This window comes from Arvicola amphibius, chromosome 4 (assembly GCF_903992535.2).
Source record: "Arvicola amphibius chromosome 4, mArvAmp1.2, whole genome shotgun sequence".
Lineage (NCBI taxonomy): Eukaryota > Metazoa > Chordata > Mammalia > Rodentia > Cricetidae > Arvicola > Arvicola amphibius.
Genome location: NC_052050.1, coordinates 4,052,894 through 4,336,941, shown reverse-complemented (window position 1 = coordinate 4,336,941; position 284,048 = coordinate 4,052,894). Strand labels below are relative to the sequence as shown.

The following is a 284,048-nucleotide window of genomic DNA, read 5'->3' as shown; positions in this document are numbered from 1 at the left end:
ACATTGCGTCAGAGACAATATGATGGGGCTTTAAAGGGGGAGAGAGGCTCCCCTCTAGCCTGGAAGCGGTCCTCATGGAGAGCAACTGCCGGCAGGGCAAGACCATGAGAGAGGGCTTCGAGGAAATTCTCCGTACCAGGGGCAATGTCTGACTCTGACGTCCACCCAGAGGGTGCCAGAGAGTTTCCTACCATGTGACTTAGTGACAAGAAGGGATGGAGGAGCCAGGCACTGGGAAGGACCATAAGTGAGGGGCTGTGGAGCTGTAGCACAGTGTGGCTTCTTAACTTTCTGCCCCAGAGAGTGAGCTGTGGGGCTGCTTCAGACAGTGGGTTCTGACCAACTTACAGCGAAAATCTTAAAGGAACAGATCATGTACCAACACCCCAAGATGGCGGCGGAAGAGATAGGCTGGAGGGTGGAAAGTATGGAAGGGCTCCAGCCGATGGGCTCCAGGGATGGATGGCAGCCGGGAGACAAGCCACACACCTGCACAGGTGAGGACAGACACATTAGCACCATCAGCTGTAAACGTTACTATGACTCGCGTACTCCCAAAGGCCTGGGAGAGTTAAGGCATCCAATTTACATAATTTGCATGGTGTGACTTGCATGATATTTGCATAATTTTACCAGATTGACGTATGAAGGAAGAGGTTCTTTGTGAAGGACAGAATTTCAATGCCCAATATGCTTCCAAGAATTCTAGTTTTCAGTCCAACATGGACAAACAGCTAAAAGCAGCGTGGATGACCCTGCCAGTGAAGAAAAAGTGTGCACTGCCCTCCAGGACAGAGGCCCTAACAGAAGCTACAGACTGTGTGTGTGTAGTGTGTGTGGTGTGTTTGTGTGTGGTGGTGGTGTATGTGTGTGTGTGGTGTATGTGCGTGTGTGGTGCATGTCTTAGCCTCAGAAGTCCCCAGACATCACCTATACCATTTTCTTTCAGCATGTCCCTTCCCCCACACTGACCACCAGGATGAATCTGGTTCCAGACTGTCCTGGCAGTAAGGACATACATAGCACCTGGACTGGGAGTTCTCATCCTTGGTTGAGGAGATCCAGGGCCTCTGTTCTGCTACCTCCTGAAACCGACTGCCCATAATGGCTTCCAGAAGCCTCTACCTCCACACCTGCAGATCCTGGGTTTCACTGTTGTTATCTGGAGGTGGGGGTATTAATTGGCTGGGTTTAGCTTTAGTATTACTGAGACACCTACTTTTCAGAGCTCTTCCAAACATACGTGTTGTTTTTCAGAATGAGCGTCTTGTGTCATCCACTGACTATGTGTCCTGCTCCTTTGATCGCTAATGGGAACTCCTTTCAGTGAAAACCAGAAGTTTTTTCTCTCTGTGCTTATACTTCCTGAGCTCATGAAGAGAGGAGAAGCCCACTTAACAAATCTACCCACCCTTCCCCCACCCAACAAGCATCTAGACAGTCAGCTGTCTCCCCATTCACTCACCCATTCCCATCTGTCCATCCATCTGTCCACCCATCCATCCATCCATCCATCCAGTCAGTCAGTCATCTACCTAGTTACGTGTTCCCATCTGCCCATCCATCTATCTACCCTCCCATTCGTCAGCCTAACCTCCCATCTACCTATCCATCCAGCCATTCATCTTTCAACCTACCTCCCACCCACCTACCCACTCACTCACTAATCCACCCACTCCCATCAATCCATCCACACTTTCATCCTTCGGGCCACCCTCTCATCTACCCACTCGTCCGTCTACCCATCTATTTATCCATCTGTCCTCCCAGTCAGCCACCACCAATTCCTCCATTCACCCATCAATCCATCCGGCAAGTTATCCTTCAATCCCCCTCTCTGCATCCCTTCACCCATACATGCAACCAATCATCCCTTCGCCTGGCTTTTAAACTCTGACCTTGACAAACTGAAGTTACAATGCCTTCCCTCATGGGGAAAGTGAGCTCACACACGGGGGCAAACAGCTATGAGTGTGCGGCGTGCATGGAGACAAAGAGCCAGGAAGCACGAGGGGCAACCTAGGCTAGTGCAGACTGCCCACGGGAGCATCAGGAGACCTGAAGCTGAATAGCCCCTGTGGGAAGGCTGGCAGGTGCTTGAATCCTCTCTTACCATCTCTATCCGAGAGATCCAGAACCTGAAACTCAAAAACTTCCAGAAGAAAGGAGCCACCACCATGCAAGGTGGGAGGCCTCCCAGACACCTGCAGCTGAGCCTCCTAAGGCTTCCTTCCTGCTGCTGCGTCAGATCTGGGAGGAAGCTCTGTGCCCCCAGGGAGGCGGAGATGAGGAGGGATGGAGCATCTCTGCGTCCCATGCCCCTATGAGGCTAAAAGCTCCCGCCCGCGCACAGTCAACCCTAGTCTACTCTCAGACAGGAAGGATGGAAAAGCAAACGCAAGGCTACGCCTGTTTCTAGCCTGCGTTTCCTGCTCGAGAATCTGTGAGGTTCCCTAGGGAAGCCCACTGCCCCTCAATGTCCCCCTGAAGTTCCTGGCTATATCCTGGCAGTGGGCTCCCAACCACAAGGGGTCTCAATAGCTCAGCCTGTGGGGCCTGTAGGAGAGACAGAGGAGGGAGAGAGGAAGACAGACAAGACAGGGTTGATGGAAATATTGACCAAAAGGAAGGATGAAGAGGAGGGAGGAAGTCCTTGCTCACAACACTTCCTGCAGTTGGCGAGGAAGGAAGACAGGTCAATGGGGCAGTGGTTCTCAGCCTTCCTGGCGCGGCGGTCCTTTAATACAGTTCCTCATGTTGTCGTGACTCCCAACCATAAAATTATTTTCATTGCTACTTCATAACTGTAATTTTGTTACTGTTATGAGTCATAATGTATATACCCGGTATGTGACCCCAAAGGGATTGCGGCCCACAGGTAGAGAATCATGGCTTCAGGTAAATACCAGGTTGCATTCCTAGTGACAAACGCACCACACAGCTCTCCCAGGCTCTCTGCCCTCCCTGAGTTGGTACCACCTAAGGATCAGGGTGGATTGGGGGAATGTGGGAAAGCCAGAAACCTCAGCTCACCTCTGGGTACAGGCCACCTTCTGACTTGGGTATTAGTGAGCGCCCATGAGAAGACACCTGCTGGGGCAAGAAGTCCTGGTGGAACTGAGGCCCGGAGGAGCAGCTAGAGGAAGGGCTTCTGGGAGAAGCAAGAGGTCCCAGTACTGGGCACAGATGGAAAACCTCTCCTCTTCGAGCAAGCTTGGCCTCAGGATTGCAGACCCACGCTGTGGCAGCTGTCTCACTAGGAGCAGGAGCTGGCGCTGTTCGGGGGCTGCCAGGCTGCGGGGCTGTAGAGCTGCCTTTATTTTTAGCCTGGCCTGCTTGTTTTATTTATTTGTGTTTTTGGCTCCTGTGCGGGAGATCTCTGAAGCTTTGTGTGAGGCCATGCTCACACTCCATCCCATGAATGAGACCACACACTCCAGCACACTTGTGCATGAACACAGAAGCACCCACATGTGTGCATGCACACACAAGCACCTACATGTGTGCATACACAAAGATGCCCTCCTGTCTGCTTCTGCTCTCCTCAGCCTTCCTGCTGCCTCCCCCCACTGCACCCCTCCCCGTGCCCTTCTCTAGATAAAACATCTCCACTCCTGGTCTGATTTTGAAAATCAAGCCCTTATAATGACAGAAAATCCAGTCCGTCATGCAAAGGAAACCTGAATGAGTCCTTGTGTTAGACTGAAAATGGCTTTTGAAAGCACAGAAGCCTCTGTTGTTGCCAACTGGGTGACAGTTTGTCTCAGAGTGAGGTTGCTGTATGTCCCCACAACCTCGTAAAAGGGACCTCACTGTGAGAAGCAGTTCTGAGGCCTGTTTTGTTTTTTTTTTTTTTTTGGTTTTTTTTTTTTTGTTTGTTTGTTTGCTTTTCCTGCTGCTATGGTTCATGAAGAAGCCATGGCGGTACCAGGAAGCCCCAAAGCAGTTTGCCTGTCCCAGCTGTGGGCTTTCAAAACAGGTGTCACATTCCAGATTGAACACCTTCCCTTTGCAGAGTATGATTGACTGACATGGGTGGTGGCCCCAGCCCATCGTGAGTGTCTCTGTCAGGCATTTTCTTATGGCTCCTTTGCCTCAAGTCTTCTTACTAAGGCCCAAAGGCGGGGGTGGGGGGGTGGGGTTGTGATTGCGTGCTTGCTTGCATGCGTGCATGTGTGTGTGTGTGTATGTGTGCGCACGTGTGTGTGCATGTGACGTTTTCTTTGTTTTGAAACAGGCCTTTGCTATGTATCCTACCCAGGCTGGCTTTGAACTCGCAGTGATCCTCCTGCCTTTGTCTCCTAAATGCTAAGATTACAGGCCTGTGTTACAACACCCAGCTTCTGTTTGATTGAGATAGCCTCACCCTGTAGCCAAGCCGAACTTGAACCCTCAATTCTCCTGCCTTAATTTCCCAAGTGTTAGGGTTACAGATCAATACCGCCAAACCTGGACTTATTTATTTTCTCCTTCCTTCCTTCCTTCCTTCCTTCCATCCATCTTTTTTCTGGGGTTGGAGCCCAGGGTTTTCCATGTTAGGCAAATACTCTGCCACTAATCTTTCCATTCTAAAAAACTTCTAGTCACTTTTTCCTAGAGAAGAAGGCGACGACAAAGGAGAAGAGGAGAAGGAGGAGGAGGAGGAGGAGGAGGAGGAGGAGGAGAAGAAGAAGAAGAAGAAGAAGAAGAAGAAGAAGAAGAAGAAGAAGAAGAAGAAGAAGAAGAAGAAGAAGAAGAAGAAGAAGAAGAAGAAGAAAAGAAGAAGAAGAAGAAGAAAGCAAAAATGGCCTCTGAAGCATAGCTCTGGCTGGTGTGCCCATCCCACAACCACTCCTCTGATGATAGAATATGCTCGCCTGTTATCAGGCCAGAGCATAGCAGGGTAACTGGGCTGCACGGGCAGATTTCTAGGTGTGAAACTCATCATGACTCTTTTGAGGAACCACCAATTGCAACCAGCGAACTCAGCAGCTCTGCCCACCAGCACTCCCTGAGCAGGGCTGTCCGGCTAATTCTCTCCTGTTCATTTACTGTTATTGTAAGACAGAGCTGGCCTTCAAGAAGCAAAGAGCTGCGCTTTGGACCTGAGAGTCTCACCCGAGAATTCTGTTCTTTCAGGATGGTAGAGAACTTGCCTGGCAAGCGCTGATCTAGAACCACATATGCCAGGCATGGTGGCATACCCCTATGATCTACTACACGGGAGATGGAGCCAGGCAGACAAGGAGTTCAAGGTCATCCTTAGCTACATAGCAAGTTTGAGGCCAGCCTGGAAGTGTTTAGCAGAGGACAACAGTTCTATTTTACAGCTGATGATGACTAATACCCAGCTCAGGCCCGGGCCAGCCTCCAAGCTCACTCCCGAAGCTGGGGCTCAGCCTGCCCCTCGATGCCCGGGAGGACTCAGGCTTTGCTCTAGCTGGGCCCATTGCTCAACTTCTCTCGCTTCTCCTGGGGTGGAGGATGTTCCCTGCTCAGCCAGGTCTTCAGAGTTTGGGGAGCTCATAAGGTGCACCCAGGTTAGAGGGGAGTTTCCTGGTAGGGGGTCTCTTCCCTGATATGGACTGAAGGAAGCCTTGTCCTTCTAGCTGCTCTCTGAGCCCCAAGACACACAGCAGGGCAGTGGCTGAAGGAGGTTTTGCTCTTGTCTCACAATAGGAGATGACTTCATGTCCCCACTGCCCGGAGGTTAAGAGAAACATGGGAGATACTAAAGGGCCCCTCTTCTGCTCCCGCCAGGCCTCTGCCAGCCCTCAGAAGCTGGTGGCTTTCTGCTGTCTTCTCGGCATTGCAGGAAGAGAAGTAGATAGCTGCCAGCGAGCACTCTGAGCTGTGAGGATGGGGACAGGTGGGCATGAGTGGCAGGAGCCAAGCAGCCTCCCAAGTGGACGTCATACGGACTTTGGGCCCTCAGCCAAGATGGCTTCTCTAGTGGCTGGCACCGGACTCCAGCACTGTGTGCCTCAGCTGCCCCCTCATCCAAGCAGAGGGCCCTGCTCTGGGCACATCTTCTGGATACATCACAACAGAACGCTGGCTCTCTTGCTGCTCCTTGGTCTTGCAGCCCTTGGCCCAGCCACAAAGAGGCTTTGGAGCTGGTTCTCTGTCCACTGTGGGGTTGTGCCATGTCCCCTAAGGGCTTGCTGTTCCCCATGGCTTTAGGTAAAGTGCTTGGCTGGGCTGAGTTTCTCTGGTGGGATGAGTAAGGCCTGCGTGCATGGGGGACCCTCCTGCCCACCAGCCCTGAGACCCCACATGTAGGTCTCAGTCCTTCCTGGACTTCAGGGCCTAAGACTGGGGACACCAAGGTGGGCTCTGAATAAGAGGATGGAGCTGTGAGGAGTGGGGAGGACAGACACGCACTGTCAGCTGTGCTCAGGCCGTCCAAGGTCTGACTGATGATCACGGGACCCTGAGTCCTGAGGTTGCTGTGGGTACAGGTGGCATTATGGGCTGGAGTCATCTAGGTGATGGCTTCTGTTCCCTTCTTCACAGAGCTGGTTCCCTGCTCTTTATTCACAGGCCTGCAGGAAGGAAGCAGGTGCCGTGTGCCCAGTGGGCAGGAGGCTGCCCAGCCAGTGGGCAGTGGGGTGAGCTGCTAAGCCACCTCACTCCTCAGGGGTATCCTACTGCTGGTACTCCCTGTGTCCCCCTCAAATACTAATATTTTACATCTATTTATTCTGTGTGTGTGTGCACGCACACACATGCTTGCTTGCATGCATGCAAGCACATGCACATGTGTGTGCTATGGCAGGTGTATGGAGGTCAGAGAACAACTTTTGGGAGTCCGTTTTCTCCTTCCACGTGGGGCCCAGGGACTGAACTTGGGGCTCTCAGGCTTGGCAGTCAGCACCTTTTCCCCACTGAGCCACCTCATCCCCCTGGGCCTCAGATCCTTTTTACTTTCGAGTCTTGAACCGGGTCCACTCAGCACTTGGGCCCCAGCTGTGACTCCTGCAAAGGCTCCTTGCCCTCGCTGCTCACGGACTGCTGCTCCCATTTCTGCCTAGCAGAAGCCAAAATGGAGTGTGGGGGCGGGGGGGCAGGGATGCTTGTGTATGTGTGTCCACACACTCCAACTTTCCTTGCCAGTGCCATGGATCCAGAACCACAGGGACGTCTAAGCCACATGCAATGCCACCTGTCACACGCCTCAGTGCCTGGAGTCACAGAACAGCTCCAGTTCTCGAAAAGGTTTCTCTCCACTCCCAGAGGCCACAGGCGCGTATCTGTCAAGTAGTCCTCCTGCGCAGCAAGCAGACACCAAGAATCAGAGTTTTCCCACAGTCCAGGGACAGTCCTCCTCTTCCAGGGAGGCCTCCAGGGTGGCCTGCAGACCTGCCCTCTGCAGGTGAGCACAGCGGGGCTTCACCATGGCTTGCCCTATCCCCTGCGGCTGATCCTGCCCTGTACAGAGGCTAATGGAAGGACCCGACCCTTCCCTGGCTTCTCTCGCATGACTTTTTTCCCACACTCTCTGGTGTCTCAGAAACAGGAGCTAAGAGCAGTCCATGCATTCAAGTGCTTCTGGCTGACATGCCCTGGTCACGGAGAAGAGGGTGGCGGTGAGCCGAGGGGCTCCAAAGTGGTGTCCCATCTAAGGACACTCATCCGACTGCTAACAACCACTCACTCTGTCTGAGTTGGGGTGAGTGGCAGCTTCTGGGCTTTTTCCTGTAAGGTCTGGAGCCACAGAGGAGCAAGCAGGAGGGACCCCTCACTACTGTATTTATTGGAAGTCTTCCTACAGCACCGGGCAGCGCTCAGCCTATTACCCAGAGGTCTCAGCAACTGTGAGACTACTGTTCAGCCTCGGGATCAGCTCTCTTTAAGGACTTTCTTGTTTTATGTTTCATTAAATTTTTTTCATCCAATATATTTTGTTCACATTTTCCCCTCCCCCAATTCCTCCCAGATCCTTTCCCACTTCTCCACCCAGCATTATGTTCTCTCTCTCTCTCTCTCTCTCTCTCTCTCTCTCTCTCTCTCTCTCTCTCCTTAAACAAACACACACACACACACACAAGACAAGGAACACACAAAGAAAAAACAAGAAAGAAAGCAAAAATATATAAACAAAATACCAGTAAGACAAAAAAATGCCCAAACAAGCAAAATGAGACAAAAAGTCTACAAAAATACCATTGAGATCTTTTGTGTTGGCCAACTACGCCTGGGCGTGGCGACTGCCCTGAAGTGTGGCTAGTATGTCCAATAAGACCCCATCGGAGAAAACTAACTGTTCCTTTGCCAGGGTATCATTTGCAGACTGCTTCTTGGTTAGGGGTGGGGGCCGTGTCTACAACCCTCTCAATTTTCTTGTTTCAGATTTTAGTTTTGCATTTACTTATTTTGTGTGTATGTGTGCATGCCATAACATGCATGTGTGGAGATCAGAGGGCAGCTTGCGAGAGTAGGCTTTCTCCTTCTGCAACAAGACCCAGAGATCAAGCTCAGGCCATCCAGTTTAGCGGCAAATACCTTTACCCATTGAATCATCTTGCTAGCCCACTGAAAAAATTCTTTTCTTTCTTTCTTTTCTCTCCTTTTATGTGTATGAGCATTTTGCCCTCATGTATGTCTGTAAATGTCCGCATACGTCCATGTATGTCTGCGTGTGTCCATATATGTCAGTGTATGTCCACGTACCACATGCGTAAAATGCCTGCAAAGGCCAGAAGGCTTTGGATCTCCTAGAACTGTAGTTCCTGATGGTTGTGAGTCACCATGTGAATGCTGGGACTGGAACCTGGGTCCTCTGGAAGAAAAGTCAGTGCTCTTAACCACTGAGCCATCCGGTCACTGAAAGGGTTTTCTAAACAGACAGTGGGGAAGCCATCACTATACACAGAGACCAAATAAATAAACACTTATGGCAATAGAAAGATTGGCAGGAACATTTTCTGGTCCCAGGGAGAGAGGGGTGGGGGCTGGGGAAGTCTGTCAAGATGTAAAGCATGTAATAAACTCTGTGTCATTCTGAAGACCATGCTCTCAAGGCTCTCTAGGCCAATAACCATGATAAAGGTTGAGGAGCCGACAGGAGACCCATATCCCTCTTGTCTCTGTAAAGACATCAGAAGAATAGACGGCACCAAGCCTGGCTAGGAGGTTTTCTCCTTCCTGCAGACCCATGCCTGGATCCTCATCTGAACCCTCCTGTCTGTGCCCAGTCAATTCTGCACAGGCTGGCTTGATCCGGTGAGGTCAGTGTCCCTGGGTGACACCTGGAGGGATAAATTTTGTCCGGACACCTCCTCATGGGAGGGTGAGGCGTGTTATAAAAGGGGCCCCTCTGAAATGCCTGCAGCTGGCCCAGCACCACTGCCAGGCTGTCTGGTGGGTGCAGTGTGCTCTCACCCTACCATAGTCATCCCATGGTCACCAAACTGGTCCATCTTCCCACTGTCTCTGAGAGGGTGTGCCATGCAAGTGCCTTCAAAGCTGGAAAAATAACGAGGCAGAACAAGGCGATGTGAGTGGCTGGATACAACCTGAAGGACACATCCGAAGCCCTGCCCCAAGGGAGGCATCTGGGCAGGCTGGCTCCCACACTGTGAAAGAAGCTAAGCAGTAACTTGAATGTATTTTCCTTTCTCTGAATTCTTCTTAAACCTGTATTGTGTGTTTTGCCTGCATGTATGAATTCACCACATGCATACACTTGGATGTCAGATAATTGCATAGATGGAACTGGAGTTACAGACGGTTGTGAGCTGCCATGTGGGCGCTGAGAATCACATCAGGGTGATGTGGAATTTACCTCTGTATGTTGTGATTACTATTAGAGAATAAAGAAACTGCTTTTTTTATTATTTATTTATTATTTTTTTTTTATTAGAGAATAAAGAAATAGCAGTGTCAGGGACCATTTTCCTAAGGATAGATTTGTCAGGGACCATCATCCTTACAGGGATAGCAGAGGTCATTGCCCTAAGGATGTTTACAGAGAACCCACCCCTCATCCCACTATCTTGAGAGCTATCCATTAACGGAACCCACCCCTTACTCCAATGCTAATGGATCACATCTGTTAACTGAACCACCCCTTACTCCAATGTTAATGGATCACATGCTTCGGCTTACTCCAGGTGCTGGCTAATGACCTTCAGTTACCCCGGCAGAGTTCCTGCCTACCCCTACCTCCACCCCATTCAAGGGGTATATAAGCTGTAACTTTCACCCCAATAAAGGGAGACCTTGACAATAGAATCTTGCTTGGTCTCCTTCCTCTTCTTCAGCCCATGTCTTGCAGGTTAGCACCCCTTCAGAGGACCCTGAATAGCTGACCCGCCAAGCGGGGGTTACATAGCAGGGCAGAACTTAGCTAGGCAGGGAAAACTAAACTGAATGCTGAGAGGAAGAAGGGCAGAGTCTGAGAGAAGCCATGTAGCCGCCACTGGAGACAGAAGCTGGGAATTTTACTCAGTAAACCACAGCCACGTGGCAATATACAAATGAATGGAAATGGGTTAAATTAAGATGTAAGAGTTAGCCAATAAGAAGTTAGATTTAGGGCTGGAGAGATGGCTCAGAGGGTAAGAGCACTGGCTGCTCTTCCAGAGGTCCTGAGTTCAACTCCCAGCAACTACATGGTGGCTCACAACCATCTGTAATGAGATCTGGTGCCTTCCTTGCCAGCAGTACATTGTATGCTTAATAAATAAATAAATCTTAAAAAAAAAAAGAAGTTAGAGTTAATAGGCCAAGATTTAATTAATACAGTGTCTGTGTGATTATTTCGGGGCTGTACCTAAGGATGGTACTACCCACAGTGGGTGAGGCCTTTGCATATCAATTATCAATCAAGACAATCTCCCACAGACATGGTCACAGGCCAATCTGACCTAGGCAATTAAAGTTCCCACTTCCCAGGTGACTCCAGGCTATGTGAGGCTGATAGCAAAACCCAACCAGTATAGGTTTCCCTCCCAGGCTTGTGGGACACCCTTTGTTATGTCCTCACATGCATGCTTGGTGTCTCTCTGTGTGACAAAACTTCCTTGTCCTGTGAAAATTCCCTTGAGTGCAGGCTCATCCTGGTTATCTTATTGCATATCTCATTAAGAATCACCTCTCTGAAAATGCTGTCTCCAAAAGGCCATGTTTCTTGACCATGGAACTTGTCTTAGTGAGAATTTTATTGCTATGAAGAGACACTATGAATGTGGTAACTCTTATAAAGGAAAACAGTTATCATTGCAGGGGGAGGCGGGGACATGGCAATGCTGGAGAGGTAGCTGCTAGTTCTACCACCAGGAAGGCAGGCAGCAGGAAGAGAGAGACCCTGGGCCTGGCTTGAGCACTTGAAACCTCAAACCCCACCTCCGGTGGCACGCGTCCTCCAAGCTGTACAAACTTCAACAAGGCCACACCTCCTAATAGTGCCACCCTCTGTGAATTTATGGGAGCCATTTTCTTACAAGCCATCATGGGTGGGTGCAGAGCAGGTCAAGAGTCGAGGGGCACCCATGCCCACCTATCTCTCTATGCCAACTGGATATCAGAGGGTTTGCAACGGTAGTACCCACACAGCCAGCCTTCCAGTGTCATTATTATTTGTTTGTTTGTTTTTACCTCTATCCTGTTTTGAGACAGGGTCTCACGGAACCCAGACTGGTCTCAAATTCCCTGTGCAACTGAGGATGACCTTTGTCTTAGTTGCTTTTCCATTGTTGTGAAGAGACATCATCTCCAAGACAATTTATAGAATTGGGAGCTTGCTGACAGTTTCAGAAACTAAGTTCATGACGTCACAGCAAGGAGCAAGGCAGCAGGCATGGTGCTCGGGCAGCGACCGGGAGCTTAAATGTTGAAGCAACAATCAGGAGGTAGAGAGAGCTAACTGAGAATGGTGTAGGGTTTGGAAACCTCAAAGCTCACCTTCAATGACACACCTCCTCCAGCAAGGCCACGCCCCCTAATCCTTCCCAAACAGTGTTACAAACTGGGACCAAACATTCAAGTATATGAACCTATGGGGGCCATTCTCATTCAAACCACCACAACCTTGAACTCCTGGTCCTCCTGCCTCCACTTCTTGAGTGCTTGGATTACAGGTATTTGCCATCTCGGCTCATTCATGCAGTGTTGGGAGTCAAACCCAGGGCCTCCTGTGTGCTAGGCAGGGCCCCCACCAACTGAGCTACATCCTCAGCCCTTCCTGGTTTTTTCAGTTCCTAGGAAGACCTTGGTAGTGGCAAAGACACACACACACACACACACACACACCACACACGATCTCGTTTAACAGTTAAGAGTGCATGGTTCTAGTTCCCTCTCTATTTGTTCCAAATTACCATTGTGTTTCTTTCTCCACTTGGTTGTAGCCTAGCGTCTGGAAGGCATGCATGGAGCCTACTGATATGAAGTAGTGAGAGTTGTGCCCTTCTACCTACGGAGGTCACGCCCAGTGGATGTGTAACCTGAGCTTGGGGCATTGTTTTCCTGAGTGTGTACACAAAGACCCTCCATAGCGGGGCTTAGTGTGCAGAGTCCAGAGCCGGGTCTTTGTTTAATATGAGTCTTTTCTTCTCCAGACATCAAAGGGATTAATTTTGTAGAGTAAACAGACTTCAAAACAGGATGCAGGCTCTGAAAGCCTGCACCTGGCTTGCGAAACCTGCATGGGTGGAAAAGGAGAAGGATCTGAGGCCGCGCACGAGGGAAGGAGGAGACATGAACCTTTTCTCGAGAATTTAGCAGACAAGCCCTGCTCTTGCAACTGGACACAGAGACCTGGCTGATGTGGCAGGGTTTCCCTGGACAGTTCAGGTGAGGCTGGCTTCCTGCCCTGTTTTCCTGAGCCCACATCTATGCAGGAGCCCCATCTCCTAGCTGACTGTGTCCAAGGATGTGCTTGCTACGTTTCAGAAGATTTTGAAGACCGTGCCTAGGAAAGACGCATGTTCCCTGAACTGGTGGGGTCCCCTCCCAAAGTGACCCCCTTTCTACAAATGAATCATCTACACAGCCAAAACTAGAAACTGGGGCATCTTTGGGATCCTGACTCCTTGGGAATCCCTAGCTCAGATACTCTGCTATTAGTGTGTTCTCCTTATTGATGGGAACCCACTCCTCGGCTGCAGGCTCTGCCATAGCTTCTCTGCGCAGCATTCTCCAGTCTCCAGACTCAACTCCTTTCTCTTCAGTTTTAAGCACTAGTCCCTATGTGAACATCCTTTCCAGACTACAGGGCCTATCTGAGCCATCCCCGCCTCTAGGGAGCCACAGCCATCAGCCCAGGGGCTCTAGGAGGACTGAGCTGTGTTGGTGGCACCAAGCACAGTTCATAAATGCTGAATGAACATGCAAGTGAAGGCATGAACTAAGGATGAATGAATGAATTAGACAGCCCGGTTGCTCAAAGACAAACCAGTCCAATTGTAGCAGAAATTAACAGAACGTCACCAGAGGCCCAGGGAGCTGGCCAGCTTAGAGGCTCAGTGACAACTTCCAATACCATAAAACATAGCATGCCAGGCGGTGGTGGCGCACGCCTTTAATCCCAGTACTCGGGAGGCAGAGGCAGGTGGATCTCTGTGAGTTTGAGGCCAACCTGGTCTACAAGAGCTAGTTCCAGGACAGACTCCAAAGATAAAGAGAAACCCTGTCTCAAAAAAACAAAACAAAACAAAACAAAACCAAAAAAAAAAAACAAAAAACAAAACAAAACAAAATGTAGCGTGTAGCATTGTGGGAAATGTAGCGTGTAGCATTGTGGGAAATGTAGCGTGTAGCATTGTGGGAAATGTAGCGTGTAGCATTGTGGGAAATGTAGTGTGTAGCATTGTGGGAAATGTAGCATGTAGCATTGTGGGAACATAACTGCAGCTTTGGTCTTGTGACCTGGAGGATCTGGGGAGGACTATGGAGGCTGTGAGAGAAAAGCTATGTCTCTTCCTAGGCCACCTCTTCTGTCCTCTGATGTATTCACCACTTGGAGGTTCCATGTGGCCAGCAGATGCACTGGGGAATTCTCCAACCCATTTCGTTTGCCAGTCATTCCCAAAGGGCCTCTCTGGAAATGGATCTCACACTTCCCTCAAAAACATCTTCAGGGGCTGAGGAGATGGTGGTTCAGTCAGGAAAGGGCTTGCCTCAGAAGCATGAGAACCCGAGTCTGGATCTGGAGCCCACGTAAGGAGCTGGCACTCAGTTCCCCGTGTCTGGAGTCCTGGCGGTGGTGAGATGGGAGGCAGACAGGCAGGTCCCCGGGAGCTCCCAGGCTCGTGTCCTAGTCTAATTCCTGTGATTAAATGTTCTGACAAAAGCAACTGAAGGAAGAGAAGGTTTATCTAGCTCACTATTCCAGGTTCTCGTCCATCATCAAAGTCACAGCGGGAGGAAGGAGATGGAGAGAACTGGTCACATCATGTCCGCAGTCAAGAGCAGAAAGAGATGCATAGCCATTGCATACTCACATGCTTGCTTGATTGCGCTCAGCTCGATTTTGCCACTCATCTGCCTGGGGAATGGGCTAGGACTTCCTCTGTCAACTAACATAATTAACAACTGAGACTCACCCCAGCTGATTCTAGGTTATATACAGTAGGCAATCAAAACTAACCATCAACAGCCATCTAACTTGTCCCACATGGCAAAGCTCCAGGCTAGCCCCTAGGAAGCCATATAGGACAAATGTCCTGAAGGGAATTAGGTACTGAACGCAAGGAGTAAATGGTAGCCACTGGGAAGGAGGGATGGCAGGTGCCTGCTGGGTAGGGAGGGGGTTGGGCAGGATCCTGCTTCCACATTCCCCCACCCCCACCCCAGCAGATGCACTAAGGCCCAGAGGGCAGGTGCGGCTTTCTTCAGCAGACAGATTCTCTGGGGACCATAAGGATCTCCTGGAAGCAAAAGAAGCAGTTTCTCCATGTAGGCCTGTAGGAAGTCCTGGCTGCCTGGGAACAGAAGGGAGCTGGCTTCACCAGCTTCCCCTACTCTGTACCCCAAAGTCCTGTGGTGGACTCTGCTTGGCCAAGGGTAGGGAAACCCAGGTTGAGCACTTAGGGAGGAGCAAATGAAGCCCCCTGAGGCCTTGGGACTGTTATCAGACTTCAATTTGAGAATGGGAGCAAGAACAAACCTGAACTGTTCTTCCCTGTGTCTACCAAGCTGGGAAGGAAAGGCTCAAGACTTAGAAGCTCATATATGTGGAGGACATGTGCATATGCCTTTAATCCCAGCACTCCGGAGGCAGAGGCAGATGGATCTCTAGGAGTTTGAGCCCAGCCTGGTCTACAGAGTGAGTTCCAGGACAGTCAAGGCTACACAGAGAAACCCTTCTCGGAAAACTGGGGGTAAAAAAGAACTTTAAAAATTTTTTTGTTATTGTTTTTGCAAAATTTACAAGAGCATATGACAATGGTGACCCCTCCCTGGATGCCTCCCAAGGCATAGAAAAGGCCCTGGAACTCCAGCTCCTTGGGCCTCCCAGGAAACCCACCCTGACATAGCAGAGTGCTACTCAGTTATGTGCTTAAAATTTTCATAATGAAATGATCTAAAAATATTCTTGGCACGGTGTTTCTGCAGACCTTGCTCTCAATTGTGTGTGCGTGTGTGTGTGTGTTGTAAATATATATAGTGTGTCTATATATAGCTTCCATCTTTAAGCAGTCATTACTTGAATAAGATTACCATGCAAATAGGTAAAGAAGAGCAAATGACTTGACGGCATGCGAGCACCTGGCCAGGTGGACCATCTGCAGCTGGCTGCTGCTCTGCAAACTGCTGGCGCCCTGCAGGTGCTGAGCTGGGGCCCTCCTTTCTTGTCCCACCCTTGACCTCAGGAGCAATGCTATTACGTAAGGAGGGGGAAAACCAGGCTACGGGAGGCCCAGCTCAGCCATGCCCCTGTTTACAGCAACCAGAGCCCTGTGCAGCTAGCCGACCTGGCCAGAATCACCAGGCTTCCTCTTTGACACTGAGCAAGTCCTGTGCTCCTCAGAGCCTGCTTCCTCTAATGAAAAGTGGAAATGAGAACCACATACCCCTGAGACCGAGCGGGGCCTTGCACAGAGAGAGGGTTCAGCCGACGGCCGAAGCGTCTTCCTCTCCACTGGAAGAGGGGAGGCAGCGCCTGTTCCTTGTTCAGGAATACCAGGCCCCACTTGTCAACACTGAGGGGGCTCAGATTGCAGAAGCTCCCAGGCCGGCTCCAGCCTGGCCGCCCTGACCACACGCATGCACCAAGTCTGCCAGGAAGGCCAGGCTGTGGTTAGGAACGGCGGCCATTATGGTTTCCAGAAAATTCCTTCGAGCAAGGAGAAGCTGCTTGCCATTCCTGGGGCCTCTCAGTTTGCACCAGTGTGGTTTCCAATCAAGCTGGACGGCACGCGCGCGCCCGCGCGCGCGCACGCACACACACACACACACACACACACACACACACACACACACACGGGTGCACGCACCTTTCTGCTTCCCCAGAAAGCCTGGGACCATAACATCCTTTTCTTTCACTTCCCCTTTGACTTCCAGCTCTTGTTTTGACGACCCAGGTGATGTTTATTCTCGAAGAAGAATGCCCTGCAGGGCTTGGTGTGAGTGGGAGCCCTGGGAGGTGGCGAGGAGGACCACACAGAAGAGGGTTGGGACACCGACCGGATTCCCCTCTGCACCAGCTGAGTGAGGTTGTTAATTCTGCCTAAGGGGGACTGGATGCCCCGGATTATCACTGAGGTGTGGCTGTAGGTTGGCCTGCAGGGTCCTGGGCACAGGTGAGGCAGCAGTCTTGGGGACAATAGGTAGAGTCAAGGGTAAAACGAACAGAACCTGAAGGAGTGAGTACTCTACAACAGCAATTCTCAACCTGTGGGTCACCACCCTTAGGAGATGGAACAACAACCCTTTCACAGGGGTCGAATGTCAGATATCCCGCATATCAGCTATTTACATTATGATTTATAACAGTAGCAAAATTATAGTTGTGAAAGTAGCAACAAAAGTAATTCTAAAGTTGGGGGTCAGCATGATGGGAGAAGCTATATAGTAGAGTACCCAGCGTTAGGAAGGTCTAGAAGGAAGAGCAGGGGCTGTGGGGGAAGGGCGAGAAACCAGCGAAAGGACGGCTAGAGGCTAAGGGCGGGGCCTCAGCAAAAGACTGGTCTGAGGGAGTGCTGGATTGACCTGCGCCTCAGACAGTCCTCTGGAGCCAGGGCAAAGAAAGGCTGTGCAGTTCTGGTCTGGTCTTGAAGCAGCTAGCCGCTCCTATTTCTTTTTTTTTTTTTTTTTTTGGTTTTTCGAGACAGGGTTTCTCTGTGGCTTTAGAGCCTGTCCTGGAACTAGCTCTTGTAGACCAGGCTGGCCTCGAACTCACAGAGATCCGCCTGCCTCTGCCTCCTGAGTGCTGGGATTAAAGGCGTGCGCCACCACCGCCCGGCTAGCCGCTCCTATTTCCTCCCCTACTTCCTCTTTCCTTCAGCAATGGGTCTCTCCTCTGCTATGAGCATCCTAGGAAACAGAGAGTACCTCCAGTCCACAGCCTGGCCAAGTGACCAAATGCCAGTCACGTAAGTGAACGAGGCATCTTGGGGGTCCTGACTCCATCAGACACGGTCCTGGCTGCAGCCCAAGACCCTCCCAGCTGAGTGCAGTTCACAGAATCACAAGATAATTGCTGTGGTCATTTTCCAACAGCTGTGACGAAATCCCACGACCAAGGCAGCTTATATGTTTAAAAAAGGTTTAATTTGGGACTCTCTGTTGCAGAGGATTAGAGACTCTGACTACAACAGTGGGGAGCATGCAGCAGGTAGGCAGGCAGGGTGCCGCCAGTTTAGTAAGCGGAGAGTGTACATCCTTATCCAGAAGAAGAAGGCAGAGAGCTAACTGGAATGTCGTGGGCATTCGAAACCTCAGAGATTTGTCCCCAGTGACACACATCCTCCAACAAGGCCATACCTCCTACTCCTTCTCAAACACTTCCACCAGCCGGCACTGGTCCCATCTGAGCCACCACAACAATGAAATTGTTTCTATACAGTAAGCAAAATCGTGGTTTCATTTTTAAGAAAAAAAAAAGTCATTTTACAACTTCACTACAATGACTTTAATGGCTTATTGGGTGTCTTGGCCCATTTTGTGTTACTACTACAGAACTCCAGAGGCTGGAAAATTGCCAAGAAAAGAGGCTTACTTAGTTCAAGCATGACACCCTTGCCCGCCTCTGGTGAGGGTCTCACACAGACAGCATCTCATGGTGGGAACATATGCATGGCAGAGCACACAGCCATAGAGGAAACAAACGCCTGGAGAGCCAAACTCACTTTCCCAGGGACGAACCCAACCCCAAGGAACCTGAGCCACTCAGGGCTGGAACGAATCCCTTCTGAAGGCAGACTCCCAAAAGGCCCAGTCGCCGTCACCGGACGGTGGTGGCGCACGCCTTTAATCCCAGCACTCGGGAGGCAGAGGCAGGCGGATCTCTGTGAGTTCGAGACCAGCCTGGTCTACAAGAGCTAGTTCCAGGACAGGCTCCAAAGCCACAGAGAAACCCTGTCTCGAAAAAACAAAAAAAAAAAAAAAAAAAAAAAAAAAAAAAAACCAAAAGGCCCAGTCACCCCCACAAGGCCACACCCTCTCTTGAAGCCACCACTTAGGAGAAGCCTTACCATATGAATCTTCCAGGGCAAACCACAACAATGAGGTAAGAGGGGACAGAAGTGTATATGTTTTGGGTGTGTGTGTGTGCATGCATGTTTTACACTCTTGTGTGTGTGTATGTGTGCATGTGCATCAGTGTGTACATGCATATGGTTTACATTCTCATATGTGTGTGTGTGCACTAATGTGCACATGCATGTATGTGAAGACCAGAGGCTGATGTCGGTTGCCTTCTTCAATTACTTCTCACTCTTTAAAATATTTGAAATTACATTTTCTATTTATTTAGTTAGGAAGGCCTAAGAGCGGAGGTCAAAGGACAGTTTGTGGGAATCTCTCTTTTTACCATGTGGGGCCTGGGATAAAATGCAGGTCTCCAAGTTTGGCCATGAGTTTGTTTACTCCCGATCCCTCGCTTCCATCCTTCACCTTATTTTTTGGAGTCAGGGTCTTTCCGAACCCAGAGCTCAACAAGTTATATAAACCATCTGGTCAGAAAGCTCTATGGCTCTGCCTGGCTCTGCCTGGCTCCGCCTTCCCAGTGCCGGATTACAGAGGTGTAACACCACACCAAACTGGGGATTTGAATTCAGCTGAGCTATTGCTCTAGCCCCAGCAGAATCCTTACCCTCATCACTAGTCCACAGGAGAGCAGGCTGCAACAGACCTGGGATCTGTTGAGCTCACTCGGCGTGCACACGCTTGGCATCAGATGGAAGCACTGTGGGTCTGTGTCTTCAGATGAACCATACCTAGCTGGCAGAGTTTGTGCAAATATGTGAAAACTGGAAAACTTCTGAAATCCAGAGCACACCTGGCCCTCTCTCCGCATCGTCAGGTAAAGTTGCACAGCCCACACAATGCATTTATAAAAAAGAAAACTTAGCGTGATTCAGGCTGCCCACGCTCCTCTGACATTCATGAGGAGCCCACCTATGGAGCCCAACGACTTCTCAGAGATAAACAGAAATGAGTTACTTCCTACCTGTGGAGAAACTGGCTCCCTTTCTGCTGCTCGTAACCCCAGTCTCTGCTTAGGAGTCCACCTATGGAGCCCACCCGGTCTTCAGCCCTCAGATGGCTTCTCAGAGATAAAGAGAAATGAAAATTACTTCTGCAACCATGATACCTGTGGAGAAACTGGCTCCCTCTCTGCTGCTCATAACCCCAGTCTCTGCTTCCACCATCAACACTGGTCCCAGCAGTCAGGACAGCCCCCTAGAGTGAAGCTCAGAGCACAAGAAGCCCAAAAGCCACAGGAAGCAAGGACAAAGCCTTGTGCTTTTTCCTACTGACCTTGCAGCTTCTGGCAGTCTGGCAAGTAGAGTAACTCGGAAGAGAGTGCAAGAGAGAGAAGGAGATGCACCATGGGAAAAAATAAATAAAAGTCACACATCACATTAGGGAGAGGTGCAGACTGCAGGCCAATGGCAACAGAGTATCCTTCCTAGACGCTGCACCTTGGAGGGGGTGCTGAGCCGTTTCCATGGTTTCTGACCCTTCATAATCCTCACCCAAACAGCACTCAGCACTCCTACCGATCATCTTGCATCAGTGTGCAAGAGGAGAAATGAAGTAGGAGAGAAGCTGGGGGGGGAGGGGCCGGGGGCGAGCAGTGGGGGAGGGGTGAGCATAGGGACTTCCTGCAGGACAAGTGACCTGGGTGCCTGCCTGGACCTTCATGAGGCCAACCCTGATTTATAGAAGTCTAGTGGTTTAGAGGGAAGGGGTGGGATGTGAGCCATGAGCCTGGACACCGAGTGACCTCACAAAGCCACATATTCATCTGTGAAAGGATGAGCAGGGCAGATGGGATACTGAAACCCTGGTGCTGCAGCCCAGATTGAGCCTAGAGCACAGGACTGCAATGAACAAAATAAAGGTTCAATGAGGTACAATGTACATGCAATAAATGTCACCCTTCCTCTCACCCCAAGACAGGGTTTCTCAGTATAACTCAGGCTGTCCTGGAATTCGCTCTGCTGATTCTGCAGGTAGATTTTGAATTGAAAAATCTCTGTCTGCCTCTGCCGCCTCCCAAGTGCCAACACTGCCTGGCTAAAAGTCACCAGTCTTAAGAGTCCATCTGACAGGTTTGGACTTCGTGTGAGGTTGTGGAGAACACTTCCAAGTCAAGACAGAAAACATCTCCATGGGCCAAGCAGTTGTGGCGCACGCCTTTAATCCCAGTACTCAAGAGGCAGAGGCAGGTGGAACTCTGTGAGTTCAAGGTCAGCCTGGTCTACAAAATGAGTTCTGGTACAGAGAAACCCTGTCTCGAAAAACCAAAGTTGGGGGGGGGGGGGGCGGGGAAGAAAAGAGAAGAGACCGAAAAGAAAAGAAGAGAAGAGAAAAGAAAAGAAAAGTTCTCTGTGACCCCTCAGAGTCCCCTTCTGCCCCTGTTCAGTCCTCAACAGCACCACCTGTCATGGCCGCAGGCTACCACAGTTTCCACCCTGGATTCCTACAACTTCATTAGCCTCTGGCTTCTTTTTTACCTTTAAGAGCTTTGAAGGTGCTTTGTTGGTGACTGTATCTATAGCTCTGACCTTTTCAATTCTGGCTAGCATTCCATCACACATGGCTAAGTGGCAACTTTTTAAAAATTATTTGGGAGGGGCTGGCATGTGTGCTATGGCACACATGTGGAGGTCAGAAGACAACTTCCACTGTTACACGGGTTCCAGAGATGTGGCTTTCATGACAAGTGCCTTGACCTGAGGAAACGATTAACATTTAAATATTTAATTATGTGCAATTATTCTTCAAGCCCTGTTTCAGCGTGCTGGTCTCTTTATAATCCTATTGCTTCATCTCAGGTGCAGCTCAAAAATATCCCTGTGGGGACTGGAGAGAGGGCTAAGCCATTAAGAGCACCTGCTGTTCTTGCAGAGGACCCAGGGTTTAGTTTCCAGCACCCACATGGTGACTCACTACCACCTGTAACTCCAGTTGCAGAGGCTCTGACACCCTCTTCTACCCATGTGCATGTGCTCTGTTGTAACTGGAGGTTTCTCTCCTGTCCACCAGTTCCTGAACACCCACTATGAGGCTTAATATTAATTACAAACTATTTGCCCTATTAGCTTAGGCTTATTACTAACTAACTCTTAAAACTTCAGTTAACCCATTTCTATTATTCTACATTTTACCACGAGTGTCGCGGCTTGTTACCTCACATCTTGATTCTCCAGTGGCTGCAGGCGTCTCCCAGACTCCACCTTCTTTTTTCCTTTATCTTTGCTTAGATATCTCTCCTGAATCTATTCTGCCGGGCTACTGGCCAAATCAGCTTTTTTTATTAACTAATGGTAGTAAAACATTCACAGCATACAGAAGGGAGTCCAAAATCACTCTGTGTGTGTATGCGCGCGCGCGCGCACACACACACACACACACACCTATAAAATATGTTTTAAAGAATTTTTTTTGGTTTTTCAAGACATGGTTTCTCTGTAGCTTTGAAGCCTGTCCTAGAACTGGCTCTTATAGATCAGGCTGGCCCAAACTCACAGAGATCCACCTGCCTCTGCCTCCCGAGTGCTGGGATTAAAGGTGTGCGTCCCCACCGCCTAACTTAAAGAATTATTTTTTAAACATCAACTTCTATGTAGCCCTAGATGACCTGGAACTTGAATCCTCTGCCCTCAGCCTCAAGAGTGCTAAAATTACAGACACGAGCCATCATCACTAATGCTGAAGCACAAATTCTTTAATTCTGGAGTTATAAAAGTTTTATTTTTTTTGTTTTACTTGTGTGTATGTGTGTTACACCTGAATACAGTGGTCAAAGAGATCATTAGCTCCCTTGGAGCACAGTCAGAGAGTTGTGATCAGCCTACCGTGGGTGCTGAGAGCCCACTCAGGTCCTCTTCATGAGCTGAGCCAGTAGGTGCTCTTAACCTCTGACCCATCTCTCTAACCCATGAAATTCTTGTGTGTTGGCATGTGCCAAGGGTGGGCCAGTGGCTGGGCAGTGAGCAGAAAAGGGCAGCATCAGGATGGCACGGTCCAGATGGCCTTACTCCATCAGTGATCCTTCCTGCCTGGCTCGCGGATGGAGAAACTGAAGAGGACAGAGTCCTTGGAGCCTTCCCTGTCCTGCTGTCCAGCAGAGACCCAGTGGCAGAGGGGACCAAGAGGATTTCCAGGGTTTGTTTACCTTTCTGTCCCTTTCCACTCCTCCTTTTGCCATTGTTGTCAAAATGCTCTTCATACAGGCAAGTCACCGTGAAGGGGCTGGAAAAGAATACGCGGACCAACACACAGCAGGATGCTAAGCTGCCAGGTGCTTCCCCTGACTGCCAGAGAAGCCAAAACCTGGTGCCCCCAGAATAGAGGACCTGGGGACTGGGAACCAGCCTCCCTGCTGCCTTGCTGAGCAGAGGCACAAGTGAGCAAGGCTTAGGGTCCAGGGACATGTGCTTCTGACTCATCTATGGAAGTTCAAAATGGGCACCACAGTCCTCCTGGCTTTGGTGAGAGCTATCTAGGGTCTAAGAGAATTGGTCTCAAGAAGACTCTTCTCACCTGCCCTAAGGCAAGAAAATCTGAGGGGCCAGGGAAGGAAGTCTAGATTGGGGAGCGGTGCCCTGGTAGGTCAGGATCCAGGCCTGGACACCTTACAGGCTCAGGCCTTCACTGACTCCTCCTCTTTGTGGGCACAGGCCATGGACTCCACTGTACTACAGAAAAGCAAGCAGGTACCTACTACAGGCTCTCCAGGGCCAGGTGAGTGTCCTTCCATGACACGTCCCTCCTCCATCCCACATGAGAAAACTCATATCTTGGTGGGATCTGGGGAGCTGGCTGGAGGAGACCCTCCCAGGCCTCTCGAGGAGACCCTCCCAGGCCTCTTGAGGAGGCAAGATGCCCCTGGCTGCCTGTCATGGAAGCCAGGAAGCGGGGCCAAACTGCTGGCAAAAGGAAAGCACTGCTTGTGTTTGTCTGCCTGGGAACAGAAGAAGACGAAGCCAACAGGCCTCAGGCTCAGGAGGAGACTGGGTGGCCCGGTGGTGAGAGCGTGGAGCCAGACTGCCTGGGTTCAAGGCAAATCAAATTTGCTCGCTGTCTTCTGGTTGTGTCATGTGGACTGCATGATCAAGGAAGTTAGGACACTCCTTCTGAATCTCTGCCCTAGTCACCACCCAGAACACACGTGGAACAGTGCCCAGTACACAGTAGGTGGCCAGGAAGGCCTATGTTCCAAGCCCCGCATTATCTTGCAGCTAGGCCCTGCCCTGTCGAGCATGGCAGCTCCCGCCCCAGCTGGCAGGGTGTGACGGTGGAGGATGGGTGTCCCACCACTCAGGCAGGAACCTCTGACTCTTGAGGCCTGGCCTCCTGCCTGAGACAGAGGCAGAGCCAGGAAAAGCAAAAGCTACAGGAAGGCCCTAGGCTGCTGCTTGGTACCCCACACACTGCCCAGCTCCTGGGGACCATTTATATCAATGGTACCCCTTCCCAAGTTTTGGGGATGTCCTGGAGGCTGGTGGGACCCACCTTGTGGAGGATTTACCCACCCAAAGCTGGTTATAAGACCCAGAGAATAATACCAAAAGGCTCAAGTAACTGGGTGCCAGACCAGCCTTGGAGATACGGACTGCCCCTTCTCCTGGGGCAGGAGGTTTCCTCTCCCTCCTGAAGAAGCAGCTTCTTGCACTCCTCCCACGAAGGCCCTACACACGGCTTCCTCTCAGCCTCACCCCTCAGTTGCAGCCAGTTGCAGGTAAGATGTTAACCAGCCCTACGATGGGGAGACAGAGAGGACACAAGGCTCAGAGTCTTCCAATGGAGACAACATTGGGGGAACCAAAGGAGAGAACAGGGGTCCCAGTGACAGAGAGGCATAAGCCACTGTGTGCATCTCTCACTACATACGTGTTCATGGGTGCACGTTTGCTATATGTGCAGGTGTGTGTGCAGGAGATGAGTGTGCACTTGCATGCAGGCAAGTACATAGGTGTACAAGGGTGTGTGATGTGCAAAGGTACCAGGGTGATGCAGAAAATGTGCAGGCAGGTCTGCCAATGGAGTGTATCCAAGTGTGTGTGCAAACATCTTGCACAGCTGTGCTCATTTGTGCAAATAAATGCACCTGTATGGCAAACCTGGGAGTAAGGGAAGGAAAAGAAGAGAGAAGGGCAGAAGGGCAGAAGCCCCACCCCCACCCCACCCCTGCTCACAGTAATCAACCAGCAGCTCTGAGGTTCTGATCTCTTCCCAGAGCATCCACGGGGTCCACACAGCCCCAGGAGTTCACTGTCCTTTATCATCCTCGTGGTCAAAGGTCCCTTCCTTAGACGAGTCTCTGAGACAGACAACTGGCCAACCCTGGCAGATCCATACACTCTTCTAAACACCTAGGTTTAGTGGGGTGAGGGGGAAAATCACAGCATGAGGGGAGATCTTTCTCTTCCTAGAAATACCTGCCTAGGTCAAGGCTGGAGCCCCACTTCCTGCTCCATCCAGGGCAGCTATCTGCCCCTCAGCTCCCTCATCTGTAACAGGGGAGGTAGGGATGCCTTACTTGGTGTCATGTGAAGGTTAAATCTGTCCTATTGCCCAGGGCCTGGCCTGGGGCAGACTTCCCCTCTCCAGACCCTGGGATGTGCCCAGCTTGCTGCCCTGCTCACCTCTGCAAAAAGCTCTGCAGACTCACAACAGTCTGTCCCCTCTCTTCCATCCCCCTGACCTTCTCCCCACCTAAGCCTGGATCCTTTGCCCCCATTCTTCTCTAATGGACTGTTTCATCCTTCAGGGATGCCCCACAAACATTCATCCATCTTGCACCCAAGTCTTATATACAGAGAAGGGAACACCTCTCTTGGGGTCTTACACTGTGCCTCAGACTCCCACCATCTCCTTCAGTACTGGCAGACTGGGACTGCCTTGTAATTAGCTTCCCTTCCTGGACTGTATCCCCTTGAAGGCAAGATCCTTGTGTGCCTTGTGTCCTGTGTTTAACCCAGGGTGTTTATTCAGGAAATATATGTGAAAGGAACAAACCTCCCCAGCAAAGAACAGAACCCTACCCGCAGGACCAGGGATAAACTAAGATGATAGCTGCTAGGGAGGGGGCCCTCCTACACCCACCCCATCCCCCTCTATCCACTCTTCTCCCCTACAGAGTCTGCCAGGTCCAGCTTTTACTCCAAGGCAGCTTGAAGCTGGCGGCTCTGCCATCATCTGATACAGGCTGGCTCGTCAGTTGTTGCCATGGAGACCAGCCAGCAGTCAGCTCCATGCCCTCCTGCTGCTGGGCACAGTGAAGGTATAGCCACAGAGGGAGCCCAGCCAAACAAGGGAAAGTACATAGCTCCACACCCAGAGAACCCCAGGACTGGTCCCCACCTGCCTACCCCCTCTTTCCTGCACTTGGTGACCTCAGGGAGTCACTTCACATCCCCGTGTCACATGAGTGGAAGGTGGGTGAGTCTGTCAGCCTCTGCCGCTACGTAGAGATGGAACGAAGCTGGAACGAAGCCGTGTAGTGTGTTGGACTGAGACTATGTCATTTTGATTTCTGCATCAGCTTTCTAGGAGGTGGTTGTGATGGATTTTTGTCTCTGACCCGTCACCCCAACTCAGGTAGGGTTGCAGGAAAGACGGGGAAACGTATCCATCGCTGCACTCAAAGATTTTGTGTGGCACCTGAAAATAAAGACAGTGCCTGTAGACATGCTGGTCACATTTAAACATGGCCCGAATCTGACGGGTGCTGCTGTAATGTGGCTGTCACAATAGCTACCTCCTGCAAGGAACGAATGCACTAAGGCTAGCTACCCAGCTTGGGAAGATTTAGAACAGCATTGCTGTTTCTCAATGGCCCCTGGGGGGTGGGGGGGAGGTGTGCTGACATACATACAGATGCTCTTTCTGGGGATGGTTGGAGTAGGAACCTGTCAGGATGCTGTGGCCAGCCCTGGGCAGGATGAGAATCAGCTCTCTAGAGCATCGGTTCTTCAGCTCTTCAGACCCAGCACCGGACCCCAGGGCCTCATGTCTGCATGGCAAGCACTCTGCCGGGTCAGTGCTCTTATTTGTGGGCACAGGTCCGTGGGGGCTCCGTTCCAGGTGCCTGCACATCATATAGCTACACCAACCTGAGTGGACAAGGAAACTCTGGACCTGGATTGGGAGGAGGGTACTGCAAAGCCACATAGCAAAAAATGTGAATTTCTCCACCAAGAGGGATGGGAGGGGAATTGGGAATAAGGATGGAATCTACCAAGACCTACGGGAGAGAAACTGTAAAGAAAAACCCCCCTTTCAGGGAAGAATGTTGGGTAACAATGTTTCAAGCACACTCTACCCAAACACCTATGCACTGCAATAGCAAGGAGACCCTAAGCAACCTCTTTCTTACAGAAGGGAGCAGAGGGGCCCTTGAGCAATAAGGTAGGGAGACTCACCTCAAAGAGGGAGGGAAACTAAAGATTTGTCTTATGAGCACAGCTCCTCTGAGAATTACTCAGGGGTGGGGACAAGCTGAGGGAAGCCAGCTTGGCATTTCAAAAGCTTTCAGGATGCAGAATAGATGGCAGATATATTGCTATTCCTTTGGGCTCCCTGGCAATGTGCAGCCAGCTTATGGGTATGTGTGGTTAGCATCAGAGCCAGAGGGCTCTATCTTCCCCTTATTCCCGCCTGAGAAGCATCTCCTCCCTTCCTCTGTCCCCACCTGCCTCCTTCCCTTCCTCCCTCCCTCCCTCCCTCCCTCCCTCCCTCCTTCCCTCCCTCCCTCCCTCTCCCAGCGCCTGCTCCCCTAGAGGGACTCAATTCCAAAGTGTAAATACGCACTGTCTGTCTGGCTTGGAGCTGCTGTGGGTGTCAGATGAGAAAGTGCCTTGGACAAGGACCTGAGAGGGGAACACACTCCAAGTGCAGGGAGTGTCGCTTGACCCCAATTTCGCTCATGGGGAGAGAAGGAAGCATCAGCTAGCTCCATGTGTTCTCAGAAGTTTTTCTGTTTTCTAGATTGCTTTATTCTTTTCCAAGGCTCTGTTCATCCAAGAAAATAATGTAAACACTTAATAGTGGCATTTTAAAGGCCCCAAGGGTATTGATCCTTATTGTGGATCCAAAAATAGCTAAGTTATTAATGTTCAATGGTGCAGCGTCAAGATATCTTTCTTGGAGAATTCCCCTTGTGTTTTCTCTGGATTAGGAAGGTCCAAAGCCAGGGTCAGACACTGGCCCCTAGGGAACGAGGCCAGAAACAGCCTCCTCTGCTTCCTGCCAGGCTCCTTGTGTGGGAGATGCCCAGTGTTCCTCAGGCTCTTCTATCCTTCCCTACTTCACCCAGTCTGTGCCTCCTCCCCTACTCCATGACAGATGCATCTCAGCTCAGGGTGTCCCTAAAGTTCAGCCTGGGGCTCAGGTTTGGAAGATGAACACAAAGCTAAGTGTGCATGGGTGGTTGTATGTCCCCTCAAAGATCACCCCAAGTTCTGAAGTCAAGGACCTGTCGGTGGGACCTGCCTTGGGAATGGGGTCTTTTCCGGTGGCATCAAGTTAGAGTGGGAGTCATAATGCACCAAGGTGGTCTCTAATCTACTGACTGGTACCCCCAAAAGAAAAGGAGAGTTTAGACACAGACTCACTGAGGCAGAGACTGGAGTGGCAAATCTTCAAGCCAGGACAGGCTAAGCCTGGCAAGCGACCTCCAGACATAAGGAAAGCAGCATGGGACCAAGTCACCCAAGAGCCAGTCCTGACAACAGACACCATGACACTTGTCTCCATCAATGATTGAAGCTCCATGATCCCTAGAAAGAACCAAGGCAGGGCTGCTCACAATGAGCCCTTTAGAAGCATCGCTAAGAGTATACCTGTGACCAGCAGGGAGGCAGGACTTGGAGTCAAAGCCCTATGCAGACCAGCTCAGAGTCTTTGGCTTGGGGAAGGGTGATTTCGACATCCAAATCCCAGCATCAATCATGGCACTCAAGAGGGCACTGAGCTTTGGGTGGGCACTGTGTTATGCTACTGCTTCACCCTTCAGGGTGAGTTTGGGTGTCTCAGATCAGGTGAGTACACTCTGAAAAGAAGATAAACCAACATACTCTTTCTCATAGGGAATTTTTGGGAGCCCAGATCCCCACAACTCGGAGCCCCCCAACATGGGCTGAGATCGAGGCCTTAGCTCAATGGCACATCTTGCTGACATCATGAAATCAGTTGATAAGCACTGGAAAGCTTAACTTCACTAAGACACCAAAGACTACAGGATGATACAGTGCACAAAAGTACCTTGGGCCTTTAAGACAAGCTTGGGGGGGGGGGGTTCTTCAACTCCAGCCCACTTCAACCTCACACACCAGACCGCTGGGATCTCACATTGCTTCTTCCAGCTGTCAGAATCACCCAGCAATGTGGAGAACACCTGGCCAGGACAGACACTTCCTGGGCCTCCCTTCAGACCTCTGAGTCTTCCTGACTCAAAGCTGGTGAGAGGCACAGCTGACCAGAGCTTCCTGGGAGGCCGCTGAAGTCTCTCTCCTTGTGTATCAGTGGGACACCAGCCATTAATCATTCTTTTCCTTGCTGTCAACCCAGACAATCTCCCGTAGATACCACATAAACACACTTCACCATTAAAGGGCCCCAGGGTGCTACCCAGAGAGAGAGGAAGAGAGTAGAAAGGGAGGAAGGAGAAGAGAGAAAGGGAGAGAAGCTGAGAGCCTTCCCCTACCCCCACCCCAGGCCTTCTACATTCCCCCCATGGGACTTTATGGGACTCTCAGGTCACAGAGGGGAGAAAGTTGAAAACAAGCGGGGGTGGCTGCTGTGACCGACCCCTCCCTACTCTATCAATCACAATGACAGAGCCCTGGCCTCTGGAGTCCAGGGGGCTTCCAGGCAGGACAAAGGCCAACAAAGATGTCAGCGTGCAGCACTGAGGCTGCCTGTCACCACTTCCCAGAGGCTGCTGCTGCTGTGGTCTGGGCAGGCAAGGGATGGGGCATAGACCCCAGCACTCCCCACCGTCCCCCTCACACATCTACACCACCAGGATGCTGAGCAACTGCCATGCTCCCAGCATGCAGGAGGGACCCTGAGAAATCATTCAGATGGGTTGACACAAACCACAAAATAGGCAAGAAGGGGGCGCTGTGGAGCCCTGAGGGTAGTAGGAGAGCTGTCTCCTAAGTTTTTTTAGAGTCAAATCCCAACAATCAAAGTTTTGCTACGTGTCCTAGTGTCAATTAAAAAGACAAGTGTTAGAGAAAAGCAAAGAAAAACATTTTTTTCAGTGTGGCCATGTTGGGAAAAATGGGGCCAGTGGGTAAAGGTGTCTGCCGTTGAGCTTGACAACCTAGGTTCGATCCCCAGGACCCAGTGGTGAAGGACAGAACTGAATCCTGCAAGCGCGCGCGCGCACACACACACACACCTGCCCATAAATAAATATAAATAAATAAATAAATAAATAAATAAATAAATGTAATCTAGAAATGGACTCATATAAAAAGGGACAGATGAGATCTCTCCCCAAGCCCACCTTTAAGGTATGACACAAAGACAAAGTTGAGGTTTAAACAAAGGGCAAGAGGTAGGGAGAACTAAGAGGTAAAGGTACAAGGCTCCCCCCCCCCCCCAGGACTAATGCAGCCTGGTCTCAGCAACTGTTGCAGAAGGTTCTGCAAATGTTACCAAATTGTCAGAGTTGTATGAAATCTCTTCCTGGGAAGCAAGTCCGCTCTCTGGAACATCAGCAGGGTGTCTGTCTTTCCCTCCCCGCAGCATGAGATTCCTGCGGAAATGTTAACCCTTTGGGGTCCTTTGTTTCTGTAGTCAGGTAGCAGATGTGTGTCTCTTTAGAATATTCTCTCTCCTGCCAGGATGGTTACAGAGTCCAGTGGCCAGAGAAGTCAGGGGTTCTCCCTCTGAACAGCCACATTTGACCCTAGTTAGAGCCGGAGCTGTCCACACAAAGAGAGGCAACCTAAACGGACTAGCTAGATTAGGAGATGGGGGCCGTGGCAGGAATCCTGGTCTCCCTGGAGGGGTCGGGGAAGCCAGCTCCAAGGAGCTGCAAAACTCTCCGAACACTGAGTTTCAGCAGTAGGTCCATCAATTCCGCCTGGCAGCAGGCACGGGGTGCTGAGAGGAGTACTGCCCTTGGCCTGACCCTCCCAAGTGGCCACAGCTAAGGGCTAGGTGGGAGGTGGGTCAGAGCTGGCCATGTGAGCCAGCTGAGTACGGCACCAGCCGCTACTGGCCTCTCCCAGCTCACTTGCTCCCTTCCTTCCCTCCTCTGGTTCTCTGCTGTTCACCCCACCCCTCCCCTCAGAAGGCTCCATCTGCCCTCCAGAAACCAAATTTGCAACCCTCCTGAAAGGGTGAAGGGAAGACCCTAATTCAGAAATGACTAGTCAATGCTCCAGATCAGAAACCAACTCTCCACTCACTAGAGACACAAAAAGGTTCTAATTTCATTGTGAAGACGCTGGGCTGCTCTGCTGCTGCGCCAACAGGACCCCCACAGAGAGCAGCAGGGATCTGAGACCTCCTGGGGAGCTGCTCTCATACTGAGTTCCCCTTAGCTCAAGGTTCCTAAACTGGGACACAGCACATTTAGGATGATGCCCTGGGGCAGATAGGGATTGTTTGACAGAAGGGCTGTGCATAAAGAGTGGAAATAGCACGGGGAGCTTTGGTAGCGCAGCTGTTATGACCAGGGTGATACACAAGGCCCATGCTAGGACAGGACACGGAGTGGGGGCACAGAGTGGGACTCAGAACATCTCCACAGCTCCTCTGAGACAGCTATGTAGCTGCAGAGAATAAATGCCACAGGGTTGGGGAGACCAGGAGATGACTGAGAGCTTGCATCGCTCTGGCCCACAGTTCGGTTCCCAGTACGCCCTTGACCACCTGCAAGGATGCTCCAGGGGGATCCAATGCCTCTGTGGGCACTGAACTTACATGTGCGCATGCCCAGAGAAAAACATTTTAAAAAAGTGAAAATAAGTCACAGTGATCTGACTCCTCGCTACAGCTGGTTACCCACCTTGCTCTCTCTACCAGCTTGATCATCTGCAGAGTGGGGCCCCTCCTCTCCTCCTAGGTCCCTATCTGAGATGATCAAAGACAAATGCACGGTGCTCCTGGTGCTGCCAGTGTCTTAACCACGCTTGCCCTCCTAAGCGCATTTGCAACCTACTTTCCTGAAGCAGCTGCTGTCCTGATGGAGTACTCACCCGATACCAGCTTGGAGCGGCTGGAGGATCCTGCCTGTCTGTCTGTTTATCTCCAGCAAGCTCAGTTGCTAGGGATTTGTTGAATAAAACACTGGTGTTTTGTTCACGAGTTCTGACCTGCCAGGCGTCTTCATTTGCCCCTTGGAGAGAGAGGTTTTCTGTCACCTGACTGTCTAATGTGCCTGGCTATATGACAATGGCTTACAGATTCTGGCAGACGACGTCGTGCAGGTAACACAACTGCTGTGCCGCAGCAATGTCTCACCCAGAAGTTAGCATTGCGCATCATCTATTCTTCCTGTTACCGGGGACAGCTTTGGACCCAGCCACATACGGGTGTGGGAAAACCACAAATACTTTTTCTCTTTAATACTTGAGCAAAGCTAGATTCGAGGTTCAGGGTGGCTAGTGACTCCAGCTCAAAGAAGCGAGGGAGGAGAATGTGGGGGTGCTAGGAGGAGTCCCCCAAGCCTGGCAGCTCCAGACTTCCTTCTGTTGGGAGTGACGGTACTGCCGGTATCCTCCTGCCATCCAGAGCCCGACAGGCCTGACCCTGGAGTTGGTGACATGGGACCAGCAACATTCAATATCACTCGTGATGATCCTTCCACCTGTGGCCATCCTTAGGTGCCTTCCTTGGGCCTTTGTCTCATCTGGAAGAGTCGTCAGCCATGAGTAAAGGACTGCCCTCTGGGCCTGCACAAACTCTAGGGAAAAACCATGGCCTGATTGGTCCATCCTGCCCATTTGTGACTTGTTACCCCAGAAGCTACATGCCCACTTCCAAGACTCTGCCCCCAGCCTCCCTCTCTTGTCACCATGCCTGTCCCTTCCAGAACCTCAGCTCCAAGTGATCAAGGGACGTTAACAGCAGGCATTTGAATCTACAACGCTCCTCCGTCACTGTCCACATATCCAAGCTTGTTCAAGGTACAAGGGCAGACTGGCTCGCCGTCATTATAGACTATAGCACAAAAACACAATAAAATACAATGAATGTTTTCTCAGGAAAAAAAAGCTCCATTAGGATGAGTTACTGTTGTAATTTAATAATGGGTGGGAAACTACAGCAAATTACCGAAGTATATAATTAAAGTAAATCTATTTTAAAGTCCTTTATTGTTTGATATTTCTCAGCTCTATCCCTCTTTCATCTCTGCTCCCCACTGTAACCCCCCTTCCCTTTTCTGCTCCGGAGAGGGATGGGAGTGATGGACGCCTATGAAGCCTCACGCCTCCGCTGCAAATGCTACTCACAACTTGCTTCTCTGCGATGGACAAGATGTATCTGGTACCCTGGTACTCCTCAGGTCAGAGCGCTCCCTTCCAGGATGCGGTGGGATCTGCCACTCACAGGTGCCTAGGACCACTATTCCTGGAACCTCGGGAGTTAGGGGCTGATTTCAGAACAGGAACCTGGGCTGGGGAGATGGCTTAGTACTTACCACACAAGCATGAAACCCTGAGCTGGGATCCTCCACATTCATGGAAAAGCTGGGCATGGCAGCACACGCCTGGCATCCCAGGGCTGGGATGGATTCCCGGAGCTGCCTAGCCAGGCAATGTAGCCAAATTAGTGAGCTCCAGGTTCTGTGAGAGTCCCCGTCTCAACAAAAACTGTGAAGCACAACTGAGGAAAATACCTCTGTCTCCATGGGTGGTCACACATGTGTACACCCACACAAACATGTACATACAACACACACATAGAAACAAACACGAGAAAAGAATGTCCTTCACACGGCACGGCCATTGGCCTGCGGGCCTCAGATTTGCCAAAACGCTTTAGCTTCTAAATGTTTGGTCCAGGAAGGTAAGATGCAGAAAGGGTTAGAACTTACCCAGGATCACTCAGCAATAAGTGACAGAGCCGGGATTTGCTCTCAAGCCCCCGACATCTGGCCAGCTGAGTCCAGGAAGGGACCATCTGGGTGCTTCTCTGCTGAAGGCCGGAACCCTGGATGCAAGGAGGCAGGTCAGCTGCCATCAGGAAGTGAGAAGAGCAGGGGGCAGTGTGCAGCAGTTGTTCCAGGGGCATTTCTACTTTCTAGAATTCAGAGTCAGTAGGAGGGGAGCCCGATTGCCCAGTGCATGCAAAATTAAATCAATGAGCTGGATATGGTAGCTTGTGACTGTAATTTCAGTACTTGGGAGGCTGAGGCTGGGGGTCACTCTGGGTATGAGGCAAGCCTGAATTACAGGTTAAGATCAAGGAGGGGGTGAATTACGTTCACCAGAAAGCCTAGGGTATGTCACCAAAGGTCTCAGCCCTTACACTTGGAAAGGGAGACTTCACAGCCCAGACTTCTGGGGACAGGAGGGACAGGAAGGGGCCAGCTGAGACTATACCCACCTCAAGTAATATCAGTGAAAAAAAAATTTTAAACATCATTTCCTATAGTCCAGATGGGTCTCAAACTCACAGAAGCGGAAGATAACCTTGTGCTTCTGTTCCTCGCGCCTCCACCTCCCCAGTGCTTGGATTATGGGGTGCGTCACCCCACTCAGTTTTAAATGGAGCTGGGAATGGAGCCTTGGGCTTTTTGCATGCCAGGCAAGCACTCTACCAACGGAGTTACATTCCCAACCCAAAGGAAGAACATTTACGGTCCCGTCAAACTCAGGAAGACGGATTTTCCTTTTCCATAGCCCCTAGACTGCTCACAAGGACCAAGGGACCAGAACAGAGATAGAGTCACATGCTACTTTATTATCATAGTGAGCTCTTGGCTTTAGAGAAAAAACATCCCCCCCCCAAGAGAATCTATAAAAACTTCCCTGACTGCCAGCATGTCTTGAGGGAGACCAGAAGCTGTACAGAGCCATCACCCCAGCAGAGGTTTTGCCCTCCTGACTGAGCATAGTGATGGGCTTCTTCTATAGAGCAGACTCAAGGAGCCCCAGCCACTGGAAGAGGAGGGAGGAGAGAGGTTGCTTTAATAGACTGAATGCCCATGCAAATGACACGCAAAGCGATATACAAATTGCACCTTACTGTTGTGAATCTCTAGTGATTGTGGGACATGCCTCTGCAGCCCTCTCTAAATTCTAAAGACCACCTCTCCTCTCCTCCCAGTCCCTAGTACATCAAAGACAGAACTACAAGCTCCATCAAGTGAGTGGAAGTACTGACAAGTACCAGGGCCCAGGGCCCACTTCTATGGTTCCCTGAAGAACACTGCTACAGCCTCTGGGAGCATAGCCCTGCTGCCATCACCGGCACACTTTCCAGTCCCGGACAGAGTGCAGAGAGGTTGGCACAGAGAGCCCCGGGGATGTCCCAGAACACTGAGGGCAGGCACTCAGGAAGCATGTCCCTGAGCCTCGTTACCGTGGCAGTGGCAGGGTGGTGTGCTGAACCCAGATACTGTAATATACGTGGCCGTCTCCACTAAGATACCCAAAGAACAGAGTAGGGTGGTTTCCCGCGTGGAGCAAGAGAGCCAGGTGGGAAACCACAGGAAAACAAGGAGCAAGACTCACAGCCATTCTCAGGGGCAGGGAGGAGACGAAAATCAGGATAGGAGGGGCCTCCTCCTGCACCCCATTCCCAGGCCTAGAAGGTGTGGCCCCTAAAGGAAGGGATGTGGAGGGTGAGAAAACTTCAGAAAGGGGCCATGGGAGAACATTCCCCTGCCCCACCCCAACAGCATGGCTGAGTCCTGCTGTCCTGGCCTATGGCCTAAACAATGAGGGTGGAGGGAAGAATAAAACAACCAGATCAGATGGTCCCCTGCTGTATCTCGCTGCCTTCTGGCAACCTCTTTGGATGTTGTTTTCAGGCTAAGGCCCAGAGTGACATCAGAGACCTGGGGGGACGGGTGACGCACGTGTCACTCTGCTTCTTATGCCTGTTACGTCCCGCACTGTTGGTCTTTCCTCTCTAAAACACTCCAGCAGCAGAAGGAGCTGTCTCAGAAACAAGCCCCACTCTGCACCTACAGACCCACCAAGCTATGAACAAGGACAGACACGCTCACCAGAACCACACAGACTTCCGTAACCTGGCAACCAAGGCCAGGGCCAACGCGCAATGAACCCATGATGGAAACTCTGAGATATACCCCCTCTCCCCTCTCCTAATGCCTACACCAGATCAGAATTTGCTGCCTTTAATTTCTAAAGTACCCCTCCATCTTGCATCATGGGGATCACCCTCCAAAGCTGGTGTAACCTTTGGCAGAAGCAATGCCCTGGGTTACAAGGGAGGCTGGCATCCTGCAGCTGAAAACTTCACAGCAGTGACGACCCCGTCAGCACTGACCACCGGCTAGCTGCTCTGAACAAATCAGGAACTAGCAAAGTGTTATGAACTGAACTGTCTTCCCCAAACCCATGTCAGAGCCTTAGGCCATGGCAAGGCTGTGTGTAGAGGCAAACCTTTGGGAGATAATTCAAGCTGCTGCAGGAAGTCTACAGAGGGTGGGACTCTGTCTGGGTGAACATTCATGGTCAACTTGACAGCATCTAGAATCACCTAGAATACCAACCTCCAGGTGTGTCTGTGAAGGAGGTTCTAGACTGGGTAACTGAGGTAGGAAAACCCACCCTGAATGTGGGTGGCGTTGTTCCACGGGTGGGCACCTGCACTGAATGAGGAGGTGAGCGGCCAAGCACCCAGACTCCTCTCTGCCTGCATCCTACCTGCAGGTGCCATGGAACCAGTTGCCGCAGCCTTTTGCCGCCACACCTGGACTGCATGCTCAAACTGTGCACCAGAATAAAGCCTTGCTCCCTTAAGTCGCTTCTCCCCTCCACAGGATATGTTACTAATACTGGCCCTCATAACGGAGCTGGTGGCCTTAGGAGAGGAGACAGCAGCTCCCTCCTCTCTCCACACTATGAGATCTCAGCATCTGCGGTTTCAGCCTTGAGCCTGTGGCATGTGATTATGTCAATCAAGCAGATCAAGACCTACACCTTATGTGCCTTTAGAACTAATTAGCACAGACATGGAAATGAGCCACAAATAAAGACTCCAGAAAAGGTCGTGTAAGCTAGAATTTGTTCCACATAAGACCACAGAACAAGTGAGGTCCCTAAGGTCATTTCAAGGACACATTTCCTGCCACTCTCCTGTCCACAGCTTGCTTCTGTCTTCACTGTGGGTTCACCTGGGTCAGAAGCTGCCAGCTCCACCCTCTGGGGACAAGATGCATGCCTTTGGCCTAGGAGGGAAGAGGAAAGGAGACTGGGATGGTTAATGTCAGTTTGACAGCATCGCGAATCAGCTGCCTGACAATCCCTGGGGCTGCGGTCCTGGACTGAATAAAAAGGAGGAACAGAGCCAAGCACCAGCGTTCACTGCTTCCTGCCTGAGCATGCATGTGATGTAAGCAGCCGCTCACACTCCCCCATGCCTTCCCTGCTGTGGACTGTATCCTTCAACTGTGAGCCAAACAAACCTGTCTAACTTGGGTTGCTTTGGTTGGAGTATTTTGTCAGCAACAGAAAAATAACTTAATAGAGAAAAAAAATGCACTTCCCAGCCCAGGCCAGTTTTGAGCTGCAGAGTCAAATAAAGAAGCAGCAAGGGAGATGAGAGCAGCACTTCCTCCCCAGTCTTCAGGAGGGTGCACCGCCAGGGCATTCCTGGAAACCCGCCTGCTCTACAGGATGCAGAAACACGGTGATTGCAGACCTGATGAACAGCTGGGGGCCATGTACCTATCAGAGGTGGGGATGTGAGAGGTTAGCCCAGCTGGGCCTCTGATTAGCCACATGACTCTTTTCCTCTTCGTTTTTCTCAGCTTCCATTTTGCCATTAAAGCATAGCAGACTATGCCTTCTGAACAGGACCAAAAGCTGGGATCTATCAATCAGGAACTACAGGGTGTTTAGTTAGTGGTTGCTCTGTTCCTTCTACAAGAAAAAGGTGGGAGCAGTACCACTTCCTGCCTGCAGGTGAGGAAACTCAAGCATGTGGTAGTTAGACCATTTATCCGTTATCATCCAGCGAAGATGGGATGGGGTGGGGTCTCCTCCAGGCACCCTGATTCAGATCCCACATCTCAGATAGCCTTGCTATCCAACCCTGAGAGAGCAGGACAGAGTGGCTGCTCTCTTGACACCACAGCTCCTCATTTTGTTTTAAACCACCCACGAGGGCTGACCAGCTCCCAGGTACTTTGTAGGAAATGACCCCAAGACAATGAACTTAAAACAAAATAGCGTTCAGGGGTCCAGGTTCTGTCTGGCCAGGTCATTTTCCAGTTTGGAGTCTCATGAAGCTGCCATCAACATCTGGACTGCCAATCAACTCTCTCGGTTTTTTATGGGCTGTCGGGTTGGGGGTCCTGTGGCTGCTGGACCTGTTTCTTTGCTGACTATCAGCAGGAGGCTACCCTCTACCTCTAGCTAAGTAGCCCTCTCCATCTGCAACTCAGTAATCATGCCCATTTGATCAGGCACAGTCCCACCCTGAGTCCTGGGAGAGGACCTCAAGGAGACACAAAGATGGTAGTCATGGAGAGCATGTGGCTGCTGTGTGACATGGTGCTGGAAGAATGTCAGGAACAGGCGAAGGACGCATCCAGGCTCAGTTCAGCACGACAATGTTCTCTATGTCAATGAGCTGTATGGAGGTGGATTGGTACCCTGCCTGCCCCAGATCCAGAGCAGATCCACATGGTAATCTGTAACTATCCAGGGAGTCAACCCTAGGCTGCAGGCTGTGGGAGCCGGAAGACTGAAGCTTCCCCTTACTGCTACAGTACTGCTAGGGTCGGGCTGCACGGTGTGCCAGGAAGTACAAATGGTTGAGAGTAGCCTGGACTGCTGGTCCTGCCTCTACCCGAATGGTCACTGTGGAAAGGGAGCTCCTCAGGCCTCAGCTACGCGCTGCTTCCTCTCCTGTACCTGTCTTCCTTTTTAAAGTCCTGTGTTGTTTCCCATTTGTTTTTAATTAAGTGTATGTGTGATTGAGTACAGTGCCCGTGGAGTCCAAAGGAAGGTGTTGTCTCTCCACCAAGCTCGAGTTATGTGTAGTTGTAGGGCATCTTGACACCGGTGCTGGGAACTCAAGCCCTCTGTAAGAACAGTAAGTATTCTTAACCACTGAGCCATCTCTCCAGGCATCTATCTCCTGTGTGTGTGTGTGTGTGTGTGTGTGTGCGCGCGCGCACACGCACACACACACAAAGGTGCTCTTCCTCGGGTCTAAATCATGTACTGTCACACCTGACTTCTTGTGTTGTTGTTGTTGTTGTTATTGTTGTTGCTGTTTTAACATTGGGTTCTGAGTCTCCAACTCAGGTCCCTGTGCTCGCAAGCACTTTACCAACTGATTCATGTCCCCAGCCCCCCACTTGTCTCTTAAACACAAATGTCTGAGAAGAGAATAAGGCCTCCAAGGAGGTATGTACATCCTTCCTCCCACCTCACCTGCTTGGCCTCTCTGTCTTAGGTTCGAGCACTAGAGGGCAGGTAGAGCCTCCAAACTGCCTGGAGCCTCAACCAACTCCCAAGCTGATCCTTGGGAAGAAAGGCCTTTTGTTAGGCAGTAGTGGGAGGGAAGGGCACTCTCCCTCCCCAAATACAAAGCCTGCTGGTGGTGATATCATAAAGACTTTCATGATTGTAAAAAGGAAATTTTAAATCGGTCTCAGCGCTTTCAATCCGAGAGTTCATTTGTTCCCTCATTCACACACTAAATAAGCCCTAATTAATCTCGAAGCTTGAAGAAAGGAGGCTGGATTGCCGCTTGCTCTGTAAGGACACACTTCATATTTTGGGGAGTTTGAAGAGGCTCTTGAGCATTTCCTTGGGTGGTATCTGATCAGTCTCTCAGAGCAGCTTCATTAGGCTGTCGAGCTTGCTAATTGCATTACCATATTTTTAAGCCTCATAGGTGCAGGTCAGGTTTGACATCTTCCAAACGCTCTCATCCTCTCATCCGTTTGCCAGTCTGGCATGTCAGAGACTTCCTGCATAGTCGGCTTCAGGAGCAAGGGAAGGCTAGATGCAATGAGGCCTGCCTCGCAGGTGCCTGCTGGCCACCACTGCCAGGGCAGCCAGGAGCAGCCACTCCCACTTTTCAAACAGAATGTGGGTGCAGCAACAGCCTCATGGTGAGTGGCTGGAACTTCCGCATTTAAGGAACCCAAGCAGGGGCTGGAAGAGGGCTCAGTGGTAAAGGTACCTACCTGCCTCCAAGGCCCCCATGGTAGAAGGAAAGAATTTAGAGAGGAAAAAAGCATAGCTTTGAAAGTTACTGTGATGTCATCCTGTGGAGAAAAAAAAATCCCTCCAATACCCTAGCCAAGGAGAGAGAAACAAACCCATGTATACATGCATGCAAGATTGTGTATAGATATAAGCATATGTGCACACGTGTGTTTACATAGACATGAATATCTGTATATGTGTGTTTAGACAGATATAAAAATGTAGGCATATATGATAACTGTACATATGTGTGTAGGTAGATAAAAATACATACGCATATATATGATTATGTATTTAGGTAAATGTAAATATATGTGCATATATATGAATAATACATGTTCATATAGATATAAATTTACACACATACATGAATATATATTGCATATCTATGAATATAGATATGTGTGTAATTGAGTATAAATACATAGAAATATGTATATAAATATGAATATACATACATATGCTGTATTAGTTATTTTTCTCATTGTTGTGACCAAACAGTTGACAAGCATTGAATTAAGGAGCTACAGAGATGGCTCAACAGTTCAGTCTTTGCTGACTTTGTAGAGGACCCAGGTTGCATTCCAGATACTCAGATCAGACTGCACACAGTGTCCGGTTACTCTAGCTCCAAAGGATCTGATACCCTCTCGTGTCTTCCATCCTTCCACGGCATCTATACACGTGTGCCATACACTCACATTACATATAAACAAAAACTTTTTAGAGACTTTTTTAAAAGGGACGAGAGAGACGGTTCAGGAGTTGAGAGCATTAGCTGCTCTTGCAGAGGACCTGGGTTCAGTTAGCAGCACCCACATGGTGGCTCACCACTGTCTGTAACTCCAGATCCAGTGCCCCCTTCTGGCTTCTGCAGGCACCAGGCATGAAAATGGTGTATGTACACACACGCAGGCAGAACACCCATACACAGAAATTTTTCTAAACTATTTTTTTTTTTAATTTAAAAAGCAGGAAAAAGATAGGAAACTGTGCTGGGCTATGCGGCTCAAGGTCTGCTTCCCCCAGAGAGCCACTTCCTCCAGCGTGACTCCACCCTCCCCTCCCCCCACCTCAGAAAGGCTTTACAACCTCCCCAAACAGGACCATTAGCTGGGAACAAAATGGGAAGATTGGCCAGGTCAAGGAAGCTTCAATGAGGAGTCAGGAGCCCCACCCAGCTGCATGTTCCCAACAAGCAGCTTCACTCCCCCCCCCCCCCGAATATCTGTTCCCTGTCGCCTGTAAAGTAGAGAGGTGACATCCACCTCCTTAGACAAGAAGATGGGTGAGAGCTGATGTGGGAAACAATATCTTTGCCCTGACCACTGGCCTCTCACAGGGGCTCAGCCCCAACCATGCACAGCTGTAAAGAGCTGAGCACCCACACCAAAGGCAGGGACCCTTCCAGGCCAGTAGGCCTTACTGACACACAAAGCTGGGTCCTGCTGACCAGCACTGTGGGAAGACAGAAACTGGTTCACCCATTACTGCTCCCCAGACCCCTCACCCTTGAGTCTAAGTACACCCTGTGGGGGGTCAGCTCCCTCCTGGGAAGAGGAGGAATTGTCTTTCTGCCCTGTCAGGAGCAAGGCTGAGCACCCCTGAGATCCTCTGGATTTGGGGGATGATAGGCCTCTGCAGGCTATGGGTTCCTATTCCTAAGGTGGCTGTCTGGAGAGACCCAGTCCAGAGATGGTTTGGACCACCCTGATGGGACTAGGGGACAGTGTTGGGCCAGGATGAAGGCTCTGAGTTAATAAAAGGATAACTGCCCATGCTCAGCTGTAGGAACAAAACAGAGCTTCCAGTCCATTCCTTCCCAGGGATGCCTGAGTCTTTGTTAAAAGACTTGTCCACAGACTTCCAGACTAGGGGCCCCTACTCTGTCCAAAGAGGAGGGGTTCATCAAGTAGCCAGGATAAGGCTTTGCATTTCTACCTGGCAATGGCCTGCTTCCCAGGAGGCCTCCAAAGGGTGAGCTACAGCCCCCAACAGCTACTGGATAGGCAGAGGGGTGCTAGCTGCCCTGTGAACACAGCCGGACCTACCTCCCTGTTGTAGCATATTATTTTCAGGTATGTTAATTTGTTTATGCTCTGAAACATTTGTTTAACAATGTAAAGATGTGTTGCTTTTGTTCATGCTACATTTCTTTAACTCTGTGAAGCTGTGATTCTTTGCCAGTCTAAAACACCTGATGGTCTAATAAAGAGCTGAATGACCAATAGCCAGGCAGGAGAAAGGATGGGCGGGGCTGACAGGCAGAGAGGATAAATAGAAGGAGAAATCTGGGAAGGGAAGGAGCAAGATAGAACAAGAAGGAGGAGTCAAGGGGTCAGCCACCCAGTTACAGAGCAAACTACGAAGAAAGAAGAAAGGTACATGGAAACAGAGAAGGATAAAGTCCAGAGACAAAAGAGAGCTGGGATAATTCAAGATAAGAAAAGCTGTCTAAAACAAACCAAGCTAAGGCTGGGCATTTATAAGCAATAATAAGCAGCCGTCCGTGCATTTATTTGGGAGCTGAGTGGCAGCCCCCCCCCAGAAAAACGTAAAGAGTGAGAAAAACAACCAACAACCACATCTTGTCTTTCCAATGTAGGGCTAAAGTAAAAGAAAATACAACTACATTTTGACAACAATATGGTGCCCATTGTGGGGCTGTATTTTCACGTGGCCTGAGATAGCTGGGGGGAAAAGTGTACAGCTCCTTTAAAAGTTTCTGCCTGCTGGGAGCCCTTGAGGAACAATGACAAAGTAGCCAAAGCAAGAGCTCTAGGAAGGTTGAAGACAATCGATCGTCTCCCTCCCACCAGGCCACAGGCTTTGGGCTTTGCTCTCACGAACTGAGAAAGGGGGCAAAGCCAGCTACCAGAGCGCACAGAAGATCCAGGTGTAGCTTAAAAGTCTACATTTTGCTCATGTGGTCACAAAAGGCTAAAAGATACACAGTAAAAGAGGTCCAGATTGGAAAAAAATAAATAAATAGGTTCCAGTGTGTTTTACAATGTTGTAGGCTTAAGAAAACGGGTACCGACAGTTATAAAAGAATTAAATAGCTTTAAAAAACAAAGTCTTTAAAGAGACAGTAAAAGTAATGTAAAAGACAAAAAGCCAGGTAAAGATGGGAAGTACACAGGGAGTCTGGATCCTGTATGCTATTGTGTCGATTTTTGAATTTTTTGATTGCTGGAAAGCAAAAGACAGCTACTAAGAGATATGGAGTTGAAAGAGGAACAGTTGAAATAAACCAGTCTAGATACTTTAGGAATGCCTTAACTTTAAAAACGTCAAAAAATGTATTTGTCGGGCTGGAGAGATGGCTCAGTGGTTAAAAGCATTGCCTGCTCTTCCAGAGGTCCTGAGTTCAATTCCCAGCAACCACATGGCAACTCACAACCATCTGTAAATGAGGTCTGGTGCCCTCTTCTGGCCTGCAGGCATACATGAAGACAGAATATTGCATACACAATAAACAAACAAACAAACAAACAAACAAACAAATAAATAAATAAATAAATAAATAAAATTTAAAAAAACAAATAAAATTTAAAAAAATGGCCGGGCGGTGGTGGCGCACGTCTTTAATCCCAGCACTCGGGAGGCAGAGGCAGGCGGATCTCTGTGAGTTCGAGGCTAGCCTGGTCTACAAGAGCTAGTTCCAGGACAGGCTCCAAAGCCACAGAGAAACCCTGTCTCGAAAAACCAAAAAAAAAAAAAAAAAAAAAAAAAAAAAAAAAAAAAAAAAAAAAAAAAAGTATTTGTCAAAGGGAAATCAAAAAAATGCTTGGGAGAAACACTTTTGCTTTTGTTTTCACAGGAAACAAGAGACTGTGAATTCCCTCCAGGTTAATATGGTTTAATTAGGAAAGATCTCCTGAATCTTGACAGGTGATATATATCAATAAAGGTTACTGCTGGTCTTCCTAGGGCTTGGCCATTTTCTCAGTTTTCTCTTTGGGACCTTAAAGATGCTTCGCCTACAGACAGCAGGAAGCATTTTGGAGAAAACGATATTCACATTCCCAGGACTTGGGGGTGTGGGTAGTCATTGGTTCTTTTGTGGATCGTGGATGTTTGTCATATTTAGGGAAATATAGGAATATGGGACAAAAAGACAACTATTAATTTCAGATATTTTGTATTGGTATGGACTTTTATATATTGATACAAAATTCAGGTTATTTTGTTACAAAACAATATTGATACAAATTTAAGGTTATTTTTGTTATAGCATATTCTATATATGTTTCTTTTTTTTTTTCTTTCTCATGGTATATTTTTTTTTTATATTTAAAAATTTCCATCTCCTTCCCTCCTCCTCCCCCTCCCTCCGCTCCTCCTCCCCCTTCCCGCCCCTCCTTCTCCCCCTTCCCTCCCCTTCCCTCCACCCATACCTCCCCTCCCTCCCTCTCAAGGCTAAGGAGCCATCAGGGTTCCCCACTCTATGCTAAGTCCAAGGTCCTCCCAACTCCCCCCAGGTCCAGGAAGGTGATCGACCAAGCTGAGAAGGCTCCCACAGAGCCCGTCCATGCAGAAGAAATAGAGCCCAGCGCCAATGTCCTTTGCTTCTCAGTCAGCCCCCGCTGTTGGCCACATTCAGAGAGACGGGTTTGGTCGCATGATCCATCAGTCCCATTCCAACTGGAGTTGGTGATCTCCCATTAGTTCTGTCCCACTGTCTCCATGAGTGAACGTACCCCTCACGTTCCTGACTTTCTCCCTCATGTTCTCGCTCCTTCTGCTCCTCATCAGGACCTTGGGAGCTCAGTCCAGTGCTCCAATGTGGGGCTCTGTCATTTTCTTCATCTATCGTCAGGTGGAGGTTCTATGGTGATATGCAAGAAATTCATCAGTATGGTTATAGGAACTGGTCTTTTCAGGCTCCCTCTTCTCAGCTGCCCAAGGATGTATATATGTTTCTACTCATATTTAAGGTATTGTACCTATGCAGTTCATTTAAAAATGTAAGGTAAAATTCTGGTTTTTGAAAGCTATTATTATAAAGCATTTAGGATAATCAAAAATATGTTAGTAGTTATTCATTTATAATAATAAAATTTGTAGCTATGTTAGGCATGTTTTCTAGATCATACAGGATATATTTTAGATAGAAAAATAGTTTTCAAATACTTCAAAGATCTACAGAATTTGGCATTTAAAATGTTTTGTTAACTTAGGGCTTTTCATGGCAATGAGACACATCTGCTCCTGGCAGCACCAATTTACTTCATAAAAGGATGATGGGCATTGGAGAAACTCCATAGGAATTTGCTTTCATTGTTGCAAAATTAGCCACTGGGAAAGTAAATTGCTCTTGCCTTTGCTGACAATATTGTATGCAGGCTGGACAAGCAAGTCATACAGGAAAAGATTGTTAAACTTTGCCAAAACAAGGCAGATCAATCCTTCAAAACTCCTGCTTTACAGAAGAGTCTGCCAGTTACTCTAGGTCTGTAGGCTAAAGATGGTCCAACATCGCAGAGAAACTTTGGGTGTCTGTCCAGGCAGCCAGATGTCTCTGTCATTTCTAGAGTCTTGGAAGTTGCTTGTAGTGCACTTCCTGTTTACTTAGGTAATATTACTTCCTTCTGGTGTCTTAGATGGAGTTGAAGACTAGATAGTTATAGTTGCCATTTTCTTTAATTATGAAAGAAAGTAAGTTAGATTAAAAACTTTGGACTCACTAAGATAGTTAATAAATAATGCATTATTTTCTCTGAATACGCTAACTACAAATGAACAGAACATTGTAAATGTAATTCTTACTGATAACTGTTTTTGTTGTACATAGTTTTACAATTTTTTTTTTTTTTTGGTTTTTCGAGACAGGGTTTCTCTGCAGCTTTTTTTTTTTTAGAGCCTGCCCTGGAGCTAGTTCTTGTAGACCAGGCTGGTCTCGAACTCATCCGCCTGCCTCTACCTCCCGAGTGCTGGGATTAAAGGCGTGCGCCACCACTGCCCGGCTTTAGTTTTACAATGTTAAAGTTAAAATCTTTTTTTAACTTAGACAAAAAGGGAAATATTGTAGAATATTATTTAAAGATGTGTTACATTGGTTTATGCTCTGAAATGTTTGTTTAATGATGTAAAGATGTGTTGCTTTTGTTTACGCTGCATTTGTTTAACTCTGTGAAACTGTGATTCTTTGCCTGTCTAAAACACCTGATGGTCTAATAAAGAGCTGAACGGCCAATACTGAGGCAGGAAAAAGAATAGGCAGGGCTGGCAGGCAGAGAAGATAAATGGAAGGAGAAAAGAGAAGGAGGAACAGGACACTAGGGGTCAGTCACACAGACACCCAGCCATTCACAGAGTAAGAGTGGAAGTAAGACATACAGAAGAAAAGGAAAAATCCCAGAGACCAAAAGTAGATGGGATGATTTAAGTTAAGGAAAGCTGGCAAGAAACAAGGCAAGCTAAGGCTGGGTGTTCATAAGAAATAGTAAGCTTTTGTGTGTGCTTTATTTGGGTGCTGGGTGGTGGGCCCCCAAAGAGTAAGAGCAAAGAATAAAACACAAGCAACAACATTTGGCATACCAATGCAAGGAGAGTAAAAGACAAACCCCGCCTCCCAGCTTGGCTGGCAGTTTTGGGGGTTGTGTAGAGAACTCTTCTTGTGTTTTGTGGGATGCCCTACCCCCCATGTCAGAGTGACATGTGAAGAAATCAGGAAGCTACTCTTGCACAGGTCCTGGGAGGCAGAGAGTGTAGCGCCCGCACTACGTGTCTGGATGCAAGCCGTAACTAGGCTGGAGATTTAAACACACAAACACACAGACAGAGACACGGGGACAAAGGTCATCTTTGAAACCAGAATGCCAAGAATGCCAACTTTATTGTGACCCAGGGAAACTTATATAGGGATCATTAACTGGTAGCCACGCCCCAGCTCTTGGGATCTTTCAGCTGCAAAACCTACCAGAATTCACTCCCCTGCTGTCAGGAATGCTCAGAGCAGCTGCAAACACAGGAAAACGAGCTGGTTTCCCCAGTTTACTCCAGCAGGCAAACGGTCTGAGGCAGGCAAAGAAAGTCAAGGGGCCAGGGGTCTGCAGCCCCCAACAAGAAAGCAGTATGGTCTCAAACATGGGTTGGACAGACATGGACATTGCCCACCCTATCCTGTCCCCCCACATTGGCCTCCCCACTGCCCACCCACTTTGCTCCACACCTCTCCACTCCCACACCTGCCACACAGCAGTGCTATGCACATAGCTAGCCTCGCCCAGAGGAGGTACCAGAGGAGGCTTGCATCTGTTTACTAGACAGCCTGAGAAACAGTTTGTCCTGTTCCAGAACCTCTTGCCCCTCTGCCCTTGTCTCTCCTGCCCCTGAACCCTGCACCCGTCTCTTTAGGACCCCCGGCCCAAGGAACTGTGCCACCATGGGCCTCCCAAAATCTATTAGCTTAACTAAGACAATCCTGCCCCGGTAGACATGCTCACAGTTTAAGTTTTGAAGTGGTGTCAAGTTGACAATCAAAGCCGTTTATCACGGTTCGTCCCCAGGGTCTTAGCTTGGGTGCACTAGTGATTTGTGAGGGTCACTTAGGCTGTTATACCCCCTGTGTCCTGGCCTCACCTTGGATCCTTACAAACAACCATGTTTCTGAAGGTCCCCAAGGGTTCGGGTACACAGTTCAGTGAGAACCTCTGATGGAGCCCATGTCCTGATACAGGGATAACAGGCAGCCTGCCAGCTTTGTTTTTTTTTGGGGGGAGGGGGTGGGAGTAATAGCCCAGGTTTGGAGTGATTCAGAGCAGAGGAGGTGACCCTTGGAGAGGGGCTCCCACACCTGAGAAGACAGTCAACACTCAGAGTAGGCGAAGCTACCATTCTCCTCTCAGATGCAAAGCTAGGGGCAGGGCTCAGGCTTACGACCTGGGACCTGGACCTCTGTTCTCTGAATAACCGTACCGTGCCCTAATGGACACCTGAGAGCTGGGCACTTTCTAGCCATGCCTCCTCTCGCCTCAGTTGTCTCCGTGGAATAAATACACAAGGCTTTATGCTTGTTGTATGTACCAAGGAATACCACTGGGTAGGTTCCAGGATTTCTCTTTTGAACTCAGAGTCTTTCCACTATAGCTTTCTTCAGCGTCTCTTTCACTTTTCCCTGTGTGTCCCCAGTATACCCCTGCTGTGTCCCAGCACCCAGCATGGATGGGAGCTACTCAGAGTTGGTGCTTGAGAACTGTGTGGAGCAATGAAATAAACACCTGCACACACTCTCATACACAAGTCTGAACACACCAGCCAACACTGAGGGCACAGTCCCGCCCTCCTCAAAATTCCTTGCTATCCCAAGGCAGGGCCATTCCTCCTGCTCTGGCCACACAGCCCTCTTGCCCTTCTCTCTGCAGCTACCCAGCCCCCAGCCTACCCTCCGCAGTGGATCCATGTGACCTGCTAGAAGAGGCACACGTGGGACTTTTTAACGGCTCTTTGTGTGCTGCTAAGGTGATGGGCTTTTTAGAGGACACACTGGAACCTTCCCTGGGAGGCAGAGACAGGCAGATTCCCAGAGTTCACCAGCCAGCTGGTCCAACCAATTCAGCAAGCTCTGGGTCCTACAAGAGACACTGCCTCCAACACTAGGGTGGGAATAAACTGAGGAAGATGCCTGATGCTGACCTCTGGCCTCCACATATGTACCTGAGTGCATATATACACTCACACATAAACTAGTGCACACACACTTATTTTTTTAAAAAGGGAATGTAGGTAAAAAATACAGTTCTTTTTTTCTTTTTTTAAGATTTTTATTGAGCTCTACATTTTTCTCTGCTCCCCTCCCTGCCTCTCCCCTTCCTTTCAACCCTCTCCCAAGGTCCCCATGCTCCCAATTTACTCAGGAGATCTTGTCTTTGTCTACTTCCCATGTAGATTAGATCTATGTGAGTCTCTCTTAGTGTCCGCATTGTTGTCTAGGTTCTCTGGGATTGTGATTTGAGGGCTGATTTTCTTTACGTTATGTTTAAAAACCACCTATGAGTGAGTACATGTGATAATTGTCTTTCTGGGTCTAGGTTGCCTCACTCAAAATGATGTTTTCTAGCTCCATCCATTTTCCTGAAAAATTCAAGATGTCATTTTTTTCTGTGTAGTACTCCATTGTGTAAATGTACCACATTTTCCTTATCCATTCTTCAGTCGAGGGACATTTAGGTTATTTCCAGGTTCTGGCTATGACAAACAATGCTGCTATGAACATAGTTGAGCACATGTCCTGGTGGTACGATTGAGCATCCTTTGGATATATACCCAAAAGTGGTATTACTGGGTCCTGAGGAAGGTTGATTCCTAATTTTCTGAGAAATCGCCACACTGATATCCAAAGGGGCTGTACCAGCTTGCATTCCCAACAAGCAATGCAGGAGTGTTCCCTTTACCTCACAACCTCTCCAGCATAAGTTGTCATCAGTGTTTTTGATCTTGGCCATTCTTACAGCTGTAAAATGGAATCTCAGAGATGTTTTGATTTGCATTTCTCTGATGGCTAAGGATGTTGAACATTTCCTTTAGTGTCTTTCAGCCATTTTAGATTCCTCTGTTGAGAGGTCTCTGTTTAGGTCTGTACTCCATTTTTTTATTGGATTATTTGTTCTTTTGATGACCAAAAGAAATATAGTTCTGTACTGTAGCCAATGATAGTTGCTCAGCTGATCACCTCCCTCCTTCCTGAAAACCCTTCCAGGGCTCACAGGGCCTTCCTCTCAAACTACTGCTGACTGGCAGTTTACACTCCTAGTCATTCATGCTTATCAGAGGGGAAGAGGGCCAGCAACACAGCTACTCCCCTCAAGGGGCGGGGGGGGGGGTGGACGGACAAAAACATGTGGCCCCCAAATCAATTCAGTTTGGCAGGACCAGTTGGCATCTGCGTCCAGCAGTAGCCTGTGGTTTCAGGGCAAAATGCAAATGATAAATTCTGGAATTAATAGCACCTGAGATCGTTTTCCAAGCACAGGGAGCGTCCTCTCCGCAGGAACAGCCGCGAATGTGTGCCTGTCTACCCTTGACTGTGCGGAGAGGCTTATTGCAGCTGTCTTATCTCATTCAGCCTTATTATTTCTCAGGGATAAGATAGCAACGTGAGCCTATCGGAGCTATCAGCCCTCTGCTGCAGCTACCTATACTTTGTATTCATGGCCAAAACAGCAAACCTTCCAGGGCTTATGAAAGTGACCAGAATTGCCAGGCGGAGGACAGGTATAAAAATGGGGGGGAATCAGCATGGGAGCCAAGTAACAAAATATTACCCTGATTATGGCTAAAGGGGGAACCAAGGATTAAGATTCAAAAAGCCTTCCCCCCAAAAAACAGATGAGTAAACTGGGTGGTGGTGGCGCAGATCTTTAATCCCAGCACTTGGAAGGCAGGGGCGGGCGGATCTCAGTAAATTCAAGGCCAGCCTGATCTACAAGGCGAGTTCCAGGACAGCCAGGACTGTTACACAGAGAAACTCTGTCTAGAAAAATCAAAACCCAAAAACCAAACAACAACAACAACAACAAAAAAAAAAACCCCAAACCCTTCTCCCCCTGACCCCTGCAAATCGTGACTGATGTGATTCCTTGTGGTTTTCAGAGCAAGAAAAGTCACCAGGCTCCATCTGTTATGTTTATACTGACAGAAATAAATCTCTGCTTCAGAGGAAGGCTGCTGCTCGGTCCACACTGTCTGGGGAATCGGGCTGACCACACCCCAACTCCCCTATCTCCCATCAGCACCCCGCAGCGCCCCTGTGGATGAGCCCAAAAGACATGAACCAAGACACACTTTGGCCTTATTGATCACCAGGCTGCTTCATTACCTCTGTGGGCCCTTAGATCAATAGACTCACAGCAACATAATAGACTTTTTAAGAAAATCAATTAAGCAGAATATTCTTTTTTTTTTTTTTAACAGAACTGAGTTTGCATGGTCCTTGCATAGGTGTGTGGTTTAATGAGAATAGCAGAGCTCCTTCCGAGAGCCTTCTCATTGTGAGTGGGGCCAAGGCCAAGCTGTAAGGTACACAGGCAGCAATAGAAGCCAGCTGAACTTGAGGCTGAAGAGGAGTTTCAAGGAAAGCGGGAACCAGCCCATGGGGTGGCTTCGCTAGAGAGCTGAGAGTAACCCCACCGGTCTCCCGCCTGATCCCTGCACAGCCTTCTGTGGGCAACAATCTATCAGCGTGCCCCGTTCATCTTGATTTAAACAGCATGGAACTGAAGCTTCTTCGAGAGCTCAGACCACTCTGAATTTCCCACTCAGAAAGCAAGAGGAAGCTGGGCGGGCATAAACACGAAACATGGCTGGGCTACAGCTATGCATGGTTGCCACGGCGCCCCACTCGCCTCTTCCCCAACCTGAAGAGGAGGACCTGGGGCTCTGGGAAGCCGGCCCAGGCTTTGCAAGAGACAGCAGCAGCCCTCAACTACCCATGAACATTTGGGGAGAGAAGCAAACAAATGTGTGTGGGAGGGGTGCATGTGTGTTCACACGTGTGCAGGTACATCCAAACACGTAGGACCACCTCCTATGTTGCTCTTCTGGTACCTTCCACCTTTTGCTGGAGACAAGGTCTTCCACCAGCCTGGAAATCTGCCAAGTAGATTGTGCTCCTAGTCAGCAAGCTCCAGGAATCCTCTTGGCTTCACCTTCTTGTAATGGCATTTCTTTTACATCTTAATGAATAAACCTTGCATGGAGATCAGAGAGTAAACCAGCCCCACCGGTCAGCTTTACAGACCAGGCAGTGGTGACACACACCTTTAATCCCAGTAGGCACACTAGCTGCCATAGAAACCAAGTGGTGCATGCCTTTAATCCCAGCCCTAGAGAAGATTATAAAACGGGAGGAAGCAGCTCCCAGGCTCAGTCTCATTCTGAGACTCCTGGAGGCAAGATCGCCAATTTGGACTGAGGTAGAGGTAAGAGCCAGTGGCTGACTGTTTTGCTTTATCTGGCCTTCCAGTTGAAACCCAATTTCTCTCTCTGAGTTTTTATTATGGTGCTTCACCTGCCCAGAACTGAGATTGCAGGTGTGAGGCACCGCGCCTGGCTCTTTGACCTGGGATCCTCACTTGGGTCCTCGTTCAAACACTGAGCTGACAGCACTATCTCCCCAGAGCAGCTCACAGACACAAAAGCAAACCCAAGGAATGCCCCAGAGAGCAGAGGTACACAGAACGCCACACGGGGGTGCACAGAGGTCCTCAGCTGGTGGGGCTAACCCACTCATGATTCCCCCGGCTTCAGCCTTCCTGGTCTGCCATGATTAGGTGGATGCACATTTTAAAAGAAGAGGAGGGGGAACAGATTCTCTCCCCATTTCTGGCAACTCTGAGATAAACCACTCAAATGGCCATGGTGACAGCGATGTGGTGTGAAGCCCAGCAGGAGAGTGGCCAGAAGTCCACAGTGCTGCCAAATACACAGAAACCACGTGTCCCAGCCCGTGTAGCATAAATAACAATGTCATAAACTCCACAGAGAAGCTGAGTGCTGACATTTAAAATTCTCTCTCTTCTTTGTTCTCCTAGTTCATGTCATCGAAATACTGGGATGGAATCTCGGCTGTAATTTATGTCCATATCGGGGTGGATCTCATTCACCGGCATTTCCTCCTGTCTGTGTCTGGCTGTCTTGAGCCTGTCCTTTGGTAGCTCGGTGCTCTTTCTGGGCCTCCCTTCCTGCCTCGGCCCTGGGTAGATACTGAAAGTTAGTTCACTTATTTATTCCTTTATTTATTTGTTTGCTCGCGGGGTGTGTGTGTGTGTGTGTGTGTGTGTGTGTGTGTGTGCGCGCAGGCCAGACGACAACCTTGGGTGTCATTCTTCAAGCACTGTTCATCTTGTGTTTTAAAAAAGGGTCTCTCACTGAACTGGAGCTCATCAGATGGGCTAGGCTGGCTGGTCAGTAAGACCCAAGGATCTATCTGCCTATGTCAACCCTCCCAGTCCTGGGATTACAAACACCAGCCACCACACCTGGGATTACAAGCACCTGCCACCACACCTGGGATTATAAACACCTGCCACCACACCTGGGATTACAAGCACCTGACACCACACCTGAGATTATAAGCACCTGCCACAACACCCGGCACAGGTGCTAGGGATCCAACTTGTGCTTTACCAAGGGCAGACCTCGGCTGTGGATGTCAGCTGCAGACATCAAGTCTACGCTTTCTGTCTCCTCTTGCAAGCTCCCAACTCCTCATCCCATTACACCTGTCTTGTTTCCTTTGAAATTTGGAGGATTGTAACATAAAACCTGGACTACAGTAAGAAGCCCTATTTCTCTATGCAGGGCTAAGGAAAGAATCTGAAAGACTCAGGCCCAGGTGGAGCTGCCTGGAGACCAGGGTTTGCCTGAGCATGGAGGTAACACCCCATCACTCCCTGCTGGTGCCAGAGATGAACAGCTGGCTGCCCTGAATCTTAGCCTCCCTCCAGAGGGCAGTGCTGGGGAGCCTCCTGGGATGCTGGAATACACGCCCTGGGGAAAGGGAAAAAGTTAGAAAGAAGTACAAATGAGGTTGAGGTCTTCTAGATCCAGCGATTTGGGGGTGACCACCTCCAAAGCAGATATATTAATTATTTTTCCAGGGCTGCAGCAAAACACCCTGAGCAAGAGAACTGAGAAAGCAATCAGGTTCACGGTTTCAGAGGGTACAGTCCATAATGGCAGAGCAAAGTTATGGCAGTTGGCAGCGGGAACAGATGAGAGCTCACCTTGATCCATGAGCAGGAGGCAAAGAGCACACTGGGAAGGGCAGAAGGCCTTTGAAACCTCAAAGCCCGCCCCCATGGCACACCTCTTCCAACAAGGCCACACCCCCAATCCTTCCCAAACAGTTCCAACAGCTGGGGACTAAGTATTCAAATATCTGAGCCATGGAAGCCACTCTTATCATGCAAACCACCACAGAGATTCTTGGTCACAATAGACTTCATGGTAGCTAGAAAGGACCTCAGCCAAACACTGAAGCATGAGCCATCTGAGGAACCACTGTGAATCTTACCCCCTCCCCAACCACCAGAGATTCAGAGCCAACCCCCATGGACACTGGGTTCTAAGACTCTCGGGAACTCCTAAAAGAAGCAGCAGCAGCATCCCATAATAAGTAACTTAAAAACAACACTCCCCTGTGTGGCCTATTGGTACAGTTTTCCCAAGAGAACTCTAAAATTTTGTTTTTATAGGTCTTACTATGTAGCCCTGGGTGACCTAGAGCTCACTAGACAGACCAGGATGGTCTCAAACTCACAAAGATCTGCCTGCCTCTGTCTCCTGGGTGCCAGGATTAAAGGCAAGTTCTGCCACACCTGGTGACAACTTTTTCTTCCCCGTTCAGAGAAGGGTGTAACTAGTTAAGGTACCATTCAATAAATATGCACAGGTACCTTCTGCGTGCCCTGAGTTCCTCTGGGGAAATATCCCCAGGTTAGCCAGGACAAAGGGCCTGCCTTCCAGGGACCTTTGAGTGAGACTGATAAATGGGGCCAAGACCAGGGCTTCCCAGCAGGGTGCCTGATTCCTTGCTCACCTGCCCCAGGCTAGAAGGCTGCCCTGAATGCCTTGCGACTTGTTATTGGGCAGGTCTCCATTACAATAACAAAATACCTGATGCCAGATTAATTATGTAAAGAAAGTTTATTTAGCCCAAAAATTTAGTTTTATTTTGGGAGTGCTGTTGGTTGCTTGTGACAGGATTCTGTGTTTTTATGGCCTGGCCTTAATCTCACGGTTCTGCTCTCTCAGCCTCCTAAATGCTAGGGGGCTGAAAGTCCCACAGCACTCTACCTTCCCAGGCAGCGCTGCTCGATAGAGGCCATAATGGTGGGCTGGTGGGCTGAGCATAAGAAGAGATCACGTGGAGAGAAGTGGGAAGGGATAATAGTGACCTTCCATCAAGCCCCGCCTTCCAGTGTATTCACAGTGAGGACCATACTCTCAGCACGTGAGCCATTGGAGGGCACCCTCAAACCATGTGCAAACCACAGCCCTCCCCAGAATTTACTGACTGTTCAGCATTTACATCACCCTGTATCAGGTTGATAAAAGAGATGCATTGTGGGACAGGGGCGGGGAGTGGTAAAGTGGTCCCTACATAAACCTAAGGATCTGAGTTCCAATCCCCGCACCAGTGTGAAAGCCAGACATGGTGATGCATATCTATTATTCCAGCATCTGGGGGACAGGCAACTCTCAAAGATTACTGCCAGCCAGCCTAGCTGGGTCAGTGAGCCCCAAGTTCAGTGAGAGACTGTGTCTAACAAGCAAGTTGTGGTTTAAATGAGAAATGTCCTCTGTTGCCTTGTGTACTTGTACACTTGGTCACCAGTAGATGGCACTGCTTGGGGCAGTTTGGGGACCTTCACAACACAGAGCCTTGTGGAGGAAGTACATTCAGCACTAGGGATGGGCTTTGAGAGCTCATAGCCTTGACCCATTGTCAGTCAGCTCTCTCCTCATTAGTATTAGAGGTGATCTCTCAGCTGCTCTGACACCAGAGGCCACGCCTCCCCAGCTTTATAAACCCTCTCTCGGGAACTATGAGCCAAAATAAACTCTAGCTTCCGTAAGTCTCTCTGGCCATGGTGTTTCAGCACAGCAACACAAACTATCTAATACAGAGAACAGTTGAGGAAGATACCCAGTGTTGACCCCTGGCCTCTACATACATATGCACCCACAAAAACACACATGCATATGAGATACATACATTGTACCATGAACACTTTCAAGGGCAAACATAAGGGTCTTATAGGAGCTAAGCGGGACCATATTTTACTGGCCTCAAGCAACCTTGGCATAGCATGCAATTAAGAGCACACACACACACACATGCCTGCATGCAAACACGCACACATGCTTACTCCTGATTTGTATTAAATGCATTCTCATCTCCTTTATCCTAGGCATTTTCTGTCAGACCCAGCTTTATGTCTTCACATTCAGCCAAGATTGGTAGTTTTCAATCTGTGGGTCTCGATCCCTTTAGGGGTCATATATCAGATATTTGTATTATTATTCATAACAGTAGCTAACTTACAGTTATGAAGTAGCAACAAAATAATTTTATGGTTGGGGTCACCACAGCATGAGGAACTGCAGTAAAGGGTCACAGCATTAGGAAGGTTGAAAACGACTGGTCTAGTTTGTGTTTTGATCTCTGTTATGTAACAGTTTCCTCTGAGACTGAAACATTCCATCCTGTAGAGTAGCTCTTTAAACAAAGATAGACAAGTCAAAATAGCTTCAGGAAGTCCCTGAAACTGACCAGATTCACTAGGCCCCTTTCTGCCAGTATAAGAAATAAATAAATTTAAGCTGAGAGTCCCCCTCAGAGAAAGGGAAGCTGGGCTGCAAAGGAGACACTGGAAGAAGCACCCAGCTGCTGAGAAGAGGCTTAGACCAGAGTCTCTGGGAAAGGCACTCTTTTCAACCTGCTGAGCTGCCTGCAGGCTGGCAGTGAGCTCCAGGTTCCCAGCTTTGTGACTGTCATCCATGCTGGGGTGGGCTTTGGAGATGCAGCTGTCTTTGAGTCGTTTCTGCTCCTGTAAAGAACCCCAATAAAACTCATTGGTTCACCAAATTGGACTTGGGTGGTTTCATGCTTTGGTGTGTCATGGGTTCCAACCTTCCTGGAGTGAGTAGATGAGTGTTGCATTTCCCCAGGAAAAGTTTTGTCCCACAACAACCTCCTTCCTCTTCAGGCTGAATAAGGCCTCGAGGAAATCTGGGTCCTATTTCCACAGCCCTCAGTCACTGCCTATATGGAAAAGAGAACTTTGCAAAAGTGATTAAAGTTGATGATTCAGGGCTGGAGAGATGGCCCAGTGATTAAGAGTGCATACTATTCTTGCAGAGGACTTGGATGTGATTTGCAACACCCACATCAGGCAGCTCTCACTAACCTGCCTGCAACTCTAGCTCCAGGGTGTCAAATACCCTCTTCTGGACTCCTCGGCCACCTGCACTCACTTATGCATACACATGCATGCATGTTTGCATGCATGTATATAATTAGAATTGAACTTTTTTTTTTTTTAATTTGAGGATTTGTTGATGGGAAGTTAGCCCATGATCACCGAAAGTTCTCATATTGTTGACAAATGGGCACGAAGGGGACCTTAAGTGCAGACTCCATGCCTTCAAAAACTTAGATTGTAGTGAAGATGAAGGATGGGGCTGTGAGCCAAAGACAGCAAGCAATACTAGATCAGGATTCGCCCTAGAGTCTCTGGGTTGATAAAACCATGATTTTTTTCGGGCAGAACTCATCCGAGACTTCTGAGGGGCCAGGCAGTGGATTAGTAAGTAGTGGGGTTCTCACCTCGCATGCACAAGCGTCAGGTGACATTCCTAGCCCTCCTCCAAGAAACATCCTAGCCTTTAGAGGTGGGAGATAATAAATGTTATTATCTCAGCCGCCTGGTGTTCGGTAATTCCGTACAGCAGCTGTGGGGACTAATAAAGCACTAAAGTGTGTCACGGTCTCTCTTTGATTTGTGATTTTTAACAGTAATTTTAATAGAAGAATAAATTTTCATTTAAAGAATCAAATTCAATAAAATATTTCATGTGTGCACTAAAATTTGCATTTACCAAACATAAATATTTCTCGCCACAGTTCGTGCTGTTTCATTGTTTTAAAGTTGAAGCAGAAATAAAAGCTACACGCTCTCCTGCAGATTGATGGGATGGGAGCCATGGGTCTCTTCGATGGCGCCAGCACTGTGTGGTTGTACTTCATTTCCAGGCTGCTGTCTAAGTGCCGGGGAATGAGATTCTGCCGGGGGAAGGCATGGACAGACACCTGAGGATGGACATCAAGTCCCTTGCCACAAAAACCTTGTGTCTGAACTCACCAGGAACTCCTGTACAAAGTAGGTGCGGTGGCGCACATCTATAACCCAACACTCCTGCCAGATGGGAGACAGAGACCGGAGAACTGCCCGAAATCTCCTGGCTAGCCCAGAGTACACAGCACAGGGGCACAAACAAGGGAGACCCTTCTTCAATAAGGCGGAAGGCAGAGAACCAACTCCTGAAAGTTGTCCTCTGACCTCCGTGTGTGTGTGACCTGAGTGTGCGCGTGCCTGCACACATATACACGTAGGTGGCACATACACGCACACACAAATAAATATATATTTTTAAATATTTGCTTTTGTTTTGTTTTTCAGAAAGGGTTTCATTGTGCCTCTCTGGACAACCTATAACTTGCTGTAAAGACCAGTCTGTCCTGGAACTCACAGAGGTCCACCTGTTTCTGCCTCCCCCGTGCTGAGCTTAAAGGAGTGATCCTTCATGTGTGTTTGTATATGTATGTGTGTATATTTGTATGCATATGTATTATATGTGTATACATTTGTGTGTGTCAGTGTGTGCGTATGTGTGTAGGTTCCTGTAGAGCCCAGAAGAGAGCATCAGATCCTTTGAAGCTGGAGTTAGAGGCAGTTATGATTTGCCCAGCATGAGTGCTGGCAACTGAATTCTGGTCTTTGCAAAAGCAGCAAGTGCTCTTAACCATTGAGCCATCTCTCCAGCTTGTAAAGGCAAGCAGAGCCATCCTCCTTTTTAAAAGCAAACCATAAGGAATTGCTTTCCAAATGAATGCAAACAACCATTCTGATGGCAGGGACCAAAGATACATAATTTTTAAAGTGTGCTAATTGGAAGCTTACTTATACATTAGGACTCCACAGTGACACAACACATTTCAGTGTAAACAGTTGGTGTCAATCAGACTTGGTCAGTATTAAGGTGTGTGGAATTTAATAAAGAGCAGACCAGCTTTCCGTGAGTTTTGTTATTGTTTGGAAACTCGCTCGGGTACGGCCTGTCCTCACTGCTGGCCTGTGGACCGGACAGCTCCCGTGTCTGCCCTGTTACCACACCGGTTTCTCCCTGTCCAGGAAGAAGGAAGGGCGTTCTCTTGGCTCAGAAGCTCAACTTTCCTCTGGCCCTCGGTTGCCAGAGGTCCAGGGCAGTGGTGGGTTCCTGGGGGCTGTGATGAGAGAACATACGGGCAGAAGGCCAGAGGAAGAGGGAATTCCATGAGAAGGCCCAAGCCCATCCTAAGCAGAGAGCAACAGGGAGCCTCTTTCTGCCCCACACTGAGCAACTTGCAAAGGATCTGTGGGAAGGATCAGCTGACCTCCCAGCAGCACAGGGGTCCCTGCGCTGCCCCTTCCTCAGGGAGCACCCAGCCTCCCTGATAGCCCTGCTGAGGCCACCAACTCTTAGATCCCACATATAGGCCTCACACTTGAAGGAATAGATCTCGACCAGGAGCTCCTGTCATGGACCACTTGCTTCTAATGGGTCCTGCCCATCAGAGCATCTGGCTGTCTCCAGGCACGTGCCCGGCCTGTGGAAGGATGAAATCACCAGGAAGCAGAAACAAGGAAAATATGACAACAGGCCAGCATCACCACCTGGCTCCCCCTCTGCGGAAAGCACCACCACAGTCATTACAATCCACTCCCCCCCCCCACCGCTCTAGATGCAGGCGGCCTCTCCATAAGAAACAGGAAGGCACCTGTGGGCTTCCTGAACTAGGAGCCTACAGGTCTGTAGGATGCACTGGTGGGCCTTGCCAGCTAGCAGCCTGCGTGCTGTGCCTGCCCGAGAAAGCAAGTTATGGCACTTCCCCAGTACATTTCCCCTAAAACGAGGCTCCTTGGTACACCCAAATGGCATCTCATCGTGCCATTATCCTGAACCCCTTCCCCTGGTGCTCCATCCCTCAACCGGAAGGGTCTTTGCATACCCCTGATGCTTTTAAAATTATATTTATTTAATTGCCCTCTCTCTCTCCTCCCCTCTCTTCCCCCACCCCATGTGCACACACATATGCACACGTGTGCCATTGCACACATGTGGCGGTCAGACAACAACGTTCAGGAGTCCTTTTCTACCACGTGGGTCCTGACTGGGGTTGTCTGGCTTTACCTATAGAATCACCTTACCAAGCTTTGGCCTATTTAGTTTGATTGTAGGGAAAAGGTCTCCCGATATAACTCAGGCTGCCCCAGAACTCACTAGGTTGGCTGGCCTCAAACTCAGCCATCTTCCTTCTCCAGCCTCCCCAGTATGCTGAATTTATAGATTGAGTCGCCACTCCAGCGACTTTGGCCTTTTAATAGAAGCTTCCTGGAGAGGTAATGACTTCCAGCAGTGCCCCTGGGGAATCATTTAAAAGCTTTAGGGGCTACTCCAGGGGTCACCAGGACCACCACTCCATTCAGGATTTGGCTGGAGTGGGACCTGGGTGGGATGGAGGAGTGGTGGGCAGGAGTCTCCCCTCCCCCCCCCCCCCCCCCCCCCCCCGCCCTGTGGGAATGCAAATCACTGGCAGCCGAGATGAATGATCCAGCGGGGTGGCAGGCAGGGTTCCCAGTGGGAGACATTTGTCATTTCCACTCTCCAGCAAGATTCCTGCCTCTGCCATCCCTCCTCCCCTCCCTCCCAACCAGGTAGCTGCTCCCTGCCCCCATCTCCGCCTGTCAGAGGAGACTCTGCCCTGGTGCCACCTTGGGTGTGGATTGCCCAGGCTGTGCACAGGACAGCACCTCTCGGGCATCAGGAAATGGCCCTTTGTCTCTTTGGAAATAATACAAGCCTCACACTTCTCTCCTCTGTGGGCTTCCCTGCTAATTGGCAAGTGTGTGTTCTATGGCCAGGCAGCTAAGATTTTCCATGATGTCAGCAGAGCTCCAAGGTGCCTGGATTCACCCAGCAGGCGTAGAGCGGGGTGGGAAGTGTCAGGCCTGGTGGCATTCCTGTGAGAATTAGCATACTGCTCGGCCCCCTCCCGCTGCTGTAGAGAGGGCTGAAGAAGGGATAGCTGGACGGATCTCCCCGAGACCGAGACGTCGCCAGAACAACACAAACCATCGCGCCATCTCCTATTCGGGGCTCCTCCTCTTGAGACCAGACAATGGAGAGTATCCCACACAGGACAGGACTCAAGTGTTCCAGACCAAGTGCCAGGAAGTAACAATCCACAAAGATGGAATGGGAACCCTTCCTCAGTCCTGGGGAACTGCTCCACCTGGCCAGATGCCTTCAAGTGCCTGGAGCTGATTTCCCCAGTGCTGGCGGACTGGGCTGGTGCTTCATACCCCTCCCCCCCCTCCCACCTCTCCCTCTCCCCTCCTCCACCTCACTACCACCCCTGCTCACAGCCTGCTCCATATTGGGGGCCCAAAAAGCATCTCCCTGTTGAATTAAAAAGCAAACACAAAAAGTTCCTTGTAGAACTGAAGCAGGGCAGAAAGAAAAAAGGAAAGGGGTAGGAGGAGAAAAAGAAGTCTTGGAGAACTAGCTTGCCTTTCCCACTGAATGAAAGCCAAGAAATTTCAACAGGTACCTTCAAGATGGCTCAGCAGGTAAAGACGCTTGCCTCCAATCCTGAAGGCTTGAGTTCAATCTCTGGGACCCACATGATGAAGGAGGAGAACTGACTCCCACAAGGTGCCCTCTGACCTCCACATGTGCACTGGCACATATGACACACATAGAAATTAATAAATCAATAAATGTGATGTTAAAAGAGCAAAGAAACCTCAACGTAGCTGATAAAGCTCAATGACCTGTAGAGAGAAGCCCAAGTCTGCTCCAGCATGCGAGTTAAGAATAACAAATAAGGGCACAGAGTTGCCCTCTGACCTCCAAACCAGTCCAGCGACATGCCCACACCCACACCCGCATGCACACGCACAAACTAGTAAGCACAACTTTAAACAGTGTTTGGTTTAAAAAATGAACTTTGCCTACGTAGGGCTGCAGTGTTAGCAGGTTTGGCTTTAACTGTGCCAGCATGTATGCCTCTCTTCTCCAAACCCAAACAATGCACCTCAGAAAACTGCTTTATGCTTTCATTTCCAAGGAAATTATTTTAGTGTGTGTGTGTGTGTGTGTTTGTGTGTGTGTGTGTGTGTAAGCATTTGCATGCAAGTGCCCAAAAAGTGCCCAGAAGAGAGCATTAGATTTCCTGAAGCTGGAGTTTTGGGCAGTAAGTAGTAAGCCACCTTGCAGATGCTGGGGACTCTGCAAAGGTAACGAGTGGATGCTCTTAACCACTGAGCATCTCTCTGTCCCTCCAGACAGAAATCCTTCCAGATAAAAGACATAAGTAAATCTCCTCATCTATATTTAAGGGTTACTTAATTTTTTAATGTAATTTTATTTTTATTTGCTTATTTATTTTAATTAATTTATTTTTTATTTTGCTTTGTCTTTTTGAGGCAGGGTTCCTCTGTGTAACCTTTGGCTGTCCTGGAACTTGCTCTGTAGACCAGGCTGGCCTCAAACTCAATAATCCACCTGCTTCTACCTCCCAGGTGCTCGGATTTAAAGGCCTGTGCCACTACCACCCAGCTTAATTTTTATTTTTATTTTTTTAATTTTTGCTGATGAATATGTGGGGGGGCATTGCATGTGGGAGGGGCATGTGGATGGGCTTGTGAGTATAGGTGCTTGCCAGAGTCTCCCCCCCAGTTTAGAGTCACAGGCAGTTGTGAGCCATCTGACTTGAGTGCTGGGAACTGAATTTGGGTCCTCTGTGAGAGCAGCAAGAGCCCTTAACTAACCCAACTCTCCAGCCCTGAAATGTTACTTAATTTTTAAACTTTGCTTACTCTTTAAGTCATGTTGCAAATTACATCTTACATCTTTTCTTTTTTCTTTCTTTTTTAGACAAGGTCTCCCTGACTGGCCTGGAACTCACTATGTAAACCCATCTGCCTCTGCCTCTGCCTCTGCATGCTGAGTCCTGGGATTAGGGGTGCCTTTGAGGTGTGTAAATTACATCCTTTGAATAATGTAACTCAGCAAGTCACAGAGTTACAGAGAGCTGTTTTAAAGACACATCTCTTAAGGAATCTTTGGAGAAGCACATGCCCACAGTTTGGAAGTATGCTGTACCCTTAAATCTAAGGCATAGACCCATCTTTAACTCTGCTTAATAGACTGGCTTTGTTTCCTGTTGGCTGGTCCTCAAATTCTTTTCTGTGGTGTATGCAAGGATCTGGCTTTATCTGAGTGGTATCCCTAAGGGGAAGGGGACTCCTCAGGCTGCCGGCAAGTCCGCTAAGCTGTGTATCCCTGCTGCCCTACAGAACCAACACACACTCAGCTCTGGAAAGAGTTAAAGTTCTTCAGCAGTGTTGGGGGTTGAAAGCACACACCTCCCTTTGGCCTTCATTTCCCTCACACACTTACTGTGATCCCCTTAAAGTCTACGTATTGAACATCTGCTATGCGCCATCTTTGCCATGAGCCATCTTTGCCAAGCGCCATTTTTGCTAAGCACCATCTTTGCCATGTGCCATCTTTGCCACGCACCATCTTTGCTATGTGCCATCTTTGATACACACCATCTTTGCTATGTGCCATCTTTGATACACACCATCTTTGCTATGTGCCATCTTTGATACACACCATCTTTGCTATGTGCCATCTTTGCCACGCACCATTTTTGCCATGCGCAATCTTTGCCACATGCCATCCTTCTTTGCCACGCGCCATCTTTGCCAAGCACCATCTTTGGATTATAGTGGTTCTTTCTGAGTCATGGGCTGCTGGTGAGAGTGAACTGTGAACCATGGGCTCTGTTGACTGGCTTGTCATTACCAAGAGCTCCCAGAAACAAAGGTCCTGGGTTCAGTCACCAGGACCGAGAGAAAAACTGGCTAAGTGGTGTGTGCCTTAATCCCAGCCTCCCTGGAGCAGTCTAGCCAAACTGGTGAGCTCTAGGTTCAGCAAGAGACTCAAAAAACAAGGTGGAAGGTAATTGAGGGCAACCAGTGTTGACCTCTGATCTGCACACACAGCTACATGTATGCACACACATGAACATATACACATGGGGGTGTTATGGTAAAACGCTGCAGGTCCCTGAGTGGTGGCAGTGGGCAGTGGCCACAAAGGCAGCTGGTCCCAGGCAGGGACCCACAAGGCAGGTGAGAGACAGAGACTTATTAGGCACACCATGCAGAGAAAGTGGCTATTTATTTAGTGGGTTATGGAGGGAAAGGGGAAAAGGGGAAGGGGGAAAGGAGGAGAACAGAGAGGGGTGGAAGGGGGAAGAGGAGAAGTGGGGAGAAGGGAGAGAAGCAGAAGCTGCCTCTTCAGGAGAGAAACAGAAAGGAATGGACTGGGCTGGAAGGAAAGGAAGATCTGCTTGCCTCAGTAGAGGGGGGAGGGGAGTGGGCAGGGCTTGTCTCTTAAAGGGATGGAGTGCGGGGGAGTGGGGAAGGAGGTAAAGGGTCCAGACCCAGCCTGTGTGCATATTTGGGAGCTTGATTCTGGCCCACCCTCATGTTCTGTCTCTTGCCATCTTCCAACATCCACCCTCAGCCCTCCTTGTCTATTTCCCCTTTTGTCAGTGAATTCTCCCAATTCATCTGAATTGATGAAGGACATTGAGTCTATTCCTTTCTTTCTAGGTTGGCTCTTCCCAACAAGGGCTTCCTCTGCTGGAGAGAAGGCCTACCCTGCCTCATTCCTGTCTCACCTCCCACCTGTCCCAGCTCCCTCTGGCTAACCCCAGTCTCTTCTCCAACCTGATGAAACCTTGCCCTGCTGACATCCCATGGCCCTGGTCCCACACTCCATTCCATGGAGATCACAATGTCAGCTCAGTGGCCTGAAGAGAGATGGGATAGGGTGCCCTGAGAACAGGGAAGAGAGGGGCTCTTCAGTAAATGCAGATGTTTTTAAATGGCTGTGATTAGCTGGAATGGATTCTGTGAATGTGACGCATAAAAGCTGAATGGGATTTTAACTATTGTCATATACTTAAAGGGGTCATCGGAGAATAGAACACGAGGACACGTTCTTGCTTTCTTCAGTTACTTGCATTTGCCTAGTAAATGATTTTGTTGGGCAGATGTACACACACACACACACACACACACACACACTCTGTCTCACTCTCACATAGGAATACTCAGCACACACACCCTCCACTGTCTGTAATGTCTGTCTCTCACACTCAGCAGAACTGCCCTGAGGCACTCTTGTCTACAAGGAAGAAATGGAGTGTTACGAACCCAGGCTGGAAAAATCTGATTCTGACCTCCTTGGAAAATTTACTCAGAGGCCCTAGGGTCTTCTGTCCCAGAGCTATATGGGAAAAGGGTATGGGGGGGGCATGGCTTCTCAGGGGACGTACCCACCCAAGCTTGGCTGTTTGCCTCTGACCACCCCAGCTAAGGGGCATAACCATGGGCTTCCCAGCTCCTTCCTGGGCTGACTAGAAAGGCGTGGGCAGGTTGCACCCCCTCTGGATCAGGCTTCACAAAATGCCCAGGTGGTTTTTGCTTAGACTTGTTCCTTCCCCAGCTCAGGGAGCAGGAACGAGTCTGGGTCAGCTGTGGCCTGAGGGGCTTTGAGAGGCTTTGTAAAATCCCTCTGGCCAAGCACCTCTTCACACCTTCCTCCAAGACCCTGGTATATTGGAGAGGCGGGGCCTGGAGTGAGAGAAGGCTGAGGCAGAGAGGTGAGGAACCAGCAAACTCTCACCCACTCTGAGCCTAGAACCAGCCTAGAGAAAGGAAAGCCAGAACAGGGTTTTTTCTGAGGACACCTACCCTGTGCGTCCTTGGCATTGATGGTTCTGCTATAGGACGAGGCTAGGACTCTAGGGCGTGTCCTCCTGACCTACCACATTCTCAGACATTGTTCTGTGCAGCTGAGATTTTCCTCTTGTGCCCTCTCCCTCTTTTCTTTCTCACACCCTCTCAATGGGCACAAGCCTTGGGAAAGGAAAGCGGCCAAGGTGGAAGTCAAGAGCAAGACAACTCAGATGTTCTCGGAAGGCCTATTATGCTGCAAACCTACTGTGGGATAATGCTCTTGTACCCTGTAAAGATTTGTCACTCTTATTGGTTTAATAAAATGCTGATTGACCAGTAGCCAGTTAGGAAGTATAGGTGGGGCAACCGGACTAGGAGAATTCTGAGAAGAGGAAAGGCAGAATCAGTCACCAGCCAGACACAGAGGAAGCAAGATAAGAATGCCTTTTTGAGAAAAGGTACCAGACCACATAGCTAAACATAGACAAGAATTATGGGTTAATTTACATTGTAAGAGCTAGTTAATAATAAAGCTGAGCTAATAGGCCAAACTGTTTATAATTAATGTAAGCCTCTATGTGTTTCTTTGGGACTAACAGCTGCGGGACCGGGTGGGAGAGAGACTTATGTCTGCAGAAACCTGCTTCTCTTGTTTGCCTCAGAGTCAGCAAGACCCTTTGGCTCTCTGGTCCTGCATTAAAGTTGTAGCGATGTAGGTACCTTCTGATCCCGTGGCTTTGGCAGAGGATAAGCCCAGCCCAGACAGACTCGGAGCTGGGAAACTTAGGCACATGACCTTGCCTCTTAGTGTGGCCAGGGGACAGCACACCAACCCCCAGCTCCCGTGCCCTGCACTTCCCTCCCTCTATCTCCTGTGGACCACATCTTCCAGTCAAGGGCAAGATCCACAGTCAGAGGGACACACAATATCTCAGCTAAGTAGCCTATGTGCCTGCTTGGCTCTAAACCACTAAAATAAACATAGCACAGAACTTACCCTTCAGCCCGCGTGCTGGTATACTATTTCATCCTGGCTGTCTCTTTTCTTCTGCCACTTTATGCACGTGTGTACACATGCTCATCTGTGTACAGGTGCATGTATTGGCAGTGTGTGCCTGCGTGCGCGCGTGCACACACACACATCACTCAGTGTCAGCCTCAGAAGCACTATCCAGTTCCTTTGAGGCAGAGTCTTTCACTGGCCTGGAGCTCACTTACTAATTAAGCTAATCTGGCTGGCCGGTGAGTTTCAAGTTTCCTCCTGTCCCTTCCTCCTCAGTGCTGAGATTGCAAGTGGATACCGCTACCCAATGAATTTATGCAGGTCGCTGGTGCAGGTCTTTGTGATTGCAAAGCAAGTCTTTTTTTACTCCTCTTCCTCATACTTTAAAAAAAGATTAATATTATTTACTTTCATGTGTATGAGTGTTTACCTGCATTATAAATGTGAACCATGTGTGTTCAGTAGCCATGTAAGCCCAAAAAGAGCATCAGGATTCTTAGAACTGGAGTTACAAATGGTTGTGAGGTACCGTGTATGTAATGATTACCTACTGCCACCAGGGATCCTGCAGTATTTTTAATTTTTCCATTACAATGTGGATGCTAGGGAAAAAAAAAAAAAACCTGGGTCCTTTGCAAGAGTAGCAAGTGTGCTATCCTGCCAGCTTCCACATATCACCTTTTCTAATCGATCACTAATTTTCACAGTCTGATGACAAGCCAGCCACAGGCAGAGAGTCACCCCATAGAAACCCACACAAGCTTCCTGCTCCTTAGGCTCTCACTGACGGCTCAGAGAATCCAGACACAAGTGAATGAGGTCCTTTGACAAGCACCAGCTTAGGCTAGGGAGAAGATCTGAGTTTAGGTTCTCTCTTAGGCTCACACGGATGTCGCCTAAATCCACCGGCCCAAACAGACATCCAGACATCCTACCTCATCTCTGGCGCATCACAAATATCCTGTCCCCATACCTAGCTTTCTTTCCTGCCTTGCATTCGTCCTGCCTCTGGCATAAGCTTCATTACATGGAGAACATGTCAGCTCTGCTACCTTGAGTGACAACGGGAAGAAAACCTATCTTCTCCGTATTTGAAGGTTCCATTTGTACATTTGAAACACAGCTTGACATTCCACTGCTCTAGTCCCAGCCAGCCAGGACTTTGTAGCAAAGGCTTTGCAGATAAAAGAGGAGTTGAAGCTGGATGTGGTGGCGGCACACACCCCAGTCTCAGCTATCAGAGAGCTCCTGGCAGCCAGGGTTACACAGGGATATCCTGTCTGGGGTGAGGGAGGGGAGCTGAGTAGATTTTCTCCTGATCCTCTGGAAGAAGAGTCGTTAGGCCATCTTCTCTCTAGCTCCAGAGCTAAGCGTCTAGGAAGCAGTCACTACGCATTTGGTGCCCTTCTTGGCATGTTAGAAAATAGGATTTTACCACCACTGTCCTCAGAGAGAGGACAGCCATTAACTCAGGGCTTCTGGATACTGCTGGCAGGGTAGAGTGGGGTGGGGAGGAATCACACATCTGGCCCAAAGATATCAAAGTCATGTTCTCTCTGCTGGGGCTGCTGCCCCCCAGGGCTCCTTGCTCAGATGGCAGAATGTGCCCGCAGGAAAGCAGGGATTATTATGCTAAGTGAGTGTGAACCAGTGCTTCCTAGGGGCTCTCAGCATCCCTCAGCTTAAGCCAAGCGTTCCTACTGTATTCCAAAACTGTGAGGACTATGAGGGAGAAAAGGAGAGGACCAGCGAAACAAAGCAGACAGAATAAACGTAAGAGGGAGAGAGAGGTCGTTGGGGACTCTTGAAAACACACTTTCATTCTAAGAACAAAGGTGCATCTTATAGTCACCATCAAGACCATGACAGGAAGACACCTGTCTGGCCCATGAGCTGCTCATGAGCTTCCAGGTGAGTCTCCCATGACCACTTCCAGCCTCCTAGGATTTTGGAACATTGGGGCTACAGTGCAGAATCCAGCTTTTTCCGTGGTTTCCCAGGATGTGAGCTCAGGTTATCAAGCTGGCACAGTAAGTGCTTTTACCCGGAGTTATTTATGGCCCCCGTTTCTGCAACTTTAACCACTCTGATTCATGAAAAACAAAATTTGTAGCCAAAATATTAATTGATTTGCAGGGTTTTTTGTTTGTTTGTTTGTTGAGACAGCATTTCTTTTGGTGGGGTTTGAGACAGGGTTTCTCTGTAGCTTTGGTGCCTGTCCTGGGAACTAGATCTGGTAGACCAGGCTGGCCTTGAACTCACAGAGATCCTCTTGCCTCTGCCTCCCTAGTGCTGGGATTAAAAGAATGCACCACCCCCACCCGGCTACAAGTTTTTGTTTTGTTTTGTTTTGAGACCAACTTTCTCTGTGTAGCCCTGACTGTCCTGGAACTTGCTTTATAGACCAGGTAGAGATCCACCTGGCTCTGATGGGATTAAAGCCAAGTGCCACCACTGTCTGGCCAATTTATTTGCAGTTTTATGTATCTGGGCCAGAAAGATGGCTCAGCAGCTAAAGGTGCCTGCTGCCAAGCCTGGCAACATGAGTTCAATCCCCAGAACTGACATGGCAGAAAGAGAAAATTGACACCTTGCAAGTAGTTCTCTCTCTCTCTCTCTCTCTTTCTCTCTCTCTCTCTCACCCCCCCCCTCTCTCTCTCTCTCGCGCGCACACACACACACACACACACACACACAAACACACACACACACAAATCATTGATTTTTTTTTTCCAATTTTTTTAAAGTTTTATGTGTCTGTTTCCCAAGGTATTTTCCCAGCAGATGGGAGGGTTGTTTTATTTTGTTATTATTATTTTTTTCTCTCCAGTAGCAATTAACCTGACAAAGCTCTGTCCCCTTGCTCTCCATGTAGATGAACCACTTCAGACAACAGGAGATAAGCCTGGCGCTTTGCCTAGCGGAGCCTTCTGAGGGAAGACTGCCTTCTCAGAAGCGTGCAGAACAATGGGGCTCGGTTTAACTGCGCAATCTTAGTAATTAGAGAGAAGAGGTCCCTCAGGTAACTGCTGAGAAAGGTCCCTTAATTTGACCCTCTTTCACACAGTCCAATTTTCAATAAAACCAGACACTTCACCTCATCCCTCAGGAGACTCACTCTGAGTATGTAAAGCCCGCATCTTGCTGGGGCTCAGTCGGTTGGAAGCCCCCCTCCACCCCATCCCTTCACATCAACCGGCCTTCCCAGTTTCTGCCTGTGTCTCGTCCAGGGACGACGTGACCCAGCCCCCATGCCCCCATGGCAATATCAGTCAAGTGCGGAATGTTCTTCCTTCCTCCCTTGGCACCATCCTTATTATTTTTGATGATCTGCTCAAACCTTCTATTCCTACTGTCAGTGGAGAGGCAAGGCAGTATTTGATGGTTTATTCATTATTTACTTATTTATTTATTGACTGATGTTTCTATTGCAATTACTGTTTTACTGGAAGTAAAAATGAAAAACAGACACCCACTTTGAACCCCAGAACAACCCTCACTATTTAAACACAAGTTGCAATATAGACACTTACAGAACTGCTCGAACTCAATGTGATACGCAGGTGTGCACAGGAAGCTCCGCGTTTGTTTTTGGCCTCAGCCCCCCCCTACCCCCACTTTTGATGTGTGTTCCAGCACCTCAGGATAGAGGCAGCCACTGCAGTCAAAGATAAGCGCCCGTCAGGCACAGACTTTCGGTTCCAGTTCCCGAGACACGGGCGTTTCAGGGGCCCGTTATCCAATTCTATGTAGCGAGCTTTCTCACCCAGACCTTTTGCATCTCTGGGTCTTGGCACCAGGGAGCCTATCTGAGGTTTAGGGCTGACTGTTTGTGGGCACAGCACACTCAGAACAGCCTCACAGGTAAGCAGGCAGGTAGGGTCCTGAGTGAAGAGGAGCTTGTCCATTTCTCTTTTTCCCTGCTCTCTCTAAGCAGCTGACACTAGTGACTACGTGCACCGGCCCGGTGCATTTCAGTTGTACCTGGGCGTCGCTCCTTCGTTCTTTTTGCTGTTGTTGTTGCTGTTTATTTTGCTTTTTAAGCATTTTTAATTCAATTTATTAATTTTGTGTATGTGGGTAGATGATGGCACACCTACCACAACATGTATGTGGAGGTCAGCGGAGTCTGTGAGAGCTGGTTCTCTCTTCCACCATGCAGGTCCTGGGGATCAAACCCAGGTTGTCAAGCTGGGCTGCAAGCGGCTTCACCCAGCCCTATTATTTATTTACTTATTTGTTTATTTATGTTTAGGCAGATTTCACTATGTAGCACTGGCTGGCCTGTAACTCACTACGGAGACTAAATTGGCCTTGAGCTCAGGTATCTGCCCACATCTATCTTCTCAATGCTGGGTTTACAGACCTGCACCCCCATGCTGGGTTTACAGACATGAACCCCCACACTCAGACTGCACTCCCATTCTTAGAGGACAGATGGTAAGCCTCAGTGCGTGAAAACTATGGCTGCCCAATGTAAGCAAAACGCCTCATTCCGAGCCTCTCACAAGTCATGTAACCCAGTGAAGAACACAGCTTATTTCGTGTTTATCTCACCGTGTTCATGGAGTTTCCCACTAAAGAAACTCAATCTTTTATTAATAAATGCACTACAGTGGTGTTCCTGAACACCCAGGAATTTAAGATTATCATGGGCAACAAAACAGAGCCCTATTCTTCAGAAACGTAAAACAAAGCTGGGTAGGATGGCCCAAGCCTTTAATCCTAGCCCTTGGGAGGCAGAGGCAGGCAGGTGCTGAGTTCAAGGCCAGCCTGGTCTACAGAGTGAGTCCCAGGCAAACCAGGGCTACACAGTGAGACCCTGTCTCAAAACGAACAAAACAAACTAGCAAAAAAGCAACAATTTCAGAAATACAGAGCTCATGGAGTAAAAGGAGCCTTTGGTACACAAGACTAGTTCATTCTATTATGAGACGGTCAGAAGGGACTCTCTCTCTCTCTGTGTGTGTGTGTGTGTGTGTGTGTGTGTGTGTGTGTAGTGCACACAAGTATATGCATATGTACATACAAATGTGTGTGCTCTTTATGCACTGTGGAGACCTGAGGTTGATGTCAGCTGTCACTCAGTAGGGTCTATCCCTAAGCTTGGAGCCTACCCACTGGCTGGACTGGTCAGCCAGTGAGCACCCAGCATTCTCTGGTCTTTGCCTTTTCAGTGCTGGGATTACAGGTACTGGTCACCAGACCTGGATTTGAACATGGGTGCTGGGGATTCAAACTCAGGTTTTCCCACTTGCGCAGCAAGCACATTACTGGCTGAGCCATCTCTCCAGGACTCGGTTTTGGCTTTCTGAGATAGGGTCTTCATGGAGCCTATCTGGCTGACTTGACACCCATGTGTTGCCAAGGACAGCCTTGAACTTCTGTCTTCCTACCGAAGTGCTGGGATTACAGATGTACATTATCACACCTAGCTTACTTGGTGCTGGGGGGTCCAACCCACTCTGCGAACACTGGGTAGTCTCTCTATCAACTGAATTACATCCCCAACCCCGTACAAACTTACTTTGTGCGAGAGACGAAAATGCCCTTTATCCTGCAGTCTGCGCCAAGCCCTGCTGCACCTTCCTCTCTGCATCTCTTGGGGATGGGTTTGGGCTGGAGAGGTGAGAGGCCCTGCTTTTCCTCTTGTCTATTTCCTTAAGCCCCAGGCTCTTCCAGAGCCCTTCCCAATGATGCCTACAGTCACAGATATCCCCAGAGCTTCTGTAGGATTAGCATCAGCAATGCTCAACTCTGCCAGTGCCGCTCCCCACCGCTTACCTCTCCCACCACGCACTCAGATGTCACCATTAAAGCCTTCTGTGATGGTCTCCTCCACCCCCTACTACCCACTTACTCCAGCCAGTCTTTTCCATCTCAGAGCAGGTGGTGGATTTTCTGACTTGGTTGGGGAACGTTCTCCCACCATGCTTCCTGGGCACAGTTGCCTCGTTCCTCTCTGACCCTTCCCCTTGGTGACTCCCTCCTCTTCCTGCTCATTCTAGTTTGTTTTCCCATTGCTGTGATGAAATATTCTGGCGTGGAGGCGGGGAAAGCAACCCAGGAGTAAGGGGTATTGTTATGGTTCACAGCTGAAGTGTATGGTCCACCATGGCAGGAAGTCAAGGCTGCAAGAGCTTGGAGTAACCGGCCATATCACATCCTCGGTCAGAGTCCCGTCTCTCAGGTCATTCTAAATCTCGTTAAAAGTTTGACAATTGAGATTAGCCACCGCACAGCCCATTAAACACCATAGCCCCAGTCCCAGACATCATTGCTCTCTGCTTCTCCTTCAATGACATTTTAGTCAGGAACAAGGACCTCTGTAGGGATGGCGCTCAAACCTACACGTCTTACTTGAATCCAGAGCCAAATGAGGCTGTCTGCTGGTGAGACTCCCAATGCAGTATACATGCCTGAGACAACCAGCTTAGGGAGAGGGAGGGCATCTTTGCCACGCACACCACAATGTAAACACATTAACAAATAATGGTAAGATAGCTGCGAATGATCTCACCACGCAGAGACAACTGCTAGCCGTGGGGAGGCTCTTCTCCTAGCTTCTTTTATATGTGCTGGTAGTCAATGTGCATGGAGGCAAAACACCCATACACGTAAATAATACATTTAAAAATTAAATAGTAAAATTATATGTACATAGAGTAATTGTTTCAAAATGCATTTATTTGGGGGTTTAAGTAAATGTTTGGTTGGTGGACCTATTTTTTTTTTTAAATATTTATTTATTTATTATGCATACAATATTCTGTCTCTGTGTATGTCTGCAGGCCAGAAGAGGGCAGCAGACCTCATTTACAGATGGTTGTGAGCCACCATGTGGTTGCCGGGAATTGAACTCAAGACCTTTGGAAGAGCAGGCAATGCTCTTAACCACTGAGCCATGTCTCCAGGCCCCCGGACCTATTTTATCTGTTCATAATTTTTAAAGTTTTTTTTTTTTTTTTTTTTCGAGACAGGGTTTCCCTGTAGTTTCTAGAGCCTGTCCTGGAACTAGCTCTTGTAGACCAGGCTGGCCTCGAACTCAGAGATTCACCTGTCTCTGCCTCCCGAGTGCTGGGATTAAAGGCGTGCGCCACCACCGCCCGGCTAAAGTTTTTTTTTATTATATGCATTTGCCTGCATGTATGTCTGTATACCAGGCATGAAGTGTTCTCTAAAGCTAGAAGGCAGCTTCGGATCACCTGGACATACAGATAGTTGTGAACCACCTTGTAGGGGCTGGGAACTGAACCGGGGTCCTCTGCAAGAGCAGAAAGTGCTCTTAATCACTGAACCATCTCTCCAGCCCCACCATGCAGCTATTTTATATACCTGAGGTTATATAAAAATTCCTCAGATAAACATGGTTCTTAAACAAATGTTTAAGAAACCCTACTATGTATGTTTTGTATATTATTTATTTTTAAAATATTTACTTATTTTTGCATGTACATATGTATATACCATAGCAAACATTTTCTCCTATTGTGTAACCCTTATAGCAAGCACCTTTACCCATCAAGCCCCTCTTACTTCTTTTATACTTTCTCCCCTCCCTCACAGCTTTGCAAAACCATGCAACAGCTGCATAAAAATACATTGAAATGATGTGCTTAATTAATTTTTTAATCAATTATTTAATTGTTTTGTGAAAGGATATTTTAAAACATATAGTTATCAGAAAATACTCTTTTTATTGTTTTATTTCCAGTCCTATTATTCTTATCTTATTGTTTATATTATTTTATTTTTATGTTTATGAAAGTTGTTTTTTGTTTTTTTTTTTTTTAACCGACAGAGCCAGCTCTCCAGCTTAAAAATCTATTATCCCAAACAATGTGCCCTGAAGTGTTTTCAGAGTTTAGACTGGGAGACCCTAGAGAGGGCCCAGTGGGTGAGAGTGCTCGCTGCACTCGCAAAGGACCCACATTTAGTTCCCAAGGCCAACGCTGGGCAGCTCATAACTGCATTCCACAGGATCGGATACACTTCTGACCTCTGACCGGGTCAGGGCCACCGTCTGGGTGATCTGACATCTTAGGACTTCCTCAGTCCTCCTCACTCCTGTTCCTCCAGGCCGCAGGGAATCCAGCTAACAGGAATGGCTCGACCTTCCAGCGAGTCTCATGGCCGCTGTGTGGGAAGAAAAGTCGACAACCCCACAATGACCGTAGTGATAAGTGTACTCTTGAGGTGACGTGAGCTAGCAGGGCCAGCTTCATGTGCCAGCCATCAGGCTTGGGATCTGTGCCACCTCACACAGCTTTACATATGCAAGCCCCTCCTGGGGGGGTTTGAGGCGTAGCCCGTGGGTATTGCCATCCTTCCTATTTATTCATTTCTCCGGAGATTGATGAGTCCCTCCTGTGTGCAAGGCTCTTCTCTAGAAGACAAAGTAGCCAACGCACAGATTGAAACATGTAGAACCCCAGCTAGAGTAGACACCGCAGAGAAAAGCCCCCACTAATCACCTGCAGAATTCACAAACATTGGATGGCCACCTTCTGTGTGCCACCTTCCATTGCCCTGGTTAGTTTTAGTTGACTATGATGTGGTTAGAATGTGGCATTTAGGTGATGGCTAAACACCACGTACGTATTGTAGTGAATGCCCTGGGTAGCCGAGGATGACTTTGAACTTCTGATCTTTCTGCCTCCACTTCTCAAGTGCTGGGGTTAAAGGCACGTGCCACCACCCAGTTTGTTTATGGGATGCCAGAGATCAAACCCCAGGTCTCCTATATGCTAAGCAAGCACTCTGCCCATAGAGCCACATGCCTTGCCAGATGTGAGTAGAATCTAAACCAGTGGGCTTTGAGTAAGGAAGATCCTCCTTCGTGTAATGCAGCAAACTTAATTTGAAGTTAAAAGAAAGCAGCCCCACTTCTCCAATAAAGAACTCTGCCCAAACAGCCTTCAGTACTCAAGGCAATCAACTCATCCCGGCTGGCGCTCTCTCTCTCTCTCTCTCTCTCTCTCTCTCTCTCTCTCTCTCTCTCTCTCTCTCTCCTTTAGAAGTGACTGATAAGTCACAGATACTGGCTCAGCTACCCTCTCTGCCTCTCACTGATGGTTAGAGTTGAGGTTCAAAGGAAAAGGTTGCTGTTGCCCTGAATGTGTCTGAAAGCTTTATGCCCCCATATTCCTGCTGCAAGTAGATGTGAGAGCTGTGCCCATCCTAGCCAGTGTTCTCTCTTAGCAGGTCTTTCAACAATGGCATCAAGAACCTGCAGAAGCTCCGCTAAGCCTTGCAAAGCCCACTGCTGGCCAGACACATGGGGAGCCTAGATCCTACCTGACCGCTAGCTCTTTCGCTTGGTTCCAGCTGAACTCCAGGCACTTGGTGGCAGACCAGCCCAGGGAAACCACCTGTGATAGTCACTGCCCTTTATCTGTGACATGCCTGCAGTCTGCTGTGTATGCTGGGGGGCTGCAAAAGGGACAGCAGCCTTCCAGTGGTGGGAGAGTGTCACCACAGCCACGAGGACAATGCATAACAAGGTCTTTCCGTGATAAGTGCAAGATTCTCCAAAGAGAACTCTGCAGAAATGTCAGGTCTGGTGCTTTATTTGAAAGAAAAAAAAAACCATTAAAACATGTGTCGTTGCTGCTGATCTGTGCTGTCTTCTGGGAACAAACACAGAGGCCCATTGTGTAGGCTGCCAGTTAGGAGCCATGTTTGACACCAGGGCACAAAGGCCTGCTTGGGTCCCAGTGGATCTTTCCACATAAAGCTTGGGACAAAGGAATCTGAGTTGGCCCCTCAAGGTGTGGAGAGATCTTTTCTCCTGTTCTGCTGGCTCTTGAACAACAAGGATGACACAGGGGTTATCTCTGAGTCCCACGTTACCACTCCACTGACAGACAGTACCCTGTCAGATGGTGCTCTTCAAGGGCTACGCTCTTCCTAGGGTAAACCATTCTTAATGTTGTGTGGAGTGTCTTCTCTGCAGAGCTGGAGAAGGGGTGTGTGTGGGTGTGTATGTGTGTATATGTACGCGTGTGCACCTGTGCACTCCTGTGCAGAGGCCAGAAGTTGACGATGTCAGGTGTCTCTCAATTTTTTTCCACCTTGTCCTTTTCAGGCAAGGTCTCTCACTGGAACTGGAGCTTGCTGGTTTGGCTAGACGGCCGGACAGCAGGCTCCAGGGATCCTCCTGCCTCTCCCTCCTCAATCCTGAGATTACAAACATGCTATCACGCCTAGCTTTCATGGGTGGTCAGGGGGATCAGACACCGGTCATGACCCTTGAGTCAAAAACACTTTAATATCTGAGCCGTTTCTCTAGTCCCAGAAGGAAGACTTTGAAGGGCGGCAAGAAAGGAAGCCTGACCAAGGCTCCAGCTCTGGAGAGGAATAGTCCACGCTTGACCAGTAGAAATCACAGCCTGGGGCTACAAAAATGGCTCAGGGGTCAAGAGTATGTATGCACTGCTCTTCCAGTGGACTGAGTTCAGTTCCTCACACCACTCCAGGGGAATCCAACACCCTCTTCTGGGCTCTGTGCAAAGATACAGGCACACACATACCCATAAATAAATATTTGAAAGAAAAGGTGAAGCCAGGCGGTGGTGGCGCACGCCTTTAATCCCAGCACTCTGGAGGCAGAGGCAGGCGGATCTCTGTGAATTCGAGGCCAGCCTGGTCTACAAGAGCTAGTTCCAGGACAGGCTCCAAAGCTACAGAGAAAACCTGTCTCGAAAAAACAAAACAAAACACAAACAAAGAGAGAGAGAGAGAGAGAGAGAGAGAGAGAGAGAGAGAGAGAGGATGAAATAGAACTCAAATGGCCTTCCAGAGTCCTTGAGGTTCATGAACCTCAGCAGCTCTGCTCAGTGGTAGGGCCCCTCAAAGCCAACAGGAGAACATTTCCATCTGACCTTTCTCAATAAAGCTGGCTCACTTATTTTTCCTGCACTGAACAAGAGGGCTAACAAAAGTCACTTGGATAAACACAGTCCTTGCTAAAACTACAGCCTGCTCTTCGGGGGTAAAGTTGGGTTGCTAAGTGGATGGAGGAAAGTATAGAGAGGTGTTTCTCTAGCTTATTGTAGAAAAACAGTGTCAACCCCTCAGAGCACAGCACCGTGGCTGTGGAGTGGCAGCGGCACTCTGTGACTTCAGTTCGTCCAGGTCTCAACAGCAGGTTTCCCGGTCTGAGAGGAAGCTCATTATGTAAGCAGTTGCAAAGCCATTGAGAAAAACAATAGGCCTGCTATGCAGATGTTTTGCATAAAGTTGTTATGCTAGTGTAAAAAACTTTGGTGTGAAACTTCCTCAGCTCATCTTAAGATTTATTTATTTTATGTGTGTTTGCCTGTATGAGTTTATGAGCAATGTCTGTGCTGGGGCCCACAGAGGCCAGAAGAGGGCATTGGAGTACCTAAAATGAGAGGTACAGCCGGTTGTGAGCTGCCATGTTGGGTGCTGGGAACTGAACTCTGGTCTCTGCAAGAACAATAAATGCTCATAACTGCTGAGTCATCTCTCCAGTCCCTGATTCTATCTATCTATCTGTCTGTCTATCTACCTACCTACTCTTCCTTTCCTTCCTTCCTTCCTTCCTTCCTTCCTTTCTTCCCTTCCTTCCTTTTTTTTTCCCCAGACAGAATTTCTGCAGCTTTGGAGCCTGTTCTGGAACTCTCTCTGTAAACCAGGTTGGCCTTGAACTCACAGAGCTTCTCCTGCCTCTGCCTCTTGAGTGCTGGGATTAAAGGCATGTACCACCACTGCCTGGCTAGTAAAATATTTCTTATTCCTAGACTAAACAAGTTTCTCTTCCCCCACAACAACATGTATCAAGCTAAGCCGTGGTGGGGCACGCCTTTAATCCCAGCACTTGGGAGGCAGAGGGAGGTGGATCTCTGTGAGTTCAAGAACAGCCTGGTCTATAGAGTGAGTTCCAGGACAGCCAAAGATACACAGAGAAATCCAATCCCGAAAAACCAAAAACCAAAACAAAACAAAACCAAAAAAAAAACTGTGTTATATTTCCCTCCTTTGAGGTTCGTGTGGGTCACACATATGTGGGCGTTCATATCAGGTGTCTTCCCTTCCTTGAGGCTCTCACTGAAACTGGAGTACACCGATTGAACTACTTTCCAGCTAGCCAGTTTGCTCTTAGGATTCCCCTGTCTCTGTCTCCCAAGTGTTGGGATTACAGGGAGGCTGTCGGCTGTCATACCTAGCAAGCATTTGTAAGGGGGCTGGGAATCCAGACTCTGTCCTCATTCCGTGGAACATGGAACCATTGCCCCAGCCTCATTTCTGTGGTTTCTAAAACCTATGCCAAGACATGAGTCTGGAAGCAGACAGTCCTGCCAGCCTAGCACTCAATATGCAGACCAGGCTAGCCTCCAGCTTCAGACAGATCTGTCTGCCTCTGCTTCTTGAGTGACGAAACTAAATGTGTGTGCCACCACCGCCAGCTGCTTGTCCGTGTGTAGAGACAGGCTTCAGTAGCCCGGTCCGAAGTAAACTTTATACAAAGCTGAGGCAGGCCTTTAACTCCTGACCATCCTACCCCCACCACTTACATACCACCACACCAAGCTGGAAACACTCTTCAGTGCGAACAGAGGCATCTTTCAGGACTGGGGACAATGGAGCATTGTTCGCCTTTCCAGTTTTCTATATTTTCTACATTGTTTCATGGAATATATTATTTTGTATTTGGAAAGAATAAACCAAAAATAAACAGGCAAGTGGTCATTGTGGTGAGAGGATGGGGTGAGGACTTGATTATCTAGCCGCCCCTTTGGTCTAGTGTCTTGTTCTACCCAGGGTCTGACAACTGGGAACCTTGGGAGCCACTGGGAACCTTGCCCAGGCTCTTCGAGATGAACACTCAGGACCGCTGGCTGACTCCAAATCACACTAGAGTCCAAATTTAGAAGCCTGGCAACCTCTGAATGTCACTGGGCTCCGGTTTTTCTTCCCCCTTCCTCTGGCTCTAGCCACGTGTGCATGTGCACTTTCACGCATGTGAGGCAGGATGTACATGTCTGGGCTGTACCGCGAGGAGCAAACATGCAGGGAACTCAACCCTACCCCCTGAGAGGCAGACCGACCCCTCAGCAGATGGAGCAATTGCCATCTCTCTCAAAAAACGGGCACTTGAAACCTGCTCCGACGGGGCAGATCTCAGTAATGGTTCCGGGGTGCAGCTTTTCAAAACAAAGCCTGCACACTAGCAGGTACACAGGGTGAGCACCTCCTCAGTGGTCTAAGGACAAGACCTGTCTCTGGTGGTGATGATACACTATACACTCATAACCCGGGAGACTGGCACACAGTGTGACTGGCTCCTGGTCAACCTGCCCTTTTCCCCAGCCCACCAAAGCCTGGGCAGCTGAAACCAGCCAGTGAGTATTTCGGCACTGGTCCTCCCATTAGTCAACCTATTGGTTCTAGCAGGTACTGCAGCTCTGAGTGTTTGAGGTCAAACTGGTCTCATTCTGCAAACTTCTACTGAAATCTGCTTTCTGCTCCCCAAACTGCCCTCTTCACTTTGCCATGTGAAGGGCCCTCTGAGCCCAGCATTGCCCCCTCTTGTCCTGCTCTAGATGCATACCCCTTCCCTTCCAGCAGTTTTGTTTGGCATTGTATTTCTTATTATTATTACTACTACTATTATTATTTTGTTTTATTTCAGTTTGTTTTCGAGAACAGGGGTTCCTCTGTGTAATAGCCTTGGCTATTCTGGAACTTGCTGGTTAAACCAGGCTTGGCCTCACAATCAGATGATTCTCTGTCTCTGCCTCCTGAGTGCGGGACTTAAAGGTGTGTGGCCACCACACCAGGCCTTGTTTTTTTTCTGTGTGGTGTGTTTTTTTTTAAATTACATTATATGTTTGGAGGTAGCCTGCATTTTTGTCGCATACAGTACTGTGTGCCTGGTTGCCTATGGAGGCCGGAAGAAGCATTAAGATCTCCTGAAACTGAAGTACAGGTAGTGTGTGAACCACCATGCGGATGCTGGGATCAATTTGTCGGGTCCTCTGGAAGAGCCGCCTGTGCTGCCTAAACTGCTGAGCCATCTCTCCAGCACCTTGTTAAGTTTATTGAGACAGCCCACAGGCCGGCCTAGAACTCACAGTGTAGCTGAGGATGAATTTGGACTCCTGATTCTTTTGCCTCCACCTCCCACTGCTGGGACTGTGGATGTGCACCAGCTTCCCATGTCATTTTGATGGACTTCCACCTCAATGCCACATGCAGTGTGAGCCAGCGGTACAAAAAAAGAGTCATCTGTCCATCCAACAAGTGTTTATTGACTGCCTGCAACGTGCCGCACACTGGATGATCCCAACAGCACCCACTCAGGACACAGTTCTGCTCACATGGCACCAGCTAGACAGCACAGAACACAGAACACAGAAACAGCGAGAATCCAGCCCCGCTGGAGCACAGCAGCCCATGTGAGCTCGACATCAGGACCGCCTGGGACAACGAAAGAAAAACCTCTCTGTTTTCCTTTTGCGTAAACATATTTAAAACAAATGTTCAATAGATATTTGTGGGAAATAAAGCATAAGCTCTTTTTCTAGGCATCTATACTAGTTTTAATTATATTTATTATACATTATATTTAAATATATTTACTTTATTTTACCCATTTTTGTTGTATGGGTCAGGTATGAGCCTGCCATGGCTTCTGGAGTTGGTTCTCTCCTTCCCTCAGTGGGTCCTGAGAAATTGAATCAGGCCATCAGGTAGTGACAAGCGACTTATTCACTGAGCCATCTGGTGGCCCTTAAAATTTTATATTTTATTCATTTTAGTGTCATTTAGAGTCAGTTCTCTCTCCACCATGGGACTGAATTTAGGTGGTGAACCCTGGTGGTAGATGCCTCTGCCCACTAAGCCATCTGCTGGCGACATTGAAAGACTTTAGGAAGAGGTGGAGAGATGGATCCACGGTTAAGGCACTGGTGCTCTTCAGAGGACCTGGTTCAGTTCCAGCACCACACAGCAGATCCCAGCCTTCTGTAGCTCCCAGTTCTGAAACCCTCTACTGGTTTCTGAGGCCCACCAAGCAACACATGTAACACGCATACATGCAGACAAAATACACACCACCCACACACACAAAATAAAACAGGTAAATAGTTTGGCTTTGCTTTAGGAAAACAAAAACTGGTCAACGACATGCTTTCTCTAGCCCTGTATTTTGGAGGAGTGTGACACTAGGTAGGAAACACAATGAGGAACTAGCATGGCGTGTCCCAACACATAATCACTGCAGAAGTATTTACACATACATGCATGTGTCCTTATACACATTGCATTGAAGCAGTTCCCGCCGAGTCCTCCCGTGGCTATTCCCGGAACCCATCACCTGCAGTGACCATGGCCCCGATGGCCTAGCCTCCCAGGCGTGGCCAAGTCCACGTTCATCTCTCTCCGAGACATTACCACTTTTTTCTTCCTGGATGTCTTTCTTCTCAGGCTTCACTTTGTTCTTCCTTCAACAAGCAGTTATTAAACACCTACTGCGTTGCCAGCGGCACCAGGCCCCAAAGCTGAGGTAGGACTGCAACAGAAGAGGGAGGAGACAGGCAGTTACGGGGGCTCAGGTGGAAACGGAAGGGAGAGAACGAATATATGAATGATGAATGAATGCATGAACGAGTGGAGCGAGTGTTTGGAAGGTCATGGACCTCACACCGGCTAGAGAGCCAGCGCCTGGCTTCCATCATGACATCCCCCTGCCCCAGACTCTTGACGCTGTGTTCCAAACTCCCAGCCTCAGGGCTGTCCTCCTTTTCTGTTTCTGTGGTACTGGGGATGGGACCCCAAGTACTCACACACGCTACACAAGTGACCTCTTCCCTGAGCAAGGCTGTCCCACCACTCCGGCCCAGCCTGCTGGCTTGACACGCTCTGCTTCCAGCCTACCTCTCTACTCTTTATTTTCCCCCTAACTTAAGGGATAAGCCATCCATTATGGTGTTTGTTCTCCCTGTTAGAAATTTCACCCCTAAATTCTGACGCTTGAATGGAATGGGAGTTATCTGAAGGACAAGAACCCTGGAGGCTGTGATGGGAGGTGACACGGAAGAACCAGCACTGACGTGGAAGGATAAGGCAAGCAAACCCCTTTCCTCCTCAACTTGTTTTTGGTGAGTGTTTTCATCATAGCAACAGTAACCCTAACTAAGACAGAGCGTCCCCTGAAGTGAGAAATCGTGACAGTGGGTCAGAGGAGAGTCAGGAAGGAAGCTGGACATGGAGGTACTTCACCTATGACCCCAGCCCTCAGGGGCTGAGGCAGGAGGACTAGACCAAGAGCTCGAAGTCTGTTTGAACTACATAACAGGCTTCTACCTCTCCACAACAACAGCAACAACAAAACAAACAAACAAACAAAAACCCTCACACAGGCATGGGAGGTCATGGCTATCATCCCAACACTCTACAGGGTAAGACAAAAGATTGCCAAGAGTTTGAGCTACACGCTGAGCTCCCGTGCAGTCCGGGCTATAGTATAAGACTCAGAAAAGAGAAAGGGGCAATGGAAAAAGGTGCAAGGAAGAAATGCAGAACAAGGAGGCAAAACTGTTGCTCTGTTCGCCACGGCCTGTCTGCTGCAGACTGTCAACAGTTCAGGCAGGCAGATGTCTAGTTGGTTGGGTTCTTTGTGAGTTCTTGCAAACACTGGCTCAGTGAGTGTTAAGAACAGAGGGGCTGGCCTAGAGTGAATTTAGACAGCCACTGGGAGTTCCCAGCTGTGACACAAAGCCCAATTCCGGGTTCACCACTGGCTCTGTCATGAGTACCAAAGCAGCAAGCAAGTCCATCCTGCCAGCCAATCTCTCTCCTCCCCCTAAAGAAAGCCTGCAACCTGAATCTCCTTAGCTCTCGCCTGGGTACAATAGATCCATCAGATCACCAATTTGGTGGAATGCAATCAAAAATGGCAGTACCCCTAAGCTATCTGCCTGTTATCACAGGGCTCAGATCACTGGGGCTTTCGGAAGCACTCAGGATCGTTTGTGGATGACCTCCTCGTTGTGATCTGCCAGTCTATTAGGTTCTGTATCAGATGCCCTGGGTATCTGAGGGCAGGACGGAGTGCATCCAAGGCTTCAGACCTCAGACCCTCTGTGGTCTCTGCTTCAGCCTTTACCCACCACCCACTAAGACAGGAAGCTAGACCATACCTAACTCCATCTCCCTTATCCAACGCGTGTGTATTCTGTCAAACGCTCCACAGTCTAAGACTCATCTGTCCAGAGCATCCTGTCTGTCTGACCTCAGTGCTTCCATTTGGTTAGTTTCTGTCCACACAGTTTTACTGAGCTCCTACCCAGCACTTCCATTATCCACCTGGTCCTTCTTCTCCGAGCTACCTGCCGTATTTTCCAGGAAGGTCAGGTCCATAGCAATTGAAAGTTCTACTTCGCCTTCAATGGCACAAGCTGCTGTCTGAGAGTCACTGCCACCCATCACCTATCCCTGGGCTGTTGCAGACCCTGAAAACACTGTGCTTCCCTGCTGCTTGCTGTCGCTCCCCTCTCCAGGCTTCTTCCAATGATCTTCTATTAATGCTTCCCTGGGCCTCCCTAGGACTCATCGTCCTCTTTTTGGGAAAGTACCTAGGAGACGGGCTAACCTTTCTCAACACCTTCATGGGAGACAATCCTATGTCTTTGTGTTATTGTGTGTTCATATGCAGTGTTGTTGTACATGTATGTGGAGGGCCAGGAGTTATCGAACCTCATCCTAACATCCTCTGCCTTTGATTTTTATACATTATATTTATAAGTATTTAGATTATAATTCTCACTATCGTTAGCCCTGGATGGTCTGGCCACTCTCTCGGTAAATACAGACTGCGGCTGGCCCTTGAATTCAGCTAGGACTGCTGGGATTTAAAGCTTGTGCCTGACAAGGACCAGCCCACCTTGGATTTTTGAGACAGGTCTCTCACCTCAACCATGACAACTCGCCAAGCATAACTATAAGGCCATGATAGCAAGCCCCTTAGGAATCCTGCCTCTTTCCGCTTTCCTCAGCACTGAAATTACTGATATGTGCTTTTTAATTTTTCATGCGTGTGTGCCAGCACTAGTGAATGAACCCAGTGCTTTGAGAAGGCTCAGCAAACACTCTGCCACTGAGCCTCAAATATTCTTTCTATCACCACAGGTCCATGTGCCAAACTTTGCGTATAATTTTGAAAAAAAAAAAAAAAAAACAGTCCACCTTTTCTCTACGGGTGTTTGGAAATCTAAGGTAGGAAGAGATCCTTGTTGTGCCTGGCTAAACTACAGGGGAGGGAACGGTAACAAAGGAACCTGGAAGAGAGAAAAGGTCACAATCACAAAGTCGACAGCAAGGACAAATGCTAAATGATGTCATTTTAGCTCAATATTCCAATAACTGAAGTTTACAGTGTTGGTCCACCCAGATCCTGGGCTCCTCGTGGATTTAGCAATCTACCTAGTACACGCTTTTTATCTGCAGGATGCTGTTTGTGCTCCTTCTTAAATCATGTGATAATATCTGTACTTTAGAGAAACACAAAAGATGCATGTTCTCAGCAGTCAATAATTAAACTGAAGTCAATAAAATGCTGAATAGAAAAGGCAGAAGTCACCGTGTGAGCCACTTCTGCTGTCAGACCTTTCTAAGGGATGTGGGTTTTCAGGATGGGAAATACACAACAGGCGTTTGAAGCTGACTTCGGAGAGTAAGCGAATCTGGCGATTCGAAGGCTTAGCATATAGCAGAAAGAAGAAAGTGTACGGAGCTCGTGGGACCCTGAAGGGAAACAAGAGCAGGGAGTCTGTTGTGTCCCTTTCATCCACAAACATTTCAAAGCTTGACACTGACGGCAGCAAAACTGCCTCGCGAAGGTACCAGAGCGTTGTCTCTTCCAGGCGGGGACACACAGACAGGGAATGGCCTCTTACAACACCAACAACTTTCAGAAGCATCACCGATTTTCCAGAGCAGCAAGGGGTGGGGGGCGGTGGAGAGGAACTAGCCTCCTTCCACGACCTTTCCATAAAAACGGAGAAAAATCGGTGCTTTCAAAATCTTCTCGTGGCTTGAACTGAAACTTAAAAGGGGACTCTTCACCGGACCTAGCCCACCACGGATTATTATGTATACCGAGGAGGAGCCAAAGAATGGAGGACCGCGGCGGGCTACCGAGAGCCAGGAAGGAAATGTGGGGTGTGTAGTAGCGGGAGCCCAGGGCCTCCGGGTGGGTAGGCAGTGTGCACGGCTGGGTGGGGTGTGGGAGCTGCAAGGAAGGCAGGCCTCCCCGGGGGGCTGTTTCGCAGCCGGGATTGTTTGGCTCGCAGCGGGGCGCTCCCCGGGGAGTCGCTGAGCGAAGGAGGGGGGCCGGAGGCAGCTGCCAGGAGCGCGCCGTGAGCTTCTAGGCCGCGGCCCGCGCACGTACGTGTGTGCACCGTGGGGAGGTTGCAGGGCGTGTGCACGGCACGGGCAGGAGGCACGCCGGTGCGTGCGCCAGGTTCAGGGCGCCGCTGCGCAGAGGGCCAGCGCCGCCGGGCGAAAACGCTGCGCAGAGCCGGGACGCCGCGGGGCGCAGAGCCGGGGAACCCGGCGGCCGCGTAGCAGCACTGAGTCCGCGTCCCTTTAGCGGGCACGCTAACGCGCTCGGAGCCACAGAGCCCAGAGGCGACGGGGCAAGAGGCCACGGGACGCACTCCGTCAGGCTTTCCGCTTTGACCGCAAAGGAGAGCCAGCTCCGGGAGAAGCGCGCGTCCGAGGCGCGCGAAGAACGCGCAGCTCGCACCCTCGCGCGCTCCCCGCGCGGTCTGGGCAACCACAGCGCGGGCGGGTATTAAGGGAGCAGGAGGAGGCGTGGCCTTGTCGGGACGAACCAATGGGCTCTGGCGTGGTGCCTGGAGGCGGAGCTCAGGATCTGGGAGCTGATTGGCCAGATCGCCCTCCGGTATGCAGATGCGGTGGGAGTCACGTGCCAGAGGCCGGTACGACTTCCTGTTGGAGGCCCACGCGGGGCGGGGCCGGGGGCGCGAGCGCCGCGTCTGGCTGGAGCGGGGGGAGGGGGGGTTCTTGTCAGTTAGAGCAACAAGATGGCCGCGTTGGCAGCTCCGCACCTCAGCGCGACGGCCCCGGGAGCCGCAGCCGCTGTCGCCGACCGCGTCGCCGCGCAGCCCTGAGAGCCGCCGGGCCGTCCCGGCCGTCCCCGTGACAGGCCGTCCCCGCGCCGTCGCGCTCCCGCCGCCGCCGCGGGCCCGCCCGAGCCGGAGCCGGAGCCCGAGGCGGAGGGAGCGGAGCGGCCCCGCGCTCAGCCGCCCGCCGCCGTTGCCGCCTCCTACCCGGGCTGCGTCCGAGACCGAGGAGCGGGGCGCGTCGCGGCGTCGCGGACACTGGACCTGGACCTGCCGGGACGTGCCGCCGCCCACCCGCCGCCCGCGCCGGGTCTCGATCCCGCGGCGTCGACACTGAGCGGGCCCCCACCGCCGGAGCGCCTCCGAGGGCCCCGGGCGGCCGAGAGCGACCTCGCCACCGCCGGGCCCGCGCCGCCGGAGCCCCGCGGAGCCGCCGCCGGGGACGGAGCCCAGGTGAGCGCGCTGCCGCCGCTGCGCCAGGAGGTCTTCGGGGCCCTTTGTTCGGCCGAGCCGGAGCGCGGCGGCCCCGAGCGACCCGCGTGCGACGCCGGCCGGGGCTGACGGGCGGGAGGAGAGGCGCGGGCAGCGAGCGCCGGGCCGGGCGTGCGGCACCGGGCTTGGGGGACCGAGGGTCGGACGCTGAGCCGTCCCCCTCTTTCTCTCTCTTTCTCTTAAACTAATGCAGTGGATGAGATTCAATCTCCTTGCACGGTCGCCTGCAGACCGTGTTTCCAAAGGGTGGCATACACCGATCCGCAGTGTGGCGTTGTTTAGCGAGCCGTACGCGACCCCGAGGGCCCCCTGCAGTTGTGAAATGAGGTGGATTTCTATGTAACGGTGTGGCAAACGGACACTGCGGAGTGCTGCGTGCGAGGAAGACGCGCCGCCGCCACTGCAGCCGCCCCGGCCCCGTTAACAGATAACGAAAGCCGAGCGCCCAGACGCCGCCTCTGCTTTTAGGGATGCTTGGTCCGCGCCTTCACCAAGTAGGTGAGATGTAGCGAAATGGCATCCGTAGCGGTTAAAACCTGCCGATGTGGACGTCAAGCTGTCCCCCACCCCACCCCCCTGTGCGTTGGCCGGGGCTGGAGACGGTTGGCGCGCGCGCGGCGCGTAGCTGGAGGAATCCTGATGAAGGACGGTGCTGGGATGCTGTGCGGGAGCCCTGGGAGGAGGAGCCGGCGGGGCTCGGCTGCACCTATGGCGTTCCGAGACATCTGACAGTGCTGATGCCTCCGAACGTAATTAGTTGAGTTGGCTCCAACCTTTCCCTTCGCCAGATGAAACCTCCGTTTGAGTGGTCTGCTCGTTGGCTTCTGGGTATGAAGCGCAGATTCAAAACTCAAAATGGTGCTCCGTTGATGGCCAACTTGGGCATCTTGAAGGAGTTGCACGTCGGAGTCTCCTGACTGGTTTGCGCCATTGTGTTGCCCAGCTTCTGGGTGGTGGTTGTTGTTTTGTGAGTATCTAGTGTGCACATTAACCGGCTTGAACCAATTATAGCTAGTCCGTTCGTGACCACATTGCTGAATGGCACCTGACTGAAAACGGGGTTATACTATGCAGTCCTGTCTTTGGACTGGAATAACTATATGAATGAATTGAGACCTTCAAAACGTGACTCGAGTGACGTTAGGGTACAGTTTGAACTGTGTGGGGTGCTGACAGTTGTATGCCTGGATTGCAGTCTTCTTCCCTACGAAATGAGAGACTGAGTTAGATAGGACAACCCAAGCCAGTTGAACTTGGCTGTCAGAAGGCACCTTGAAGAAAATTACATTTTTCCAGAACAGAAGAGGTGAGCCTTGCTTTTGACGTTTCATTGTGGCACCCACTAAGACGCTTTTTTTCTTTAAGGAAAATTATGCACAGTGAGGCTTTTAAAATGCGGGGTTTTGTTAAATTAACTGAATTGATTTTGTTGTTCACAGGAGGTCTGAGTAGTTGGGACTTTGTTTACCCATAATGAAAAGTTTTTTTTTCTTCTACCGAAATATTTTAATATTTCCAATTTCATAAGGTTCTTAAGAGTCAGCTGAGTGGTAGTGGCACACGCCTTTAATACCAGCACTAGGGAGGCAGAGGCAAGTGGATCTCTGTGAATTTGAGGCCAGCCTGGTCTACACAGTTCTAAGACAACCAGGGTTACACAAGGAACCCTGTCTCAATCCCTTCCTCAAAAGATTCCTAAGAGTCTATTTTTCTTTTGTATTTTGAATAATGAGAAATTAATAGTTCAGGAAGTAATAGTTAAATGTATGCATCCTACACTTGTGATATAATCATATGGATCTGATTTTTATACTATAGGTTTAAATCATGCTCCTTGTCCAAAGCAACTTGATACTGACCTCCCACGTGCTAGTATGGTATAATAGTAAAGCTTTGACCCTGAGATTGGCAAAGGATTCCACTTGGGATTCTGGTGTTTAAATGTTTTGGTGGTTGTTGGGACTCTTGTAAATGCTGTTCCTCCTCTTTGTCTTTAGTGTTGGGTTGTCACAAGTGGCAGATAAACTTTAATAAAGGATTGTTTTGTGGCAGGATTATATTTATGCTTAATTAATTGACTTGGCATTTTGGAGTACTGGTTATGCAGGAGTAAGAGGCATTGTTTCATTTGATGTCATTGGCTAAAAAGTAACCTAGCCATTTGGAGACTATTTGAAACTTTAAAGGACAGTATTCCTCATTGCTGCCACCTTTTTGTTAATCAGTGCCCTTTACTGAGATAATTGTGTGCTTTCCCAGATACTATTACCCAGAACTAAGCCCAGGAGGAAGTCAGGAGTGGGATGAGGAATGACTTTTTCTTCATTGAAGGGAGCTTTGTGTGAAAGATAAAATTTCTGCAAGGATTGAGTGTATTACCCCACCTATTCATATCCACCAATAGGGGATAAGGGGGTCCTGCCTGTGAAGTTATTCTTGCTGGACCCAAGATAATATGGGGGAGGGTGAGAGTAGTAAAATTGCTTTTTTGTGATTTGATTTGACTGTGTTACGTGTCTTTGGCTCCATGACAACCTAATATGTTGAGGCTGAAGAGCTGTTTTTGTAGACTGCCACCTTCTCCAGTGTGAATTTGATCCATGGAGGGGAGGGGTGTGTGAGCCCACGATGACTGTTTACAACTCAGTCTGGCTTACTGTGCAAAGGTGATACTTGAGTAGGTAAAAGGAAATCAGTTGTAAGGCTAAGACTGTTAGATTTACAAATAGCATCTGAGACAATGGTGATTTGGGTTGAAGCTAGCAAAGAAAACTTCGTTTGAGGAAAGCATGAAAAGGAGATGGGGAGGCTGGATTTACAGCAGTCCTTGGAGCAGGAGAGATCTGGGTGGAGAGAGCAAGAGGCAGAGCCCCCATCAGGCAGGGCATGGAAGGCTCCAAGTGAGCTAAGAAAAGCCAGGTGACTGTTTTTGTCCCGTTGTGTTTGGTTTCCTTTGACTGAAATTACTTTGAGACAGTCAGATAGGCTTTTACTTCTCATTCAGGCTTTCTTTCAGTGGGCCTTGCTATGTGTGTAGGTGAGCAGGAGGGAAATCTCTTGAGAGATGAGCAGGTGATGAAGTCCTCTGTCAGGATAAGTGGCTTCAGTGAAGGGGACTTAACAATACTTAACATCTTAATCACTTTGTTTGAAGACATCATAGCTTTGAGTGGGAGAGTGGAGCGTCGTCTGTGAACTAGTCAATTTTGGGGGTAGATTTTTTTTAACAGATTTACTTTTTTTAAAAAATTATTTATTTATTATGTATACAATATTCTGTGTGTATGCCTGCAAGGCCAGAAGAGGGCACCAGACCCCATTACAGATGGTTGTGAGCCACCATGTGGTTGCTGGGAATTGAACTCAGGACCTTTGGAAGAGCAGGCAATGCTCTTAACCTCTGAGCCATCTCTCCAGCCCCCAGATTTACTTTTTTTAAAGCCAGTTTGATTATGCAAATTAAGTTTTTATAAACTGACTTTTAAATACTTGTTGTGAGGAGAGTGTTTCTTATAAAATAATATACCTTTTAAAAATAGACTTTAACACATAAATATGTTCCTGTTGATAAATTGTCAGGTTATACACAGTTTTTCAAAAAATATAATTACTTAAAAATATGAAGATTACTTGACAGAAATGATTTTGTAACTTTGCAGAGAATGCATGTAAGTGATGTGGGACAGAGAAATGGTAGCTTCTGTCCAGAGCGTGTTTGGTTTATTTTTCATCCTCCACTTTGCTATAGAATGGTTTTACGTATTCAGGGTGCTGTGTAACTCCGTACACTTTGTGCCATTTTTGGAATTGCACTTAAGTGACTTCTTGGCCTCAGATGCTTCCAGAGACTGAAGAAGCTATGCAGAGATGGAGAGCTGTTTGCTAATTTAAGAATGCATTCCTCCCATGTAGCCCTCAAAACACTACAGAGCTGTGTGCAGAGCTAGACAATCTGGGCACCCAGCCATGAAACATCCCTGAGGCAGCTCAGCCAGTGTGCACACTCTCCTGAGCCCGCCTTCCACAGCTGCACACCACAGCAGCAGCAGGAGCCTTGTGAAAGCAGCGTTCCTACTTAAGAAGATCCTGTGGCTCTTGGAGTTCCAGCTATGATATGGTTGTGATTAAGAGTGGATAAAAGTGTGAATTCTGAAGTCGATTCCTCTTGCAGACCAATGAATTCAAATACTTTCTCAGGAATTAGAATGTGGAGTTGTCACCACTCCCTCCCCTTTTCCTATTTGTTGCAACACATCTTTCCTGTTATTAACACATGAGCTCACCTGGCCATGCATAGTCTTAAGGCTGAGGAATCCTTTGGGAGATGGGTTCCCCAGAGTACGGGCTGAGTTGGGCTGATGGGCCTTGCTTTCCATTTGCCTCTTCATAAACCTTTCTGCCACAACAATTTTTTTTAAAAATTATTAGTTCATTGCCATTTGAAGCTGATAGCATTCTTTGTAGCCATCATCTTTTTGTGTACTAAATGATCCCCCAGGAGCCTTCAATCTCCTAAACAGATGCCTCATTTCTCAATCTGAAGACCTTCTCTGTCTTCTTCTTTAGACCTTCTGGTAGAGAATATTCTTTATACAGTCATGCTTCCTGCCTCAGAAGGCTTTAGCTATGGACCTCTAGTATCAAAGCATCAAGTCAGATTATTCTAAAAAGCCAGGAAACTTTAACAGCAAAAATCACTTGCTTGTCTTGAGCCTGTATTGTGTACTGTTTATTACCAAAGATCATTTCTTTTTAATTACTCTTTGAACTAAGTAGGAGAATCCAAGTTAAAATAGCAAGCTTGAATTAAGGTAGATCTGCAAGTGGGAGCTGCCGACTCAGGCCCCATGGATTGCCTTCTTGCTGAGACGAAATTAACAACAGAGTTGTTCAGGAGCTGTGGAAGAGGAGTGCAGGAGTATTCCTTGGGTCGTGTGCTGTTTTCTCACAGTCCATAGGGAATAGGAAATACTGGGGGAATGAGGAAGAGTGCAAGGAACAGTCTTCGTAAGCTTTGTTCTCAATAAAGGAGGATGTAGACTGATATTTGGAGCAAAGTTTCTTCTGTCAGGGAATACCTTGAGGAAAGAAATTGGTGGTTCTATAGACCCTAGTGCCACAGTCATTGAGGACAGTTTTGACGTAGGGGAGGTGGTCAGTATTCTGTCAGTCAGATCTCCATTTAAGCAAAGTCTTCAAAAACATGGTTAACAAACATTCAGTGTGACTCCATGTCAGGATCATATTATTAATACTTGACAATACTCCTTTAAGGTGGTTGCCTTTATTGCTCCCATTTCACAGGTGAACAGATGGAAGAACAGAGGAGGAAATTTCCTACAGTTTGTAGGAAATGCCAGAATTCAAATTCAGTGCACCTCAGAGCCCTCACGTACAGGATTAGGGTGGCTTTTAAAACAGTTCCTTAGTCTATTCTTTGCATCTTGTCTCACCCCTCCTGCTGCTGATATTGGCAGCATGCTTTCCAAGCATTTTCTTTGTGTTAGCTAATAAGTATGGGTGTTCCGGTCATGTGTAGATATGAAGAATTTTAGCTCGTTTAGAATGAGTTGCTGGCTGTCAGTCAGCCTTGGTATGTTCTTTAGGTAATGCCAGGGCTTCTGCTTGTTCCCCTCTGCTGCCTTCTGTGTGCACAGCTACAGTGAAAGAAGGCTCTTCTCCTGGACTTCCTAGAGTTGATCTGCTGGGGATGGTCTACAAAAAGAGAGCAGTCAAGAAAGGTTTGGAGGAAACCACACACCCATACAGGAATTCGGCCAAAATCTATGGTTGGAGTATAACATAGTTATATACTTAACATATTCTCTTTGTAGGAATGAGTTTCAAAATAGATGCTTAGAGAAGTCCAGGCCAGTATTTCTCTGTTTCCCATGACCCCCCCAAGAAGAGTTTTCCTCCAGACTAACTTGCACTTCAAGGGAACTGCCCTTGGAAATGCTGAGGGTGTGCCCATCAGTCAGAATAGAAAGTGGCTTGATGGGGTGATGGTGATGTGGACACACAAAACTTGACTTGAAAAGTCTTGGTCCGAAAGGTGGAACTTCCTTGGATGAAAGTGATAATTCTGCAAGGAGACAGTGGGCAAACCAAGTTTGGGGAACACCATAGCTGAGACATAGAAGGACTCAGAGTTCTTAATAACTTAATGAGCACTGGACCTAGCTTTTGTGTTGTTAGCGAGCTTTATGTTAGTTCATTATGTTGTTAGTTTTGTGTTGATAGTGAGGCTTGGTAGGGACAATGCTGGGTAGAACTATCATGTTTGCCTGCTTGGAAACTCTTGATGGCTGTTGGGGAACTTGACATGACCAGTGGTGGGTGGGGAGCATCCCCTGAACAGATGCAGTGTTCACATTATGGCCAGAATGACTGCCTCCGTGAGATAAATGGCCTGGGTGACATAATGATGGGGTGGAAGTGAAAGATATTAAGACTTTGCAGGACAAAACACACAGGGTTGGTGTGGGTTGTCAGAGGAAGGAATTCTAAGAAGTGATTCCTTTGGCATCCTGCTCTTTGTAGGCTGCCTAGAAGGCTTACACTTAAGTCCCCAAGAAGCCATATCAGTGCATCCCTGTTTGATATAGTTGGGGCAAGAGAACTTATTGTGTGAGGTTCTGTCCTGGAGTAGAAATTGGGATTACAGCAAACCCAGACATGCATTGGGCCATGTGAGAGTGGGATTCTGCTGTTACAGTGAGTGCTATCAGTGGAAGCAAGTTTTCTGAGTTTCATAGCATAAGAAATTAACTGACAACTTACATAGCATCCCAAGATGCTTTAAACTTTATGACATGGAATATTGACCAAAAGGAAGAAAAAGGAAATATTTTCAAAGTTGCAAAGAAGCAAGATTGGGTTGTCACATAAATGTTACAGTATAGCTACATTAGTAGTTTTGTTGGGTGTTTTTATAGATTATAATATTTTATTAGACAAACATCCATAAACTTAAGGAACAGTAGATTCTTGTTTAACAGAGACAAAAGATTTAAAAACAAAATAAACTTTTTCCTTTTTTACTCCTTTAGAATAGAATGAGGAAACTTTTTATTTGCTGTTTTTGAGACAAGGTCTTACTATGTAATTCAGGCTAGCCTTGAATCCACTATTGTTCTGCCTCAACCTCCTGAGTTCTGGGATTCTAAGTGTACCTGCCACATTCTAGCTGAAAAAACTTTAAAACAGGTGAAATTGGTTGTCTTTTACACAGTCAGGTGAGGAGAATCTTAGCTGTCATTGTACTTAACATCTGTTAAGTCTTTAGTTACTGGTTGCACATTAGTGCAAAAGTCTTCATTATGCTAATCATTTCTTTATTAGGCTTGAGTTACTTGTTAATAGAAATTACCTATTCATCTTTTTAATCCCTACAATCTGTATGGTATTTTGTAAATATTAAGGTAAATTTTTTTCAGGGGTTGAAGAGATGACTCAACAGTTAAGAACACTGGTTGCTCTTGCAAAGGAACAAAGTTCTGTTTCCAGCCCTCACAGAGGGCTGCTCAACGGCCTCCAGGAACTCCAGCTTCAGGGGATCTGATGCCCTCTTCTGGCCTCCACAGCCACTTGTACACATGTGGCATATGCTCACACAGACACATTAATAATAATAAAAATAAATCTGTAAAACTATACTTTCAGGGGTCATTGCTATAGTTGGTCACTAGAGAAGTTTCTCTGTTAGAGTACTAATAAATAAATATTTTCAATTCTGAGTCAAGTATTTCTTCAGAGATGCTGCTTCCACAAACAATCATGAGGGAAAGAGGGGAGATGATGATTGAATACTTCTGGTTTTCAACTAGTCAGCCTATTTGCAAGGAGCACTAGAAGGGTGGCGAGTCTATCTTGGTGGACACCACGGAGACCCTTGCATCATTTTTTTGTGGGGGTACCTGGAAGAATGGGTAGTTCTTTTTCCCTTAGGCTCTGGGACTGCCAGCAAATGTCCCCAAATAAAACTGAGAAGGAACAGCACATGGTATTTCTCACAGACGTTAAAGTTTTAGGCTTAATAAATGGTAGCAATTGTACCTGTTGTGTCAACACATTGGACAACTATCTTTAGATACAAGCCTATTGAAACCATGAGCACATTCCAAGGAAGGGCTCACTCTGGCCAAGTGGAATTACCTGGTTCGCATATGTGTTATGTTATTGTTCACTTAGTAAGAGGATCTTTAAATTATGTTGTCAAAATTCATTTCTTGAATTTTGAACTTTTTGGTTTTTCGAGACAAAGTTTCTCTGTAGCTTTGGAGCCTGTCCTGGAACTAGCTCTGTAGACCAGGCTAGCTCAAATCCATCTGCCTCTGCCTCCCCAAGTGCTGGGATTAAAGGTGAGAGGTGTGCACCTCCACCGCCTGGCTTGAAATCACTTTTTATTGACTTGTAGGTACTTGTCAAAAAATCTACATGTATTTGTTCAGTCAACTCACGTTTATGGTTCTGAGAACCCAACTGAGAGTCTCATGCATGCCCAGCAAGGGCCTTCTCACTGAGCTATGCTTCCAGTCCCTAGATATAGTTATTTAAATAGCTCCCATGTGCCTCTTTAGCCTTGGATGGCACAACTTTGATTTGGTAAATCCCAAGGCAGAATAATTTTTATCTTCTAACATGTGATTTTTCTAAGTGAATTTTACATTAGTATAAGACACATCAGTTTCTGAATTCAACCTTTATATATGCTCAAAATTTTCATTGGTTTCTCTTGCACAGCTTATTGTCCCCACTGCCTTTCCTGTTTGCTGTCCTGAAGTTCTATACATCAGAGGTAGAGGACAGCCTGGATGTGGGATGAGTTACAGTCTGTCAAGCCAAAGTCTGTATGTAGCCAGTGAGAAGCTGCAGGTGTCATAGCAAGCACCAAGCTCAGGAGTGCTTGGTCAGTGCCAAGTTCAAGAGGCCAGGCCTCTGCGTCTTCAGTTCTCCCCACCTCATCGGCTCCTACATTACCTCATTCAGACTGGAGGACCTAACTTTTAGGGTTCTTTGATGCCCCATACTTGATCTCAGGTGTCTGGCCTATTCATAAAAAATTTCGTAACCATTGGTACATGTGTCACTATAAGGCTGCAAGTTGACAGCTCCATCAGTGTCATTTGGGACTCTAAATGAAACGACTTTGGATGCGTTAGAAAGAACGGTTGGTACTCATGTGAAAGCCCTGGTGTAAATGTTCCTTTCCCCAGATTCCTGACTGTGGCATCAGGATGACTCAGGCAGGAAGGTGCCAGTCTCAGTATATAGAGCTCGTAGGCTATTTTATTCTGTCACAGCAGCAGGTTTTTCTTAGAGCATTATTTGAAAATTAGTACTACTGAAAATTTTAAGTCCCGATAAGGATTCTAGTTTTAATACAAGTGGGGAGGGCACATTTCTGTGAAGGAGGAGGTAGAATCTGTGTCACCTTTGAAACTGGAATTGCTTTAGTTAATGGTTCAGTGCAAAGGAAGCTGAACCTTGATATACAAGAGCCACGTGGTGAATGGGAGACGCCTGCCTTTCTTCTGTTAATTCAACCATTCCATATTCAATCTCAAACCTCAGTGGGAAAGCAATTTCCCTCACTTGACCCATTTTTCTCCCGCGTCGTATCTTTCTTCAGTCCTTTAACACGAAAGCTCGCAGGAATGGAGTGTTTTACAAGCCTTGTAGTCTTGCGGGTCAGGAGAATCAAACATCTGACTTTGGGCTAGCATGTTCTCTTTTGTTTCTTTATTTGGCTAGGCTTTACGTTTTGGTTTGCTACTGTGATTTTTCAGGAGAGACACATGTTAGTAATTGAAATGTCATTGTCAGAACGGCAGGAAGAGCACTGGAGCCCAGGATCTCCAGACCAGCCTGGGTAGTAGTTTTTTGTTTTTTGTTTTTTTAGACAATGTCTCATTGTTCATCCCTGGCTGACCTTGGAACTCACATACTCACTTAGATCTGCCCATCTCTGCCTCCCAGGTGCTGTGATTAAAGACATGCTCCATGCCTAGGAAAGAAAAGAAACCATCATAAGTTAGTAGTAAAATACCCCACTTTAAAATAGAAATTTCAGCAAGCATTTCATCAGAGAAGATGCTCAGATGGCTGGCATACACTAAGATACTCAGTCTCACTAGATAATGGGGAAATAATTGAAATTATAGTGAGGCACCAGTTCACACCTATTAGAATGGCTGTCACCAGAAGACAGTAATGGAGGGATGGAGATGGTCCGGTTGACTGTCCACTGGTAAGTATATAAAGAAGTGTGGTGTGTATTTAGGAATACTACACAGGAATTAGAAATGGAACTGAGATGGTGGTACACGCCTTTAATCCCAGCACTCAGAAGGCACAGGCAGGTGGATTTCTATGACTACTAGACCTGCCAAGGCTACATAGCAAGACTGTCTTACACACTCATAAATTAATTGTGCAGCAGCAGTAGTAGTATGCAATCCTAGAACAAGGATGAGTCCTAAAAGTGTATTGGCTGGAGTGTGGTGTTGCTCAGTGGTAAAGTGCTTGCCCTGAGATTGACTCCGTCTCTGCACAGCAAAACAGCCAAAGAATATACCCAAGTGCTGGGTGGTGGTAGCTCACAGCCTTTAATCCCAGCTCTCAGGAGGGTAGAGGCAGGCGGATTCTCTGTGAGTTCGAGGCCAGCCTGGTCTACAAGAGCTAGTTCCAGGACAGGCTCCAAAGCTACAGAGAAACCCTGGCTCGGAAAAAACAAACAAAAAAAAACAAACAAAAAAGAATATATAACCCAGTCAAGAGGCCAGAATTCATGTCTGTGATGGTTTCAGAAGGGTCAAATCTGCAGAAACTTAGAAAGTATGTCAGTGGTTGTCTGGGCTTAGCATGAGAAGGGGCTGACTGAAAAATGGGCGTGAGGGGTCTCTGGGAGATAAAAGGATTATAATCACTGTGATCTCACAACCTGAAAATTTGCTGTAGGTCTTCCAGAGAGCCAGACTGTCTTGTATCTCAGAACTTTGGTGCATACTAAAATTGGTTTTATGCTTTTATTTTCTGACATTTTTGTTTTTTTGCTAAAGATATGGAAGACTGGGCTGGAGAGATGGCTCAGCAGTTAAGAGCATAGTCTGCTCTTCCTAAAGGTCCTGAGTTCAATTCCAAGCAACCACATGGTGGCTCACAACCATCTGTAACCATCTGTAATGAGGTCTGGTGCCCTCTTCTGGCCTGCAAGCATACACACAGATATTGTATACATAATAAATAATGAATATTGAAAAAAAACAAAAACAAACAAACAAAAAGATGCAGAAGACTGTTTTGCTTGGGTTTAGGTTTGCATTAGCATTGTTCTGTGTGACAAGTCATGATGGTTCATAGGGACAGTGGTACTAATAAGCAGCAGACATCAGTTCTTGTTTACATGCTGTGTTTCAAATTGAAAAAACAAAAAGCATGACTTACAAGGCCAGACAGTCTTGGACTCAATCCCAAGTCTTGGGGAAACTAGTTCTGTGCCTTTTGGCACAGACAAATGTCAAAAAGAAAATTTGTAAAGCATATTAGTGACAAACCTCATTTAAATGGTGGTCTTTTTGTCAGTACCCAAAGAAAAGTAAATAATCAGGATTTCAGAGCTTACATTTTGGCAAAATGTAATAACAAGCCTAAGGAAGATGAGCAAATAAATTCTTCATTGGCTGGTAGTGGTACAGTGGAAACAGTTGCAGGCACTGAGGTGGTGAAATAATCATGCTTATTTTAAAGATGGAAACCTTCTTTGCCCTCATGAGGTTCTTTTTGTTTTAGAGTATATAAAGGATTTTTTTCTTCATAAATTCAGTCTCTGTGCATGTTTAAATATGCTAGTCAGTAAATTTTGATAAGTATTCACTTGTAAAATCATCTTCACATTCAGGATAATAACTGTTGAGGTGAAGTTTTGAATTGTATAGGGGAAAGGAAGAAGCAATGTTTTAAATGTTGGGCCCTTCCTGAAACTACAGTGGCAGGGACTAGGGAAAACTAGTCTCTTCAGGAACAGACCTGATGGAATGCGTGATTGACACACAGGATAAAGGAGGGTTTACTAAAATCCTATGAATGTTAGGGGCCTGGGCAATTCAACTGTGGCCGGCTGTACACTGGAGAAGATGAGAACCTAGTAGCTCCACAGTTTTTATGATGGATGGCCTCATTAGTGTCCAATTGGTGCTTAAGATCTTCCATTCCACGCTAGAACTCAGAGAAGCTGGAGTCTGTGAAAGATAGTAGCTGCAGAGCAAGATCACACCACACAGCAAAGCAGTTCAGGCAGGCAAGCAAACACACTGGACCTTTGGGCACACGGCATCTTCGCTCTGGAAGAGGGTCTCTTCTCAGCCAGTTTCTTTTTTTTGTTAAATTTTAAATATTTATTATTATGTATACAATATTCTGTCTGTGTGCAGGTCAGAAGAGGGCACCAGACCCATTACAGATGGTTGTGAGCCACCATGTGGTTGCTGGGAATTGAACTCAGGACCTTTGGAAGAGCAGGCCAATGCTCTTAACCTCTGAGCCATCTCTCCAGCCCTCAGCCAGTTCTTATAGAAATGCCTTCACAGACCCACCCCAATGGGCATGTCTCTCAGTGATTCCAGGTCCTGTCAGGTTGACATGGTCAGTCATCTCAGCAGTCTTGTGATCCTTTCTTCCTTATTTCATTGCTGAAATATGTAGCTGTCATTAAAATCTTTCATTCTTCTAAGAAACTAATATCTCAAATATTATCTTTTTTGAGTAAAATCTGTTTTCTTCGTTTCTGAGACAGGATCTTGTATAGTTCAGGCTGGCCTGTAACTCACTATATATAGTTCAAGCTGACTGTAAATTCATACATATACCCTCAGCCTACTAAATGCTAAATAACTGGTATGTACCACCATCCCAACTGAAATTGTGTGTGTGTGTGTGTGTGTGTGTGTGTTGTGGTTTTTCAAGGACAGGGTTTTCTCTGTAGCTTTGGAGCCTGTCTGGAACTAGCTCTTGTAGACCAGGCTGGCCTCGAACTCAGAGATCCACCTGCCTCTGCCTCCTAGTGCTGGGATTAAAGGCGTGCGCTACCGCTGCCCTGCGAAATGTTTCTTTTGAAAATATAAAGATGGGCTGGAGAGATGGCTCAATGGTTGAGAGCACTGGCTGCTCTTCCAGAGGGGTTCAGTTCCCAGCACCCACATGGCACCCCACAACTACCTGTAGCTTCAGCTCCCTGGAAGCTGACACCTTTACACCAATATACATAAAATAAAGTTAAAATAAATTAGAAAAAAAAGAAAATATAAAGCTATATGTGGTGGTGGCTCACCCCTATAATCCACAACTTGGAAACTGAGGTCAAAGGATTGCCATAGGTTGAGGCCAGCCTGGGCTGTAGAGGAAAGGAGGAAGGGGAGAGGACAGATATGAGAATATAGAAAAGCATTGTGGTTGTGAGACTTTGGGGCTTTGTACACAAGTAAAATTTCAACAAAAATGGGAGCTAGTGACTATCTTTTGTTTTTCTTTTTTTCAAGACATGATCTTACTATGTTGCTCTGTCCTGACTGTGTAGACCAGGTTGCCCTTGAACTCTTAGAGATCCATCCACCTTTCAAGTGCCGGGATCAAAGACCACGCCTAGTGGCTAGCTTTTATTTAGCCTTGGCCCATAAGACCTGTGAATAGAAACTGCATCCATTCTTACCATTCCTTTGTAAAATAGAGTATACTGTCATGCAAAGAGAGGGGAAGGGTGGGGGAATAGTAGATTAGTTACCTTCCTGTTGCTGCAACCACAGGCCTAACAGAAGCACCTGGAAGAGAAAGTTATTTTGCCTCAGTTTGAGGGAACTGTTCATCATAGTGAAGAAGAAGGCTTGGTGGTGGGAACATGAGGCTGCTGGTCACATTACATCCTCATGGGGCAGAATGCTGGTGTTCAGCAGCCGGCTTCCTCCTTTCCTGAGTCCAGGACCACATCCCATGGGATGCTCCCCACCCATACACACACACACACACACACACACACACACACACTCTTTCTTCCTCAGTTAACTTCCCTGAAAACACCCTACATTCATCCCAGGACTTTGTCTCCCAGGTGATTTTAGATAGCATCTTTCACCATAGTCCTTAAGTTAGAAAGAATAGTTATGAGCACTTCACCTTATCTTTCTCATCAGCTGATAACCAGTTTCTGGCAACCACTGTCAAGTACAGTCTTTTTTTTTTTTTTTTATTTTAAAGATTTATTTATTTATTTATTATATACAATATTCTGTCTCCATGTATGCCCGCACGCCAGAGAGAGCGCCAGATCTCATTACAGGTGGTTGTGAGCCACCATGTGGTTGCTGGGAATTGAACTCAGGACCTCTGGGAGAGCAGCCAGTGCTCTTAAACTCTGAGCCATCTCTCAGCCCCCTCAAGTACAGTCTGAGTGTTACTTCTGGTTGTATTCCTAGATCTGTCACTTGTGTGGTAACTCAAGAGATTAATCTGGGTGCCTTTGCTATCTCAACTGGAGGAGATGCTTACTGATGTACCCTATGCGGTGTGCACGTGCTTGCCACACAGCACAAAGATGCATCAGGACTGTTTCTCACAGTCACACCTCTGCTCTGTAATTACCTTCTCTGTGTGTGTGTATTACTGTAATTTCAAAGAAGTAACTCAAGTCTACTGAGTGGTACTGTTTTATGAGCATGGCCATAGTAATTGACTAGCATAATTTGTAAGGTGGGAAAGGAAGTTTCTTTACCCTGAAAACACTCACAAATGCTGGAATATAAAATTATTCTTTGTTCAGGTTTAAAATTGTAGCCTTGGTAAGACTATTAGGATATGCTCTGCAACATTAGTTAGTTTTTCTTCCTGTATTTCACAAAGAGAACACAGACAGGGTTTGAGAAATCTGCTTCCTCTCCTTAATTTCTGTGATCTTGTACTTGGGTTCTTCAGCAGTAAATAAGATGCCTGAAAATGCATAGTTGCTGTATGTTTATGTGTGTGTGTGTGTGTGTGTGTGTGTGTGTGTGTATTACATGTATCTTTTTGTCTGCATATAGCTTGGTTTCCTCCATTTTAGAGGTGCATGCAAGAGAAAAAAATAGAATGTTTTAATATTGACACATAGCATATACTTGGCTTGTTCAGGAACAAATGTTTCACTTTCAGTACCTTAACTTTTTATTCTTTATAACAATCATAGATGTGTACCTTTTGCCTTTCTCTTGTAGGTAGAATTTGTGTTTAATTAAAACTCAGCTTATTGCCTTATAGTAGGCACTTGATAAATACTGCTTGTCTAATTAAATACTGAGTACTCACGCTCTGGAACTCTGCAGTTCCTTGAGATTTGGGTGATATGGGAAGGTACAGTGAGCAATAACACCTCATTTTTAGTTCCACTGTTCTCTTTCTAGGTCCCTAATCTCCAGAATTATAACCTTTGGGATCATGAAAAAGCAAATCCCTGTCTCAGAATCAGAAAATAATTTTTTATGGCTGGTAAAAAAAATTAAGAAAAAAAAAAGCAACCTCCCCCTTTAAAAAAAAAAGTGATGGTGCTGGAGATGGAACCTTGTGACGCTAGGCAAATGCTCTGTTACTGAGCTTAGTGGGATAGGCTTGGGGTGTTGTGTTTATTTTAATTATCTTAGGGTCTCAATCCATAGCTCAGGCTTACCTCAAATCCTCAGTCTTTCTGCCTGCTTCTTGAGTATTGAGACTGTAGGTATCATGCCATCACACCTGACTTTAACAAAAGATCTTTGTGGGGCTGGAGAGCAGTTAAGAGCACTGGCTTTCCTTGCAGAGAACCGATTTCAGTTCCCAGAACCCACATGTTGACTCCAATCCATTTGTAACTCCAGTTTCAAAGACTCCAACACCCTTTTCTGGACTTCATGTACCAGACACACAAATGACATACATACATACAGGGCAGACAAACACTCATATGTATAAGGTAAAAACAAACAAGCCTTTAAAAAAAAGATTATATGTATGAGTGTTTTGCTTTCATGTATGTATGTGCACCACATGTGTGCCTGATGCCCTTGGAGTTTAGAAGAGGGTGTCTGGTCTCCTGGAACTGTAGTTAAAAATGATTGTGAATCACCATGTCGGTGTTAGGAACTGAACCTGGGTTCTCTGCAAGAGAAACAAGCCCTTTGACCACTGAGCCATCTCTCCGGTCCCAAAATATTTTTGTTTGTGTTTATGTATGTATTATTAGTGTCATGCCTGTATTAATGTTTATTTATAACATGCTTGCCTGCTCCCTGTGGAGGCCAGAAGAGAGCATTGGGTTCTCTGGAACTGGAGTTACAGGTTGTGAGCTGCCATATGGGTACTAGAAATTGAACCCAGGTCTTCTGAAAGGGTACCTAGTGCTCTTAACTGCCGAGTTGTCTCTGCAAACCCACCCCCTTTATTTTTAAGGTAATTTTTTAGTAGGAAAGAAAGTACAAACATTTAGTTAGCATCAACAAATATTTGAGGGCTGGAGAAATGGCTCAGCGGTTAAGAGCATTGCCTGCTCTTCCAAAAGTCCTGAGTTCAATTCCCAGCAACCACGTAGTGGCTCACAACCATCTGTAATGAGGTCTGGAAACCTCTTCTGGCCTGCAGGCATACAAGCAGACTGACTGACTGACTGACTGAATGAATGAATGAATGAATGAATGAATGAATAAATAAATAAATAAATAACAAATATTTGACTAACTGTGTTGGGCAGGATCTTTTCAAGCAGTTAGCCTCCTTTAGACTCCAGAAGCTTAACCAGAACAAGGAAAGGCATTGAAAAAGTACTTCTTCCTAGGATGGAGTCTAGTTCATAGTTAAAGCACACACTCCGCACCTGCAAGGCCTAATTCTGGTTTGTAGCATCAAGAGACAACCAACCAAACAAACCAACCTTAAGTTTCTGCTTTTCAGAATTGATTATTTGTTTGTATTTTGGGGTAAGTCATCTGAAAACTTAGAAATAATTGGCTATCTTATTTTATGAAACTAGTTATGAAACAAAAAATGAAAAATTATAGCCAGAATACTTTTTATTTTTAGTTTAATGTATTAGTCAGGATTCCCTACAGGAACAGAACTTATAAAATGAATCTCTCTCTCAGAAAGAGGGTTTATTAGAATGACTTATAGATGATGGTCCAGCTAATCTAACAGTGGCTGCCTACAAATTGAAAGGTTCAAGAATCCAGTAGGTCCATGAGGCAGAACATTTCAGCCGGTCTTCAGTAGATGCCAGAACACTGAAGAACTGAACCAGTGGAGGGACAGACTTGTTAGTGAGATCAGGTCAAGCAAGCAAAGAGAGAGAAGCTTCCTTCTTCCTTTTCCTTTATACAGGCTGCCAGCAGGTGTGACCCAGATTAAAGATGGGTCTTCCCACCTCAAAGATCTGGATTACAAGAGGGTCTTCTGCTGGGCGTTGGTGGTGCACACCTTTAGTCCCAGCACCTGAGAGGCAGAGGCAGGTGGATCTTGGTGAGTTTGAAACTAGCCTGGTCTACAGAGCTAGTTTCAGGACAGCCACAAAACAAAACAAAAAGAAAGTCTTTCACTTCAGATTATTTAATTAAAGGGAAAAAAATCACTCACAGATGTGCCATTTGGGCTTTAGTTAATTCCAGATGAAGGCAAGTTGACAACTAAGAATAGCCATCACAGTTAATCAGAAATGATAATTTATCAGTATTAGCCGTGAGTCTGTCTCTCTCACATTCTCATTCTGCTCTCTGTGTATGGAGTTTTGGTGTGTGTATGCATGTGCCATGTCACCTGTGCAGAGGCCAGAGAACAGTGATATACAATCAGGTATCAGGCATATGTTGCAAGTACTTTTATCCCCTGAGCCATCGCACTGGTTCTAGTTGGTCCTGTCTTGTCCTTTCTTTCTTTTTCCTTTCCTTTTCTTTTGGTTTTTCAAGGCAGGGTTTCTCTGCATAGCCCTGGCCTGCAACTTACTCTGTAGACCAGGCTGGCCTCAAACTCAGAGATCCACCTGTCTCTGCCTCCTGAGTGCTGGGATTAAAGGTGTGCACCACCATCACCTGGCTTAGTATTTCTTTAAAATCTGACATTTAAGAGAATTTGAGAAATGCAATAGCATACTCAAACAATAGACTGGGGACATGAGTTAGTGGTAGAACACTGGCCTAGCATGTGTGATACCCCGTGGGTTCCATCCACAGCCCAAAGAATATTAAGATGAGAAAGGTTTGCGTTTGGACTACAAAGAACTCTCCTGATGTTCTATTATAGATCAACTGAGAAAATCTCTAAGATTATCCCTGTTGCTTGCTGGAGAGAGAGAATGCCATAAAAGCCAATTTCTTTTTGGACTTCTGCTTCTTCTGGGTTGGATAGATCAACCTTCTGCCAAAGACTGGAAAGGCCGGTGCATGATTGTCCCTGTGTGTGAAGGTGTTGGGAAATTCTCAGTGTGTGCTAGAATGTAAGAGAAGCTTGCTTTAAGGATGTAGATAAACTCTTGGTACCGTGTGACCCTGCAAAGGCATTTGCCAACTGCACACTCTTGACTGTAGGGCTGAAAAGGCAAAACTGAGAAGCTGTGGAGAGTTATAGTAGACACAAGGACCTAGGGCTTACAGACTATGGTTTAGGGGTGACAGAGAAGGGAGACCCTACAAACAACCCATCTGGGGAGAGGGGACTATTACATTCAGAGTCAGAGGAAGGTACACCTGAAACTTCTGAATCAGCTGAAATTCAGTGAGTCACCCTAGGCTTGTATGCCTCTCAGAGCAAAATTGCACCTGTCTAGAGAAAAGTGACCTTGTCCAGAAGCTTGCTTAATCTACAGCTTTCCACATGTAAAACCAACATGAGCCAACCAAGATGTCTAAGATAATCACCAGGAGTAAAGACAGGCGGGTAGTAAAGGCTCCCACTGAGATCCAGATGTTAGTTGTCAGGGGGACCTCAGAGGGGTGCTGATTGATACGGTTGATGAATGAGATGACAAGTGGAGAATTCAGCAGAAAACTGGAAACTGAGATTATTACTTAAAATTCTGTGATTGAAAAGTACAACCTCTCAGAGCAGAAATTTTACAGGAGGACTTGAATTAGTGAATGGAAGATAGAACAGAAGAAAATCTCCATGCCCCAGCCATGAGAAAGACGGATGGAAGTTGAAAGTAAAAGAAAAACAAAATTACTCAAGAAGTAAATGAGACACTGTTAGAAGTCTAAAATACACTCAGGAGGTAGAGGCAGGCAGATCTCTGTGAGTTCGAGGCCAGTCTGGTCTATAGAACTAGTTCCAAGACAGTGAGGGCATTACACAGAGAAACTATGTCTCGGGAAAAAAAGTCTAAAACACTTAGAATTGAAATATCAGACAGGAGAAAGAATAAATCAGGAGCAGTACTTTAAAAAAAAATAGCCACTGATTCTGGAAAGATGGTTCAGTGGTTAAGAGTACTGACTGCTCTTCTAGAGGATGCAGGTTTGATTTCCAGCACTCACATGGTGCCTTATGTTCATCTGTAACTCTAGTTCAAGGGATCTGACATCCTCTTCTGGCCTCCAGGCGCTGCTTTTATGTGGTGTGCAAACATACATTCAGGTTAAACACTATACATATAAAAATAAATGTTTTAAAAAATAACTAAGGTCTTTGAAAATAAATGCAAGCTATCAGCCAAAAGTTTAAAGATTTAGGAATCACTGTAGATCTCTGCAGAATGAGGAGAGAGGACTGAACAGGGAGAGGAAGACGGCTAAAACAAAATGCCAAAACCTTGACATTGTAATCAGCTAGGGGAGTAAGCCAGGCATGGTGGGACAAACTTGTACTCTCAGCAATTCAGGAGGCAGAGGCCAAAAGATCACTTGAGCCCAGGAGTTTGGCTCAACCTGGGTAACATAGGGAGATCCTGTCTCAACCAGCCAAATGAGGAAGACGCTTTCCCCTCAAAGGAGCAGTGATAAAGACTGAAGGTCTACTTTATAGAGCAAATAGAAATCATAGTGGAACAGTAAAAGTGTCTCAAGAAAATAACCGCCAACCTAGAAATCTGTATCAGGCAAAAATGCCTTTCAAAGGCAAAGGTTATAGGTGCTTCTTGGCAGACTTTAAGAAAAGCTTGAGAGACTTTGCTATAGCAGACACATGCTGAAAGAATTGTAAAGAAAAAAAGAATTGTGAAGAAGTTTCCGTGTGTAGAAGGAAAATTTTTCCTCAGTGGAAGCATAGAAAAACAGAAAAGAGTGAAGAGCAAGGAGTGTTACTCACTGTAAGACAGCAAAAACCAGTGATGGACAACAGCCCAGAGCACTGGAAATCAAACAGTTGAAGGTGTGTGTGGTCCTTGTAGCTTGTGTTAAGCTTTGGTGATGCCATGCCCTAGGCAGTCTTTCCTACACTGGGTTAGTGATAGAATCCCATTCTAGTGTTCGAGGAGAGGGATCAATTCCTCCTTAGTGAACAGTGGACTGTTGGCGTTTTGTATGAACCTATGGTCTGTATGTCCTTGTAGGACAAAGAGACATAAGGAAGCTTGCCTCTCTCCCTCCGCTCTCCTCCTGTGAGCACAGAAAGAGAAGATAGGCATCTACAAGCCAAGAAGAGGCCCTCCCCACAGCCTAGTCATGCTTGCTCCAAATCTTGGTCACCTTACGTCTAGAACTGAGATGTGTTATTTAAATTACCCATTCTATAATGCCTAAGATCTCTAAGTCATCTGTTGTTCATGATGAATTAGCTTCCTAGCATCTAGAATGGTAGAAGCTATGTACTCTTCTCATAGAAAATGAAAAGAAAGATGTCACTCAATATATTTTCTGCAAGACATGATTTTTTTAATGGAATTCAAGTTGAGAGAAGCAAAAGAGCATTTATAGCTACTGAGCTAATGGTGGAAATAGAGAGGGGAAGTAGAATAGTAACTGTTCAGAAGATTGAGGAGAGAGAAAAAGAAACAGAATAGGTAGGGCAAGTTTAGAAGTAGCAGTACCTTCCATGGTAACAGACCCCCCTCCTTTCCCAGAAGTCAGCAGTGCCAAGGAAGACAGACTCTGTGTCCCTGTTCTGTTACACACAAGCTCATAGTCCTGTTTCCAGGTGATAATGATGGTAAACCCTGAAAATAGTCCTGCTAGTTCACGCTAATAACTCCCCCAGAATGTCATCTTGTTATCCTAGCAACTTTGAACTGCGCTAGGACTTGAAATAAATATTTCTGCCAGCGGTCATAGAACGGTTTTGTTGAGTAGGAAGATAAAGGCAGTACCCGCTTAGAGCTCTTTATGCCAGTGAACCAAAAAGTAGGAGATTGCTCTCCTGCCTAGGATGCTTCGTCCTGGTGACAGAGGAGAAATGGAGGTGTTGCTGTGCTGTAAGGCAAGGGGTCTCTGTAATTGGAGACGCCCTGGGATGTATGGTAGAACTTGTGCTCTGGCACTGAAGAGTAGTCAAACACTGCTGCCCTCTGTTGAGGAGTCATCTTATCACCGTGAGAGCCCTGGCCAGCTGAGGTTCTGGAGGAGGACAAAGGAAACATGGGCTGGGCACTGGAAGAGGAAGCCAGGCGTAACTGCTTTGCTCCGGTCGCCCATGTTCTATACGTACATTTGGAAGTTAGTTCAACAGTTTTATCTTTATAGAAGGGACTATTCAGTGGGATTGTAGTTGAACTGTAATATGTAATTAAGTCAGAACATCATTGGGTGCAAACATTGTTTTGATGCTTTATGTGAGTTCAAATGCATCTTCTTTCAGGGTTTATAGAAGCCAGTATCTGGGGATAGATTGCCAATAGTAGACTGTCTCTAAGCTCCCAGTCTGATAAATCCATATCCAAAATAAAAAGCTTTTTAATTGGGGAGTGGGGTCAAGACAGGGTTTCTCTGTGTAGCTCTGGTTGTCCTGGAACTTGCTCTATAGACCAGGCTGGCCTTGAACTAACAGATCCCTTTGTCTCTGCCTCCCAAGTGCTGGGATCAAAGGCGTGCACCACCACCGCCTGACTTGCCCTGCTTTTAGTGTAGCCAGTACTGTGAACATTTCACTTTAGCTAGTTGGCTTCATTTTAGGTCTCAATAAAAGGTAGTGCAGGGACAGAAAGAGGAGATAGACAGAGGAGACTTCTTCCCTCCTTTTAGTGTGCTTGCTTCTGTTGGAGCTAGTGAAAGAGTTGTCTAGAGGAGTTTGCAGGGCGGGGGAGCGGGGGGGGGGGGCTGGGGAGGACGCGTTCTGGCACTTACAAAGCAGCTCTCCACACCCGCCATGAAGTCTCTGCCTAATTAGGTGACTCTTGTATGTACCAACGCAGACCTGTACCCTCAACTGGATTCCTTCATCACTCTGACTGTAGAGCCAGCTGCTGTGTGCCCTATGGGGCCACATCCTCTTCAGTCCTGCAGAGAGATGGGTGCTCTTTGCAGTTCTTAGCACCTTTCAGATTCACAGACATGCTCATCTTGTATGTAGTAAATATCTGCCCTTTCAGGCTCTGTTTTAACCCCTTAAACATACCCGCTTTTAAACAGTTAATGGATCTTTATATTAAAATCTCCAGCCTGAGCAGTGGTGGCACACACCTTTAATCCCAGCACTCAGGAGGCAGAGGCAAGCAGATCTCTGTGAGTTGGAGTCCAGCCTGGTCTACAGAGCAAGTTCCAAGACAGGCTCTAAAAGCTATACAGAGAAACCCTGTTTCAAAAAGCCAAATAAATAAATGAATAAATTTTTAAAAGTCTACTCGGTTCTAAGTACCAGGATGATTCTGACTTCTCCTGTTCCTGACTACTAAAACTTGTGAACAGGACTGGGTGTGGAGGCACATGTCAGTTCATGACAGCGTGGCCTACTTAGTAAGATCCAGGCCAGCTAGGGCTGTATAGTGAGACCCTGCCTCAAAAAAAACAAAACAAGACTGAACTGTATTTCTACTTAGTCCTCAGCTTTGCCTCCAAAGTCCAGGGTGGTTAAACAGGGCAGTTGTGTTGGTTTTCTGTTGTGCTGTAGCTGTTGTGTGTAGTTAAGCTGTGTGTAACCACAGCTTAGAGGTTGTAGGTCACAGTCCTATAGGACAGAGATTCTTCTTGCTGGCTCATTCCTGTTGCTAGCAAAGTTGAGTTCTTTGAAGTTGCAGATCATAGTTTCTTTTCTGGCTGTCAGAAATGCACTTCCCATCCCTTTCTTCATCTTCAAGTCAGCAGCTGCGTTAAGTCCTCATCAGACTTTGAACTTCCTCTCCTGCCTCTATTCACAAAACCCAAGCTCAAAGGGTTGTGTGGATATCTTCTTTCTTGAAGTCAGCTGATTAGGGACTTAAATTACACCTGCACATCTCTTGAAAATTATACCTAACTAGGTGCTTGACTATCTAGAAGGTGTGTGTGTACCTGAGTGTATATATTTGCACCACCTGATGCATGAGTCCACAGACACTATAAAGAACCTCAGATCCCCTGGAACTGGAGGTCCAGGCAATTATTAACTGCTATAGGTGCTAAGAACTGAACCTGGGTCCTCAGCAAATCCCTCTTAACCATTGAGTCCTCTCTCTAACCCCAGCTAGCTAGTTTTTAAAGGAAAAATGACAGTAGATAAGTAGATCCTTTTAATAGATGCCTACCATTTAGTAGATACTACACGTAATGTCTGGTCCTATACATAAGAACATATTAAAATCATGAAACACAGGCGTGAACTTACTGGGTATAGAAAGTACATGTGGAAGAAATCAAATGGGGTATAGCTCACTGGTTACAATATGGGCATGGCCCTGGGTTTCATCACTCACTAACACAAACATAAAGACAGTGTCACTGAGAGGGAAGGACGCGATGGAGGGGTGTTCATAAATGTAGGAATTAAGCTGAGTAGTGGTGATATACACCTTTAATCCCAGCACTTGGGGCAGGGCAGTAACAGAGGCAGGGAGGTCTTGGTGAGTTTGAGGTCAGCCTGGTCTACAAAGCAGGTTCTGAGATAGCTGGGACTGTTACACAGAGAAACCCTGTCTCAAAAAAGAAAAGAAAAAAAAGTGAAAAATAAAACCTACAGAGCTTTCATTTTAGTAAGTTTTGCTTTAAAGCAATTCTAGGCTTGGCTTTTTTTTTTTTAAAGATTTATTTATTATGTAAACAACATTCTGCCTCCATGTATGCCCGCACGCCAGAGGAGGGTGCCAGATCTCAGTACAGATGGTTGTGAGCCACCATATGGTTGCTGGGAATTGAACTGAGGACCTCTGGAAGAGTAGCCAGTGCTCTTAACCACTGAGCCATCTCTCCAGCCCTAGGTCTGGCTTTTTGAGATGAAGTATTGCTGTGTATCCAGGATTTGCCTCTACCACCTGGGTGCTGGGATTATAGGAGTTTATAACCATTCCTGGCTAAAGCAGTTCTATTTTTTATTTTTATCTATTCTGAGATTGGTTCTTAGTATGTAGCCCTAACTGGCCTGGAACTCTTCTTTATAGACCAGACTGGAGTTGAAATCACAGAGCTCTGTCTGCCACTCTCTGCCTCCTGAGAACTAGAACCGAAGGCATGGGTACTACACTTGGTTCAATCGTAGTAGGAGCGGCAGGCAGACCTCGCCTGGCTCCCGCATGCCTGGCTAGTTTATGCCCCGAAATAACAACACACAAATTGTATTCATTTAAACACTGCTTGGCCCATTAGTTTCAGCCTCTTAATGGCTAATTCTCATATCTTGCTTTAACCCATATTTAGTAATCTGTGTAGCACCACGAGGTAGTAGCTTACCAGGAAGGATCTTAACCTGTGTCCGTCTCAGAGAGGAGAGGCATGGCGTCTGCCTGAGGCATCTGCCTCACTCTGCTTTCTTTCTCCCACAATTCTGTTCTGTCTACTCTGCCTACCTAATTTTCTGTCCTATTATAGGGCCAAGGCAGTTTCTTTATTAACCAATGAAAGTAACACATAGACAGATGATCCTCCTCCATCAAATTCTGAATCAAAAAAATAATAATAATGTATTATTGTGTGTGTAAGAGAGAGCAAGTGTGTGGTGGTGGGAAGGAGTATGGGTGTGGTTTGTGGTTCATGTATAGAGAAGGTCAAAAGACAACTTTAGAGGTTGGTTCTCTCCTTTCACTGTATGTTTCAGGGATTGAACTCAGGTCATCAGGTTTAAGTAGCAAGAACTGAGCCTTAAACCATGCTGAGCCATCTCCCTGGCCCTACATAATGCTCTTCTTTTTGAAACATACCAAGATGATTGTGAATTTCACTTAAAAGGATAAAATAATAAAGAATTTTAAAAATGGAAATAAATAATAGTCCCTACAGTTTTATGATATTGGAATGTTAGTGTGGTTCCCACAGACGTGTGTAGGTGTTAGTAGGGTTCATCTGTTACATGGCTTCAGTAGGGGACAAGAAGGAGCCACAAATCCATGTATGTGTAGAGTTAAGGTCATTTAGTCCTGGGGCACCAAGTGATCACCAGGTATTCTCTTATCTGCTTAAGAAAGAAAGGTAGAGTCTCCTCTTGATATCTGAAGTAATTATAAAGTACCATCTGTGTGAGAAAAAATAATTGAAGAAAACTGGAAAATAAAATAGCAAAGTTTCTGCATATGAAAATCTCAAAAATTTTTGTAATGCTGAGTGGTGGTGGTGCACACCTTTAATCCCAGCACTTGGGGTAGGTGTTGGAGGCAGAGGTAGTCAAACTAACTCTGGGTTTGAGGCCAGCTTAGTCTACATAGCAAGTTTTAGATCAGCCAGGGTTACTTAGTGAGATCTTTCTCAAAAAATGTGTGTGTGTGCTCATCTGTGTCTGTGTGAAGGGGCTGGAGAGGCAACTCAGTGGTTAAGATTAAGAGCACTTGGCTGCTCTCTCAGAGGATCCGGGTTTGAGTCTCACTCAACCCACATGACTACCATCTTTAACTCTAGTCCCAAGAGATCTGACACCCTCTTCTGGCCTTTGTTGGTATTGCACAGGTTCATCCATAGACATATATATATATATATATATATATATATATATATATATATATATATATAATATGTACACAAAATACCCGTACACAAAAAAATAAATAACATGAAAACATTTAAATTGCATTTTTAATTGTGTGTATGTTCAGGTGCCTACCCCCATTGCTGGAGTTAACAGGCATTTGTAAGCTGCTTGATATAGTTGTTCGGAATCAAACCTTTGTCCTCTGAGAACAACACATGTTCTTAACCACTGAGCCCTCTCTCCAACCCAGTGACCACAGCATTGTTGAGTCTGTAAATTAGCATGGTGGTTGACTGTGTCCCTGTGACCTCATGCTAGGTAGACATCTAACATCTGTTTATTCTCACTGCACCATTCAGCCTCAAGAGTGTCCCCTTCTACACCTGTCTGTCCCTGAATCTACTCTCACTGGGAATTACTGATGAACTTCCAGCCACTGTCGCATTAGAAACACACATTTCCCTCCAGCCTTTGCTTTGTTTTGCTTTTGTCTGAGTATTTGTAGAGCTCAAGATTCAGAAATAATTAGCACCTTAACCCAGGCTCTCCAGTGTACATTTCACACTGGAATCAAATCGCTTATTGGGTACTATATATTTAAATTTTATTTAATAATGTGTGTGTGTGGAGATAAATGACAAAGAGGTAATGTTTTTATTTTTGAGGAAATTTTTAATTGCATTTTGTTTATTTTATTTTCTATGTATGCATGCCTACTCAGCATGCAGGTAGAGGTCAGAGGGTGGCTTGGCTTTCGGGAGTCAGTTCTTTCCTTCCATCAGGTGGATTTCTGGGTTTGAGGGTGGTCCAGGTCTTGTAGTATTCTACCTGTACCTGCTTACCCTTCTTTCTGGGCCAGGAAATTGTTTATAATTTTTTTTCTAGGCAGGGTTTGTGTAGGCCAGACTCGCCTTGAACTCACTGTATAGCAGAAGACGATTTTTTATTTGAATTTCTTTTCTCTTGCCTCCCTCTCTGAAGTGCTGGGATTATAGGCACATGCTTCCATACTCCGTGCTATGGGATTAAACCCAGGGCTTTATGCATTCTAGTCAAATGCTTTACCAACTGAGCTACAGCCCAAGTTTTTATACTTTACCTCAGAGACATAAAGTTGCATAGATGTAAAATGTTGAGATCTCATTCATGATCCCATTGTTTAAATGGCTGTGATGGTGGCTGCTTGAGGACAGGAACCAGGCCTTCAAGAGGCACAGTGCAGTCAGTGTCAGTTAACAGAACACAACTCCCACCTCATCTGTGGCTTTAGCTGAGTGTCATTTCGTTGCCTTAAAGAGAACACCTTGGCATTAGAGGAGTCACACGTGGCAATGACTGGGCGTTAGGGAGCTTGTCACAGTACTATTGATGAGCAACAGGATCTGGGGCCCTAGTTGCTGTGTAGAGCCCAAACCAGCTCTGTGTGAAGACCTTTTAGGATTGTAAAAATCCTGGGTGGGTGTCTGTGGGAGAAACTTAAAGCCTGACTTCTGTGCATGCTTTTGTGTGTGTGATGTGTGCCACCTTCTCCAAGAGGTGACTCTCTGTGTTTACAGAGAAGATGTGCTTTTGTCTGGATTTATTTTGTATAGTGTTCTGCCTGCATGTATGCCTGCATGCCAGAAGAGGGCACCAGATTTCATTTTAGATGTTTGTGAGCCTCATGTGGTTGCTGGAATTGAACTCAGGAGCTCTGCAAGAGCTACCAGTGTTCTTAACCTCTGAGCCACCTCTCCAGCCCTGTCTGGATCTTTCTTCAAGCTCCCCACCTATATCAGTGTCACTTAGGAAATTTCAGTCACAGTGACAGTTTAAACTTATTAATTGCACTTGGGAGAAACTGAAGTCCAAGGCTTTGTTCACTGTGGTGCCCATGGAGAAAGAGAACTGAGCAGCCCACATTTATTTGTTGCTTCCTTGTGGATGTGACCAGCTGATAATATGCTGATTTTATGAGAATAACAGGGAAGATTTGCTTTTTTTGTGTGTTGGTGTCAGTCACATAGTCCCTGCAGGCTCACGTGCTCCAGTATTAAAGTTGTCACTTGAAGGCAGTAGTTTCCAGGTAGGAATGTGAGGAGCAGAGACACATGTTGGTGGAAGGAAACACTCTTCATAAAGTGAGAGGTCCTCTGGTCCTATCTGTTCTGTTCAGTAAAGAGTATATGGCTTTGTGTTTGCTGAGCAAAAGACTAAAGACAAAAATATCATTATGTCTTGCATGTTTCCTCTAGATCAGTGGTTCTCACCTTTCTTAGTGCTTTGCCCCTTTAACACAGTTCCTCATGTTGTGGTGGTCTCAACCATAAATTTATCTTCATTGCTACTTTATAACTGTAATTTTGCTACTGTTATAAATCATAATGGACATATCTGATATGCAGGACATCTGATATGTGACCCCTGTGAAAGGGGCATTCAAGAACTAGTGCTCTAAATCTCTTAGACCTTGTTTCTCCTAATCTGGATCTGATGCGGAATTGAAAATAAAATAATTTTAACAAGTGTTCGTCAAGTATTTTCTGGGAGTTTCTACATTTCATGTTTCAGTGGAAACTGTCAGTAAATATTTTCAGTACTAATGGTTTTCTTTCCTGCAGTTACAGAAACCTTTTCTATTTAAGTTTCATTATAGAGACTGTTAAGGAAATATCTATCCACTGTGCTGAGCATATACCTTTGCTTACTTTGAAGGTAAGCACTCAGCTTTAGCTATTTCTGGATCAAGAGATGGGGTGGAGGGTGGTATCATCTTTTTTTTATATATATTTGATTTTTCCTTTGTGGAGATTGTCATCAAGCTATTTCTGCCCAGGTCTTGTCTGCCTCCTGCCTCTCCCAAATTAGAATCCAGCTTGAGCACGAGTTAGCTTAATGACTCCTGAAGCTGAATATCGGTGTTAACAGCTCTTCTAGTTCACAGAATTGTAGGGGCTTTGAACAGGCAGGTCCCCTGGAGACTGGTGACTGGTGGTCTAGTTCCCATGTTGATGGCTTGCTGCAGGCTTGCTTCATCACTTCAGTGTCGGCCTGAGGCTTTGGTACTGGGCTTTGTCCTCTCTTTCACAGTCATGAAGGGAGCGCGGTTCCTAAACCCACATGTACTCCCAGTTTTAGAGCTTAGAAATGACATAAATTCAACAGTGCTGCTTTCACTCTGCCTGTTGGTCTGAGATTCCAGTTTTACGTGATGGTAGTTAAATTCAGTTTATAGCTTTATACTCTGACTTAATTTATTCATCATTTAAACACATCTGTGACTTTGTTTATTGGTATGAAAGTATTTTTAAACTCTCAGTTTATTGGCAGGCTTTGAAATAAGCTGTCATTTGAAGGTTTCTCTCAGTTAAGAGAAAACAAACAAACATGTAATCATCTGAACAAGGAAAAACAATCCTGAGGAGTCATTAAGTGTATCCAGGGCTGGAGTAGTGGGGAAGATGAGCTGGGCATCCTTTTGGTGTCCACATCTCTGGAGTGGGTATGGCAGAGAAGTCTCTGAGGTGCCTGTCATGTGGACCCAATTTGCCAGAGAGCTACAGTGCACTATGAAAGCAGTTCCTGGGAGCCCCTATGCAGTGTGCTTGCAGGAACCTGCCTTGGAGCACACAGCTGGGAGGTGAACTTGTCTGCTTCTCTCCAGAGTCTCTGCCAGAGAAGCTGAGCACGGTGCCAGCTGGTGAGAAGAAAAGCAGTTAATGTCACAGATACATTTCACAGGTTAGGAAGAAGCAGAGTCGGCACTGGGGCCAATAAATGAATAACCAGCCAGTTCCCCACCTCCAAATACCTCAGCAGCTGGAAGTGCTGATCATGAATATATAGTATGTGTTGTCAGATTTCCCAGCAAGCCATGAGAGCTTGTTGGTAGTAACCAACCACTGTAGTATGAACAGCAGGATGAGCTAGCAGAGGCTACTGCCTCTCAAAAATGAGTTGCGAGTTTCCTTTCTATTATTTTTAAACCGTATTTGAAATATATATGTGAAAATGGAGTGCTGTTAAAATTATACTGTGATTTTAAAATTTGAGACTAGAGGCCAGGTGTGGTGTAGTACACACAGTTAATCCCAGCACTAAGGAGGCAGAGGCAGGCAGCTGTCTGTGAGTTCAAAGCCAACAGAGTCTACATAGTGAGTTTTAGGACTCAAAATTAAATAAACAAATAAAAAGTGAGACTTTCTTGAACTTAATTGTGATATAAAAAACATTCACATAAGCCAGGCATGGTGACAGGATGATCAGGAGTTTGAGGCCAGCCTAGGCTACAGGAAAATCTATCCCCCCAAAAAACACAACAGAAACAAATAAATATCCCCCAGCCTGGTAGATGACTGTCAGTAAAGCGCCAGCCCTAAAAGAGTAGGACCTGAGTTAGCTCCCCAGCACCTGCAGAACAGCACGGTATATAATGCATGCACTATGAGAGGAGAGGCAGGTAGGTCCTTGGAGCTTGCTGACTAGTTATTTTAGGCAGTCAGCTCCAAATTTAGTGAGGAACCCTATCTCAAAAAAAAAAAAAAAAAAAAAAAAAGAAAGAAAAAGAAAGGAAGAAACGAAAACAAGGTAGAAAATGATAGAAGAAAACATCTCTGGCCTTCACACACGTACGCACAGAGTTGGGCTTGTTAATAGAGTAATGCCAAGGTTTTTAGTGATTCAGATGTTTACTGAATGAGATTGATTTTAAGGCAAATTGTAGTTAATGATGTTGCATCTGGTTAGTACTTAGTCTTTCTGGGCAAGCCTAGATTATATAAATATAGATAAATATGTGGACTTTTGAAACACTGGCTTTCAGGATTAAGTTACATGCAATAGAAAATAGCAGTTATTTAGGGGAGAACAAAAATGAACTTTGGTCAGGTATAGGTAGCTCCAAGAACTGCCCAGACAAAAAACCAGCAGCCACCAGAGACTTGAGCACCTGCCCCTGGTGGATAGGGGACTGCCAACAGTGCAGATATGCTCCCAGCCATGTGCTGCCTCCCTACCATCTTAATTGCCTGGTGAAGCTCAAGCTCTTCCCTAGCTTAGAGGGCAGGCTCTGTGCCACTGGGCTCAGGAATGTATTCTGACGTAGGCCATGCCCATACAGGCTGAATTCAGCTTTCTGTTTTTTGGCTTCTTTTTCTCAGTGTTGCCTTCCTTTTGGGATCTCTAGCTGAGAGAAGCCTACTGCAGCTTCTAGCCTGTAGTTCCGGATATTCCTCATGTTAAACCATCCCTGAGTCCAAGCACAGTAGTCCAGTTTGTGCTGCCTGCTGATTAGCTACATACCCAGTGCTTCCCTGAAGCTACTGCCCCTCAAGGACCTTGGATTGAAGTAGCTCTGTGCAGGAAATTGAGGTGCAGTTACCAGTGCAGAGGAAAAGGTGTTGATATGTGTAGGTGATCACCGTATTTAACAGGAAAGCCAGCAAAACTGTTGGGCCAGTTTAGTTGGTGACCAGGTGTCAAGCTTCAGAGAGATGTGTGTCTAAGGTGGGCAGCAGGGGGCATTGTTTCTTAAGTGGAATAAACTGAGGGTTGCTGCTGGGATCTATATCTTCCTTTGTTAAGCCATGGTAATAAATCTTTTTTTTAATTTAATTTATATACTCTAGCTTGTGCAGTTTCTAGAGGTTCACCTCTACATACCCTTTTTTCTTTTTTTTAAAAATTGCTTTATTTTTATTTTACGTATATAGGTGTTTGCCTGTGTATATGTCCACCATGCACCATGTGCATGCAGTAACTGCAGAGGACAGAAGAAGGTGTCAGATTCTCTGGGACTGGAGTTATAGGCAGTTATGAGTTAGTGCTGGGAATCAGACCTGGGCCGTTGCAAGAATAGTCTCTCCAGCCTTCCCCCTTCTACCCCCCCCCGCTACACACACACACACACACACACACACACACACACACACACACACACACACACAGGGTCCCACTATGTAGCTCTGGCTGTCCTGAAATTCACTATATAGACCAGGCTGACCTGGAACTCACAAGAGAACCACCTGCCTCTGTCTCCTGAGTGCTAGGATTAAAGGCATGCACCGTCATGCACCCTTTCTTAAAGAGACACTTTTATTTTCCAGCAATATGAGCAAGCATTTACACGAGGGCAAATCATGGAATGACTGAATTAAACATTGAAATGAACAGCACTGGATAGTAAGGATGTCAGTGGTTCACTATGCTCGTCAGTGTCCTCTTCCTACCCTGTCAGTTTGAGTCACATCAAAATGAGTGATTCATGATCTCAAGATAGAGCTCAGCAGTTAAGAGCAATTTTTGTTCTTGAAAAGCACCTGGATTCAGTTCACCGCACTCACATGGTGACTCACAAGCATCTGTAACCCCCCCCCCCCCAGTTCCTAGGGATCAGCACCCACTTCTGACCTCCACTAGCTCATGAATGCACACAGTGCAAATACATACATGCAGGCAAGACACTCACATAAAATATTTTTAATTAAAAAATGACTCAATAAAAGTTGAATATAAAAATAACCAGTAGGATACTGGAAAGATGCACAAATGCCAGTAGCCTAATGGAGTGTAGTCAGCATTGCTGGCATCATAGGAGTTAGAATGATGTATGAGCTAGTTATATGGCCAAATTCACAAAGACTGAAAGTAGAGGCCGGGAGAGGGGAGTACACCAAAAGGGGAAACATGCTAACCACATGGCATTGGGAATAATAGCACTACTAAGCCTTTTTTTTGGTTTTTCGAGACAGGGTTTCCCTGTAGTTTCTAGAGCCTGTCCTGGAACTAGCTCTTGTAGACCAGGCTGGCCTTGAACTCAGAGATCCGCCTGCCTCTGCCTCCCGAGCGCTGGGATTAAAGGCGTGCGCCACCACTGCCCGGCTAAGCCTTTTTTTTTTTTTTTTTAATGATACAGAATATGTCACTTATTTCGAGAGCAAATTGACCTGCAAGTCTTTCTGCCCTAATGTGTTAGGTTTTTTTGAGAATGTTGTATATGAGCACCGCTTCTACATTACTCTCGTGCTACTCTTTCCTCTAACTTCTCCCATACTCCCTCCCTCCCTCCCTCCCAAATTCACAATCTCCTCTTTATTATTATTACATACATATTCATGTTATGTGTGTATACTCAGATATATACACACATGTATATGCAATCTACTGAGTCCATTTAGCATTTATGCTGGTATTAACAGATGTCCAGGGCTGACCTCTTGGGATTGGACAATCTATGTGGGAGCTCGTCCATGAAAGAAACTGATTCTTCTTCTCTTAGCAGCATTGACGACTTGTAGCACTTCATCTAGGGGTAGGACCTGTTCACGTTGGCATGTTAGGGTATCACGTAGTTGAGAGTACATGGTGCATTCGCCCTGTCATGTCTAGGCAGTGCTATCTATCTGCAGGGATCCTGGGATGCTTCCTCTTCCATGATGTTCCCTGAGCTTCAGGGTGGAGGTTGCTGCATCGCAGGGGTGTTCATTGGAAGGGCCACTGTCAGTGTTGTCGGCATTTTGGCCAGTTGTGTACCTCTGTATAATCCGCTGAGCATGGCAGTGCACATCTTTAATCCCAGTAGTTGAGAGGCAGGAGCAGGTGGATCTCTCTTGAGTTCAAGACTGCTCTAATCTACATAGTAAATTCAAGCCAGCCAGGGCAGAGGGACAACACAGATCCTGCCTCAAAAGTGGAGGAAAAGGTTCCACAAAAAGTAAAAAAGTGACCTCCATGTGCTTCTTGGCTACATTCATATGCTTGAAGAAAACTCACCAAAATACACACACACACACACACACACACACACACACCAAAACTCTATGTAAAGTTTGACCCCTGCTCAGTTCTTTGCTGCTCCTTCTATGTCTCTCCCAATAAAACACTTGTGAGGTTTGTCCATGACTTTGTGGGATTCCTTGGCTCCTGACTATCAGGATACCTTTCCCTTCAGAACTGTAGCATCCCTACTGGGAAAGCCTTCTCCCTTAGAGCTGTAACACTTATACAGGCCCCATCCGTCATTACCAAAACCGCAAGAAAAAACAAGCCCCACACTGACTGGAATGGATCATTACATTAAGTAACACAGAAGAAAGGGAATAGTAAATACATCTCATTTATTACTTTTAAAGAGAAGCACATGGGCTGGAGAGATGGCCCGGCCACTAAAAGCTAGGCTCACCAAAAATAAAAAGTAAGCACATGGTGAATCTTTTGGTTTGGTTCAGGGTTGTTTTGGCTGTTTGAGATTTGCAGGTGCACACCCTATCCCACCAGCTACGGCTGCAGCCACTTTTTTTTTTTTTGGGAGAGTGGTGACCTGGGGATTGAACCCAGAGCCATAGATGTGCTGAGGCAAAACTATGCTCCCAGTCCCAGCAAGAGCATTTCTAAGAATTTCCAAGAAACTTTCAGCGTCCATTGCTTCTGAGAGGACACCGTGTACACACGGGAGAGAAGTGGGCGTGTCTTAGGTTACAAAATAAAAATGTGGTTAGATTGTCGATTTTTTTGAATTAATGAAAAACAGCAGCTGTATAGTAGGAGTTAGGGGAAAGAAGTGGTTGCTTCTGGGGTGCTTTGTCATGTAAACAGGAGCAGTAAAGGGGGAGCATTTATCTGGTCTGAAGAGTAGCTGGCCTTAATTAACTTGCAGATGAATAGAATTAAACAGAAATCCTTTATTCTTCCTTCTGTTGAATACCTCTCTAACACAGAGTCCTACCTACCCTTGGCATGATTTTTATTTTCTTCTAGATGTGTGGCTGAAGCTGCGTGGTTGGAGCATACCTGGTCATGCTTAGAACTACCTATACCTAGAATGACTTAGTGTGAACACAACTTTTACCATGAAAACATTCCTGGAGAGTATCTCTAAGGTCAACGAATAGTCATTTTTCAAAGTTCATAATATGCAGAGCTTCTGGAGTCGTCTGGGAGCTTTCCATATGCTGATGCCAGAGTCCTGACCACAAAGATTCCATCCAGATGAGTAGCAGCAGTCTTGGTTTTGGACATTTTTAAGCTTTCTAAGTTAATTCTGACTGGAATTCAAAGACTGAGGAATCACTGTTTTGAAGACAAACTATTGAGAGATATTCCCACCATATCAATTTTATTATGATAGTATTTTGTCAATGAATAATCTGCCTCTAGGTTGAAATTCTTTTTTATATGTAGTTACAAATAAAATACATTGATAAATTTAAAAAATGCAAAATTATCCAATATAAAACAACATCTATGCATGGATAAATGCATAGATGGTTGGCTGAGACTTTTGGGCACATTATTCCTCCTATTTATCTGTTAACTATGCCTGCCCACCTGTATTAGTGTAGGTCCAGTAGGGATATAGAAACCTCACAGTGGTATAAATGGGTGTGTTTTATTCAAGAAAAAAAACATGATAAAAGGATTAGCTGTAAACTGAGCATGGTGACACATGTCTTATTCCAGCACTCAGGAGGCAGAGGCAGTGGGATCTCTGAGTTTGAGGCCAGCCTGGTCTATATAATGAATTTCAGGCCAACCAGGACCACATAGTGAAACCCCTTCTCAACGGCAACAACAAAGAATTAACAATAGAAAGTGATGTGGCCCCTAAGCTGATAGAGTATCCATAGAAGAAGATCTGGTTTAGAAGGGAGCCCCACATGCTGTCGCATGTACTGAGCAGTAGGTAGATTTGCTGAGCTGAACAACAGGAAGCACTTCCAGGTTTCTTGTATTTCAACTGGAGCACTTGCAAGACCCAAGTCAGTCATAACCCGCCAGCCCTCAGTTAGTTGCTTACACATTCATTGGAAAGGAGCCCTGGACTTGTTGGTGGTTAGGTGTATGGCTTGGGTGGGGATCAGTGCAGCAGGCCTAGAGCCCAGTGCTTCTGTTAAGAGGGCCACTTTATTGGTCAACAAGGCAAAATGGCAGCCTACAGAATGGGAAAAGATCTTCACCTATCCTACATCGGACAGAGGACTGGCCTTCAAAATATACAAAGAACTCAAGAAACTTGACATAAAAAAAACAAATAATCCAATAAAAATGGGGTACAGACCTAAACAGAGAACTCGCAACAGAGGAATCTTTAATATTGAAAGACAGTTAAGGAAATTCTCAGCATCCTTAGCCATCAGAGAAATGCAAATCAAAATAACTCCGAGATTCCATCGTACACCTGTCAGAATGACCAAGATCAAAAATACTGATGACAACTTATGCTGGAGAGGATTTGGGATAAGGAGAATACTCCTCCATTGCTGGTGGAAGTGCAGACTTGTACAGCCACTTTGGAAATCAGTATGATGATTTCTCAGAAACGTAGGAAACAACCTAACTCAAGACCCAGCAATACCACTTTTGGGTGCATGTCCAAACAATGCTCAATCATATCATAAGGATATGTGCTCAACTATGTTCATAGCAGCATTATTTGTAATAACAAGAACCTGGAAACAATTTAGATGCCTCTCAACCGAAGAATGGATAAGGAAAATGTGGTACATTTACACAATGGAGTACTACACAGTGACAAAAATTAATATCTTTAAATTTGCAGGCCAGTGGTTGTATCTAGAGAAAGACATTGAGTGAGGTAACCCAGACCCAGAAAGACAAATAATAATATGTACTCACTCACAAGTAGCTTTTAGACATAAAGGAAAACCAACCTATAGTCGTCAACCCTAGACAACAAAGAGGACCCTAAGACAGCCATATGTGGATCTACATAGGAAGGAGAAAAAGAGAAGATTTCCTGAGTAAACTGGGAGTGTGGTGGTCACGGGAGAGGGTAGAAGGGAAGGGAGTGGATAAAAATGCGTAGCTCAATAAAAATAATTTTTTTAAAAAGTGGGGCAATTGCTATAGTACTGGGTGATCCTCCATTTCTGACTTAAAATCAGGTGATGGCAGTCAGTTGAGACAACACTTTGAAAAGCACTAGCCTGATGAGGGGTGTACCTCCTTCCATATTTCTCACACAGTGCTCAGCACTAGTCTGCTTATCCACAAATGTGGACCGAACAAACTAGATAGCTGAGACACTTTATTTAAAAAAAAAAAAAAAAAAGCAGGGCATTTGCTGTAGTCCTGGCTGAACCTCCATTTCTGACATCCTCTCAGAGTGACTCTATCCTGTATATGACACTGTCTAGCCCAAGACCTTGTGTACTGATACTATCCCTATCCTCTACCCAGTGTTGAGTCTCAGACCCAGGGCCTCTCACAGACAAAACAAGCAAGTCCTTTTGTACAGTTAGCACCTTCCCACTCACAGATCAGTCTCGGACTTACCCTGTGGGCCAGTTGTGATTCTCCTACCTCAGCTTCTCAAATAGCTAGGATTATAGTCCTGTGCTGCTAGTCCTGGTTGCTTTTTCATGTTTTAATAGGTTTTAAATCAGTTGTCATACTAATACCATTTTTTAAATATTTAATAGGGTAAAAGAACAGGAAACACGAGAAGAGGAACGTTTGATGGAAGAAAAGAAAAAGAAAAAGCAGGAAGACAAGAAAAAGAAGGAAGGTGCTCAGAAAAAGGTTTGCAGAATTCCGTCCTCTGTGCCCTTGCAGTCATGTGTGTCGCATCTGCATTAGCATAACTGTCTCATGACCACACTTGATTCTGTTACTGTTTTAAAGCAATATGCTAAATCTATAATTAATAAATAATAGCTACTTGGCTAGTGAAGTGAATTTAGGGTGACTGCTGCACAATGTCTTTTCTAAAGAGCCAGACTCACCAAAGTCTTGTTTCCAGGGGCTGTGTAGTTGATGTGTCAAGAATGCTCATGCCTTCTGAGAGTGGACTGTGTTCAGCTCAGAGCATCTCCAACTAAAACATCAGGAAGGGGCCATGAAACTGACAGCATTAGAAAAGCTAGAAATAATTTTTGCAGTTTTGGTCAATACTCTTTGTAAATCCTATTTATAAATGTTAAAATAAGAAGTTCTACAAACCAGTCTAGAGAGATGTCTCAATAGTTAAAAACGTTTGCTGCTTTTCCAGAGAACCCACGTTCAGTCATAGCCACCCACATTGAGAGGTTCCCAGCCACCTGTAACTCCAGTTCCAGGGATCTAGTACCCTTTTCTGGACCCTTTGGGCACATGCACTCACATGCAAGGTCATACACATCTGGGTGCACATATGTATACAAACATACATACATAATTAAAAATATGCTTTTTAGAGTTCTTTAAACCTTATTAAACCTTATAGTCATACTTCTGTTTCGTTCCATGTATACCAAATTATACCACCATCTTTGTTTTCACCTAAGTAATGTGCCTTGAATTTGAGGCAAGCCTGCTCAACACAGTGAGTTCCAGGATAGTCATGGCTCCATGTCTCAAAGAAACTAAAAGAGAAAAGCCTGAAATGAAAGTCTTCTTATAAACTGTCATCAATGTGTGCATTCCACACAATTGTTTCTAAAGCATTTCTGATTTTTTTTTTTTTTTTAGGCTGCTGATCAAAAAACCAAAGGTAAGTTGTTTGTTTGTAATATATTTATTTCCTTCCTTCCTTCCTTCCTTCCTTCCTTCCTTCCTTCCTTGTTTGTTTGTTTATTTGTGGGGGCATACTTTTTATAACAGTACCAAACTTTGCAACAAGGTGACTTTTGTAAAATTTATTTTATGTTTATGGATGGGAATTTGGCAGCATGTGTAACTGTGCACCAAGTGTGTGTGGTGCCCACAGAGCCCAGAAGAGGGCCTTGGAGCCTCTAGAACTGGGATGGTTGTAGCCACCACTTGGGTGTTGGGAATTAAACCTAGGTCCTCTGTAAGAGCTAGTGCTTTTAAACCATACACCACAGAAGGTGACTTTAAAACAAAGAATCCAAGTTTTTCTTTGATTCTACCTTTATTATACATTTTAAAGCTCTTCATTTATACCTGGTTTTATATAGCTACATTTCATTGACATTAGGTTAATATAAAACTGCTTAGAAAATGTTATCTGTGTTTTCAACAACACTTAAATTTCCTTTTGGTTTCCCCCAAATAAGAAATGAATTCAGGAAGGTGATTCATTTGGAATAAGACCCAGAGAAGGCTAATTTTTTTTTAAAGCTTGAAATTCCTTACTGCCAGCTATTCCCTTGCAGACTTAGTCTGTTTCTTTCTTGCTGATACGTAAGAGGCTTCTTTCCAGAGCTGTGCCCCCAAACCCTCCACTTCATACCTGACACAGGAGGAACACTCATGGGTCACAGAGACCAACTCTGTTCCATCCATGACAGTGTACTTCTTTAAGCTTCAGGTATTGCATTTTTAAAATGAGAAAAATGATGGATTGTTCTTGCCTCGTAAAGTTGTTGTAAAGACAGATGCACTCACACAGGAAAAGGATGCTGCACTTCACTGGTGCCTCAGTCTTTCCGTCTTTCCTTGGACACAGTTGCACATGGACATGCAGTTGCACAGTTGCTGGTGTTGTAAGGGCTTTTACAAGAATTCTCTCAGTTGTAGTCCATACCAATACTTCACTTCTAGTTGGCGTCTTGTAGTTTTCAAAGTTAAAATTATATGTATGATCTCACTTGAACTTACTTCATAACTGAACAGGACTTGAGTTCTTAGTTTTAATGTAGTAAAGGTGATGGAGGACTCTCATTGGTTAATAAAGAAACTGCCTTGGCTTTTTGATAGGGCAGGATTTAGGTGGGTGGAGTAGACAGAACAGGGTGCTGGGAGTGAGGCAGATGCCTCGGGCAATCGCCATGCCTCTCCTCTCTGAGACAGACACGGCGGATGGAGCCAGCCACTAGGTCAGACATGCTGAATCTTTCCCGGTAAGACACCACTTGTGGTGTTACACAGATTATTAAATATGGGTTAAAGTAAGATTTGAGAATTAGCTAATAAGAGGCTGAAATTAATGGGCCAGGCAGTGTTTAAATGAATACAGTTTGTGTGTTGTTATTTCGGGTGTAAAGCTAGCCGTGTGGGATCTGGGGCGGGATGAAAAGTAGGCCCGCTGCTCAACACTACATAAAGGTAATAACTGGTGGAGCTAGCACTTCCGACCCTGTGTGTCAGTCCTTGCACCCTGTTCCTAGAGTTGCATCAAGAGATGCATTCACTGTTACATGAATATAGAAGCAGCAGGGGGTACAAGGACATTTCTGCTCTGTTAGAATATTTTCAGAAGGGTCCTTGAATTTATGATTTCAGATAAAACAGTGGTTCTTAGCTGTCATTTATAGAACTCTTTCTACATCTTTCACCCCCCCACACACTTTAAAAAAGCCATTTTTGCAATAAGTTTCCATTGTCATTTATTAATTGTTTACTTCCCAACATTGACTGCTCACAACTATGTGAAGACTGAACTAACTGTGCTGTCCCTTATATGGGATCCCTGCTTTGTGTTACTGTGCTGGCGAGTGGCTGACAGTTGGGCTCTGTTATCTCTTCTGAGTGGCTGGGCCAACTGCCCTTTGGGTTTGTCCTATAAAACAGTTGTTTGGGGCTGGAGAGATGGCTCAGAGGTTAAGATCACGCTTCCGAAGGTCCTGAGTTCAATTCCCAGCAACCACATGGTGGCTCACAAGCATCTGTAATGAGATCTGATGCCCTCTTCTGGCCTGCAGGTGTACATGCAGACAGAATACTGTATACATAATAAATGATAAAGAAAACATTTTTAAAAATTAAATTAAAAAAAGTTGTTTGTGTCCTTATAAATAAAACAATCTAAAGTACTTCTCCATAATTTTCTTTTTAATCAGTTAAGTATTTCTATTTTATATGTATGACTATATTGCCTGCATGTTTGTGTATGCTCCATATGTGTGCCTGGCACTTGTGGAAGCAGAAGAGGGTGCTTGGGTCCCTTGGGATTGGAGAGTGGTTGTGAGCTGCCGTGTGGGTGCTGGGAACTAGCCCAGTTCCTCTGGAAGAGCAGCCGGTGTTCTTAGTCACCAAGTCATCTCTCCAACCTAGATTGTTTTCTAATGATGATTTGCAACATCAGGTTTCTACTTTTCTCAGATTCCGCCATTACTCAGCCCCATCAGAATCAGCTGCTGTGAGGTGACACTCGCTTAGGCACTGGTGTTAGATAGGACACAGCTGATTTGGTGATGACATTTGTGCTCTCATAAGACAGGTTTTCTTTTGTACCCTGCCAGTGCCGTGTTTGTTTCCTGTCATGGCCTGGCAGTACGTAGTGCAGGGGCTGCATCTGCATGTTTCTTTTTGCTCCCCAGAGCCCTCACTCAGCTACTGCCTTTGTGCTATTCTAGGCCCTGGCATTAGTGAGTAGTCTCCTTCTTGCTGTTGTTGTCACCAGGGCTAGTAGTATTCTAAAGGTACAAAGTTCATTATAAAGCAAGGAGAGTGTGGAACATCACATAACAGACCCTTGCCCATATTCTCCTGTCTCTGCAGCCAGTGGGCTTCAGAGCAGCCCATGTCAGGAAAGTGGTCAGAGAAGGACAGCAGCACTCCAGACAGGGGTGGACCTTGGGAGTCCCAGTCTGTCTGTTATTCTAAGGTAGAACACACTTCTCTCTGCCTTATAAATTTAAGTGTGGTTTCTAGAAAGTCTTTGTAAAATCATAACAAATAGAAATTGTCTCTGGCTCTCTTTTTTTTAAGATTTATTTTTATTTTATGTGTTTGAGCATTGGGCCTGTGCCTTTGTGTAAGTATGTCCAATCCCCTGGAACAAGACCTTACAGACAGTTGTGAGCTGCCGTGTGGGTGACTAGAATTAAACCCTGGTCCTCTCTAAGCCATCTTTCAAGTCCTGGTCTACAATTTCTTTATGGGTGGTCTCAGAGTTGCAGAACATCCTTTCTCTGGCATCCTGCCCCTAGATTGTACCAGGAGGAACTCTGTATTCTTTGTAGACAGTAACACTGCTTCTCCTCTCTGGGACTCTGCTTGCAAATGGTGAGTCCACCTTTTTCTTCTTCCATTAATTTTCCTCTGGGCATACTTGATATCTCCCTAATTAATGCTCTACATTAATGCCTTCCTTACAGAAAACATTGTTTTTATTGAAAAAAATTTGGGAGACAAAAACTGAAGGGCAGTGGGCTGGAGAGATGGCTCAGAGGTTAAGAGCATTGCCTGCTCTTCCAAAGGTCCTGAGTTCAATTCCCAGCAACCACATGGTGGCTCACAACCATCTGTAATGAGGTCTGGTGCCATCTTCTGGCCTGAAGGCATACACACAGACAGAATATTGTATACATAATAAATAAATAAATATTTAAAAAAAAAAACTGAAGGGCAGTGAGTTCAAGGTTAACCTTGGCTGCAGAATGGAGGGAGACCTTGCCTAAAGGGTGATGGGAGATCACAATAGTTCAGTTGGGAAAGTGCTTGATAAACAAGCATAAGGACTTTAAGTTCAGATGCCAACACCATATTAAAAAAAAAAACCTGGGTGAGATGGCATATGCCTGTAATTCCATCTCTGGGGAATTGAAGATAGGAAGATTCCTGGGACTCTCTGGCCTAATTTTGCCAGTTGATTAGATCGAAGTTCATTGAGAGACCCTGCCTCAAAAGGTAGGTAAACAATGATAGAAGACAGCTAATGTCAGTTTCTGTTCTTTCTGCATTCACATGCACACATATCACACACACACAATCCTAAGAAACGTCTCCATCCTGCGCTGTAATGTTTATTAACCATCCTTTATATCTCATTAGGTATTCATTTAAGTACACAGAATCCAGTGCATTCCACAGTTTATACTCCTCTTATACCCGAACAGTAAACTGTTGAAAAACCTTCCTGCCAGCTGGATGGTGGTGGTGCACACCTTTAATCCCAGTACTCTGTAGTCACAGGCTACAGATCTCTTTGAGTTTGAGGCCAGCCTGGTCTATAGAGCAAGTTCTGGGATAGTCTGAGTGGTTACACAGAGGAACCCTATCTTGAAAAAAAAAAGTAAAGTGGGAGGGGACTGAAGAGGAGGGAAAAAGGAAAGGAAGAAAGTAAGAAAACTTTCCTACTAGCCTGTCCATAGACAAAAATTTCCTGGTAAATTCTCCTGCCCATTATCTTTGTGCTAGTGACTGAAGAAGGGCAGCTAAATACCCAAGTCTCCTCCTGCCCTAATTAGACCTCAGTGACTAGTGTCAGTAGGGAAATGGGATAGATATAATCCTGTTGTAAAACATTAACTGCTGCCTTGTTTGGTAACCAGTGCCCAAATAGCAGCAATCTGTTTATTTAGGGTTCTGCCTTAATTTGGGTATAGATGATAATAGCTTTATATGTGAACTTTGTGAGCTTGTTGTTATCTGGGTCTTTTTCATTGATTGGGAGGTATAGGGCAGAATTAACCATAGTAACATAGTACTGCTCATAAATGGTTTTCAGCTTAATGTTTTTATATTCTTGAAATAAATATGAGTTTTCCTATAAAAAGTTGAAAGTCACATCGTCTATGAAAGCAAGTGCTCTGCTGTTCATTATGATGACAAGATCACCGAGGTCTTAGTGGTGGGCTGTGGGCTGACGTCTGTTTACTTTGTAACTGCTAGTTCTCAAAGAACCTTTTCTGCGCTCTGTCATCAGTGTAGCTATCTGAAGCCATAGTCTTTGAGTAGCCATGCATGGAGTTAGGTTTCAGTCACAGGTTTCTTGCAGCTCACCTGAAACACAAGCTTTTTATCAATGTGAATGAAAAGTTCTGAGACCATGGGTCTCATCCTAACCTAATGGTATGGAGATGAAACAAAACAAGACCTTGATTCCACATTCACTGAGTGAATAATTCTCTGAATACAACAGTCAGCAGTGAGTTTTTATGAAATACCAGGTCTCTGTTTCCTGCATTAGACAGTAAAATAAAATGACTAAAAATATCAGGCTTACACTCATTTCCTCCTAAGCCAGATGTTTTGAGGCAAGCTAAAAGTCTGTTCAATGGGCTCAGCTGTGCATTTTACATTGTATGACACTTCATTTGCCTGTCTGTGAGATTACTAAAATCTCAGAGTTGAAGGCTCCTTCAGGATTTTCCAGCTCCCGTAGTGCTGAGTGAGGAAATGCCATCCCAAAGAGTTAAATGGTTTATGATAGCTTGTTAGTGGCAGAATTAGAACCTTGGTTTCTGGTTGTCAAATTGTATGTTGTTTCTGCTACCACCAAACTGGAAACACAGTTTGTGTGTCTCTTAGCTGTGTAACTGCTGCTGTTGGAAAGAATTTAGACATTTTGTAGTTTTCAAACAAGACTGAAAGAAATTCCTAAGAGGGTTGTTATGTGAAAGATCTTTTAAGGTTTTAAACGTTAGGTTTGTCTTTTATTGTCTCTGTTGTTCTATGTCTAAAGAAGTTTTTAAAATTCTACTCTATAACCCAAAGGAGGAAAGATAATAAATGGTTAGTTTTCCCTGTAGGAATAAAGGAAAGTGTATTAAGACTTTGGTGTTTGTAATACATAGACTGTTTTAAAAGATAAAAATGTATTGCTAAATCCCAAATTCGGGGCAGCTACATGGACATGTAAGTTCTTAATCTAAACTTTAAAGAAAGTCAGAAAGCCCATTGGTCCCAGAATTCAGCAGGGCACTTAGTCCTGGTCCCTGCGCTGTGTCTGTTCAGTTTCTATGAGCCTGAAGGGTAGGACACCTCTACTGAATCTGGCTGGCTGTTGGGACTTCAACCATAAAGGCAGCTTCCAAGATTAGAAATTACACTTCTTAATTCTGAAAGGGAACTGGCTGGCAGTGTGCTTTCTGAGAAAGAATTTGAGAAAATAATAGTCCCAACCCCACTCCCCAGTTTGACCTCTTTTCGTGTGTGTGTGTATGTGTGTGTGTGTGTGTGTGTGTGTATATTAATACCTTTATTGATTTATAACTGGAATACAGTAAATTGCAGATATTTAAAGAGGACATTTTGCTACATATTGGAACATATGCCCCTGTGAAACCATTCCTACCATTCAAAATGATATCAAGCAATTCCTAAGAAGTATCTCTCTGTTCCTTCCACCCCCCATTTCTCCTGTCTCCCCCTTGGCCATTTGTCCCTGAGCAAACACAGGCCTGTTTCTGCCATAGAATTAACTTCCTAGCAAAATGGAATCTTATGCTCTTGCTCAGCAGAGTTCCTGGGGATCCATTTGTGTTGTATGTGTCACTGGGTCATTCCTTTTCTTGCTGCTAGTATTTCATTGTGCAGGCATACCAGCACTTTGCATATCTAGTCACCTGCTCCTGGGCATTTAAGTTTTTTTCTGTTCTTCAGCTTTTATGAGCATTTATGTTCAGGTTTTAAAATAGTATAGAGCTGGATTTTCTTGAATAATTATGTGGAAGAGAATAATTATATTTTTTTCAAGAGGCTGCAAACTGTTTTCCAAAGTTATTGTACAGTTCCATCTTCCACCAGCACATGGTTTGGGCCTTGTTATGATTCCTAAGAACTAGTGGTGTTTAGTTAAGGTTTCTATTGCTGTGATCAAACACCAGGACCAAAAAGCAAGTTGGCAGGGGATGTTGGGGGGGGGGGAGGGTTTATTTGGTTTACACTTCCACGTTACTGTTCATCATTGAAAGAACACAGGACAGAAACTCAAACAGAGAAGGAACCTGGATGCAGGAGCTGATGCAGAGGCATGGAGGAGTGTTGCTTTTAGTGGCTTGCTCCTCATGGCTTGCTCAGCCTACTTATAGAATCCAAGACCACCACCCAGGGATGGCATCACCCACAATGGGCTGGGTCTTCCCATCAATGACTAATTAAGAACATGCTCTACAGTATTGCCCACAGCCTGACCTTATGAAGGCATTTTTAAAATTGAGGCTCCATCCTCTCAGATTACTTTAGCTTCTGTCAGGTTGGCATAAAACTATCCAGCACAGTCTTGAACATTATTTTCATGTCCTTATTTGCCATTTACGTATCTACTTTGAGGGGTGTTTGTTCCCATCAGCTGCCTCCCTTTATATTGCTTATTTGTGATTCTCAGATGGCCTCTTGATCTTCATGTAAAGGCTCAGCACTGTGTGCCGTCTGTTCTGTCGTTGTCCTCTTTCTGGACGTGTGGTAACTTGATAACTTAAGGATGATGACATTCTTACACAGTGCAGGCTTGATTAGTCACTTTCTGCTACTGGAATTTACTAGTCAGCTCATTAGCTAACTAACTGGAAAAACCTGTTGGATGTTCTAGGTAAGTTTCTCTTTTTTTTCAAATATTTTAGTAGAGAGATGGCTATATAAGCAAGTGAATGTAATAAAATTTCTGGATCCTGTGATTTACTTATGTCACACTTTCTGTCTGAAAAAATTTACAGTTATCTTTTCGTTAAGTATTTCTGTCTCTTTAAGGACTGGAAGATTATCTGCTTTAACAATAAAAGAGAGGGAAACATGGTGACGCACACTCAGTCCCGGCTCGGGAGGCAGAGGCCAACCTGGTCCACAGTGAGTTTTAGGACAGTCAAGGCTCAGAGAGGCGCAAAAAGCAAACAAACAAACAAAAACAACACTGTCCTTGTAGGCCCAAGTGTCTCATGGAGGATGGACATACATCCCAACTATCTACTCCATATGAGTTTGCTAACTGCAGTGGCTGCAGGATTGGTTGAGAACTGAGGGCAAGGAAATCTGAAGTAGGTGGAGAGCTACTGGAAGGAATCTGGGTAATGCTAAACTGACTTAATAAGCCTGGATGAGAGGGGGGAGAAATTAGGACCCCCACACACCAAGAGAGCAAGTTTTGCCTAAGGCTGGTGGTAGGACATTTTCCAGAACTTAAACAGAAGATTGGCACAGCTCCTCAGGAACTAGCAGAGAGGAGTGTGTGGCCTGCATGAGCGTGAACTTTGCAAAGCCTTGCCTTCTCTCACTGTTTCATTGCTTTGACATGGGCTCCCTCTTCTGGCAGATTAGACCACCTTACATTTCCTGGGAGTTTAGCTTTTTCCCCACAGTTGAGCAGTTTAATAAAGATAATGCAAACATTATCTGTGGACAGTATACTCAGCATATCCGTGTCCTAGAAGAACACCTGGGACCTAAGTTTGCGGGCTTCTGTCTGAGATGGAGGAAGCCCTGTTTGTCCCAGAGCTCACGCACATGAGGATGACTGTGGAAAGGAGCGGCAGGCGTTCAGAAGCCCCTGCTTCCTTAGTTGTCTGCCCAGTCTCTGCCATGGTGGAAATGGATGTGGATAAGAATCCAGAAAGGCCACCAGGTCTTTAGTGCTGTGTCACTTACTCAGCTTTAACAGAACAGTCCCCACCCTGTCTTCTTTGAATGAGGTTATAGCCACTATATTGAGAGCAGTACTTAATTTAGTTTTAATGCCATTTCACAGTCACTGGTAATGCTTTGGGACAGAACATACATCCAAACATTGTTTCTCATGTCTGCTGGATCACACACAGCCCCCTAGCTGCCATACTCCATATAGCCTTAGGCCAGCAATTGTATAAATAACTCATATGTCTGTTGCGTAAGTGAGCACTTTCTTCCTCTGAAGACTACTAGGCAATGAAGAATGGGTCATGAGGATTTGTGTTTTAAACAGTGACAGTAGTTTGACCAAGCACACTACACTGAATTCCCTGCAGCCATGACACTTAGGAAGGAAGGATTAGGCAGCAGGTGCCATCTTGTCTCTGAGGCTACAGCAATGCCAGGAAGCTAGAAGCCATGCTAAAGGTTAGAAATAAAACATAGAAGTCCAACAGTGAAGCAGAGGGAAGAAGGGTGGAACCACATGAAGACCAGAGAATGTGAACATGGGTTGTGTGAGCTGGAAGAGGCTTTGCCCACCATATTTAAAACCAAAGCTAAATGGCCCAGGACTAAGGCACAATTTGTGCCTTGGGCTCTTAGAGATGCTGAGACTACTGACAGTTTGGAAAGGGTTTCTAAGTCATTGCAGCCTGGTCTGTGAGAGGATTTGGCACTGTGGGGTTTAGGAGCTGCTTGGCCAGTTTGTTTCCTTAATAGAAAACAAAAATTTGCTTCTTAAAAAGTTGTTTTCAGAGATTGTTGCCAGCAGGTGTCGCCCTCACTTAAGAAATGTGAACTGCTCATTCCCCAGAGGAACTAAACTTTTTAGCCTACTGAAAGTTGTTTTGTTTTTTTTTTTGTTTGTTTTTTTTATAACTGCTCCTTTGTAATGTGGCCCTAGATTCATTTATTTGAAGAAGAGGGTGGTTTTGACATCCTATTTTTTGGGAGCAGAGATAGAATCAGAAATTTAGATCTGAAAAAAGCATGTAGCCCCATGTGGCTAGTACTTTCAGAGAGCCAAGAGATAGTGGCTTAAACCAGAGAGGCTTTGATCAGCATATCACATAAAAAGGCCCAGCAGATGAGCTTGCCCAGGTTCAGAACTGTTGGCTGGCCTCCTCACGACTTTGGGTCCCAGATGACCAGCCCAAGGTGTTAGCCCCCGGGCAGTTGGAAACTCTCTGAAAATTAGCACCTAGGTCAGGACCCTCAATCTGTTAGCTGGTTGAACATATTCTAGGTGACATTTTTCCATTTGTGAAACAACATGCTAGTAGCTCACTGTGCGGAGTTGTTTCAACCTTTAAGAGAACAAATCATTAAGTGTAATATATTTCTGAGAGACCTGCTCAAACTTCTTAAGGAGCACATCGCCATTTTTTTGGATCACTCCTGTCTAACAGAAGCATAATGCAAAGGGCTGAATGTTTGCCTCATTGATAGAGTATTTGTTTAGCATGTGTGAGGCTCTGAGTTTGATCCTCAGGAGAGAGAAGAAACTCCATCTAGCTCACCATGACAACACATGCCTATAGCCACGCAAGTGGCTAAAGCAGAGGATCTCTTGAGGCTGGGTGTATGGTTCAGACTGTTCTTACACTTGCTGTGCAGCTGAGATGACTTTGAACTCCTGACCATTCCGCCTTCACTCCCCAGGTGCTGAGATTATAGTCCCATGCCACCACCCCTGGCCTTGAGGATAATCTGTGTCTTACACGCATAGCATATCTCAGTGCATGTGGCTACAGTTCTTTATTTCCTCAGTTGTTGGTTCATTTGGGTAAGAAATCATAAGTTGTGCTTCAGTGCTCTCCTATAGAAAGAGACACTTGGCTCATCCCCAGGGATATTTTCATTTGGAAGGGAAATAAATGACTTCCAAGTGGCCCTGTCCAGCTGACAGCTGAAGATAAAGCCAGGTCAGGGCTGGAGCAACACTGGCGTTGTATTTGGGTTTCAAAGAGGAGGCCATGTGAGTGTGGGTGCCCACTCTTGGATGGCCTAGGGCATGACTGAGAACAAAAATGTGAAGTCTGTTGGTGTAAAGTACCCAAGAAGAGGTAAGAGATGGGCAGTTCCTCCTGACTAGCCTGATGATTGTGGCTCTCTTGTGTAGCACAAATAATAAAAACCCAGAGTCAGATATTGGGGTTCAACCTGAAAACCAGAAAAGCAAAGTAACCAAGCCTCTAGAGAAGCCTTACCTCTAACCAAGGCAGGGTGACCACAGACTAAGCAGACAGAGCCTCTCTCTCCTCCCATTTTAGATTTCCCTCTAGTGTTGGGATTAAAGATGTGAGCCACCACTTGGATTTGTTCTGCATTGATCTTATATTATATAGCCCAGGGTGGCCTCGAACACACAGAGATCCTTCTGCCTCTGTCTCCCAAATCCTGGGATTAAAAGTGTGTGCCACCACTGACTGACCTCTAGTGGCTTAGCTTTGCTCTTCTGATCTTTAGGCAAGCTTTATTCATTAAAACATAAATAAAATATCACTATACTCTTGTTGCTGGAGCTCACTGGTGGGATGGAGAGAAGGCGCTGTGTCAAGAAAGGAGCTAATGTCTCTGGAATGTGCTATTTCCTGTGCCTTTCTCCATTAAAAGTGTCACCTCCCCTTTTCGTTGCATGATGGTGAACTCTGACTAGCAAAGGATATAAGGTGTGTGCAGTAGACTTGGATGACGGCTGCAGTCTGTTCCTAGAAGACTTGTGTGTAGTCTAATAGTACAAATAGTATCTGTTCCTCTGTCAGTAACCAGCAAAATTGTCCTATGAAGGATGGGTGGTAACTAGTTTAGAGTTAGGAGACCATAACTGGTCTCTCCTATTCATTACTTTGGTTTCTTCCTCCCATGCTTCAAAACTATGAGAAGCATTTTTCTTAATTTCTACCAGTCTTTGTCCTGCCATATACCAGTTGTCAAGGGCAAGAGGAGGATTCATGGATTTCAGACATACTTGATATGCCAGCCAAGGAGAACTGAATATTCTATATTCATAGATCTTAAACTTTGGTGGCTTAGACTGAAAATAAAGTGACTGATTTACATGAATTTTGTTTCCTGTAGTAGGTTTAACAGTAACAAAAATAGCCCTGACTTTGTGGTCTAGTTCATTAATTAGTTGATATTGCATAGAATGGGTCGGTGTGTTTGACATAGCCTCAAGTGGAGGTCAGGGAATTTTGTGGGATCCATTTTCTCCTTCTCCTTTTACATGGGCTCCAGGAATTGAATTCATGTCACGAAGTTTATGTGGCAAGTCCCTTTACCTGATGAGCCATCTTCCTGATTCCTTTGGTCTTTTGTTAAAAATGGTGGCAGGATACTAGAAGAGCCCTAGACTGGCAGAACTCCAGTTCTCACTCAGTGGCTGTGTTGTCAGTGCCTTAGTCATCTTTGTGGCTCTCACTGTGACCACAGGAGAAGTCTTGGCCCTGAAGACTAGAAGTGAGAACATCAAATCAGAAGGTGGCATTGGATTTAAGCACCATGAAGTCATTTTCACCTTGCGCAGTGTGGCCTCCATGGACAAACAAAAACACCACAAACCAAAAAGGAGGACAGGGAAGGATGGGAAATAAGGAGCAGGAAGAGGCAGCTTACACAGACTCTCCAAGACTGTCTCTGACTTCACGGAGGAGAGAAATTGGAAGGAAGCTGGAAGAACTGGGAGCCAGGGAGAAGGATGGTTCTCAAAGGATGTTGAAGAAGTGTGCATTTTTCTACCTTCTGTGGGAACATGAGTGACTGTTAAATTCTTGGTATCTGCCATATTAAAGCAGGAATAAATGTAGACATCTGTAAAACAGGTTAATCTAAGACCCAATCTTTAGTTTTTCGTTTGTACTCTGAAGAAAGTCTTGGGTGAAAAATTCGGGGCATCCATCTTGCTTCTCTTTTCCCAGCCCAGCCACTGACCCCGAGGCCCCAGATACGCACATGCCCCTGAGAAAGGAAACTAAACAGTACCTCTCTGTGGTGTTAGCATTTGAGGGATGTACCGCACAGTGAGAGACTACAGTCTCAGTCCTAGAGTAGAGCTGGCAGATATGAAGCACAAGAAACAGTGTGACGGTCATGTTTTTATGGTGCCAAAAATTCAGGAAGCTTTTCCCTAATTGTTTCTATTTTTTCTGCATACAAAAGTCAAATTTATCTTCTGGGAATAAGAGGCTAAGGAAGAGTAATAATGCACTAGAGGCTTGGAAAGGAAAGACCACGGGTGAATTGTGACACAGGGTTAACAGGAAGCACCGAGGGCTGGAATTCGCTCTAAAAAGGGCACCCTAAAATTGGGCATGGTGGCACATGCCTTTAATCCCAGCACTCAGGAGGCAGAGGCAGGAGGATCTCTGTGAGTTTGAGGCCAGCCTGGTCTACAAAGCGAGTTCCAGGACCCTATCTAGAAGAAAAAAGAAATGGGGAGGGGACTCAGAGTTTTACTTAGTCTGACTGAGTCAGTATAAAGAGAGAGTCAGTGGCTTTCTTGATAAGCACACGTGACAGAAAGATAGGAAAGGCCCTGCATGGTAATGGTAACCTAATGTACAATAAAGTCCAGGCTGGCAGACCAGGCTCGGGCTAACTGGAGTTGCTGATGGAAGAAAACTAGCTTACAGATCCTTGTGCTCTCTTAGAGTAGCTACCACTCAGAGGAGTTTACTGTCCCTGATATTGAGAGAATGTCTCAGTGGTCAAGCACATTGGCTGCTCTTCCAAAGGACTCAGAGTCCATTCCCAAAACGCAGATAGCAGCACACAACTACCTGTAACTCCGGTTCCAGGGGATCTGACACTCTCTTCTGGCGTCTATGGGCACCAGGCACACATATGCTGAAAATAGAGACAAAACACTTCAGAACATAAAATAAAATAGAAAGATTTCCAGAAATGTTTCTTTATTCATTTGTACAAAACTTTTATTTAGACATAGAAGGAAAGACAGTCACAAAGTAAGTACGTGGAAACTTTCCATCTATATATTCTGGATAATAGTTCACATTCAAGATGAAGGTAGATCTGAGTATTGAGGGTCAGATTTTTTTTTGTGTGCCTGACACAAATTCTCTTTTTCATTGACATGCTTGTTAGTGTTGGTAAAGCATGTCGCCTGTATCCTTGTCAACAAGTCTGTAGTGTTGCAGGTATGTCTCCATAAATGCCAACTCTGAGACGCCATAGTACTCACTCTAGCCATTGACATAGCCCAAGATGCAGAGTATTGCATTGTTATTATCAGAAGTCACAGGGGTAGGTGACTTACAGATGCACTCAGCAAGAGCACCGTGTCCTTGGGAGCTGTGTTTTGTTGTTGTTGTTTTGGGTTTGGTTTTTTGAGTTTTAAGAGGTTATTAAACCTTCGGGTCATTTTTTTTTCTCCTTTGGGTCTTTTCAGTGCCAGAACTTACTAAGAGCTGTTCAAGCCAGCCCCAACCTGCCGGTACAAGTACCAGTACTTCCACCAGCACTGTCTCTAGCAGCAACAATGGCAAACGTGCATCTGCCTGTGGCCAGCAGACAGCTGCATCCCGCTACCTGCCTCGGGAGGTGCCACCACGCTTTCGCCAGCAAGAACAGAAGCAGCTGTTAAAGAGAGGCCAGCCATTGCCTACAGGGACTCTGACCAGTGTGAGCCCAGCACAGGCTGCTGGACCTTCAGGAGCAAGCCCTCCTCCCCTCCCTGGAGCTGGAACACAGCTACATCCCAGCAAACTCCAACCAGGTAAGAAGTGTGAAGAATGGGGCTTTTTTCCTTTTTCAGTGTTAGGGATAGACAGGGCCTCGTACTTACTTGGCTCCTGCACTGCTTGCCAGTGCTGAAATTTTCTTTCCATGTGCCTCTGGTCTCCACTGCTCAGGCTGAGCTGTCCTAGTGAGGCCAGCCTGGGCAATACAGTGAGACCCTTGGCTTGAAAGATGTTATAAATATATAGATTCGCACAAACAAGGCAAGGAACATATCTATATAGATATTTGTGTGGTCACCACATAATACACATGTATACACACACTATATGTTTGTGGATGTGTGTAGATTTAGAGTATAACTCACTTTATGGATGAAAGAAATGTCGGAAAGTGGAATCAATCTGTATAATGAATATAAATGAGAAATTGGCTCTTGACTCCCAGACAAACTTCTTCATTTCTCATTCTGACTTCTCCCCAGCAGTGTCTGGCAGCACTGCCAACTGGGTCTTCCTACCACCTCACTGACTCAGCAGCTCCCTCAGATACCTGTCATGTTCCTAACGTGCTCCTGTCTTTCTGCCACCACAGCTATGTCTGATCAGCACCTGTCCCTCCACGGCCTGCTTTCTGTCCTTGTCACCTCAGAGGGCCCGTGCTTAGTTTTCCCTAGAGCCCCATGCAAAGGGCCACCCTTTTACTGTCTCCCTCTGTTCAGAGCTTCTTGTTCCTGTCTCCATCGCTCCTTCTGGAACTGTCATGTGCTGATCTACAGTGCACAACCCTGAGCTGCATGACTTGCATATTTTGCTGATGAGTTACTAGAGTCTCACCTCTCAGCTAAGTTGAAAATAGCCTACAGAGCGTCAGAGCTTCCTGTTGAATGACTGACTTCATAGAATAGAAAAGTCTCTAAACTGTGGGTCAAAACCTAGAAGTACTGGTAATGCCACCAGCTGAGCTAGTCCTTCACTCTTTCCTTTCTAACTCACATTCTAGTCCATAGAAGTTGAGTTGTCCAAGGTGGGTGTTGCTAGATGACATGGTACTGTGGAATAACCACAAGAACTAGAGGTGAGCGGCTATGGGTGCGGAATGACAGTCAGGCCAGATTCCCCTTCCAGACCATAGCTGCCATGTCACTTATGCTCCTGGCACATGGGCTCCTATCAGGTGGAAAAGTTCCTGCTTCCTCCTGGTAGATGATTTCAGTTTCACACTCTGCATCATGTTGCCTATAACAGGTGTCGGCAAATGGAAATGACAGCCGTGTAGCAGGACTGCTGACTGAGGTGTATTGTGAGCACAGACCATCTTTGAGGCAGTTACGAAGTATTTTTTTTAACTCTCAGTCTTATTTACTCCATTCTGTCACATGGTGCAATAGGTCACGCTTTCTCACCTCTGACCTGTATATAACATGCTGTGACTAGGAGCTTCTCTTTTCATGGTTCAAATGATTTACTAAAGCCAAACCTAGGTTAGTTGTGTTAGTACATTCCAGTGTATTCCATAAGTTCTCTACTTGCATCAAAGCTTAATCCCTCTTCTTTTTTCTTCTCTTCTGTCTGCCTACCCATTTCTTCTCAAAGCTTTAACATGTTCCCTGTTAGGCTTACAATAGTCGTACTATTTGTGGTACTTTTTACCATTTGCTGATGTAAATGCTAAGCCCTAGGTACTTCAGTCCTCTCCAGACTTAAAACCAGTACAGGCAGCTTGTGAGCCTGAAGAGAGTGTGAATTGGCGTAAGTTCTGTTGAGGGCCAGTGGCAGGATTTGCCAGCATTTTTAGTGTTCAGTAAATACCTAGAGCTAGCCGCTGTACATGTGGGAATATTTGCTTCCTGCGGGCTCGTACTCAGTGGGTACCCTCTGCTCCACAACATTAGAACTGACAGGCAAGTGGACATGTGTGTGAGGCAAAGGGACTTGACTGTGGCCTTTTTTAAGCTGTTCTGCCCGTTATCATGTGTTTCATGATGTCTAGAACATCCTGGCTGCTTATTTGTTACGTTTATTTTCAGTACTGGGAATGAAACCCATGGCCTGGTAAACAGTCTTCCATTGAACTATGCTCCCAGCCTGGGCAGCTGCGGCTGAGGACCGATTTCATGCTTGCTGGGTCACAGGTCTCCAGAGAATAGTAATAGACATTTTTCCTTCCATATCCCAGGTTCAGTCATCCCCCTTTGTTGACTCATTGTAGATGGTGTATTATCACATGAAGCTTATTAGTGTCAACATTTATCCCACTTTGTAGGATGACCAAGATTTCTGATATTTGCATGCAAAAATAAGTTCTGGCCAGGTATGGTAATGCATGCTATTAACCCCAACACTTGGTTAGAGTTAAAGGCAGGTGGATCTCTGTGGTTCGAGGCCAGCTTGGTCTACATAATAATCCCAGCCAGGACTACATAGTAGAAACTAGTCTCAATAATTAATAATTATTGTTTCTGGATATTTATAATGTTCATTAATATATAGCAATGAAACTTAGTAAAGGTTAAAACACAAACAGACTGTTATAGTGATCTACCAATTCAAAGCTCTGTTTTCTAGCATCAAGCTTATTAGAGTTAATTCTGTGCCTGCAGAATTATATAGTTTTGAGGTGTTTTGTTTGTTTTCTTTTTGTTTTTTTACTCTTTTGGCTTTCCTCTTTGTGGGCCCACCACCCAGCTCTGGAATAAATGCACACACAACTTTTTTTTATGAATGCCTGTCCTTAGCTTGCTTGTTTCTAGCCACCTTTTCTTTCTTTTTTTAAAAGATTTATTTATTTATTATGTGTACAGTATTCTCAGTATTCTGTTTGCATGTATGCCTGCAGGCCAGAAGAGGGAACCAGATCTCATTACAGATGGTTGTGAGCCACCATGTGGTTGCTGGGAATTGAACTCAGGACCTTTAGAAGAGCAGGCAGTGCTCTTAACTGCTGAGCCATCTCTCCAGCCCCTCTAGCCACCTTTTTTTTAAATCATTCTGTCTACCTTTTGCATCTGGGCTTTTACCTTTCTCTATTTCTGTATATCTTTTCTTCCTTCTTATTTTGTATCTGGCTGTGTGGCTAGCCCATTTTTTTTCTTACTCCCTGATATTCGATCTTCTCTTCCTAGATTTCTCCTCCTATTTATTCTTTCTGCCAACCCCGCCTATCCTTTCTCCTGCCTAGCTATTGACCATTCAGCTTTTTATTAGACCAATCAGGTGTTTTAGATAGGCAAAGTAAATAACACAGAGTTAAACAAATGTGATATAAAAGAATGCAACACGTCTTTGCATCATTAAACAAATGTTCCACAGCATAAACAAATGTAACAATCTTCAACTATTATTCCATAACATGCAATTTGCATACAACTTTGTATGTGATTTCCCTCATGGAAACTGAGCTTTCAGATAAGTGTGCCCAATGACAAGTGACAGAACCCTAGAAATGCCCTTAAAGGGCTCAGGAAGCAACTGAGGGACGACCACACTACAGCCTTAGCTAGAGCCATGGGTATAGAGAAGGCATGCCTACAAAACTGATGTCATGGGCCACAAGCCCTGACCTGGTCAGGGTGAGCTTTGCGAGGACCACTGTCCTTCCCAGCCACAGTCCAGATGTTCTTTATGTAGGCTGCCGGTGGTGAGGGAAGCCTTGGCTTTGTCACAGAAGATCCCAACAGAAAGTGCTGAAATTAAAGGTGTGTGCTACCACCACCAGGTGAAAACTTTTTTCTTTAAAAATTTTTTCTTTTTAAATAAAACTTAACATTTTTATTAAAATGCTTAATTACATAAAAGTAATAAACTTTTAAAACTTTTTTCATTCCTCCTTTAGGCAGAATAATAATTGTATTCATGTCTACTTTGTACATATATAAACAGAAGCTCTGACTAGTATGTGGCAGTATTTATTTCTTAGACCCTTTTTGGATTGAGACAGGAAAGTAGTTAAGAACTTGGACTCGTGCCAGTTGACATGGCCCTTGCTTAGAATCTTAGAGTGCTGGTCTGCAGGTGTGAGGAGGTCCAGTTTATAATGGTGTTGGGGAAGGTCCAGTTTATTTGCAATCAGCATGTTTCCTACTGAGGCAACATGCTGTTAGTCTTTTGGCTAAATTTCAAAAAGTAAAAAGGAAGGGGTGGGGGTGGCTCTGTTGCTAATTGTCACTGAGTCCTAAAGTAAAATGTTTTTGACAATTGAGAGAATTTAAAGAGGAAGGAATTTCTGTTTAGTGTCCGCTACAATTAGATCGTCAAAGTTTAAAGAACCTGTCCATGGATGCCTCCACTACTGCTAGAAGGGGAGAAGATGGGCGACTTCCCCAGGGTGGCAAAAGCATCTCCAGGTCCATTCCAAGCTGGCACAGTTGGCGTCTGCATGTAGCTTGAACCAGGTTGCTAGAAGCAAGCTGACAGTTACACAAGAGGTGGCCATCATGCTGCAGTCAGAGCCCTTCACCAGAGGCCACTGTTCAAGAAGCTGCAACTCCTGAGAGGTGGGCTGTGCTGTCTGAAGGTCTTTCTTCAGACCCCAAAGCAAGAGAGACAGAACAGACCCTGAGCCGGGAGTAGCTGCTTTTCCCCAGCTGGAGTGTTTGTGGCATTCCAGTGTGTGGCGGCTGCTCTTGGGTACAGTTCAGAGTAGAAAAAAATGGGAAAAAAAAAACCCTGCTGTCCATGGTTCCAGGAAGCATACACCCACACCATTTCCTTATTGTCTCTTTATCTTCTCAACCTTAGAAGTCACATCTCTTGCCGGGCGGTGGTGGCGCACGCCTTTAATCCCAGCACTCGGGAGGCAGAGGCAGGCGGATCTCTGAGTTCGAGGTCAGCCTGGTCTACAAGAGCTAGTTCCAGGACAGGCTCTAGAAACTACAGGGAAACCCTGTCTCGAAAAACAAACAAACAAACAAACAAACAAAAAGAAGTCATATCTCTTGTACAGAAACATGAAGCAACAGATGATTTTTTTGGACACCATTATTCACAACATAGCTTTGCTTTGTCCCACCTTATTGATTGCCTAGGCTTCTAGCAGCTGACAGGTGAGCTTTGATTTTGCCCTCAGTGGAATTGGGAATACAAAGTGCTTTCACCCATAGGTTTTTACATGAAGGGGGAGGGTCTCGAGCTGTAGACAGCTATGACATTTACCCTGTCTCCGAAAACCAGGTAGCAAAGAATTTCTGCTCTCAGTAAATATTAAGGAACATAGACTGTCAGCTGTTGAAACCACCAGGGACTGCTTTCTACTATTTGAGGTTGTTACTTTGTGATTTCAGTTAGAAGACCTGTGGTGATAAAGAACAGATGCCTTTCCTGTCAGTGCATTCAACACACTGTCCTCACTTTCCTGTCAGATTAATTTGATACCTAATTAAAACTTTGTTTACTGTAGCTTTTGTGAGGTTGATATTAACTACTTTGCCTAGAAAATTTTATCCTCATATGGTAACATTTAGGTATTTAAAAATGAAGAGGAAAGCTTTTCCCTTCCTGCTGTTATTATTCCTTTTTGATTTAATCACTTAGGACAGTTGTATTGCTTAGATTTTTATAAAGACTCCTATTTATAGAATATAAGCCATTTAAACACAAGAAGAAAAAATAATTTAGCATTACACTTGAACCTCATTTATCTTTCTGTTTTTTAAGGGAAGTTATATTGGTAATAAAGTATGTGGTAGGTAGCAAGAAAATCTTCTTTCAAAGCTTGTGTTTTGGTTCCTCAGTACTTAAGGGTCTCAGACCTCAATCACCCCATCTCCCTCAGTCCTCCCTTCTCTTACAAGATGGACAAGGTTTGTTTGTGGGCTTCACTTAAGCCGGTGTATGTGGAAATTTAGGTGTGTGATGTATTAAAGACGTGAAGAATCTCACTTGTCAACTCTCTCAGACCTGCTGTACATCTGATAGATGGAGGCTTTGGTACTCCAAGTGGGGCTGGAGAGATGGCTCAGTGCTTAAGAGCACTTGCTCTTGCAGAGGACTGGAGTTAGATTCCCAGAACCCACATGGCAGATCACAGCCATCTAAAATTCTAGTTTCAGAGGCTCAGACACCCTCCATATGTACCAGACACATATGTGGTATATATACACATGCAGGACATATATATATATATATATATATTATAAGAATATATATTCTTTCTATTTTTTTAAAATATTCATATATATATATATGTGTGTGTATATATGTGTATAATATTGGTTTTTCGAGACAGAGTTTCTCTGTGGCTTTGGAGCCTGTCCTGGAACTAGCTCTTGTAGACCAGGCTGGCCTCGAACTCACAGAGATCCGTCTGCCTCTGCCTCCCGAGTGCTGGGATTAAAGGCACGTGCCACCACTGCCCGGCCTTTCATATATATTTTATTATATATTTATATATGAATATATATATAATATATACTTATATATGAGTATATATAATATATATATATATATATATATATATATATCTTAAAAAACAAAAATAGAAAAAGTTCTTGTGCTGCACAGGACAACCTTCATTCCTGACAGGTGTGTGCCTGCTGACTGAGTTTTCTGTCCCACCAGGTCCCACATTCATTTAGTCCCAAATAAACACAGAGACCTACATTAAAAACTGATTGACCTGGCAAGGCAGTCACATCTTGCTTCCTCTATTGCTGGGTGATGGCTGCAGACTGACTCTTTCCTTTTCCTAGAATTCTCTTGTTCTCATTGCCCTGCCTCTACTTCCTGCCTGGCTACTGGCCAATCAGCATTTTATTAGAGATAATGAAAGTGACAGGATAAAAGCCCATTGTCCCACAGCATGTGCCCTTTGTCATCCTGCCTGGATTGGGTTGTTTCTAGTTTCCATTTTCTTTAATCACAGGGCATGGTAGCACTAAGAGACTCTCTAAAGGATCTCATGAACTTCAGACATAATCTTTCTACCTCCATTGTAGAGATGCAATCTACTTTCCCCATGGTAATCTGGGTCAATCACCCCTCCTAACACTGTTACTCCTTTCTTAGCCTGTTGACTTAAATCAGAAGCCCAAAGTGGCCGGGAGGGATGTCTCAGCTTCCAGTTCAAAGGAATGTTTGCTGTATCTTTTGGCAGGAGCACTCCCTTCTCTGGAACCAAAACTTCTGGATTAACAGAACTTAAGGTCGTGAAAACAGGAAGTTAAAATTTCCTTAGTAGGTCATTAAGAGGGGATAGTGAGTGTGACTATTCCCTTTTCCACTCCTTGATTCCTGAGTCTATGATCCTGGCTATAAGAGAAACCACACTTTATATTGGATGCTGATTCAAAGCATATACTCGGGCTGCTGCCACTTAATTGGTGCTAAAAACTGTGTCTTCAAAAGGCCGTTCCATCTTTCTATCAGGCCAGCTGGTTCAGGATGGTAAGGAGCACGGTAAGACCAGTGGATTCCATGATTGTGGGCCCACTGTCACACTTCTCTGACTGTGAAATGAATTCCTTGGTCAGTAACAATACTGTGTGGAATACCATCTCAGAGGATTAGGCATTCTGTAAGCCCACAATGGTAGTTTTCACAGAAGCATTGTATGCAGGAAAGGCAAATCCATAACCAGAAATAGCTCTCTATTCTAGTGAGGACAAAGTGTTTTCCTTTCCACAGAGGAAGTGGTCCAGTGTAGTCAACCTGCCCCCCAGGTTGCAGCTGGTAGCTCTGAGGAATGGTGTCATATCTGGGGCTCAGTGTTAGGTTTCAGCTGTTGACACATCTGGCACTCAGCAACAGCTGTAGCCAGATTAGCTTTTCTGAGTGGAATTCTATGTTGTCGAGCATAGTCCCCACCTTTGCCATCATGGCCACTTAGTTCATGAGTCCATTGGGCAGTGACATGGATGACTGGGGAACAAATCTGGCTGTCCACAGAACAGCTCTTTCTATCTACTTGACTACTCAATTCCTCTGCTTTGGATCAACACTTACATGGGACACAAGTATCTTCATATTCCTTCACCTGTTTAGAGAAATCCAGCTGCATACTTCTTCCCCAGATGTTTGTCTCATCAGTTTTTCCAATCATGCCCTTTCCATGTTCCTGACCATCCTGCCGATACATTGGCTACAGCCCATGAATCAGTGAACAACTGCACATGTGGTCATTTCTCCTTCCAAACAAAATGCATGACTGTGTGCACTAAGGAAGTTCCACCCACTGTGAAAATTGCCCTTCACCCATGTTTTTCAGGGTTGTAATGCTACAGCTGTTCACTTATGGGTGGTGCCTGCATGAGATTCAGAACCATCAATAAACCAGTCTTATCTTGTTTAATCAACCATTCATAGGGAACACCCCATGAGGCATGCTTGGCAACATCGTAACCAGAATGGAAACCATAGGCATTTGGGCAACTTCTTATGCAATTTGCTGGTGCCTTCAGGACCTGCTGGGACTCAATCATGTATATACCTCTTCCATTTGATGATGGATTGCTGTGCACATCCTACTTTCTGACTTGGTGGTCAGATAACACCCAGCTCATAATGGGCAGCTCAAGTCACATGGTAACTGGGTGACACATGGTCAAACGTTCCATTTCCACTAAGGCCCAATAGCAGGCCAAGACTGTCTTTTTAATGGAGAATGAGCTGGGCGGTGGTAGCGCAACCCTTTAATCCCAGCACTCGGGAGGCAGAGGCAGGCGGATCTCAGTGAATTTGAGGCTAGCTTAGTCTACGAAGTGAGTTTCAATACAGTCAGGACTGTTACACAGAGAAACCCTGTCTCGAAAAACGAAAACAAACAAAAAAAAAAAAACAAAAAAAAAGAAAAAGAAAAAGAAAATGGAGAATGATTGGCTGGAGATGATGTTGGAGCCTTGCTCCAAAATCCCAAAGGTCTCTTCTGTGTTTCACCTATAGGGGCTGCCAAAGGCCCACACAGCATCCCTATCAGTCACTGACACCCCAGGTACCACCATCAAGTCTGCTGGATCATATGGTCCAAGTTTTAGAGCAGCCTGGACCTGTTAAAGAGCCTTCTCCTGTTCCAGGTCCCACACAAAGCTAGCAGCTTTCCAGGTCACTTGGTCTATGTGCTAGAGTAACATACCCAAGTGAGGTTTATGCTGTCTATCAAATCCAGATTGACCCACTAACTGCTGTTCTTTCTTGGTAATGGTAGGGGCCAGGTGCAGTAGCTTACCTACCCTTTACCTTATAAGGACAGCTCTGCAAGCCTCCACCACTATTGAATCCTAAGAAGTAGCTGAGGCAGACAATCCTTGAGTTTTAGTTGTTACCTCCTGCTCACTTAGTCCAGTCAGCATAAGGTCATCACTATAGCTGTTAAGAAAACATGCAAAGTCTTAAAGGTTTGTTTATTAGTTTTAGAGGTTTTTTTTTTTTTTTTTTTTTTTTTGTGAGGCTCTACCACTGGGCCCCCTTTAAGGCTTTTGGGAGTTACTATGTCTTTGTTTGGGTTGGGGGCAGTTGTTGTTTTGGCATTAGTCATTTAGAATTGAGAACTTGAGATTTTAAAAAAGAAAAAAAAATTCTTGCCAGAGCTAGGTTTAGAGTTCTTAGTTGATTCATTGGCAAATGGGAGGAAATATAATTTTGAGTTACATTTCATCTTTTTTCAGATCTTGGTCATAGTGGATTGGCAGAGCATTATGAAAGTTCCCACTGGGGACAGCAGCCCACGTACAGAAGTGAAGCCAACTGCAGCTGGGATAAAGTGACAATAGACAGGACTGACCAGGAGGTGTGGCCGTCCATCCCAGTAACAGAGACTGAATCTGCCTCAGAATGTCCTACAGACACTGACTCTGCCTCCAACTGTGGCTCGGAGAACAGTAGCATGGCTACAGGGAGCGCCCAGGGCAGCTTCACAGGACATCCCAAGAAGACAAATGGCAATAATGGCACCAATGGTGCACTCGTCCAAAGCCCTTCTAATCAGAGTGCCCTTGGGGCAGGTGGAACCAACGGGAATGGAGGTGTGGCCAGAGTGTGGGGTGTAGCCACAGGCTCCAGCTCTGGCCTGACTCACTGCTCTGTTGGTGGTGGAGATGGGAAAATGGACAACATGATTGGAGATGGGAGAAGTCAAAATTGTTGGGGTGTTTCCAACTCCAATGCGGGCATTAATCTCAACCTTAATCCTAATGCCAACCCAGCTGCCTGGCCTGTACTTGGGCATGAAGGAACTGTGGCAACAGGCAACCCTTCCAGTATTTGCAGTCCAGTCAGTGCCATAGGTCAGAATATGGGCAGCCAAAATGGGAACCCAGTGGGCACCCTAGGTGCCTGGGGAAACTTGCTGCCCCAAGAGAGCACAGAACCACAGACGTCCACTTCTCAGAATGTGTCTTTCAGCGTACAACCTCAGAACCTTAACACTGATGGACCAAATAACACTAACCCCATGAACTCTTCACCAAACCCTATCAATGCAATGCAGACAAACGGACTGCCAAACTGGGGCATGGCTGTTGGTCTGGGGGCCATCATTCCGCCCCATTTGCAAGGCCTTCCTGGTGCTAACGGATCATCAGTCTCTCAAGGCAGTGGAAGTGGTGGGGAAGGAATGGGCAGTTCTGTGTGGGGACTGTCCCCTGGTAACCCTGCCACAGGAAATAACAGTTCTGGGTTCAATCAGGGGAATGGAGACACTGTGAACTCAGCATTAAGTGCTAAACAGAATGGATCCAGCAGTGCTGTGCAAAAGGAAGGGAATGGGGGGAATGCCTGGGACTCGGGACCTCCTACAGGTCCTGGCATCCTTGCCTGGGGAAGGAGCAGTGGCAACAATGGCATTGGTAATATCCATTCAGGAGCTTGGGGCCACCCCAGCCGAAGCTCTTCTAATGGTGTGAATGGGGAGTGGGGGAAACCCCTAAACCAGCATTCCAGTAGTGACATCAACGGGAAAGGATCAACAGGGTGGGACAGTCCCAGTGCTGCCAGCCAGACACCTGCCTTGCAGCCTGGCAGTGAACACATGAGCTCATGGGCCAAAGCCACATCTTCTGGAACTACAGCAAGTGAAGGAAGTAGCGATGGGTCTGGCAGTCACAATGAAGGAAGCACTGGGAGGGAAGGAATGGGAGAGGGGAGGAGGCGAGAAAAGGGGGTTCTAGACCAAGGGCACATCCAGTTGCCAAGGAACGATCTTGACCCAAGAGTTCTGTCTAATACTGGATGGGGACAGACTCCTGTAAAGCAAAACACTGCCTGGGAATTTGAAGAGTCCCCTAGGTCTGAAAGGAAAAATGACAATGGGACAGAGGCCTGGGGTAATGCAGCTACTCAGCCTTCAAACTCAGGGGGGAAGAGTGATGGGTCCATCATGAACAGTACAAATACCTCTTCAGTATCGGGGTGGGTCAGCTCACCACCTGCCGCCGTGCCAGCAAACACGAGCTGGGGAGACAGCAACAACAAAGCGCCAAGTGGCCCAGGAGTTTGGGGGGACTCGATAAGCTCTACTGCTATTAACAATGCTGCTGCCACCAAGAGTGGCCATGCTTGGAGTGGGACCGTAAACCAAGAGGACAAATCACCCTCCTGGGGTGAGCCTCAGAAACCCAAATCCCAAAACTGGGGAGATGGACAAAGAGCAAACCCAGCCTGGAGTGCAGGAGCAGGAGACTGGGCAGACTCATCATCTGTTCTTGGACATCTAGGGGATGGGAAGAAAAATGGATCTGGATGGGATGCTGATGGTAATAGGTCAGGATCTGGTTGGAATGATGCCACGAGATCTGGGACCAGTGGCTGGGGCAGTGGCACAAATGCTAAGATGAATCCTGGTACAAATTGGGGGGAGTCTCTCAAGCCTGGTCCCCAGCAGAACTGGGCTCACAAGCCCCAAGACAACAATGTGAGTAACTGGGGAGGAGCTGCTTCTGTTAAGCAGACAGGGACAGGGTGGATTGGGGGTCCACTGCCAGTCAAGCAGAAGGACAGCTGTGAGGCAACTGGCTGGGAGGAGCCTTCCCCACCATCCATCCGACGCAAAATGGAAATTGATGATGGTACCTCAGCTTGGGGGGACCCAAGCACCTACAACAATAAAACTGTAAACATGTGGGACAGAAACAATCCAGTCATCCAGAGCAGTACCACAACCCCTGTCACCCCCACGACCCCAACCTCGAGCAGCACCACACACCAAACCGAGACGCCGCCTTCACACCAGGCTGGCACTCAGCTGAATCGGTCACCACTGCTCGGGCCAGGTAATCTGGGGGCCCTCTGGTTATACCGCTGGTGTGCACTCTGTGTCTATGTGTGAATCCTTGGATTGGTACTTTTCATAGCAAATGACTTAAGTAGTGTAGCTGTTTCCAAGTGAACAAACAAAGCAAGATCCTTTAGTAGCTTTCCAAGGAAAGAAGCACTGGGTATGCTCAGTATTGCCGGTGTTTCCAGCCAGTTTGGTCCTTTTCAGCACCTGTCCAGCAATCACAGGCTAATTTTATTTTGCTGTGCTGTACTTTGCTTGTCTGGGTTCTTTGTCAATAATGGCACCAGTGGGCAGTTGACACTTTTTTTATAGGAACAGCTTTGAAATCTTTCTGCTGTGCAGCTGTAGTCCTTTTGCCTAAATCCCTGTTCGTGGTTCTGTGCATTTCTTTGGCTTTTGCCCAGTTGATGAAGCTTTACTTGATCTTAGTACGGGTACAAGCTCATTCTTCCCTGTGCTATGTGAACAGTCTGGGTAACTCCATACCATAATCTAACCTTCACATGACAGGGCCAGCACTGATGGGATTTGGGAGGAAAGAAGCATAGTCATCTTCAGTGAAGCCCCAGGCCCCTTGCACTAGTGTGTGTTTTGTTCTCAGCCTTGGCTTTCCTGAAATTGTCTTGGCGCTTCATGGGATGGGCTGTCAGTCCCAGAGAATCTGGTTTAATGGTTCTGGAAAACCATTAAAAGCTTCACTGATAGTTTTAAAGGTCATCACTGAAAATGAAACAGTATTTGTAAAACTTGAGTCATTATACAAGTCGTAATTTTATTTCACTTGAAAGACAAATTTCAAATCAGACTAAGACTTGTATCTGGAGTTTCTGCTCTGTGTAAGTGGAAAAGAAGATACTGGGGTAATCCACCCAGAGCCACATGCAGCTCGAGTGTTTTTAAGAGAACAAGAGCCCATTTTAAAGCACAGGTAATGCAGGTACACTCTGAAGAACCAGCAGGAGCCTCAGATTTCTATCTGAAATATTGGTCCATGGTACAAAGTACTATGCTCTAGGCATGAAATGAGCCTGGGTGGTTTGTGAGAAATATACCACAGCACTCCCTGGATGTGGGAGGTAATGCTGTCCAATCATGGCACAGCTGTGTTCTGAAACCTCTGATACAAGTGAGGAAGAGGCTGCCAGAGGCTTTGCCCCACAGATTGACTTCCTGGCCTCATGATCTTCTTCCTTAGATAGCCAGGGCCTGAAGCGACCTCGTTCTGTAGTTGTACTTTAAATTCTGTCCTTGAGAGGACAATGTAGAACTAGAGCAGTTGACTGGGGCTCCTTTGTCCACCCGGTCCACAGGAGCTATGGCCTATAGTTAGGATTTCTGGTGTTTTTAGTGGTCGTGTGGAAAGGCTTGAACTTATGGATGCTGTCCTCAGTGCATCCTTGCTTTAAGTATGTGGTATGGTATGCAATTAACAGAGACTACAGCCTGCCTATCCCAGAGCTACACTCTATAAGTGAGCTGTGTCACGTACTCTTCTCAGATCAGAGTTAAAATCTGGTTACTTCTTGGTATTCTGTCCTAGGGACTGTTCATCCACATATGTCACTAGATCCCAGGTGTAGAGCCCTGTTCCTGGTTTTAGCTTTTCCTTCCTGTTTTGTGTATGTGGGGTTATTATTTGGTTTAGTTTGGTTTTAGAGTTTGTTGTTGTTCATTGTTTTTTGGTGGTTTTTGGGTTTGTATGTTTTTTTTTGTTGTTGTTGTTGTTTTGTGTGTGTGTGTGTGTGTGTGTGTGTGTGTGGTTTTTCAAGATAGGGTTTCTCTATATAACCTTGGCTGTCTTGGAACTACCTCTTGTAGACCAGGCTGGCCTCAAACACACAGAATTCCACCTTCCTCTGCCTCCTGAGTGCTGGGGTTTGGGATGGGGGATGATAGTTTTTTATGGACTTCTTGTGTGTGTATGTGTGTGTATATACATATATATCCAATGTATTTGTGTGTATATGCATGTTCACACACATGTGGACATGTAAGTGGAAGGTGTACATGTATATTAGTACTTGTAGAGGTCAGAGATTGATATTAGGTGTTTTTTTTTTCCAATCACATATCACCTTATATATTGAGATTCACCTAGTCCACCTAGACAAATTGCTCCATGGATTACTTCTCCAGCTCCTGAGCACTAGGATTGCAGGCAGTCAAAACTACAGTCTTGATGTGTGCATGGCCTCTTTACTCACTTGTGTTTAAATGGACCATAAAAGACAAGAGGAAAAAGTCTGCTCTCCTAGGTATCTTATATATAGGTTTCTCATGGTCATCCCGGGCCCCCTGTGTAGGAAAGTGTCCCTTCCACTTGTGCCCTAGGTAGATAGAGGCTTACAGAGGCCACTAGAACGGGTGCTGAGTACTGGTTGACTGCCACACATAAGTTACTGGCTTAAGTGGCCTTGAGATGGCTTGGCAGATAAAGATACTTGCTCCCAAGCCTTGAAAGCATGAATTTGATCCCTGGGACCTGTATGGATGAAGGAGAGAACCAACTCACAAGTTGTTCTCTGACTTCCACTATTATTCCATAGTTCCCCATGCCCTCATAAAGAAATGGTTGTAGTTTAAAGTGTGTGTGTGTGTGTGTGTGTGTGTGTGTGTTCGCTTAAAATACTGTCCTGACCAGTCACACTGCTGAAGTAGAGCTGAATGCACCGTCAGTAGTGGCCTTGCTCCATACTGCTGCCAGGAAATGTGAGCTCTTTGCATCCTTTACTCCCATTCCGTGTGGTACACAGGGAACAAATGGGAAGAACAGATAGGAATTCTTGAGTGGTTGGACATCATGAAGAAGTCCTTACAGTAATAGGCAGCCCAAGTAGAGGCTCAAGGGCAGATGAGTTCTTTATAGGTATCTGGACTGTATCTAGAAGCCCCAGGAAAAGGAAACAATTGTAAGAAGAGCTTGAAAACTTAGGCCTAGGCTTACTTTTTGTAGAACTGGTTGTTCTTAGTAGAAAACAAAAGATTGGCTCAGTGGGAATCTGCATGGGGAAGCAGGCAAGCAGGCAATGGCAACCGAGAGGGATAGTGGCAGGGTGAAGTGGAGGGATGCTTAAAAGGAACAGTGACTGGGAAGCAAAGGAGTGGCTCAGCGTTGTGGCCAGACACAAGCAATGGTGTTGTTGCTGGCGTTTCCAGAACACAGGAGGCAGGAGATTTGGGTGGGAGGAGATGAGTTAAGATACTTAAGAGGCTAGGACTGTGGTTCAGTGAACAAACACTTTCCCAACATGTTGAAGGCCCTTGGGTTCAATCCCCAGCCCCACAAAGAAAATGTTTCAAGTGGCAGAACTGAACACATTTAAAAGTCAGTAGAAAGGAGCAGATAGAGAAGAGCATGGATGTAAATGGAGAGATCCCTTGTTTACTAGGGAAGATCTATACTCCAACCTGTAGAAGGACAATTGCCCAGACAGGCCAGCTCAGTGGCCAGGAGCTTGAGGGCACCAATACTAGCCATGAGGAGGGGAGGTGTGAGAGCAAGGATGTGATACCTATGTAGAAGATGGAACAGATTGCTGACCGTGCCCAAAGGGCTCCCAGACAATGATACAATAGTGAGTAAAATGGTCATTGTTAGCCCCTGTGGGGCCTGCTCTGGGTTTGGCAGTGTTCATGCTAAAGTCATAGGACAGCAAAACAGCCAAGTCCCTGCCCTGTGGGGCCTGTAGGCCAGTGAGGAAGGGTGACGAGAGCAGGGGTGGGAATGGGGTATTATGTACGCCACAGTTAAATGTGAAGCCTGGGCAGTGTCCCCTTCTGTACTCACTTCTCTGCTGACACGACCCTATACACTCGACAGTTGACTGTGCTTTCCGGTGTCAGTGCCACATAGGAGTCCTAGATGGGTCCGTCTGCCCTTCTGTCCCCAAATGAAAGGTCACAGATTGTACCCAGATGTTCCCAGTTGGTGCTTTTTCTGTGAATAAACATTTTTAGTGAAAAGGCCAAAGTCCTATCTATTAGAAGCCTGAAAGGTAGTACACTTTGGTCTTACATGGCAGCATTCTACTAGAGTGAAGGGCACTTGTACCAGCCCAGAGGGCCCCAGCACTGTAACTTTGACACTAGCCAACAGTTCTGTGCCCAGTTTCTGCTGAATCTAATTATGTTAACTGACTGCTGCTTGAGCATTTAAACATCCAATTCCTGGTTTGATTGATTATGTGCAGGGATAGGTCTACATGGAGGTGTGTGTTCACATGAGTACAGGTGCCCCAGAGACCAGAGGCGTTGAATCTCTTGGGGAAGTTACAGACCAGTTGTAAGCTGCCTGACATGGGCGTAGGGAACTAAACTCAGGTCCTCTGAAAGAACTGCAAGTACTCTTAACCGCTGAATCACCCTTCAGGTCCCAGTTACTCTTTAACTGATAAATGACTGTTTTTAGGAACTCGAATTTTAAGGACTTGAAAGAATGAGGAGCCGGGCGCTGGTAGCGCACACCTTTAATCCCAGCACTCGGGAGGCAGAGGCAGAGGCAGACAGATCTCTGTGAGTTCGAGGCCAGCCTGGTCTACAAGAGCTAGTTCCAGGACAGGCTCCAAAGCCACAGAGAAACCCTGTCTCGAAAAAAAAAAAAGAATGAGGAAAAGCAATTGTTTGGGGGGAAATGAAGGAAGCCAGGCAGAGTAGTGCACATCTTTAATCCCAGCATTCAAGAGGCAGGGGTAGATCTCTGTGAGTTCTAGGACAGCCAAGAAGGAGGTATTTGAAAATTCAAATGCAGTGAATGGTTTAATGGCACATTCCTCTAATCTCAGTCCTCAGGAGGCAAAGCATCAGAAGTTTAAGGCCAGTCTGGACTACATAATGTATAGTAAGTTCTAGGCCAGTTGGAGCTACATGTGAGAAACTGGTTCAAAATGGAAATGACACAGTGTAGTGGGAGAGGCCAGTAGAACCAAGTCTCAGCATTGTGATCTGTGTGTGGTAAGGACGGGATGTACTCCGGGAAGAGTTGGCTTAAAATGGCCACCCTGGCCCACATAGTGAGCACCAGGACAGCCAGAGTTACATACCCTGTCTCCAAAAATAAGAAGGGTCACCAACATGGTCCTCATGGCATGATGAGTAGTCTCACCATGTGTGCACTTGTGTGCAAGCTAATATGTGTGTACATGTGTATGGAGACTGGAAGACAACCTCAGACATCATCTAAAGAACACCTAAGAGAGATAGTGTCTCTTGTTGTCCTAAGTCTTACTGGTTTGACTACATTGGATCCTTCTGTCTTTCCAATACTGGGATTACAAGAACTCACTGTGTAACTATTTTGTCAAAGCACACGTGACTGCCAAATACAAAACCAGAAAATTGTAGTGTGACACACACTTCAAAGTTCCTGTGTCCTCTCCAGCTTCTAGAATCTGTATATTCTTAGAGTTTTAACAGTATCATAGAGGTTGCTGTGAATTTAGATACCATTAACAAAGACAAAATTATGTTTTTTTCCATCTAGTTATTCACTACATAAAAACTGTCAAGATTAGTATATTGTATAGCAGTACATATGGTGGTATTCATATCTCAGACCTAAAGCAAGCCAACTCAGAATCCCAGTCACCAAGCCCTGTGTCTTTGCAAGCTTGTCAGGTGAGGCTGTTCTCTGACCCCAGAGAAGTGACAGACAGCTGGCTGACAGGCACAGGTTCTTCCTGTTCAGACAAAAGCCATCATTTTTAATGGCTGACTACATTTTTGTTGTTGATAAGCTTAGTATTTTGTAGGTATTCTACTGCTTTGCTGTTGGCCTGTGCTGGTTTTACATAATCCCCATCTATATCAGAGTTTGGATTATAAACTGCTTTTTAAATTGCTAGTCATTAAAAGTAAAGTGTTGATCTCACCAGGGTAAATGCAACAGGACAGTTTGGCCTGATCTTACACAGGTAGTAATTTCCTGGAAGTCTCAGTAAAATCCATGTCTGTTAGGAAATTCTTTGTAGCTTGGCTAATTGGCTTGTTTGGAACAGAGTCACCCCCAACCTTGGGGTTAGAACAGCAGGAATAGCCTGGAGAAATGTCTCTGTACCTGTCATTTTATCAGATTCCCAACTGCTTATGGAGCACTCACAGGCCATAGCGACATGGGATACCAAGTCACGGCTCTGTACTGCACTTTACTGTGTTTCTCCTCGTGACATGACCTGATTGCTTATTCTGAGCCAGGCTGTCTGACAGAACCTGAAGCCGCTACATCTTACTGGAACCAGGCTGCTGTTTTGACCTCTAGTGAGAAGTGGCCAAGAACAAGAAAGCATAAACACAGCATTTATGTTTCTAAGAGGCTAAAGCAAATTCTGAAAAATGTCAGGCAGCCTGATTATCTAGTATACTTGGACATGGTATCCCAAGGCAGTTAAGTAGCTTGCTGATGCATAAGAAGCAGTAACTATTAGTGTTCATGGTACAAGTCCTCAGCGATAGGTGGTCCCTAAGTGCAGCTGTGGGCCCTGGGTTGTTAGGTTCTGTTTGTTTGTAGGGGAGGGGGAGGGGAGGGGGAGGGGTCTGACTCACTTGTTTTGGGTCTCACTCTAATCCATTCTAGCCTGAAACCTTCCTGCCTCAGCCTCCCGTGCTGGCATCGCAGGCCTTTGGCCCTGGCCCTGGGCCTGGCTACCAGAGGCTATTTCATCCTTGAGCATCGTTATTTCACCTAAATGCTCTGATAATTTTTAGAGTGATTGGTGTTGGAGAAAGATACATGTGGAGGGCAGTATATAGTTGATCCAAGCAAGATGAGGGACCCCACCCACCATGGGCTCCGGAAGACTGAGCTGTTGTCCAACCCCAAAAGAGGTCTCCATTTGCCACATTTCTTGTATAGCCTGTAGACACATAGTGGTGTCAAGGTTAAATATTAGCTCCCTGTGAGAGCACTTGAGGAGCTTGTGCCGACTCCTGCATCCTGCTGACTACCCGCTCCTACATCCTCTCTCACCTGTGGTAGCCGCAGCAGGTTTAAGACTGCTTACCAGGAGGCTGTGGTTGGCTCTCAAAGTCCGGAAAGACTAAAGCTAACTACAAGCTTGGCTTTCCATTTACATCCACTGCTACTCGCTTCAAAGCTTACTTTTCTGACAGAAATATTGTAAGGTTTATAAAGACAGGTCACGTAAGTTAATCGTGAAAAAGGCATGTCTCACATTTACTACTCTGATACTCTGGGAAAATATGCCCCTGCCTAGGTCTGTGATTGGTGATCTCTGAAGTCCTAACAGTAGCAAATGAACAGTGACCTTGCTGCAAGCGTTCATACCTTCCAGGGACTTCTTTATTCTTCTTCAGTGTGAATCAGCAAGACACCATGACTCTAAAATTACCTTCCAGTCACCAGCCGGAAGGATTCAGTGTTACAGCACCAATGCAGTAGTTTTTAACAGGGAAGTGATCTTAGTGATCTGAACTTCTTACAGCTATGGGTGGGGTGGATAGATTTTGTTTTGCTGTATTTTATAGGGCTATGGGGATTGGCAGATCTGCTGCAGAAGTGAGAAGGGTGCCTGTATGTGAAAGCCTCTGAATGCCGCCTGCACGGACTCCTACTACAGGGCCTTCGTTTAAAAATAAACAAATGGGTAACAATTGGAAATACAAGATGGCCCCCAGAATACCCATAAAAGTGAACGCGCGCACGCAAAGAGAAAAACATTTAGCAAAAAATGATAGTATTTGAAAATTTCAGAGAGTTTTGGTGGGGATTGGAGGGTGATTTGGGATGCTTAGGATGGAGTACAGGGCCTTGTGGGTGCTTTGCACACTCTCCTACTATGTTTCATCCTCCAGTCCATGAAGGGTAATTTTCTTCATTTTAATATCAACCTTTTAAGTATAAATAAAACTTGGTCTGCCTGCTCCATCCAACTGTTTTACCAAAAGGTATCAGGATTGCTCTAACAAACACTAAACAGTGGACATCATTTTAATGCTGTACATTTAAAATTATTTTCTGTGAGCCGAAGTGCTTGTGCACTAGAACTGTTGATATGTTTCAGTTTGTCACATTTCTTCTGGAGGGTAGATCCTGAGTCTGTATGAGTCTTGCCAGAGATCTGCTTAGCCCAGGGAAACTGCTTGCTTGCTTTTCAAATCAGGTAATATCCCACTTACCACCAAGGCGTTAAATGTGAATGTGATATTTGCTACATACAAATGTTTTGTAGGATTTTCTAACTGATTTTTTTTAACAGAAACCAAAACTTTCCACAAAAATGAATTAACGAATTACTATGATCTGACTATTTATACTTAATTCTAACTTGATTCTTAGTAATTTGTGGTCTGGCCTTCCAAAGACATGTACGTGGAGGAATCCCAGATCAAGAGAATCACTGCTCACTCTTTCAGCTGCTGACTCAGTACCTCTCTGCTGATGGTCACAGTACACATTATCAGCTGGGGAATTGTCTTCATTTAATTGTCCCTTAAATTTGTAAAACTACTTCAATTTTGGTTACTATTTTCTATGTAATTACAGGTAGCAGTTGCCAGCAATAACTTACCAGTTATTGTTGACAGTTTGCTTAAACTGTTGTTCAGTAGAGAGCTTGTAATTTCAAATGATTGATAGCTACATGTCCTTTTGTCATTAATCTGAATAACTGCATTTTATTAGAATAAATAAAATTAGAATATCATGGGAACCAATCCCATATTAAGTAAGAAAATTAACAAATTTCACAGTTGAGATAATAACAGTCATGTTGAAAGCAGACAGTTTAGAACTGACCACAGCATGTCTTCTCTTGAGGTCTCTCTGAGCTGATGCACTATGTGTTGTTGTAGATCTTGGGAAATGTCCTTGCCACTGTCAGCCGAAGTGGACAGGGGCTCCATGCAGGTGCTGAGTGGCAAGGGTTTAACTTGATTTGGAAGATCACAGTTTGACCTCAGTTTCACTTGTACCCTTCCTCTGTCCCAGTTTCATCTGGCTGGGGAGAAATGCCCAGTGTGCACTCCAAGGCTGAGAACTCATGGGGAGAGCCATCCTCCCCATCTCCCCTGGTTGACAATGGCACAGCAGCATGGGGGAAGCCTCCCAGCAGTGGCAGTGGATGGGATCACCCTGCTGAGCCAGTGGTGCCATTTGGAAGAGCCAGCGCTCCTGCTGCTGCCCCAGCCCTGTGCAAACCAGGTAAGACAAACCTTCTGCATGCCTGGACCTGGCAGTTAAGAAACGGTTCGTGTGGTTGTGGAGACAAATCAGTAAGATTATTTGATGTACAAGTCTAAGGACCCTGAGTTCAAATATCCAGCATCTATATAAAAAGCCAGGCATGACTACACATACCTGGAACTCCAGCATTGAAGGACAGAGACAGGTGCATTCTGGGAGTTCACTAGCCAGCTAGCATAGCCAAAATGGCTAGCATCAGATTCAATGGGAGACAGTGTATACCAACACAAGTGTTCACGTGTGTCATACACATGAACATAAGTAAATGAAATGTTTTGAGTATACTATTTACAGAGATATTTTTCATTGAATTTTAGAATATTTCTTTTTGTTTTCATTTTGTTTGGTATGTATGTATGTATGTATGTATGTATTTTGAGGCCAGGTTTCTCCATGTAGCCTTAGCTGTCCTGGAACTTCCTCTGTAGACCAGGCTGGCCTTGAACTCACAGAGATCCACCTGCCTCTGCCTACTGAATTTTAGGAACAGAAACATGCACCAACACCCAGTTTAGCATACCTTTCTTTTAATAGTTTTTATTTATTTTCTTTTTTAATGTTTTGGGGGGTAATGCTGGGTTATGAACCTAGCAACTTAACATGCTAAGTATACACTCTTATCACTGAGCTCTTGCCCATACTAAAGTTTTAAAAATTACATTTTTAGAATTAGGATGCTTTTTCTCAATTCATTTAAACCAAGACTGTAAAAACAGTATTTGTTTGCCATGTTTAATACATGACTACAAAAGGATTTTGTTTTGTTGTGTTGTGTTTTGTTCTGTTGAGACAGTCTTTCTCACTATGTAGTCTTTTGACTGGCCTGGAACTCATATGTAGGATGGCTTCAAACTCAACATCTGGTTTTTATTCATTTTTAAAAGAAAGAAAGCATGGCTTTCAATTAAGTTCCTTTGTGCTGGGATGTAGCAGTGCATGCCTTTAATCCTGTCACTTGGAAGACAGAAATAGGAATATCTCTGAAGAGTTCCACGCTAACTATTGCTATACACAGAGGCCCTGTCTCAAAAATAAAATCCACAGAAAATTTCTTTTTATAATATCCATAATGCTCTAAAATCTGGCACTTTTGAATAACAACATGACACTCTGAATAGAAAATTGCACATTTTATGTCATATGTTATATCACAGTCAAATTCTAGGCAGGCTAAAAATTACATATTTATAAAGGAAAGAAAGAGCGTTATCTCTCACAGCTCTAAGGCTGAGGGGCTTCTGAGCACAGCAGTCATCAGCAAAAGCTTCTGGCATATAGCAACGTGGCACATCACCTAATGATCTGTAGAATCACCAGGTTGAGCTGGGCATGCTGCCACATGGCTTTAATCCCATCAAAAGCACAAGAATCTGAGGCCAGTCTGGTCTACATAGCAAGTTCTCAGACAGGCAGTCAGGACTATGGAAAGGGACCCTGTCTCAAAATTATTATTATTGTTATTACTATTACTGCTACCAGGCTGTAGCTCAATGGCAAACTATTTGCCTGTGGTCCTGATACCCAAAAAAAAACAAAAAAACAACCAAAAAAAAAAACCCTACACACACAGAAAAGCTGGGCAGAGGGGGCGCAAGCCTTTAATCCCAGTACCAGGGATCAATCTAGTCTACAGAGCAAGTAGTTCCAGGACAGCCAAGGCTACACAGAGAAACCCTATCTCAAACAAACTAAAAATTGCCCTCATGTGCTGGACCTGTAATTTTGCCTAGCTTGCACAAGACTACCTGAACTCAACCTCCAGAACTACAGATAATAAATGCAATTTCCTTCAGGAAATTTATGTAAATTATATACGAAATATAAGTGACTTTCATGTTTCTAGTCACTAACGTATCCTATTCTAAAATCTGAAACATTTCTGTTAACAAGCATTACAGTAATAGACATTCAAACCTGCAACAACATTCACCTGTCTGTAGCATTTAATACACACCCATATGAATTCATTTCACCAAACAAGATGAATAAATGTCATTGTGTTCTTCTTGGGAGTAGGATTTAAAATTATAGTAACCTGACGTTTCTTGCTTTGCTTTTATCTTGAAAATAAAATTCTATTTGGGTTTTCAAGTCTGTAGTTAAAAAACAACTTGAGGGGCTGGAGAGATGGCTCAGGGCACTGACTGCTCTTCCAGAGGTCCTGAGTTCAATTCCCTGAAACCACATGGTGGCTCACAGCCATTTGTTAATGAGATCTGGTGCCCTCTTCTGGTATGCAGGCATACAAAGAGGCAGAACGTTGTATACATAATAAATAAATCTTTTTAAAAAAAGAATCTTGAGCAGAAATGAGTATGGGCTGCAGTTTGGTGGTAGAAGACTTGCTTAGTATGTTACAATGCCCTGGGCTACATTCCATTACTGAAAAAGACCACAAATAGAAACAGTAAAACAACTATTTCCATGGCTACAAAATTGTTCTATTTTCTCTGCTTGTTGTTAGATATATGTTCTAGATTGATTGATTGGTTAGCCGACTGCCTGCCTGACTGACTGATTGACTGATTTGAGACAGGGTCTCACTAAGTAGGCCTGGCTGGCCTGGAACTTACTCTATAGATTGATCTGGCTCACATTCAACAGAGATCTTCCTGCCTCTGCCTGCCAAGAGCTGGGATTAAAAGTATACCACCAAGTCCAGTTCCGTCCTGGAATCTTAAGGGCACCTTTTTGTATTTTACTGCTTTTCTAAAAGTGGATATTTGTTTTATATGGTCACTGTTCTGGAAATATTTATTCCATTCTAATTAATTTTTGTTAAAAATCTAGGGGAAAAGAAAATTATGGATGTTGAGATGTATGTGTTTTGAAGTAGTCTGTCACTTTGACCTTTTGTCCTCAGTCCCAAATTGTTGGTATTTCTTTTTAAAAAAAAAAATGTTTATTTTTATTTCTGTTGGTGAGTATGTGTCTGTGTGTGCAGGTGATCTCAGAGGCTAGGAAAGAGAGGTAGATCTCCTGGAGCTGCTGTTAATTAAATTGCTATTGTAAGCACCCACGTGGGTGCTAGAAAGCAGACTTAGGTCCTCTGGAAGGCCAGGAAGCTCTCTTGCCTGCTGAGCCTCTTTCCAGCCTTCAGTTTTAGCACCTTAAACAGCCTGCTACTGCCTGAACTTCAGCCTAGTTCTTCTAAGAAGTAAACAGTGTGTGGCAACTCTGACACCTAAATAAATAAATAATAAATGAATAAAAACTTTTTTAAAAAAAAAATGGAGGAGGAAATAACATCTTGAAAAGAAGATTTAGTAGGCTGGTTCCAATCTCTATCTTGAGTGTGGACATCTTCTTGACCGCTGTTAGAAAAGCAGGCAGCTGAGCTTCCCAGACCTGCTTCCTGTAATGTGATCCCTGTGTCTTCCTGACTCCTGCCTATTGCCAGGTGTGAGAGCACTGGCTCAGATGAAATATTGCCCAGGGGTTTTCTCTGGCTGACACTTAAGACCTGAAAGGAGGACAGTAACATTTTTGGGAAGTTCACATTTGAGTGGCATTTGTGAGAGACTGGTACACTGCCACCACCACCACCCCCACCCCCACCCCCGGTTTCCCCAGGACTTATTTTTAGAATTCCTATGTGTCCAGCTGGTGTATAGTTGGTTGAGAAAGTTTGGAGGAGCACAGCTGGATTTTAGAAGGAAACATTACACTTTATCTGTGCCTTTCCAAGAGAAACGTAATAGCTGAAAGGCAGATAACATAGTTCCTGTTTATCCATCCCTGTTGTGTCATGTGACACAGGTTTCTTCTCAGAACAGGTGAGTCTGACAAGTTCATGTCTGCTCTCTTCCAGCTTCCAAATCTATGCAAGAAGGCTGGGGCAGTGGTGGGGACGAAATGAACCTGGGCACCAGCCAGTGGGAGGATGAGGATGGGGACATGTGGAATAATGCTGCCTCTCAAGAAAGCAGCTCATCCTGCAGCTCCTGGGGCAATGCCTCAAAAAAAGGACTTCAGAAGGTAGGCACTGCTGGAGAGGCCTGACGGCCAGTAGGCCTGTACTGTAGACTAGGCAGAGATAGATTCACTCCCAGGTAGTCTTGGGACTCTAATCCTTTCTGTAAATTGGAAAGATTAAAAATATTTTCCTATTAATAAAATTTTGTTCTTTCAGTAAGTTCTTTTTGGGAGGCGAAAGTGGTTTTGTGGATTGCAGCAAAATCATAAAGCATGCACATAACTGATAGCACCCTAATTATAAGCCAAAAGAGAGGGAGAATGTAGGGGGAAAATATCATTTATATCATAAAGAAGGTTCATCTCCCTGATACATAAAAGTATCCAATATTCCAATGAAAATGAGCAGAGTGTAAAAATGATCAGATAATAAAGTACTATCCAGCGTTTAAGAGAGTAGCCATCCCTACTCAGAGAAAATCACTTAAGCCAATAGTGAGAGGTGCTGGACTGGAGAGATGGCTCAGTGGTTAAGAGCACTGCCTGCTCTTCCAAAGTTCAATTTCTGGCAACCACATGGTGGCTCACAACCATCTATAATGAGATCTGGTGCCCTCTTCTGGCCTGCAGACATACACACAGGCAGAATATTGTATACATAATAAATAACAAACAAACAAATAAATATTTTTAAAAGTAACAAAAAAATAGTGAGAGGTGCCATTTTTCATTTTGGACTAAGAAAAACCCAGAGATCAACACCCCTGGGAGCTGGGCTACCCATTGACTGTGGGCTCAGTCCTCAAAACAGAACACAAAAGTAAATGAAATACAAGCTTATCTGTTCTCCAGACTGTGGGACATCAGTTCTCACTGCACCTTGCAGGCAGTACTAAACTAATGTCACCTGCTCATTGACATAGCACTGCCATTTGTCATGGGCATTTGTAGTTCTTTTGTAAGATTGTTGTCATCAAAAAATGAAAATGAATATGTTTTAGTGCAGCAGCCAGTTGGACTCTGTGCATTCTAACATAAGGAACCAAATGCTTGATGAATATATACTTAAGAAAACATCAGCAAGAAACATCATTGAGAGAAAAACCAAGGTACAGAAAAACGTACATAGCATGGCCCACCGACCTGTGGTGAAATGAATGAGCGAATAGTAGTGTATACCTGAAGCTGCTTCTGCACAATGGTCCATGTTTCCTATTTCGGAAATATAAATCTTCAAAGGAGAGACTTCTTGGAGAGATCATGCTCTAAGCAGATGAGATAGTATGGAAAGATACCTTTTCTCTGTACCCCTTTTGTAATTGGGAATTATGAATGTGTTATTTTTAAAAAATAGTTTTTTAGAAGCATTCATGATAAGGGGTGAATGCAGACATGAAGAAGAGCTGTTTTACAGTGGGGCTGAGGAATCCAGTTGCCATGGGACCAGAAATCCCCAAGTAGTAAACTGCTGTGATAGGATCTAACCCTGGCAGCATGCTGTCCAGGTAAACTGCCTGTTAGGTAACAGGATGCCTCCTGGCTGCTGCAGCTCCGCATTCTGCTGTGGAGTTACAACAGCCTCCACGGTGAAAGAGTGACGGTACACACCTGTAACCCAGCACTCAGGCACTGAAGACAACGATCAAGAATTCAAGGTCATTCTCAGCTATAAAGCAAGTTTAAGACCAGCTTGGGCTACATGAGACCTGTCTGAAAAGGAAGAAGGGAAAAAAGAAAAGACCTGTAGAGGGAAAGAAAATAGGGAATGGGGAGAGCAAACATGGTGAAGCAAATTCTTCACAAGAAGGGTAGGGTTTTTAAATTTGGTTTTGTTTGGTATTAGGGAGAATACTTAGGCACTGATCATCTTGTGTACCTAGTTCTAATGGCACCCTTTGTGCCTCCTGCCTCTGAGCTGCTGCCTTTTCTTTGAGGTTGGCTTTTCTCCTTTTTCTTTAACATCTTCCTTCATACTATTTCCTCTCACCTGAGGGCCAGAATATGGCTGAGAATCGGTAGTTAATAAGGTCAACGGGCTGCTTCTTTGTTTGTTATGTGCTCTTTTGTTCCCTGGAATAAGGGTAAAAACCATGTAATCTTGAGTAGGCTTCACATAGCACAGCGGTTAGCAACGTTCCTTGTGACCAATGGAAATAATACATTTTGTGATAAAACATAATTTTATAAAAAGGGGAACAATTACCCTGCTTTTTGTTAGTTCATAAATGCTGTGCGTTAATCAGTCTGTAGATACACCTGTAGTTTCCCACGGTGCTCGCTATGAAATGATGCTGGACTCTGAGGAGCACAGCACAGTTCACTGTCCACTCAGAAGGTTCTGTGGCTGCAGTCACTGAGTTGGGGCTGTCACCCAGTTAATGTAGCAAAGCACATCTTGACCTCTCCCCTTGTCCCTTCTCTTCCAGGGCATGAAGACACCTGGCAAGCAGGATGAGGCCTGGATCATGAGCCGGCTGATCAAACAACTGACAGACATGGGCTTCCCGGTAACTGGCATCTTGATGTCCTTCCCATTCTCCAAGTGGGTGACTTGAAAGCGATCCCTAGCCAGTCTGTTGTGTGTGATGAGGCAGAGATGCTTGCGGGATGAAGTCACTATCTAATTATTTAGTTATTACGTTCCCTTTGGCCTAGGCCTTGAGTAGAGCAAAGAATCACGCAATTTCCATCAAGAATATTTTTTTCTAAATAAAAGATTATGTATGATTTGTAATTTCCATGGACTTAGACAATTTCATATTTTCTTACGATTTATAATTACATGGGAGTTAATTCCTTTATGTAGTAAATAAAAAGGTCTTGTAAGAAACTGAGTACTGAGTTAAAGCATCATGCCTCCCCATAGCATCCTAACAAATCGTTCCCGAGTTTCCAGTATGTAGACAGAACTAAGATGTCCCAGATTTCCCCTGAAGAAGTACCTCATGCCACTCAGTCCCTCAGGTCAAGTGATGGCAGTCCAGATAGCAAGCCATTTTCCGCATTCCACACTTAAGCCCTCCATGTGTCTCCTTCCAAATCCCTGTTCAATGAGTATTCATTGCTCAGTCATTCCTGTGTCTAAAAAAGAATAGGTCCAGAATGGCCTCATGCCTTACACTGGTACTATATAAGCTGAGACAAGACATTCCCTTGTGAGACAGCCTCTCTCTAGCAGGGCCAGAAAATATTGTAGGAGTTGTAGCACGCCCCACCCTTATACCCAGCAACTTTGGTTTTCTTTTTTTAATTCTTCTTTTTAAGATTTTTTTCCAATGTTTAAATTATTGTTTAATTTATGTACATGTGTGTGAACCTATGTGAGTTTATGAGCCTACAAAGGCCAGAAGTAGATATGGGATCCCCTGGAACTGGAGTAACAGTAGATTGCAAGCCATCTTATGTTTGTTGAGAATTGAACTCAGGTCCTGTGCAAGAACAGTAAGGTCTCTTAACCTCTGACCCATCTCTCCAGCCCTTATTTTCATGTATGCCTTTGGAGATCAGGAAGGTGCTGCATCTCCTGGAGCTGGAGCTAGACTGCTACAGGCTACTGTGTGGGGGGTTGCTCTGGAGGAGCAGCAGTGCTCTCCTGTGTATGTATGTGTGTTTGCGTGTGGGTTTGTATGTATGTGTGCAGTGCCTACAGAAGCCAGAAGAGAGTGTCGATCTCTTAGAACTGGAGTTGTTACAAGCATTTTTGAGTCACCCGGTGTGGTGCAGGGAAAGGAACTGTGATCTTTGTAAGAGCAAGCGCTGAACTGTTGAACCATTTCTCCAGCACCTAGCAAGCAACTCTGATTTTCTTCAGAGATCCGTCTGTACTGATGGAAGGACAGTTACCAGTGTGAATCTGATTGTTTTCTTGTTTCTTGAACAAAAGTTTGATTGATAGAGACTGGCACTGATGACATAGAAAAGGTTGATATTATATAGGTCCTGGCACTAAAAGTGACAGCAAGACCTGTATGTGAGGTCACAGCTCTGTAATCCTGCTGAGTTGTCACTGCTCGGTGCTGTACAGAAGCAAGTGTAGGAGTGTTTACAAAGTTTCCTAGGATTCCACATTTTATTTCTAACATGTTAAATAAAAGCTTTCTTTCTTTTTAAGACTAGATCCCACTGTGTAGGCCAGCTTTAAATGCATAGAGTTCTGTCTGCTGGGATTAAAGGCGTGTGCTGGCAATGCCCAACTCATATAAGTTCTTGACTCTCCACTCTAGACTCAGTGCAGTCACTTTTAGCTACAAGTGTTTTCTGTTTACAAGTCCCATCTCGATAACACTCAGGAGATAGAGGCAAAGTCTACACCGTAGAGTTCCAGGCCAGCCAGTGAGACTCTGTCCCTTCTGTCCCTTTTTTGTTTTGTTCTGTTTTGGTAGTGGTGGGTTGTTTTTTTTGTTTTGTTTTGTTTTGTTTGTTTTTGTTTTTTTTTTGTGTGTGTGAGAGAGAGAGAGAGAGAGAGAGAGAGAGAGAGAGAGAGAGAGAGAGAGAGAGAGAGAAACATTTGAGGCTGCTTTCAGAAGAAACCAGAGAGAGAGAGAGAGTCTCACTATGTCTCTCTGGGTAGCCTAAAACTTGTATAGATGAGTCTGGTCTCAAACTCTCAGAGATCTATCTGTCTCTGCCTCCCAGGTGGTAGAATTTAGAGGCATGTGCCACCACACCTGATGAGACCCTGTCTTTAAAAAAAAAATACTGTCTCTGACCTCAACTGCAGAGAAAAACATTTCCAATTCTAAAAGTTAGTACTGGTAGGCGCTTTCTCCGTTAGAGTACTAAGCTGTTCAGAGCTACTCTGGTTGTCTGTCTGTGCACCACTAACGAGAACTCTGCTTCGCCCCCAGAGAGAGCCAGCTGAAGAGGCCTTGAAGAGCAACAGTATGAACCTTGACCAGGCCATGAGTAAGTAACAGGTGCCTCTTGGGAAGTTTTGCTTTGTAGAACCATTTGCTTATAGTCATGGTTAAACTTGAAGGCAAATCCAGGGTCCAGGGAAAGAGCAACCACAGAATGCACCAATCATATGGCGAGTGTTTTGGGACAGGTGAGCTATAGAGACAATATTCCATGTTGGCAGCTATTTGCTTTTGGCTCATGTTTATATTAGCTGACTCTTGTTGCTATAACAAAAAACAGCTTAAAGCGAGGAATTACTTCTATTGGCTAACAGTTTCAGGAAATTCAGTCCTTGATCACTTGGCCCTTTGCACTTGGACAAAACCATCATGGTAACAGGAACATGTGAACAACCTTCTTTACTTCCTGTAGGCAGGAAGGAGTGAGGAGTACAGGAAAGGACCTGAGAAAGACATAGCTCCAAGTACACACACACTAGTAACCTACTTCATCTGGGCATTTTCCAATAATGTTGTCGTATTATGCATCCATAGAGGAAGTAATGCATTCTTCATCTTAGATCATCCCTGAAACCACTCTCACAGGCACACAGAGATTGGCTGTGCTAATGTAAGCATTCTCAGTCTGGAACAGTTGGCATTCAGCTGCCTTGTGAGCTGCTGGCATGCCAGGCCAGACTGAACACACCCATCTATCCTTGGCTTGGAGGAGACACCATGTCACAAGTACCAGTCAGGACAAGTAATCTATTCTTTTTTTTTTAATACTTATTTATTTATTATGTATACAATATTCTGTCTGTGTGTATATCTGCAGGCCAGAAGAGGGCACCAGACCCCTTTACAGATGGTCATAAGCCACCATGTGGTTGCTGGGAATTGAACTCAGGACCTTTGGAAGAGCAGGCAATGCTCTTAACCTCTGAGCCATCTCTCCAGCCGCCAAGTAATCTATTCTTAAGCTACCAAAAGGTTATTGTTCCCTGCACTCGGGAGGCAGAGGCAGGTAGATCTCTGAGTTCGAGGCCAGCCTGGTCTATAAGAGCTAGTTCCAGGACAGGCTCTAGAAACTACAGGGAAACCCTGTCTCGGGGAAAAAAAAAAAAAAAGGTTATTTATCAATTTTCTGTAAAATATTTTCTATTTTAGTTGGATGTGGTAGCATATGTTTTTAATCCCAGCACTCAGGAGGCAGAGGCAGGCAGATCTCCATCAGAGTTACTGGTGAGACCCTGTCTCCAAAGAAAAAGAAAAAAGAAAGTAAAAATGTAACATGAAGGGGCCAGGCCTGGTTGTTTGTTTTTCTGTCCCGCCCAGTACCCCATCACCGGCAAGCCCCAAAGAAATAACACAGAGATCTTTTTAAGTTATAAAGCTGATTGGCCCATTAGCTCTAGCCTCTCACTGGCTAACTCTTCACATCTTGATGAACCCATTTTTTGATCTGTTTTAGCCATGTGGCTCAGACCTTTTTTCAGTGGGGCAGATCACATCCTGCTGCTTTGGGGATCTGGGCAGGAGTGGGAGGAATCAACTTCCTCCTTCCCAGAATTCTCCTGTTCTCATTACATCCTTTCTACTTCCTGTCTGGTTTTCCCACCTTTACCTCCTGCCTGGGCAATCAGCGTTTATTTAACACATGATTGACAGAATACAGACAATTCTCCCGCACCATAAAAGATATATATAGTCTATATTTTTAAAATGTTAATAGCAGTGTTGATACCCGACATTTTACCCCTTACCTACTAGTCCAGAGAGGAGAGACATCATCACATAAGCATGAAACTGCCTGAAGGCAACATGTGCTCAGGTTAGACCCTTGCCACCTCCAAACACTACAACCATGAAGGCAGCATTTGCTCAGGTTAGACACTCGCCACCTCCAAACACTACAACACTAACAGGTCGTCTTCGCCTGACCATGCTCATTCTACGCTTTGTAAAATGTCAACGTCTGTAAATACGCTGGGCTTTTTCTTCATTTCATTGTAAGTGTGGCAGTTTGGAGAGTTTTAGTTCTTCATGAGCTAAAGAAAGGATTTAGCTACTACAGATGGGATGAACCCGACATACTGATTCCAAATTGGCAACCTTCAGCAAATTGGCATCTGAGATTAAACCTGCAGGCATGGATTTCCCAGAGTTGTGGAATCTCATCCCCATAAGCCATCCAGTGTCACAGATAGAGCTAGGAAGACCCACACATTCCTGGGATCCTGAGATTTCTGTAGTTATGAATAGACACCATGTCTTTCCAGTTCTTATAAAGGAAAAAATTTAGTTGAGGTGGCTTCATTTCAGAGGTTTAGTCCATTATCATTAGCATAGTACGACATGGCAGCATACATGCAAACATGGTGCTGGAAGAGCTGAGAGTTTTACATCTTGATATGCAGGCAACAAGAAGGGATCTGTCTCACTGGGCATGGCTTGAGCATATATGGAAACTCAAAGCCCATCTCCACAGTGACACACTTCCTCCAATAAGACCACACCTACTCTAAAATAGCCATACCTCCTAATGGTGCCATTCCCTTTGGGGGCCATTTTCTTTCAAACCACCACAGCTGGTAAGCACCAAGGCCTGGTAGGATTCCCAAAGAAGAGTCCAGCAGCCAGGGACAGCACACTACCTGCTTTTATATAGCCAATAATTTCACTGGTAGCAACCAGGACTGCATAGCCCAAGCCAGAATAATGTAAAGACACCAGTGTGCCACTGTCGTCCTGCGTTATTCAGTCATTCTCAAGACCAGGTCAGGTCTGCACTCAGTACTGAAGTCAGAGCGCAGAGACCTGTGCTGGAGGACAAGGGAAAGAGCAGACAACGTATAATCTATATTTTTATATTCCTGGCAATTACATTTTCGAAAGTCATGGCTAGCATTTCCCTAGCCAATACAAAGCCCTCTTTTGGGGTAAACCAGGGAGGGCCCCACAAGCCTATTAACCATACTACCCTCGTTTTATGCGTGTTTATGTTTCATGTTTTTGTAATGAAATGTGAGTTAATTAGGATATAGTATATCCTGACCCTGGGTAATGTGGCTGTGATGGGTTCTTTGGTTTTTTGTTTGGTTGGTTGTTTTTTTGTTTTTTTGTTTTGTACTCAGACTACAGCTGTACTGCCCATTATCCATGTTTTTTAATTGTGTAGATCCATGAAGTGTCTCTGAACACATCTAATGAATGGTACATGTGTGGAGGTCAGAAGACAGTTTTTGTGGAGTCACTTCTCTCTTTCAACTTTTACTCGGGTTCTGGGGATCAAACTCAGGTCACTACATGTGCATAGTAAGCTCCTTTACTGCTGAGCCATGTTGCCAGTGTCACTACACCTGCCTGTTTGTTCATCTGTCCATAGCCCATCATTTTCTTCTGCTTCCCTCTGATATTGTTGCTAACACTGAACTCAAAATCCACAGTGCTCAGCTCACGTCTGAAAGAAAATGACCTGCCGCATGCACTTTCTCTGCAAGGCACAGCTAGCTTTCTTGAGTTAGGGCCACCACATAGTGCTACTTTAGGGAGTAGTTTTAATCCCAGAATCAACAAACACAGCTGAAGGGCATAACACCAGATGCACCAGAGTTGCTTTTCAGTGTCAAGTCCAACAAGGATGCAGTGCTCTCACTTGTCCATCTGCATTGGACCTTGTCAGCAAAGTCAAGTTTTCTGCCCACCTATAGGGTCCACAAGTGATCATAAACATGATACAATGAGTGAGTACAGAACTCATGAATGAGAGGGGCAGATAGTAGCACATTTATATAAAAATGCCAAATTGTGTTGTGCATAGTGTAGTAAGGCAGGGAGACCAGGCAAATAGAAGCAGTCACGTACCTGCTTAGACATGGATAGTACAGTTAAAATAACCCAGACACAGCTCACCAGGCCAAGAGCTCCCTGACAGCTAGCTGCGAGTGGGAAGCAGTGACCATGTGGGGGTTCACACAAGTCGTATCATTGGGAAGGCCCTTGAGAATCGTAGCTTGGAGGAAGGATGCAAGTACATTGAAGACCTGGGAAGCAGAGAAAGTCCATCCTGAGGAAGAGGGTGATAGATGACTGAGCTCCCTAGGGGCTAGCAGAGGGCAGTGTGGCTAGAGTGGACAGAAGCAGGGCCAGCAGGGCCCAATCATAGGTGTGCAGGGTGGTCGTGGGGCTGGGGAGCAGCTCAGGCTCATGATGCCCCTGCTCCTGGCAACCAAGGGGCCGCCTCCTTCCTGAACCCATCGCCACCACCAATCCTGTGCTCCTTTGTTTTCAGCGTTGCTCTCTATATGTTGTACCCCAGGCGCTCTGCTGGAAAAGAAGGTGGATATGGACAAACGTGCACTGGGAATGACCGACTACAATGGAATGGTCACCAAACCCCTCGGCTGCCGCCCACCAATCTCCAAAGAGTCTTCCATGGACCGCCCCACCTTCCTTGACAAGGTATGGATCTAGGCATCTGTCTTGTTTCTGCCTTCAACAAGAAGTCATCTTGTTTGAGCTGTGTCCTTAAAGCAAGTCAGATGGAAAGTTGTGACATTTAAGTGGATTTTCCTGTTTTCCTAACATGTAAGATTGTTTAACTCAGAGGTACTGTTGCATTACACATGGTATCATAAGGCCTGGAGAGTGATGGAATTGAAAACTGGCTCTTTTAGTTACTACATTAACTTGACAATTATCTATTCTGTTATGTAGCAGGCCAGGGTTCTCATGTTTTTTTGTCTTGCTTGGAATACTCAGTTCTTCCAATTGGAAATGATACGTAGCAGGTTTAACCTTAGAAAAGAAGTGGTAGGGGGCTGGAGAGATGGCTTAGCGGTTAAGAGCGCTGACTCTTCTTCCAGAGGTCCTGAGTTCAATTCCCAGCAACAACATGGTGGCTCACAACCATCTGTAATGAAATCTGGTGCCCTCTTCAGGGGTGCAGGTACACATTCAGGCAGAGTATTGTATTCATAATAAATAAACAAACAAATAAATCTAAAAAAAAGAAGTGGTAGGTTTGGTTGGGTACCTACGTCTAGCTGACCCTTCTTTCCAGTAACCACATTAAGTACCCATGAGAAACTCCTGGAGTGTTTTCAATCCAGTGTTCTTCTTTAGTATTATCATGGGAGGATGTTCCTTCAAAGTGGTATGATCTCAAAAGGAGAAAACCTCACATTAAATTCACCTTAAATATTGAACCCTGAAAATAAAACTGAAGCAAGAAAAAGTATTTTTAAAAAAATGAGGCTTGGTGGCACTAGTAACTCCAGCTACTCAAAAAACTGAGGCAGGAGAATCTCAAGTTCAAAGCCACCTTTTATTCTGAACAAGACCTTGCTTCCTAGTAAAGGGGGACTTTCTGGGAGTGTTAGCTAGGGGTAGAGTCTGTGCCTTACTGGCACTGGAGTCCAGATCCCATCTGAGTTCTCCTCTCTGAAGGACCCTTGACACCCTGATGGGACTTGCTGTTCCCAGAGTCTCCTCATGCTCCGCACAGGCAAATGAGCTCTGGTAGGCATGGTTAGAGCATATTTACACTAAAAATTACTTGTTTATCTGAAATTCCAAATTATTGGTTGGCCTCAAACTCATTATCCTCCTGGCTCAGCCTCAGGGTGCTGAGATTCTAGATGTGTGCTACTATATTAATTTTTATTTGCTGAATCTGGAAGTGTAATTGGGACCTGAGCTCTTTCTTTAAAGTGTGGAGTAGCTTGCAGGTGGGTTGAGCTGTTAGATGAGATGTTAGATTTGCAGAGCTGGGCACTTTAGTGTAATCTCAGAGAAGCTGAAGTCAGTAGGCGCTTCTGTTAATGAGACTTGAGTAAGCCAAGTGCTATGTGGAGGTGGGAGCTGGGCCCCCTAGGGAGCTGTTCTCTTGGAGTCTCTGTTCCTCCTCCTCCAACCAGACCAGGGCGGTGGGTGGCATGGGGAGAATGTGAGAAGCTAAAATGTGTTTGTCAGTGTCTGAGCAACAGCAGTGTCTTAACCCTGTTTCTCTCTCTCTTTCCCTTCTCCCTTTTGCCCATGTTCTCCATTTCCTCATTATCCACACATTTTTTATCCATCCATCCCCTCCTCACTGTTTCCGTGGGAAACTGTTGGTGCTCTGCGTGCTGGTGGGCACCGCACACAGCTCACCCTTTCTTTCTCCAATCAGGATGGCGGCCTCGTGGAAGAGCCCACGACTTCACCGTTTTTGCCTTCCCCAAGCCTGAAGCTCCCCCTTTCCAACAGTGCACTCCCCAGTCAGGCCCTGGGTGGGATTGCCTCAGGGCTGGGCATGCAAAACTTGAACTCTTCTAGACAGGTAAGGCTGTTGGGAAAGAGTGGACAGTGTCTGCATTCATTCTCCTGACTTCTTTAAACTATTAGAGAATAAAGTATTGTTTTCAGGTGATGTTGGATGTTGACATGGGGGGTAGGGAGACAACTGAAATGCCCTCAGGACTGCCCTTCCTGAAATTTAGCTACTCCATAGGAATGATTCAAGATTGATTTTTTTGTTTTCTGGACTAAAGTGTATTTGAGTTCCTGTCTGCACTCAGAACTAACTTGGTACTGGATAAAGTGCTGGTGTGTTACCAAGAGCTCTTCACCATGTGGGCCTCTCTCCAGAAACGGAACGTCTGTGAGCTTAGCAGAACTGTCTTACCCGCTTGTGTTGTATGTGAGAAAGGAACTGGGAGAACTGAGTGCCTCTTAAGAAGCTAAGCAGTCCCTAGAGTATCTGTGGTCCCTGAAGGATTGTCATGGACCTGTCGGCTCTTAGCAGCTCCTTGGTGAACTTAAGTGGCAAGTCTGAACTCTAGAAACCCAGTCTATCAGGGAAAAGCACAGGCATAGCAAACTCTGCTGCCTAGTCCCTCTAAGTCAGCTTTCCAACAGAGACAGCCATCCTGCTCCAACCTGTCAGCCAAGTGGCTCATGCTGCAGTATGAAGAATACACTCCAGTGATATTCATTGTATTGGATAACAGGTTAACTCTCTGACTCTACTAGCTGATCCAGCCTTGGGGTTTATTGAAGTAACTGAACAGCCACATTTCCCATTGAAATAGACTCTTCCTCCACCTGCTTCACCATGAACACTACACATTGTGCCTGACTGAACACAAGGGAGTTCATAGGGAAGGGAGTGTGTCACCCAGACCATGTCTTATTGCTGTTATTTTTGAAACATTCTTAATTATCTCTTTAACTGATAGCCTTGTTTGGAGACACTTTAAGATGCACTTATGTGTGTGTGTCCTGTGATTTAAAATCACAGCTTCCTAGGCTGATTTTTTTATCCTCTATAACCTGTACAAATTACACTCATTCAGAGTGCAGTTAAGGATCAGGTTGAAGGGGTGGGAAACAGAAAACACTTGGCATTCATGGTGTGAAACCTATTACTTCACCCTTTCCCAGCTTACCTACCCCTAAAAGCTATTCTGTCTCCTGCAGATCCCAAGTGGCAATCTGGGTGTGTTTGGCAATAGCGGAGCAGCACAAGCCAGGACCATGCAGCAGCCGCCAGTGCAGCCTCTTAATTCCTCCCAGCCCAGCCTCCGTGCTCAAGTGCCTCAGTTTCTATCCCCTCAGGTCTGACGTAATAAGCTTTGCACGCTGTGCTTGGTTTTTATTTGGTCTGGTTTAAGGAGATTACTGTGATAACCTGATGGTGTTCTTGAGCCATTTGGAATGCAAAGACAAGCAGGCCTGCTGTTGGCATGGAACATCAAGAAGAGGCCGCCAGGACAGCAGTGCTTTAGTGAGATGACAGTTGGGATTATATATTAGAGTGCACTGCATTGGTGTGGTGGTACACACCTTTAATCCAGCACTCAAGAGGCAGATCGGGGTTGGGGTCGTGGGGAGGCAGGGCAGGGGAGTGTCTCTGGAGTTTGAGGCCAGCCTGGTCTACAGATCGAGTTCCAGGACAGCCAGGAAAAAAAAAAAGGAGTGTGTGTGGGAATTAAGTTTACTATTACTAGCTGATCCTTTTTGCCTGGTGAGATTTTTTTTCTGAAGGGGGGTTTATTTGTTGTTTTTATGATATATGTCGTAGTTAGTGTTGTCATTGCTGCGATGAAACACTCTGACCAAAAGCAAGTTGGGGAGAAAAAGGATTATTTGACTTACTCTCCACATCACTGTTGATCATGAAAGAAGTTAGTGCAGAAACCTGGAGGCAGGAGTTGATACAGAGACCATGGAGGGGTGCTGCTTGCTGGCTTACTTGCCATGGCTTGCTCAGCCTACTCATCCAGGACTACCAGCCCAGGGGGGACCATAACCCATGGCCTGGGTTCTCCTTCCCCCATCAATCACTAACTAATGGAAATTGTAGTACAGCTTGCCTACAACCCAATCTTATAGAGTCGTTTTCTCCGTTGAATCTCCTTCCTCTCTGATGACTCTAGCTTGTGTCAGGTTGACATAAAACTAGCCAGAACAGTGTCCCTTTTTTTTTTTTTTTTTTTTAAGATGGAGTATGTACAAGATAGGATCTTTATGTAGACCAGGCTGGCCTTGAACTAACAGAGATCCATCTGCTTGTCTCAACCTCTCAAAAAGGTATGCACCACAACACCCATGGACTTGAGATTCTTTTTAGTTTTATGTACATATGTGTTGTGCCTGCATGTTGTGTCTGGATATCATATGTATGCCAAGTACCCCTGGAGGCCAAAAGAGAATGTCAGATCCCCTAGACCTGAAGTAACAAACAGTTAGGAGCCATCTTGTGGGTGCTGGAAATCAAAGCCAGATCCTCTGCAAGAGCAGCCTAGGAATTTGGGAGATATATATCCGGACCTTCAAACGTAGAAAAACAGTGTTGACCCGTGGAGAAGAACAGGTGTATACAGTGAGTAGAGATGGCTGGAACTTGGTAGAAAAATAAGTTACATGTATTAGTGAGGGTGTAGCAACTTGTGTGAAGATTGATTGGGTGGGCCTATGTAAGATATATGCATCTTCCTCCCCTACTGAGGCAGTAGATAACTGGATTAATATTGTCCCCCCCCTCCCGATCTTAAAGTTTCTTTTTTGGCAGAACCTAACCTCTAATATAGAGGACTGGCCTCAAGCCATGGAAAGTAAATGTAGGGCTGAAGTCTTCAGAGGAAGAAATCTTCTGGAAGCTGACTTGGCATGGTAGCCCTTGCCTACAATCCCAGAATTCAGCAGGTAGAGGCAAAAGTTGATCAGGAAGAATCCAAGGCCATCCATTACATAACCAGTTTGAGGCTAGCCTGAACTACATGAGATCCTGTCTCAAGAAAGAAAAAAAAAATTATAATTATTTATTGAGACAGTGTCTCACTATGTAGCCCTAAATGTCCTGGAACTCATTCACTATGTAGAACAGGCTGGTCTTGAATTCACAGAGATCCACCTGCCTCTACCTCTGCCTCCCAAGTACTAGGATTAAAGGTGTGCGCCACCACACACAGCTGAAAAAAAAAATACATTAGTTCTAGACTTTCTGTCTTCTGTATTTTGAACATGTTAACTACTAATGTTTATATGTCCATAAAATGTTCTGATGGCCTCTCAAGTTCAGCTGTCAAACAAATATAATGTCAGTTAACCAGTTTGTGTCCTAAAACAAAGCTACACAGATAAGTGAATGTTTCCATAGAGATGATGGTTAATGATATATTTTCTATTAAACAGGTTCAAGCACAGCTTTTGCAGTTTGCAGCAAAAAACATTGGTCTCAGCCCTGCACTATTAACCTCGCCAATTAACCCTCAGCATATGACGATGTTGAACCAGCTCTATCAGCTGCAGCTGGTAAGTAGAAAGGTCCCAGTCTAGAAACAAGGCCTCATGTCAGCAAGCAGCAGAAACACCCCGGTAGGTGAAGTTGCTATCACACTCTTTTTCCATATTGCACTCTCTTGTGACTATTCATGAATCAGGAAAGCTTTTGCTCACGGGTATTATTGTTCCTAAGCTTTGTAAATGTCTTAGCCCATCCTATTCATAGTCCAGATCTTTAACCTGGCCTGTCTGTCCCTGTCTCTCAAAATTTTCTCCTCTGAGCCAGAGAACACAAAATAATGTTTTCCTCCTTTCTCCCAAGAAGGGAATACACAAACACCATCATGGGATCATAAGGGAGAAAAGTTACTGCCATCCTGGAACATGTGCTTTGGCCTATTCAAATTCAGGTCTCACAGAACCTCAGTTGAGATCAGCTAGTGTGACCCAGGAGTTCTTATAAGCTGTATAGCTGGAGGGATGGCTCAGCAGTTAAAGAGCACTGACTGTTCTTCCAAAGAACCCATGTTCAATTGCCAGCACTGGTGGGGAGCGTGGTGGCATGCAGGCAGACATGGTACTGGGGAAGTAGCTCAGAGTCCTATATCAGGAAGTAGTCTGAGACACTGGGTGTGGCTTGAGCATATATGAAACCTCAAAACCTGCCCCCACAGTGACACACTTCCTCCAACAAAGCCACACCTCCTAATAGTGCCATTCTCTTTTGCAGCCATTTTCTTTCAAACCAACACAAACCCTAACTAAGGGATTCACATGCCCATGGTCCCTGGCAGGAAAACCTTCCCAAAGTGGGCAACACACCTATGAAGTCATGCTGTTTCCTGGACTGCCAGCAGTAGCAGGAGGCTCCTTCACCCAAGTCAGGAAAGGGTTCCTGGAAGCTGCACAGCTTGTGTCTGAGTGACACTGCAGAGCCTGCTGCACTGCCACTGGCCAGAGCTGGGTTTGGGGTTGACGCACAGAGTGTATTTCCCAGCAGGGTGTGTCTGTCGTCGCCCACCCCCCCCCCCCCCGTGGTATAGAAGGTACAGGAAAAGGCTGGCTTGCACCTGGTGTACACACAGCCTATGTTTCCCAGAGGGTTTTCCTTGTGTGAGTAAGTTGGAAGAAAGGCTGGCTTATACCTAGTATATTCTCGTCACAATTTTTTTTCCAGAAAAATTAGAAAAATGAAATTTATTACTTGCTACAATTTTAGAAGTTCTAGAGAATTCTTACGTGAAAACCTTACGTGGAACTCCTGAGGTACTTTTAATAGTACATACAGTACCACCTCCATTGGGTTCTGTTTTAACCAAGTCTTCTGAATGACTTTTCCTGGAGAGAAAGGATCAAATGAGCACCAACAACAAATTAAAGAATCTAGATTGGTGATCCAGTGAGTTTATTGGCATTACTTAACAGGAGCATGGGTGACTTGGGCAGCTGTATCACTAAAAAGCCCACCCCAATATGTGTGACTGTATTTGGACCTCACAGAGGCCTTGGGAATCCAGGGTGTTTGATTTGGAAGTTCCTATAGGAGTCTTCTAATCGAGACATCTCCCAAAATTTGTGTTGTGCAGAAAAATAGCAGCACTCAGCCAGCATTTGAGATAATCAAGTGAGGAGACTTCTGCATCAACCAGAGGATTGTGCTCATTTTTCCCAGCTTGTGCAGGAGTCAGTCACCCAAGTGCGTCATGCTGGCTCATGCACAACTGGACTGAGCTTTGTAGTGTTCTGCCCTATCATCTAGCTGATCTAGCCTTTACTCTAGATCCTCCTAAGAATTCCTTTTTCTGTTTTCTGAATGTTAAGGAGATTGACTCACTTGTTTTGATGGTTTCTTACAATGTTTGATTTTTCTGTCAACAGGCATACCAACGTTTACAAATCCAGCAGCAGATGTTACAGGCCCAGCGGAATGTTTCCGGACCCATGAGACAGCAGGAGCAGCAAGTAGGTATCACTTGGACTGACTGTTGCCATTAGCTCTAATTCTAGTAGAAGAAACCCAAGTGGATGAACTCTTAGCTTGATGTTGGCTTTTCTCTAGTTGAACCTCCTCTTTGGAAAGTCCCAGGACTAGCTAGGTTTGGGATGAGACTGACCCAGCTGGTAGAGGCTGAGGGACAACTAAACTCAGTCTGTAGATCATCCGTGGATTCTGGCCAACTCTGGCTAATGTGCAGTCTATATATATGTTTCCACCTGCCAGGTTGCGCGCACAATCACTAATCTGCAGCAGCAGATCCAGCAGCACCAGCGCCAGCTGGCCCAGGCCCTGCTTGTAAAGCAGCCTCCACCACCACCACCCCCGCCACACCTGTCTCTGCACCCTTCTGCAGGCAAATCGGCCATGGATAGCTTCCCCCCTCACCCCCAGACTCCCGGCCTTCCCGACCTGCAGACCAAAGAGCAGCAGTCTTCACCCAACACCTTTGCTCCTTATCCTCTTGGTGAGTCTTCTGTGGGTGTAAAAGCTACGCCAGGTTCAGGAGTCCTCAAGCCCCTCCTATGATAACCAGGATGGCTATACAGTAAGCTGAATGGCTGGCTATGCTGAAACACATCAGAGGCAGAATCAGGGAGTGGACTTCCTAAGACTTCATCTTGAGGGAGCAATACTGCCTTCAGCATAATACAAGTTCACCCTGCCACAGATACTTAATAGTACCAGGGAGGCCCTATGTGGTAGCACTCACCTATAGTCCAAACACTTGGGAGGCAGAAGCAGCATTATCATGAGTTCAAGACCAGTCTGAATTACATAACAAGGGCCTAGTTTGACCCATGGTGCTGGGGTTGAAGAGTGGGGCTATGAAAACCGCTCAGTTCATTCTAGTTTGTTATTGTTTGGTTTTCTGAAACAGAGTTTCCCTGTGTAGCCCTGGCTGTCCTGGAACTCACTCTGTAGACCAGGCTGGTCTCGAACTAACAGTTTCGCCTGCCTCTGCCTTCCAAGTGCTGGGACTAAAGGCGTGTGCCACCACAGGCTGGCCTGGTTTATCCTCTTTACTATTTTTGGTTTTTTTCTTTGAGATGCCATCTCAAACGTAGCCCAGGCTAACTAAAACTGAGCAGTCCTCTTGCCTCCACCTCTCAAGTACTACGGTTACAGTCTCCACTGTTCTTTTCTAGCCTCAGCTATAGAGAGACATCTGTCTCTGGCCAGTGATGTTCACACCGATAAAGTAGACCCTCCATAGTCTGGTTGCTGACATGCACTCCTATAATACAGGTGTATGGGAAGTGCCAGCACACAGAACCTGACCTGTCAGAACACACTTGATGCTGGAGACTTCCTGGTACTAACTGGGGATCTAGGAGAAGCATTTCAGGATTGTCTGCTGATATCTGGAAGAATCTGTGGACATGGGACAAGGGGAATTAGTAGCTTCAAATATACATCTCCAAAGGGGCAAAGACCAGCTGGATAGCAGTGAATAGCTGCCAATGACCTACCTCCCTCTTTAGAATGCTGATGGATATTTTTACAGAGAATGGTATGTCATGTCTTCCTACTTGACAGGTAATAGATGTATTACTCCTTTATAATGAAATGGAAGGCTACTAAGCTAGAATGTATCCTCTGTTACTGTCTTGTCCATTATTGTCCCTTTAGTGGCAGAAGCACAAGTCTCCTTTGGTCAAGACCCGAGTTAGGGCTTAGACCTCCTCAGTCCCAGTTTCCACCCACAGCTGATGTGTACAGTTTGCCTGGTTGCTCATCGCCTCAATTTCTCTGTCTATATGAAGTAGAAATATTTATCACACAGAGCTCTTTTAAAGATTTCATGAGTTAATATGTAACGTTCTTGGGTTGGACATGGTGACTCATACTTGTGATCCCAGTACTAGTGCTGTTGATCCAGTTATAGGCTTAGGTTTGAGGCCAGCCTGGCTTAGAGAGTGCTCAACAGAATGAAGAGTATGCGTGTGCGTGTGTATGTGTGTCGCACATGCTGGTAGACTTGTGTTGAAAATGCCACTCAGTTCACCATCCACAGTGTCTCAGATCATGGTGTACCTGTCCCCCAACCTGCTGAGACTTTATTTCTAAAAATCTTTGAAACTGGATAAAGATTTACGTTGATAAAAATGTTAAAGTATTGAACTTGCAGTTATATTTAATATATGTGATATAACATGTTTAAAATAAGCAGCTTATTAGCTATAGGAAACTTTACTTGCAAAATGGTCTGTCCTGTTGGCTCCTGGCTTTTTGCTATAGCAGCACTGATGCTGAAGGCCACTTAGGAACTAAACATGGTGTGGCAGGAAACCAGAAGCACACGTTACTCTAGGATCTCCCTTCTCCCATTCAGACAGTGTGGGCTTCAGTGTCTCTTGCCTGACGGACTTGATCGTGTCAACAGGAACAGTAACCCAGTGACCTTAAGAACTCTCAAGAAGGAAAGGTTCACTGTCACCGTGATAAACTAAAGATAAATACACCTGTGTTCATGCACACCGTTAATCCTCGCACTCAGAAGGTAGAAGCAGGCAGATCTCTGAATTCAAAGCCAGCCTGGTCTACAAAAGCTACTTCCAGGACAGACTCCAAAGTTAAAGAGAAACCCTATCTCAAAAAAACAAACAAACAAAAAACATGTTCTCAGCATTAAGAAGCTGAGGCAGGAGGACTGCTGTCAGTTAAAGATTAGGCTGGTCTGTATAGCAAATAACAGGGTAGCGAGGTCATGTTCCAAAACAAAGAAATAGTCTGGACAGTAGTTAATCCTACTTGGAGGCAACCTGTGAGTTCAGGGCCAGCCTGGTCTACAGAGTGAGTTCCAGGACAGCCAGGGTACACAGAGAAACCTTGTCTCAAGAAACCAAAGAAAGAAAGAGAGGGAGAGAGAGAGAAATTTAAAATTGAAACCCAGGCAAAAAAGTTCAGTGAGTAGTAATCTTTATTATCCTAGCAGGCAAAAAAGTTCAGTGAGTAGTAATCTTTATTATCCTAGCATAGTGCTCTTCTTGCCTGATCCCCCCCAAACATTAGCTCACCATTCCAGAGGTGGGTAGAGAGCAGCACCCACACGCACAGAGTTCCTGAAAAGTTGTTTACTGTTTAACTCATAAGCTTCATTAGTGCTGGCTTCTGCAGGCTCACGTTGTCCTGACCAGCTTTAGGTGGTGTGTCAAGACTTGGAGGCAATTTGCTTGATCTGGTAGTTCGCACATGGTGCTGTGGACTCATCTGACATGCCCTGTTTGGACCTCAGAACCCTGGTGTCCAGCACAGATGGCAGGGGAGGCGTGTGAGCCATGTGCCCTGAAGGCTAGTAGCATGCTCACCTTAATTCAGGAGCGACTGGAGTGCTTAAGAACACTGGCTCTTCTTCCAGAGGACTGGGCTTGATTCCCAGCACCTACATGGTGGCTTATAAACTATCTGTAATGCCAGTTAAAGGGCATCTGACTTCTTCTGGCCTCTGTGGGCACCAAGCATGTAAGTGATATACAGGCATACATGCAGGAAAAGCACCCATACATGCACACTCACATATTCACACACACACATATATATTTAATATAGCTATGTTAAATATATATTAAAGATTTCTATATTAAATATTTATAGTTATATAAATAGTTATAAGTATAAAGAAATATATAGTTTATATTTATATTTAATAAATACAGTTGAGCCAGGTGTACTCTTGTAATCTCAGCATTTAAGACCCAGAAGTAAGAAGATACATGTTAAGATCCTATCTCAAAAAAAAAAGGGGGGGGGGTGCTGGAGAGATGGCTCAGAACACTGGCTACTCTTTCAGAGGTCCTGAGTTCAATTCCCATCAACCACATGGTGGCTCACAACCACCTATACTGAGATCTAGCGCCCTCCTCTGGCCTGTGGGCATACATCGAGAGAGAATGTTGTATACATAATAAATAAATAAATCTTTAAAAAGGGGGGGGGGGCAGAGGAATGTAGGCATATGGTTCATGGCTAGAGCCAGGGTCAGTCAACTCTTAGTTGGAGACCAATGAGGGACTACATAGTGAGACTTTGTCTCCAAAAAACCATAGAAGCAGGGGGTGGATTTACAATGGAAGTGTATGGCTGTGTCTAAAGGTAGAGGGTGACCCTCCAGGGCTCTCATAGTGAGATCTTCAGGGAAGAGGCAAAATACTAATAATGCCTGTGTTTTCAGCTGGATTGAACCCAAACATGAATGTCAACAGTATAGACATGAGCAGTGGTTTGTCTGTAAAGGACTCATCTCAGTCCCAGTCACGCCTCCCTCAGTGGACACATCCCAACTCCATGGGTAACTTGTCTAGTGCTGCTTCTCCCCTGGACCAGAACCCTAGCAAGCATGGTATGTATGTCCTGGGTAAGTGCCTGCCCCACACCAGGTTGTAGTTGACTTAATGATGGGGTAGTTTGAAGTATCACATGTTGATTCTGTGCAGTTCTATGAATGCAGCTCCAAAAGCAGAAGAAAGGCAGTTACCATCACACAGGACCGGCAAAGGTCGACCAGCAAGGTCAACCGTCAGATCTTGAGTTCCAAACGTACCAAAGAAGATAAGTCAGTGGTGCTTGCCTTTAATCCCAGTACTTGGGAGGCAGAGGCAGGTGGATCTCTGTGAGTTCAAGGTCAGCCTGGTTTACAGAGTGAGTTCCAGGACAGGCTCTAAAGCTATAGAGAAATCCTGACTCGAAAAACCAATAAAAATAAAGAGGCTAGGTCAGAGCCCTTGTAACTCCTATGGGGCCTGGAGAGAGAGCTCAGCAAGATCAGGTACTGCACTTACAGAAGACCTGAGCTGAGTTCTGTTACCTGTATTGCATGGTTTACGACTGCTTGTAACTGAAGCTGTGTGGCCTCTATGGGTACCTACACTCACATGCATATACCCACGCCTGGATATACAAATACATAAAATAGTACTAAAAATAATCATCTTTAAAAAAAGTAAAACACAAAAAGAAATACTCAGAAAAGAGAAAGAAACAAAACTGCTAATCACCAGGTTAGCCTACAGTGGGTTAGGGTATGGCTCAGTGGCAGGGAACTATTCTCAGACACTTGAGTACCTGGGTTCTATCCCCTGAACTGGAAAGGAACAAAAGTTAGAAAATAATCTAAAAAGAAAATTAAATTCCCTAATGCTTAATTTAGCAAGAAAATCTCCATGTAACATCTGTGCCCTTTACCTGGCCTTGTCAATTTTGGTTTATTATCTATAAATCAGTGCCCACTTTGTTCTTGCATATTAAGAGCACCCCTGCAGAAAGAGGCGGTGTAGAGATACCAGCAAACATGATCACTAACCAGGAAGACTCTTACTTTATCCCCAGAAAGACTTAAAAAAAAAAAAAAAAAAAGTGGGCAACTTCCCAAGATATAAAGATTTCCAGCTTAAGGGGATAGGAGTGTTCTGTGCACACCTGTAATCCCAGCAGTTGGGAGGTAGAGGTAGGAGAACCAGGTGTTCAAGGCCATCCTTGGCTACTTATAAGTTGGAGGCCAGTCTGTATTTCATGAAGTCTATCTCAAAAAAAAAATTTTTTTCGATAAGATTTACAATGGGGGCTAGAGAGGTGGCTCAGAGCACTGACTGCTCTCCCAGAGGGCTTGAGTTCAATTCCCAGCAACCACATGGTGGCTCATAACCATCTGTAATGGGATCAGGTGCCCTCTTCTGCCCTGCAAGCATACATGCCAGAACACTGTATACATAATAAACAAATAAATCTTTATAAAAATGATTTACAATGTAGCTAGGGGTCATCCAAGAATCTAAATTTATAGCCAGAGCACAAAAGGCATAATGTCATACACCTTTAATAATAGCTCCTGAAGGCAGAGGCAGGAAGATCTCTGAATTTGAGACCAGTCTGGTCTACATATAGTGAGTTCCAGGACAACCAGGGCTGCAAAGAGAGACTTCAGCTCGATGGATGGATGGATGAATAATAGCTAGATAGAAAATAGACAGACAGACAGACAGACAGAGTCATTAATATTCACTGGGTACGTGACATGAATTTAGTCAAGTGGCCAAGACAGTATGATCACTTGAGCCCAAGTTTTCAAACCTGCCTGGGCAGGTCTCTTAAAAGTGGGAGAGAGTGTCACTGGGGAGTTGGCTCAGCAGGTAGGAGCACTTGCTGCAGAAGCATGAGATCCTGTGTGGTTGCATATACCTGTAACCCCAGTGATTCCTGGAGCAGGTGGGAGGGTACCTTGGACTTGCTGACCACTAACTTATTAGCTCCAGATTCAGTGAGAGACCATGTCCAAGGACACCTCTGGCCTCTGTGCAAGCACGTGGGTGTACACACACAAATCAAAAAATTTTATACATCTCTGTGCTGAGGCAATAGCTCAGTTGGTAGAGTTCTTGTGTGGATTGCAAGAAGCCTGGGATAAAGTGTACAGCACCAAGCTTGGTGGTATATGCCTCTTATCTTAGTTAGCACTAGAGAGGTAGATATAGAAAGGTCCAGTATATACAGCAAGTTTAAAGCCAGTATTGGACTGACCATATCTTAAAAAGAAACAAACCTTCCAACCTGACAAACTAAATTAGGTTATAGTGGCACACAGCTATAACCCCAGCATTTGGGGAGGTAGAAGCAGTAAGATTAGGAGTTTAGGATTATTCTTAACTAGATAGGAAGTTCAAGTCCAATCCAGACTATGATACCATCTCAAAAAATAAAGTTCAATAGTAGAGTACTTCCCTAGCATGTATGAAGTCTTGGATTAGATTCACGCCTTTAATCCCAGCACTGGGGAGGCAGAGACAGGTGAGTTTCATTGAGTTTGAGGCTGGCCTGGTCTATAGAGTTAGTCCTAGGACAACCAGGGCCGTGCAGAGAAACCCTGTCTCAAGAAAATAATAATAATAATAATAATAATAATAATAATGGGTTAGTCAGTATTCTCGGGTAGAAGCTTGGCTGAGCATGCACAATGTCCTAGGTTCTATGCTTCGCACCACAAAAAATGTAATCATCTAAAGACCATATTTGGGCCAACTGACAATTCTTAGAGAACCCTAAACAGCTTAAGGCTGACAGTCCATGTGACTGCAAGGGGTGAGTGAGGTACTGGTCCTGGAAGGGAAGACTGCAGTGTATCCCCAGGGGTCTTTGACAGAATGTTCACTTGGTTCCTGGTCCTGTTCTGTAGGTGCTATCCCTGGAGGTCTAAGCATTGGGCCTCCAGGTAAGTCCTCCATTGATGACTCCTATGGCCGGTACGATTTAATCCAGAACAGTGAGTCACCAGCCAGTCCTCCAGTAGCTGTTCCCCATAGCTGGTCACGTGCCAAATCTGACAGTGATAAAATCTCAAACGGCTCCAGCATCAGCTGGCCCCCAGGTAAGACTGCACATACTCATGAGCAACAGTAGATGCAGATGTACCCTAACCCTAGGATAGCAGTTAGGGCTGTGGGAGCCTGGGTCTAAAGTCCATAGCTTGGGGTTTCCATTGAGAATGGACAGAGTGTGCATTGTTGTGTAGCTTCCCCGTTCATGACAGGAGTAGGTGAGTGGCAAAGGGGAGTGGTAAGTAAGGGACACCAACTCCTACCTGGTAGCTGTTTTTAGTTTGTTCCAAAAGAATGACCAATCTAATAAACTTAGAGTTCATTAAATCTAAGGAAGGAGTGCCTGTGAGCCTAATTCAGATTTTCTAAATTTCTACAAATATGAAAAATTAATTTAAGTGTCATGATGCAACATGAAGGTGCTCTAGTATGCATCCTCATTTTGCTTTCCATGAACAGAATTTCATCCCGGAGTTCCTTGGAAAGGACTTCAGAATATTGATCCTGAGAATGACCCTGATGTCACTCCTGGCAGTGTCCCTACTGGACCCACCATCAACACCACCATCCAGGATGTGAATCGCTACCTCCTCAAGAGTGGAGGTGAGGAGGGCCATCACCCTGCCTTCTGTGGGTGGGTCTCCAGGCTCCCAGAGAGGCATCATCTGATTGTGGTGTCAGAGGATTCCTGGCTAAGCCTGTGAGGAGACTGACTTGAGGCATCTGCTTGTGCTGGATGGGCTAGCGCAGCACAGCTCAGGTGTCCTTTACCATGTGCTCAGGACACAGGTGCTTCAAACACTGTACCTAATCCACAGACACAAAACCCAACATTGTGTAGGACTCACGGTGGTGGCGCATGCCTCTCATCCAAGCACTTGGGAGACAGAGGCGGCCATATCTTAGTGAACTTGAGGCTAGCCTGGTCTACATAGTGGGTTCTAGGACAGCCAGGACTGTTACATAGAGAAACCCTGGCTAGAAAAACAAACAAATGAAAACATCTGTAGAGGAATCTTCAACCACAAGTCATCACATCACTTTTTAACCATTGCGTTAGGCAATCACAGCTTTGGTCATCTGTCTTTCAGACAAGGTTTTTTGTTTGTTTGTTTGTTTGTTTTTGTTTTTGTTTTCTTCCTCTCACTTTTTTGTGTGGGGGGGGCTTCAAGACGGTTTGGTTTCTCTGTATAACAGTCCTGGCTGTCCTGGTCTGACTTGAAGTTCCTGGCGTCTCCCAGACTCCACCTTCTTTATCTTTGCTTGGATTTCTGGCCTGGCTGTATTCTTCTTGGCTATTGGCCAAATCATCTTCTTTATTAACCAATGGTAGTAGAACATGTTCACAGCATACAGAAGGGCATCCCACATCACTCAGCCTGTCTCTGCCTCCTGAGTACTGGGATTGAAGATGTGTGCCATCACCACCCGGAAACAGTGTTTTTCTTGAAATCTCTTTAAACTGGAAGGAAATTGAGCCTTTGTTCATTCTCCCCACCCCTGGTCTTACAGTGTTTTCCTAGCTATTCTAGAACTCATTATGTAGACCAGGTTGAAATATTTTATTTCTTTGTTTGTTTGTTTGTTTGTTTGTTTATTATGTATACAACATTCCTTCCATGTATGCTTGCATGCCAGAAGAGGGCACCAGATCTCATTATAGATGGCTGTGAGCCACCATGTGGTTGCTGGGAATTGAACTCAGAACCTCTGGAAGAACAGTCAGTGCTCTTAACCTCTGAGCCATCTCTCCAGCCCCTGTAGACCAGGTTGACCTCAAACTCAAAAATCCCTGCCTCTGCCTCCTGAGTGCTGGGATCAAAGGTGTGATGAAGTATACTCCCACACCCAGCTCTGGTCTGTTTCCTGCCTCATTATTGATGCGGATGTTTGGCACAGCCTCTTTTAGATATCAGGGTGCAGAGTAGTACCGGGCCACACTGGAAAACTAGAAGAGCATGAACGTAGGATTTTCACAGTGGAGGTCATCCTGGGAGGCATTTGCTGAGAGGGCTACTTGTTGATGGTAATGGAAGAACCATCTTTCCAAAGTAGCCTGTCACCCATCAAGCTGCCATCAGTTACCCAAATATTCAGGAAGGCCACTACTTAGAGCCTTCTGTTTTTGGGGGGTGCACCTCTGGCTCTTTAATATGGTCAGCTTTGAATGGAAGCCTGTATGCATACAGAGCACCTTCCTCTCCAGCTGCCCTGGGGCAGTTGCTAGGTATCCTGAGGTGCCTGAGTCATGCTTCAGTGGGGCAGTGAGTGATCCCTCAGCACTGATTGGCACTAGGAGCATTCATTCTGAGTGACTTGTACTATCTGCCCAAGGTGTGGCATAGGTGGCCTAGAGAAATAAGTGCATTGTAGGCATGAGAGCAGCCATCTTCCAGTTGATACATTCTTGATAAAGGTGATAGACCTAGAGAGCAGAAAGGAATCCAAGCCTGGGAAAGGCAGCAGCTACCAGAACAAGGCAAGAAAGCAGAATCGAGTTCAGCACTAAAGAAATGGCCAACTAGCCTGTTGGCTTGAAGCTCTATGTGTCCATGGCCTGTCCTATCTGTAGGAGGGACCCACTTGTTCTTCTCAACTGCCTGGCTAGCTGACACCTGAAACAACCACACAGAAGTTGTAGTCATTAAAACACTGCTTGGCCCTTTAGCGCTAACTTCTTATTTCCTAACTCTTACATCTTGATTTAGCCCATTTCTATTAATCTGTGTATTGCCACGTGGCTGTCGCTTACCAGCAAGATTCTAACCAACATCCATCCCAGGCAAAGGATCCATGGCTTCTCTCTGAGTCTGCTTTCTTCCTCCCAGCATTCAGTTCTGTCTTCTCCACCTACCTAAGTTCCACCCTATCAACTAGGCCGAGGCAGTTTCTTTATTCATTAACCAGTGAAAGCAACACAGAAGGAACTCCTACACCACCTATCAAAGATGTAACTTTAGGGTCATGAGCATTTGCAAAAGTGCTCAGCGGTGACTCAGGCCATCCTCTGCCAGGTGCTTAATGCTAGAAACACTTGTCACCTAGGGCTCCTCTGACGGGGACGTCTGGTAGGCACACCCTGCACCAGTGCTGCTGTACTCACTCTAGGTCAGCAGGTGGACAGCTTCCCCCACAGAACCTTTTGAGTGACTGAACTGAGATCCAAACTACAGCAAGACGACACTCGTGCCCAAAGGAAAGACAGCGCCCACAGCTCTGTTGAGCTCATTTTATGTACTTAGACCATGATGCTTGTTTATATTTTTTGGGATATTGGATATGAGGGGTTTTGGATCTGTGGGGGAGGGTTAATTATTATTTTGGAGGTTTGTTTCAGAGGTTTTGAGACAGGTCTCATGTAGTTCTGAGTATACTGTGTAACTGAGAATGACCTTGAACTCTTGATCCTCTTATTAGGAATATAATCGTGTACCACCATATCCTGTTTTTGTTTTTGTTACTCTTACTGGTTTGTTTGGGGGGGGGGGTTGTTTGTTTGTTTTTAATAATTTATTTGCATATTATCTATTTATGTACGTTAGTGTTTTTGCCTGCATGTATACCTGTGTGAGGGTGTTAGATCCCCTAGAACTGGAGTTACAGACCGTTGTGAGCTGCCATGTGGTTGCTGGGAATTGAACCCTGGGTCCTCTGGAAGAGTAGGTAGTACTCTCAACCACTGAGCCATATTTCCAGCCCCTAGCTTTATTTTTATAAACAGGGTTTCATATAGCCCAGGCTGACCTCAGACTTACTCTCTAAATCAGGCTAGCCTTGAACTTTCCTATCCTACTGCCTTAGCTAACTACTGAAATTATATAAATGACACCAACATTTCTGACTTTGTTGAACATTTTATTTATTTTTTGGTTTTTCGAGATAAGGTTTCTCTGTAGCTTTGGAGCCTGTCCTGGAACTAGCTCTGGTAGACCAGGCTGGCCTCGAACTCACAGAGATCCTCTTGCCTCTGCCTCCCAAGTGCTGGTATTAAAGGCGTGTGCTACCACTGCCGAGCCTCAACATTTTGATTAAGTTTTTTTTTTAATTATTATTATTATTATTATTATTATTATTATTATTATTGCCATGGTATTGAATTCTGATCTGTATTTTAAAAGATTCAGAGCCAGGCAGTAGTGGCACATGCCTTTAATCCCAGCACTCAGAAGGCAGAGACAGGCATGTCTCTGTTAATTGAGGCCAGCATCCTCTATAGAGCAAGTTCTAAGACAGCCATAGTTACACAAACGAACAGACAAACCCTATTTCAAGAAAAAAAAAAAAGTACCAAGCCCCAGTATTTGATTGGTGCTGTTTTGGTTTGAACCCTTGAGAAGTGAGCAGCAGCCAGACTGACTGGTGGGCTCAGTTTTGCAAGGTCATTTTATAAGACTTGGTTCATCTGAAGAGGGAGGGACATGATTTTATGAGATAGATTTCACTGTTGAAACAAAACATTTTCAAACCAGGAGGTCCCTGCTAAACTCCACTCTGTTACTTACTGTAAAGGGACATCTCTGAAAGGCTCAGTCTTTCATTTTGTGACCTTAGGCTGATGATTTCAGTGAGCTGAGGAAGTAATTTAGAATTATTGGTAGAGCAGATATCTTTTAAAACTCAAGACCCACAGCACAGGAGTCACTGTCCGCTGTAGAGATCATAGCATGTGCACAGTAGTGCAGCCGACTGCGGGGAACCATGGCTTTCTGTTGTGTCAGTGGGCGTGGCAGCACAGCTGTGCCTGGGTCCCAGTTGGAGGAGTTCTTTGTGCTCTGCTTTCTGCCACAGAACTGTCACCAACCCCATCCTCACTTTCTACAGGGTCTTGATTTCTTTACATGCTTGTGAAAAAGAGAGATGTCGAGACCCAAACCAAGCCATGAGGAACCAAGGGGTCACACGGGTAGCCCAAATCCCCAGAGGCCCTACAGATGCAGGGACAGGGTCTCTCAGAGTAGAATGCTGTGGCTCTGGGCATACACAGTGGTCGGGATGGATGCCTCCCTATTACCCCAGGTCCCTGAAGGAATTGGGATTAAGAGATAGGCTGATGCTGGGCAATAGTGGAGCACACCTTTAATCAATCCCAACACTCAGGCAGCAGAGGCAGGCAAATCTCTGAATTTGAGGCCAGGCTGGTCTACAGAGTGAGTTCCAAGACAACCAGGGTAGTTAACACAGAGAAACTGTCTCAAAACACCAGAGAGAGAGAGGGAGAGGGAGGGGGAGGGGGAAGGAGGGAGGGAGAGACTCAGAAAAGTTCTCTTGTTTCTATGTATACCAGAGTTTATATTGAGGAGTTTGATTTTCTTTTAATTTTGTGTCTTTTGTTTGAGCTATAAAAGAATGAGAATTGCCCTATATTTAAATTATTATCCTTTCAGTAGGGAAAATTCCCATGATCCTTCAGCATCCTGGCCTAGGGTTTAGCTGTCTTGTCAGTGGTTCTCTCCCTTGTGACTTGCCCACTTCAGGGGATTCCTGCATTGCCCATATATACTGTGTTATCTTGGTTGTAGAAGGAGTTGCAGGCAGGCCTGTTTTTCCTCCCGCCCAGCTCCCAGCTACCTGGCTAGCTTATGCCCTGAAATAACAACACACAAATAGTATTCATTTAAACACTGCTTGGCCCATTATCTCTAGCCTCTTACTGGCTAACTTTCACATCTTGATTAACCCATTTCTAATAATCTGTGTAGCACCACAAGGTTGTGGCTTACCGGGAAAGATTCGGCATGTCTGACCTGGTGGTTGGCTTCAGGGCAACTGTCCCAGAGAGGAGAGGCATGGCGATTGCCTCACTTCCTTTCTTCCCAGCATTCTGTTCTGTCTGCTCAACCCACCTATGTTCTGACCTATCAGGCCAAGCAGTTTCTTAATTAGCCAATGAAACAACAGATAGATAGAAACACTCCTACCTCATTTGGTTTTCTGGAACTTTCAAAAAAAAGGTCTATTGTAGGCTTTCCTAGGAGCTGGGCAACACAATCTCGTCTTCCTCCCGACTCTGTGTCATGCCAAGCTCCTTGTGCCCCATCCTTACTGCTCACTGCATGCTGCCTACCACCCATCTTAGTGCTTGCTTGGTTCTACAGGGTTTTCCCCACCTGCTCCTCCTGGATAGGGAGGCCACATATGATAAAGAAGGCAGGGACTTGACCATCTCAGCAGTGGGAATGTGTGTCCTCACTTGCAGAATGGGGGTGAAAATGTCTCCTCATGGAGTGATGAAGACCACATAGTTTGTAGGTCCTACCTGAGTAGCTCAGCTGCTCCTTTCTCACCACAGTGACAAAGGTCTGTGACTCTTTGAACCTGCAAAGGCAGGCAGCAGTGTAGGTTTTTGCTTAACTGCAGCAGTCCCACTGTGAGCCCTGGCTCCACGTGCACCCATGTTCCGCTGACCTGTCAGTTGTATTTGAAACACTCTTGTGACACTGCAGACCTCACAGCTCCTCAATAAATCATTTCTTCTAGAGTAAAAGAAAGTGGAGAACAGGGCTGGAGAGATGGCTCAGCGGTTAAGAGCACTGATTGTTCTTCCAGAGGTCCTAAGTTCAATTCTCAGCAACCACATGGTGGCTCACAACCACCTGTAATAAGATCTGGTGCCAACATGCAGGCAGAACATTGTATACATAATAAATAAATAAATCTTTAAAAAAAAAAAGTGGAGAACGGATCTCAGTGTAGATGGCTGTGAGTCACCATGTAGTTACTGGGAATTAAACTCAGAACCTCTGGAAGAGCAGGCAGTGCTCTTTCATCTCTGAACCATCTCTCCAGCCCCAAGAACTGTTTATTATATTTTTAAAAAAAAATTTAGTTTCTCTATGTAGCTGGCTGACTTTGAACTCAAACAGATCCCCCTGCCTCTGCCTCCCTAGTGCTGTAAATAAACCACACCAGGCTTTATAAAACTTTCCTTAAGATAAAGACATAAGATGTGTGTACACACACTGTCTTGCTATGCCGTCAAATCTCATCCAGATTTTAAACTGGTATGGTATACCTTGCTGCACAGAGCTGCCTCAGGAAAGTGTTCTTGAGGCCTCTGCTCCCTTGGGGACTCCCATAACACCCCACATGGGCCTGGGGAGGAAAGCGATGTTCATGTGCTCTAGCATCATGCTAAGAATGCAAAGCCAGTGCTGCTGGATTGTTTTCACTCCTTCTGATTTGACAAAGAAGTGTGCTTAAACCTTTTATACCTCCACTGGGAAGTAGCTAAAGAAAAAAGGCAAAAATCACCTTTCTTGATAGCATTTGGTTTCCAGTGTGTCTAGCCTGTGTTCACTGTGAGACTGTGGTCCTCCTATTATCCAGCCCCGGGGTATTACAAACGTGTCTTAGTGGCTGTTCAGTTGAGCTTGAGCAGATAAAGGAACTGGGGCTGGTGGTGTCCATTGCTTTTGTGTTTCTCCCAATGAGTTCCAGTTACTGCATCCCCACCTGGTGTTACATCTCGATCCAGAAGCAGTGGAAACATCTTTGGAAGTAGATAAAGAGATCTCTAGATACTTGGGAGATCATAGTGGTTGTGGTGGAAGTATCTGTCTGTCAGAAGAAGCATTACTCTGACTGGGGACTAGTGCTCCTAGAGACTGCACAAGAAGCATCTGTGTACACCACGACCATCCCAGCACAGCTTGCTGATTAGTTAAAGACTGAACTTGGGAGGACTGGGTGTGGCTCAGTTGATAGACCGCTTGCCTAGCATTCACTAAACCCTGGGCTCCATTCCCAACACCAAATAATCAGGTATTTTATGCATGTACACCTGTAAGCCTAGCACTTGGGAGGCAAAGGCAGCAGGATTACCATAATAATATAATAATATAAGCTCAATATAATATAATATAATAATATAATATATAATATAATATAATAATATAAGCTCAAGGCCAACCTAGGCTACATAGGAAGACCCTCTCTCCTTTTTTTGTTTTTGTTGTTGTTGTTGTTGTTGTTGTTGTTGTTAGTTTTTTGGGGTTTTTTTTTGTGTGTGTGGTTTTTTGATGCAGAGTTTCTCATTAGCTTTGGAGCCTGTCCTTGAACTCACAGAGATCTACATGGGAAGACCCTATCTCAAGCAAACACAAAAATTAATAAATAAAAAAGATTAATCTTCAGAACTCTATTTTCTTCGTAGCGAAGGTTAGCAAACTGATAAAGTATCAGCCAAGTCTACACAGGGCACACACAGTATTTCATAGCAGAAATGAGAAGAGAGTAATGCTGGGTGCAGTGGCACGGTCACTGTCCCATCAGCCCATGAGGCTGGCTTGGGCCACCCAGAGGCAGGGCAGCATGAGACAAAAGACACATGATGCTCTGTCACTGCTGCCCTCCCTTCTGCAGGACTCCGTCACTCCACAGCCACACTCACTTCTCTGGGTGTGCGCAGTGCACAGTCTCTCTTTTTCTCCTTCCAGGTAAACTGTCAGACATTAAATCAACGTGGTCCTCGGGCCCAGCCTCTCACACACAAGCCTCACTGTCTCATGAGTTGTGGAAGGTACCCAGAAACACTACTGCACCCACCAGGCCACCTCCAGGCTTAGCCAATCCCAAGCCTTCCTCTACGTGGGGCACCAGCCCCCTAGGCTGGACCAGCTCCTACTCCTCGGGTAAGCACTGCACCTCCTGTTGACAGGGTACAGGGTATGAGAAGCTGCTCCATACATGCTTTAGGGATGCACCTGTTTTATCCCAGGCCTATTATCAGACCCCTGGAGCCCGAGAAGTTAAGAAAGAGCTGGAGCATCATAAACCTGTAGGGCATATACCACATGGACTGTGTCCTCGGAAAGACAATTCAGCCATTCTAGGCTTTCCACCCACCTCAGTCAGCACAGGGCTCTTAATTTCTTCACAAGATTCCATAGAAATATAAGGGCTTTCCATACCAGAATCAGGGTCCCTCAGAAGTGCTGTACAGCTCTGTAGAGTCCCTCCACCACACATGGGCAGTCACTGGGCTCCGTCGGCAGCACAGGCAGCTGTGGAGATTAAGAGCAGTGTCCAGTCTTTTTGCAGCAGTCCTGCCCTGCTGTGTTCATTTCTGTAACAAGTGGGACTTTAGTGTGTTGCCTGGGGCTGGGATAGCACAAGGTAGAGTAGAACTTTCCAAGTGACTCTCAGGTACCCCGTCAAACCTACTACCCCTATGGCACAGACAAGCCTCCTAGGCTGGCAGACATACTTGGGAAGTCAGGATTTTCATGGGCCTTGGGTGAAATCTGCTGTGGTTATAAGATTGGGTTTATGAAAAGATGCTATGGCTTCCACAGGGTCCAAAGACTAGAGCTTGCTATATGTTTTAGGTCAGACTAGAAATATGGCCTGTGGGTTGAGTTCTTGATCCATTGACTTGTTACACAGGTTCTGCTTGGAGTACTGACACCTCAGGAAGAACAAGCAGCTGGCTCGTTCTGCGCAACCTCACACCCCAGGTACAAGTGCTGCCAGGTCGGGGGCTGTCATGTCATACCCTTGAGTAGCTGCTTATGGCCAAGAGGTACCTGCTGCTGTACCCCTGGAGCAGGTACCTGTGTCAGGCAGGCATCTTTCTTCAGAGCCTACAGTGGCTGAGGCAAGTGTGAATAACAGGTAAGTGTGGGCAGACTCAGCCAGGCACTTCTCTCAGCCATGCTCCTGGTGACTTAGTTGCCCTTCAAAAGCTGAAAAACATACTTTTATAAAGAGAACCTTCATCTTACCCATTCAAAGGGATTTGGCCACCTCAGGCATATGTCAGCTTGTAGGCACCATTCTCTGTCACAGAACTAGCCTGTCACCTCCAGGCTACCAGGCTGCTGCTATACCTTTTGCAAACTGCAGAACTCAAAATGGAACTTTGGCCCTTGCCTCTGACTACTGTAACTGCAGTAGCCCACACTACAGATGCCTGGCCGCAAAGGTACCTTCCAGTGGCAGTTGCCATCACTAGCCTGTCAAAGGAAGTATATTCTGGTATGCACACACCCCGTTTCCATATTGCTATTGCAGAACACAGCAAGAGCTTGAGGGAAAGCGTGTTCTGCCCTTTGCTTCCTCCTCAGATTGACGGTTCTACTCTGCGGACGCTGTGTTTACAGCATGGGCCTCTCATCACATTCCACCTGAATCTGACCCAAGGCAATGCTGTGGTCCGTTACAGCTCCAAAGAAGAAGCCGCCAAGGCCCAAAAGTCTCTGCACATGTATGTTTTTTCCTCAGTCCCCTCTCTGCTGAGTAGCCACCAGTGCCCAGTGTTGTTAGATGGGGGAGCGATTGTTGTGGCACCACCCCACACTGCTGCACAGGTGGTGCCCTGGGCAGAACTCTGTCCTTTCCTAGCCCTGATCTTGGAAATCCAAGATCAAAAAAATATGGACAGACTTTACTCCTTCTGGCTTAGCTTGTAGACAGTCATCTTCTTCCTGTGTCTCCACGGAGTCACTGGGTTTGTTTTGTGTTTGTTTGTCCCCTTGGAAAAGTCCAAAAAGGAACCTCTAGTCACCCAGGCTCCAGGACTACAGCAGCCCAGTGCCCACTTGAGGGTGCTGCTTTTCATGCAGAATACAAAAAGACCTGCTCTGGAGGTGGAGGACACTGCTGCCAGCTGCATCCCCACTGCACAGCACACCAGTCCTCTGTGGCTGCCAAATTCATTATCTAGCTTAGAGTTAACAGTGACAGCACAGCCACACGGCTAGGTCGTTGTGATAGCGTGTGGCACGATACTTTTGTCTGTCTTTCCTGGTAGCACAGACTCAGGACTCAGAATGACACTTACCCAGCCTCTTGCCTTCTAGGTGTGTACTGGGAAACACCACCATCTTGGCTGAGTTTGCTGGTGAAGATGAAGTGAACCGGTTCCTGGCCCAAGGCCAAGCCCTCCCACCCACCTCCAGCTGGCAGTCCAGCAGCGGGGGCAGCCAGCCCAGGCTGGGCTCCTCGGGCAGCACCCATGGCCTAGTGCGCAGCGACACTGCCCACTGGAACACCCCGTGCCTGAGCGGCAAAGGCAGCAGTGAGCTGCTGTGGGGTGGGGTGCCCCAGTACTCCAGCAGTCTCTGGGGCCCTCCCAGTGCTGATGATGCCAGGGTGATCGGCAGCCCCACGCCCCTCAACACTCTGCTGCCTGGGGACCTGCTCAGCGGCGAGTCCATCTAGGGGTCCCCTTCATGGGGAGGAGAGAGCTGACCATGCCAGGTGCAGCTCTGAGGCTCCAGCTGATGGATAAGCTGCCCCTTCAAGTACCTCTGTCCAGTTCTGAAGATGAACCTTGGCCTCAGCCCTTGCGAACTGTTGAAGACAGTGCGGGCTGCGTTTGGTCAGTGTCACGTGCTAACGACAGGATGTTCCTCATAGCTTTTTATTTTATGTCGTCTTATGTTTGTACGGTGTGTTGTCATTTTGCGTTTTAAGTATAAAAGCTGCTTAGAATAGTTCTATCATGAAGGGCACTTTTCAGACTGTGGGCTGGAAAGGGTTATTTTATGGCGGGGTGGGGGAGACTTGAAGCCTATTTAAAGTGAGCCTGTGACGATTATGCACATTACCAGAGGCGGCAGGCGGGCAGGCAGCTGCGTTGTGCAGGCACAGAGCTGAGGCGTGGCTAATGCTCTGTCCCCCTGGATCCGCCTATGCACATTTACCCTTGTTTCATTACTTTTTCATGTCATTTTTTTTATCCCAAAAAATTATTTTTAAAAAGTTAAAAAAAAAAGACATATCAGACATGCAAATACTTGAACCCAGCAGGCCAATACCGAAATGTGAACACTTCCACGTTGACATCTGTGCACAGAAACAGGCTCTAGGAAATGTCCACGTCATAGCCTACATGTGCGTGTGTGCGTGTGGAACAGTGTGTGTGCGTGTGCGTGCTTGCACGGTGAGCGTTTATTGTATGAGTGTTTGAGAGTGTGTGAGGGATTTAACTGTGGGTTTCCCTTTTATTCAGTATATGCTTTTCCCTGCATTGGTCAAATGTTCTCGTTGTTCGCTTCTGACTTTGCACTGAGGTGTCCCTGCCCTTCCTTTAGCTAATCCTAAACAGTAAAGAGAATTCGCAGGACGGGGCTGGTGACAATTCATGTGTAAATGTTTACTCAAGGACTCTGTTATTGCATTTAAAGTTACAGTGTATATCTCTGGAGAATAATATGTCTATCTACCTTTAGCAGCTTTTCATTGTGGACTAATGCAAGAAGATTATCACCAGAGTATTGCACCATTTCCCATCTGGAATATAAAGTTAAAGAGAAAAACAAAACTGTTGTTGAACTGTGGCCATAGATACTTGTAGAGAATGGGTGTCCCGCAAGGAGCGGGAACAAGCACTTGGACATGGGTTGTGACTGCTTTTGGAGGAGCTGCGCTTTGGGCTCCCACCTGTTTACAGACCTTTTTTCTCCTTCAGACTTTAAAATAAAATTTAAAAAAAAAATTAAAAAATTTAAAAGGAATAAAAAAAGACTTCCATCTTTAAAAAAGGAAAAAAAAAAACAAGCAAACAAACAAAAAACCTATTTTCAGAATGCAGATGTGTTACTTCAGAGCTCTGGGATGGGGCGTGCTGTTCCCTCCAGCCATCATGGACTCTGTCAATTTTCTTCACCCTTCCTCAAGGTGATGAGGCATTGTGGTCTCTGTCTTGCACATGCCGGCTAGCTCTCAGGAAAGCCAGGGCTCCCGGGGGCAGCTCCACACCATTTCATGTATTTTTAAACCCAACTCCTAGCACTGAAGATGTTATTTAAAAAAAAAGAAGAAAAGAAAAAAAAAGAAAAAGGAAAAGCAGAAAAAAAAACACACAAAGAAGAAAAATACCTAATCTCTAATGTGTAGCAGTTACATATTTACCAAATAATGGACTCAAAAGAAATAGATGTTTGAAGAGTGCTTTATATATTAAAAATTGCTTTATGTTTTAAAGATGATCAATGTTTTGATTGTTTTGCAAGGAAGAAAGACAATGAAATAACACACCCTCAAGTATGTTTTAAAAAAAATATATGAACATTGTACTCCCTGCCTATGTGGTAAGGAAACTTGTGCATTACATTTTTTAATTAGCTTTTTAATGGTTTTATCAAAACAAGGAAGAAAGCAAGTCCTGCAGGACCGCAGAGAAACGCTGGTTCTCTAGAGGATCGTGAGCTATGCACAACTGGGTTCATCATGTACCCCCGGAACGGCCTCCTCAGAGTGACTGCATCTCATCGCCATCACGTGCGTCCTATTTGATGTATGTAGATCAAATACGTACGTGTGTGTGCGTGTGCTCCCAGACCTACAGCTTGCCATGCTGCCATTTAGCACTGAGTTATCAAAAATCTAATGTTTTAAAACTGGGGATGAAGTAAAGGATGGTTTCAATTTTTGTGGCCCCCCCCTTTTTCTTTTTTTTTTTTTTTTAATCTTTTGAATTTAAAATGTCTCTAACTCTTAAGATTAAAAGAAAAAGCATTTGTGGCGCTTAGTGCCCCTCCTCATGGAATGTGGTGGTTGGATGCACACCAGAGGTTGCTTTCAAAAATACAGCGCTTTGTTGAGTCTTAATAAACTGCGGTTTTTCTTGGCTATTCACTCTTGCTGGGTCATTATCTATCTGTTAAGAGGCAGGGACTTCCTTTTTCACTTCCTGCTGAGTTTGCATTCGTTCCTGACTAAACTCAGTCTTGGCTGTTTGACTTGAAGCATTGCTTTGGTTTTGCTAAGAATATGTGGAGTCTGTCAGTAGCCACTGAGAGACATAACAGCTTCCAAGTCCCCCTGGCCTGACTGAATTGGATGCACTTGAAGACGAGTATAACCCAGGCAAGCAGCGGGTAGAGCCAGGGCTGCAGGTTCTCCCAGAACCGCCACCCATACTCATTGTCACATGTCCAGTACAGGCATTAAAAAAGAAACCAGAGCGGCTGGGATGTAGCTCACGGGCAGGGCTTTTGTGTGTAGGCACAGGGTACTGGGCCTCATCCCCAACACTATCTGGAAAAATCACGGTGGTATGTATCTGTAGTCTCAGCACCCAGGAGGCTGAGGAGTAGCACTGCCTGAATCCATAGGCCATGCAACAAGTCCCCAACTCAGAAAAAAAAGGGGGGTGATTAACATGCTTTCTAAGTGTTTTATTGATCTCTTCCCCTAAAACCTATTGGCTAAAATGCACAAAACAGTGGCATTGTCACCCTAGGGCTCATGGGTGGCACTCGGTCAGCTCTCACGCACTAATGTCGACCCACCATGTGCTGAGGAGGAGAGCTGGTAGCTCTGCTGAGGAAATCACCCAAGGGGCCCTGGCCTCATGGGACTCCAAAGACCAGAGGAAGAGTGAGACTTGGGATGTCAAGCCACCCTTGGCCTTGCAGCAACCTCCAGCTCAGCTGACCAGAGCTTCAGCAGAGGAGCAGACCGTGACTAGCCTTGGAGCTGCTATGGCACAGGCGTTTGTCTCCTGTAGGTAAAGAAGCAGTGGCTTAGAGGAGCCTCCTGCGTCAGTCAGATGCTGTTCTCAGCCTTACAGTGCCTTCAAGACAGCCAGGGAGTAAACAGTAGGTTTTTGTGGAGGTGGCACCCGCCCCGGCCATCGAAGCTACATTGGATTTTGATGAGGACCAGAATGAGAACCAGTGGACAAAACCTCATGGGATTGGATTGGATGACGTAGGCCTAATGTCAGATCCAGTAAGCAGTAGGTTTGGAGCTGCCCTAGCACACACTGTTCTGACGAGACTGGCACAGTGGTGACAGCAGAAGGCAGGATGCCCAGCCAAGGGGGGGGGGGGACCAGACCGAAGAGAATGCCTGTGGAGGTGGGCAAGCCCGACTGGGACCCAAGCCATGGTGGGAGCTACTGCGGGGCCTGCGTTGAATGAAGCAGACAGACATTGGCAGCAAGGGTTACCCCAAGAAGCTTCTGTGCAGCCAGGGTGACGAGTGCCCTTGTGAGCCAATGCTTCTCAGAGTCACTGCTGATAAAGGCGTCCTCACAAGCTCATCTGCTGCCAACTCCATCCATCCTTCCTTCAACTTAACGTGTCCGCCTATGACAGATGATGCTAGATTGTACCAGGAAATCTTCAGAATCACAGTGCTTGGTCTGAGTACTCCTTACGGACCTCAGGGAGAGCAGAGACCCAGGTGGTTTCAAAGCCTGTGTGCTCCCCTGTGCAGCCAAGGTCAAGAAGCAGCAGTGACAGGAACACACACCTGCAATGCCAGCGTTAGGGAGTGCAGACGAGAGGATCAAGACTGCAGTTATCCTTGGCTAGCATGGGCTACATGAGACCCCACACTAGTGCTCTGTATCCACTGTGAAATGCTACCACCTGCTAAACAGAAGTTTACAGTTTCCAAGTCTAGAGTTGATTGCATTTGTCAATTACGGCAAACTCATCCCCCCTCCCTTTCCTACAAAACACCAATGAGGGGTGGCTTTGTGGTAGAACCTCTGATGCTAAGCACTCCCAGGAACCCTAGAGCCCCATCCCAAGGTAAGGAATGGAGGTTGTAGACAAAAAGCATGGTCAGCTGGGGTGCTGACAGCCTCTGCTGCTCTCAGGCAGTGCCTGGATCTTTGTGTGATGAGTCCCACCACACAGAAGACAGCGTGGTGATTCTATGAAACACCCTGGGCATGTTCTTCTCCTCCTCAGTGGTGCATCCTGACCTTGTGAGACAGAACTGATGTCTTCATTTAATGCAGGGCCCACGGAGACTGGAGACAGTACTATCCAGCTCAGATCAGCTGTGACAGCTGAGACGCCCATGGAACTTTCCATGGGGCTGGCCTTAGGGTGGCACTGGACCAACTGGGGGATGGCTGGTGCCCAGCATGGACTTCTGATTCCATGGAGCCAAGTGGGCCCAGCACTGCTATTATGTCCTGACCCAGGGTGACTCCCAAAAAAACTGCACCTACTGAAGGTCATCCAGACTTGGGAGGATGCTGTGGCTGTTGAGTCTCAGGAGTAAAACCTACAAGCTCCGGTAGCTCAGTTCACCCAGGGCATCTCACTCCATACCATCCACCTTAGACTGGGTGCTGATGGTCCCTCCCTCTACCAAGGGGCTTCTTAACCCAAAGCATTGAGTCACCCCTTGAGGGGTCCTTCCCTAAATATGCCCCCATCCTTTGCCCACATAACATCATCACTGATCAGTTCCTCACCCTGGGCACACAGCCAGGCCTTTCATCTTGCCCAGGAAAATGTGGTCACTTCCCCTTTGCTAGTAGAAGACGACCTTGACTGAGCCCCAAGTCCTGAGGTTCCCATGGAAGGCTTGTGGGTCCCAAGCACCTACACATACCTGGCAGGAGCAGGTCACAAGCCCATCCCAAAACATAAATCCAGATTGCAAAACCCATTTAATTAGAATAATAATAATAAAAAAAAAGTTGGGTAAACCCAGGTGTGGTGGCACATGCCTTTGATTCCAGTATGTGGCAGGCAGATCAAGGCCAGCCTGGTCTACATAGTGAACTCAGGACAGCCAAGGCTGTGTAGATAGATCCTGTCTTCAAAATAAATAAATTGAAGAACCTTGGGGAAGGGAGTCCCAGGTAGGACAGAGTCCTTGGAGTAACCCCACATCCTTGCTCCACCATCACCTCGAGAAGTTGGTGACAAAGAAAGTTACTCTAGTGCTGTGTCCTGTAGGGACTTCAGGTCCAAGCCTCTGTTGCAGGGTCATGGTGACTGTCCCCTCCATCCACAAACTGGGCAGATGATGTGGTGGCCTCGGTTCTGCCAGGCCTGCCAGAAAGGAGAGTCAGGGTGGCCCAACCAATGTGAAAGCTCCTCTAACCTGTGTGGCTGGGCTCAGTGGATGCTCCGAGACCCTGGTGTTTCATGTCAGGCCTTCCAGGTTGAAGGCTCTGGAGCAGTGAGGGCCAGGCTGACAGAGCAGCTTGAAGAACTTGCAAGATTACAATCCAGGGATTTGCTGGGGAAAGCTGCTGGGTCACATGAACTGGCCACTTCTACGGTTCAAAACTCTGAACTAGCCGGGCGGTGGTGGCACAGGCCTTTAATCCCAGCAGAGGCAGGCGGATCTCTGAGTTCAAGGCCAGCCTGGTCTACAAGAGCTAGTTCTAGGACAGGCTCTAGAAACTACAGGGAAACCCTGTCTCGGGGGGAAAAAAAAACTCTGAACTATCGGTGACCTTGTGTGGAGCAGCTTGCAGTAACAGTCCCCTCAGTAAAGGCCTGTCATCAATACTGGGCTCAAAACACAGCACGTATATACACCTGCTGTCTGTACAAGGCATAGAGGATGGGCTGTGTGTCTGACCTCGGGTTCCCCTACAAGATAGCCTGAGTCCCATGATGAGTAGAAGTTCTGAGAGTACTCCAGTGCCTTGACCTCACTGGTCTGCAGCTGAGGACCTGTGGACATAGCCTGGGGGAACAAGCCTCAGCCTACTGGGGATGGGTGGACCTCTCTGTGGACGTGTCCCACTCAGCAGGGAGAAACTGTTGTCGGGGTCATTGTAAAACTGGTCTGTGGAACTGGAGAGATGGCTCAGACTTCAAAGGCACTGTCTGCGCTTCCAGAGAACCCAGGTTCCATTCCCAGCATCCACATGGTAGCTTAACTCCAGTTCCAGGGGATCCAATGCCCCCCTGACCACTGCAGGCACACACGGTGCACAGATATACATGCAAGCAAAATACCACCCATACACCTTAGTAGTGCCCCAAAGTGCCTCTCCATCCCCAAGGGTGTCTTGAGTACACAAACCCCTGCATCTCAGAAGCCCCCGTCCCAGCTCTTAACTGTGGGGACACAGAAGGCAGAGGTGAGGCAAGCCAGGAACCGACTCCTGAAGCCCTGGTGTACCTCACCACTGCAAAGGGGCAGTGCCACTTCACACCACCCTCCTTCCCCTCCCACAGGCCTCTCCATCACCTGCTCTGCTCCCCCTCGTAAACAGAGTGAAGCTTGTTGATCAGGAAGATCTTGTCCTCTCCCTCCTGGAAAGGCCAGAGCACAGCATGAGACGACAGAGTTGTTCATCCCTCCACCCTAGAGTTGGCCTGCTCTGGACTTCTGCGGAGCTTGTGTAGGAAGTTCAACATCACAAAGAACAGAGTTAAGAGGTCAAAGAGGGGCCCAGGCATCGTGGCCCACACCTGTCTCAGTGCAGGAGGCAAAGGCAGGCAGATCTCTGTGAGGGAGACCCGAGCTTTATAGTAAAATCCATGTTAGGCAGGGGTTACTCGGTAAAGCCATGCCTCAAAAATCAAAAAGGTCAAAGAGAAAGGGATATTTGTGATCCAAGCCTAGCAATGAAGGTAAAGAGAAGAAAGCCGTGAGCTAGCCTTACACAGGCTCCGCCTCTGCCCTAGACAGGTCGTCTTCCTACCCTACCCCCTTTTTCCCTTCAGAAAGGGTCTCATGAAGCCCAGGCTGGTCTCAAATTCAGGTAACTGGGGATGACCTTGAACCAGCTCAGTTGCTGCGATTTCAGGCCTACACCACACCTGTCTCCTTAATAACAATGCTTTTAGTCCTGATCCCAGCTGACAGCCATGTGCATACACAGAGATACCTAGATCATGAGAAAAGCGTGTGAGCCCAGTGTTTCCCACACCTAAAGCAGACAGCAGGCTACCTGCCAACTCCATCCCCAGGCCTGACCACTTCCTGCCTACTCTCTGCTTAACCCAGTCAAGAGAAGTTGCTCCCACTAGTCTCAGTACTCAAACACCTAAGACAGGAGGATCACTTTGAGATTAAAGTAAGACCCTATCTCAAAAAAACCAGGGCGATGGAGATGGATCTGCAGAAAAGCTCCCCGCTGCGGCTAGAAGCCCAGCAGAAATCACCCTGAAAAGGTGGCTTACGACAGCAGAACCCACAAAGAAGTGGGAGAACCAACTCCACACACAATCACTAAAAATAAAATCTAAAAATTTAGTCAGAATGCACGCCTTTAATCCCAGCACTCAGGAGGCAGAGGCAGGCAGATCTTTCGAATTTGATGCCAGCCTAGTCTACAAAGCAAGTTCTAAGACAGCCAGGATTACACAGAGAAACCCTATCAAAAAAAAAAAAAAAAAAAAAAAAAAAAAAAAAGATTGGAAATGTAGCTCAGCTGGTGGAGTGCTTGCCTAGCACACAGAAGGTCCTGGGTGCAATACCTGATATCACATAAACAAGATAGAGACCAGAAATCCAACATCATCCTCAGTATACAGGACAAACCTGGGCTACAGAGTGGAATCCTATCTCTAAAACCAAGAGAACAAGCACAGGTGTGCCAAGGGGAACCCCACACGCTAGGTGCACAGGTGGCCAGACCCAGAAACCACACAGGCAGGACTCACGTTCCGGATCTGTTCCTTGAGTAGGCAGATGACCTTCCTTTGCCCTTTCACCACCTGGATGTTGAGGTAGATGACAGCCCTGAGGAAACGAGGGCTCAGGCTGAAGGCTGATGGCAAGACCAGAGCAGCTTAGGGCACCACCTCAGGCCAGCCCCCACCTGCGAACTCACAGCAGCAGGGCCGACACCAGGAAAAGGAAGAAAGTGTTCTCCACCAGGAAGTGGTGCAGCCAGGGCAACCAGGAGCCCCTGGAGCCAGCACGCTCCAGACTACGCACCCAGACTGTGCCTGCCTCATACATGGTGTTCAGAGTTCGGAAGGGACCACAAGTGCTTGAGGGCTTCACCCTGGAGAAGAGAGGGACAAGAGACCCTGAGGCAACAGTCCCACTCTCGGCTAGGACAAGGTGTGTCCTGTGTCACCCCAAAGCCAAAGAACTAGGCCTCTACTCACTGCCAGACAGCATAGCAGAGGAAAACAGCTGCGCCCAGGAACGATGGGAAGCAGAGCAGGGTGAGGAAGACGGTGCTCATGTGTGATGCCAGCCAGGGCCTGCGAGGTGCCTGGCAGTTGGCCATCAGGCTTGCCTAGGGACAAAGACTGATTTCCATTCTGCCAAGGTCACCATGCCCTACCCCCAAGCACCTTTCCCCCATCCTCTTCTAAGAGTATGATTAATATGGCCTGTCAGCCTGACTGGATCTAGTATCACCAGGAAGACAAGCATCTGGGCATCCCTGTGAGCGGTGTAGTTCCTAGTCAGGACAGGCAGAGACTGCACTCTAGGTCTATGCTGCCCACGTCAGCCTGGTGAGTACACCAGCCCCAGTGTGGATGGCCAGAGCTGGTGGGGACCAAGGTCATGGCTGTCAGCCCGAGCACACCAACTGAGAAGGACTCAGAGTCACTCCCAAAGGACTGGGGAACCAGCAGATGTCTCCAGCCTGCCTAAGATAGGACTGTCAGGAAGGGGCAGCCCAGCGTAGCAGCAGGCCCAAGTTACTGCCTTTTTTTTTTTTTTTTTTTTTTTTTTTTTGCCTCAGCTGTTTTGGAACTTGCTTTGTAGACCAGGCTGGCCATCAACTAAGAGACTGCCTGCCTCTGCCTCCCAACTGTTGGGAATTCTGGGATTAAAAGTGCCCGCCACGACTCTTGGCTCACATTACCTTTTTGACATAGAAAAGGAACAGCAGCCGGAGTATCTGCACTGCGGGCAGGAGCGGTGAGAACAGGACACCCAGCCTAGGGACGGTGGCAGCAGGCAGGGCTGGTAAGTGTCTTCCCAACCTGAGCCACCCACCCAGAACCAAAAGGCTGCTGCTGTGGCCCAGGGAAGGAAGGCAGTGGCTGACAGCCAACCGGATGTAGATGAGAAACTCTCACCAGGTCAGTGTCTGCCCGTAAATCAGGTCCAGAACATTCCTAGCAATATCAAACTCGGGCTTCTGCCTCCTCTTGAGCTTCTCAGAGATGAGCCTGAGAAGAGGTCAGGAGTCCCTGAGAGATGGGCAGGGAGACCCTTATCCCCAGCGCACCAGGGCAGGGGCCACCTGCACCAGTGCAAGCTAGAACCCAGCAAATGTCAAGAGAGACAGAGCCATCTGGGCCTAGAGGCTGTCACCACCACTCACTCAAGCTCCTCTGAGCCCCTTCTCTAAGAGACAGAAATCTCAGCAGCATCAAGTGTTGTAGTGCTTTAAAACAAAACTAACTGGAATGCACAAGGCGGTGCATGCTTGAAATTCTCAGGAAGCTGAGGCAGGGGGATTTCTGAGTTTGAGGCCAGCTTGGTCTGTGTAGGGAACTGTAGGCAGGCTGGGACTACTTAGAGACCTTAACTCAAAACAAACAAACAAGAACTTGTGGGTCAGGTGGCTCCGCTGCTCAGAAAGGTGAGGTAGAAGGAAGTTCAAGCCAGCAAAGGCAACTCAACAAGATTTATCTCTAATGAAAAGGGTGGGGGGCTGGTAAAACGGCTAGGCACGTAGGTAAACATGCTTACTGCCAAACCCAACGCCCTGAGCTCAATCCCCAAGACCCACATGGTTAGGAGAGAACTGACCTCCACACTCCCCAGCACACGTGTGCACACATGCACAAAAACACACAATAAATAAATGTATAAGAAAAGTTTGAAAAAGGGTACCTTGCTTTTCAACTACCATTAAAGCCATGCATTCTCAAAGAGCACTCAAAAAGCCAGACCCCACGACATGACATTCTGACGACGCCCCCTCCCTTCTCCCTTCCTGTGTCTGAGCAACACTGAAACCATTTTCCTTTCCGATCTGAAACTACCCTACATCCTGCCGCCCACCACCCTCATTCGTGCGGGGACCTCCTTCTCACGGGCTGGTGGGGGTAGCCGAGCACACATCAACCTTCCCCACCTGTCCCTGACAGACCGAGGGCAGAGTGGGAGGGCTAGGTGGAGCCTCCTCACCTCCACACCAGCTCCCCAAAAAGGGAGTCCAAGAGCATGAAGATGAAATCCACGACCAGGAAGCGGTACAGCTCCTGGCCCACAAACTCCTCCCAGCACCCGTCCTGCAGTGTAGCCACCCTGTGGCCCAGCCAGTGATAGCAGAGCACGCCCAGGACAGCCGTCTTCAGGATGAGACTCCTGTACAGGGAGAGGTTGTGAAGGCTCGGGGAGGACGGGCAACAGACGCTCCAAGAAGCCCTACCCACCAGCTCATGCTCCCGGACACATACCTGCAGATGGCCATGTACACCTCCAACACGGGGGAGTCATGCCGCTCCAGGGTGGCCAGGCCACAGAACAGGTAGGAGGCACCCAGATTAAGGGCACTGACCACCAGGGGCAGGGCCAGCAGCCCCACCCCCTGGCCGCCAGCAGCGGGTCTCTATGAGGACAGAGAGGACTCAGTCAGAAAAGGCACACAGGGACATGTTCGCTGTTGTCCTGTGGGAGCAGGCACTACAGGAAGGGTCTGGCTGGAAGATGGGAGCAACATGCACGTAGCACCTCCCTCCAAGACATGCAGCTTGCCCCAGGCTTCAGTTCCAAAGACACAGGAGCCAAGGAGAGTATGAGAACCATGGGCCTAGCAGGGTTGTGGGGGTCTCAGCCCTGGGACGGTCTGTCCCTTGCCTTACCTGCATCATGACCTCTGAGAAGGTGCGGACAGCCGCTGCACAGCCCATCGTGGTGCCCAGACACAGCAGCCCTCCCAGAGCTAACATGGCAGCCTGCCACAGCTGCCCACATGCACTCCGGGGGTGCTTCTGTAGTTGCCACTCAGCCAGCAGCTCCTGCAGATGCCAGGTAGCGTGTCCCTATCACTGGATCCCAACACACAAGGCAGGTTGCTCAAGCCTCTCCCTTCCCAAGAGAGGCCCAGGCCACACCTTCCTCTGCTCAGGGAGCGCAGGATGGCTGCCACCTTAGGGCCCTTTCTCATCCTTTGGCCACAGCCTAGTCTCCAGACATCCCCAGTGCCTAGCCTGTGGCCTTCGCCCCATTACAACCAGAGCCCCCAGGATGAGGACATCTGTCCCCAGTAGGAACTCCCATGAGTCACAGCAGCACGAAACCCAGAAAGGAAGAGAATTCCCATGAAGCCCAGTTGGCCCTGGGACCCTGAACCTTACACAAAGGATCTGACCTCAATGCTGCAGGTTCCCCTGTAGTCCTAAGCCCCTGACTACCGCAGTCATTAAATGACTATAGAGGAGTCGTTCTTAGCTGCAGCTGATGGCTTCAGGATAGGAGGACAGAGTGCCACACAGAGCAGACCCCTGTCCTCCTGGCCCAAGCCTAAGCACACGAGAAGTTTCTGTAACTTCAGCCCCTTCATGTCCCTGGAGCTCGAGGGGGCAGGAGCATCAGACCTGCCTGGACACTGTGGGGAAGACCACCAGCTCGCAGACACCACTCCAGTATCCGGAGAGGATCCAGGCCAGGCCCGCAGGGCCATGTGTGGGTAGGTAGCTGCTTACCTTCAGCTGGGTGCAGATGCTGTCCTGCTGGACACGGGAGGCCCGCTTCTGAGTCACCTTGTAGTCCCAGGAGCAGAAGACCGTAAGAGCATGGATGCCTTTGGTGCTGCCGACCCGGTAGCTTTCCCCGAAGGAGTGGGACATGCTAGCAAGCAGCGGAGACAGGAAGTGAACAGGAGGGACAGGTAGACGGGTGGATGAGCAGGTGAAGGAGTGGATGGGTGGGTGGATGGGTGGATAGACTGGTAAGAGGGTTGGCCAGCAGGTAGGTGGGCAAATGGGTGGATAGAGGGATGGATGGACTGACAGAAGAAAGCACTAATAAATGAGGGATGAGGATGGCTAGGTGGATAAGTGGGTGGACAGATGGACAGGCAGGTTGATGGGTGCACAGATGAATGAATGGGTGTGAGGGGGAAGATGAGTAGGTATATGGGAGAAAAGACTAATCGAGAGAGACGGGTAGAAGGCAGGTAGATGGATCAATCGGTGGGAACACGAGGAGGTAGATGTGGGGAGACGGACGGACGGGTGGGCAGACAAGGAACTAGGTATAGATGGAGGACCAATGGGTGGAAGGATGGGGCTCAGAGCGAGGGCCACGTGGTTGAGGCCAGTACCTGTATACCAGAGTGATGCAGGTAATGAAGAAGGTGGCCCCCACCGTGAAGAGGTAGGCCAGCGGCATGTTATAGGGCAAGCTGCCCAACCTGGGGCTGCACCGGCCACTGTCCCGTGAGGAGTCACATGACTGGCTCAGCGTGCCGTTACTGTAGTAGCTGTAGTACATGACCGTGTGTGTGAAACAGCCCTGTCAGGAGGTCAAGCAGAGTCAGGGATCCTCCCTTTCCACCAAGCCCAGCGTTCTCAGCCTCCCTGATGCTGTGATCCTTTGATTCAGTTCATGTTATGGTGACCCCCAACCATAAAATTAATTTGTTGATACATCATAACTTTAATTTTGCTACTATTATAAATCATAATGTAAAATATCTGATAATCAGGACACCTGATATGCAATCCCCAAAGGGGTTGTTACGATCCATAGGCTGAGAACCAATGCACTGCCCTAGCCTTCCCTGAGGCCTCCAGAAGGAGGGGAAGCCACTCATAGGGACATCTAGGAACAGGCAGGAGCCCACCAGGGACACTGGGACAGGACGGGCACAGTAGGGCATGGCGGGAGCTGAAGACCTCACCCTGCCTGTGAGGAGTTCTAGACCAGAGCAGGCAGGGACCGGGTCTGGTGGGTCAGGCGGGAAGGCAGCCTGCACACCCACGAGGAAGCCCAGCAAAGGCAGCAACATCAGCACATTGAAGGCCAATAAGGTCTTGAGGAAGATGAAATAGGAGAGGACGCTGGAGCCAAACTGACCGCCGATCTCCTTCAGAGCGTAGCGCCATGGCCTGGCAGCATACAGTCCTGAGACCAGTACCAGCCCCAGGCTGTGCAGAGCCTGGAGGAACAGCTGCAGGTCAGTTCTGAGGGCCGGTCCACCAGGACAGATCATACCCAGACCCAGGAAAAAAGTAGAGTTAAAGTCCCTTGGCAGGACAGCAACAGGATAGGGTGTCCCCCACCCCAAGTCTGCCACACCCACAGCAGACCTCGTACCAGAATGCAGCTGTATCCAAGCCTGCTGCAGCAGGAGAAGGCCCCACCTCGGTCCTGCGGGCTCCTCCGCTTTCCCTTTGGGCTCCAACTTTTCTCTCTGGGGACAGAGACAATGCCTAGACCACAAAAGCCTAGATTACAGAGGACTGTGGCTGCCTCCTGGCTGAGGGAGGCCCCCCGGGGCCATGAGGCACTCACCGAAGCCAGCGCTTCTCACCCAGGCTCAGAGGCATGTTCCGGACCATGTGGTCCCGCTGGGCCACCGACAGACCCTGAAGCTCCTTCACTAGCAGGCTCCGCTTCTCTGCCCGGAGGAAGAATCCCTCAGTGCCCAGCATCCTTCCTGCTGACAGCCAGCAGCCCAGCACAACCCTCCAACACCCTCGCCCCTCATTCTCCTACCCCTCAGACCCAGGAGCCCCTTCTCTCATCCCCACCAGATCCTGGCAGCCCTGAGGCCAGTGCTTCCCAGCTGTGATCAGTCCTCGTAGAATGGAGGGCAGGGTCTGACCTGATCAAGGTACCCTGGGACTCCTCATAAAGGTGGGGGGAGGGATGGAGAGATGGCTCAGAGGTTAAGAGCACTGGCTGCTCTTCTAGAGGTCCTGAGTTCAATTCCTAGCAACCACATGGTATCTTACAACCATCTATAATGGCATCTGGTACCCTTTTCTGGCCTGCAGGCAAACATGCGGACAGAACACTATATACATAATAAATCTTTTTTAAAAAAAAAGTCTCAGGTGTTCTCCCTCATATTAGGAGCCATAAGCCTGTTAGATGAGCAAAGCCACAAGGGAACGTGGACAGGTTAGCACTGCCTCCTCTCATGGCCGCTGTGATGTCAGTGTTAAGTGTCAACTTGACAGACTCTAGAATCACCTGAAGTGGGTCCCTGGAAACGCCTGTGAAGGGTTATGGTGTTATTCTAATCAGTGTGGGAAGCCACACTTAAACTGTGACAAGAATTTTCCCTGGATAGGGGACCCTGGACAATATAAAGTGAGGAAACGAGCTGAGCCCCAGCAAGCATTCATTCTCAACTGTGGATGCCAGGGACCAGCTGCTTCGAGCTCCTGCCACCTTGACGACCCCGCCACCCTGGACCACGGTGCGAACTGAGCTGAGGAAACCCTGGCTCCATTATGCTGCTTCTGGCACAGCAGTTTATCACAACAGGAAAAGAAACCTGTTGCCACACTTCCGGCCCCACAAAATAGACAGGCGCCAGCCCATGGGGGGAAGTTCCCTAACTCAGAATCAACACATAAATGACCTTCAGAGGCAGGAGGATCTGAGTTCAAGGCCTTGACCCTGTCTTCAGTCAGCAGGGGCTGGAGACACAGACCGGTGATAGAGAGAGCATCTGCCTAATACAGTTCCCTGGGTCCCATCCACACAGAGGGAAGATGGGGGGATGGGGACGGGGATGGAGGCGGGGTGCAGAGAAGAACAGACAGCCAAGAAGAAGGTAGAACATGGCCAGGTGACAGAGTAAAGGGAAAAGCTGGGGCAGTCAGCTTGAACTTGGAACCCTTGCCACTCTAACCCACTCAACCCCCACCATCGGGAGCCTCTTCACACTGTGAATGACGCCAGGTCTGCTCCTGCCCGGGGGAGGGGGAGAGGGGGCTTGGCACTTGCCTCCTCTGCTCCAGCCCCTTTTTCAGGAAGCCTCCCTGGAGCCCGAGGCTGGGCCACTCCCAGGTGGCTCTCCTGCAGTGTCTTCTCTGAATGTGCCTGTATCTGAGTGCTCACCCAGCAGGAAGAAAGCTCCTAAGAGCTATGACTGGTGTACCGACCACCATCACAAGCTGGAAGCCTCCCAGCACTCAGTGATGGATGTGGGGTGCAGGGAGCATGCTGGCCCTGGAGGAGACGTCTGCAGCTCTTGTTTATACCTAAGGAACCTCACAGCCAGGCAGCCCTCAGGCAGCAGGCTAGGTCGTTCACTTACCATCCTCCTCCAAGATGGTGTGGTCCAGCTCCAGGTCATAGAGGCGAAGGCTGGGCCGGGCAGAGCGTATCACGTTCCCCAGCAGGGGCCGGCTACTCCTGCGCCGCAGCCTCACAGTGCGGTTGTAGTACTGGGAGATGATGGCCCCTCGGCTGCGGCCTTGGAAAACAGTAGCAGGGTAGCAGATGGCAGAGACTGGACCAGCCTCACATCCCTCTGGACAGTTCTTAGCACCAGGCCTCCCTGCCCGTTAGCCTTTCCCAGGGGTGGGGGAAATGCCTTTACCAGAAACCCAAGAGCCTTCGTTTGTTTATTTATTTTTGAGACAGTTTTTCTGTGAAACCTGCCTGTCCTGGAACTCTGTAGACCAGGCTGGCCTCAGACTCAAGAGATCCACCTCCTCTGCCTCCTGAATGCTGGGATTAAAGGCGTGCGCCATCGTCTGGTCCCAAGAGCCTATTTTTACCCCATGACAAATGCCATTATGTTGAGAATCCAGCAGGGGTGTGTGTGGCACAGGGCTGTGCTGAGCTCCAGGCCTCAACCACAGGGAGGCTGGGAGCCCAGAGGAACTAGGTTCAGACACCTAGGCTGGCGTCAAAGCCAGAGCAAGGGCAGAGAGAGGGTCCCACTCACCAATGGTGCGACTAGGCATGCTGGCCAAGATGCGGAGAGTGGCCGTGCTGTGCGTGGGGGCACCTTCAGGCCTGGGGAGGGTCTGGTAGCCTCTGTCTAGGAAGGATGGAGACAACGCAGCTGTCTCATGTTACAGGACTATAACATGTAGGGCAGATATTCCCAGGTCCTGCCCACACCCGGTCACAGAGCAGGGCTGAGCTCACCTGGAGCCAGGGGCAGCAGCTCCAGACCCTCCTCGGCCACCCGAAGACTCTGCTCTTGAATGAGCCGGTGGAAGGAGTCGTGTACTTCGCTCTCTTCGTAGGGGCTGGGCTCCAGGCTGCCGGGGAGGGGGGCATGTGAGAACCCATGCTCCTGTCCTCCCCCACTCCCAGAAGACTTCCCATCAGACAGGGTGAATCATCCCGACCACCAGCACCGGGGTACTTACTCCTCATCCCCCGTGGTCTCTGGGACATTGAGGACTAAAGTCAGTGGCTGAGCCATGGCTGTGGTACACCCTCAGCCCAGCTGCAGCCCTAAGGGAGCTCAGAGACTAGAGCAGCCTATGGAAGCCCAAACAGGCCATCTGTTGAGACAAAACCAGCTTTCAATGCCTGGCACCCATTCCCTGGGGGCCCAACACACACACTTACTCACTACAGGAATCTCCACCCTGCCCCCCCTTCGACAGCTAAACGCTTGGTTAAACAAATGGCCCCAAATAACATTCTCACCAGTAACCGGCTATGGGGAAGGAAAGCAAACAGGAAGGAAGGGTGAGGCGCAGTTCCCCATTGGCTTCCTAGATGTCAATAGTCCCGGGGAAATGGTAGAGGTCTGTGAACACTACCCCTTCAGGTCAGTTCTCAGTCGTGGCCCTAGGGCTTCAACTCTCTCAGAGAAGAGGCTGGGAAGTTTAGAGGACTTCCCTGTGCCCGCCCTATGACCCCAAAGTGCTCTTTTGAGCAGGAAGCGCTGCCTGGCAGCCGCAAAGCCCTGCCCCTAGCACCGCCCACTCCACACACAGGATTCTTTGAAGCCCACCCCCAACGCTCGGGTCTGGACGCTCCGAGGTTCTCCAGTCCACGGGAAACTGCCTCCCTACATTCCCAACGCAGCTTAAAGCTGGAGGAGGGAGCTGAGCCCACACAAGCTCCCTTTGTCCGGCTCTGCCACCGGGCACAATTGCAACCAGAGCATTGTAAGGGGCTCATTGTCCTCCTGGCCAAAAGCCCTAAGGGAGGGCGCGGCGGAAAGAGCAACCAATCCCCTGACTCCTGCAGGATCTCCCCCACCAGAAGGCAGGCTCAGCCCTGTCGGCAAACCCTCTCCGTCTTCACTTAGGGGACTCGCAGTTTTCGGAGCGCTCTCCCGACGGCCGAGAGTCTCCACGAAACACCGATTCGCGCCAGGCACGCCCCCGCCTGCGCTGCTCCAGCCTGAAGCCAGTCACGAATGGAAAGCAGCCAGGCAAGGTGGTGCCCGCTTAGTTTCCGGGTCCCCTCCCTGGCCACAACACTTCTCAGGCTCAAGCCACCCCAGGCCACCCCACACCTCTTCTCCACAAGATGCTGGAAGTGCTCTGAGGCTCCAGGCCCGGAGTCCGGATCTGCTCGGGCCTCAGGTCTTCAGTCCCTCCCGGGGCCGGCCAGGTGCGCGCAGTTCCGGGACGCAGTTCCATCCTGCGCCCTGAGCCAGACCCGGAGAGGCCGACAGCCGCAGCTCCCAGGAAGCTGCAGCGAAGGTGTCACACACACACCCCCCCCCGCGGGAGCAGACACTCCCACAGCCGAGCTGCGACCCCAGGCGCCTAGCTGGACGGGAGGTGCCCCGCTCCCCAAGTGGCTCACCTGTGCGCGTACCCGCCGCGGGCAACCGCGCAGTCTCGGCTTGATCAGCAGACGTCATTAACAGACAGTAATTAAGGTCCAGGGGGCAACCTTTGATAGTTCCCAGGCTGGCAGCTGGAGGTGGCCCCACTACCCGCCCACGTGGCAGCGGGCCCAGCAGGTCACGTGACTTGCTCCCGCCCGCGGGTAGGCCCCGCCCATCCAAAACAGTGCCCTGTGCCCGCCAGCTTCGGACTCCACCCTGAAGTCTGAGCAAAGTGGGCGCAGCCGAGTATTTGGATAGATACGATCCCTAGGTGGAGCCCCTAATTTTTGTAGGACTCGGTTTCTCCAAGTTTCTAAACGGGTCAGTATTTCCAAACCCACTCACGTCCCAACGTTACTTACCAGTCCTCAGCCACTCCATGAGGGATTGGGTAATCCCCTCCTCCCAGCCTCGGTTCACTGCTCCCCATCTCCCACTGAGGAAAGGGGTTACCGCCTCCTCTGCCCTGGGCGTGGTGTCTATTTCTGAAACTGGAGTTCAAGCCGCTTCCGGTACCCACCGCCCCAAATGCTACGCTGATTGCCTGGTTTTCTGTGACCCAGACATAGACCATGGCCTTTCACAGAGGAAATTGAGGCTGGGAAAGTTCCACCAGCCTCCCGGTGTCACCAGCTGGAGCAGGGGACTTGGCCACCAGATGCTCCATAGAGCCCCCTCCCCCATGTGACGGGCAGGGTGGTTATGAGAAGGAAATAGAACGAAAAACGAGCCCCTGCCCCCACAAAAGCGTGTGGTGACGCCTGATATAACAGGGTCCGGTTGAGCTGGGAAGTGGAAGGGCAGTGACAATTCTCAGCAACTGTCCCTGTGTGGCTGGGTGGGGCATCCTGACCTGCAGACCCAACCCTCCTCAGCTCCCCTTTGCACTGAATACTGAATTTTGCATGGCTTCTGGCCCAGCTTGAAAGCCATTTCCTGGGGAGCCTTCCTGCATGAACTTTGTGGAATAACAGAGGCGCTGCTCAGGGACGCAGGGAGGCTCAGGGAATCCAGAGCTGAGAAGAGAAAGCCTTAAAGGAGGTGAACAGGGAGGAAAGGCTAGAGCTCACTGGCCAAGACTCCTCAAGGTCTAGTCGGTGACGGCTCAGAGTCGCTTCCTGAGCACTTAGGCTGGGCTTGGCGCCAGGGCATACCGTAAAGGGAGGGCAGTGCCTGCTGCCGTGAGAGCGGCAAGTTCAGAAATAACGTGCCAGCAGGGAGTAAGAGTGCAGGCCTTTAACCCCAGCCTTGGGCTGGTACCTCTGTGAGTTCAAGGCCAGCCTGGTCTACACGGTGAGTTTCGGGACAATCAAAACGATGTAGTGAGACCCTGCCTTGGAATAACAAAAAAGAAAAGAAATAACGCCAGGTTCCAGAGAGCCAGCAGCTGGGTGTTCTGGCAATGTCACGATCACACTCTCTGGGGCGACTGCAGAGGGCAGATAACGGGTTCCTCTGCGACTGAGCAGGAAGGGGAGGGGAAGAAAGCAGGTAGGTAGAGTTGGTGCCCACCACGCGCCTCTCACCTGTGCCCTCCCGCCCCGGTGCAGGAAGTGCACACAGAGGCAGAGGAAACTGCGGGGAAGGCGGGAGTGGGTGGAGGGGAGGAGACGCTGCCCCCGGAGGGGGAGTCCTGCCACGTGACCCCACTCCACTCCCTCACAGCCCTGTCTGGTCCAGAGCTGGTCGCACAAGGGAGCCTCTTGGGGAGCTTGGTCCCTTGCCCCTTCGTGAGCTGCCTGATGTGTGGAGAAAAGGACGGTGAGAGGGGAAAGAATTGAGGTCTAGGGGCTGGACCAAGTCTATGGCTTCCTCTGGGGTGGTTTGGGGGTTCCTCCTTTTCTCGCTGTTGGGGATGTAGCCACGCCTTCTATTCTGGGTCCCTTAAGGAGGCTGGGCAAGAAAAAAACACACAGAAGGGGCCCTAGCACATTCAAAGCTGGGGTGTTGCAGGAAGGGAGATTCTAGGAGCTGTTGGGGTTCAGGACAGTGTTCCTATCTGTCAATCTGCACATGAAAAAGAGTAGGGATTGTGTTTTTCCAAAGGTTAAGGTTTGTGACAGTCAGCCTTCGCTTTTGCCAGCGGTCTCTCTCTCTCTCTCTCTCTCTCTCTCTCTCTCTCTCTCTCTCTCTCTCTCTCTCTCTCTCTCTCTCTCTCTCTCTCTCTCTCTCTCTCTTTCCTGGAGACCCTTCACCTCATTTGACAGGCTGGGAGACCTAGGCCTTGGTCAGAGGTGGAGGGGGCTTTTTTTCACTTGGGCCAAGGCAGGGCCAAGGCGAAGCTCACCACCCGGCGCCCCTCGATCCTCCTGAGAGCAAGGATCGTGCTTGTCTGTCCCGCGCGCCCGCTGGGATGTTCCGCCAGTGGTCGGTGCAGTCAGGACCGGCCCCCCGACGGCCTGGATCCCTTGCGGCAGCTGAGGAGCTGTGGGAGGAAGAAGTGGAGCGGCTGTGCGCCTCCCGGGAGCCGGTACGGATGCTGCCCTACGCCATGGCCGACAGGCGCTTCATCCGGTAGATACTGGCTGAGCCGCGGTGGGGGTGGGGGCAGCCCCCGAGGATGTACCTGTCAGATGGATGACTCAAGGGCGCCCCCATCACCACGTTCCCGCAGGGAACTGCGGGAGCCCGAGGGGGTAAAGACCTCCTGCCGGCAGCGGTGGTGTCGCAGAGGGCAGGTGGCCCGACAGTACCTCAGGGAGGCTGCGCAGAAGCTGGCCCATGGCTTCGGGCTTTGGGAGGGAGCGCTCTACGAGATTGGGGGTAGGATCCTATACCGACCCTCACGTCCCACCTCCCTCCATCCTTGTACGGTCCCCTCAAATTCCTCCCGTGCACACCTTGATGGGTGTCAGCACTCAGAGGGTTATTGGAGATACTGCACTGAAACCCCAACATTGCCATGGGCTGGTCCCGACTCACACAGCCCTGGGAGTCTCCGCTTGGGGGGCTTGTCCCTCCCGACTTTTCTCCCATAGGCCTCTTCGGGACCGGGATCCAGTCATACTTCACTTTCCTTCGCTTCCTGCTGCTGCTCAACCTGCTGACCCTGCTGATGACCACCAGTTTCATCCTGCTGCCCCTGGTCTGGCTGCGCCACCCTGAGCGAGGCCCTGCCTTGAAACTGAGTGAGTGTTGGGATTGCCCTGACCCTGTGCACCTCAGCCTGGGCATGCTGCATGGGCTAGCCTTGGACTCTGCTTGACACTACCTTCTGCACATACAGCCTCAGTGTTAGGCAGATGCAGTGGAGTTGGAAGGTTGAGTGTCACGTGTGTCTTGGGGACCCTGTTCTGTTGGTCCCCTCTTCCCACTCAGCAGGCCTCCAGTGCTCTGGCAGCCACCTGTCCCAGAGCGGCATTCCGAAGTTCCACAACCCACTTTGGAATATTTTAACGGGCAGGGTAAGTGGGGTCTCTGCTGTCTGTGTGACTGTGCTCTAGGGCATCTGGGAGACTCTAGTCAGAAAGGACCCCTGATCCTCAAGAGACATTTTGGCTTTTAAGGGAGAGTCTTACACAGAATGGCCAGGCCAGATATAGGGGCATGGTGACATGGGTCCATGAGATATAGAACGCAGCTTGGAGCAAGAGACAAATGGGGAAAGTGTCCAAACCTCTGAGATAAACACCACACACGCACACACACACACACACAACACACACCAATTCCTGGAGGCCACTGGTGTCCTGGACCCAAATCTGTATGACCTGGGCAAGTCACCTAGCTTCTTTTAGTGCCTGTAAAGCAAGGATACTTTAGGCCCGGCACAGTGGTAAATACCTGCAAACACAACACTTTGGGAGGCTGAGGCAGGAGGATCACACGCTCAAGGCCAGCCTGGGCTACGTAGGGAGATCTTGTCCTTCCTTGTAGGACAAGCACTCAGAACAGGGCCCAACAGTCCACCTGCGTTCACACACCCTCGCTGTGTCCCCAGGCCTTCAACAACACCTATCTCTTCTATGGTGCCTACCGGGCAGAGCCAGAACACAGCTCAGCATACAGCATCCGCCTGGCCTACCTCCTCACCCCAATGGCGTGCCTGCTCCTCTGCTTCTGCGGGACACTGCAGCGGTGAGGAAAGACCCCATGTCACCTACAGGCCTCCGTCCTTGGCCATCCTTCCTGGAGCAAAGCTAGCAGACAGATCCCTGAGCAACGAGGCTCACCTGGCCCCCAGCCTGCCTCCCATACCACGAGGCGGGTGCTGAGCTACAGGGATCCCTGCACGGGGTTTCTGAGGCCAGAATCCCAGCCAAGCCACTGCCAAGGGTGGAGCATGGAGCAACTCCCACAGCAATCCTTCTTGCGTCCCCCAGGATGGTACAGGGACTGCCACAGCAGCCACTCCTGGGCCAGGGCTACAGGGCGCCCCTCAGCGCCAAAGTCTTCTCGTCCTGGGACTTCTGCATCCGGGTGTGGGAAGCTGCCACCATCAAGAAACATGAAATCAGCAATGAACTGAAGGTATGTGGGAGGCAGAATGTGTGTGTGTCTGTGTGTGCATGTGTCTGTGTGTGTGCATGTGTCTGTGTGTGTGTATCTACGTATGTATGTGTGCCTGTGTCTGTGTGCGCATGTGTCTGTGTGTGTGTGTGTGTCTGTGTGTGTGCGTGTCTGTGTGTGCATGTGTCTGTGTGTGTCTTGTGATGAAAGTGGCGGGTGAGGGGCTGCAAAAGCGTGAACAGGAGTGGCCAGATGACTGTATGAACTGGCTGTGTAGGAGAACATGCAAATACTGTAAGAATGTGTGAGCCAGGCCTAGTGGTAATCCTTGCACTTGGGAGGTGGAGGCATGGGGATCACTGTGAATTCAAGGTCAGCCTGAATTACTTGACAAGCTCCAGGTCAGTCAAGGATACATAGTGAGACCCTGACAGAAAACAGATGAATACGTAAATACGTCTAGGTATGATGTATATGTCTGTGACCCTAGCACTCGGGAAGCTGAGGCAGAAGGAATGCTGAGTTCATCACTAATCTAAGCTACAGTTGTATAAGTGCCAGGCCAGCCAATACTGTGAGACAAGACAAGGGGTTGGCAGGACAGCTCTTCAGGTAGATGGCCCTGTTCTGAAGCCTGCTGACGTGCAGTTTCCAGATCCTACAGGTTGTGCTATTACCTCCCTATGTACACCATGGCATACACACACACACACACACACACACACACACACACACACAGTGTAAAAAATCCCAGCTACAAAAGGTAGGTGTGTGTGTGTGTGTGTGTGTAAAATGCTTCAGGACCCCTCCCCCCTCCCCTCAGGTGGAGCTGGAAGAGGGCCGCCGCCTGGAGCTGGCTCAACAGCAGACCCGCACCCAGAAGGCCTGTCACCTGCTCTCCTACCTAAGGACCAATGTCCTCATTGCACTCCTAGTGGTTGGAGCCATCAGCGCCATCTTCTGGGCCACCAAGTACTCACAGGACAACAAGGAGGTGTGAGACAGTATATTCGTTCCTTTTTAAAAAAGATCTGTTTATTATGCCTTTTTAATTATTTCTTTTATGTGCATTGGTATTTGGCTTGTATGTATGAAAAAATATGAGGATGTTAGATCCCTTGGAACTGGGGTTAAAGGCAGTTGTGAGCTGTCATGTGGGTGCTAGGAATTGAACTCAGGACCTCAGGAAGAGCAGCCAGTGTTCCTAACCTCTGAGCCATCTCTCTAGACCCCATGTTTTCCTCTCTTTATGGTTTGCTTGCTTGCTTTTCTGCTTTGAACCATGAGAGGAGACAGGTGATCCCACTTTGCAGACAAGAAAACTGAGGCTCAGGCCAAGGCCCTACGCATGAGCTGCGCCCACAGAACCCTGACCACCCCTCCTGCTCCCGACAGGAGTCCCTTTTCCTGGTGCTGCAGTACCTGCCCCCTGGAATCATTGCCCTGGTCAACTTCCTGGGTCCCCAACTGTTCACGGTCCTGATCCAGCTGGAGAACTTCCCTCCCAGCACTGAGGTCAACCTCACCCTAATCTGGTGAGTACCCAGGGTTGCAGCATCGTGGTCCATAAGAGTCCTGAACCGGGAGACTCTCATATTTACCATTACACCAAAGGGGAGGTGGGCAGTGCTTCTAGAACATTCAATCTGAGGCTTTCCCTGAAGGGAGCAGAGAGCCATTCCGAGGGGTAGGGATGCTGTTTGGCCAGCTGTGAACACACTTTGCAGTCTGGTGATTCGAGACACAGCTCCTGTGAACCAGAAGGGCTGGACACCTTCCCTTGATGACTGTCACTCACTGCCGAGGTGTCCTGGCCAAGGTCACTCTCATCCTCCTAGCTCTGCCACTCCTTCTGGATTCCACTGTGAGCCCCGCTCTGAGTATTCCCCATGGGACCTCCCTGTGCCTTGCCTGCTTCACGAGCGCCTCTCACCTCTCTGGGTCTCGCCTTCTTTCCCCCTCTGCTTCCCTCGTGGTCAATTCTGATTTGCTTTGAAACATACATGGAAAACAACTCTGTTTTTGTCCAAACTGTGCCAGGCACAGTGGCATAGCCCTAACACTTGAGGGGCAGAGGCAGGAGGGATCACAAGCTCAAAGCTAACCTGGGTTATGCAGCAAGAAGCTGTCAAAACCATCAAAATCTTAAGGGCTGGCAGGATGGCTCGGTGTGGAAAAGCACATGCCATGCAGCCTGGCAATCTGGGCTTGGATCCCCGGAACACGTGTACAAAGCCAGATGTGGTGGCACACATCTGTTACCACAGCACTCCTTTGTTGAGATGGGAGAGAGACAGGAGAATCAGCTGGAAACTCTTGGGCCAGCAAACCTAGAGTACACAATGCAGCCATGGAAAACAGAAGCCAGGTATAGTGATGCACACCTTTAATCCCAGCACTGGGAGGCAGAGGCAGGCAGATCTCTGTGAGATCTAGACCAGCCTGGTCTACAAGAGCTAGTTCCAGGACAGGCTTCAAAGTTACAGAAAAACCCTGTCTCAAAAAAACAAAAGAAAGAAAGAAAGAAAGAAAAGAAAAGAAAAGAAAAGAAAGAAAGAAAGAAAGAAAGGAAAACAAAGGTATTCCAAAGGGTAAAAGATTAAGAAATAAGATCCCAGCCACCCTTGCCTCTCAGCCCCTGTTGAACTGGAGACCCTCTGTCCCCAGCTGTTCTAGCCACACATACATTGCAATTGTCCAAGTTACAGGCATGTGGTGGCTTCAGGCCATCAGACCAGTGTGGCCCTGACATATGAAGAAGCTACACATGGGCATTTGTTACTGAAGCATAAGACGCTGAGCAGTGGGACTGGGAGATAGCGTAGCCATGGAGCATGTGCTTGGCATGAAAGAGGGGCCAGAGCTCACCTCCAGCACCCGTGTAAAAGCTGAGTGTGGTGGCACATGCTTGTCACACCCCACATCCCATGCCAGTGTTGGGGTAGGTGAGATGGGTAGCTGCGCATTGGCCAGTCTGACTTGAAGCACTAAGCTTCATGTTCAGCGAAAGACCCTGCCTCAAATAAGTTGGAGGCTGGAGACCAGGTCCAGAAGTCTCCAGTCCCATTCCCAGCACCCACATTGGTGCTCACAACAGCCTGAAACCCTGACTCCGAGGAGTTCCAGTGCCTCTGGCCATCGCTGACAACAATATTCACAGACACGTACCCCCACACAGACATAAAACACACAGTTTTAAAAATAAAAAGAGCACTCCAGAGTCAGACAGGCAGGTCTCTATTAGTTTGAGGCCAACTGGGTTCACAGAACAAGTCCCAGGCCAGCCCGGGCTACATAGGGAGCCCCTGTCTCAAAGAAATAAACAGGCAAAAAAATAAAATGTTTAAAATGTTAAGTAGAGAGCAATAGAGGGAGACACCTAACGTCAAGCTCGGGGCTCCACATGCATGTGAGTGTACTCAACACAGAGGGGGGGCAGGTGTGGTGGTGCCCCCTTTTAATACCAGCGCTCACAGGCAGACAGACCTCTGCAACTTTGAGGCTACCCTGGACTACATAGTGACTTTGGGGTCAGCCAGGGCTAAAAAGTAAATAAAAAGGAAGAGGAAGGTGTCTCCTGAACTGAGGCTCTGAGGACCCAGGAAGGCGTAGACTTTCTCCTGCAGGACTCGTCCAAATAAACCATAGATCTGGCAGCAGGAAGGAGAACTGACTGGGACAGTATTTCCCACACTAACTTAGAGGCAGGATCCATTCTCGTGAACCACGTAGACCGAGGCTTGAGGAACTCATTTTGAAAAATACCGGTGGGAGATGAAGCAGGCTGGAAGGAGGCGGTGTTGAGCCGCCAGGTCTCAGACACCAGTCATTCTATGACCTGGACAGAGTCCCAACCCACCTCTGATGCATCCCCCACCCGCCCTCAGGTGCGTGGTGCTGAAGCTGGCCAGCCTGGGGATGTTCTCCTTCTCGCTGGGTCAGACTGTGCTGTGCATAGGCAGAAACAAGACCAGCTGCGAGACCTACGGCTACAACGCCTGCGAATACCAGGTGGCCACCCATCCTTCCCCACAAAGCCCCACCTCAAACTCCGAGTCCGATCCCTTTCAGTCCTTGTCCTTGCCCGGGTCTGGCTTTCGTGAGTAGCTGGAGGCGGAGCTGCCATACCATGGCGTACCCCCAGGGGGCGCCCTGCACCACACCCCCAGAGGTGCATAGCTCTCCTGGCTTTGGGAGTCGCCCCAGCCACCAACCCACCCCCAACCCTGGCAAGCGGTGGTTGAGGAAAGAGAGTTCGGAGGAATGTGGGAGTAGTGATGGGTCTCTTTCCTCTGCACCCCAGTGCTGGGAGAACTCGGTGGGCGAAGAGTTATATAAATTAATCATCTTCAACTTCCTGCTCACCGTGGCCTTCGCCTTCCTGGTCAGCCTGCCTCGGAGGTGAGCTACATGGGGGGCACCGCAGGGGACAGCTAGAGGCCACTGCCAAGCATGAGCCAGGTCTGTCCCCATGAGTAAGGGTGAGATGGCCCATAGGGAAGACCCGCGTGGCTCGCATACCCTTCCCGCCGGGAGTGGACCCAGATCCTACCCGATCCTGCACTCCCCACTCCAGGCTGTTAGTGGAGCGCTTCTCAGGCTGGTTCTGGACTTGGCTGGACCGGGAGGAGTTCCTGGTGCCCAAGAATGTGCTGGACATCGTGGCTGCGCAGACTGTCACCTGGATGGGCCTCTTCTACTGCCCCCTGCTGCCGCTCCTCAACAGTATCTTCCTCTTTCTCACCTTCTACATCAAGAAGGTGGGAGCTTGGGACAGGCACCGGAAGGCTGCTGCATCCTGATTCTGCCTTCCCTTCCCGGGACCTCAGACTCCATGGTCCGCAAAACACCCTGGTAAGTCCTGTTATCTCGCCCACCTCCAGTACACCCTCCTGAGGAACTCCAGGGCGTCCCCAAGGCTGTTCCGAGCCTCCAGCTCTACCTTCTTCTTCCAACTGGTCTTGCTCCTGGGCTTGCTCTTGGCTGTGGTCCCTCTGGCCTACGTGATCAGCAGGTGATGGGGGCTGGCCGCTGGGAGGCTGGTCCAGCAACTCCTACCCCAGACCCTCACAAACCTGTCCGTTCCCATCTCTCCAGCACCCACTCCTCCTGGGACTGTGGCCTCTTCACCAACTATTCAGCCCCCTGGCAGGTGGTGCCAGAGCTGGTGACCCTCCAGCTCCCACTTCCTGGCCAGCGTGCCCTCCGGTACCTCAGCTCCCACGCCTTCAGCTTCCCTCTCCTCGTTCTGCTCAGGTGACTCCAGACAGCAGGGACCGGACCGAGGGAGAAACCCAGTTTGCTTTCCTTACTCAGGGGTGGTGTACACCTGGGCATCTCCTGATAGTGTCCTGGGGTGCAGGAATCAGGGAAATGGCTCCAAGACAGGTGACCTGAGGGCAAACTGTAGGCCTTCTGGACTCCTAGGAGCCCCTGGCCAAGCAGCCTCACCATGCTGGAGCTGTTACAGCGAGGGAGGAAGGGGAGTCTTCAGATAACACAGCGTGCACAGAGCTTTGAGATTGAGAGGGTAGATCCGGTGTGGTGGCGCACATCGGCGATCCCAGCACTTGGGAGGCTGAGGCAGGAGGATGGCTGTGAATTTGAGGACACCCTGCTTACAGAGTGAGCTCCAGGACGGCCTGGGCTTCATGGCAAGACCCTGTCTCAAAGATAGAGACTGGGGGACGGGGAAGGAAGTCAGGCAGCGACGACTGTGGCCTGGGAGGTGACTGACCTGCACTTCTATCTGCTTTAAGCCTCGTCCTGACCGTGTGTGTTTCCCAGTCCCGGGCGAACGCCAGAGCCATCCAAGGACTGCGGAAGCAGCTGGTGTGGGTGAGTGACTGCGCTTCTGACAAACCCTTCAGGAGTGTGGAGCTTGACTGGCAGCCTACTTCGGTGGAGGCGTGGCCTTGGGTTGAAGCAGAGCCTTAGGTTGTGGGCGTGATCTGGGGCGGGGCTGGGACTGTTGGAGGCGGGGCCGTGGTGCTGCCTGGTCCTTAATTAGGGGCCGGGCTTCGAGGTGGGCTCCGGCTGCAGTGAGAACATCCTCAGACTGCCTTGTGGGCGTGGCTTATGGCTATGGTTTGCTTAAAGCAAACCAGCTGGTCCCTTATTTTCCCTGCAGCAGGTCCAGGAGAAGTGGCACCTGGTGGACGACTTGTCGCGGCTGCTGCCCGAGCTAAGCCCGGAGCCCGAGTCCCCTCGCTCTCGAGCTTCACGTCCGCGGTCCTTCTGCCCCGGATTCCCGTGCCCAGGTTCACCCGGCCCCAGGACACCCCGGCTGGGACCCTCCACCAGGCTGAGTTCCTCGAGCCCCGGAGCCCCCAGTGTCTCGGTTCCTGTCTCCAGATTTCACTTCCCTAGCCGCACAGAGATGTAGCACCGATCGCCCCACAGCCCACCCCACCCCCAGCTCTGCTGCAGCTTCCTCCGGTGCCTCCACTCCCATCCCTTACCCAAGGATCCATAGTCTCAGGAGCCACTGCCTACAGCTGGCCCCAGGCTTCATCCTCAGGTCAGCAGGAAGAACATGAGAATGTCTACCTCTATTTTATTGTCTAATCCCTTCAAATGTTTGATTGAGTGTTTTATAGTGTACATATGTATATCAACTCATGGATAAAATTAATGTACTTTTTTTTAGAAGAATTCAAATTTCTTGGGAAGGGGTTCTCAGAAGTGTTTGTATACCTCTCTCCATGACGCTGCAAGCCCTGGTCTGGAACAGGCTTCCGGGCACTGAGGGCTCTTCGGTGCCCCCCACATTGTACCACCCACCTGTGCTCAGCAAGTGGCCAGGCCGGAACTTGAGCCAGATACATGGCCTCCGAGACACACTAAAGTGGAATAAGGTCTGGGTCACGCCTGATCCTGAGAGTGACTTGCTGAAGTTGAGTGACATCTGGGTCCCTTGGGGAAAACAAGCAGCACAGAGTTCACAGCCACACCTCTGCCAAACATTGTTCTCTCTCTCGGCCTTCCTGTGAACTGACTGAGCCTCTGAGGGGTGACGGTTCCTACCCTGCCAGGCGCTCAGGGGCAGGTGAGTGTGGAGAGTGTGCTGTGCAGGTGGCCTGGAAGGTGGTATGTTCATGGGTGCTGCAAGGGCAGGGCCAGCGTGCAGCCTGGAACTCCTGATCCTCCTGCCTCTGCTTCCCAAGCACTAGGGTGACAGGCATGGGCCATCCACCTAGCTGAGGAGCCTGCAGCTCCTGCCTGGACTTCTGCCCTGGAGACTGGCGTCTTCTCAGGTGACCACTGAAGAGTTAGCAGTTCAGATCCTCCTGTGGCTGACTTTGCCTAGCTTGCCTGACCATCACATGACCTCCCCCTCCCAAAACCAATTAAGTGCTTCTAAGTGCCAGGGTCTAGGTGGTGTGTACAGGCCTACACTCCGGGACATGCAGAGAATGCACTGTAGGAGGTGGTCTTGGAAGATGCTGTCTCCATTCCCGGGACACAAAGCCAGGGCGGGACAGGGGTTCAGGGTCCTGTTCCCAGGGCAACAAGACCAGGAGGTGCACAGGCAGGCTCTGGTGATCAGTGGGAGGGAATTCACAAGCTGTCCAGGTGAAAATGACATCTTCATTAACAGCTTTTTAAACAGCAGCTGTAGCAAAGTCGGTTGGAAACAGACTCTTGTCCCTGCCTCTCTAAACCATGAGCTGTAAGGCCAGCAACAGTGGCTCCTTGTGGTTCACTTGTCATTTGTGGTTCTTTGTGTGTGTGTGTGTGTGTGTGTGTGTGTGTGTGTGTTTTGGTTTTGTTTGGTTTTTATTTTTGAGACAGGGTTTCTCTGTGTAACTCTGACTGTCCTAGAACTCACTCTGTAGACCTGGCTGGCCTCAAACTCAAAGATCCCCCTGCCTCTGCCTCCTGAGTGCTGGGATTAAAGGTGTGCGCCACCACCTGGGTATTTGTTGTTTTTGCAGCCAGGCTCAAGGTTCACACTTACAACTCCAACACTTGAAAGCTGAGGCAGGAGATTATGAGGTTGAGGTCAGCCTAGACTATAAGCAAGATCCTGTCTCAAAGACAAAACTAGTCCAGCATGGTAGCACATGCCTGTAATCCAAGCTCTCAAGAGGCAGAGACAGAAGGATAGCCTTAAGTTTGAGACTAGCCTGGTCTACACAATGAGTTACAGGCCAGCCAGGAAATAGAGTAGAAGTTGTGTCAAATATACAAAAAAAAAAAAAAAAAAAAAAAAGCCAGGCATGGTGGCATATACCTTTATTTAATCCCAGCACTCTGGAGGCAGATAGGAGTCTTTGTAGGTTCAAGTTCAGCCTGGTCTACTTAGTGAGTTCTAGGACAGCTTACAAAGTAAGACCCTGCCTCAAATAGACAAACAATAAAAAACACCTAAAAATAACATTACCATAAAACTAAACAAAACATTGTGAAGTTGTGCCCCAAAAGACACAGTGGGGGAGGTAGGAAGGGGGTTTGAGACCTGCTGGCAGCCAGAAAGCTAACCAGGGTCCCTCTGGCTATGGCACCTCAGAGGGAGGGCTTGTTGATGTCCTCCCAGGTACGGCTTTTGGGAAAGAGAGGATGTGAGCAGGTGCGGGAGCTGAGGAAGGCGTGCAGGGGGTGCTACACAGTCCAGGCTTGGGGCAGTTGGGACGCTGAGAAGGTGATCATGGTGCGGGAGGCCCAGGTGGCACCTTTGCGGTGTGTGCCAGGGCTTGGGTGATGGGTACCAGGGGCACTGAAATGTGTCTGCACTGCTAGCCTAGGACCGTGGTTGGGAGACCCTGCCTCAAATGTAAAGAGATAGGGACTGGAGAGGTGGCCCAGCCATCAAGAGCACTTGCTGCTCTTGCAGAAGACCTGGGTTCGGTTCCCAACACCCAGTGTTGGCTCACAACCACCTGTACTCCAGCACCAGGGGCTCTGACGCCTTCTGACTGCCACAGGCTCCTGCACATGCATGCTAGACATACATGCACTCAGGCACACATGCATCCTCATAAAATATAAATAAATATTTTAAGTTAAAAGAAACCTAATTTTTAAATAAAAGGGGTTTTGTTGGAAACTAAGTCAAAATGTTCTCCCCCCCCTCCTCAGTTCCCACTGGAAAAACTTGAGGAGGTGGGCGTGGGATACAGGCTCCAGCCCTGGGGGAGATGCCAGGCTGTGGGTGCTCAGTGGGGAACTGACTCAAGGCGGTTGGCAGGAAGGACCTCACCGTGAGGAGCACAGTGGGTGGGTGTCCAGGTGACCTGACACCTTTGCTGACTCTTCCCGTGGCTTTCCCTCTGTTCAGACAGCTTCCTGATAAAACCAGGCCTCCACAGAGGGGACCAGGCTGGAGGGGCCTTCCTAGATCCAGTGTGCCTTCCCAGAGGGCAGGGCTGGACTTGAGTACAGTTGCCAACCAGGCCCTGTAGAGCATCTACACTCGACACAGGAGGTGACCTGGCAGCGGGGGACCTCAACTGTGACAAAGCCTCCAAAGTGGGTGTTTGCTCAGAAGTCACTGAGCATGCCTAGAAAACCACAGACTGATCAGCAGGCCCTGGCCTGGAATGGGGCGAGGAGCCCACAGCATGGGTGGGCAGATATGAGCGCCTCTCATGGGTAGCATGTTCTAGTGCCCATATCGTCTGCTTCCTTGGTGCCCTGTGTCCCTCAGACCCAGTGGGTCTGGCCCTGCTGTGGCCTTAGGATTGGTAGCATGGCCTACTCTCTTTTGTTCAGGTTAACCTGGGTCCAGGTCCTTAAGGGGAGACTTTGCCTTTCTCTGGACTCCTTTAAGGACAGGCTTAGGCACACAGCTCCATACTCTCAGGTGAGGGAGAACCTCATCCACCCTGGGGTCTCACTGGGAACTCATTTAGCCAATACAGAGCACAGCAACTGTACCAGGTGCCCTATCAGTGGGCTCAGATACAAATCAATAGACACCAAAGCACCTCTCCTCCCTGTCTCTTAGCAGGTGACCACTCCAGGGCTCCTTGATAAAGAAAACCCCTTATTGGTGGGGCTGGAGAGACGGCTCAGTAGTTGGAAGCACTGGCTGCTCCTCCAAAGGACCCAGCAACCACATGGCAGCTCACAGATGTTTATAGCTCCAGTTCCAGGGAATCCAACACTCACACAGATGTAAGTGCAGGCAAAACAGCAATGTACACAGAAGAAAAATAAATCATTACATTATAAAAAAAAATTTTAAACCAGGCAGTGGTGGCGCATGCCTTTAATCCCAGCACTCAGGAGGCTGAGGCAGGCGGATCTCTGTGAGTTCAAGGCCAACCTGGGCTACAGAGTGAGTTCCAGGATATCCAAGGCTACGCAGAGAAACCCTTGTCTCGAAAAACAAAAACAGAAAAGTAATAAAATAAAATAAAAGTTCCTTGATAAAGAAAGGCCTTTGTTTGAACACCATCTGGAACTCAGACACAGCCTCCCTCCCTCCCCCACAGGTACCAGGGAGGACACAGACACCCCTGGAGCCAGCCATGCAGGGTATCAGGGGGCCTCCTGGATAGCCACAACCTTCAGATTATCTCCTAGCTGCAGGCAGCCTCCCAAGGAGCATCCAGGGGCCTTAGGGTGGAGAGGGTAGATGAGGAAGCCTAAGTCGAGCTGGAGGCCCCACACAGCCCCACTCCTGCAGAAGTATGAGGCTCCTTCTGTTGCACTTCTTGGCTATGCTGGGTGAGTCTCCTGCAGACACCATGGGAAGGGCCTTGAGGAAGTAGGGCTCAGGGAATGGGGTGTCAGAGAGTCCGAGAAAGAACTGAAGGCAGATGTACCAGAGGGAGAGAAGGTGGATGTGTGTGTGTGTGTGTGTGTGTGTGTGTGTGTGTGTGCGTGCTGCGGGGTGGGGGGCTGAGCAGGATGCTGACATCAGCCCGATAGATGACACACACATGTTTGACCATGCAGGGCATCATCACCTTGATTCCACTGGTGTATGTGTGTGTGTGTGTGTGTGTGTGTGTTTGTAGTTGCCAGTGTGGTTGCTTATGGAAACCAGACACTGAGCATTAAGATCGTGTCTTCTTCAATCTCTTCCCTACCTTAGTTTTGGAGGCAAAGGCTCTCACTGGCCTGAAGCTTGCAGTTTCAGCTAGACTGGCTAGCTGCTCCCCCAACACTGTGGTTAAAACACGCCCCACACCCATCTTTTTGGTGGGCAAAACCTGGGACCGGAACTTGGGTCACCATGCTTGCAATCATCTCTCCTGATTCCCTGACTCCCATTAACTTGCCTGCCCTGGGGATTCCAAGTGTGAGACTGTACAGAAGAGTTTCCATTCAAACAAGGTGCATGTTGGAAATCCCAGCACTCGGGAAGTGGAGACAGGAAGATCAGGAGTTCCAGGCCACCCTCAGGGAGATAGTGAGTTCAAGGCCAGCCTGGAATATAGGAGAGAGCCTGTGCGAAGTAGAATAGAACATGTAGTCATGACCAGAGCCACCATCTGGTTCCAGAGGGCTTGCTATCAGGGCTCAGCCTGGGCAGGGAGCTGTCTGGGCTGTCTCCCTCCTCTGCCCAGCTCCGCTTACCCCTCTCCTCTTTTACAGCTGCCTGCAGCTTCTCAGGGGAGCCAACAGAAGGTGAGTAGCCCCCACACTGCAGGGGGAAGGATCTAGCTGGGGGCACCTCTGCCGGAGCTGCACACTTGTGACAGGTGTCTTGACCGGAAAGAGGTTACTAATGGTGAGGAAGGGGCATGGGGGGACCCAGATGGAAAACTCTGGCTCCACCCCTGCAGGGCTGGGTGAGACCATTAGGAGGCCTCCAGGGTGCATGGAGAGAGGAGGAAGTTTGCAGTGTGTGAAGAGGAGGGATCCTCGGCAGCTGTGTTCCAGTCACAGGGCCCCAGGGCCTCACAGGGAATAGAATTCCCCTGCCCCAAGGCCCACAGCTCTGCTTGATGGGTGGGATCCAGAGAAGGCCAGGAAATTCTAGGGTGCACTTTCCCTGGAGGGGGGACCTTCAGGAGGGGAAGAGGGAGGGGAGGGAGCAGAGAAAACTTAGACATTAAGTTTTCTTGTTCTGGAAGCAGCTGAGAGTGACTGTTCTCTCTCTCTCTCTTTCTTAATATATGTGGGGGGTGGGGAGTGTGCATGTGCATAATATATACATGTATAGTATGTAATATACATGCATAGTGTATAATATATACATGCATAGTGTGTGATAAATATACATGCATAGTGTGTAATATATATACATGTATAGTGTATAATATATATACACATGTCTTTCTGTCTCCCCTTCCTTTCCTCCCCTTTTGTCTCCCCCTTCTCTTTCTCCTTCCCTGCCCCCTCCTCTCTCCTCTTTTCCTCCTCAACAGCCCAGGTACAGAGCCAGGGAGGAAAGGGAGTCAGGGAAAGACCACAGTCCCTGGTCTATTCCATCTTCCTCTTTGCCTCCTCCCCTGCCCCTCTTACCTGGACCCTCCCTTGGCACTCAGCCTCATCTCTGTGCCCCTCAGGGTGAGGCAGGCAGTCAGCTCCATGCCTTGTCCTCCGCCTTGCATCCCTGGGCATCCCCTTCTGTTCTGCTTAAGGAAGGGTGCAGGGTGGTGTTGACGGAGGTCTCAGTCGGATGAGGCACAGACCAAACTACCATTTCCTCATTTCTGTAAAAAAGAAAAACGTTATTCGTGTCATATCTAAAAAAAGAGCTGGTATCTGGGTCTCAGGAAAGTACCTGGGCAGAGGCAGTGCTGCCTTCCTGTCCCCTCAGCCCATGGCCTCTGCTCAGCTCTGCTGGTGGGGTCCTGCATAGGAGGCTTCTGAAGGCTGACTGAGCCTTTGTTCCTTCACATATCTTCTCAGAGGATGTTTGGTTGCTGGCACTGTTGCCAGCCATGAGGATAAAACAGGTACAGAAAGAGAAGCCACTCAATCTTCCTGCAGGGACAGAGGGCAAAAATGAACGAGCACCCCATGCTGTTAGAATCAGGAGCATCGGTAGGCGTGCGGGTCCACAACCATCATCCCTGAGAATTAGAGGCAGGAGGCTCAGAGGGGCAAGGTCATCCTCAGCAAGGTGGAGGCAACAGTAAAACCCTATCTTTAGAAGAAAAGTGTGAGGGTGTGGTACCAGTCCTGGTGGCACACCTTTAATTCCAGCACTTGGGACGCAGATGCAGGAGGATCTCTGTGAGTTCTGGGCCAGCGTGGTTTACACGGCGAGCTTCAGGACAGCCAGGGCATCATAGTGAGATCCTGTCTCAACAAACAAAAGCAGACACAGCTGTCACCGCAGCAGGCTAGCGTGGAGAGGGATCTTTTCTATTTCCACCTCAGGACGCCAACTGTGCTGTCTTAGTGCGCTTCCAGGCCCCATGTATGCAAACCAAGCTTCTATTCCGGGCCGCCAGCATGGAAATGAGAGGGACCGCTTCTCTCACTTTTATAAGTCAAGCTCATTGCTCTTCATGAAGGGAGCAGAAAAACAAACAAACATGTAACCACGATTGGGCCCTCAACTCCTTTCCCACCCAGTGAGACAGAGTCCAGCCCTGAACACCTTCCTTAGACGCTGAAAAGACCTGTTGTCCCCAAAGGTCAACTGACAAAAGTCTTGTTACGAGTCTGCCAGACGGAGACCAGAGAAGGTCTGGCAGTGGCGTTAGGTCTGATATCTCAAATTAGAAATCTATTTTGATTTTAAAAAAAATCCAAAAAACAAACAAAAGACCTCCCTCACAATGAGGGATACTCAACAAAGTGTTTAAAAAGCTACAGGAAAGTCAGGCGGCGGTGGCGCATGCCTTTAATCCCAGCACTTGGGAGGCAGAGGCAGCCCCATCTCTGTGAGTTTGAAGCCATCCTGGTCTACAGAGTGAGTTCCAGGACAGCCAGGACTGGAAACCCTGTCTTAGAAAACCAGAAAACAAGTTGGGGCAGGTGTCTCCAGAACTTGTCCTCTTTTCTCAGCCTGGCACTCCCTGCTGTAGGGTGTGGAATGGGGTCCCTGGCCTCAGCACTCAGCTGAAGTGCAGTAGACACAAGTTCCCCTGAGGCAGGAATTAGGATCTGAAAGAAAGTGGGTACAGTGGTCAGAAACTTGGGGAGTCCTGGGCTTGGAGCCTCTCCACGGGAGTTTTTCTTTCTTTCTATTTTCTTGCAGGAGGTGGGGGTTTCAAGACAGGGTTTCTCTGTGTAGCTCTAGCTGTCCTGGAACTCACTCTGTAGACCAGGCTGGCCTTGAACTCAGAGATTCCCCTAACTCTGCCTCCTGAGTGCTGGGATTAAAGCTGTGTGTCACCACGCCTGGCCTACAGGTACTGTACAGTGTCCAGGCCTAGTAGAGCAAGGGCAGCCTATATGGTCGGGAGTCTGGGACGTTAATTATTTCCTCCTCTTCTTCTCCGAAACAGGTTTCACTGTGTAGTTTTGGCTGTCCTGGAACTATGTAAACTATGTACACAAGTACAGAGATCTGCCAGCCTCTCAAAGGCTGACACCATGCCTGCTCTCTCTCTCTCTCTCTCTCTCTCTCTCTCTCTCTCTCTCTCTCTCTCTCTCCCTCCCTCCCTCCCTCCCTCCCTCTCTCTCTCTCTCTCTCTCTCTCTCTCTCTCTCTCTCTCTCTCTCTCTCTCTCTCTCTCTGTGTGTGTGTGTGTGTGTGTGTGTGTCTATGTGTCTATGTCTGTGCACCAAGGCATGCAGTACCCACAGAACCCAGCAGAGGGTTTGGATTCCCTCTGGGAGTGGAGTTACAGGCGGTTGTGAGCCACTGTGTGACTCTGAGCGGCAAGCATTCTTAACCCCTGAGCCATCTCCCAAGCCCCCAAAGCATACTTACACAGCAGTTTCCCTCCCGTCTGACTCCATGGCATGGAGTCATGTTATATTGGTGCTATGGCATCAAGAAATGGGTGGGGCTCATTTCTTCCTTTTGACCTCACTGGAAATCAGGCTGAGCACCTTACCCATGCCTGGCTCAAGCTCTGCCATGGCATGATGCCTCTAAACCCTTGTTCATCCTCAGATCAAATCATATCCCCTGCAAAGACTGTGTTCCACTGTTAGGATTTGAAGTTGTTTCCACCTCTGGGTAGCTGTGACCGGAGCTGCCCTGACATGTATGTGACGGATCTGTCAAAGTCTGTCTTTGATTCTGTTGGGATGTGTCCTGGAGTATACATGCTGAGCCATCACTAATTTTTTTAACTCCTCCCATACCTTTCTTTTTCTTTTTTTAATGGTGCTGGAGACTGAACTCAGGGTCTTAGAATTGATAGCTAGTCTTGTATTCTACCACTGAGATACACTCTCAACACTGAGATCCACTCTCAGCCCCTATGTTTACACTTCTTTAAAAAACCCATTTGTGGGACTGGAGAGATGGCTCAGTGGGTTAAGAGCCCTGGCTGCTCTTCCAGAGGACTTGGGTTCAATTCCCAGCACCCACATGGCAGCTCCCAGCTGACTGTAACTCCAGCTCCAGGGGATCTGACACCCTCACACAGACAGACATGCAGGCAGGCAAAACACCAGTGGATACAAAATAAAAATAAATAAATCATTTTTTAAAAATTTAAATTTATTTGCTTATGTTTGTATGTATCTGCATGATTTTTGGTGAATCACCTTCGTGCAGGTGCCCTTGGAGGCCAGGAGAGAGTGTCCATCCCCAGTCCTGATGTTACAGGTGGTTGTGAGTTGACAGACACAAGCTGGAAACCAAAACCCAAGTCTCCTAGGACTGCTCTTGACCACTGGGTCTTCTGTCCAACTCCAACTATTAACTTTTTGAAGAATTATCAAACCAGAGTTTTAAAGTACTTGGTCCATCTTGGTTTCTTTCTTTCCCTAACTTGCTCACCTCCCAGACATCACCATTGCCTACAAAGTGCTGGAAGTTTACCCTCAAAGCCGCCGGGTGCTTATAACCTGCGACAGCCCTGAGGCACCGCGGCCCATCACTTACTCTCTCATGGCTAGCCGAGGGGTCCTTGTGGCAACAAGGGTTGTGCGCGACGACAAGCCAGCCTCCTTCAACATCAACATCACGCTCAAGTCCAGCCCAGACCTGCTCACCTACTCCTGCCAAGCATCCTCTAATCTGGGCACCTATGGGCCCAGCAGCCAGCTGCAGATGTACTGGGAGCTGTGGACCAGTGAGTACAGAAGGTGCCAGAGGGTGGGTGCGGGCTGGTGAGGCTGGTGGGATGTGGATCCCTGGAGGGGCTGGGGGAGGGGATGGTGGACTTTGGGATGAGGGGGAGACAGGAGGAGGCGGCACAGTGGGGACAGAGGGCAGGCTGCCTGCCTCCAAGGCTGTGCCCAGTCCATGGGTGACCAGCGGGCACAGTCTCCTGGCAGGGGCCAGAAGGTTCAGTGGGTCTGACATGGAGCTGCTCGTCAAGGCATTGCTGTCTCATCCACACCGTGGGGAGGCACTCAGGTTCCTCACTGCCATTGTGGAAGTCAACATCCTCTGAGGTTGAGGGTGTTGCTTAGACAACCCGTAAGTGACCACATCTGCTTTCATCTCCCACGCTACCCCCTCCCCCCCCCCCAGACCTTTCTTTCTTCCCTTTCCACCCAGGCAGTCACTCTGTTAATAGGAACCAGGAAGTATTGCTCGCCTCCACGAGTCCAGCATCCTCACCCTCCAAAAACACCAAGGCCAAGAGCCTAAAAGAGGGCGCCAGGTTCTGAAACCCAGCATGTGGAAGGCTGGGATCTCCTTGTGAGCTGGCTGGCTATGGGGTCTTGAACATGTCTCTCCATGTCTGGGTCTCGATTGCTTTGCCCGTGAAGCAAGATGATAACAGGACACCCAGGGGGAAGGGAGTGGGCTTAGAAAGGTGCAAGGGAGGTGACACTCAGCACTGATGACGCTAGGCACAGGCATGAGACAGCTTCTGGTCAGCAGGGTTGCTCAGCGGAGTCCTGAAGACCCCAGCACCTCCATTCTTCTAAGCTATGGCCTGTGTCTGAAAGAGCTTATTGCCATCCTGCCCCGCAGTTCTCACCTTTAGTGGCTAGGCCAGAGGCCTGTCGGGCTAGGTGAGCACCCAATCACTGAGCTACATCCCCAGCCTAGCGTACGGATTTATTTATATTTTATGGAGATGAGTGCTTTGCCTTGCCTTTATGTCTGTGCTCCACACACGTGTAGTGTCTGTGCTCCATACACGTGTAGTGTCTGTGCTCCACACACGTGTAGTGTCTGTGCTCCACATACGTGTAGTGCCATGGAGGCCAGATGAGGCTGTCAGGGCCCCTGAAGTGCAGTTACAGATGGTTGTGAGCTGCCCTGTGGGAGCCAAGAACCAGACTGGGGTTCTTTGAAAGCAGCAAGCACTTTTTTCTTTTGTTTCTTTTCTTTTTCTTCCTTCCTTCTTTCCTTCCTTCCTTTCTTCTTTCCTTCCTTCCTTCCTTCCTTCCTTCCTTTCTTCTCCTCCTCCTCCTCTTCCTCCTCCTCCTCCTCCTCCTCCTCCTCCCTTTCTCGAGACAGGGTTTCTCTGTGTACCCATGGCTGTCCCGGAATTCACTCTGTAGACCAAACTGGCCTTGAACTCAGAGATCCATCTACCTCTGTGGCCTTCATCTCCAGTGCTGGGATTAAAGGTATGGGCCATCACACCTGGTCAGGTCTCACATTGTAACCCAGGTTGGCCTGGAATTTGGAGTGTAGTCCAGTCCATGGGTATTTCCCATGTTTCCAACTGGTTTTTGTTGTTGTTGTTTTTTCCTTTCTTGTTTTTTAATTAAAAGATTTGTTTGCTTGTTTATTTTTGAGGCAGGGTCTCTCTATGTAGCTCTATTTGTTCTGGAACTCACTGTGTAGCCCAGGCTGGCCTCGAACTCACAGAGATGCGCCTGCCTCTGCTTCCCGAGTGCTGGGATTAAAGGCGTGAGCCACCATGCCTGGCCTGTTTATTTGTATATGGTTTTTAAGGTGTATTTGGAGGCTAGAGTCATCAGGCCCCCTGGAGTCAGAGTTACAGTGGTTGTGAGCCATACACCATGGGTGCTGGGAACCTACTGGGTCCTCTGCAAAAGCAGGAAGCAGTCTCAACTGCTGAGGCCCCCATATATATATATATATATATATATATATATATATATATATATATATATATATATTCTCCCCCCCCCCTCTGATTCCCGAGGGCTAGGATTTCAGGCATGTGCTGCCATGTCCGGCCAGGTCACTATTTAAGAACTTAGAAAGCAGGCTGCCTGAGAATCCTGACTGCTGTCTGCTCGGTGTTAGCTTGGTGATGTGGAACCTAGCTCTTATGAGTCCATTTTTATTTTTGGCCTGGTCCCTGCAGGAGTTTAGTCCAAAACAATTTTTAAAATACCCAATGATGTCAGGCGGTGGTGGTGCACACCTTTAATCCCACCACTCAGGAGGCAGAGGCTGTCAGATCTCTGACTTCAAGGCCAACCCGGGCTACAGAATGAGTTCCAGGACAGTCAGGGCTACACAAAAAAACCCTGTCTCAAAGAAAAAAATTTTGTAGTTTTTTTCTTTTTTCAGCCAGGGTTTCTCTGTATAGTTCTGGCTGTTCTGGAACTCACGCTGTAGACCAAGCTGGCCTCGAACTCACAGAGATCTGCCTGCCTCTGTCTCCCCAGTGCTGAGATTAAAGCCGTGTACCACCACCTGGCCTAAAAGAGTTTTTTTTTGTTTGTTTGTTTTTAAATTTAAATGGAATTGTATAGTATATGCTACAAGTCACCTATTAGCCTAGACAAGCAGGCCAGAGGGCAATCTGGCAAGCTGCCAGGGGAAGGTGGCAGTCACAGCTACGTCTCTGGGATCCTTCGACAGATAAAGAGGAGGATGCATTGGGAGTCTGGAAGTTTCTCCATCTCACCTGTGCCGCTCTGTCTTCCCCTCCCTGACAGAGCCAGTGTCCCAGCTGCAGGCTGACTTCGCCCTGCACAATGGGAACTCAGGCCTCTCGGCGGAGCTGTCCTGCCTGGCATCCTCAGGCAGTCCACCCATCATCTACCGCTTGGTCGGGAGTGACGGGCGTGTACACGCACAGCAGAGACCCCTCCATGGGAAGCCTGCCAACTTCTCCATCCCCCTGTCCCAGACGTTTGGTTGGTTCCGTTGCGAAGCTGCAAATGGTGTCAGTGTGGAGAGCAGTGCCCGCGTGCTGCTGCCCCCAGGTGAGAAGGACCTTCCAGACCTGGAGCAGGGGCTGCAGTGTGTCCGGGAAGGTGGCCAGGGCTGGGGAAGGACTGGACCTGGCACTGCCCAGGGCACGATGGGCCTGAGGAGGCTACATGCCTCCTTTGTCCCTGGCCTAGCAGTAGCCCAACCCACACTCCTTCCCACCCTACAGGGGAGCTGCCCCTGACACCCACCTGCATTCTGGCCGGCAGCCTGGTCTCCATTGCAGCCATTAGTTACGGGATGCTGAGGTCAACCAGGTAATAACCACGGGAGCTTGACACTGGGCAAGAGGCCGACCACCCCCTTGAACAGCCAGGGTCCTAAGTGGGAACAGCAGGTTAGTCTTGTGAAACGGGTTGTCAACGAGATACAGCAAGGACCCAGCCTGAAGCTGCTTATTAAAGCCAAAAGCCTACAGTGCCTAGCATGTTCCTTTCACACCCCACCCTAACCAGGGCTCTCAGCTGACTTCTGGTGGGGCACTTCCCTATGGGTCTCATGGAGCCTCAAGGGACCAGAGAGGGTCAGGGGCTTCTGGCCTGCATAGTCCCCAACAGTGGTCCCACCAGCCAACCTTTCTGCAAAGGTGAGGCCTCCCAAGTTCCCCTCTCTAAGCCTTCACATCTCTGACATGTACAGTGGCCAGGGTGTCTGTGTGGTCTGACTCCAGGTACCACAGATCTCTGAGCACCAACTACTGGCCTTTGGGTGGTGGTCAATTCTGTCTCCTTAAACATCTCAGCTTGGCCCCTGTTGGAGCTCCTTGTTCCTCTTCCCAAGACTATGCAGAGGTTAGACTCTCGGGAGGGTATGTCACCTCTCTGAGACTCATTGTTTTCCTCTATAAAATGGGAACACAGAGGCCTACCTAGCTCCTGCTGACCATGTGACCAGGAGCCAGCGAGTGACCTCTTGGTGATTCAATGCCTTTAGTGGCGTGAGTAAGAAGCTCACTGATGCTCTTGAAACCGTAAGATTGGGTGAGTCTGCCTGACCTGGACTGTCGACTCCCTTGTCATCAGGTTGTGACCGGAAGACAGAGTCCCCAGGCTTGCCTTCCTGCCCTACACAAGAATTCACCACTGCAGCAAAAAAGAGCCTGGGGAGAGGGGACAGAAAGGGGAGTGTGTGAAGATCAGACTACCAAAAGTAGTGCACCCCCAAAAGGGGCCCTGAAGTCTAGAGCATTATCGTGTATAAGGCCCAAAGAAATAAACTTGTGTAGGGGATTCCTGCTGTGCGAGTGGCTGTTGGCAGCTCTTGCTAGGCGAACAATACGAGAACTGAGTGGGTGTGCTTGCTCGCGGGTGCACTGCAGCCCAGCTCCTCCCCACTGAGGGTGGTGTAACTGAAGAGGGGGTCACTGGCAATTTGGTAACAGTAAATGGTTTCTGTGTGTGGTGGCTCACACCTGTAATCCCAGAATTCAGGAGATAGAAGAAAGTTTAAGGCTAATCTTGGTACATGAGTCAGATCTCAAAGAACCAACCAATCAAACAAAGAAATAAAAACAAAAATTGAGGTGCTGGCTGAGTGTGATGGTGCACACCTTTGATTCCAGCACTTGGGAGGCAGAAGCAGCAGGATTCCTGTGAGTTAGAGACCAGCCCGGTCTATATAGTCCCAGGACAGCCAGGCTGCATAGTAGGACTCTGTCTCAAAATTAAAACAACAACAACAGAATCTAAAAAGGGGCTTGTGAGATGGGCAAAGGTGCTAGCTGCCAAGCCTGACAGCCTGAGCTCAATCCCAGGCACCCACACGGTAGAAGGAGAGCGCTGTCTCCTGCAAGAATCCCTCTCTGTCAGATGTACCATGTCATCTGCCACCCACCCCCACGCCAGGCACAAAACAAATAAATGTAATGTAAAAAGATTTATTTGTTTGTTGTTTGCTTTTCAAGACAGGGTCCCTCTGTGTAACAACAGCTGTGGCTGTTGTCCTGAAACTCGCTCTGTAGACCAGGCTGGCCTCGAACTCACAGAGATCCGCCTGCCTCTGCTGCCCGAGTGTTGGGATTAAAGGCATGCCCCCACAGTCTGGCTAAATTTATCATTATTTTTTTAATCTAGACAGAAAAGAAAAGGAAGGAAGGAGGTGTGGGAGAGTCCTGCCACCAGCAGGATTCCTTCGGCAAACACTCTGGGTGTGTGTGTGTGCAGATTTTAGGACTTAGACAGCCGGGAGTGGGCCTGTGCTCACTCACCAGCCACTTGCCACCTTCTACGTAAGCGTGGGGAGCCCAACTCCTACTGTGCCCATTCCTGTTTTCTCCCCAATGCACCCCTTCTGGTGGGCTAGGTTTCTGCCCCAACTTCCCTTACTGTCCAGCCCCCTCATTACAGAGGTGCCAGTGTCCTCATTACTCCTTACCCACTGAAGTGACTATGGTAGTGCCATCTTGTCCTGATCCTAGTTTGTGTCTGCCTAGTTACTCCTCAGCCCTCTACACCTCTCAACAGCCATGATTGCCTTGGCAGCCCATTTATGTTGCCAACGTAAGCATGCAACCCTTTCACGGAATAAGCACCCGGTTCCCTTTCTAAATGCTATTTTTTTGCGGGGAAGAGGAGCTGGGTTCTGTAAATCAATGATCTTATTTAATTTTTAAAATTACATTCCTCTCTCCTCTCTCTCTCTCTCTCTCTCTCTCTCCTCTCTCTCCTCTCTCTCTCCTCTCTCTCTCTCTCTCTCCTCTCTCTCCTCTCTCTCTCTCTCTCTCCTCTCTCTCCTCTCTCTCTCTCCTCTCTTCTCTCTCTCCCCTTTCTCTCTCTCTCTCTCTCTCTCTCTCTCTCTCTCTCTCGTATTTTGAAACAGGATCTCAGATAGCTCAGGCTGGTCTTGAACTCCTTATCCTCCTCCTCTTCTCTACCTCTTGAGACCATCTGAACGTTTATGAGCCTAAGTTCTGGGTTGATGGGATCTGGGTGTCTGGAGAGTTTTTCTAGAGAGGGCCAGAAGCCAGGTGTAGGTATAAGGTGGGGAATCGGCCGCCCAAGGGTTTCCCACCCAGGGGTCTCTCTGAACCTTTCTTGTTGAGACCTCCCAGAGGTGAGCTTTTCCTCCCTTCTGCCCCACCCTGGCGCCACCGCAGGCGCAGCTTCAAGTTCCTGCCACCTGGCACCGCGCAGCAGGCTCTGAGGGACACCCTGCAGCGAGTCCCCGGCGGCTGACCACGCCCTCCTTCGGCGGCCGGCCACGCCCCCAGAGGCCAGAACGGGGCGGGTCGGTCCGCCTGGTTTTCGGCCATCCGCGGCTCGGCAGCGACGGCGACATGGAGAGCGGGGCCTACGGCGCGGCCAACGCGGGCGGCTCCTTCGACCTGAGGCGCTTCGTGTCGCAGCCTCAGGTGGTGACTCGCATCGTGAGCATGGTGAGTCGGCCAGGGGGGGATCCCGGAGCCGCGCGCCCCGGCCACCAGGCCCGGTGGGCCGCCGGCTTCCGAGAGCGACAGGTGGTTGCGGCCGCACGTCCCAGGCCTGGAGGAGAGCGCGGGCCCCGCACCCCTTCGTGTCTCCGTCCCCTCCGGGCCGTGCGCCCTGTCGCCTGTCCCACTGCGTGGCTCCGGATCTCGTCTCATCCACTGGTCCCGGCCACCCCGGTGCGGGATGTCCCCCCGAGGTGCTCTGCGGGTGCAGGCCCGTCGCCCTGCTGGCAGTGGGTGGGGCTTCGGGGGCCACGCCACAGCAGGTGGCCTGCACGCCGCGCTTCCCGGCGTGGGGAATTCACCTGGAAGGGACTTTCTGAGGCCACGTGGGGTGCAAGGAGGGGGGGTGGCCTGGCGCCCTGAAGTAGGATTTCCTTCCCGCTCAGAGGCTAGCAACAGGTCAGCTAACCAATCCAGCACAGACTCTCTCCCCAGAAGCCGGGCAAGCTCTCTGGTACCAGGCGTGTACGGCGGGTGTCCCTATCGTGGGACGAAAACACTGAAAGCCGAGGCTTTCGCTGCGGGATTGAGGGTGGGCCTACTGCTCCCAGAGGATCTGGGCTCGGAGTCTTGGAGGTGCTGTGGCTCCCTGAGCCTCCCAGCCTAGCGGTGGAGTCTAGTCGACTGTGTCCCGGGTTGTACCCTGTCAGTCAGGATGGCAGTGCCAGGAATCTTGACCCAGACTGTGCGCCCGGTCCCGGAGTTCCGGCTTCATCTCCAGCTGGAGGCGGGGCTTGTGACTTCGGTTCTACAGTCCTATAGAGAGCGTTCTGGGAGAATCGGATTGCTCTGGCCCCAGGAGTCTGAAGGCAGCCTGGTGCCCACAGACAGTTCCGGCTGCCGGGTTGAGGTGGGCTCTTAGCAGTGGCCTTGAGGTGCGGGAAGGAGGCAAAATGACTAGGGCGATTCCAAAGGCGCTGTTTCCCAAACTGGACAGTTTCTGCTGGTGATTTTCCCTCATCAGCCCTGGCTCCTGCGAGGGGTCTAAGCCTGGCCCACAGACCTTTGGCTCTGACCACCCCAAGAACCTTGTTTTGAAGGGAACAAGTGTGGGACTGGATTCTAGGCTGTGGTTCTCTGGAGGGGAGCAGCCAGCATGTCAAAACGGGAAGGGTTAGCCAGCAAGGCCTTGTAGGGGGGAGGCTGGCCGGCTGGGGAGTCAGTCTTGGAGGGGACCGAGCCCTGCTGTTGAAGAATGGTCTAGAAGATAGTGGTTAATGCTATAGAGTTGACTTGGGACAGGGTCTTGGAGTGAGGGTTGGATGGAACTCTTGTTTTAAGCCACCTTGTTTAAAGCTCATTCAGATGGGATGTGATGGCTCACATCCGTAATCTCAGTACTGAGGGGGCCGAGGCAGGAGGATTGTCATAGGCTTCAGGCCAGCTCCAGCCAGAGTGAGATCTTGTCTTTTTTGTGTGCGTTCGTGTGTGTGGATGAAGATACCATGTGCATGCTTGGTAACCACAGAGGTCAGAAAACGGTCATCTGTTCACCCGGAACTGGAGTTACAGGCGGTTATGAGTCACAGTATGGGTGCTGAGAACCAAATCCAGGTCCTCTGCAAGAGCAGTTAGTGCTCTTGACTGATGAGCTGGCTCTCCGGTCTGAGACTAAAAACAGCCAAAAGGAGCAGGCATGGTGGCTCATGCCTTTAATCACCACACTCTGCTCTGAAAGCAAAAGCAGGTTCTGAGTTCCAGAACAACCAGGGCTACATAGTGAGACCCTCTCTCAAAACAAACAAACAGGCCTTAATCCTAGCACTTGGGAGGGAGAGGCAGGTGGATCTCTGTGAGTTTGAAGCCAGTCTGATCTACAGAGTGAGTTCCAGGACAGCCAGGGCTGTTACACAGAGAAACCCTGTCTCGAAAAACAAAACAAATAAACACACAAACACCCCCCAACCACCAACAGCAACATGTGGTACACATGCCTTGCATGTATGCGGCCCTAGGTTTGAACTGACAGCAATGAGGAAGAGATAGGGTTGGGGGAACCCCAAGCAAGCATGGTAGTGCATGACTGTAATCCCAGCATTTGGGAGGTGGAGGCTGGAGGACCAGGAGTCAAGATCATCCTGGGTTACACCGAGCCCAGCCTGGACTAAACGTGATCCCCAATGCCAAACAAACAAACCAAAAACAAACAACAAAACAAAAACATAAGCTCAACCCAACCCAAACAAACAAGAACAGCTGGGCATTGGTGGCACACACCCTGATCCCAGCACTGAAGGCAGAGACAGGTGGATCTCAACATCTGAGGGATGAAAGGTAATTCTTTCCCACAGTAGCCCAGTCTACCCTCCGGCCCCTGATGGGGAGGACCTGTGAACATCCTGGCCACAGCCTGCCCATCTCCTCACTCCCAGGAGTCCAGAGGGGTTGAAACACCAGTTTCCAAAAGGGCATCAGTAGAGAGACAAGAGCTAGCTGCTGCCCTGCTAGGATCCTCATCGTGGGCTCTGAGAGGGGGTCTGTCTGTGCAGGATGTGCCCACAGGTGCCTGCACCCGCCCACCAGTGCCCTCCCCCCTTCAGGTCCTGGCCTTGATCGTGTTCTCCTGCATATTCGGTGAGGGCTACAGCAACACTCACGATTCTCGGCAGTTATACTGTGTGTTCAACAAGAACGAGGATGCCTGCCGCTATGGCAGTGCCATCGGGGTGCTGGCCTTCCTGGCATCAGCCTTCTTTCTCGTGGTCGACGCCCTTTTCTCCCAGATAAGCAATGCTACTGATCGCAAGTATCTGGTCATCGGTGACCTGCTCTTCTCAGGTATGCCTGTGGCACTGGCACGCCAAGGCTTCGCAATGAGGGGCCTTGGTGCTGTTGGGAGGGGTTACCGATAGCAGCTCAGGATCATGGGCCTCACTTATGGCTTCTCCTGAGACCCCTATACCCTGGGATGGCACCCAAGGCATTCAGACTTCAGAAACTCAAGAGTGTTGGCATAAGGGTGAGGATGGCATCAGGTTTCTGGACTCATCCATCCCATCTAGCACTTACCCCTAAGCCCTCACTTCCCTCTGCTTCTGTAGGTTACACAGCACAGAGCCGTGGGAGGGTCCTTCCTTGAGTCCCTTCTGGGCCTGGGGACAGACGGGATTCCCAGGGGCCCAGGAGACATGTTCTGGGGCCCACTATTCCCTCATTGTCTCCCCAGCTCTCTGGACTTTCCTGTGGTTCGTTGGTTTTTGCTTCCTAACCAACCAGTGGGCAGCCACCAATTCTGAAGATGTGCGGGTGCAAGCAGACTCGGCACGGGCAGCCATCACCTTCAGCTTCTTCTCCATCTTTTCCTGGGTAGGTGGGCTGGGGAGGGCAGCTTCAGAAGTCCAGTGAAAAACCATGTCCTCTTGCCCTGCCCACGCCTTATGTCTTCCCCTGCAGGGTGTGCTGGCCTCTCTGGCCTACCAACGCTACAAGGCAGGAGTGGATGCCTTCATTCAGAACTACGTGGACCCCACCCCAGACCCCAACACAGCCTACTCCTCCTACCCCAGTGCCTCGGTGGAAAACTATCAACAGCCACCCTTCACCCAGAACGTGGAGACCACTGAGGGCTACCAGCCTCCCCCTGTGTACTGAGCAGCCAGAAGCAAAGAGGCAGGGAGGTGCTTGGGGCCATCCTCTCCCCTGGACTTCTTTCTCCGGGTTTGCTGCCGGAACCGCAGTCTCTTGCCGGTTTCAGTTGACAGCCAAAGAGCCCACGCTGTTGTGTATTCTAGCTGCAGCCAGAGCACACCTGAAGTGCCTGTGCCCGAAGGGGCGCCACCGCCAACCCCCAGGACTGGGGATGGTGCCCAGGGCCTTGAATTTGCTTACCCAGTGCCACTATCGAGCTGTGTGCTCAGCTCTTGTTGCTTTTGATAACCCTGAACCCCACCTCAGCCAGAAGCAGATGCCCGCTATATGCTGTTTTTGGCATATGCCAGTTTCCCCTTTGCTGGAAAGCTGAGCTCAGCTTGTGGCCACGGGAGCTCCAACCATCTTTTTTTTTTTTGTCCCTCCGAAGACAAGGTTGGGGGTCCATGCACCGATCTCCTTGGAGTGCTGGCCCTAGGCTCCCCACTTCCTCACTCAGGTTCACTACCCAGCTTCCTCTCCACTGTCTTCTGGGGTTACCACTGGGCCAACTGTCCCTAGGCTGCTTGCCTGACAGCTGGGGACTGGATATCACTTCCTTCTTGCTCCCGCCCCTGGCAGGAGGGAGGAGCTTTGTCTGAGATAACACCCAGCTTTATGTAAATATCCCCCAGCAGTTATTAGATACTAGGAGGAGGGCAGGAACCCCTGCACTGAATGTATCGAGACTTGGTGGGGACGGCCCTGCCCTCAGGTTCTGTAGACTGTTCGGGATGTGAAATAAATGTTTTTTTCTCAGTGTGCTGTCCTTGATGGCACCAAAGGCTAGGGATAGAAATACACCTTGATTGATATTGTTTTGAGAAAAGGCCTCAAATTTATGTAGCCAAGGATGAAGCTCTGACCTTCTTGGTTTCAAACCCTGGACTTTATGCTATGCAACTGAGCTCCACCCCAGCTTTTCATAATATCTGCATAGCCCAGGCTGGCTTCAAAATTTACCCGACTGGAAGCACTGGCCTGTGCTGCCATGCTTGGCTAGACTGGGGTCTCACTGGATCTGGCTGTCCCGGATTCAGATCCACCTGCCTCTGCCTCCTGAGTGTTGGGAATAAGCTGTAAACCGTCACATCCAGCCAGAACATGTACCCTGGAGCATGGGGCGGCAGCTTCTCCCGATGGGGTCTCATTCTCCACACTGCCTTCTACTGCACCCTAAATTAGCCAGTGTCAGCGTATAGACGGGTTCTAGATAGCTTGTCCAGGTTCTGCTGCCCCCCCCCCCCCAGCAGATGTTTCCTATCAGAAGTGAAGGGCACAGTGCATGAGGTTGGGTCTTGATACCTTCCTGGGACGAGTCACAGAGCGGACCCATCTCTATCAAGAAGCAGCGTGCCCCTGAGGCAACTCTTAGCTTTTGTGCAATGATGAGGCCACCAGTAGTTGGTTCTTTTGGTGTCTTTCAAAATCTGAAGTATAAACTAACAGGGTGCTATGCCAGGCTCTGAGCTGTAGACCTTCCCTCTAGAGCATGGCCTGAAGCTGGGCATAGCACCAGGGAAGGGACACGCGTACCCAGGTCTTTGGCCTTCAAGGGAGTTACCACAGCCCACTTTACAAGGCACGTCTGTGATTTCCTCAGCCCAGTTATCAAGTTTCTGTTATAAAACCTGCCCCCCCCCCCCCCCGCCAGGGCCAGCAACAAACACCATCCCCTGGGCTCTCCCTGGTTCCTTTTCCATGTCTATACTGAAACCAACCAGCCAGAAGAAATCCCTGCCCCCAAGTCATATGGGCTCTGACTGCAAGATTCGGGGAAATCCAGGTTAAAGAGAAATAAGCTCTCAAGTAGCAAACTTTAATATTAATTATTTTATACTACAGCAGAAGAAGCACAGCTCTAAGAGCCCCGAGTCACAGGGCTGGGGCTCTGAGCAGGGCAAGACCAACGCCACTGTATACTGACTGGCTCTGGGGGCCATTGTGGGGGCGTAGGTCAGGCATTAACACAAACGGAGGGCTAGAGCCTTGGTAAGGGGCGGGGCTCCATGAGACTGAAACCCAGCAGTGAAAGCCACCAAGGAGGAAGAAGCCAGCACCACCAATGTCACAACAACCATGTGGCTCTGTCTTCACCTCTGGCTGAATGTCAAGCCCTAAGGACCAGGCAGGCGCTGGCTCCCCACTGGGCTGAAGCATCTCAGCAGCCCAGAAGGGAACTAAAAAAGGCTGCAACAAGCAGCTGAGCCTGTCCAGGGCAGTGTCTATTGTGAGGCAATTCCAGCCCCAGGTCCTCTCAGTTGGCAGAGTTGTGCTGTAGGACTTGGTGAGGGGCAAAGAGCTTCCTGACAGCTGAGGCCTCTCCAGGCTGTCCCAGCACCGGGAAGTTCTCTTTGTTGTCCGGCCCGGCCGGCTGCACCGGGGACTTCTTAAAGTAGCACAGGCGGCACACGGAGTGGTACTTGTCTGCTCCGCCTATCACCTCCACCTGGGGACGGGCCATGGAAGGGATGCGTGAGGGTGGGACTGAACCCTAGCCCACCCCGATACACGGACAGAAGCGTGAGGATACCTCCTTCTCCATGCCCAGCCTCTTGGTGTAGGCAGCTTCTCGGAAGCACTCCATACACACGGCAGTCAGCTTCACCACGCTCTCAGCCAGGGGCACCAGGTTCAAGATGTTGCCGAAAGCCTACACACAGGACAGCAGGTGCGTTTGGTCATTTGGCCAAGCAGTTCCCTTTCCTGCCTGTGTTCACTGTGTGCATGCCTGCAGGAGCCAGAGAGCAGCCTTAGGGACTATTCCTTCAGCACCGCCCACCTTGGTTGCTTTTGTTGTTTGGAAACAGGGTTTCTCGCTGGCTTGGAGCTTGCCAGTGAGCTGGGATCTGCCTGTCTCTGCCTCCCAGTGGTAGGGTAATAGATGCACACCACCTTGCCTGGCATTTTTAAAAAGAGGGTTCCGAGGATCAAACGCAGGTGTGCACTCTTTGCAAGGCAAGCATGTCACAGCCTGAGCTCTTGCCAGCCCCAGCGCTTCTCCCTTGAACCCCATGATTCAGGATACATCACCCGGATCCTGCTTTTCTAGAAAGCCACACCCTCATGCTCTCAAGCCCTTGGCCCACTCAGAGTACCCACCAGGCAACTATTCTGAACATATCTACTTCTGGGGACATCTTGTGGATTGTCCCATGCTCCAGAGCCCTACCTCCCTCCAGGACCCACTGCCAGGCCTAGGTCAGACACCTTACCTTTCTCTGGAAGGTTCCATCTAGTGCTGCCACAATCACTGTCTTGCCTGCATTAGCCATCAGTTCACAGAATTCCACGATGTCAGGGAACTGGACAAGTTGGAGAAAGTGAGGCAGTTACCCTGCGCAGGGGCTTCATGGACACCCTGATGGGCCCGATCGGGCAGGTCAGCCCAGAACTGGAGACCAGGCCATGCCGCCATTGCCGTGAAATGCCACCTGCATGCCCACTGCTACCCAGTCCCTTTGTATGGCTCAGCAGCATGCTACCCAAGGCCTGCCAGCGGACTTTGGCACCCAACAGAGGCCTCTATGAACGGAGAGGCCACAGCTTCCCTCACAGTCCTCTGAAGGAACTGGCCCGACTGCACTTTAGATCAGTCATGGGTTCCTGCCTTCTCGAACTGTCAGTGAACAAAGCCTTGCGCCTAAAGCCCATTTTGACTTAAGTTTAAAACAGACTTCAGTGAGGGCTGGGCAGCTCAGCAGGTAAGAGCACTTGCTGCTCTTGTAAAGGACCTGGTTCAGTTGCCAACAGCCATGTGGTCACTCACACCATCTGTCAATTCCAGCTCCAGGAGCCCCAATGCCCTCTTCTGGCCTCTATGGGCACAACATATAGCGCATAAAAAAAAAAAAATCTGTCCTTTGCCGGGCAGTGGTGGCACATTCCTTTAATTCCAGTACTCGAGAGGCAGAGACAGGTAGATCTCTGAGTTCAAGACCAGCCTGGTCTACAGTGCAAGTTCCCTGTCCTAGCTGGGGAAACACAAAGAAACCCTGTCTCAGAGAAAGAATGGTTCTTGGCAATGGGAAGCAAGAGGGATGTGTGCAGTTTGGCTCCTGACACAGCTGTAGGTGGCCTTTGTCCTGTTCCCAACACCCGATCTTGCTGTCTGTCTCCTGTTCAAGCTATGTAGACCACGCTAGCCTTGAACTTAGAGATCTACTTGCCTTTGCCTCCCAAGATTAAAGGCATATGCTACCATGCGTGCCTTTTTCTACCTTGTGTTTGAGACAGGGTCTCTCACTGAATCGAGAGCTCAACGATTCAGCTAGGCTGGCCGGACAATATCTGCCTCCCTAATACTAGGATTATGGACACTTGGCTATAACCAGTATTTACAGGGGGCTAGGAACATGTGCCTTATCAACCAAATTCTCTCCCCATCCTTTTTTTTTTTTTTTTGGACTGGTCGTTACTGTGTAGCTCAGGCTAGCCTCAGCCTTCTAACTGCTGAGTTAATAGGTGCTGCCCCGGTGCCTGGTTCTTCAGACCCTGATTTTGACTCCCCACCCAACCCCGGCAGCGTCTTCCTCCTCCTTAGTCCCTCCCAGTTGTAGGTGAGCTGGAAGTTCCAGTTTTGTCTCCAGAGCCTAGAATGCTACAGCCGAAGGGCAGGAACTTGGAATGGATGTGATTGGTCCCTGGACCTAGCTATTCCCACAATAGTCACAGCATGTGACATGGGCCGCTCTATAAAAACATGTTTATAATTAGAAGCATCCAGGCCGGGCTGGCACTCACACTGGCTGAATACAATCTCCTGGGCCAACATCAGGCAAGGTACCCTAGCCACCATGTGTAACGACCCCTCCCCAGTCACACCTGAGCATCAACAAAACATAGCTCAGTCTCTGCCAAAGGGAACCAGTCAGGAGGCACCACCCTCCTTCCAGGCCCCTCCCACCTCTAAGGGTGCAGGTTTCTGAAGTTTCCTGGTCCACAGCACAGCCAGGCTCCAGCCCTTCTGCCAAAGGACCCAAGGGAGCCCTGTCCCCTCTCTAGAGTCCCTCTGTTCGGTGTCTGTTTGCCCCGCGGCAGGTTTCAGTGGTCTCTGGTTCAAAGATGCTGTTGTGGAAACTTCCTTTTCCTAGTGTGTGTCTGGCGTTGCTTGTATCCAACAGAAACGAAACACAAACTTCTTAAGGACGCATAGCTTCTACTCTTGCCAGGAAGCCTGTGGGACTTGGCCCTGGCCCTGGCGAATGAGCACATGGGAGGTTCTATATTCTCAGCTGTGACTTCAACGGCCTTAGACAACCCTCAACCCACTGTCCAAGGCAAGGACACAGAAGGAATGGGAAGATCCTGAATTCTGTGACGAGCAGGGCCCTGGCAGCTGGGGATAGAATGGAATAGCTGTGGTATTTATATATCGTGCACAATGAACACTCACTGAAGCCGGCATGGGGTCCAGGGCTCTAATCCCAGCACTCAGGAGGCTGAGTCTAATCCAGCCTGGACCACAAGGTCCCATCTCCAAATTCAAAGCATCAGGCTGGAGAGATGGCTCAGTGGTTAAGAGTATGGGCTCTTCTGCCTGAGGTTCCAAGTTCAAATCCCCCTAACCTACATGGTGACTCAGAAACCATCTATAAAGGGTTCTGATGCCCTCTTCTGGCATGTAGGCATATATACAGATACAGCTCTCATGCATAAAATACATATATAAATAAATCTTTAAAAAAATCAAAGTATCCACTACATTAATTAACATTTTCTTAATCCTAAGTAGGGGGAGCACATAAATAAATCTCTTTTATAGGTTAGGAAGGGAACAGACTGGGGTAACTGGTATGCTGGGGCCTCTGGGAATACCAGGAGAGAGGAGCTAATCGCAGGTTACTGCAGCAGGCCTGAGGGGAGGGGCCGTACCCTGTCCTGACTCTAAGGCAATGTTTGCAAGGCTGTGATGCTTTAGGGTTTCCCTCTGGGGACAATAGCAGATCTTAGATGTCCAAGTTATGGACGGATGCCAACCGCTGGGACGTGCACCTCACGGTGGGATGAACTCAGAGCTGTCCCAGAGCATGGGGAGGCAAGGCTGGTACAGGGGAGCATCGCAGCCAGAGCTGCCTCACTCTGAGGTGGGGAGCAGGGGTGTACAGGGAGCAGATTGGGAATCCCCCCCCAATCAGCCTGCCCTCTTCCACAGTAGAACATGATAGTAGTGGGCATCCAGAGAGCCACAGCAAATTCTAGCCTGCAGAACATCCATTCAGCTTTGTGAGCAAGCCTTCAGGAGCCACAGGACAGGGAGAAATTATTCTCTACTGAGTAGTTTATTATGTCACCTGGTTGCATGCTAAGGAGATACATTCCATCTTTATTTGACAACTATTTGAAAAATGTAATATGTGTCTATGTGAGGGTATGTGCGTGCATGCAGGTGCCCACATAGGTCAGGACTCTCAGATCCTCTGGGCTAGAGTTATAAGCAGACAGAGCTGCCCAATGTGCTGCTGGGAACCAAACCTAGGTCACCTGCAAAGCCAGCAAGTGATCTCAATGACTGAGCCTTCTCTCCGGCTTTTTATCTGTCTACACGACTGTGTGTGTGTGTGTGGGGGGGGGGGTCCTCTCACGTGTGCCTTAGCCCAAGTGTGGAAGTCACAGGACAACACTGTGGAGGTGGTTCTCTGCTTTTACCCTTTTGTGGGTTCCAGGGATCACTCAGGTCTCCAGGCTTATGCTCCTTTCCCCAATGAGCCGTCTCATTGGCCCGATTTTGGATTATTTCAGACAAGGTCTCACCCTGTAGCTGAGGCTGGCCCGATCCTCTTCCTGCCTTAGTCTCCCAACACAGGAGACTCCACAGCACCCCTTACCCGCCAGCGAATATCTCTGAAACCACTGAGGATGTTGAGTTTAGGAGTCGGGTGCACATTTGTTAAGCCTCTGTCCTTGCCCTTAAAACTTGTAAAGGTGTGCAGCCAGACCCTTTTGGTTTACAGGCCTCCACGAAGCCCAGGTTGACCTCAAACTGGTTATATAGCCAAGGATACTGTGAACTGATCCCCACGCCTGTCTCTGGTGCTAGAGTTACAGGCTTGTTAGTGACGCAGTGGGAAGGCTGGGGACGGAAGCCAGGGCCTTATGCACGCTGGAACTTCCTCAGCCCCACTCAGGTGTTCAGACAGGGACTTCTAGTCCAAACTTTCAAAGCCTGGGAGGGAAATTAAGACCACAAAAGACAACTCCCACCCCAGCCAGAGGATACCCTGGGGAAAAAACAAACAAACAGAGATGCAGTTGGCCAGAAAGGACTAGAGCAAGATTTTTCAGAAAAATAAAAACCACACAGACAAACCCCCAAACCCAGCCAAGGCCGGTGTTAATGGACTGGAGGCCCAGCCACTGCAGAGGTCAAGGCCAGAGTGGAGCTTGCCCACTGAGCTCTACCCCAAGCCTTTTTGGGAGAAGACATTCTATATGACACATAGTCAAGGGAATTCACACACCAGCAAAGACATGCTAGACTCCCGACTTTCCCAAAGATGAAAGAGAAACTTCAGAATCAGGGAAGAGGAGTTGGGGGTGTGGCTTCAAGTTCACTTACAAACTGCCCTTCGTCGATGCCAATGACAGCCACACCCAGGGCCTCCTGGGCCACATCCCGGAGCAGGCAGGCTGGCAGTGCGTCCATGGTGTTCCTGGGAAGAAAAACGGCCTGAGGATGAGCAAGGCCTGCAGTAGGGCATCCCAGGGTCCCAGATACAGGGGAGAGGGTGCTACCGTGGTCTGGCAGAGCGACCTGTGGTGTTGCATCAGTTCCTGTGGGGAAGGGGCGGGGAACCACTTAATACAGGCTACCTCCCTTAACTGGAAATTAACAGCCAAGCTCAACAAAGACTCCAAAGTTCTCTTTGGAGATATAGGTGGGATTTCAATGCTTATCTCTTTTTAAAAAGAAATAAATCTCTCCTTTGGTTAGAACGGGAAACAGGACGCTAGGGCAACTAACTGGTCATCAGGAGCCTGACCTAGGTTGCGGGGTGACCCACCAAGAGTGAGAAAGCCATGCAAGGCCATGCCCAAGGAGTCCGGCTGGGCCTCTGCCAACAGGAAGGCACTAAGCAAGCCAGTGCCCCGAGATTTGAACCCATGGCCTAAAGTGTGTGCAGTAATGCATCCATCCATGCAACTGAAGCACTCAGGAACTCGGGAGGCCCGGGCAAGTGAGTTCCAAATCAGCCTGGTCTATGGAATGTTTCAGCAGCAACAACAACAAAACCCTGAACCCAAAACAAAACCTCAAAAACTAACCCTCCAGGGAATCAGGTATGTGTACTGCAGAAGCCCTCAACTACTGAGCCACAACTCCAGCTAAGGTCTTTAGGAGGGACAGTCCCCCCAGGGTCCACAATACACTGAGCAGCAAAAACTGGGTTTATTTCTTTTAAAATTCAAAACAAGCCAGGATAACACTGACCTATATTACTGACATGGTGGTAAAATATAATTTAAAATTTTAGGGAGATTCTGGACTACAGCCCAGTGGTAGAGCACCTGGTAGCTCACGCCCAGGGTTCTGTTGTCAGTGCCAAAAGGTATTTGAGATATTTGGATACTCTGTAGACCAGGCTGCCCTCGAACAGCAGAGAGATTGGCCTACCTCTGTCCACCAAGGGCTGCGATTAAAGGTGTGCACCACACCTGGCAAAAGTTTAAGGTTTTCGTTGTGTGTGTTAGTGTTTTTCCTGCAATTATGCCTGTGTATCAGGGGCACATCTGGTGAAGAGGGTATAGGTTCCACTGGAACTAGAGCCACCATGTGGGTGCCGGGAACTGAACCGGGGTTCTTGGCAAGAGCTAGTGCCCTTAACCACTGAGACATCTCTCTGGTCCCACAAGAGAGCCCAGCACACAGGAAAGCTGTAACACGTTTGTGTGTTAGCGTACGAGCAGCAACTAGACAAGAAGTGTCCTGTTCTCAGTGTCTGGAATGGTAGGCGAGCTTGGAAGCCAGATAGCAGAGTGGCTCTCTGGATCCCCCCCCCCCCATTCATTGCCCTCCACAGATTAAAGGACTCTCCGCAGCACATGACCACCTGCTGACAGAGCTGACAGGCCTTGTGGCAGACCGCTTCCCGGCATGGAAGAACCCACCCAGGCCTCAGAGAGCCAGTTTGGATATGCTACAGAATGCCTTTAAAGGGCACTGGGAACCCACCCTCGCTGTCTGCTGTCTGGCAGCTTTCTAAGGAGTGGAATGCTGGGCTGTGTCCAATGCCTGCCCTCTTCCCTGTGTCTACCTCACTTTCAAAACAAAAGTAGAAAAAGCTGTTTCCCCAAACACAGACAAGCACTGCAGTGGCAGGCATACAGATCTAAACACCTCTGGCCTCAGTTACAACCTCACAATCTCGAAGATCTGGGAAACTGGGCGTGACAGGATTCGTCTACAACCCTAGTAGTAAGGGGCAGGGGTAGATGTGGTATTGCTCCCCTGTAATTCCAGAAAGAGGAGGAAGGATCACAAGTTAAAAGGCCCACCTAGGCTGCATAATGAGACAATGTCTCAATAGACAGATTGGAGAGAGGGCTCAGTAGTTAAGGGTATTTGTTTTCCTTGCAGAGGACCTATGCTCAATCCCTGGCACCCACATGACGACTCACAACCATCTACAACTCCTGTCCCAAGGAATCTGATGCCCTCTTCTGACCTCCTTTGGGCACCAGGCAAGCAGACATAGGAGGAAGCAAAACTCCCATACCCAAACAAGATAAAAGGTTTTAAAACTAGCAGGGCAGGGATGGCCCACGCCTTTAATCCCACACTCGGGAGACAGAGGCAGGCGGATCTCTGTGAATTTGAGGCCGGCTTCGTCTACAGAGTGAATTCCAGGACAGCCAGAGCTACACAGAAAAACCTGTTTCAAAAAACCAAAGAGCATTTTTAAAAGCAACCAAATCAAAAACAGGGTTGAGATGTCTCAAGGGTAAAGGGCTTGCTATGAAAACATGAAGGCCAGGCATGTTGGTGCGCGCCTTTAATCCCAGAATTAGGGAGGCAGAGGAAGGCGGATCTCTGTGAGTTCTAGGACAGCCAGGGCTCTGTAGAGAAATCCTGCCTCAAAAAAACAAAAATCAAACCAAAGCCCGACCAATCGAGTTTGAAACTCACAAAGCTGAGAGAAAGAAGGTGAAGGTGAAGACCTGTCCGGAGGCTGTCCTCCGCACCCTGCACAGGCTCCCTTCTCCCCCAGTAGAGCAGACCAGAGGACAAGCAATGAACTGCCTGGGCCACCCACCTCCTGGGCTTTCTGGGATACTCATCCCATGCTGTGTGGTAGACACCGTGGTCACATACACAAGGAAGTAAAGATCACAGCATAGAGCCTGGGGGGAAGCATGGCTTGAATTCCAGCCCCAGTTGAGGGACATTCCACTTCCTGTTCCGCTTCAGAAACGTGCCCTACAAGAGGCTGCTCAACCTCGGCCCAGCCTACAGCAACCCTGGCCCGCAGCTCCAGCCTCGTGGTCAGCGTTGGCTCAGGGGTGAGCCCAGGACACTCAGCAGAGACTCAGGACACCAATCCCCAGACTTGCCACCACTTTACTCAGTTCCCACCCACCCTTCGGCTGCACAGGGTAGTGCCCAGTGCTCTAGCATACAGTTCATAACGGTGACCGACACCTGATTGCAGGGGGCCAACTAGAGAAAAAATTCTGTGCAGTCAGTCATGAGGGCTGCAGGGGGCAGCGTCTACCCAAGTGGAACCCAGGTTCTCCCAGCACAATGTTCATTTGGGCACTGGTCATTCTCAATTTGGAGCCTCGAGTCCCTGTCCCTCGGAGGCCTGTAGCAGCCTATCCCTTCTCAGGTTCTGACAAAGCCCCCACCCTGATACATCTGACAGAATGTTCCCTGCCTTAGGGGTTTCCGCAGCACGGGATCACGGGGGTGGGGAGAGGGTGGGGGGACTGACCGGTCATGCGTACAGAAGCTGCTGCTGTAGCGCGTGTCTTTGGCATACTTGATGACCAGGCATTTATTCTGGGCGATCTGGAAGCGCCGGACGCGTCTCATCAGCTCCGTGCTGCAAGTGGTACCAGCGCAGGTGAGGTCCGTGTGAACTGCAGCTCGCTGCCACCACCTAGTGAGGCCATCCCGACCCTAACCCTCTAGCCCAGACTTACCCCCAGCTGTTCTGAACAAACTTAATAGTTTTATGAATGAACTTCACAGAGCTTTTTCAAAGAAACGCCAAAGCGCTTGCCTCTGGGCCTCCCGCTCCCAGCAAGGGACAAAACTCAGGTGACACCATGCCATTCAAGAACAGTGGGGGTGCCTGGCATGGCATTTCCCGGGAGGCTGAGGGAGGGGTATCTCCGAGTTCGAGGGCCAGCCTGGTTTATAGTGCGAGCCTTAGGCCAGTCAGGGCCACATAGAAAAACGCTAAGTCAAAAACAAAAAATACCCAAAAAACTTAAACCAAGAAACCGTGAGCAGTGGCGGATTTACTCCAGGTGGGACTCCCAGAGGAGGGACCCTCACCTCAGAGCAAACTGGGCTCCGTGGTTTCAGGAGAGCTCGCAGGGGAGGGGGATGCATGCGGAAACTGGCGGAAAAGGGGTCCTGGCTCCTCCCAGCCACCACTGCGGTCACACGGGGTTGCCCACTGGGCTTCTGGGGATGTACGCTGGGGGTCCCTATGGTACCCGGATGTGATCCGCCTCAGCAAGGACAGAAGAGTTCCTCGGGAGAAGGGGCTGTGGCTTGGGCGGGAAGGAGGCAGACATCCAGGAATTTGGGCGGGAAGGCGAGCACTGAGGTTGGGCGGTGGAGTTTGCGGCCAAGTCAGGTCCGTAGGAGGGGAGGCGAGACAGAAGAGCCAGGGTCTGCATACAGGGGGAAGCCCACCCACCCCAAAGGCCCATGCAGTACCTTTTTCCTGAGAACATGGGCCCAAGGATCACCTAGGAGAGAAGTCATCTTAGGGGGTCCCTGCTCGCGTACACCCGGGCCAGCCACCACCCCGACCCCCACAGACCGAACCTGACCCCGCACCTGGATCTGCCCCCGGGTCTTGCTGGGGGAGACGGGCAGCACGGTGGGCAGATTGATGTAACTCATGGCGGCTGTGCAAGCAACCCTTAGCTTCTGGGGTCCGAGAATGGTAAACGTCCACCAGTTCGCGCCTTCCTTTAAATGAGTCGTCCAATCGCAGCCGAGAGTAGGCGCGTGGCGAAGCCAAGGCGCATGTAGACCCGCCCCCTCTCCTTTAGTCCCTGCGACGGGCGAGGAGCTTGCAGCGTGGCTTTCGGCGCTGCACCCGGCTATGGCAGCTGCTGTGCTTTCCGCGGGCGAGGCGACCTGGAAGACCCTGTCTGCAGAGGTAGGTGGTGAACAGCCGCCCAGAACCCGGACTGGTACCCACCTGTCAGATTTGCAAGGCTTGAGCGCCAGATTTCTTCATTTTCTCATATCAGGGCAGGTTTAGCCTGTTAACCTGGTTTAGAACACAAGATAGCAAAAACTAAATTCAGTCCTCCAGAATTAAGGGGCTGAGGATTTGAACCTTATTCTGAGGTTTTGTAATGTGGGTCTATGTTTATGTAATCAGTGTGGAAGATGTCAGAGATTGGGGGTCCCTACTGTGAGTCGCTAGCAAGGCAGGTATCTTCAGGGGACAGGCCGTATTAAGCGTCTTCAGAATATTCCTTTAATTTCAGCTAAAAATCTTTATGGCTCACACTTAGCATGCCTAGAAGCGTTCTTTGCCCTATGTGTTTGTGTTTGGTTACTCTGGATTATTGCAAGAGTTACCAATTGCATACACAAAACATGACGGCACATTTTTGCATTCGATAATTCCTATTCCGTTATGATTTTTTTTTTTTTTTTTTGGTTTTTCGAGACAGGGTTTCTCTGCAGCTTTTTTAGAGCCTGTCCTGGAACTAGCTCTTGTAGACCAGGCTGGCCTCGAACTCACAGAGATCCGCCTGCCTCTGCCTCCCGAGTGCTGGGATTAAAGGCGTGCGCCACCACCGCCCGGCTCCGTTATGATTTTTTGACTGGTTAGCATGTATTATTTAAACAAAGTTTTTTGTTTAGGTCACAGTCGTCTCAGAATCTGTTGAAAGTTGTTGCCCTTCTCACAACTATCTGTCAGCCCCGTGGTGCCCACACCTTTGATCCCAGCAGAGGCAGATGAATCTCTACGTTCAAGGCCAACCTGGTCTACAAAGCAAGTTCCAGGACAACCAGGGCTACACAGAGAAATCCTGTCTTGAAAAAACAAAACAGTCGGCCGGGCAGTGGTGGTGCACACTTTTAATCCCAGCACTGGGGAGGCAGAGAGGCAGGCGGACCTCTGTGAATTCAAGGACAGCCTGGACTACAGAGTTCCAGGGGCACACACATAAACCCTGTCTCGAAAACAAACAAACAAAAAGAAAACAAAAACAAAACAAACAAAAATAAAACAAACAGATAAATACTATTAGTCATAAGTACTAGTAGTAAAAACAACTACTAGTTGTTTAGCAAGAAGCTAAAGAGATACTCAGTATGCCCTGCTCTTCCTGAGGACCTGAATCAGACTCCCAGCACCCACATTAGATGGCTCACAACTTCCAGCTCCAGGAGGATGCTCTGAGGCACCCACAGTCATGTATACATACTACACACACACACATACACACACACACACACACACACATATATATATACACCCACAAACACACTGATTTAAAAATTAAAAAAAAAAGATTTTGGCATGTGGGTATAATCTCACACTTGGGAGGTCGAGTCAGAAGATAGGAGTTCAAGGCCAGCTTCGGCTACATATAAAGATGATAACAGTTGGGGTGCTAAGTGGAGCCCTAACATCCAACGGGTATCGGCCTGAATGAGAGGGTTCTACAGCTCAGAAGACCTCTGACCATGAGTGCCACTCAACAGGAGGAGGCCACTGTGTTTGAGTGGCCGATGTTATTTCTCTTATACTATACCTTCTCCCTCTTAGCCCTGTAATGGGGGTGCTGATCCCCGTTATACCAATGAGGATACCGGGACTAGAGAGAGCCAGTAAGCAATGAAAGCTGATGAGGGTCAGCCCCAGCCCTTGTGTGATGGCACACTGTCTTCCAGATAGAGCCCATGGTGTTGGCTCAGGGTCCTTTGGCTGTGCTCAGTCTCCTCCTTACTCTCTGTTAACTCATGGTGCCGCGCTCGGCCTCTGATCCACATTCCTTCTTTTTCATTTATTTATAGCTGAGGTCCTGGCTACCCAGGAACTTGCTAGTTGTAGGCTACCCTCAAAGTAGCATTGCTCCTCTGCCTCTGCCTCCACAGTGCTGGGATTACAGGTGAGTATCACCGTGCCCCAGCTGCCTAGCCCCCCACCGTGGTCCCCCAGCTGCCTAGCCTCCCCACACCCCATGTTTTAGCCATCTGGCTGGTTAGTTATTTGCAGACTGACCTTTGGTTTCTTCTCTCCCACTCACCTCTGTCCCTGTGACCCTGTGTCTACCTGTGATCAGAACACTGTCCTCCCAGGAAAATGGAGTCGCGCCATTTGACTCCAGAACCAATGGCCACAGAGCTGCTTGGCCTCCCGTGCTGTCAGCTTCTGCAGGAGTGTGCCGCTTCCCAGCGTCATTAACTGAACACCTTTATAGACCTCATCTCTCATTAAGGCTGTTAGCTGGTTAAAGGCATGGCTGCCTTTGGGGTGCCCCTTTATCACGAATCTAAGGGCACCTTAGGTGCTCCTCTGAAATCCTAATTGGAGACAGCTGGTGGAGGGTGTGGGGAGTGGAAGTTGAAAAGACTTGAAGGGTCAGGCGGTGGTGGTGCACGCCTTTAATCCCAGCCCTCGGGAGGCAGAGGCAGGTGGATCTCTGTGAGTTCGAGGCCAGCCTGGTCTACAAGAGCTAGTTCCAGGACAGGCTCCAAAGCTACAGAGAAACCTTGTCTTGAAAAACCAAAAAAAAAAAAAAAAAAAAAAAAGAAAGAAAGAAAGAAAGAAAAGACTTGGAGGAAGCTGAGCATATTACAGAGGGTCTTTTCAGGGCAGAAAAGCTGAGAGGAACGTCTGTCGTGGGGTGGGGTGGGTCGACACACCAGCTGAGAATGGCCAGACATCTCACGAGCCCTGTCTTGCCCACAGGAGCTGGAGAAGCAGTACTCCCCCAGCAGGTGGGTCATCCGGATGAAAGCAGAGGATGTTGTCAACACCTTCGTGGAGACAGGAATCCAGGGTACTGCGGGACCCCTCTGTGGATACTGAGCACTGAGGGACACTTTCCTTATACCAGCCCCCTCTGCTAGGGCAGGAGGAGGGGATAGAGCTGGAGGCAGAAGATGCTTGGGTGAGGCCAGGCTCTATGAGACACAGCCTCCTCTCCCTCCTGGCTGGCAAGGGTTTCCAGGCTCTAAGGCAGCCGGTCATGAACAGGGTTACCTAAGACCATCAGAAATATTGAATAGTTACGCTATAACTCATAATAGATGGTAGCAAGATGACAGTAGCAATGAAATAATTTTATGGAAGTGTGTTAAAAGGGTCGCAGCCTTAGGAAGGTTGAGAGCTCTGCTCTACAAGGGCGGGTTATGCTTGGCTCAGAAATGTGAGCTGGAAAAAAAGGAAAAAAAGCAAGATATTGTTGCTATTTTTTAAATTTTCTTTTTTTTGGTTTTTTTGTTTTGTTTTGTTTTGTTTTTAAAGACCAAGTTTCTCAGTGTAGCAGCCATGACTGTCCTGGAACTCTCTCTATGGACCAGGCTGACTTCAAACTCAGAGATCCTCCTGCCTCGGCCTTCCAAGTGCTGGGATTAAAGGCGTGCTCCGCCAACAACCAGCAGTTTTTAATTTGATTGTGTTATTTTATTTTGAGACAGGGTCTTTCTGTGTAGCCTAGGTTGGCCGCCAATATACTTTGTAACCCAGGCTGGCCTCGAACTCGTAAACCTCTCGCCGCAGCCTCCTGAGTGCTGGGTTGCAGGTGCTGATCACTATGCCCAGGTCATATGGTTGCTCTGTACAGAGAGCAGCGGGGGTGCTGGAGGAAGAGCATGGTGGGTGGGACTCCTGCCCAGCATGCACAGAGCCTGGGGTTCAGTTCTCAGTGGAGCGTGAACCTGCATGGTCATGCATGCCTGTGGCTCTAGCACAGGAGGGGGACAGAGGTTCAAGGCTATCCTCAGTGCCATAGAGAATTCCAGGCCAGACTGGGATACAGGAGACCATGTCTAGAAAGATGGGAAGGAAGGGAGCGGGAAGGAAGGAAAGGAAATTAAGCTTTGGTTTCCTTTAGAGCAATCAGAGTTTGGGGCCTGTGCCTGTGAGGTCTTCCCTCCGCCCCAGAGTGCTGTGGTGCTGAGGAGCTGGAGGGCACAGACAGCTAGCTGTCTTCTCCGCTCAGCTGGAGAACCGGAATGTGGAGGCCGCTAGCTGTCCACTCAGAGGGTAACTTGGATGTGGGGGCAGCTAGCTGTTTGCTCAAACAGGGAACTGGATGCTGGCCGACTGCCTGGTCTCAGAACCCTGCCCTGGGGAGTTTCCTCAATGGAGATAACTGGGGGAGGGGGGCAGGCTTTGGGGGTTCAATCCACACATTCTCTCTTGCCCTTTTAGTGTGGGTTGGAGCTGTTTCCTGGGTTGGGCTCTGAAGGGTCCTCGCTGCGGCCAGCTCAGTAAATAAATGGGGTTAGAGACAACTCATTTGCCTGTCTTGTCTAGAGGAGTAAAAAGGGCAGCAGGGGTGGGGGAAGGACGTCACCAGCCAAAGGTCAGCGTTCAGAGTAGCCAGTGCTTGCACACAGGTACCTGTGGTCAGCTGTCAAGAAATGCTAGCAGGCCGGGCGGTGGTGGCGCACGCCTTTAATCCCAGCACTCGGGAGGCAGAGGCAGGCGGATCTCTGTGAGTTCGAGACCAGCCTGGTCTACAAGAGCTAGCTCCAGGACAGGCTCTAAAGCTGCAGAGAAACCCTGTCTCGAAAAAACCAAAAAAAAAAAAAAAAAAAAAAAAAAAAAAAGAAAGAAATGCTAGCAGGGCTGCCCTAGTGGTGCACACCCTTAATTCCTGCACACCAGGCAGATCTCTAATGCAAGGCCAGTGTGGTCTGGGTCATGAGTTCAAGGCCAGCTAGGACTACACAGTGAGCTGAGTCCTAGCAGGGCTTGGGTTTCAGTTTTCTTCCCTCTTTCTCCTTGTGCTTCCCAGGCAAGCACACTCACCAGCCGAGCCAGCCCCCCATCCCCTAGCATTTTTTAAAATGTCTTTTTCAAAAAAGGATTTTATTATATTATTATTATTATTATTATTATTATTATTATTATTATTATTATTATTATGTGACACAGTTTGTATAACAGTTCTGCCTGTCCTGGAACTCCCTTTGTAGACCAGGCTAGCCTCGAACTCACAGAGATCAAAGGCATGCACCACCACGGTAGGGTACATTTATTTTGAGTGTATATATGCGGGCACAAGTACCATGTGTGCATGTGGAGGTCAGAGGGCAACGTGCTGCGTCTGCTCTCATTCTGTTTCACCATGTGGGATGGAACAGGTGGTCAGTCTTGACTGGCAGCAGGCGGCTCTTCCCTGCTAAGACATCACACTGGCCCCGCTTTGTTATTTTTAAATGTATTGCATTGGCCGGGCATGGGGGTGTACACCTGTAATCCCATTCTCTGTTAGTGGTAACGGGAGTGCCAGGCATCCACAGTACTTAGTGAGTTAGAGGCCAGCCTATGCTACATGATACCCAGTCTCAGGAACAAAGCCAGATCAAAGCCAACAGGCTATTGCATTAAAATGTTGTCCTTAATTATTGAGTTGGTAGAAGTCTACCTTCTTATGGTTTATGTCTGACAGGCATGCCCCACTTCCCTGCCGGATGAGGTCAAATTGCCCGTCCAGCTACTAACCAGAAACCACTTCCCTCAGCTGAGTTTCTAGGCTATCCCAAGGCTTCCTCAGAGCTGCCTGTGAGACTCAGCGGTTACCTCATTGTGAGGAAATGAGGACGTGGAAGAGGGGTGTAAAGAGAAAAACTGGAAACCATTGTTCTTGTTGAGGCAGGAGTCTCACTGTGTAACCCAGGCTGGCCTCTAACTCCAGGTCCGCCTGCCTCTGCCTCCCTAGTGCTGGGATGAAAGCGTGCGCCTGCCCTACGTCACAACTGTGTTTGTTTGTTTATTTTTACAAACATTTTAAAAAATAATTTATGTGCATTGGTGTATTGCCTGCATGTATGTCTGTGAGGATGTCGGATCCCCTGGAACGGGAATTTAGACATTTGCGAGCTGCCTTGTGGATGCTGGGAATTGAATCCGGGTCCTCTGGAGGAACAGCTGCCTGTGCTCTTAACCATGCAGCCATCTCTCTAGACCCCCATGACTGTGGGTTTTTTTTTGTTTTTTAAGATTTATTTATTTATTATGTATACAACATTCTTTCCCTGTGTGCTTGCAGGCCAGAAGAGGGCACCAGATCTCATTACGGATGGCTGTGAACCACCATGTGGTTCCTGGGAATTGAGCTCAGGACCTCTGGAAGAGCAGTCAGTGCTCTTAATTAACCTCTAAGCCATTTCTCCAGCCCCATTCATTCATTCATTCATTCATTTATTTATTTAAGATTTAGTTGAATTATCTGTGGGGAACTGTATGCAGTAACTGTATGACTTCCTTCTGGGAGCTCTGGTCTGCAGGCTGAGTGGCCACGGTATGACTCAGGCCTGCCACACACAAAGGCTGCTTGTCTTTTGGGTGAGCAGGGAGACATTGGATCTATCAGCAGCCTGGGCTTAGCTGCCAGGGGCCTTAACTTGGGGCTTACTACACTTCCTGCTCCCTGTAGCTCAAGGCATGCCTTGAATGGTGGAGCTTTATGATTGACAGCAGGCTCTCCCCCTTGACTGATTAGTAGGCCTTACCTTACAATTAGAATTTTCCCTCTGCGATAAGATGAAGAAAACAAAGGGTTGCAAAACACTAGTCCCAATTCTTCCTTTATTATTATTGCTTTATAGCCTTGGATGTGCTAGTGTTCACTGTGTAGCCCGGTCAGCCTTGAACTCTCTGAAATTCTTCCGCCTCAGCTTCTCAAGTGCATGAACTACAAACGAACGTGTCTAGCTTTAGTTCAAAGACGTTTTAATCATCGGTAGAGGAAACCCCGTACCCTGTAAGCAGTGGCTTCCCATCCTGGCTCCTCCAGCCCCTGCACCTTCCCACTGAAGCTGCCTCCCCAACAGAGGGTACATTAGGTCTTGTCTTGGATCGTGGCAGGTAACAGGTTTGCGACCCTTTTTTATGGTACCGGGAGTGTTCCACTGTGCCCCACAATTCGGTCCCCCTTCTGTGTAATCTTGGGTGGTTTCCACCTTTGGCTCTTGGGAGTGCCCCATGAGCGTTCACCAGGCTGGGTGTGTTCTGCAAGTTTTGCTTTGACTTTTTGTTATTTGCTTGTCGTGGGCCAGCGGCAAATGCAGATTCCTTACCACACTGTAGTACAGTGGGGTTCTCCACCTTCCTGAAGCTGCACCCTCTAATACAGTTCCTCGTGTGATGGTGACCCCAACTGTGAAAGTCTTTCGTTGCTACTTCATAACTAATTTTGCATTATTAAGAATTATAATGTAAATACCCGCTATGTGAATCCCTGAAGGGGTTGCGACCCACAGGTTGAGAATCACTGCTATAGCTTCAAGCTCCTTTGCCCGCTGAGCCATCTCGCTGGTCTTTCCTAAGGTTTTTAGTGGGTAGGCACGTGCCTGGATCCAGCCTCTCCCTCCAGTTCCTCCTGCTTCTGCAAATCCTTTTTGTGGTTACTGTTTAAATGTTGATTTTATTTTTTTAAATATATTTTATTTTTATTTTATGCATATGGGTGCTTTGCTTGCATGCATGTCTGGGCACCACAAGCATGTCTGGTGTTTGGGGAGGCCAGAGGAGAGAGTGAGATTTTCTGAAGCCAGAGTTCCAGGAGACTGTGAGCCTCTTGAAAGGGACCTGTGCTGCTCTGTGCTGTTCTGTGAAGGGTGTCACACAGAGCGAGGAGAGGGCACTCCTTAACTCTCTCCCTCCCTCCCTCCCATCTTAGAGCTCCTCAGTCCTGTCCTCTTCTCCCCAACTGCTCTGTCTCTCTTCCCTGCTCCTCTTGCCTTTCTGTGTGGTCCTTGGATTTGACTAAATATTCTCTGAGTCTTAGCCTCAGGCCTCCTTCCCTACACTAGCTTGTCAAGGATGACTGTGTGCCTGCTCCTGCTCCTTCACCTTCCTGTGACTGTAGGTGACAACCAGCCACTATTGGTGTTTTGATTATTTGCTCCCAGAATCTATAACAAGGGCTTGATGGTCGAGCCACTGCCCATGTGTTCCAATCCCAGGGCTCCTTCCTCCGCACTCAACAGCAGACACAAACAGAGAGCCCATCACAACTCACGGCTGTTGCTTACATTTAAACATGTTTGCAGGGGCTGGAGAGATGGCCCAGCAGTTAAGAGCACTGGCTGCTCTTCCAGAGGACTCGGGTTCAATTCCCAGCACCCACATGGCAGTTCACAGTTGTCTGTAATTCCAGTTCCAGAGGATCTGACATCCTCTTGACATACATGTAGGCAAAATACTCATACACATAAAATAAATTTAGTTAAAAAAAAAAACCAAACACCCTTGCTAAATGAAGTAAAAAAGTCAAAATAAACCAGAATCCCAGGGCTGGAAAGATGGCTCAGTGGTTGTCCTGATCTTGCGTTAGACCAGAGTTTGGTTCCCAGCCCCCATGTTAGGTGGCACACAACTGCCTGTAACTCTAACTCTAGAGGATCTGAGACCCTCCTCTGGCTTCACAGACACCTGCAGAGGTGCACATGTACACACACAGATGCACATATACACACATAAAAAAACAACAAACCTAGAATCCTAGCAGTCAATCAAGAGGATGAAGCAGGAGGTTCGAGGTCATCCTGGGTTACTGCATAGTGAGTTCCAGGTCAGCCTGAGGAATGGGTCTCAAAATGCAAAACAAAGCAGTGGTGTTGTGTGTTTCCGATGCTCCCAGCAGTTGGAACGTGGAGGTTGGAGGATTGGAAGTCCGAGGCAGCCCTTTGATCTGCACGGCTTCCGTATCCACTAGTTAGCCCGCTAACACAGAACTCAGCTGAGCGCCACACTATGATTTCTAGAACCTGGGGTTTTGTCTGTAAGAATTTTGACGCTTTGTGTTTTGGATAATTAAAGTCCAGTTCTGGCTTTGTTATGAGGTTTATTCTGTGGTGTCTTGCTAAAGCCCTCTGGTGTTCCCACCTAGGGGTTCAGGTGGTATTCACACTCTGGGGGTGGCTGTACATCACCTGACCTTTATGACCCTGCTGCCCACTGTAGGCAGACTTTCTCTGTCCAACCAGCTCCCAAATAACAGCATAGAGGCTTATTATTAATTATAAATGCTTGACCAATAGCTTAGGCTTATTACTAACTAGCTGTTACAACTTAAGTTAACCTGTATTTCTTATCTACACTCTACCATGTGGCGGTACTTTTCTCAGCATGGCATGTTCATCTGCTTCCTCTGTGTCTGGCTGGTTACTTTGCCCTTCTTCTTCCCCATGCTCTCTTTTTGTCTGAAAGTGCTACCCAACCTCTACCTGCCTAGACATTGGCCGTTTAGCCCTGTATTAAACCACTGAGAGCAACACATATTTATTGGACAAAAAGATTGTTCCCTGGCAGTTCGCTGAGCAAAGGTCCCAGTCAGAGGCCCTTTCTTCCTTCCTTCCTTCTTTTTGTTTTGTTTTGTTTGTTTCTCTGTATAACAGCCTTGACTGTCCTAGAACTTGCTCTGTAGACCAGACTGAGATTGAAGGCATGTGCCACCACTCCCTGGTCAGTGGTGTTTTAAATGTCTGAGATTTCTGTGAGCTAACACCATTCACCTATAGTGGTTTTGTTTCTTCTCTTCAACTGAGAACAAAAGTATGGTTTCAGCAGGGCGCTGCTGCTGCTGCTGCTGCTGCTGCTGCTGCTGCTGCTGCGCACGCCTTTAATCCCAGCTCGGGGATGAGGCAGAGGCAGGTGGATCTCTGTGAGTTCAAGGCCAGCCTGAGTGAGTCTCGGGACAGCCAGGGATCTGTAGAGAAACCCTGTCTTGAAAAAAAAAAAAACAAAAAGAAAAAAAAATGTAGTTTTAGCACTATGTAATCTAATCCAGTCAGGCAAGCTGTCAGGGCTCTTAATGAAATCGCTAACTTTTGATTGGCCGCTGTGCTGATCACCCCAAGGCACGCAGAGCTCTCTTGCTGGAAGCTTCTATGGAGGGCACTGGCAGGATCCTCCTGATGACAAGCAAGTCCACCCTCTGACCTAGAAGTGATACTTCCTGTGGGTGCTTGTTCCCTGGGCCAACACGTTCGGACAAGGCTGTCTTCAGCAGGGTGGTTTGCGACAGCCTGGGCATGGGACCCTCCCAGAGGCAGTGAAGCCCTGCCTGCAGGACTGCAGCCCAAGGAGAGAGGGTCCTCACCAGACACCAACCGCTGGACCTCCACCCTCCAGAAGTGGGAGAGAGTGAAGTTCTGGGTTAGGGCATGTTGTTATGGCAGCCCAGTATAACCCATAGAGAAGCAAGGATGGATCTCAGCCAGGAAGTGGCCATGTGGGGTGCTCATTGTGACAGGTGCACACTGGCGACTGGCTACAGGGGTTCAGGGAGAATGGGGAAGAGTAGAGAGGGATGTCACTGCCTTCCGCAGACAAGAGAAGGCAGAGCCCACCAAGAAGTCTCAGTGCTGATGGGAGAGGGACCCTGATTGTGGATAGGCGGTGGAGGGAGAGTCTTCAGCAGCCAAGGAGCCAAGACCAGAGCAGCAGGAACACAGCAATATGACCGTGACCCTCCGTATAGGATCTGTGACCTCTACTGGCTCTTTACACGAGGAAATACTTTTTGTTTTGTTGGGAAAGAGTCCTGCAGTGTAGCCCAGGCTGGTCTTCAGACCCTCCTGACTTGGCCTCCCAAGTGCTGGCAGATCACAGCCAAATCTCTTATTTCTTTTCTGAATATTATTCCTGGGTGTGTGTGGCCTTTGTTGACTTCAAGGTCATGAAGACCTGTTCTGCTGTCATCCTCTAATGAGTGTGTGAGGACACGTGTGTGCTGTACCATGTGTGCGCTGTAGCGTGTGTACAGCAGAGGACAACTTTCAGGAACCGTTTCTCTCCTGGCACCGTGTGGGTCCCAGAGACTGAGCTCAGATCTTCAGGCTTGGTGACAAGCTCCTTTACCTGCTAAGCCATCTCGCCGGCTCCTGTGAGGCTTTCTGAAAGTCTGTTTTATGTTTGACATATCTGGAGTTGATATTTGTGGTATGAGGTAGGGATAATTTAGATATTTAACTGACCCAGTGCTGTTGATAAAAACATTGTTTACTCAGAAAAAGGGGTTTGTTGCAGGGTGATGGTGGTGGCCTTTAATCCCAGGTGGATCTCTGTGAGTTTGAGGCCAGCCTGGTCTACAGAGTTTCAGGACAGGCTCCAAAGCTACACAGAGAAACCCTGTCTCGAAAACAAAAAACAAAGCAAACAAACAACAAAAAAAGTTGGGGTGGGGGATGTGGGTCCATAGTCTTCCACGTTGTGTAGACTCTGACCCGAGGAGGCAGGAGGTGCCCAGTGCCCCAGAGCTGGAACTACAGATGAACTGCTCAGTGTGGGTGCTGGGAGTGAAATTTATTTCCTCTGCCAGGGCAGCGAGCAGCACATCTCTTCCGGCCCAGCCACCTCTCCAGCCCCAGCTTTTGTTATAAATAATAAAATAAATCTTTTTTTTCTTTATTTTATTTTGTTTTTCGAGATGGGTTCTCTTTGTAATAGCCCTGGCTGTCCTAGAATTAGCTCTATGGACCAGGCTGGCCTTGAACTCACAGAGATCAGCCTGCCTCTGCCTCCCAAGTGCTGGGATTAAAGGCATGTGCCACCACTGTCCTGCATATAGTAATCTTTTTTTTTTTAAAAAAAAGGCCCTGTTTTAGATTCAGATGTCCCTGTCCCTAGTTGGATGGTCTCAAAATTATTAATTTCAGGTTGGCAAGATGCTTCAGTGGGTAAAGGTACCTGCCATGCCAGCCTGTTGGCCTGAGTTCGATAAACAAGGAGCCACATTTGGTGGCTCACACTGCTGTGGGGATAATGCTCTTGTAAACTGTAAAGATTTGTCACTCATATTAGTTTAATAAAATGCTGATTGGGCAATAGCCAGGTAGGAAGTATAGGTGGGGCAACCAGACTAAGAGAATTTTGGGAAGAGAGCAGGCAGAGTCAATCACCAGCCAGATGGAGAAGAAGCAAGATGAGAATGTCTCAGTGAGAAAAGGTACTAAGCCATGTGGTTAAACATAGACAAGAATTATGGGTTAATTTAAGTTGTAAGAGCTACTTAATAATAAGCCTGAGCTAATAGGCCAAATAGTTTATAATTGATATAAGCCCCTGTGTGTTTCTTTGGGACTGAATGACTGTGGGATCAGGCAGGGCAGAAACTTCCATCTACAGCACACCTTTGATTCTAGTACTTGGCAAGCAGAGGCAGGTGGATCTCTGTGGCTTCTGGGACATCTAAGGCTTTGTAGAGATATCCTATCTCAAAAAGAAATCAAATAAATAAATATACAAACAAAAATAGAGCAAGGGCTGGGGAGCTGGTTCAGTGGATGAAGTGCTTGCTGCTCAGATGTAAGGACCTGAATTCAGACTTGGTGGCGCTCACACCCTCACTGCATACACATACAAACACACACACATACACATATACGTCTGTAAATTGTCCTGATGATCTGAGTCCCATCCCCAGTGCCCATGGTAGGAGAGAACGAGTTCCTAAAGGGGGTCCTCTGACCTCCACAAACATGCTGTGCCATGCTCACACCTTAACACACACACACACACACACACATGCCACACTGGATGAATGCATAAAAATGTAGTAAAATATACAAGTGAAAATAGATTGCTTTTCCAAAGGCTTAGATAGTTGTGTGCTCTCTGGCGGAATATGTAACAAGAATACAGGGAAGCAGTGGCTGAGGGGACCACAGGTCTGTAGGGACCACAGGTCCGGAGGTGTCAGGCCTGGGAAAGCCTCCTGCCCGGAGCTGCCTAAACTGACCAATTATCACAGCCACCTAGGACTTGCTGTGCTGGGCTTAACTGACAAGAGCTTGTCTGCATCTGCAGCCACCAGGAAAGCCCGGGCCACCAGGAGAAATCAGCTGGATGTCCCCTATGGTGATGGCGAGGGGGAGAAAATGGACATCTACTTTCCTGATAAGGATTCCAAGGGTGAGATGGGCAGAGCTCCTGGTCCCCAGCAGAGGCAGCCGGGTGTCCGGCTCACCAGCGCCCCCTGCCTTTTGTTACAGCTTTTCCCCTCTTCCTGTTCTTTCATGGAGGATACTGGCAGAACGGAAGGTGAGTGGGATCTGGGTGACCGGGGGATTGGTGTTCCCAAGCTACTGTGACACATTACCACGAGGTCCACCTGCAAGACGAGAAGTGTGACCTCTCACCTCTGTGGGGTAGGAAGTCAGAGCCACGGTGTTCCCAGGTCAGCCTGGAGGTGCAGTGTTCCTCTGCTGTGGCTGTGTCTCCAGCTTCTGCTTTTGCCTTCACATGGGCCTGTGTCCCAGAGCTCCCTCTCCTCTTAAAGACTGGGCACATGGCTTAGGGGTTAAAGAGCGCTTACTGCCCTTCCAGAGGACCTGAGTTTGGTTCCCAGCACCCAACAGCTCCAGGGGATCTGATGCCCTCTTCTGGCATCCACAGGAACTGTACTCATGTGCACATACACACACTCATGCATAAAAATAAGTAATACATTTTTTTGGGGAGTGGGGGTTCAAGACAGGGTTTCTCTGTGTATACCTGCTGTCTTGGAACTCGCTCTGTAGATCAGGGTAGCTTTGAACTCAGAGATCTGCCTGCCTCTGCCTCCTCAGTACTGGGATTAAAGACATTACCACCACTGCCCAGCTGTTTAAGCATGTTTGTGTGCATGTATGTCTGTGTATCACATGCTCGCAGTGCCCAGGTAGGCCAGACAAGGGCATCAGTCTCCTGGAGCTGGAGTTACAGGTGGTTGTGAGCTGCCATGTGGGTGCTGGACACTGAACCCAGGCCCTCTGCAAGAGCAGCCAGTGCTCTTTACCGCTGAGCCATCTCTCCAGTCCATCTCTGCTAAATTTTTTTAAAAAAATAAACCAAGATTATCAGTTCTGTCTCAGAGATGCTATTTCCCTGTAAGACCATATCCTGAACTCTTGGGTGCAGGATTTGGACATACATTTTCAGGAGATAGAATTCAAGTCTCTACATGTACAGAAAAGTGTGTCTGGTCAACTTGTTTGGCAAAGAAACGTCAGAATGACCAACCACACAGGTTTGTTTGGGACCAAGAGGACATGGAATATCAGTGCTTTGGAAACTGGTAAAAGGGAAGCTGAGGCAGGAGGATTCCTGCAAGTTTGAGGCCAGCCTTGTCTCAGAAGACACAAAACAAGAACTTGGGATGGAGCTAGGTCAGTAGAATTCCTGTGGTGTGCGCTAAACCCTGTGTTCCTTTGACAGCACCGAATCACACTGAGTGTGACGGTGCATACTGGTGATCCCAGCCATCCAGTGGTGGAGGACGGACGATCAGAAGTTCTGGGTTCTCCTCAGCTGTGTAGAGAGTTTGAGGCCAGCCTGGCGCACATGAGATACACACATGATTACACACACATGCTGTGTGCACCACAGTAGGTGCCCTGGCATTGGGAAGAAGGATCACTTAGGCACTTAGGATCATGGAGGGCATTGCTGTTCTTAGGACTATGCTACAGATGCACATCTTTGGTCTATCCCTCCCCCCAGCAGGCTCACAGGCCCATCTTGGGTCTATCCCTCTCCAGCAGGCTCAGTTTTTTATTTTTCCAGTTATTCATCACTATTTTATTCCATTTAACACTCTCTACACATTTAACCTCCGGCGCTCACAACTTGCTAAGAGAGGGAACACAGTCTCTCCTTCCCAAAGGACAGAGCCAGCCTCGAGGTTAAAGTCCCCAGGCTCCTGCGGCTAGCTGACAGAGTAAGGGCAGCCTGTTCTTTTCTCTCAGCACTCGGTGTCCCGTGTGCATGGGAAATCTGCCACATGGTGTGTTCAGGACTTTAGGGAAGCAGCGTGTCATGGTCAAGTCGCCTCCAGCTGTCACTTTCTTAGCTTTTCTTTCTTTCTTTTTTTTTTCCGAGACAGGTTTTCTCTGGAGCCTGTCCTGGAACTAGCTTTTGTAGACCAGGCTTCCTTGAACTCAGAGATCCGCCTGCCTCTGCCTCCCCAGTGCGGGGATTAAAGGCGTGTGCCACCACTGCCCAGCCTTTCTCTTTCTTTTTATGTTGTTTGGGTGTTTGGGACTGTCTTCAGTAGCCAAGGCTAGCCTCAAACTCAGTAAGTAGTTGAGGCTGACCTTGGACTCCTGATCCTCTTGCCTCTCCTTCCCAAGTATAGCATTACACGCTCCTTGACATTTGTGTCTTATTATTATTTATTATATAGTGTTGAGCGTCTTGCCTTCATATATGTATGTGCACCACTTACATGCCTGATGCATGCAGAGCTAGGAGAGGGACTGGAGTTATGGATGTTTGTACACCTCCAGGTGGGAACTAGGAATGAAACCTTTGTCCTGGAAGAGCCCGTTCTCCAGCCTCTGTCTCTGTCTTTCCACAGTAAGGATGTCTCGGCCTTCATGGTGAACCCGCTGACAGCCCAGGGCGTGGTCGTGGCTGTAGTGGCTTACGACATTGCACCCAAAGGTAGCCTCTGAAGGTTTGGGCGCCAGAGCTTTGTGAGGGTAGAGCCCCTGATGGATCCTCACCCAGCATTTTCCTCTGCTCAGGCACACTGGACCGGATGGTGGACCAGGTGACCCGCAGCGTTGTGTTTCTGCAGAGGCGATATCCGAGCAATGAGTAGGTATTGCTGCTGATGCCCTTGGTGGACCACGGGAGGGCAGGTCTGTGGAGCCGGGTGCAGCCTGGGACTCCAGATGCCGTAGGGAAGTGGATGTAACCCAGCTCTCCGTCTGACCCAGGGGAATCTACGTCTGTGGACACTCTGCAGGAGCTCACCTGGCCGCCATGGTGCTCCTTGACAGTTGGACGAAGCATGGTGTCATGGCCAACCTCCAAGGTTTCTTACTGTTTGTTAAAACAGGATATCACGTAGCCCAGGCTGGCATCCATCCCTTAAGGTTTCTGAGGGTCCAGGACCTGGCCAGGCAACCCTTCCCCTCTCTGGAGGGTTGGAGGGTTGAGCAACTGCTTGAAAGGCTAGTGACTAGGGTGCTGACTCGAAGGGTGGGTGGGTCCATCCTTCTGGGCCTGGCCCCTGGCCTGAACTTCTCACCTTCGTAGGCTTTCTCCTGGTGAGCGGGATCTATGACCTGGAGCCCATCATAGCTACCTCCCAGAATGCCCCTCTGCACATGACCCTGTGAGTTGTCTGCCCTCTGCATGTGTCCAGCCCCAATCTGAGGCCTGTGTCCCCTGTATCCTGACTCCTCCACTCTTTCTCCCCCAGGGAAGATGCTCAGAGAAACAGCCCACGGCGGCGCTTGGAGGTGGCTCCGGTGAGGCCTGTGGGTCCAACCTGTCCTGTGCTGGTGGTTGTGGGTCAGCACGAGTCCCCAGAATTCCACCGACAGTCCAGGGAGTTCTATGAGGTACTGCCAATGGCTAGCCAATGGCGGCTGGTTGAGGGTCATGTGATGTCGTCTTCCTTGTTATTCTGCCCAAATGAGCGGGGCTTGGTGGTACACACCCTGATAACAGTTACACCAGAGGTTGAAGCCAGAGGACCATGAGGTCTGGATGTGCTGTAGAGTGAACTCAAGGCCAGCCTGGCTAACTTGGGCCTGTTTCAAATTTTAAAATGAAAGGCAATACGCTACTCGGTGGTAACATACTTGCTAAGCATGAGCAAGGCTCTGGTACGGTCCCCAGGGCTGTGATAACTCGACGTATTTTATCTTACTGGACTCGAAGACAGTCATTCATTCAACAAACACATTCAAATGAACCTGCCATACCCTGGACCCTGAGAGCCCTACCTCTCCCATCTGGACTCTTACGCCTACACCCCTCATTCCCATCCAGACGCTGTGCCGAGTGGGGTGTGAGGCCTCTTTCCAACAGCTGTGTGGTGTGGATCACTTTGACATCATAGAGAACCTGACCCGGGAGGATGATGAACTTACCCAGGTGGGGCTCAACCCTTCCCCTCAGCACAGCCTTCTAATGTGGGGAGTGTGGACCCCATCACCCGAAAACAGAGGAAGGCTATGTGGGGGGCTTGGCTTACCTTGGCATCCAGAAGGTTGAGGCCCCATCTTGGACTTTCTGTAGCCCACTTTTTCCCCACAGTGTGGAGGGATCTGCCAGGTGGGAACTATGCATTGCTATGACCAGGGTGACAGGGCAGAGGGAAGCCACTGGCCTGTGTTTAGGTGCAAAAGTGAAAGCCGGCCGGGCAGTGGGGGCAAACACCTTCAATCCCAGCACTCAGGACGCAGAGGCAGGTGGATCTCCGTGTTTGAGGCCAGCCTGGTCTACAGAGTGAGTTTCAGGATATCCTGGGCTACATAGAGAAACCCTGTCTCAAAAATAAAACAAACAAGCCGGGCGGTGGTGGCGCACGCCTTTAATCCCAGCACTCGGAAGGCAGAGGCAGGCGGATCTCTGAGTTCAAGGCCAGCCTGGTCTACAAGAGCTAGTTCCAGGACAGGCTCTAGAAACTACAGGGAAACCCTGTCTCGAAAAACCAAAAAAAAAAAAAAAACAACAACAACAAAAAAAAAGGCAAAGAATAAAGAAAAAATTGTTGCTACAATTCTGACATAAAATCTTTCTTTTTCTCTTTTCCCTCTTTGGTAGCAGGGAATGAGGTTGATTAGCTTGGTTTTATTTTGGGGTGCTGGGAACTGAACCTGTGTGTGTACACGTGTTGGGGGCAGAAATTGACATGCGGCATCTTCCTCTCTTGTTCTTTTTTGTTTGTTTGTTTGTTTGTTTTGGTTTTTCGAGACAGAGTTTCTCTGTGGCTTTGGAGCCTGTCCTGGAACTAGCTCTTGTAGACCAGGCTGGCCTCGAACTCACAGAGATCCATCTGCCTCTGCCTCCCGAGTGCTGGGATTAAATCCTCTCTTGTTCTTATTTTTTGAGGCAGGGCATCTCTCTGAACCGGAGCTTTGCTAGACTTGCTGGCCAGTGAGTTCCAGGGACCCAGCTGTCTCTGCCCTTCCAGCCAGCACTGGGGTCACGTGTGTGCGCTGTACCAGCCTTTCATGTGGCCCTCATGCTTGTCACGTGCTTCACCAGCTGAGCTGCCTCTTAGTCCCTACTTTTAAATTTTGAGACAGGATCTTTCTAAGTAGAACTACATAGACTTTTGCTTTGCCTTTTTTTTCAAAACAGGGTTTCTCTGAGTAATTCTGGCTGTCCTAGAACTTGCTCTGTAGATCAGGCTGGCCTCAAACTCAAGAGATAACCTGCATCTACTTCCTGAGTGCTGGGATTAAAGGCATGTGCCACCACTGCCGACTAGCTTTGACTTTTTAAATTTACTTATTTGTTTGTCTATTTATTTTGAGACAGGGTCTCACTATGTAGCCTGGCTGGCCTGGGACACAGAGATCCGCCGGCCTCTGCCTCCTGAGTATTGGGGTCAAAGGCATGGTACCTGCAAATGCTCATTAGTCGGGTAGCTATCAGCCCTGGGCTTTCCCATCTTCTCTTCTTGCTGCAGATCATTTTGAAAACAGTCTTCCCAACGCTCTGAGGACACCTGGTCTCCAGCCTGTGTTTACCTCAGAAAACCTCGAGAAAAGATCTGACTGCCACCTAACACCCTGCTGTGAATACACCTCTGCTTCGTTCTCCCCCACCCGGATGGAGCTCCAGGGAAGGCCCACAGATTGGCACTGGGACATACACACAGCCACCACCTGGCCAAGTCTGCCCCGCTGCCGCTGACAGGGCGTGACAGTTGCTTCTGGCTTGCTGGCTATGCATTTGCAGTATCAGTGTGAACTGGCTGGGGCTGGGGCTGTCACTCAGCCCCTATCTCCCACTACAAAAGAGGGCGGGGTCTGGAGAAGGAATGAAGAGAGACCAACCAACCACTGGGTCCCGCAGCTCAATGGTAGAATGCTTGACCAGCATGCATAGGATCCCGGGTTCAATCCCTGGCATTAACAAGGAAAAAATAAAGGAGACAGAGAGATAAAGAGTCATACCCAGAGTGGTCGTGTTCACCTGAATCCCAACACGGAGGCAGGAGGATTGCACATGAGTTCAAGATCAGCCTGGGCTACTAGCGAGACCCTGTCTCAGAAGGAAAAAAGGGCTGCTGAGGTGGTCCAGCAGGTGAGAGTGTTGGCACCACACTGACAGCCTGTGTTTGGCCCTGGGGACCCATACGGAAGGAAACAGCACCTCCAGGTTATCCTTTGACTGTCATATATGTGTGTACCTCAGCATACACACCTACACATACATAAAGATGACGGTAATAAGAAGCCCATGCTTGTGCCTGCTGTACAGACGAACACAAGGACTTAGACCTGCAGCAATCCCAGAGAGGCCATCTGCACGAAGACCCGTGTGTGACAGGCTCTGCCAGACCTGACTCCTGCCGCCCACCCCAGAGCCACTGGAACTTCTGATGTGGGCGTTTCTGTTTCGTTTTCAAAGCTTCCCCCAAACCGAGCATGGTGGGGCATACCAGGAGCTGTAGAGGCAAGAGGGCCTTTGGACTCACATCTAAGTTAGACTCTGGTTCTCTCTGTATAGTTAGTTCACTTTTACGTTGCGGAGATAAACACCACGACCAAAAGCAACTCGTGAAGGGTTTATTTCCCCTTACACTTTACAGTGCCTAGGAATGACACTGTCCACCGTGCTCTGGACCCAAATTAGCATTTAAGACAGAATCCCGCAGACGTGGCAACAGGGTGCTCTGATGGAGGCAGTTCCTCCACTGAGTTTCCCTACCCAGGCGTGTGTCTAGGTTTATGTGACGTTCACTGCCGACGCTAGCTATGGCATCTCATATCCTGACAGCTGGAAGAAACAAACCCACACTGGAGGCTCACTCAGAGTGGAGAATCCACATGTTCTTTTTCTCAAAATCATTGCCTTCTGTGAGCCAGTTCCCTTTGTTTGTTTGTTTTGCTTTGTTTTTTTGACACAGGGTTTCTCTGTAGCTTTGGAGCCTTTCTTGGAACTTGCTCTTGTAAACCAGGCTGGCCTCGAATTCACAGAGATCCGCCTGCCTCTGCCTCACAAGTGCTGGGATTAAAGGCGTGCGCCACAACCGCCCAGCCTGCCAGTTCCCTTTCTGGGCGGACAAGCTAAGCCTCGGTTGCCTTCCATCACCCACTGGGCACAGTGCTACTAGCTGCCCCTCTATTTACTTTCAGTTCTGTCTGCTCTTGTTCAGGCATCATTGTATCATGTGACTGTTCCTGAGGCCATATGGACAGATGTCTCCTCACCCCAAGAAAGGGCACCACCACCAGCAGACCAAAGATGACCCCACTAAGTCTAGTGACCTGGTGAGTTTCCTGGGTCACCGACAGGAGTATAGTCAACTCTCAGGCAGCTGTGTCCCTGAAACCCGTGCGGCATGGGTAGCAACTCACTGAGCTTCATTCCTGGGGCTACTGCATGTGGCTGTGTCTGGTCTCAGTTTATTTACTGCTTCAATAAGATTGGAGCCAGGCCTTGCAGCTCCTGTATGGTTCTTTTGAGCCGAGCCTTGTGCGGTCCATGAATCTTTCCCTGCTTCCTCACACATCTTAGATCCAAATATGGAAGTGCATGCCTGTAATCCCACCACTGGGGAGACTGAGGCATAAGGAGCACAGCCAGTTTGAAGCCAGTTGGGGCTACATAGTGACCTGCTTGGCCAGGGTGCTGGGAACAGAACTCTCCTCTGGAACAAGCAGGGGTGCTGGGAACAGATCTCTCCCCTGGAAGAGCAGAAAGCACTTTTTTTAAAATTGATTTTTATTGAGCTCTATATTTTTCTCTGCTCCCCTCCCTGCCTCTCCTCTTCCCCCTTCAGTCCTCCCTCAAGGTCCCCATGTTCCCAATTAACTCAGGAGATCTTGTCTTTTTATACTTTCTACTTCCCATGTAGATTAGATTTATGTAAGTCTCTCTTAGTGTCTGCATTGTTGTCTAAGTTCTCTGGGATTGTGGTTTGTAGGCTGGCTTTGTCTAATGTTTAAAAAACCACCTATGAGTGAGTACATGTGATAATTGTCTTTCTGGGTCTGGGTTATCTCACTCAAAATAATGTTTTCTAGCTTTATCCATTTTCCTGCAAAATTCAAGCTGTCACTATTTTTTTCTGCTGTGTAGTACTCCATTGTATAAATGTGCCACATTTTCCTTATCCATTCTTCGATTGAGGGGCAATTAGGTTGTTTCCAGGTTCTGGCTATGACAAACAAAACTGCTATGAACATAGTTGAACACATGTCCTTGTGGCACAATTGAGCATCCTTTGGATATATACCCCAAAGTGGTATTACTGGGTCTTGAGGAAGGTTGTTTCCTAATTTTCTGAGAAATTGCCACACTGACATCCAAAAGGGTTGTACCAGCTTGCATTCCCACCAGCAATGCACAAGTGTTCCCTTTTCCCCACAACCTCGCAGGAAGCGCTCTGAACGGCTGAGTCATCTCTCCAGTCACCATGCCTGGCTTTCCGAGCAGCTTTAAGGGAGGCTGGGCTAAGCCGCAATGCTGGAGGAGTTCAGATCTATTAGATGCATCTTTTTTTTTTTTTTTTTTGGTTTTTTGAGACAGGGTTTCCCTGTAGTTTCTAGAGCCTGTCCTAGAACTAGCTCTTGTAGACCAGGCTGGTCTCGAACTCACAGAGATCCGCCTGCCTCTGCCTCCCGAGTGCTGGGATTAAAGGCGTGCGCCACCACCGCCCGGCTATTAGATGCATCTTTTGCTTGGGGTAATTTCAGTTCACAGTGGGTTTAGTAGAGCAGAGCCCCATCCTAAGTTGCTGAGCACCTGAACATCAAAGTGACACCTACCACAAGGCCACTGGAGAATCTTCATGTGCCACTTAGAAAATCAAGATATAGCCGGGCGGTGGTGGCTCACACCTTTAATCCCAGCACTAGGGCGGCAGAGGCAGGCGGATCCCTGTGAGTTCGAGGCCAGCCTGGTTTACATAGTGAGTTCAGAACCACCAGGGCTACACAGAGAAATCCTGTCTCAAAAAACCGAGGGGAAAAGAAATCAAGACACATTCTTAGTGACAGAAAGTGAGATGTCTACCACGCAATGCAGCACAGTCTCAGAATGGCATCATTGAGGTCCCACAATCACGGACTTCCGTGTGTCCCATCTGTCATTTGTTTATGGTTTTGAGAGGGTTTCACTGTGTAGCCCTGCCTGGCCTGTGGGCCAGGATGACCTCAAACTCAAAGAGGTCAGCTTGCCTCTGCCTTTTTGGGAGAATTTCTGTATGTAAACAGCAATAAATAGACAAGGAAGAGTCTAGAAAGATTCACACAGAAGGTTTCTGTGCTCTGGAGGGCGTTGTGCCAGGAAGACTTGGAGGGGTGTTTGCTTTGTCTGAATTCTTCGACTCTTTACAGTAAGAGTTGAAAGAGAACTGGGGACGTCAGTGTGGGAATATGAGGGCTGTGACCA

At 48.0% G+C, this 284,048-nt stretch overlaps 7 protein-coding genes across 23 annotated transcripts; 5 read left to right on the top strand and 2 right to left on the bottom strand.

Moving 5' to 3' along the window:
- The first annotated feature begins 87,079 nt into the window (after positions 1-87,079).
- Positions 87,080-204,670, top strand: Tnrc6c (trinucleotide repeat containing adaptor 6C). Of its 5 annotated transcripts, XR_005285044.1 has the most exons (23): positions 87,080-87,148; positions 124,603-124,702; positions 125,630-125,651; positions 139,800-140,126; positions 149,688-152,288; positions 161,238-161,450; positions 165,304-165,470; positions 167,834-167,914; positions 170,255-170,312; positions 174,540-174,709; positions 176,418-176,567; positions 177,707-177,844; positions 179,924-180,043; positions 181,892-181,975; positions 182,235-182,475; positions 186,184-186,366; positions 189,178-189,369; positions 189,779-189,922; positions 197,755-197,949; positions 198,704-198,774; positions 199,384-199,523; positions 200,119-200,639; positions 201,493-204,670. XR_005285044.1 is itself a non-coding variant. In XM_038326465.1 (22 exons), the coding sequence occupies exons 2-22, from the start codon at positions 124,640-124,642 to the stop codon at positions 200,477-200,479; spliced, it is 5,694 nt and encodes a 1,897-aa protein (XP_038182393.1). In that variant the 5' UTR covers positions 87,080-87,148; positions 124,603-124,639; the 3' UTR covers positions 200,480-204,670. The 5 variants fall into 5 exon arrangements, 4 of the variants coding, with proteins under 4 accessions (XP_038182393.1, XP_038182391.1, XP_038182392.1 ...); XM_038326465.1 differs by having other exon boundaries at positions 174,567-174,709; positions 200,119-204,670; XM_038326463.1 differs by having other exon boundaries at positions 200,119-204,670.
- Positions 204,671-205,663: 993 nt separating this feature from the next.
- Tmc6 (transmembrane channel like 6) lies at positions 205,664-220,245 on the bottom strand. Of its 5 annotated transcripts, none has more exons than XM_038326471.1 (20): positions 218,654-220,245; positions 217,252-217,389; positions 217,025-217,140; positions 216,819-216,914; positions 216,183-216,341; positions 214,424-214,529; positions 214,226-214,322; positions 213,810-214,067; positions 213,231-213,421; positions 212,611-212,755; positions 211,768-211,923; positions 211,363-211,514; positions 211,091-211,270; positions 210,031-210,123; positions 209,814-209,889; positions 209,101-209,234; positions 208,925-208,994; positions 208,648-208,726; positions 207,227-207,291; positions 205,664-206,070 (listed from the first exon to the last, which is right to left on the bottom strand). In XM_038326471.1, the coding sequence occupies exons 2-20, from the start codon at positions 217,305-217,307 to the stop codon at positions 206,005-206,007; spliced, it is 2,295 nt and encodes a 764-aa protein (XP_038182399.1). In that variant the 5' UTR covers positions 217,308-217,389; positions 218,654-220,245; the 3' UTR covers positions 205,664-206,004. The 5 variants fall into 5 exon arrangements, with proteins under 5 accessions (XP_038182399.1, XP_038182395.1, XP_038182397.1 ...); XM_038326467.1 differs by having other exon boundaries at positions 208,818-208,994; positions 218,654-220,240; XM_038326469.1 differs by lacking the exon at positions 218,654-220,245 and adding an exon at positions 218,358-218,629 and having other exon boundaries at positions 208,818-208,994.
- Positions 220,228-230,087, top strand: Tmc8 (transmembrane channel like 8). 8 transcript variants are annotated; one of them, XM_038326478.1, is made up of 17 exons: positions 220,228-220,439; positions 220,944-221,192; positions 221,293-221,441; positions 221,657-221,806; positions 221,997-222,082; positions 222,619-222,755; positions 223,001-223,148; positions 223,951-224,121; positions 224,523-224,662; positions 227,015-227,138; positions 227,431-227,528; positions 227,704-227,887; positions 228,011-228,141; positions 228,225-228,383; positions 228,555-228,752; positions 228,887-228,965; positions 229,258-229,681. In XM_038326478.1, the coding sequence occupies exons 2-17, from the start codon at positions 221,032-221,034 to the stop codon at positions 229,510-229,512; spliced, it is 2,370 nt and encodes a 789-aa protein (XP_038182406.1). In that variant the 5' UTR covers positions 220,228-220,439; positions 220,944-221,031; the 3' UTR covers positions 229,513-229,681. The 8 variants fall into 8 exon arrangements, 7 of the variants coding, with proteins under 7 accessions (XP_038182406.1, XP_038182407.1, XP_038182401.1 ...); XM_038326473.1 differs by having other exon boundaries at positions 220,342-220,439; positions 220,948-221,192; XR_005285045.1 differs by adding an exon at positions 229,777-230,087 and having other exon boundaries at positions 220,354-221,192; positions 229,258-229,647.
- Positions 230,088-235,969: 5,882 nt separating this feature from the next.
- On the top strand, positions 235,970-243,595 carry C4H17orf99 (chromosome 4 C17orf99 homolog). Its single transcript, XM_042054850.1, is given in 8 exon segments — positions 235,970-236,072; positions 238,713-238,769; positions 238,945-239,232; positions 241,982-242,251; positions 242,393-242,422; positions 242,425-242,515; positions 242,929-243,049; positions 243,281-243,595. Coding segments are annotated over 8 exon segments (1,275 nt in total).
- Positions 243,596-245,488: 1,893 nt separating this feature from the next.
- Syngr2 (synaptogyrin 2) lies at positions 245,489-250,071 on the top strand. Of its 2 annotated transcripts, XM_038326770.2 has the most exons (4): positions 245,489-245,631; positions 248,226-248,463; positions 248,852-248,991; positions 249,079-250,071. In XM_038326770.2, the coding sequence occupies exons 1-4, from the start codon at positions 245,533-245,535 to the stop codon at positions 249,274-249,276; spliced, it is 675 nt and encodes a 224-aa protein (XP_038182698.1). In that variant the 5' UTR covers positions 245,489-245,532; the 3' UTR covers positions 249,277-250,071. The 2 variants fall into 2 exon arrangements, with proteins under 2 accessions (XP_038182698.1, XP_038182699.1); XM_038326771.2 differs by lacking the exon at positions 248,852-248,991.
- Positions 250,072-251,170: 1,099 nt separating this feature from the next.
- On the bottom strand, positions 251,171-263,771 carry Tk1 (thymidine kinase 1). Its single transcript, XM_038325371.1, has 8 exons — positions 263,742-263,771; positions 261,326-261,767; positions 261,203-261,234; positions 260,244-260,354; positions 256,871-256,964; positions 252,528-252,617; positions 251,846-251,965; positions 251,171-251,761 (listed from the first exon to the last, which is right to left on the bottom strand). The coding sequence occupies exons 2-8, from the start codon at positions 261,389-261,391 to the stop codon at positions 251,570-251,572; spliced, it is 705 nt and encodes a 234-aa protein (XP_038181299.1). The 5' UTR covers positions 261,392-261,767; positions 263,742-263,771; the 3' UTR covers positions 251,171-251,569.
- On the top strand, positions 261,552-281,517 carry Afmid (arylformamidase). Its single transcript, XM_038325370.2, has 11 exons — positions 261,552-261,653; positions 264,432-264,522; positions 274,509-274,613; positions 274,694-274,742; positions 277,039-277,124; positions 277,208-277,280; positions 277,403-277,500; positions 277,725-277,803; positions 277,891-278,032; positions 278,466-278,570; positions 280,114-281,517. The coding sequence occupies exons 1-11, from the start codon at positions 261,597-261,599 to the stop codon at positions 280,144-280,146; spliced, it is 918 nt and encodes a 305-aa protein (XP_038181298.1). The 5' UTR covers positions 261,552-261,596; the 3' UTR covers positions 280,147-281,517.
- The last annotated feature ends 2,531 nt before the right edge of the window (positions 281,518-284,048 follow it).

Excerpts from the sequence above, each read along its gene's own strand:
- Tnrc6c (XM_038326463.1), top strand. The coding sequence starts at position 124,640 with ATGGAAGAAAAGAAAAAGAAAAAGCAGGAAGACAAGAAAAAGAAGGAA. Across the intron at positions 124,703-125,629 it reads AGGAAGGTGCTCAGAAAAAG|GCTGCTGATCAAAAAACCAA; the intron begins GTTTGCAGAATT and ends TTTTTTTTTTAG. Across the intron at positions 180,044-181,891 it reads AGCTCTATCAGCTGCAGCTG|GCATACCAACGTTTACAAAT; the intron begins GTAAGTAGAAAG and ends TTCTGTCAACAG.
- Tmc6 (XM_038326467.1), bottom strand. The coding sequence starts at position 217,307 with ATGGCTCAGCCACTGACTTTAGTCCTCAATGTCCCAGAGACCACGGGG. Across the intron at positions 217,141-217,251 it reads GAGACCACGGGGGATGAGGA|CCTGGAGCCCAGCCCCTACG; the intron begins GTAAGTACCCCG and ends CCTCCCCGGCAG. Across the intron at positions 211,271-211,362 it reads GTGTACATGGCCATCTGCAG|GAGTCTCATCCTGAAGACGG; the intron begins GTATGTGTCCGG and ends CTCCCTGTACAG.
- Tmc8 (XM_038326478.1), top strand. The coding sequence starts at position 221,032 with ATGTTCCGCCAGTGGTCGGTGCAGTCAGGACCGGCCCCCCGACGGCCT. Across the intron at positions 228,142-228,224 it reads CTGGCCTACGTGATCAGCAG|CACCCACTCCTCCTGGGACT; the intron begins GTGATGGGGGCT and ends CCATCTCTCCAG. Across the intron at positions 228,966-229,257 it reads TGCGGAAGCAGCTGGTGTGG|CAGGTCCAGGAGAAGTGGCA; the intron begins GTGAGTGACTGC and ends TTTTCCCTGCAG.
- Syngr2 (XM_038326770.2), top strand. The coding sequence starts at position 245,533 with ATGGAGAGCGGGGCCTACGGCGCGGCCAACGCGGGCGGCTCCTTCGAC. Across the intron at positions 248,464-248,851 it reads CGGTGACCTGCTCTTCTCAG|CTCTCTGGACTTTCCTGTGG; the intron begins GTATGCCTGTGG and ends TTGTCTCCCCAG. Across the intron at positions 248,992-249,078 it reads TCTTCTCCATCTTTTCCTGG|GGTGTGCTGGCCTCTCTGGC; the intron begins GTAGGTGGGCTG and ends CTTCCCCTGCAG.
- Tk1 (XM_038325371.1), bottom strand. The coding sequence starts at position 261,391 with ATGAGTTACATCAATCTGCCCACCGTGCTGCCCGTCTCCCCCAGCAAG. Across the intron at positions 260,355-261,202 it reads CCCATGTTCTCAGGAAAAAG|CACGGAGCTGATGAGACGCG; the intron begins GTACTGCATGGG and ends TACCACTTGCAG. Across the intron at positions 251,966-252,527 it reads ATGGAACCTTCCAGAGAAAG|GCTTTCGGCAACATCTTGAA; the intron begins GTAAGGTGTCTG and ends TCCTGTGTGTAG.
- Afmid (XM_038325370.2), top strand. The coding sequence starts at position 261,597 with ATGGCAGCTGCTGTGCTTTCCGCGGGCGAGGCGACCTGGAAGACCCTG. Across the intron at positions 277,281-277,402 it reads AGGCGATATCCGAGCAATGA|GGGAATCTACGTCTGTGGAC; the intron begins GTAGGTATTGCT and ends CGTCTGACCCAG. Across the intron at positions 277,501-277,724 it reads TGTCATGGCCAACCTCCAAG|GCTTTCTCCTGGTGAGCGGG; the intron begins GTTTCTTACTGT and ends TCACCTTCGTAG.